Source organism: Crinia signifera, chromosome 5 (assembly GCF_055691185.1).
Source record: "Crinia signifera chromosome 5, ASM5569118v1, whole genome shotgun sequence".
Classification (NCBI taxonomy): Eukaryota; Metazoa; Chordata; class Amphibia; order Anura; family Myobatrachidae; genus Crinia; species Crinia signifera.
The window spans coordinates 88206384-88494741 of NC_139221.1; the positions used below are offsets into that span (position 1 = coordinate 88206384).

Sequence of the window (288358 nt, forward strand, 5' to 3'; positions counted from 1 at the left end):
AGTAGCCTAGTGTGTCATACTCTATGGGGGTTATTCGGGTTGATTCGCAGCCTTGCGAGTCCACCAAACCCCGCCCGGCGAACGCACCCACCCCCCCCCCGCCACCCCAGCAAAGTGCGGCTTCGCCCGCACAGCAGCGAATGGATGTTTTGCATAAACATCCATTCGCTTTGCTGGGGTGTCCGCCCACATCATTCGATGGTCACCGACCATTGAATGATGTTTAGCATGCACGCATATATAAGTGACTTTTCAGTTGCGTATATATGCGTGCACGCTGGCGTGATATGGGCGGGCAGCTGACATCCGGTGATGTCAGCTACCCGGCCCACACACCCGCATCACTGCCTCATTACCATGAGAACGCCCAGCGTTCTCATGGAAACACCCATGGAACGCTGGGCGTTCCCACATGGTAATGGGGCAGCCGGCGCTCCCCGCCCATCTCCGCCCCCCCTCGCTGCCATGGGTGCGTGCACCTAGCGACCCGAAAGGTCGCCGTGGTGCACGCACCATGCGCCTGCACATGCGCAGAAACACGCCTGCGCATGCGCAGACGCACAACATCGGTACTGCGTGTGAATGCGTGCAGTACAGATGCAATCTGAATAAGGCCCAATGTGCTTTACACTGGCCACGTGCAGCGGATCCAGGTAATCATTCAGGGACAAAAGAAAGATTATAGATGCAAGGTGCAAAAAGCGCTATAACCTTATTCTGTTTATACTGTATCATGTCAATATTTCACCAGAAAATATACATTATAGTAGTGGTGTAAGTTCGTCATAGTTGCCCGGAGGCAAGATATATATTGGTGCCCCCACACATACACACACCCTTATATAATATGTTTCTGTTCTGAAATATATGTGTTTTATATACACACACACACACATATACTGTATATATATACAGGGGCGGATTGGCCCACCGGGAAACCAGGCCATTTCCCGGTGGGCCGGCCCAAATCTCTTAAAAAACGGTCCGGCAGCACTCGCCCCTGGGCGGGAAGCGGGCGCAGAACTTTGCCCAAATCAAACATGCCCCCTGGAGGGCTGCTGCGCATGCGCGCACAGCACCTCCCAGACTCCCAGCTCCCCCCCCCCCCCCCCCCCCCCCGCTGCCTGATTCAAGATCCCCGCGGGAGTGGCATATACAGGGACACTGGATGCCGGAAGGAAGCCGCCTCAGATGAGCCGTTCCCCTAATCCTCCCCCCCGGCACGCATCACTATCGCCGGCAGGCCCCCCCCCCCCCCCCCCGGCGCTCATCCCCATCGCCGCTACCCCCGGCGCTCCTCACCATCGCCGCTACCCCCCGCTCCCGGGAAGGTTTCGGGAGCCAATCCGCCCCTTGATATATATATATATAATAGATTCTTGCTAAGTAGCAAAGCTGCAAGCAGCAGAGTCACACAGTAAGTGGGCCAGCAACACCAAATTAAATCATATATGGCTCCTTTAATGTAACATCAGCCAGAAGTATCCAACAAAAACATTCCCCTTGCTTGAATGGGGATAGTAAGTACAACAGTCAACAATACCGTTTCGGTGTCCACAACACCTTCATCCTGAACTACTCAACTAGTAAATGACACAGCCTGGCTATATATAGGGCGGCACAATCTAGCTCAACCCTAAACAACAGATCAAACACACCTGTAAGAAGTCATGAAACATTACCTGCAAGCCGCTCACGATTATCACTCTCTTTGCGGAAGTCCATATATGGATCTTCCGTTATTGCGCACAGGGATTGCTTCCCTGGGCGTATAAATCCTGTGACACGCAGTGTGATCTAGCGTGACACGCATCGTGTCATCACGTCCGCCGGGGTCCAGGAAGCAGACGGGAGCATGTACTACAGCTCCATACGTCTGACCCGCGGTGTGAGACGCATGACGCTACCCACCAATGCGGAAGCGGCTGTAATCAGCGTGTATTACCTGTCAGCCGTATTATACACATGGGGCAATTTCTTTAAGAGAGATCTAACCAGATAACGGCCTGCAGAAAATGTGTTAATTAGAAAATAAAGACATAGGTGAAAACATGAAAAAAGTTACATGACAATACTGAAGAAATAATGCAAAAAAAATGAAAAATAGTGAAAAATAGTAAAAATAAGATAAAAATAAAAATATAAAAATGAAAATAATAATAAAAAAGAGACAATAACTCCAAAATTCTCTATAATGCAGATAAGGGTCAAAAAAGGTCAAAATAAGAAAAAATCAGTGAAGACAGAAAAAATGTGGTCAGAAAAAAATTGACTGATCCACTAGAGATGGGGAGATGTTGCAAAAATCAGACTATGGGGGCATAGGTATAAAAAAAAGCCTAAATAAATGGGGACATGGTGAATTCCTCATTCAAACCCAGTGGAGAGAGGGTCTTTAATTTGTATATCCAAAGGTTCTCTTTTTGTAGTAACAGTCTATGCCTGTCGCGGCATCTTCGTAATGGTGGTACGTGGTCCAGTGGGATAAACTTAAAGTCTTTCATCAGGTGTTTTTCCCTGGCAAAATGTCTTGCTACTGGAGGTGTATCTTTGTCCACTTTAAACAGTGCTTTCTTGATTGACGATCTGTGAAGCGCAATTCTTTCTTTAACCATACGAATATGTTTTACAGATGTAAAGTTTTTTACAGGGGCAGAGTATAGATGACGCATTTGCTCTCACAATCAAGACGATGGTTAATTTTATATTGGACTTGCGTTTCAGGATGGATATATGATTCACCCGTATGCAGATGGGCACAGTTTACGCACTTCATGCATCTAAATGCGCCATTCCGAAGTTGGAGCCAGCTGGAGCCCGGATTCTTTATAGGGCTGATGTCCAAGTACGTTACCCTATCTTTAATATTTTTGCTCCTTTTATAGCAAAATTGTGGCGGTTCCTGGCATGATGGGCCTAGAATGGGATCTGTGCTGATGATCTTCCAATTTTTTTGAGTGGCTTCCTGTATAATGGGTGAGAAAGTGGAAAAGGTGCTAGAAAGAGTAACTTTAGGTTGGTTTTCACTCTTCTTTTCCTGCGTCAGCAGATCTTCACGACGGAGCTCCAAACATTTTTGGATAGCGGTTGTCACTTCATATTTCTCATAGCCACATTCAATAAATTTGGTGCCCATGGTGTGCAAAGCCTCACTTAACTCATCTTGCTCCAATGTTATTCGCACAACTCTTAGGAGCTGGGAGAATGGTAGCCCCTTCTTGAGGGGTTGGGGGTGAAAGCTTGAGGATAATAGCAGGGTGTTTTTATCCGTGCTTTTACGAAAAAGTCTGGTGGTAAATCGTCCATTTTGTATACCGATGGTCACATCCAGAAAGTCAATGGATACAGGACTGCTGTTACGGGTGAACCTTATTAGTCCTGGTAAACTATTGAGGTGTTTGACGAAATTCTCCAATGTCTCCTGATCTCCAATCCAAACGAGGAATAAGTCGTCAATATATCGCATAAATAATGCGATATATGGTGAGAATACAGGATTGTTCATAATATGCTCAAGTTCATACCTGTGCATGTACAGGTTGGCATAGGCTGGGGCCATATTGGACCCCATAGCCGTACCTGTACATTGCAAGTAGAAGGCATTATTGAACAAAAAATATTTTTTTTGTAGAATTAACCACATCAGTTGTAGCAGGTACTCAACTGGGGGACCCTTGTAGTTAGAGTTGTTGGTGATCATCTCTCGAGTGGCAGCTATCCCTTCGTCATTCATTATGTTGGTATATAAGCTGCTCACGAGCGTCACTAGTAAGCAACCAGTGGCCGGTACTCCAAACTGTTTTAATTTGACAAGAAAGTCCGTGGTGTCTTTAATGTAGTAAGGCATAGCCTGGACCACTCCTTGCAGGTGATAGTCTACATATTGGGAGAGAGGCTGACCTAAAGAGCCCATTGATGATATAATTGGTCTCCCAGGAGGGGAGACCAGGCTCTTGTGTACTTTTGGTAAAATGTACATTAATGGAATAATAGGGAATTCCTGTTTCAAAAATTACATGGTAGACTCGTCAATCCACTCATTTGTGAATCCCTTATCGATAATAGCATCAATTTCTCTTTTGTACGATGCAGTGGGGTCATAGGCAAGTTTCCTATAACAAAATGCATCTTGCAGCTGTCGCATGACCTCAGTAACATACACGGAGCGATCCATGATCGCTATGCCCCCGCCTTTATCGGCGGGGCGGATGACTATTTCATTGTTCTCGCGTAATGATTTAATGGCTGTAGTCTCATTTTTAGTCAAATTCGACTGGAAGTGTTTCCGCCCACTTAATTTGGGCAAAACTTCATGCTTGACTAGCCTGCAAAATGTTTCGATAGAGGGATTCACTGTGGGTGGATCAAAGACACTTTTAGGTTTAAATCTGGGAATAGGGCTGATTGACAAATCACCCTTTTTAGCATAGAAGTCCATCAGATTTAATTGCCTACGGAATTTATAGAATTCAATTTCAAACCCAAATGGCTTTTGTTGGTAGGTCTGAACAAAGGTAAGGCCCTTAGATAGGACTGCCATTTCGTCAATGGTGGGTGTATATTTCGATAAATTGAATATAACTAATTCCGATTGCCTCGCTGAGACCTGCTTTCTTGTCTTTTTGTGCTTGCGGCCGCCCCTTCTACATGGTCTTCTGGACTTTTCTTCCTGCTGCGGGTGTGTACTCGTTCGTGAAAAAAAGGCCTTCTGGTTTTGCTCGGTTGGTCTGAGTCACTTTGTGACGTGTGGCTGTCAATATCGGTGTAATGCCTATCAAATCTTCGCCTACTACCCTGGGTATTGCGCCAGGAGTGGCCTGTATTTTGTTTGTTGAGCCAAGGATACACACGCAGTTCTTTGTAGTCCTCACAGACTTTTCTATATTTGGATTTCTTAAAGCTCAACAATTCAGATTTGAAAGTATCCACAACTTCAGTGAGTTTGTTAAGCCAATTGCCCGCCTCGTCTGACTTTAGCACACCCAAACCTCCACTCTCACACTCTGCTATCTCACTTTGCAAAGTAGAAATCTCTGTGTTCACTTGTTGGACCACTAGGACCATTAGGTCCAAGCTACATTGATTTAAAATCATGCACCATTGACGGCAAAAATCTGGGCTGCTGCGTCCGATAGTGGGTTGATTCCGGATGCGGAAGCCGAGTGGTATTAGTTTATCTTTATGATATTGAGAAATTCTAAGACCATGAAGCTCCAATTCAATTAATCTTTTTCTCAGTTTTGATAAATCAGCATACACATCAGCGGGGCTATCTACATCAAAACATAATTTGGACGTATCAGAAAAGAGAATTTTAGATATGTCTTTTTCTAAAAAGCGTTTTGTTCCCGTGAGGTCACCCACCTCAGGTTCCATGCTATTTATGTCAAGAGATATCTATGACACAATACAGTGGTAATCAGAATATACATGTATAATAAGTCACGGTGCAATTTCAGTCCCAAACAAATGGAGATACAGAGAAGGTCTTGAAAAAATCGCACTCATTGATGTATAAGAAAATGCAGGGTGCCGGTCAAAAAATAAACAATAGATTCTTGCTAAGTAGCAAAGCTGCAAGCAGCAGAGTCACAGAGTAAGTGGGCCAGCAACACCAAATTAAATCATATATGGCTCCTTTAAAATCAGACTATGGGGGCATAGGTATAAAAAAAGCCTAAATAAATGGGGACATGGAGAATTCCTCATTCAAACCCAGTGGAGAGAGGGTCTTTAATTTGTATATCCAAAGGTTCTCTTTTTGTAGTAACAGTCTATGCCTGTCACCACCTCTTCGTAATGGCGGTACGTGGTCATGACTTCTTACAGGTGTGTTTGATCTGTTGTTTAGGGTTGAGCTAGATTGTGCCACCCTATATATAGCCAGGCTGTGTCATTTACTAGTTGAGCAGTCCAGGATGAAGGTGTTGTGGACACCGAAACGGTATCGTTGACTGTTGTACTTACTATCCCCATTCAAGCAAGGGGAATGTTTTTGTTGGATACTTCTGGCTGATGTCACATTAAAGGAGCCATATATGATTTAATTTGGTGTTGCTGGCCCACTTACTATGTGACTCTGCTGCTTGCAGCTTTGCTTCTTAGCAAGAATCTATTGTTTATTTTTTGACCGGCACCCTGCATTTTCTTATACATCAATGAGTGCGATTTTTCAAGACTTTCTATATATATATATAGAGAGAGAGAGAGAGAGAGAGAGAGAGAGAGAGAGAGAGAGAGAGAGAGAACACCTATATATTTCAGAACTCAACTACAGAAGGGATATGGATGGCTTTCAATTAACTAATTTAAACTAGCAGGGGAGGAGAGGTGCCCCCTTGGGAGCAGGAGCCCGGCGGCAGATGACTCCATTGCCTCCCAGACTTCTGCCCCTGCATTATAGTATTCAAAAGGAGAACACACTGCAATGTAATAAAAGTGGCTGCAAAAGTTCTCAGATTGCTGAGAGCCGGTGACTAATGAACAAAATAAAGATGGATTTAAATAAATGAGTTCCTTCATGTTACATGTGAGGAAATGACACAAACACACACACACACACACACACACGTGTACACATCCCTGTATATCTCACATAACAGCTGCGCCATCACCAAGGGTAACATACCAACTCTCAGGCAGCAATAAAGGCCAATGTTACTTTCCCTTCAATGTCACCAACATAGATAGAAGCGCACAGATCCCTCCACCTGTAACTTTTCCCTTCTGTACCTGCTCCTCATGGGCCTGATTCAGACCTGATTGCACATGTGATTAGTAAGCCGCCACCCCCCACAGTGTAATCCCGCCCTTCACAAACCTGCAAATAGGTAGCGAAGATGTCGCAGACCAGCAAAAAGCTGCAGATCCATTTGCAGCTCACTCACGGTGGAAAGATCTCACCACTGTGTGCAGGCTGTGCGTAGCCCTGGACTTACCCACTGGCCAGTGGCGGATTCAGGGGGGGGAGCACCCGGGCATGTGCCCCGCTTTCATTTCATTTTGTAGCTGAGGTCCAGGGCTTTCCAACGAGCCCAGCCCCGTGTCTCTAGCCCCCCGGGAACTCGAGATATCGCCTGGCAAAGCTGTAACGTTTTTTTCCCCCTTAGGATAATATGGGACCCTTCAATTCGGACCCCCACCCGGTTCCGACGGCTGCCAGTTCTGGCCCTGGCATCACAGAAGCTTGTGGTTGATCTCATTCAATTCCAATCGCTGGGCCTTCAAAATGTTACCAGGCTGGTCCATATCGGTCAATTGGTTCCAGAGATATTGCGCGTAAACCAATTTTTTTATTTTTGAAATGTAATTTCATGGCTGTTCATGTTCTTTGAGGGCAGATTACTCTGGAACCAAACGTTTCAGTTTTACTGGACCAAAATCATTCAAAGCCCACTCAAAAGTTCTTCAATATGATACTTGTCTCATGTAAATGGGTCAGCTGCTTCCGAAGATATAGCCGGTTAAATGAGATAACTGGTTAAAGGGGGGGGGGAGAGGTGGTTTTCTCTCCCCCTCACCATAGGCGTGCGCACAGGGGGTGCCGGGGGTGCACAGGCACCTCCGCACAATATCAGCACTTCCTAATGACCGGCAGTGGCAGTGCCCCCTCCCCCGGCCGCCTAGCAGTACCTGCGCTGGGCTGGGCTCCTTCAGCAGTCAGCAGGACCTCTCCCCCCCCTCCCCTTTAACCGTGATTGGGCCACGCCCCTGCCTTTTCCTGTGCCCCGGTGAACTAGTGCAGCTGCAGTAGTAGTGAAGTAGTGCAGAGGGGACCACCAGGCTGCTATTGTACCCAGCAGATTGAAAAACATCTCGGATATGACCTAAGTGAGAAGGGTCGGAGAATTTCATCGCTGATGTCACAAGCCACAATACCCCTGGATTACAATTAAGTATAACCACATTTAATGTGCACATGTGTGGGGACTTGAACTCTCAACTATACTAAAATCCACTAACTGGCTCAAAGTTGGAGCATATAATATATGCAATTGCAAACCTAATGATTACTAACCAGTTCTAACCTTAATTAAGGAGATTGCATGTTTTATGTGTGTGTGTCTTGTGTGTATTATTAAATGTAATATTGTATTTTATTGTGAATAATTTTTATTAAATATTTCTATATTCAGTGAAGCGCTGTACCTATTCTTCTTCTTAAGTAGTGCAGCTGCAGGCCACCTAGCAGTACCTGCGCTGGGCTGGGCTGGCCTGGGCTCCTTCAGCAGTCAGCAGGACTCGAGGTTTCAATAGCGAGCGTGGCCATGGGGGGTAAGTGATTAGGCCATGCCCCTTCCTTTTCCTGTGCCCGGGTGAACTAGTGCAGCTGCAGTAGCCCTGTAGCCTACTGTTCTGTGTCAGGCTCACAGGATGGCTCCTGGCTGAAACCTGAAGGTAATGTATGCAGAGATTGGGGAGTGTGCCATTTATTGTGATGGAGTGGGCTGTGTGTGAGAATGTAGTGAGGGGAACAGGGGGCCTGATTCAGGATCACTCACTTAGCATCAATCTTTTGCTGCCTAGCAAGCGGAACACCGCCCACGAATAACTGGGAAAACTGTACTGTCCCTGCTGTATTGCTACCTGCCTGGCTGATGCGGTGACCAGTGGTGCCGCTGATGGCTGCCTAGGCGCTGTACAGCTCGGCGGGTATTTGTTCCCTGTGTGATAACTGTGCTGTCTCTGCCTATATTGTTAACCACCCGGGGGTCCAGTGGTGCGGCTGATGGCTGCCAAGGCACTGCGCAGCTCAGCGAATATATGTTCCCTGTGTCTATATCACCCAGGGTACATCTAGTGTATACATATAATACATACATTAGTCACTATGCACTGTGTAATGTGACTATAGGTCACTACGTGCAAATATTCGTCACTGTGCTGTGTAATGTGACTATGGGTCACTACGTGCGAATATTCATCACTGTGCTGTGTAATGTGACTATGGGTCACTACGTGCGAATATTCGCCACTGTGCTGTGTAATGTGAATATGGGTCACTACGTGCGAATATTCATCACTGTGCTGTGTAATGTGACTATAGGTCACTACGTGCGAATATTCATCACTGTGCTGTGTAATGTGACTATAGGTCACTACGTGCGAATATTCATCACTGTGCTGTGTAATGTGACTATAGGTCACTACGTGCGAATATTCATCACTGTGCTGTGTAATGTGACTATAGGTCACTACGTGCGAATATTTGTCACTGTGCTGTGTAATGTAACTATGGGTCACTACGCACTGTGTAATGTAATTATGGGTCACCATGCAGCCATTTTCCCAGTGGTCTTTACCGCTGCTCTGCCGGACCGATGATGAGGTGAGTAGAATTAAATGGGTGAAGGGTGTACAGCGTGTGGGTCCCCCAGCGACACTTATGTGACATCATATGCAATAGCCATTACAATGTGTGGTATAATATGTAATGGGCATTATGGCATGTGTCATAATGTGTACTGGGCATTCTGGCATAATGTACAATGGGCATCACGGTGTGAGGCGTAATGTGTAATGGGCATCACGGTGTGAGGAGTAATGGGCATAGTGGTCTGAGTCAATGTGTAAGGGTCATCATAGTGTGAGGTGTAATGTGTAATGGGCATCACAGTGTGAGGTGCAACATGTAATGGGCATCACAGTGTGAGGCGTAATATGTAATGGGCCTTACAGTTTGTGGCATAATGTGTAATGGGAATTACAGTGTTTGGTATAATGTGTATTGGGCATTACGGTGTGTGGCATAACGTGTGTTGGGCATAATGGCATGTGGTATACTATGTAATCCCTATTATCCCTATTTTACAAAAAATTGTCAAGCCCTGGCATAATGTGCAATGTCAATTACTGTGTATGGCATTATGTGTGATGGGCATTATGGTGTGTGGTATTATGTGAAATGGGCATTATGCTGGGTGGCATTATGTGGAATGGGCATTACTGTGTATTGCATTATGTGTGATAGGCATTATGTTGTGTGGCATTATGTGTAATGGGCATTATGGTGAGTGGCATTATGTGTAATGGGCATTAGGGTGAGTGGCATTATGTGTAATGGGCATTAGGGTGTGTGGCATTATGTGTAATGGCCATTACAGTGTAAATTTTTGACGCGCACTGTCCCTGTTTCTGGTGTGTGTGATGGGAATAATTAATCCTGAAGCCCATATACATAAAAAAGTTACCTATTTAGTTTGCATTGATGCCCAGTAGGCAGTGATGGACACGCCCAGTAGGCTTTGATGGACACGCCCAGTAGGCGTGGTGAACACGCCCCTCCAATGGTGCACCCCCTAAGAAAATGGGCTGCGCACGCCTAATGCCCCTCACCCCAGAAAATGCAGGGACTAGGCTGGTGTAAAAGGGGCCAACCTGGGAATGCATTTTCTGGTGAGAAAGGGGTATTCTGCAGTGCTCTGAATACAGCCAGGCTCTGCCACTGTCAGTGGCTATCACTTCTGCCTGGCAGCGGCTGTCCCCCATTTACCGGGAGCATGTATTCCCCCTTGGCAATGAACATGTAATCCCACATGGCAACGAGCATGGAACCTCTGGCAATGAGCATGGAACCCTTGGCAATGAGCATGTAGATAAGCATCACTTATGTAGCATAATTTTTAATAGGCATTATGGTGTTTGGCATAATACATAATGGACATAATGGCGTGTAACTTAATGTGTAATGGACATTATGGTGTAAATGTTTAATGCACGCCTTTGGTGGACAATGTCCCTGTTTATGAAGCGTATTATGAATTTTGGCTTAATCTGTGTGCCATTATGTGAATTCTGGCTCAATCCGTGTGGCATTCGGTGAATTTTGGCTCAATCCGTGTGTAATTATGTGAATTTTGGCTCATTCCATTTGGCATCATGTGTAAGGGGTAAGTATAATGGGGTCTGGTATATTGTTGCATAATGTGTAGAAGTTGTTTATGGTATTGTAAACTACACTCAAGGACACACCCCTGTTGAGTGGCCACACCCCTTTTCCAGAGCGCGCCTTCGGCGCACGCACAACTACATCCTTCACTTTTGTCGCCATGGTGGGCCTGCGTACTTTAAATACCAGGGCCTATTTTTAATCCCATTCCCACCCTCTCTCTGCCGCTCTCTTAGCATGTACACTGGCACCACTGACACCACCCTCCCCCAACCCAAACCCTCTTTTATCATGGTGCCCCCCCTGTCATTTTATCCTGGATCCGCCCCTGCATGCTGATCCTTGTGTGTTGTTGCTGGCAGAGAAGCTTAAGGCAGCTGCAGAAGATGTGTTGGAAGCTGAAGAGGAAGCTCTCAAAATGGCGACCAGAGTTTCCAATGCCAGGAGAGTACTCTGGCTTAAGGCCTGGGTTAGACAATGAGTCTAAGAAGGCCTTAGAAACATTAGCTTTCAAAGGAAAGTTATTATTTGGATCTGAATTAGAAGAGATTATTAAGCAGGCCACGGGGGGCAAGAGTACCTTCCTGCCTGCTCCCGCAGCCAAGCAGACATCCAGATTTTCTGCTTTTAGGCCGTCCTTTCGGCCCTCCCCTAGAGGTGGTGCGTCCTTTCGAGGACAGTCATTTAGGGGAAAGTTTCAGTCCTCCAGGGGCAAGGCCCCAAAGTCAAAATTTGGTTCTTTTCACAAGAAACCTGTCACCAAAGGAGAGGACAAACCCTCCGCATGACTGTCAGTGGATTTGCCCGGCAGTGGTAAAGGTGGGGGGTCATCTATCACAGTTCAAGGACGCCTGAGCTTCACTAGACCAGGATTCTTGGGTGTTAGACATTATAGCCCAGGGATACAGAATTCCTTTCAAGGGTCTTCCTCCGAGAAGATTAATTCCCACAGCTTTACCAAAGGAAGCTCGGCTCCGTACAGCTCTCTTAAGAGCAGCGCACTCTCTGTTAGAGAAGGGAGTGGTAATCCCGGTCCCCAGGGCAGAGTGGAAGAAAGGCTTTTATTCCACTCTGTTTCTGGTACCCAAACCAGACGGGTCTTTCAGACCAAGCCTGGACCAGGGAGAATTTTTGGCGTCCATGGATGTCCAGGACGCGTATCTTCATGTCCCCATACACCCAGAACATCAGGCCCTGTTGAGGTTTGCCATAGGAGACCTGCACTTACAGTTCCAGGCGTTGCCCTTTGGTCTGGCAACAGCACCAAGGGTTTTCACCAAAATAATGTCTGTAATGGCGGCTGTGCTCCGGCTGAGGGGAATCACAGTGATACCTTATTTGGACGACCTGCTGTTCAAAGCAGAGTCAGCAGACAGGTTGCAGAGTCACTTGGCAGAAGCCATCAATTTTTTGCAGGCTCACGGCTGGCTTTTAAACTTACAAAAGTCTCAGTTGGTGCCGTCACAGAGACTCCAATTCTTGTGGGTCATTCTGGATACTCATCTACATCGGGTATTTTTACTGGAGGCAAAAGCCAGGGATCTGGTTGCCTTAGTCCAGGAGATTCTCAGCTCTCGGAGCACATCAGTGTGGAGGTGCCTCAAGCTGCTGGGGAAGATGGTGGCGTTTTTCGAGACGCTGCAGTTTGCCAGGTTTCACTCTCGGGTGTTCCAGTGGAACATTTTGACGGTTTGGTCAGGAAACACACAGACCATGAAGTCAGAACGGATAGTGCTGTCTTCGGAAACTCGAGCCTCCCTGAAATGGTGGACAGACGTGGATTCACTTCAGTGGGGTCGGTCACTGCAGTCCTGGAGCTGGCTGGTAGTCACTACTGACGCCAGTCTCAGGGGCTGGGGGGCAGTAGTCTTGGACTTGCGTCTGCAGGGCTTGTGGACTCCAGAGGAATCTGCCTTACCGATCAACATCTTGGAGCTGAGAGCTGTGTGGAAAGTGATTTCTTTGGTGGGAGACAGGTAACTGAGACTCCCTTTAAGGATTCAGACCGACAACGCCACAGCTGTGGCGTATCTGAATCCCCAGGGAGGCACACGCAGCAAACTGGCCATGTGGGAGGTGTCCAGAATCCTCTTGGGGGCGGAACAGAATGTTCCAGCTCTATCAGCTATATTCATACCAGGAGTGGAGAATATAGAGGCCGACTTCCTGAGCAGGGAGGAGCTGAAGGAAGGGGAATGGGGCCTGAACCCTCAGATATTTCATCAAATTACCTTGAAGTGGGGAACCCCGGACGTGGACCTGATGGCATCCAGGTTCAACCATCAGGTGCCCAGGTTTTATGCCAGGACAAGGGACCCACTGGCGGAAGCAGTGGATGCCATGACTATCCCCTGGGAGGGGAACCTTCTTTTTGTTTTTCCGCCAGTTCCAATGCTGGCGAGAGTGTTGAAGAGGATACAGGCCCAAGAAATCCCAGTGATTTTAGTGGCCCCGGATTGGCCAAGGAGGTCCTGATACTCGAGGCTTCAGAGATTGTCTGTGCACTCGTGGCGTCTACCTCTGAGGTCAGATCTTCTAAGACAAGGGCCGTTCAATCATCTGGATTCAGCTCGATTAAATTTGACGGCCTGGCTGTTGAAACCGCCGTTTTAAAGAATAAAGGATTCTCAGAGGCAGTGGTTAACACCATGATAAAAGCCAGAAAGTCAGTGTCTTCGGCAAATTATTATAGGGTCTGGAAGACCTATATTCGTTGGTGCGAGAGACGGAAGTCTCATACATCACGCTTTAAATTGACAAAAATGTTGGAATTTTTGCAGGATGGTTTTTCCTCTGGGTTAAGCCTTCAGTCTCTAAAGGTGCAGATCTCGGCCTTGTCCATTTACTTCCAGAAAAGGATTGCATTATTGCCGGAAGTACAGACCTTCCTACAGGGGGTGTCTCGGTTGAAACCTCCTTACAAGCAACCAGTAGCACCATGGGACTTATCGCTGGTTTTGGAATGCCTTCAGAAGGCACCTTTTGAACCATTAAGGTCGGCTGATCTTAAGTTCCTTACATGGAAACTGGTATTTTTGTTGGCAGTGGCATCAGCAAAAAGGGTGTCAGAATTGTGAGCATTGTCATGCAAGTCCCCTTTCATGATATTTCATTGTGATAGGGCAGTCCTTCGGACGGTACCCCAGTTTTTACCAAAAGTAGTCTCTGCCTTCCATTTAAATCAGGAGATAGTTCTACCTGTGTTCCAACCCCCAGAGGGTTCAAGAAGAAGGGACAAATTGAGGAATTTGGATGTTGTGCGTGCCTTGCGCGTTTATGTGGACAGAGTTAAGAGTGTCAGAAAGACTGATACCTTGTTAGTGTTGTATGACATACACAAAATCGGTTGGCCTGCTTCTAAGCAGACCATTGCTAGGTGGTTGCGCTCTGTTATAGCGTTTGCATATACTAAAGTTGGTAGGCCTGTACCGGCCAGAATTAATGCGCATACCACCAGGTCAGTCGCCACCTCTTGGGCGGTTCGACATGGGGCAACAGCTGAGCAGGTTTGCAGGGCTGCCACTTGGTCATCTGTTCATACATTTGCCAAATTCTATAGGTTCCATGAGTTCGCGTCGGAGGACGCATCATTCGGGCGTGCAGTAATGAGAGCTGCAGACCTGAGCGTACCCACCCAAAGGACCGGCTCTGGAATGTCCCAGTGTTGAGCTGTGTCACCAGGACCATTGAAAGAGAAAAAGGGATTTTTGTAAGAACTTACCGTTCGAATCCCTTTCTCTGATATGGTCCTGGTGACACAGCGATCCCTCCCTTACGCTCAGTAAGTATGCCAGGTTCATGATGTTTCATGTTATTTGGTTAAAAGTTATTGTTGAAAAATGTGCATATAATATGTGCAGGCGTTTGTACTGAGTTAATGTATTCCAGTGGCTTTGAAAGATTGAACTGAAGAGTCTGGGATGCAGTAGGGGAGGAGCCTACCCTCTAAAAGCTTTAGGATAGGTGCCTGGCTCCTTCGGACCCTCCTACATCCCAGTGTTGAGCTGTGTCACCAGGACCATATCAGAGAAAGGGATTCGAACGGTAAGTTCTTACAAAAATCCCTTTTTATATATTATAAGTTTTTTTTTATTACCTAAAACTTCCTAAATGTCTTAAACACATACAATAGATTGACAATATACAGTTAGGTCCATATATATTTGGACACTGCTTGGACACACAATGGGCCTTATTCTAGTTCACTCTTTCTGACAAAATCCTTCTTAGATGGACAAAACCATGTGCACTGCAGGGGGGCAGATGTAACTTGTGCAGAGAGAATTAGATTTGGGTGGGGTTTTACTTCAAAGTGAGATCTATATTGCAGTGTAAAAATAAAGCAGCCAGTATTTACCCTGCACAGAAACAAAATAACTCACCCAAATCTAATTCTCTCTGCACATTTTACATCTGCCCCCCTGCAGTGCACATGGTTTTGTCCATCTAAGAAGGATTTTGTCAGAAAGAGTGAACTAGATTAAGGCCCAATTTTCCTTATTCCGGCTTTGTAAGCCAACACAATTTGAAATGAAACAATGGAGATGCAATGGAAGTGCTGACTTTAGGCTTTAAATCAAGTGGTTGAGGAAAAATATTATATGAAATGTTTACAAATTACAACCATCACTATACAAAGTCTTCAGGGGCTCAAATGTAATTGGACAAATTAACATAACCATAAATGTTCATTTTTTTATACTTTTTTGAGAACCTATTGCAGGCAATGACGTATGGAACCCATGGACATCACCAAATACAAAGAGTTTGCTTCTTTGGTATGTGCTATAAGCAGGGCCGAAACTAGGGTTTCCGGCGCCCGGGGCAATACAGTCATTTGGTGCGGATGCGATGCAATTTTAGCCTTTTTTTTTTTTTTTATAGTTAAGTAATCGCATTGCATGTACTACAAAAGTGATGCGATGCGATGCAATGTACCACAAAAAAGTACTCCCTGCAGATACTTTTTCTGCTATACAATATTGTACCCGCTGGGATGCGCATTGCATCGCATCCCCGCAGGTACACGGTGCGATTCTATCCAATGCGATGTTCTTTAAAACTTTAAAAGTTCAAAACGCATGCGATAATCGCAGCGTGTTTGGGCACCTTAAGGGAGATAGCATGGTATGGGAAAACGATTCCCTTTATATTTAAACATAACATACTGTACAGTAACAGATCGCAATAAATATGGTCACATGTCTGGGCTTCTGCTTCATTAAACAATTGCTCTCTATGCAAGCTGGTTTCTGCCTCAGAGTAACTGTAGATCTCTAGCAATGATATAATTAAAGGGTTAAAATGATCAGGACCCAATCCCGTACATTCAGCCATAAGGTAATGGCCTTATAACTGGTCTATAAGACCCAGCAGAAATTCACAGTTCATAAAAACTACTGAACCTGATGATAAGATAAATCCAAAGCCAAAAGTAGGTGCCGTAATCTGGTTCAACGATTCGGCACTCACACAATGATGCAACTTGGCTGGGTGTCTGCAGAGCTGCCACAGTATCATGCACTGTATATAGTGTACATAGTATAAATAGATAGCTATATAACTATAGGCTTTAAATCAAGTGGTTGATATCTGCCGGCTTAGAGCTCAAGCAATCTACCATTATTGAATGTGGTCCACAAACCTTTGAAATATCTAGAACTAGGGCCAGCAGCAAAAGTATTTGGTGCTGGCACATTTATGTTTTTCACTGCACGTGGGTGTAAGCCATTGGCTCAACCCCCCAGCCCACAAGCCATAATGAGAGAGATAAAGTAGAGAAACTGTCCAAAGCAGCTAATAACACCTTCATTGTTCTAATAAGATGATAGTTAGAAGTTGATTTATTTGCTGCCTTGGGAAACTTCTCCACTTTATCTCTCTCCAAGACGTGATACATCTCTTCATACTATGGTACCCTTCCGAACCCTAGTTGGGTCTGTACATTTGAAAAAAAAAAAGACATCTGGGAAGGAGCAGGATCTATGTCTTTGTCATCTCCACCAAGGCCAATTATGTTGTGGGAAGCCAGTAGTTACTGGCCATGATGAAGATATTGAACTCTTGTCAGCTATGTGGGTGTCCTGTGCCTAGCCAGGTGTGACTTTATCATATCTTAATAACCTGGATCTAGCAATGTCAAGACCATGCACTCTACTGTCGGTTCTCTCCTGCACTATCTCTCACTGAAAGATAAGCCATTATACCACGGGGCTTTACTCTGGGTCTAAAACAGAGATTTAGGAAAAATAAATACTGACACTCGGAACAGACTTTGCAGACTGCTTTGTAAGCGCCTGTAAAAGCTTCTTGCTGATTATTTGTCTCTACACTACAGAACTACTGAATCACCAGATTTGCTTAGAATACTATTAACTCTGTGTGACAGAATGAGGGGGTTCCTTATTGCTGTACCTACTGTAATTTTGCACAAGGATAATTTATTTGGGAGACATTCTCCTGGACTGCTGAAAACATGTTTCACTTTTGAGGGCATGTTAAAGGCATCACTTCTCCATGTGTAGCTTACTGCTTCTATGGTATTTGCCTGCTAGAGTAGCAAATAACCAGAGCCCCACATGTATGTGGAGAGCTTGACCAATTGGCTGGGTTCCTTAACACCAAGCCTGGAACAGAGGAAGGGTTAGGAGGGCAGCAGTGAGTCTATCTCCCTGCAACATGGTGAGACATTGATCTGTGCTTCCTTGTGGGACTCTGGACTGGATGCTGTTATCATAGGATGGGATACCAGCAGTCAGAATACCAATGCCAACATCCTGGCATGCAGCCACAAGACTTCAATGAGGCTGCAGCATAGCCCTTGCTCCCTCCGTCCCCATCATTTCTCCCTTCCCCACCGGCATCGGCAAGGATGTGTGCACAATATTGGTGTTGGCAGGGATTAGATAGTGTGTATGGGGATTTAGGGTCTGTCTGCAGGGGGGAGATTAGGCTTAGGCTGCGGGGAGGGAGTGGTTGGGTTAGGCACATAGAAGGGGGTTAGGGTCGGGCTGCGGTGTAGGAGGGTTAGGTTTACACTGCAGTAAGGCACTAGGGGGGGGAAGGGGGTTAGGGTTAGGCTGGGGTGGTTAAGGTTAGTTTGCGGGGAGAGAGGGTTAGTTATAGCAGCCAGATTAGGCTGACACTAGAGCAGCTGAGTAGGGATGGCCATAGACCATCGATGATTCAAAATAATGGATGGTTCATGGCCGATGTTGAATACTTTTGCCATCGATGGGGGGAACCAGATGGTTTCCCTCCATCGATGGAACAGCAAAACGATGTTTTGCTTTTATTTTTTCTCCAAAGTGCCGGGACACGGAACATAGCCCTGCCCCCGACAACCGCGAAGCCCCACCCCCTTGTTTTGATTGGCCCACAGGCCAATCAATCAAACACAATGGATGAACATCGATATTTAAAGTATCGATGGTCATCCATTGCATAGTTTAGCACTATCGATGGCCAGTTGCCGAATTGCCATCAATGCCAACCATCAATGGCAATGGCAACGATGGCCATCCCGACAGCTGAGTGGCTGCCCAGGGGAGGAGCTCTCTCTACTATCACTTCCTATATGAAGTTTCTGCCACTACTAGGTAGTCCCTGCAGGTGGGAGTGTGCACACAGCCCCTCTCCTCTCTTGGACCACCCCTGACAAGCAGGCTGCATACCAATTTCACAGATTTGCCTGCTAAGCAATTGGATCTGATCCACTGCCCAGTCTGAATTGTGTGAAGTTACATTTTCAGTGAGAGGATGATGTAAGGGGTCAGTGTCGTGTGACATAATCTAATCTTATTGTAATGTGGAGGGCACTATAATGTTACATTAACGATTAATGATTTGGTTACTTTTATGTTGCATAAAGAGGTTGGAGATATGAAGGGAGGTGTCAGTTGTTATTTGGTCAATAGGTTGACAGTGAATAGTTTAACACATATTGTTGACATGCATATGATCATCATGATCAAAAAGTCAAATTGGCCAAATGGTTGACATGACAATGATCGACACAACATATGGTCGACATGAGTTTTTTTGTATTTGTTATCTTTCTTTTAACTTTTTTGTACCTTACCATTCAATAATGTTGTGCCTGGAGTGGCCTGAACCAGCCACCTTTGCCTAATACCCCTTTCATTAAATACACGGGTCCCTTTTCTTTGTGAAAGGGTCTCTGACCCTGCAAATGACCAGGGCCGGAGAACTGGAGTTTAAGATCTGGATCGACCCTTTCACATAGGCAAAAACCCTGTGTAATAGAGAAATCCCTGGGTCTAAATTTTAAACCCAGAGATTTGCTCTCCTGTGTGAAGGGATCTGACCGAATAACCCACTGCAAAGGCTGGGTAATTGCCGGGTTATTTGTCCGCCGCTGTCTGAAAGCAGTATCAGAGGCCTATTTTTTGCACCACCACACGCAGTAGCACTGCTCATGTTTTCAGACAGTCCACAATTGATGTACCATTGCGTCCACCATTGAATCTTGCACCAGCCGTATGGCATACCTCCCAACAGTCCCGATTTTAGCGGGACAGTCCCGATTATCAGGGCCTGTCCCGCTGTCTCACCCGCGGGCGGCAGTGTCCCGCGGTGTGGGGGGGGCTGTTGGAAGTCTATTCCCGCAGCCAGGGGGCTGGGGGCATGGCTAGAGGCTCACAGAGCCTCTGGGTCATGACCCCATAGCGGCAAAATGGGGGCGTGACCTCGCGGGAGAGCCGCGAGTATAGGCCACGCCCCAAATTAGGCCACCACCCCCCCCCCCGAAAATTTTGCCGCGCCGTAGGCGCGCAGCGGCAGCGTCCCGCCTGCTGAACTGGCAAAGTTGGGAGGTATGGTATGGTGTGGTGTCTCTGTGGAAGCACTTTGCATCTGACACCATAGGATGCTTGCAGTGATGGGCAAGCAACACTCCTATTATGCACAAATATCCATCTCATAGTGGAGAAGTTATGGGAGTCCCATAACCTCTCTAGGAGATGGAGATTTTTGCATTTCCTTCAGGCCACCTGCCAGATACTACCCACAAATGCCCATCGCTTTTCCTGGCCTGTTCAGATACTAGATCTCCCGCATATAATAACGCATTTATCGGAGCAGCACATACCCCACAGTTGTTTCTGGTATATTTTGCGCATCTGCATTAGCAAATAATCCCTCAACTGCACAACATTACTATTGGTGGTGTGGTTTACGCCCATCTCTGAGTAACAACTAACATAGAGGTAAATTTACTAAGATGAGAGTTCTATTGAAAATGGGGTGTTGCCCATAGCAACCAATCAGATTCTACTTTATTTAGCACCTTCTAAAACAGGCATGTTGAAACTCTGGCCCTCCAGCTGCTGTGGAACTACAAGTCCCATCATGCCTTGCCACTGTTTTGCTATTAGGGAATGCTAAAACTATGGCAAAGCATGCTGGGATGTGTAGTTTCACAACAGCTGGAGGGCCATAGTTTGATTATGCCTGTTCTAAAAGATATTAGATAGAATCTGATTGGTTGATACGAGAGACATCCATTCTTCAGTAGAACTCCCATTTTAGTAAATTTACCCTATAGGGAGTTATACAGATCTGATCATTGCTGTACAGATTTGTAGAGACTTGCAATCAGATAGAGGCTCACAGAGCCTCTGGGTCATGACCCCATAGCGGCAAAATGGGGGCGTGACCTCGCGGGAGAGCCGCGCAAGTCTGCGGATGACTTGCAAAAATATCGTTCATCAGTGGCCACCTGCAGATCCATTTACAGTCAGACTGATGGAGGCCGGGGCTGATGTCGCACACCCTTCCCGAAAAAAAATTCCTGGGCACTTTTCTTTTCTAATTAAATTAATTAATTAATTGTATAAGGTTTATTTAGTCAGCAATATTTGAGGGATATCAATATCAATATCACCATCACTGCAGGGAACACACATGGAGCGATCAGTGCTCCACTTCTAGCGTTCTAGTCAGATCGCTTAGACATTGCCCTGAAACGCAACATGTAGAAGCCTATGGGCAAAGTTTAGTGGAGAGGTATAATCTGTTTGCAGCCACAAACTATCACTTTGCCCTCCACTCTTTAATATGATGTGATCTCATTAATGCCCGCCTCCCAGCAAGAGATGCTTGCTAAATTCAGTTCAAAATATTAATTTAAAAAAAAATCACATTTGCATTAAAAAATATACATTGTAATAAATAGAGCCGACAGGCACAATACATTTAATTTCCTAGTTTTCAAAAAAAAAAAAAAAAAAAATATATATATATATATATATATATATATATATATATATATACACATATATATATAATTAAGATTTGTAACTCTGGTCCTTTTTTTATTACCTAATAAATATATGAGTGTCGACCTCCTGATTACACAGCATATAAATAACTGGTGACACTGTATGCAGCTGGCATACAGTATGTGCTATGCATGCAGAGGTGCACTGACAGCCACAGGCACACAGGGGCGCATGTGCGGCAGCTGGCAGACGTAAGGCCAGGCACAGGCAGCAGCGTTTGCAGATTGCAGGAGGGTGAGGAGGAGGGAGCCGGTGCGGTGGGGCTGCTGGATGGGAAGTGACAGGAGATGGATACTGAGTATGTGATGTGTGGTGGGCATAGGTAGGTGATTGAGGGGCGCACATTAATTGACAGCATCGCTGTGCGGGCATCTAAGTACATAGAGGAGAAGCAATAAGGGGAACACAGCGGTTTGCTGGCGGAGTAAGCTGCGGACTGGGGAGGACCGGAGAGTCGCTGGTGCATGCCCTGTAATGAGGAGAAGTGATGAGAAGCTGCGCTGGGACTGTGGCCGGATGCTGTAGCGTGGCTGCTGCGGCACAGCCCGGGTAGCCTGTGGGCTGGAGGGGGCTCCTGTCCCCGCTGCTGCCGCCGCATCACATGGAGACTGGAAGCACTGAGCCCAGGCTGCAGAGCCATCCTCATGCCGAGAAGAAGCGGCTGCACCGGGCACCTTCTCCTGCCAGACCCTTCCTCAAGGACTCCCACCTCAGGGCGCCCCCTGCTAAGCCCTCGGTACTGCCACCCAAGTCCCCCAGCAGCAGGGTCAGGCACCAGTCCGCCGGGCTCCTGGTCGCCCAGAACCGCTTATCGCGGCGCAACATCCCTGCCAAAGAGAAGCCGAGCCCGGCGAAAGCTGCCAGCGCCAAGGCTTCGCTGTCCAACAAGAGGGCGTCCAGGCCGGCGCAGGAGCCCGGGGAGCAGGGCTGCAGGGGGGGCACCAGGAGGGAGCCGCTGCCCTCCCCCTCCTCTCCCCTGGTTGCAGGGGCTGCCGGCCGCAGGAGGGGGCAGAGACTGGAGAGCCCTGCGCCCGGGGCATGCAGCACCCTGCTCCGGGTCAGCCACACGGACAGCAGCTCCGACCTGTCCGACTGCCCCTCTGAGCCTCTGTCCGATGACCACCGTCCTCTGGCCGCGCACAGCAGCGACAACGAGTCCGGCTCCAGCGAGCAGGTGGCGGCATCAGTACCGGGGATAGTGCCGGGAGCCGGGCTGGAGAAGCAGCACTCCGCGCCCAGGAACAGTGATCCCCGGGAGGCAGGCGGGACCCCGCACAGCAGCCATGCGGCACCCAGCCGGGCACAGGAGGAGCACCTGCTCAGGGAGCTGGACGAGCTGCGCTCAGAGAACGACTATCTCAAGGTAATGCAGGGCCGGTGCTGACGGCTCATTATACCGCTGCTATGCCCGGGGGTACAGACCGGCTGGGGACATGTATGAAGAGAGAAAGTACCAACCAACCAGTGTCCAGCTGCCTTGCTCCAGCTAGGCTAGAAATATGTCAGGAGCTGATTAGTTGGTACTTTATCATATACAGTATATGTGTACTGTACACTGTCTGTAGGGGTTGGAGTGGGTATGTAAGGGTATGAGCACACTAGCTGTAGAAGTTTGGGTACTTGTGTATTATCAGGGCACCCATCGCATCGCATACCACTAATTAAGGTATGCGATGGGACCCGATTTCCGGGCCCACAGACCCGCACTGTACAATAAAATATTGCATTGCATCGCATACCATTAGAAATGGCATGCGATGCAATATTAAATTGTACAAGCACCCTGATGGGTGATTACTATGTTAATGCGCCCCCATTGTTAACGCCACCCCCACTATCAACGGCCACCCGAAGCGTGGCGAGCGCAGCGGTACACGTCCTCCGACCTTTTCATACCCGCACTATCCACGTCGGCATGGAGTTGATTTTAGATAGTGTGGCGAGCGCAGCGAGGTGACGCGGATTACATGTGAAGTAATCTGTGTCCCCTCGCGGGGCTCCCAGCTCTCGCCACGCTTCGGGCGCAGCGAGCCCAGCGAGGGGACGCAGATTACATGTGAAGTAATCCGTGTCCCCTCGCGGGGCTCGCAGCACTCGCCAAGCTTTGGGCTTGGTGGCTCGCTGCGCTCGCCACACTATCTAAAATCAACTCCACGCCGACGTGGATAGTGGGGGTATGAAAAGGTCGGGGGACGTGTACCGACGCCCCTCGCGGGCTCGCTGCGCTCTCCACGCTTCGGGTGGCCGTTGATAGTGGGGGTGGCGTTAACAATGGGGGTGCATTTAACATAGTAATCACCCATCAGTGTGCCTGTACAATAAAAAATCGGGTCCAATCGAATCGCATCTCATCGCAAGCAATAGGATTGCATGCGATGCGACCAAAACTATGTCGTATGATGGAAATCTTGGGCGCCCTGATAATACACAAGTACCGAAGTTTGCGTACACTAATCTGGATGGTATGAAACTGAGTACACTGTCTGCAGGGGGTATGAGTAAACTAGGGGTAGTAGGAATGTAGTGGTGTGAGTAGGTATGAAGGGGTATTTGATATGTAGGGGGATGAGCACACTACCTCTAGGAATTTGCATACACTAAGGACCTTATTCATGTCCATTCGCAACTGCAGCTCGTCCGCACGGGGACAATGTTTTGCTATTGCGCATGCGCATTTCTGCGTACCCGTCAAAAAACCTGATCGCTTGGGGCACGCTCCCATCCTTGCATGTGGAGGGGGGGTGTGGGGTGGTGGTCTGGGCCATTAGCATATGGGTACGCCCAGCGGTTTTTGGGTGTCCACATGAGGGCATGACTTGGCCGACGGGGGCAGGCAGCTGACATCACTGGATGTCATCTGCCCTCCCATTTTATCCCGAATGTAAACACATATGCAGGGGTGCCTCAGACCCCTCTTACATATGTGTGCCCCTTCCACATCATTCCATGGTCGGCGACCATGGAATGATGTGGGTGTTCCACTACCTGCCACGTATGGATGTCTATGGAAAAAATCCATTCACAGCCATTGCGGAGGAACGTGCCTTGTGAACTGTGGGCCGGCGTGCCACCAAGGCGGGGTTAGGTTGACTCGCAAGGATGAGTATACGCATCTGAGCAGATGAACCAGAATAACCCCCTAACTGTATGGGGATGAGTACACCAGGGGCTGTGGTGACTGAGTACAAGAACAATAGGGATCTAGGTAAATGAGTAGTAGTAGGAGTACACTAGCTGTGTGTGTCTACATTAGAGTAGGGATAGTAGTATGCTGTAAGGACTAGCTGTAGGGGGTATTAGTACACTATGGACCTTATTCTGGTCCATTCGCAGGGCCGCCTGAGTTTGCGGTTTGCGCATGCGGATTTCTGCGCATTTGCACACGTTGAGTGCGTGCGGCCATGACAAACAAACTGTTCTCTGGGTGAAGGCATCCATCCCTGCGAGTGGAGGGCAGGGCGGCCCATGAGCATATGACAGACATGATGGGGGGGCAGCTGACATCACCGCCCACTTCCTCCTGAACGTGCACGCATATATAAGACTGCTCAGAGCAACCTGGCATATGCGTGCACCTTCCACTTCTTTTGATGGTCGGTGACCATTGAAAGATGTGGAAGGTTCCCACTGACATGCCGATGGATGTTTATCTGAAACATCCATTCGCATGCCGTGCGAACGTACGCGCCCTGCAAATGGTGGGCCGGTGTACCACCATTCGCAAGGCGGGATCTGGTTGACTCACAAGGAGTGAATCATCCGAGTGAATCAACCAGAATAACCCCCTATGTGTAGTGTTATGAGAGCACTAGCTATAATGGTGTGCGTAAACTACTGTAGCTGCATGGGTATCATACACTAAATGTGGGGGCATAAGCACAATAGCGATAGGGTGATTGTACACTAGCTATGACGGAATGAATACACAGTGCAGGGATGTGAGTACAATAGCTATAGTAGTAGAGCTACAGTAGGAGCCCCTCTCAACTATCTTCCTTAGGTCGTGGCTCACCATGGCTAGCCATAGCTATCCTATTGTTCTCAGCAGCAATACAATACATAGAACAATACAGCAGGGGATTAGCAGTGTAATCCTATTACTCACTTTATCCTATTAAAGGGCTAGATGAAGAGGGCTCCATCTGTATAGTGCTATGAGTACACTGCTGTGGGGTTATGATTACACCAGATATAGGTTCATGAGTACATTAGCTATACATGTATAAATACACAGCTGCAGGGTCATGAGTACATAGCCTGTTAGTGTTCATGCTAGAATCCCCACCGCCACATTGACCAGAGAGCTTAGGGGTCGCCCAGCACCTCTACTGCAGTCATGCTGCCCACTTTCCCCCTGCACCCTGATCCCAGAGGGGTCACTACACAGCTGCGGGGTTATGAGTTCACTAGCTATACTTGTAAGAGAATGCTTGATGCAGAGTTATGGGTACACAGCTTTAGGGGTATGGGTACACAGCTGCATGAATATGAGTACGCTAGCTATAGGGTCATGAATACACTAGCTATACTTGTATCAATATATAGCTTCAGGGGTATGAGTACCCTAGCGATAGGCGTATGGGAGCACAGCTGCACAGATATGAGTACATTAGCTATACTGATATAAATACACAGCTGCGGGGTTATGAGTACAGAGAGGCAGGGATAGGAGTATACAGCTGCACAGGTATGAGTGCACTGGCGAATCACAGGGCTCAGATGCAAATTGGTGGCTTCTGCACATCTTTCTCTGCTCCTAGAGACAGCTGCTCAGGGACAGGGACAGGGTGATCAGTTCTGTGTTTCCGATGGACATACAGGCTGATCACAGTCGGAGCACCAGCAGTCGGGATTCGATGTCGGTATACTGACCGTCGGTATCCCAATTGTCAGGCAGTCATACCACACCCCTAGCTATAGTGGTTTGAGTACACTAGCTATAGTGGTATGGGTACACTAGCTACAGAGGTATGGGCACACAGCTCTACAGGTATGAGTACTCCAGCTCTACTGGTATAAATACACATCTGCGGGGTATGAGTACACAGCGGCATAGGTATGAGAGCACTAGCTGTAGGGATACAAGTACACTAGCTATACTGGTATGAGCACACAGCCGTGGGGGTATGAATACACTAGCTATACAGGTATGAGTACACTATAAGGGTATCAGTACACTAGATATAGTGGTATGGGTATACTAGCTATAGAGGTACCCAATTTCCGGGGTATGATAGACCTATAGACTGGAAAAAATGATTAGATGGTTTGGGAATTATATGAGGCATGGCTTTATACATTGTGTGACTACGTTTCTGCATAAGAATTGGAATGTTACAGAGATTTTCTGGAATATATATGCTGGCAAATGCTCAATGAATTAAATGATATCACACAAATGCTTTCAAGGGAGGGGTAATGTTGAGTAAAGAAAAGCACACTTGGGGGCCAATTCACACCTCTATGATCCGAATTCGTATATGTCCCCAATGTTCAGAGTTTGCATATGTGCGATTAGGGGGCTGTCGCATAGGGTTGCCCAGTGTTTCCTGGGCATGCCAACAAAAACGGTGTGTGCACCCAGGAAAACGGTGTAAGGCCAGACATACTATATTTGCACAGACTGGAAAAAATCATTAGATGGTTTGGGAATTGCGCATGGAACGATCTGCAATAATTTCTGCTATAATTTTGCAATTCTCGTGCAGATTTGCACAGGGTGGGTTCTGTGTCTGGGCGCCAGCTATCTACTCGCAGTCATCAGGTCTGAATCAGGCCTATATTCTGCAATAAAGCAGTTCCAGAAGAAACCTATATGGGCTGCTTTTGAACCTCAGCTGAAGTTCAACACCTGCTATTTGCATGAACCCTTTGAGTGCCAAGTGAATTTGTCAAAATAGGTGTGAAAATTGCCAAGCAAACATTTTTATTTATCATAATAACATTGAATTGATAATTCAGAAGATTAGAACATTTTCTGTTGCCTTGTTTTCGTCTGAAAGCTCTATAGGATGTTTTATAATTTTTGGTAGAGCATAGAACACTTTAAATAATATGTCCTTATTTATTATTATTTTTGTCTTTTCTACAAATAAATATGTACTGTATAAACAAATGTCTGGATGATATATTGTGGTTCCCCAAACTAGTCAATTTTATCCACTTATACAGTATGTAGTTTGGGTGTGGTATTTTGGGTGTGGTATTGCCCACCGACAGTCGGGATTCCGACAGTCATTAGCCCGACGTTGGAATCCCTATGAGGGAGAATAGCCGATGGCCGTCGGGATCCCGAGTGTCGGGGTTTTAACAGTCTGAATTCCGACGTTGGTGTAATGTCTATCGGAATCCCGACTGATTGTCAGTCATCCGGCACCCATGTAGTTTATTAGTTTTGTTTTGTTTTAGTTTGTCTTATTTTTAACTTGAGTTCCCATTTTTACAAGTCACACCACTACATAAATATGTATGTGATATTTTTGAAGTCTTATTTATACAGTATGCTGTGGCTGACCTAATTTTTATTTTAAGACGGTATGAAGTATGGCAATACCTTATATATATTATCTTTAGTAAGCAAATGTTGACAGTGTGTAAAGATGGCATTGACATGTCCATTTATGGCCAAACTACATTGGTCATCTTTGCTTTCGTCCATAAAATGCTCTGTACCTGCGCGGTACCTGAGGCTGCCACCACCCCCCCCCCCCTTTCATCGCTCCGTGTGAACAGCTCAGCGACATAAGATCGTATGCATGCGCAGTTAGTGCTTGACGCTGGTGCAAATTACAGTCTGATTATGTTGATCAGCACTTTATGATTGCTGTATACGTCCTAATCCTTCACAACTACAATACGCCTACCATCGATGTCGTTATGGGGATGGAGGGGGATTGAGTAGGTGGTGGCTGGCCTGGGTCTTATCCTTGGAGGGTGTGACTCCTAAATTCCTGCTCCTTTGTAATGATAAGGAGCCTGGTGCTACACTGTGACATTATCCTCCACTCCTGTGTCCTGCCACTAACAACAAGCCGTCAGTGCAGACAGAATTTCCCCGGGCAGCCTAGCATCTTCAGGAATGCTGAGCACACCGAGTGATGAAAATGACCCTTTTGTTTGTGTGGTGTCATCACCCAGTGATGCCTCTGTTTTGGACACAAATTATGTTCAGCTCAGGATGTTCCCCATAAGGCCCATACACACTGGGCGACTTTGAAAGCTGCTCGGTTTTGTCATTTGAGCTGCTTTCAACTCAAAAGTGTATACGGGGCAGCGATGAGCGGTGAGCACTGATGCGCGATCCTGCATCATCACTGGCTTCCCCGCTTATCTGCTGGTATTACCTGCTATGGAAAATTGTCCACCCCCAGGAAAGTCGCTCAGAAGGGGGAAAAGCGATTTTCAGCCCACAATTTTCCCCGTCATTGTTCACCATACATGCTAGGCAAAATATTTTTGGGGAGATGTATCAAAACTTCGAGAGTGCTCAAGTGAAGAAGTTCCCCTTAGGAGCCAATCAGCTTCTAACCCAAACAAATAATAACTGTGGCCCACCTCTCCATTTTATTGCTCTTGAAGGTTTGTTGCATTTCCCCCTTGAAGAGAATGTGCACTATGATACATGCTAAAAAGTAAACTAAATTCCCAGTTAAAAAGCACTAAACCCATATGGAATACAGAACTGTCACCTGACCCCTTTTCATTGTCAGATCTGGAATGTAGTACTGACTGAATTATCCTGGACTCAATAGAGAATCGTAAAGGTTGGTTTTATATCATTTCAGTAGCTGAGCTCAGGATAATTCACTCATAAAATCATAGCCAAGGTCAGATACAGACAAATATCTCTTGGACACAATGCTCAGGTTGATGTCTCTGTGTTACAATGTAACATCTTAATATTTACAAACAATAGATATATCCCAAGTTTTCTATAATACCACTTTCACACTGCAAACGTTTTAAAAACCGGTATTTTGAAACGGTATTTAAAACGGGTCTGAGCCTTCACATTGCAGTAGATTACCGTTTAAGTACCATTCACATCAGTCAACCCGTTTAATCCCCTGAACACGTTTCACGGCAGAATGCAGGGGACAGCCTATCACAGGTCTGTAATATGTTGTTTTTACTAAATAACGTTTTAGAGCCATTCTCACTGCATAAAAACTGTCTCTGAAACGTGTATAACTCTGCTTTTTAAACGTTTTGAAATACCGGTTATCTTTAACCAGTAAATGAACTCTGGTGCTTTCCCACTGCAGCCTTAAACGTTTTAAAATGGAAAAAAATGGCAATATACCATTTAACAAGTGCGGTGTGAAAGGGGTATTAGTGACCAAAGATATAGGAGCCATATCTGTTTTTAATTATCTGGGATTTGTGATATAAATTATATTTACAGTACAAAAAAAAAACGTATGGAGGGTGTAATTGTGCTCAGTAATGGTTTAGCGCAACCTCCACTTGTCAAAGGCTGTGTGTAGCTTTCCCTTGTGCACCTGATCTGTAAGACGTCACCCTAGAAATGCAGTAAGCAGTGATAAATATTAGTGTTATTTTGCAGTTGTAACAATGTAGAGAAATGAATAAATATTCCAGCTGTCTGCAAGCAACAGTAACTGCCCTAGATTTACAAAGGAGAATGATCGGTGAACCTGAGGCAGCTCCATCATGGTTTGCAGTCTGCTTCTTTGTACCACGTGGTGTTGAAAGTGTTAATTTTAATCATAATGTTTCCAGTTTCTTCCTTAGCTCCCTAGATGGTGAAACTTTTCTTTCCTGTTGTGCATGTTTTTGCGGTTACTCTATTGCAGGGGGCTGCACTAAATTCCCCATTAGCTGGAGTATACTTGGAGTATAATGGGCAGAGTGTCAGAGATAAATTGACTAATGGTAGGATAAATCCCCCCAGTGTACGTTCCTTCATTGAGCATATCCATTTCTCATCAGGCACGCTGGAGGAACTCTGGGAATATAGGGGGAGGGTCAGCATTGGTTACTGGGTCACCTACTTCATGCTTTTTTTGTTTTTTTATGAATACAAGTTAATCACTTATGGAGAAACCCTTGTCTGCAACACTAGTAGTTCTCTCAGAAGGAAAGTGCAATTTCAGCCTCCGCACACAGTTGTATAGTACAAGTTATGGTTAAGTAGATCTAGAAGCAGCCAAGCGCAAATGTCTGATTGATGGAGATCCTCCTGGGTTTTATGGTGTAACTGCATATCACAATGGTCTCCACTGTAATAGAAAGCTAAAACTGGGTCGCACATTAAACCTCTTGTATATTAAGATGCAAGCCATGCAATGATTTAGATGATTCCAACGGTTTGGAAAGACAAATCATTTAAATTGCCCAGTGTGTACGCTATATCACACTGCCAATGCGCATTCCTGCTAGTCATTGGTCGCTTCTTCTGATCTGTTGGATATGCAGGACGGCCTGTAAATATTGTTAATGAGAGCATTCTCCTGGATGTGGCCACTGACGATATCTTTTGCAAGATTGCACAGTGTGTACAAACTTTTTTCGATTGTCTCGGAGTTTCGGGAAATAATTGATTGCATTGTATCGTTTTTAAGTCTTCTAATATGTACCCACCTTTATTTACAGATAGTTGTGCTTACAATTAAAAACGAAATATTCAGCTGGATAAATATCCAGATAGCTCATTTTGTAGAGATTTCTGTATGTAGTCAGCAGTCGTGGTTTTAACTAAATACGTTTCTCACAAGGATAATGTTATGCTAATGGCTGCATGCTACTGGCTTCCTGCAGACTCTGTAATCTTGTTACATTTCCATCATCTTATGCAGTAGTGAGAGTCATCTTGCTGGTACTACAGACCTTTTTCATGTTTTTGAAATAGCCTGTAAGGTCTTGGTCCTTTAGTTGATAGTGCTTCACCCCACCCTCAATTTTTCCTAAAACACAGTACTCTGACAAAGGTCACACTTGTATCTGCAATTAGGAGATAAGGTGCTGTTAAGACCACCATCCATTGGGGTGAGGTATCGCATGCGGTACCTCACATGTAATACCCCACCATCTCACCTGGCAGCTGCCGGGCAGCTGGTTTGCATATGATACATTGTATGCAGCCCTTTAGTTATTTAATTTATTTATTACCAGTTATTTATATAGCGCATACATATTCCACATCGCTTTACAGAGAATATTTGAACATTCACACCAGTCCCTGCCCCAGTGGAGCTTACAATCTATATTCCCTACCACATATACACACACACACACACACACACACACACACAGACATTCCACTCTCTCTCACTATCGCTGTTTCTATACACACCTCACTTGCTAAGCGATCTGACCTGATTTTGACTGCATGCACACAAGATCTAAGATGGTATTAGGAGATGCACAGGACCATGCATTGCTATTGCTCGGGTATACACACAGAGTTATTTATGCTTAATTTCTAAGAGATCTAGACACATCGCTTAAGGTGCGTACACACGGGTGGGAGATATATTGCTTGCAATATATTACTGAGCAATATATTAATCAGTGTCTCCTTTTCATCAGCGACCAGAGATGGTCACTGATGAAAAGGAACCTCTGCTGGGGGAGCCGAAGAGGTAATTAGCTGGTCGCAGGAGCAAGCTCCTGTGACCAGCGATTACAATGGGGCAGAAAACAGGAGCGCACCCGGCAATTTATCGCCGGGGCACACTTCCATCACTGGCAATATGGTCGTCTGCGACTATATTCCCAGCGATTATAGCCCTATCGCCCCCGTGTGTACACAGCATAAGTCACATCGCTTATGTCTGTGAATTATTATTTCAGGCTTAAAGATTAGTAATAAATTGCAAAGTCTGAAACCCCAGCAATTCTGTCCTTTGCCAAGGGTTATGTAGCCTTTCCACAAATCCAGCTTTGGATTTGTAATATTGTCATGAGGGGGCATAAAGTAATGGGGAAGATTTGCATTTAGTACTTGGAGAAGAAACTGCCCTTGACCATTTTGGTAAAACATTAAACCATTCATCCAAGTCTAATTATAATGAAATAGGCATGCTACCTGTATCATTTTAATATTTGTCACCATATGCTTTTGATCAGAAAAAGAGCAGCTGTCTGTCCTGAAAACCAGAAGCCAAAGTTGCACAGGTGTCTTGTCTTATTAGAGACTTCTTAGGGACAGTCTTGGTGACTGGCCAGAATGTATAGCACTGACAGCCATGCTGGAGTAACAGAATAGTGATACTGTCATTTCAGTTAGTTTGTTTACATAGTGATAAATCCTAAGGTCACAAATTGTAAAAATAGCTAAACAAGAAAGAATGAGATTATGCAGACCAAAAAAAAAGAATATTTGTCATATCTTATTCTTGCCAGCGCAAATCTGCATACAGTGTATCTAGCACATTGCAACTATTAGGCCTTGAATTAAAACTGTCAATATGTAAACTCAAAGGTCTTTTTTCTTCAATTCCCTACACCAGGCATGCCCAAACTATGGCCCTACAGCTGTTGTGAAACTACACATCCCAGCATGCCTTGCCATTGTTTTAGCATTCCCTAATAGCAAAACTGTGGCAAGGCATGATGGGACTTGTAGTTTCACAAAAACAGCTGGAGGGCCATAGTTTGGACATGCCTGTCCCAAACTCTATTCTATGGTATGTCAGCAGTGAAATGCCGATAAATATATACTTGCCTACCTGCTTAGATTGGAAAACTGTGGCAAGTGTGATGAGTAAAGAAGGTTTTGCTGTGCACTACAAACTCCCTTGGATTACAAGTGAAGAACATTTCCTATGAATGGAATAAATAATTAGCAGGATTACAATTTGTCAACTAAATGAATACTGTTAAAGAAACTAACCGCGTCTCCAGTTCTGGCTGCATATGAATGGTATATACAGTATATGCTACTGCCAATACAAATGAATACGAGGGTTGAAGCACAACAGGGAGTTTCAGGCACACTGATATATGGTTGAAGTGCCAGGTAGTAGTAAGGATAAACAACAGATCGGTACACAGTGACATAGTAAATAAAGTAACGAATACATTCTGAAAGGAAAATATATCCAGCCTGCATCGACATGAGCTTATTACATCTACACTGGTAGACATTTAGAATTCTGGCTAGGATCTTGGAATCAATACTTCCAGCAGCCTGAATAAGGAAATGTATGAGAAATACAGTGAAAAAAAAATGCAATTGTTTGCTTCGTTAGATGATCACATTGTTAAAGTACGCGCTTACATGACTGGGAATTTATTTTGCTTGAATAAGATGAACACAATTCTATCCTAGAAGATTGATAGATTCCGTGGTTAGAGAGTTGGGGAAATAAATTCATGCTCAATTGAAATCCTGTGCAATTACCATTCTTTCCAAGGAAATGTAACATCTATTTTATGTACAGAGTCCAAGGCGTATGTGGACACATCTGTATGTAGGCCTTTGGACATATGTGTAAAGATCCAGTTAGCGGAGAGGTTCCATTATAAACTAGAGCGGTGTAGCTGCAGTATTATGTGATTACCCAGTATTATCACAGGTAAAACTATATGGGGACTGGCAAAAATCAGCAAGGTTTTCCTAACCTGTTAACATGCTGCATTGTACAAGGTTCTGATGTAACCTTGTGGCAAATTCCACCTTTGTCATAGATATTCTTTGGGCTAGTTTTCAATTTTGCCATCTAGGCTAACTGTGTGCTGGAAGCTTTAGCTGGCATATTTTTTTTTTTTATAATACTATGTTGAAGAACTGTACAATACAGAGTTTGCATGTTCACATGTCAAATAAGAAAAACTGTACATCAAAAGTAAAACACAATAGACATGGTAAATAAATGTTGGATAAAGTAATGAAATGATTGCTTGACTCTTTTACCAGTACACGAATGTCAGTCTTCAAAATAGCTCACACCTGTTATACCAAACAATTATGGACAAGAACACACATGTTTGGGCATACAATTAGAGGGACAAATCAAAAGGAAGGTGCATTAAGTTGTAACGTGGCAAGATTATACCAAAATGTTAACTTAACAGCTTTTAGTTGATATAAGATCTAATGTAGGGTAGCAACACCGCAAAGAATTTCTTTGCTTTTTCGTCTTTATTGAGCAACATCTCCAGCCAATCCATTTGGAAAAGGTACGCAACCCTGTGTAGAAATAGTGTAAATCTACTGAGACAAGATGGTTTTCCGCGCTGCAGCAGCTAATTTTGATAGGAATATTCTCTGCCCTGCGGACTGCCGAATGAGGGGTAGGGTATATGTCCCATATCGCCCATTCTAGCTGGCATATTTTACTTCAGTCTGAGAACCTTAGTTGAGGATCACACAGCCTCTGCTGGAACTGACCTAGGCAATATCGAAAATGAGTTTTATTTGTTATAAGTAATGTTGCAGGTGTTGAAAAACCAGTAGCGTCTGGTACTAGAATATAAGGCTAAATTAACTGTTTTCTATTACAAGACAAATAAAAAAACAAATACAAAATGTTTATATCTAAACAGTTATTACAACCTTGAGTGGAGATCCTTAAACCTCTAAAACAAATCCTAGTTCTTACATATAACAATTTTCTGGAAGATGTTTTAATAGGAGATACGTTGAGTGTATCCATGACAACGCCATGAGTAATAGTGTGTAACAGGTTCTGGTTTCATGAATTAGTGGAAGTCTGGAGGTTTTATGTTCCAAGTAGAAAATTATAATTGTGCTTTATGCTTGCAGATAATTCATGATATTCTTGCTGTGGCATGACATTGAACCAGTGTCTATGCTAGAATTAATGCTTAGAAGAAAATCTGTCTAATTTTCTATTAGAATACAATGTTTTCAATTTTGTAAAACTTAGCAAAATTCTTTGTAATGTTTGTATAAAAATAAATGACTAGAAAGCATGCTGAAAGCTGGGTTTATCTATCACTAGCTGTTCCTTGTTTTGACATTTAAACACACAGCTTTTGTTTTTATCTTGACATATACTGTACATTCTTTTGTTGCAACAAGCTTGCTAGAATACAAACTTTAAAGAACGTCTTGTGGTTATACCACATGTCTTGGAGGCATTCTTAGCGCCTGTCTGCTGCCAACGTTCCCTAAATTATTGAGTTAGCACATACTTCCCAGAAGCCAAGTTGTGGAACAGTGGGACAGTCCCCTCTATTTGGGTCGTTCTACCTGCTTACCCACTTAATAAAAATTACCCAACTAAAATCCAACCTTTCTGCAGCCTTTTCTCGGGACTATGTAAAAACCGGACCGGACTACACTCCGGACCGCCGGACAGGACATCAAAATCTGCAGTCCGGAGCTTGTAGGGTCCGGTCCGGGGGGTGTCTTGTCCGGGGGGGTCCCTGTGATAGCTATCACCAGGGACATGGGGGAGGGGAGATTACAGCCTCCCCGTGTGGTCCGGACCGCCCGGCTTTTGCTACATGCCCGGACCATACAGGGAGGCTTTATTCTCCCCCTCCTCCACTACCTGGTGACAGGTGTGACAGGCAGCCCCCCCCCCCCCCCGGACAGGACACCCCCCGGAACGGAGGCTACAAGCTCCAAAATGCAGAGTCTGATGTCCAGTCCGGGGTTTTGTCCTGGTCCGGTTTTCACCCATACCCCCTTTTCTCTACACTCACCAGGCCACATGTGCAGGCAGTTATTACCAGAGTGGGAGGAGAGTGCTCCTCCCCCTCTCTCCTTCCTCTTCCTTATCAAATCGTAGGGGGTTCCTGTACTAACCCCATGAGTGCAGGCAGCTTAGGGTTTAGCTTCATTCCCTCTGAGCGCTGTGCAAGCACCTCTTACCCATTACCAGAGCGGGTCATAATTAAGTGATTGTTTCTTTTGTAAAACATATAGTTTGTAAACTATTAAAGTAAAAATGTTAAAGAAAAATAAAAGGCATGCAGAAAGTTTCTTCCAAATCATTCTAAAAACATAGCCTTAAGGCCCTTATACACTAGTCCGACTTGTTGTAAGGACAATTTGGACCAATTTTCCCTTAAGCTCCCCCAGAAGTTCCCCGGGAGGCTCAGTTATGATTTGGCACTTGATGTTAAACTCCTGGGGAGCTATAGCAGTGGTGGGGCGCAGGAGAGCCGGCCATAATTGAGTGGCGGGGTGGGCAGCAGTGGGAGCCTGGCAGGGGCCGGGAAGTGGCAACAAAATTTTAAAAAATATTTTCAAAAGACTGGGCGGTCGTTGATTGGCTTCCCAGCACCCACAGCTGCCTGGACCATGGCACTCGCCGCTGTCAGCCCCTTCCCGCCCCTGCCCACCCCTGAACACCGCTGGCACACACCTACGGATCGGGCCCAATACATCCTAATTTTTTTTTCTTCTTTTTCCCTCATCTATTTAATGTCAGGCGATGCATAACCCTTGTGTCACTATATAAATACATGATAACAAAATAATAATAATTGAAAACATGCTTAATGTTAAGTATTTGATTTGGAGAACTTTGATCTGTTCAGCACCTACTATTTAGGTGGTGAAGTGTGTTATTATAAGGAGTCTTTCTAAGGAAGATTCTCCCAATTATTGTGAGCATGTAAAATAAAGCAATGAGGAATTCTTTGTGGAACAGTGTTTGTTCGTTAATGGAGAAAAGACAGGTTTATAGTAACAAGACTGTTTTCAAAAGTCTCTTGAGAGTAGATGCGGGAAGCATTAGAGAAACTAATTTAGCAGCCGTAGGAATACTCGTCAGTAAAATACAGCTAGACTGACATAAGAAATTACCGGATACACTTCTCTTTATCCTACTCTATGGAGCAGCCACAGACCTCTGGTAGTTAGACTGAGAAGATAAAACATTACAGACTCAGCATACAGGGCGGATCCAGACACATTATGGGGCCTACATATGTAGCCATTTTGTGTGATCTGACATAATTTGACTAGATCGCTTTGAAAATTACCCTACATGTCTCCATATGTAGGGGCTATAGTGATAGAGATGCGCGGCACTGCATGTATGATAAATCTAGTGAGATCGCCAGTGTTGTCACCGGAGAACACTGGCCCTGACAGATCACACAGCACTGACACATGGCAGTGCAACAGTGTGCTGAGCGATCTAGCATCACTCAAATCACTCTGCAACATCACCACGTGTGTAGGCCCCTTTAGGTGGTAGCAGTGGGGGAAGGGGCTGTTTAATAATTCAGATGGACTCCGTTCCATTGTATTCCTGACTCCTCTCACTAATTCTCTACTCTAAGGGGGAAATTTAGTAAGATGTGTATTCTACTTCACATGTGATGTTGCTATCATATCCTGTCTACTATCTTCTAGAGGGTGCTAAATTAATAAGAAATAGCTTCTGATTGGTTGCCCATAGCAACATCACATGTGAAGTAGAATACACATCTTAGTAAATTTCCCCCTATGTCTCTACTCCTCACTGCTCTTACAGTACAACTAAAACAGGGTTGCCGAATTTTAGAATCTCCTCTCCGGGAGAAGCCTGGAGAGGAGACTTTCAGCAGCAGTTCAGGGGTGGGGCTTGATCATGACATCATTAAGCCCCGCCCCCAGGATGTAAAATAGCGGAACTCATGGATCTCTGTGACGCGATTGTGATGTTGTAGCTCTGCCCCCTCCTCTGAGACCCGAGGATTGCGACATTCAAATGCCGAGGACGTGGGAAGACGGCCGCAATCGGGGGGCGCAGTGGGGGTCCCCCTGAATCCGGGAGGGTGGACCACCTTTCCGGGCGGCACGGGAGGGGGACCAGATTTTCGGGAGACTCCCGGCCATTCCAGGAGGGTAGGCAACCCTGAACTAAAATTAAAATGAAAACGACAAACAACTTGAACATAACTTACCTATTTAAAATACTCACTTTACAACTCTTTTAGCAGAGTATTTGAACTGCGGACCCCATCGAAAAATTCACTGGAGAGCTACCCATATATAAAATGTGCTTGCACCATAGTAATACTAGCCTTCAGTAGTATAGTAGGATTTAGTATGTGTGACTGGTCAGGATGTTGGCAATCTGAAGACACTGAACACATTCCTGACATGGGCTGAATAAATATTACCCTCTCCCCATACACCCTTAACTCTAACCCTACCTTCTTAGTACCTAACCCTCCCCACAGGCTAACCCTAACCTTCCCCTCCAAACTTAACCCTAAGTTCCCCCTGGTGCCTCAACATACATTACCTGCACCAGCCTAATACTACAAAACCCCAGCAATACACACATTGCAACAGCAATTTCAGTGTCCACATCACCACTGATGTTGGCCTCCGGTCAGGTTTCTGGTTACTTGACTGCCAGCACCCTGATTGCCGGAACGTTTAGCACATCCCATTTAGTCCGTATGTATTAAGGCACAATATCCCAAGGGAGGAATATGAGCACCAACCTTCTAATGCTGTATTCAGGCACTTAACTTTTGAGCTATCCATAACAGTGTAATGTACATAAGCACTATGTTAATAATAGTTTTCAATTAAATCTTACTGTATTTAAAATACACAGTACTCAATGCAAAAAATTTGATCCTTAAACCTTATGTACTATAGATTGAGCACTTACAGATGGAGCCAGCTATTGCCTAACATGCCCTATTTTCCCGTGTTGGCATGCCATTCACTGAGACAGTGACATGCTTGCATGTCCCATTGGCGCGAATGGGGTGTACGAGCGTCTCAAACGCACACGCATCCCATTTTTGGCAAACAGTGTGCCGTGACGGGAAGAAATGTCGCGCTGGTGGTCTGAACTAAATTGGCTCTATCTGTAACACAAGTTATTTTTTTGTTAGGTCTGGCGACTATAGCTGTGTCTTCCAGATTTGGATTTCTACTGATGGTGGGTTTCCACTGATCTCCCATTGGTTCCTAATACCAAGCTCCCATCAGTGACTGTCCCTTATAGTGACACTTCCTGCGTCCCCAGCACCCTGACCGCATCAGATTCTATTGAAACATTAATATGTCGACATTTCAGATGTTGACAGTGTGAACACCTCAACATTTTGTAGGTGTGGACATGTTCTAATATTTAACTTGCAGTTATTTTCATGTAATTATATTACAGTTTTTAAAATACATTAATAGCAAAAAAATAATAAAATAGAATATGGACCCATTAACCAACAATAATCGAGATAACATTGCTGAAGATTCTGATAAAGCAGAACTTTTAAATGCATTTTTTTTTCATTCGTCTATACTAGAGAGGAGAATTCAGTGGAATCTACAGGCATCACATATAGGAAGAACTTACTAGAACCCGATTTTTAAGAGGCTTTGTAAAATAAAAACAAATAAATCACCTGATGGGAATCATCCTAGGGTTTTAATGGAACTAAGGAAGGAATTAGCATATCCCCAACATTACATTTTTGAAAACTCATTTTCATCTGGTATAGTGCCAAAAGACTGGAGAATAACGAAGACAGTTCCAATATTCAAAAGAGGAAAAAGGTACGACCTATGAACTTAACATCAATTTTTGGAATTTTTTTGAGAGGATATGAAGAGATGGTATCCAGGAATACCTAAAAATATATGGTATAATCAGTGCTAACCAGCATGGGTTTGTTAAGAATTGTTCAAGAACCTAAACAAGAACGAAGACATTGGGAATGCCACAACAAAAATGGATTTGGGACTAGGGGTCAAAATTTGTAGCTGGATAAGAAACTGGCTGCAGGATAGATTATAGAGGGTGGTTGTAAACAGTGTAAGTTCAGGTTGGGCACAGTACCAAGTGGTGTACCACAGGATTCGGTATTAGGGCCTTTTCTATTTAACATCTTCATTAATGATAAAGAGGAGGGAATACTCAGCAAATTAGCTATCTTCGTGGAAGAAACAAAAGGGCGTAGGGTAAATAAAACGGAAATGAGGCACTGTAAGGTTATGAATCTTGGGAGAAATCATTATTGTGCCAGGTATTCGATAAATGGGTAGTTGGGTAAATCAAAACTGGAAAAGGACCTAGAAGTGTAAATTGACAACAACTTGGGGTGCAGTACTCAGTGCCATGGAGCAGCCATTAAGGCCAACAGGATACTAGCCTGTATAAAAAAGGGGCATGGAAACTATGGATGTCAATGTAATTATGCCACTGTACAAGGCATTGGTTAGACCTCTTCTAGAAGTTGGAGTCCAATTCTGGGCCCCGCACTATAAAAAAAACCATTATAGAACTGGAAAAAGTCCAGAGAAGAGTAACCAAGCTAATAAAACTGATGGAGTCTTTAAGCTATGAGAAAAGACTAGGCCATTTAGGTTTACACTGGAAAAGAGACGTTTAATTTAAGGACAGGGCATGCTTTACATGTACAAATACACCAAGGGCCAATATAATGAACTGTCAGGCACCCTATTTACTTTGAGGTTGGAGACTAGAGGCCATATTCTCTAAGCTTCAAAAGTGATAAAATGGAGAGTGATAAACAGGCAGCCAATCAGCTCCTAACTGCCATGTCACAGACTGTGTTTGAAAAATATCAAGCAGGAGCTGATTGGCTTGCTGTTTATCACTCTCTATTTTATAACTTTTGAAGTTTAGAGAATCTGGCCCTAGGACACATGGGCATGCGCTCAGACTTGAGGAATACAGATTTCGTACCCTCAGAGGACAGGCTTTTTTTATGGGGAGGGCAGATAAAGCATGGAACTCTCTTCTACAAATGGTGGTATCAGCAGACACAATAAATAAATGTAAAATAAGACTGAACAAGTATTTATCGGAAAAAAAACATCTAGGGGTACATCCAATAAACAAAGGTAACAAAGCTTAACCAGAGTAGATGATATCACTGCGGATAATATCAGAACCATACTTTCTAACGGGTACTACAATAAAAACAAATGAACATAAAAAAGGTTTGAACTTGATTGAAGTATGTCTTTTTGTTTTCAATATGAACTATTGTTACTATGTATGTAAAGTGATAATCAATGTATGTTTTTTACATTTGTTTGATGCTATCACATTATGTTCTACTAGCTTCTGATAGCACATGTGTGGGCAGGGAGGAATTTAACAAATGATGTTCCTTGTGTTTATTGTACATTAGAGCATGGTGTTGAATGCTATTAAGCTGTGCTTCAGGCATTGGAATGGATAATGCTTTCTTATGTAATAGAACTAATTTTAATTGTTCTGCATGTGTTGTGGAAGATTAATTTCCACACTGTCACAGTTGTTTAGCTCCTTATCTGTGTGGTCTTCAGACATCCATCCGTATTCCATGAGCCAGCAGTTTCTATCCATTTTAAATGTCACATTGAACTATTGTGTCCATTATCTCAGTGTGCTAACAAACACGTCAGCATTCATTACTGTCTTTGGCCAACTTTTCTCACTTGAAAATGCATACATACAAGTTACATAACGGTATCTTGCATTAAGTCCACCAGTCTTGCTTCAAGGAAACATCAAAGCTGCTGGGAAAACTGGGCAATCTCTTACCCTGGATTGTGATGACTAATTGCATTAAAGTACTGGCATGGGTCAGCCACAAAAGGAGCACCAGAAGGGACGTGTCCTTAAATAGTGGGTGTTCAAAGATCGGAGTGACCTTTCTATCAATACTTTCTACAAATGTGGTTGTGAAATCCTGGTGATCTATTGTCTAACCATCATAATCATGGTGGCATTCTCAGCATTGGGATTCCATTCCAATCTGCTGTGATTCTGACCGCATCCCCTACTATTATCTGTTGTCCAGCTGGATCTCTATAATCCACCTGTGGATTGATTTCAGATTTTGGAATGAATTGAATCATCCACTGATTTGAAATATTGACAAGGAGAAGGAAAGAAGTCCGTAACTGGTGCACAGATGTACTTAAATTATTAAAATGTAACATTTATTGTTTCATCAAAATACAATTCTAACTTGTTAAAAAGCCTTTAATTTTATTACTAATACTTGAATTATAATAAATTCCTCATAAGAAGTGAACTAAGTAAAACAGTATGGGGGAAATTTAGTAAAATGGGACTTCTGTTTCACATGGGATGTTGCTATGGGAAACCAATCAAATACTATCTACTATCATAGAATAAGTAATAAATAAATAAGATGTAGATTCTGATTGGTTGCCCAAAGCAACATCACATGTGAACGCACATCTTAGTACATATAAAGAATTGTGTTTATATGCAATGCTGATGTTTCAACAACAGTGCAATTATTGGTAGATTGCACTTGTGCCACTTTCACGCTGCACACCTGCCAATCTACCTTAGCAATATGTCTTGCATTGAGTGATTAATAGATTAGTTTGGGGAGGTAATGGAGTGGTGGGAAAAAACATACTGTAGGTGTCATGGCCATATCTGGGATGTTTCTCTAAGTTCAGTAGAGATCATGTACTTATAGAAATATGGCACCCGTGTTGCCATTGCCGCAGACAGTCGAGGAGTCTATGTTATTTATTATTACATTGATGCTGCGTATGTGTAGGAAGTTGTGGAGGACATTGCCATGGCTCCGGCAGGTGACTTTATTTTTTTCTGGTGGCAGCTTCACTTGGAGTGAGTAGAAAGTCCGTAGCTTCAAGAATCGCAATTAGGCTTTAGTAACAAAATCTGAATTATGACTTAGGGGGGTATTCAATTAGTATTTAGCTGCAATTGTATTCAATGACGGATGTTTTTGTTATTGTTTATTTTTGTGGCCATACCTTTTTCATCCTTTTTTTTTTGGCAAAAAAGGCATGATGGTAAAAAATTACTAAATAAGGGCAAAAACTCAAACAATTTCGCCCAGAAATGGATGGCGAAAACACAAGTATTTGCCGATCCATGTGTTTCTCGCACATGAGAAATGTTTCACCTAGACAAAACAATCACACTTTAATTGAATAGGATGAATCAAAATTTTCACTAAAAATATGTCAAAGTGCAGATTTTTTGCGTAGACGCAAAATCTGCACCCATTAAATATCCCCTTAGTGCTTCATTACATACTGATGCTTGTGCTACTTCAATGATATTAGGTGGATCTAAGTCTAAGTCTAACATCTCTGTTTTCCATAACTGTACCAATATTATATCAAAGTGATCAGCTCGTAGGATAAATCATTTCCTGGGGTAATTAGAAGACTCAATATATCTGCAATATTAATATAGTCGCCCAAGAGTTATACACAGAATACAGCTGCTGTTCTAGTTCATGGTCATAAATTTGTAACAATTATGTGGATGAGTTGGCAAAGCACAAGAGTTGCACATAGTATCATCCTATATGTTACATTCTAATTACTGTTGCTAGTTGAAATACAGTATGTCAGGGCTGAGGGTTATTTCTTAATGTTGCTATTAAGAATATTAGAATATTGTTATCTGCTCAGAACAATACATGAGGAAAATAAATAAACACTAGGGTAAACTAAATATTGTATTTCTAAAAGGATCTTAACTTAAATAGCCCCATTAAGTGCTATTATGTAGTCAGGGCAGCCGAGAGGTATGCCAGGCTGTGTGTCAAATTTTGGGGGCATGTCCTAATCGTGGGAGGTGTGGTCACACCCCACGATTAAGCCATGCCCCCAAAATGTTTACAATGGGTGAAAAAACACTCTAAAGTCAAGGGGGGGTGTTATTCCCCACCCCTCACCTCAGTAGCAGCACGCACCTACAGCATGTGCTGTGCTGACAGCAGGCTCAGCATGAGCTCTCACGCTGTCAGTGGGATGCTCATGCTGAGCCTGCTGTCAGCACAGCACATGCTGTAGGTGTGTGCTGCTGCTGACTGGGTTGGGACGGAAGGGGAAGGTATGGGGGGGTCCGAATAGGGCCCCTCCAGCAAGCCCGGGCCCAGGTAATTAGTACCTGCTCCCCCCCCCTCTCTCGACGGTCCTGTATGTAGTATACAATTAATTCAGTATATATACGTCAGTTGTATTTTGGGTGCCCAAACTTATTCTATGCCCACCAGGGCTATTCAGTTGTTGGCCCCTGTTGGGTGTGCATGCCCCGTATCTGCGCCCATTATCAGAATCTGATCTATTGCTATGGGAAAGATCACAGGCCAGATGCACTAAGCTTCAAAAGTGATCAAATGGAGAGTGATAACTAACCAATCAGCTCCTATGTTTGAAAAATGTGAGGCAGGAGCTGGTTGTTTATCACTCTCCTTGAAGCTTAGTACATCTGGCCCCAAATCTTTTAATTTGTAGAACTTTTAGCAGATTTTCCCCTTATATTTAAGAGAGGGACAGCATATTTGTACTTTCTAAGCTAAAATTATTAAATAAAATGTTTACATCCTTTGCAGTAAGACATGCAATTTGCTATATTGTTAAATCATGTGGACCCTTCATTAAAAGAAAAATAGAAGGCTATCTCCAGATTGGTTCTTATATACACACATGGGGGTTTCTATGCCCCGAATAGCAATTATTGCAGATGCCCATTAAGTCTTAATAAATGCTGTGTCACTACCCAGTCCTACCAGATGGTCTGACAAAAGACACATCAGGTCATTGTTTTTTAATTACATAGCTTCCAACTGTGCCTCTGTTGTATGAATGGTTCTTCTGCACCTAGACCCCATCCTGACTTCCTTCCAAATTTGACTTTTTGTTTTTATTACATAAATCTAGAGTATATCTTTGTGTATAAACGTCGTCATACTCCCAACCATGTATGTGTCCTAATCTAATAGCATGTATCTCACTATGGGCCTAATTCAGACTTGAATGCAGGTTAAATTTGTTCTCAAAATGGGCAAAAACCATGTGCACTGCAGGTGGGTCAAATGTAACATGTATGGGGGAGCGCTCTAAATCGTAAATATGGTAAATCGTGTTTTTACCGCATTTTTGCATGCTCAAACATCCGCCCACCGGGATAGCACTGCGGAGTAAAAGCTGGCAATACTCTGTAGTAGCCTATGGGCTTTTCTCCACAGCACTGTGTGAGGGATTCCTCACAGATCTGTCCCAGCATGCCCTGCGACTGGCATTGTCTCTCTAGAGATGGCACAGCATTGCAAAGGACAGCTGTTAACACAAGGGCTGTCCTTTGCTTTATTAATCGCATGTGTTAGTGCATATGTGATTAGTATCGATGAGGTAGCCGGCAGAGCGGGGTGGTAAGGGGGATGTTAGAACATTCCGCCCATAAAGAGAGTTAGATTTGGGTGAGTTTTATTGAAACTGGCGCTCTCTCTGCTCTGCACCCTTCTGCTGCTGTCCTCTGGCAGCTAGAAAATCCCATCACTTCCCTGTGACAGCGGATTCTTAAAGGGTGTGTAGCTGCTCATGGCAGAAGGGGTGGTGCTACCCTTGACAGAGGGGGCAGAGCTACACGGGTCCAGGCCAGGGCTGCTGTACTGTATGTCAGAATGAGATCTACTGAAAGAAGAGTGGTGAGTATTACATGTGGCATTACGTAAATGGCTCTAGTGGGGGCATTACGTATATAGCATTATGGGGGGGTCATTATGTAAATTACACTACATGAGGCATTACTTATATGGCAATATGCGGGACATTATGTAAATGGCACTACTGGAGGAATTACATATATGGCACTATAGGTGGGCATTACTTAAATGCACTAAGGGGCATTATGTATATGGAACTATGGGGGCATTATGTATATGGCACTATGGGTGGGCATTATTTAAATGGCTCTAAGGGACATTACGTATATGGAACTATGAGGGCATTACATAAATGGCACTACTTGGGGCATTACGTATATATGGCACTACTTGGGGCATTACGTATATATGGCACTATGGGGCATTATGTATATGGTACTATGGGTGGGAATTACACATATGGCACTACATGTGGGCTTTATTGCACTATAGAGGGCATTATGAATATGGCACTACGGGGGGCATTACGCATATGACACTATAAATATGCATTACGTAAATGGCACTATGGGGGCATTACATATATGTCACTACTGGGGTAATTTTGTATATGGCACTACAGGGGGGGGGGGGGGGGGGGCATTACGTCCCTTGCAGCAAGGCCACACACCATTTTGGAAAATGCGCCTGCGGGTCACAAAAAATTTTGTTCTTACAATATCTATAGGGGTGGGGATGTATTTTGATCCAAAACTTTATTAGCAGTTGTTAGGATTTTAATTATCATAACAAGTGGAATAATGCTCAAGATAATGCTGGAATCACACCCTGGCTGGTGCTAGACACCCCCATGCTGTGCTTTTTTCTGGTGGAACACACCCTAATTTAATGTGCTTGCATGCTTGTGAACCTAGGGCTCTTTGGGACCCAGGGATCCGCTACCCTCTGCCATTGTGATGCAAAGTATGTTCTGTTTATTCTCTTATGCAGTGGCACAGCTAGAGTGATACAGGGGGTCCCATAGCAACCCATAGTAACTAATCAGTTGCTAACTTTCATTTCATAAACTGTGCTAATATGATAACTAGAAGCTGATTGGTTCCTATTGGTGACTTCTCTATCTATCCATCTTAAAGGTTGGATACATCTCCCCCTTAATCCATCCTATCAGACTCAACATAGGGGTTAGAGGAGAATGTCCTGGACTATGATTGGAGGAGCTCAGCATATCATACACTGACAATTGATTCATGGGATGGGAGTGATCACAACAGAGCCACAGGGCCTGATTTGGATTTGTAAGCAAACCCGATGTGTTACTTACAAATCTGATGTGCATTTGCAGAATGGGTCTTACAATGTCAATCGCAGCCCCCTCTTAGGATGATTGACATGCTGCAGCATTTGGGGGGAGAAGTGGGGACAGCAACCAACACTTCCTTTTGTGTTTTCTTCTATTCACAATGCATACTGTATTCTGTTTTATTGTCTAATGTTGAAATAGAAGCATTAACATATACATATGTTTCATTTTGCATAAAGGAGGAAAAATGATATATTGTTGGAAACTTATAGGGGTTAATTTACTAAGATGGGAGTTCTATTGAAGATGGGATGTTGCCCCTAGCAACCAGTCAGATTCTATATATTATTTTTTTAAAGGTGATAAATATAATCTGATTGGTTGGTGCAACATCCCTTCTTCAATAGAATTCCCATCTTAGTAAATGTACCCAATAGAGTATGAATAAATAAGGAGACGTATGGATTTAACTTGTAGGGTGATATCTTGCCTAGGGGCCCATGGGGTGTTCCAGCTTGTGAAGGGTGTATATAAGTTATGCATGCAGTTCATGTACGGTATAACTTTGGTTGTTATATGCTAGTTATCACCTAATATAACACATTTGAGAGCAATTGCCAAGGGAGCTTGTTAGCTTTCTTCTAAATATAATGGAAACTGATCACCTGTCTCTCACTCTCTCTGCTGGAGACACATCTAGGATGTACCAGGAGACTGTGCTGATTAATCTGATATGCAACATTTGTATATCTGTGTGCATTTATTCCAGGCCAGGTTCCATTATTCCTCATATACAGACTCTGACATATACAGATCTACAAGTGTCGCATATTAAATTAACCAGCACAATCTGCTGGTGTGTCAACCACATCATGTTGTAGGCATATTTAAAAAAAAAAAAAAAAAGACACCTGATACTAATGAAGTTGCACGGAACATGTTGGCTCACTTGCGCCAGGCATGTCACTCTACTTGTCATATTGAGTCTGTATGTATGAGTACACATCTGTACACTGTAGTGTACACAGCATGGGGTAGATAATAGCTAAAAATTAGATGAATGTTATCATTGTTTTTTCTGTTAACACAAGAGGTCTGAGAAGACAGGAGTAATCACATAGAAAATGCCCCTACAGCGCTCTTATGTACGGGCCATAGTAATACGTGGCCCTGCGCGTCAATAACGTCCGGCGATAAATCAAGTTAGATTGCCAGTCAGGGCCCATGTTCTCACCAGAGAACACAGGCCCTGATTGACAGATTGCTCAGCACACATCGCTGGGACATTGCTGTGCTGTGCTGCATGCCGAGCGATCCTGAGCAATCTAGCATCGCATCCCTCAGATCGCTCACAAAAATCTCCCCGCCTATCTCCCTTAAGAGTGAATGGAATCTTGTGTGACAAGGTATAATTTTCCCAGGGCAAAGATCCCAAAACAATTTGTGATTGCAGCAAGGATCCTGAGTAGGAGCTGGCCGTGCGCACATGCCCAGCTCCCATTCACTTCAATAGGCTCTGACGCATTTGCATTGCGATCTGGCTATAGCATGCTGCTAAAAGGAAGTCTGTAATGGGGCACATCTGTACTGTCCTTTACAATTATTTTTTTCCCTTTATATTTAATTCAGGCATTAACTTTTGATATTCTCTACTAAGATGTTCAGTATATTAATTAGCTCTTCCGCAAATTTATATGACATGGCAGGTGACCCAGGTTTAGTCTAATTAAATGACTGTAGCCGGTTGTGAACGGGTACATTAACTTTCCTAATCTTACATTATAATCCTATGCTTCAATAGTATGATACCTCATGGATTGGTTGCATAACCAGGACAGATATAGTTACACTGTATACAGTTTATTGTGGCAGAGCCAGTATCCTCCCACATGAAAGTAATGTGGAGGATCTAGACCAGCTTTTGGAAGCATTAGCAGAATCCCAGGTGTATAATCAGCAGCACCAGGTATTTCCTGCTATAAGGCTTCCCAGGGCAGAGTCACCTTGCTCTTGATGGTGGAATAGCTATCCAAGTGATAGACCAGGGGTGTTTTATCATAGGGACCATTGGAGCCTTTCAAGAGTCTGCCTGTATGCTACTGCCTGTAATACAGACTGCATATGGATTTAACTTGTTTTGCTGAGACCTGCTGTTCAAAATAAACACCAAAAGTCTTCATCTGAGTCCCCGTGTTTATGATCCTTGTCATGCGTGATCGCGAATATAGCTGTTTTTGTCTCAAATGCAACTTGAATGATTTATTTTGCCCCCCTCCCCCCCCCCCCTTCCTTACAGAGTGTTTCAACTTGATTTCTAATAGTTTTCCAGTACTGAAAAGTACCTATTTGTTCATGGCTGCTATTATTTCCATGTATAATAGTAGGTGCTTTCACTATAAGGCAGGGGAGACCGTGCCTCTCTTGTCATACTCCTGAATAGTCTAGAATTTTGACTATAAAAATGCTAAGATCAATGCTAAGAAGATATTATGAATACTTTCTTTCTATTATTCTAATCCTTCTTATAGTCAAATCTCTAAAGTATGGTGGGTGAAGCACTGTAAATCTGATACTAGCTAGTGCCTCCCAGCCATTGACCTCACGTCACTGGTATAAGGTAATGTAATAAAGATTATGATGAGCCTAGTACCTATCATATTGCATCATGCAGAAATAGCTGTTTCCTCTTAGACTGAATGATTCATCGTTGATGTACAGGGTTTATTATTGGTTTGTTTCTTGATTTGTTTAGATAATGGGTTACTGTGTCTAGGGCTATGCTAATACTGATGTGATTGGCTGGATTGGAGAAGTATATCTTTTCCAACTTTGCTTTGGCATACAGTACTGTACTTCCTTCTTACCCTAAATTGAGTGCAAACCTAATAATAGTGTCATGTCCCAAGGGCAGCAGGCTGGTAATGGAAGGAGTGAATCTGACGGACGGGAAATTCTATCTTTTAGTAGAACTACAAGAAATGTTTTACTCTCATTTACTTTCCATCTACATAACTGTAAAGGATATTATAAAGCAATTGTCTTGTCTCTTATTAGATGTGTCGCCTTCCAGTAGAATGTAGATAACTCTAGTAGTGATTGTTTTTTTGGATGTTGTGTTAAATCTTTTATTTGCAATAACATCACTTACTGCTTGATCGTGCCTGGGGACCTTACTGCGCTAGCTACTGCTTTTTCTGCTCCTATTCACACTTGGGGCCTTAATCAGCATCGGCCGCTAATTAGAGCATTCACAATCCGGTCGATTATTGAGCAACTATGCATGAGCAGCGTTTGTAATACACATGTGCGTACACATATTGTGAATCTGTTTGCTTTGTAGTCTCAGTTTGATTGACAAGTAGCTGGCATTTAGAGGCGGGAACATAGCTTTTCCGGGTGTGTGCGAAACACAGGCATGCCCTGGCGTTTTTTGGGTGGGTCTCTGATGTCAGCGATGATCACTTCCAGCCTGATTTTTGGACAGATTAGTGGATGCCTCTATTGAGTCCTATAGATCCACGCTGCCCGTCACTCCCTTCTTTGCCCATAAGTTTCCTCTATTGAGTCCTATAGATCCACGCTGCCCGTCACTCCCTTCTCTGCCGATAAGATTCCTCTATTGAGTCTTACAACTTTACAGATCTACGCTGTCAGTAACACACATTTCCCTGGGGGCTGCCTTTGCGAGTGAAAAAAGGGGGGCCTCAACAAAAATATTCAATGTTTGCTGTGGTCCACTCTAGATAAATTCAGGAGATATTTAATATTTCAGGTACCTCCTAAAAATGGCAACAGATAATCATTGTAAAAGGCCCCTTTGTTGTATTATCTCTCCAGTTTCACTTTCTCTTTAATGGGCAAAATTGAATTACAATAATCTGTTTTATGCCATTGCAGGGTATTGTATTTTATCTTACATTTTCCAGGCTCTTCAGGTCTGATAAGAGAATCAATTGCTTAGCTTGTTATTGAATCAGCTGGTATACATTGTGATTCCTTTATGTGTACTTTGCAACAGGATGAACTTGATGAGTTACGTGCTGAAATGGAGGAGATGCGTGACAGCTATCTGGAGGAAGATGTTTACCAGTTGCAGGAGCTCCGTCGGGAGCTTGACCGAGCCAATAAGAACTGCCGTATTTTGCAGTACCGCCTCAGGAAAGCAGAGCAAAAAAGCTTAAAAGTTGCACAGACTGGCCAAGTGGATGGAGAGCTTATCAGGAGTCTAGAACTAGACTTAAAGGTAAAGTGACGTATATTGTAAACCATTGTCAACATTTATTGTGAACACCTACATCTGGGTAATTCGGTCTTACTGCCTTACACATTTTATAGATATAAAACATGCAGCATTAAATAATCATTTGGAGAAAGTTTGGGGGCAGAAAAGTAGTACTGGAATGAATTGGTGCCGATATGTAACAGGAGGCAGGTCTGACACTAGCTAAACCTTAAATCTAATTTCTTTACTATTCCCAATGTAGAGATATTAGTAAGGGCCAGATTCTCTAAGCTTCAAAAGTGATAAAATGGTGAGTGATAAATAGCCACAGGCTGTGTTTGAAAAATGTCAGACAGGAGCTGATTGGCTGGCTGTTTATCACTCTCCATTTTATCACTTTTGAAGCTTAGAGAATCTGGCCCAAAATGACTTATTTGGAGAATAATCATGTTATATGATTATTCCTACATCCTCATCATAATAAGAATAATAATACTGGGACAACCCTTTGTTAAATTGCCAACATGGGCTTCTATGAAGCCGCGCAGAGCCAATCAGGCACAGAGCTTCCCCTGATTGGCTGAGGGAGGACCTGGTGAATGACATCACCTGGGAATCCCTCATTCTTGAGGAGGAGCTGCAAACGCACAAAAACTTTAATTTGCACAAAGTTGGTATTTGAAAAACCAACATATATACATATAAATCCCCCTATAATAGGGGCAACAAATATGGTTGGTGGTGCGCCATATAGTCAGAATACAGTACTGCAAACACTAGACTGCATAAAATCTAAATGAAGATATGTGCACGCTCACAAAACTATGTCAGTACACAAATTTACAATAATTAAAACAATGGATGGGAAAAATATCTTATGAATAGGAAAATCTTGATCATCAATGACTTCAAACAATCATATGACTTGATGGATCAAAAATATGTCTCCTAAATTTACTCCTGGAAACATTGTAAGGTTTCCTTTAAATTTGTGTTTATAAGCTGGTGAGTTTGCACATGTTTCCATCAACCATAAATAAGGTTTATTGCTGAGTGGTAGTGTTAGACAAGGTATGTACGGTATATAAAATGCAATATAACACGTAGCTGCATAAAATGCAATACAACATGTAATGCCCTGAAGTCATCATACATCTCATAGAAGGTATAGTTCACGTTTAGACACCCAGCATCAATATCGTTCTTCTTACTATACTTGAAATAGTAATAAGGATAATGTATGTATGGTGTGTTTGATACAGAGAAATTATATGTATCAGGTTCTGTACAGCTGCTTCTCAAGTGCTATTGAAAGCAGTGAACATCTGAGTGATGCTGCTCATACACTTGTGAGATATTGCATGCAATCATTCGATTTCGACCACATCTGGCCGATAAATCGAATGATTGTATGCATTTTTAAGGGACGTTTCGATGCGATGCGCGGGCACGCCATAGAATGTCGCATCTATAGATCTTATGTGCTGCACATAATATCTATCAAACTGCAGGAGCAATCGCATGTGGTTTTTAACCACATACGATCGCTCAAATGCAGTCCGCGGGTGGGGGCAGAGGGCAGCATTTTCGCATAGCACTAGAAGTAGCGCTAGCAGGGGTCAGCGGTGGCAGCAGAAGTGTTTAAAACACTGGGCAGCCCCCTGATTGGCTAAGAGCTCAGCCAGTCTGAGAGCTGCCCAGTGTTTTAAACACTTATGCCACCACCGCTGACCCCCACTGCCCGTTAGCGCTACTTCTAGCACTACGCTACAATGCCACCCTCAGACCGCCCTCTTCCAGCACCCGATGTGCCATTTCAAGGTGGCATGCGGCATCAGGTTCTGTAAGGGGGCACTTTTTGCACCACAAGATGCGATCGGGTTCGATGGACATCGCACTTCGATGTCGCATCGAAGTCGATCACATAAGTGAATGGGCAACAGGGGAAGACAGATTCTCATGGAAAATAGAGAAAGAGATTGTATTTGCTTTTGCAGTAATGTACCACACTTGTCACACCTTTTAGTAAAATCCAGTGCCACGAGACACAGTGCTGACTCCACATTGAGTCCAGTGTTAGAAAACATGCAGGTAGATAGGTGGTATATACTGTGAGTCCTATTAAGTGGTATAGCAGGTATCTCTAGTGTCAGTGATTCTAGCAGCTTCCCATTTAACACAGTATTTACCACAATATTAACATACATAGACAGAATGGTATTGCATCACTAGATACAAATAAATACAGATTGCAGGAGTTTCGTTGTGGTCCAAATAATGCACTGACTGGAACTGCTTCACAATAGGTGGACGTGTGTTTCACCTTTGTGTGGTTTAGTTCACCATGCCCATGCATAGTGTGTCCCATTATCCTTTATCCATATTCATACCAAAAAAGATGGCTGTTACAGGAAGTGATCAGTATCTATTATAGGAATTAATCAGTATCATTTCCTTCAGTCAGATTGATATTTAAATAGTAGCTAAGCCAATAGTGAACCTGACTCCTCCAAATAGGGTCTACCCCTATCTCTGACAAAATTTTGTGCTAACCTATAGAGATATTCTTTCTTATAAACAAGTATTATATGAGTAAATTCGCTTTATTGAAGTGAAGTGGGTTGGCTACTATATAAATGAGTGGCTGTTGACGTGACTCATATTGATTTGTGTCATTGTAGCCATTCATGCTGGCATGACCCCGCACTGCCCACTTATGCCACACACCCCCACTCTCCACTCCCCCATTGCTCTGACTTGGCTGCCCCCTACCAGAGGCCCATTTGTCTGACCTTGCCTAAGCTGTGAAACTGTCACTTGCTGCAGATCCCTAATCCATGAATGTGTAACTGGGTACTTTTCTATTCAATTACTTTTTATTTAGTCACATTAGGAAAGTTTTTTGTATTTGCCACAATATTATGTAAGGAGTTTGAAATCATTCACCAAGATAGTGGTCTGGTTGGTGTATGACCCATGAGTCTGTGACTCAGCAATGCTAACCACTGTGCCACTATTCTGTCATATTTTTAGAAACATTTATTAAACTTATTAAAAAGTGTCAGGCTCAAGTTTTGGTGGGTGCCATAGCAGAAGTGAGGGTAGCAAATTCTAAATGGTATTACAATGGTATTACAATGGGGATGTATGTCAATTAATTTCACCACTTCATATTGATGCAAATATGTCCACATAACATGCATTTAATACTATTGGAGGATGTCACCCAGGCAATTTTCCTCTAGCAGCGCGCTGCCAGTTGCTGCTGACTTAGTGATTTAGCTCAGCGCACACAGTGCTATTGGAAAATGCAAGTCTATTAAACTCTGTGGTATCTATCAAACACCTGGCACCCAGAGCAATTTGTGGTTCTCAAAGTCATAGTGATTGTCAGCAGTAAACAGTTGCTGCGGAAATATCGTTCATTAATTGATTATGACGATACAGGTACATTCATATTTTCCACAAAGCCATATTTGAAATATGTGTGACATTAACCTAAAATGGAAAAGGCTGCATCTAGCCGTAATACTACCAGTCACCCATGTTTTCCTAATGAAGTGATGGTGGCGGCGGTAAATATTTTATGTTTGTTTTCAGTACATTCTTACTGAATGCGATAGGTTCATGAGTGTGGTACGATATGTCAAAATAAATTATGTTAATGGCATAATGTTGGCATAGTCGACATTTAGCATGTTGGCATGTACAGAATTTTATAGATACTGTAACATGTTAAAATATACAATGTGGACACTGACATTACAGCATGTCAACATTTTCACAAGGTTGCCATTGATAAAACCAGCTTTAATTGCAGCCTTACCCTAAACTTACTTGCAGCCTAGCCAAAACCACAGCTGACATTAAATTCCACCTTATCCCTAATTTCAGTCAAACCATAACCCCAAATGAAGACTCACTGTAACCAAGACCTATCCCTAATCTTAATGGCAGCCTAAACATACTGTAAGCACATCCGAACCCTAACTTCACCCTATCCCTAAACTTAATTGCAGCCTAAATGTAATCACAGCCTAATCCTTATTGCAGTCTACCCATAATTGCAGTTTATGCCTAGCCCTAACTGTAACCTAACTGTAACAACAGCATAACCCTCATTGCAGTCTACCCATAATTTCAGCCTAACCATAATTACAGCCTAACTGCAACCACAGTGTAACCCTAATTACAGCCTAACCTTAATTGTAGGTGAACCATACCCACAGCCTAACTGTAATTTCTCGAAGTCCCTAATTGCAGTTAATTCTAATTAGTCTAACCTTAATTACAGCCTAAACATAAACAGGGACTAACCCTATTTTGCAGCCTATCCCTAATTATAGCCTAACCCTAATTGCAGTCTACCCATAACCACATCCTAACTTTAATTGCAGCCTGTCCCTATTTGCAGCCTAACCCAAACTATTACCACAGCCTCACACTAATTACACCCTACTTACAGTCTAACCCAGTGGTAGCCAACCCTAGCCCTCGAGAGCTACCAACAGTTCACATTTTCCAGACAACCTAGCTGCTGCACAGCTGCACTCATTAATCACTGACACATTTTAAAATATACACAGATGGAGCTAATTAGCTCACTTGTGATTCTGTGAGGAGACCTGCAAAACATGCACTGTTGGTAGCTCTCGAGGACTAGGGTTGGCTACCCCAGGTCTAACCACATTTGCTAAAACCTTAATTTAACCATATTACGCACTCACTCAAACTTCACCCTAACCATAATTGCTGTCTAACCCTCATTCCAGCCCAACCGTAACTGCAGCCTATTTCTAATTGCACCCTATCCCTAAATGCAGTTTTTAGTGCTGTACTGTGTTACATTGGTCTGCCAGTCTTTATGGACATTAAGTGATTTTAGTTTGTAGATAACCTACATTCTGGTTGAACATGGTCATATCTAGCATGTAAGTACAGCAACATCAATTGTAATTGTATGCCTGCTAAAAATAAATCTTCCTTAAGGTTACTGTACGCTACTTTTTTGTTAACACCTGCTGAATGTGCTTGAGGCCTTGTATTCACTGCTTAATGTCTGTGTGTATATGCATTAACAGGTAGCCAAAGATGTATCTGTGAGATTGCACCATGAGCTGGAAAGTGTGGAAGAGAAGCGAATCAAAGCAGAAGATGAGAATGAAATGTTGCGTCAGCAAATCATTGAAATGGAAGTGTCTAAGCAGGCATTGCACAACGAGCTGGACAGGACAAAGGAGGTAACAAATACACTGCTGCAAAGAGAGACTGTATTGGGTGGCATGAGGAGAGGGCTGGAGGGGACTTCGAGAGGTACATAGCTAAACTAACCGTGTGTACACGGTAGGATATGCCATGCTATGCGAGTCCCGATGTGATCAGATCGCATCGGGACTCGCATCGCACGGCATGCATGTAATGGCACAATTTTGTCTATATAGTGCAGATCTGCACTATATAGTCAAGGCAGCCAAGACTATCTGCCTTGCAATATGTGAACGTGCATCGGGATCGCAAGCAGATCTGCATGCGATGCTGACACGATGTTGACTATATCAACATCGGGAGGGATATTGTACCGTGTGTACACACTATTAGAGATTGTATTCATGTAGTAAGCAGGGGGTGGAGAGGGGCGTAGGGTGCCGGGCTGGGCCATTAGCATATGTGAATGCCTGGGTGTACACATGCTAATGTGTCTGTGACACACGTGCGGAGGGAGGACAGGTGACATAACCGGATGTCAGCTGCCTGCCCAATTCCTTGCAATACTACACGAATATGTAAGGGTGGTCTGGACCACTCTTATATATGCGGGCATCTTCACCATCATTCGATGGTCGGTGACCATCGAAAGATGGGGTTGTTTCCCACTGGCATTCGAATGGATGTGCATGTAAAACATCCATTCACAAACTTTGCAAACGAATCCTGCTTGCAAATGAGTGGTGCCGGCTAACCATTTGCAAGGTGGGGTTAGGGTGACTCGCAAGGATGCGAATTCGCATCCGGGCCAGTCAACCAGAATAAGGGCCATGCTGCGATATTGCAAGTGATATTAAGCAGTTGTCCCAATATTGTAGCATAAGGCCAACATAAAGGTCATCTAACAACTGTATGTTTTGGCTGCAGTTGTGAAGGTTGTAGAGACACTAATTATTTCCTCAGGGTCGATGTGGCTGCAGATAGAACAAGTGTCTCCAGTTATATCATTAGATTAATCCTACTCAAAGACCCTACCATTGAGTGTGTTGATCTTCTGTGACATACCATTCATGCCATGCCATGACGCGATGCAGCGAATGGAGGCCAGTGAGAGGCCACAGACTGAGAGCTACTGTAGGTACTCTGCAGCGCTACCTAAAGCCCCAAACACACGGTGCAATTAATGTTCTATTCAATCCCGATTTGATTGGGAGCCAATCGCATGGTGCTATGTACACATTTTATTGACACTATATAATGTACAGATCTGTATTATATAGTCTTGTCTGCACAGTCTATTTTTCTGTTCGATTTCAATGCTGCGTGGCTGCGCATCGGGATGAAAACCAATGGATTTCGATTCGATTTTGCTTATCTAGTCAGTTAGACAAAATCTAACTGGTTTAAGAGGGAACCGCAAACCGGTTCTAAATTATTTTATTTATTAACCCTATGAGTGCCAATGTTGCTGTTAGAAAGCCTCAAAATATGCGCTTAAAATGCCAGCGTCACTCTCAGCGACTGATCTTTTAGTATGAATAAATAGTAAGTAAATTCATTTAAGTTTCGTTAAATATTGCACCCAAAAAAAGAAGTTGCTGTGAGCGGCGCTGGCAGCGTTGGCACTCAAAGGGTTAACAGTTAACTGCAAGAAATAAATTATTAAAAAACATAAAAACAGTATATAAGTACAGCAACACAAGTAGGGATGCCAATCCCAGGGCATTTTTTCAATCCCGGAAATCGGGATTGAAAAATGCTCAATCCCGGGATTGGCATCTCTAAAAGAAAATTGCCCCCTGTGCCCCTGGGTAACGAAAGACAGACTTGGAGGTTAGAGGGCTCTGCTGCAAGCTTACAATCTTTCTCTGTTCCTCAAATGTGACTTTCAAATCATTTCTATTTGTTAAATGTATTTATTTGATTGGCTTTTTTAAGACGCATTCTGCACAAAGTAGCTTTGAAGTTCCAGTAAACTGTAGAAGGGTGCGTGGGATTAGTCCATACTGTCTGTACAAGTTCTCCATTTGGGAGCTTCTTGTGTCCACTAGCAGCACAGGGACCTGTATATAATGTTGCCAGATTGCAGCCACACAAAGCAGGCAACTAGGGGCCATCAATAGCTGTATATAGCAGCTGCCACTGCAGTAAGCAGCACCCCTGTGAAAGTGATGTGAACAGACCATGAAATGTCTCATAAAAAGCACAATGGGTGGAAATTATTCCGGCCTGTTAAGGACATAGGACCTAATGGAAACATTAACTGACTCAGTGTTATCTCTTCCCACATCCTTCTGGACTGTTACATAAGGGACCTTTGTTATTAACCTTAATTTCTCCGAGGACATAGTGCAGTACATTTATGTGAGACATGTTTGTTGGTAAATAGCCCAGATTAACCCTGTAACTGCTTCTGTAGAAACACTTGTTTTGATGATGACTGTTTGATAACATATGCTATTTCTATTTATTGATTAGCTTGTTTAATGCTACAATATATTTTATGTATATGTCGTTTTATGATCCATTGTCTTACATTTGTGTCCTCTACATTGTTTTCTAAAATGCCCCCTAACCAGAATGATTCAGACATTGGGTAATAAATCCAGTGCCATCATGTCTGGTGCTATAGAGGGTGACAAAACTTGTCTACAAATCATGAGACATCATTAACACTCAGTGGGCAGCCGTGAATACATGACAATATACCTCATTGTCACCAAGGGGTTATTGTATGATCCAATACTATATACTAGGTTTAACAAACAAAAATAAACCTTGATCATTTCAATGACCTCATTCGTTATCTGGATGTCAGAATGAACATTCCAATATAACAACAGCAAAAATATAATGCACAAAGTACTGGACTTGTAGTAATTACACCATGGGTAGTCTACACTTTCATTTTCGTGAGATCAGTTTTCTCCTCACCTGACCTATCAGGCCACTGGCAGCCGGTTGTCACATCACCATGGAGATATTCTTACACACTTGGTGTAAAATGAAAGCTATATATAAAAGTAATCCTCGTTCTATTCCCCGTTACATACTGTACATCTCCAAGGTGTAGCAGTGGTGATCGGAGCTATTTTGTTTAATCGATACAGGTTAATAAAATAGCAACTGTGAAGGGCTAAGTGCCATTATGTATATACCAAAAATCACCGTATAGCACAGTAGCGTCAAATCTGGTTATCATTAGGAGGCCGAGGAGACGTCTGCTATAACCCAGCCTCTTTCCAAACAACAACGAAAATCAAAAGATAGAATTATCTTCCCCAGCTACGCAGCTGCTAGAACTTGTTTGGTGTCTTCTTTGTCTTGGACTCATGCTGTTGATATTGCCAAGAAAACCTCCAGACAGTTGCCCTGTTGGGCTTCAGATACCATTGGTGGCAGCCCTGATGAATACCACAAAGCACAGGGAGGATTAAATGCAGGGTAGCAGCTGCACAGGGATTTGTTATGAATAGTTTAAATGGATTTGTTAAAAGAGTGAATGGAGCAGAGCTGCCTGGAAGAGAAAAGCCAAAAAGGGGGGTGGGGGTGGGATGGGGGTTGCCTGTGCTACAGCCGCACTTCACAGCTGACAGGCCCTCATTATTACTAATGAAAATAGACAGCTTCTGTCATTTGATATGCAACGAGATTTCCACGTCTAACACTTTAATCCAGTCCACAACTAGTTGCAAACCTTGAAACAAATTTGTATTTGCAGAAGGACGTTTCTGCTCGCAATACACCTGGGAGAACACAACCGCTGCCAGTTCCGCCATTTTTATGTTATACCTGTGTTGCAGGAACATCCTTTGTGGTTCTGGTTCCAAATGCCACCTTTTATGACTTCAGTAGTCCTGTATTACATACAAATGAGAGAATTGACAGCATGTCTCCAGAGCATACGGAAATGTCAAGTGCTCCTAGTGGTTTATGATGTGACACAAGCCATTGGAAACATACAAACTTTGTATTTGCAGATTTTATCTTATTTGACATTTCAAAAGCAGTCTGGATATAGGCTGCTGCATTTATTATGTATCTTCTAATGTGTCTAGCTCCGGCTGCAAACTCATAGATGATGACTTTCTGTCCAGGTCCACACAAGAGGGGTATCCAAAAATGGGAGGGGAGAAAGTGCTCTCTTTCCTGGGGCACACTAATCTATTGCATTGATAAGTGACTAAATTAAGAAATAACTTTTATTAGGTAGACTTTAAAATAAATGATCTGTTGAATTCATAGTAGACAAAAATAATTAATATGCATTAAATATGTATTGCATACAGTGTGTGTATACTCATTTAGACCTGATCGCATGACCATGATTGTACAGCTTCCAGCGCACACGTAGTCACTACCCCGCTAGCGTGAACCTCCGCCTTGCTAATTAAGGTGTTTGCTGTGCAAATATGTTCAAAACCATTCATAATCCGCTGCCATCCAATGATGGGCATCGAAGGCTCAATGTAGACTTACTCAGCGGCTGCAATGAAAATAGGCATATATGGCCTGCGGCTGACGTCATACACCCTCCCATAAAACGATTGGACATTCCCAGTGTTTTTTCTGGCACGCTTAATGTTTTTCACGTGGACTTGCATTGGGAACTGTAAAGTGTGCTGAGCGCAGGGGCAGTGGAGAGAGGCAACTGTCCCGAAACATGGTGAGCAAAGTCAGCCATGCCAGGATATTTGGTAAAATAATAGAGGTCCATGTGCTCAGGTGTCGACATTGACATAAAAATACCCTAAAAATTCATGTCAACATTTTCATGTGTGACCTTAACCATGTCGACCTTTTGCCTGTGTCCACCTTGTGCACGTTGATCTTTTGGTGTTGACCTCTTGACATTCCACCATATGATCCATACCTCCCACAAATCCAGGGCATGTTTATTTTTACACTGAAATTTAGATTTCAGTCAAAATACACCTCACCCAACTCTAACTCTCTGCGCGTTATATCCCACTAACCCATCAGTGCCTATCATTTTTCAAACACAGCCTATAAATTGTAAGGTACATGCTGATTGGCTAGCATTTAATCTCTCACAATTTTCTCTGTCAGCCATTTGATAAATATTCGCACTCCCCAGTCTCTTATATGTCCGATTTTACTACTACACATGTAACTAAGAGGTGAACTTCAGCCATGACGGTATCCGGACTATTTGTAGACAACAAGTAGATAGACAGCCATTAGGTTGACACCATTAGTTCGACAACTCAATAGGTCGACATGCTTTTAGGTCGACATGTCATTAGGTCGACATGTCATTAGGTCGACACTGTCATTAGGTCGACATGTTTTTTTTCACTGTTTTTTGATCCGACATGTGCCGACAGGCGGTATTTCATGCCCTACTATCCACTAGGGCGTGGTGGGAGAATAAAATAGTGTGCCGAGCGCAGCGAGGCACCGTGCCCGAAGCATTGCGAGCGAAGCGAGCGATGCGAGGGGCTGCGGTTCACTACAAACTGTGTCCATGTCGACTGTGTCGACATTTCGCCCAAAAAACAGTGAAAACAACCATGTCGACCTTTTGACTGTCGACCTAATGACAGTGTCGACCTAATGACAGTGTCGACCTAATGACATGTCGACCTAATGGTATGTCAACCTAATGACATGTCGACCTAAAAGCATGTCGACCTATTGAGTTGTCGAACTAATGGTGTCGACCTAATGGCTGTCTATCTACTTGTTGTCTACAAATGGTCCCACATCCGCCATGACCACTATCCCTGCAGTCCTGACTGTAAGCTGTTGTACATCATTTGACCTGGTGCTCAGGTTTCAATTTCCCCCACACTCCCTTACCACCGGTGCTCATTTTAATCTGCCTTACATTACACCAGCATATTGTAGAAGAGCTCATACCAGGCTGCAGTATCACAATACAGCATATTATAACCACTTACAGTTGGCAGTAAAATGCTAGCAAACCAGACAGCAGCTGTAACTAGAACTACACGCAGCCAAGATTTGTAGCTGTACAGCTTTTACCAATACGGAATATTGAAAATATAAGATGAACCCACTGGGAGAAAAAAAAAATAGAAAAGAGTAATATTTGCCATTCCTTTCTATTTTCTGGGTTTATTTTTGTATTGTATGTTTGCGTTTTTTTTGTCCATTAGGTGTTACAAAAGTATCGCTTGTAGACTGCCCTTGTTTGGTGCTACGCTGTATAAAGTGGATAAGATATTTATGCCACAGCGCGACAGGCTGTTGCTTGTATCAGTTTGTGTTTTTCACATGCGGTATAAAACTAGAAGGTCTTGTCATTTCACATTATCAGCATGTAATGTAATGTGCCAGGGAATGGGCTGAGTAGGACGTACAGTAGAATTCCACTGATGGTTTCTTGGCAAGAGCAGATTGTGGCGTCTATGCTGGTTGCAGAATAAAACTCAGAAATAATGTGAGAGCATTCAGCCGTCCTCTCTACACAGTCAGCAATAAGTCTGTATTAATACGTATTAGTACATCAACTTTGGTAAACAGAATATTTGAACTATAATTGTATATTTTTCTGTAAAGGAAAAGTTATTTACCAACTTTCTATGACAAATAAACCTTTTTAGCAGATGTTCTCTGCATACGAGCAGTCAGATTGTACCCAGATAAATACATACTGCAATGATGTGTCCGATGCCTGTTCCTATAAGTGACCGGATTTTTGAATAACTATGAGGCATATTTACTACAGTGTGGGCTTTTAGAAGTGGAGATGTTGCCCATAGCAACCAAACAGATTCTAGCTATTATCTTCTAGAAGGTGCTAGATAAATTGTACGTAGGATCGTATTCATTGCTGTGGTCAATCTAAAATCTCACACTTTAGTAAATACACCTGAGTATGATTCCCTGTTTTATTATACCCAAGGCTAGATTGGCAATGGGGCGGATGGAGCTGCAGCTCCAGGCCTCCTCATAAAAACAGGCCCATCACAGGATGGTCACATGGCTGGCCATAATGTGTAAAGCTGGCCATACATCTACAGATCGATTGGGCTGGTTGGAATAAAAACCTGGTAATGGATGAGTGACAGTTTTTTACAGTTTTCCAGCATTACAAAGAAAATGGTCAACTGTCATTTACTTTCATCCATTACCAGGTTTTTGTTCCAACTAGCCCAATCTGACAATCGATCTGTAGATGTATGGCCAGCTTTAGTCATAAATGGCCAGCTTTAGTCATAAAATTGCATTTCTATTTCACACATTTATGCTGTGGTTGTACTTTCATACATTTAGGGAGGCATTGGGGCTTATAATGTATGGGTTCTAACATAAGGGCGGAAGATTTGGGCAGCTCTTTCCCAGCATAGCTCTGCCGCTGCCCGTGCCCTTTACAGCACACAGAGCATAGTAATAAATCAGCTTGTCCAGGAGTCAGATCACTGATGAAATTTGTCTGGCCAGGTCAGTTGGGGCTAGCTGGAGAGAATCCTCTTGTGTATGTGAGCAGATTACGACACAAGTATCTATAGATGCTCTGTCTAATCCTGGGGATCAGGACTGAGTGCTGTGGACTTCCTCGAATTGCTCTATGTTTTCTGCTGAGATTGATGATGGAACTCTGCTGTGGAGACAGGCCTAATGCTGAGAGCAGACAAAAGCTCTGACTGCCAGAAAACATATATAACAAAACATGTGAATACATTTATAAAATCAGGTGCCTACATTGCTATATAAAACACACATGGGTGCTGATTCAGAGTTATGCCGGACAGTTCTCCGCTTCATGCTTGCTGCGATTCACTGATGTATTTCAATGGGGTTTTCACTGGGATTCGTGGAGAGTGTATACAATGCTAGGATGGAGAACTGCTGTGCTGCCTGTGTCCCCGGGAGCCCCCACCCCCACACACGCACATTCCGGCACAGGCCGGAGGCTTCCATCTCTCTGCCTGGCGCCGTCCCCTGGCAGGTAAAAATTGCCTTCAGGGGCAGCGAGCCCCTGCTGCGTTGAATAGGGTGATATGGAGGGCTGGCAGCGAATGCTCCAGCCCTCCGGAACGCGGCGAATGTGCAGCGAATCCTAAACAGGCACATGCCGAAAAAAGCAATACTGCCCTTTTTATTAATCATAATGACCTGAAATGTTTACCGCGTACATAGGAAACATAATCTTTTTTCCACAATTTTTTTAATTTTGATTTATAGAACAAATTTGAGTGATGCTCAATTACAGTGCAGGTTTTAAGGATATCCATGCTTTATTAGTAGTTCAGTAATTTATTTAACCCTACCTTTAATAACTACATTATAATCACTATCATGAATATTATAGTCTGCACAACATGAGGATACACTGAAAGATATGTGCAACTCAAAATATACATGAGAGTATCCTATAGATTGTACGCTCCTGTAGGGCCCTCCTACCATGTGACTGTCTATAACAACCCACTTTTTTATATGCCTATTTAAATTTTATAGTTGTAAAGCTCAACGGAACCTGCTACACTGTATAAGAAACTGGTTGTTTATCATTCTCCACTTTATCACTTTTTGAAGCTTGATCTATCTGGCCCTCAATCTGTATAATATTGCAGTTTCTGTAGCCAGCAGAAAATTAAGTAACACAGGAAATAGATGATCCAAGCAGCGTTATTAAAGAAGAGTCAGGGTATACAGGCAGTGGTCAGTCCAGGTGTCATGCACTTAGCAGAGTCTAGGTTATACTTGCTTACCTTTCAAGAAGCTGCGGGAGGCCCATGATTTTTTGGTAGACCCCCACACATACCTCCCAACTTTGCGCGTTCAGCAGTCGGGATGTTGCTGCTGCGCGCCCGAAATTTTCTGGGGCGTGGCCTAATTCGGGGCGTGGTCTATACTCGCGGCTCTCCCGCGAGGCCACGCCCCCATTTTGCCGCTATGGGGGCATGACCCAGAGGCTCTGTGAGCCTCTAGCCATGCCCCCAGCCCCCTGGCTGCGGGAATAGACGCTGTGCGCACAGCGTTTATTCCCCGCTGCTTAGCAGCTGACAGGGGGGGACTCCCAACAGCCCCCCCACACCGCGGGACACTGCCGCCCGCGGGTGGGACAGCGGGACAGGCCCTGATAATCGGGACTGTCCCGCTAAAATCGGGACTGTTGGGAGGTATGCCCACAGCCCTGAAAGGGTAGGTGACTCTCCCACATCCTACCCAGTTCCTAGTAAAGCCTGCAGAAAGGAGCAAAAATGGCTACATGGGCAGGGCTTAAATATGCGATTGTGTAATATAGTCCCATCCCCTATCTGATGTCTCACGAATTGTGGGCATTTACCATCTTGGGGGCATGATGACATCATAGCCTAGTGACATCATAGTCCCACCCACCTTTAAAAGGGGCTTTACAAGATTAGGTCAGGCAGCATTATGGTACACTAAAATCAATCAGTCCAGGTGGCAAACAAGTAGCAGTATAGGGGTGCAAAGGCAGCAGTCAAAATCTAAAGCTAATAATAACATTACTGGAACAGATAATAAATTACCATAGACCACCCAAGTATCCTAATAGCTTTTGTTCCACGTATCTAATAACTATGTTTATTTAATTAAACTGGAGCAAAGAAAATCGTAGGTTAATGTTGGAGGGAAAATAGAATGGTCCCTAATGATTTCTGTTGTCTGTTACCATCTTGCAGTGACAGTAACTATGTGGATATCGTTATGTGCACAGGGACACCTAATACGCTTGTGATTTCTTACCCCTGTCCTTACATTAATAATACTGCCTTATTCATCTTCTTAGCTGTAGACAGTATCCAGATAGCTGACAGACAATGTCTAGGTTGACATGGTCAAAAGGTCAACACAAGCAATAGGTAAGTGGGGCATTGGTCGACACATGAAAAGTTTTTCACAATTTTTTGCTTGATTTTTTTTTGGACTTTTTCACACTTCTTATACCAAGTTTGCTGTGTGTGTGTGGATCTGATTCATCAGTGCATAGAGTTGAGCTAGGACATGTCCAACTTTACACATATGTTTTGTTGCTTTGTTATACCTGTAATAATGTCCATATAGACCAATTAATCAGCTTGGACCAAGTTGTCAGATCACAATCAGGAATACTGGGGCCTGACAGGACACACAGATCAATATCTCTGATCTACATTCATCTTCCAACTGCATTTAACAACCTTTCGGATATTGATTCAATCAATATGCATTAGTTTGTCAGACAAGGTAATTTTTGGGATATATCAAGTCAGTTACCTGATATACTACATACAGTATAATGGGCGATATCCTGTTAGCAGTGGTGCTTCGTTACTGCCAACAGGGTCGGCCATAGCTATCTTATTAGCTATGCGCAAAGCATAATCCACGATAGGCAGCCACTGCCTATCTGCAGTGGCACTTGGTATCAGGGATTTATCCCCAATCCCATGTGTTTTGGTTGATCGCGGGTACATTATCGGCCAATAAAAAGGGCTACTCCCCAGCTCAGCACACTCTGCTTAGTGCCTTGTGCTGAGCTGGGGAGAGAGACAACTGAGCAGCAGCTTGTTATCTCTCTCCCTGTATATTTTTTATCATGGGGTTGTGGCCACGCCCCACTAGAGGCCACACCCCACCCGGTAGCCATGCCCCCTCGTTAATTTACAGGGGCTCAGCCGAGCGATATGCGCCCCTGTTTGGGACCAGCAATATTTTGTATTTTTACGTAGTTTGGAATATTTGCATACCATAATGAGATATCTTGAGGATGGGGGTCCTTCTAAACACTGAATGTATTTATGTTTCATGTACACATTATACACATACAGTGGCATGCTGGTAATTTTATACAATATTTGTAGTCTTATTTTGAATGCAATGTCTTATTTAGAACTCAATGTTGTCTCTATCTTAGTCATGCTAAAACAAAATGTGGATTTTGGAAATGGGAAACTCAATCTGTATAATATTGCCATTTTTGTGGCCAGCGGAAAATGAAGTAACACCCACTAAAGGCTAAAATCTGAGGCTGTAGGCATGTTTTGACTAACAGACGGTCTTTATTAGACAATGTCTGAATGATTTAAAATAGATACAGTATATGACAGATTTTGGAAAATAATGGTGATCATTTTCCTTCATAAGAAGAGATGGCTTTTACTGGCTCAGGCCTCTGTAATAATCATTTCCCTTCTCCTGCTTGTAGCGGTCTCGCAGCGGCGCACACTACTGTGTTATGAGTAAAGTGGGATTCATGCAGAGCTGGAAGGTGTAATTAGCATTGTGTTATTCATTATTCAGTGCAATCTTCCCATTTTCTCTTCCAGCTAAGTGTAAGGTACAATCTTACTCACAGCATGTTAAATTGTCTTTTGGTACTTGATGATAATCAGTAAAAACAAATGACAAAAGGTCATCTCTAATGAACCAATAATCAATAGATATTTAGGGTTAGACAGTAAGTATATGGATATCATTGTGCGCACAGGAACACCAAATAAGCTTACACTGGCACGGTGATTTCTTACCTTCTTATATTAATATTACTGCCTTTTTCATCTTCTTAGCTGCCGACAGCTGCAGATAGCTGACAATGTCTATCTCGACAGTCAATAGGTCGATGTCATATGGCTCGAAATGGACAAAAGGTTGACACAAGCAATGTCAGCTGCACCCGCGTCATCAGCCCATTAGTCGCACATGAAACGCTGGGTGTTCCCATATGCTAATGAGCCACCCCCACGCCCCTCTCCACCCCCTCCTCCATTCTGTTCGCTATGGCCACACGCACCCGGCATATGTGCATCGTACATCGGACGCCTTGCGATCAAAGGGGTCCAAGTGAATGGACCAGAATAAAGACCATAGGAGAGCCCAATAGGGGTAATTACCATCAATGATCCTGCTTTAATTAGGACCAAGCAGACTCTGTTATACGGTAGACGGTCCCGGCCAAATACTGATTCTTATCCAGACAGCACAATGTGTTACTGACTGCATCTCCAATTTGGAGGGAGCCCTCCGGGGTTCTGTGTGACGTCAGCTGCCTGCCCCTGGAAGGCAGGTGGCGGCCCCCATTCGGAAGTGGATACCTAGTTTTTTCCTGAACACTATGCAAGTCTCCAAGGGCGCCCACAGTGAAGAACTGCACATGCGCATGTTCTCTTATGCGCAGACCTTCATTATTGTATTCCCCGTAGGATTGTAGGAGGGACTTTGTTAAATAGAATCACCCCCCTAGTTTCTGCCTATAATTATGTGACCAGACCATACTGTACAGGCAGCTTACAGCACATAGCTGAGTGGGGTCACTGCTCTGACATTTGGAGGCGATGAAGCAAGTGGCGCTGCGCAAACATGCCTGATCAGAGAAATGTTGAGACACCTTGTATTGGAAGGAGAAATACATAAAATTCTGGAGAACTTGGCCATTTAGAACAGAAAAAAAATGTATTCCCTTCACCAGAAAGTGCATAGTGTAGGGCAGCTCTGTATTTGTCCACAGAAGATACTAAACTTAAGCCATGGTAACCTTAAAGCCTTCTGAAATTATTCTGGCCGTACAATAATTGTTGAACTCTTCCTTGTTGTTCAGTGTACGGACATGAATGATAATTCGCAGAATAAAAACAGCTGGGAACCTGTCAGGATCGTTTGATTTGTATATCAAACACCTCCGATCCTAAGCTGCAGTCATGCCCATCCCTTGTGAATTACATGAGTCACAGCTATCATGGGACCATTGCTCTGCCCAATCCTTGGGTTGGGAAGATACTTATATTGGGTAGAAAATGCCCTAAATGGAAATATTGAAAGACTTGATGGCTAGGGACTTTTGCAAACGTGTGACAATATCTGAGAGGAAATTCATTTTTTTGGATTCATGGCACAAGGATCACAGAGGTCCTGATTCTGCATGGCATGCAATGTTGACTTATTTTTAGCTGCACATCTAAGCCGCAATACACATGCATACATAGGGCAGTATTCAATGAGGCTGATTCGCCATGTTTTTATGGCGATTTTGTGCTGTAAGGCGAATTTTTGACTAAAACGGTGAATCACCCTATTCAATGACCAGATGGCGAATACATTTCAAGGTTTTTTTCGCCATGCTTCACCGAGTAGCAATCGCTATCTTTTTATGGTGAAGTGGAAGGTGAACTTTTAAAATAAAGTGTTTTGTTTTTTACATTTGGTGTAAAAAAATCAGGAAATTTATTCTGGGGAGGGGCATGCTATTTTTATTCATGTGCTGTAAGCACATGAATATATATTTAATAAAAAAAATATATATATATATTTTTTTTTTACACGAGCAGCCAGCAGGGGGCCGGAGCCGAGCCGCTCATTAGATATTCATATATTTATTCACTGCACCCGATCGTGCATATGTAATGATCGGGTGCAGTGAATATCTGCTTCCCTGCTGGCTCTCCCGGGGGGGGCAGCCTGTGCTGCCCGGCACCCGGGGAGCCCACCTCCCCCCCCCCACAAACTTCTGGGGCAGGCAGGGAGACTTCCATCTCCCTGCCTGCCGCCGTCCTCAGGCTCCCTGCGGCATCCGCCGCAGGAGTTAAAATTTGCCGGTCAGGGGCAGCGAGCCCCTGACTCGTTGAATACTGGAGCCGGCGAGGCTCCGGAACGCGGCGGGCAGTGGCGAATGTGCAGCGAATCCTAAACAGGATTCGCTGCACGTCGTCATTTTTCTCATTGAATACTGCCCATATTCTCTGCAGACAGAGGGGCCAATTCATACCTGTACATTACGGGCTGAATTCGGCCCCGGCCCTGATGTTTGGGGGAGCGATCATCTTTGATGAGTTTCAGGGGCCGGTCGCAGGGGAACACTTGTCAATGCCTGCATGGGGTGGGCAGCTGACATCAATTGATGTCAGAACACGCCCCGGATTCAGAGGCTAGCGTGCTGGGGGATGGGTTGGCGTTCGGACAGGTTTGCGTTTACCTGTTCGCTAGGCTGCGATTACACTCAGCCTAGCAAACAGGTCTGAATCAGAGCCAGAGTCTCGATTTGAGATGCATTGTTCTAAACGATTTGCTTTCATCTCTGAATCTGGCTTCTGGTTGTTCTGTCTAGCACTATAGATGGATACCTCACTGCCGCCATCAATGTTTTTCACCACCTACAGTATCTGTGATTTACTTGAGCTAGTGTGAAAATATTTTAATGATTTATATTCACAGATTGCTAATTGCCGCCATGTCAACATGAAACACAAGTTGCTGTATTAATATATGGTTTATATATGTATTATATATATTGTAGTAATATATGGCAGCATTGTATTGGTGGCTTAAAAAAGAATTCGATTAATATGAAGTTAATTGTTGCTTTTATTGAAAAATGTAAAGGAATTTTTGATGAAACATGAAACTATTCAGCAGCATTTAGGATGTGCTTCCTGTGCATGAGAGGCGGTGTGATTTCCATTATTTATCTCACAGTGACAATAATGAAGCACAGAGGAGTTTGTGCTTTTCTCCTAGGATTTCAGTAATAAACCAGTCTGAAAATCAGGTCAGGTGATTTGCTAGTTGTAACTCTAACTTAGAATTTTTTTTTTATGCCAGACAATGACATTCCACTAATAATGGCATTTTGGATACCCACTTTACTACAGAAACAATAGCACCGTTTAATTCTCTTGCACTTGAGAAGGCTGCAAGAAAGTCCAAAAATCATTAAAAAAATAATAATGAAAAGCAGTGAATAATCGGAATGAGAGTTTTGAGTATTCTCCTGTTATGCTGTGCATACGGGTGCCGGATGGCTGACAGACAGTCGGGATTCTGACAGGGGTGACACAGGAGGGGTAGACAGGGCAAGGAACAGAAGGTTAGGAGGACAGTTTGCTGGGTTTGGTGAAGAAGTGGGTCTTAAGAGCCCGTTTGAAGTTCTGTATAGCAGTGGAGAGTCTGAGGGGGGAGAGGGAGAGAATTCCAGAGTAAGGGAGCAGCACGTGAAAAATCTTGGAGGTAGGAGTGGGAGGAGGTAATAAGAAGTCAGCAGAAGAGCCGACAGGCGACCTAATGATTGTCAACCTAATGACCATGACGACCTAACCCATGTCGACCTTCAGTCATGTCGACCTTAATGCATGTCGACCTAGTGGTGTCAACCTAATGCTTGTAGACCTAGTGACCTTATCCCGTTTTTACTGAGGGTGTATCGACAGATCACTGGGTACATTTGTATGACATATGTATTACTGCTAGTACAGATCGTGTGTGAAGACAAGCAGAGTTTTATGATACATTACAAGTGACACTAAAGACTTTTAAAAAGGATCAGACTTATACAATAACCCAGCAGCATATTTATATAAATAACCTGATATAATATGGTACAATATGACACAATAAAAGTGTCAGAGACAACTTTTTAATCTTGATTTCTTACACCTTTTTCATTTCCTTTTTCTTTAACATGTCTATCAAAATTCTAATTTTAATACTTCGCTTATAATAATCATAATCTAAGATATTGAATGTGATAAATATAAGTATCAGAATATACCTACTGATATATGACCGTTGGTACTTGATGGTCAGGGTTACCCTCAGGTTTGTTGTCTAGCCAAGAATTACAAATGGGAGCGCACAATAAATATGTACCACTTCTGACAATGGCAATTACTGCCACCTACCAGTCTATTCAAATGATCATCAGTTACCATTGGTCTTGCTGTAGCCATTAAGAGACTATGTACAGTATACTGTATGGTCAATATAGGTACTAGTTACATTGTGACACCCACTGGGATATCAGTATTTAATCTATGAAACTATACAAGGGTGTAACTAATCTAATCTGCTAATTCTGTTGCGAGTTGTTCCTACTTACAGTCACCAATGGCATTCGTACAGGGGATCTGCACCTGGGCAAATATGCGCTTGCACAGACCCCCCCCAACAGCTGAACGGTCCAATCCAAGCTGAGTCACCCCCATAATGTGCATGGGCCAAATTCCAATCCTAACTCCATGATTCGGCTACGACTAATTAGCCATGAGGTAAACCGGAAACCCTGCTGCTAGTTTGATTCCCCACATAAAGTATTCTATATGATTTGTACATTTTAGGCATACGTTTTTGTTTTCCTTTTTGGATGTAAGCTGTAGTGTACAGCATCCTTATTGTTAGGAACATATGTTCTCTCTATGACGCACAGAAGGGCAGAATATATTAATTACCGGTATGTGTGAATAAAGCATCTTAAGTTAAAAGCAAAATCCTGACATGATCTGCTTTGTTTATGAGACTGTTCCTCTTTGTTGACCTATGATGCATGAATCCTTTTGTGTACAACAGTCTGCACAGCGCAGGCTTCTTTTAGGAAGCCATCAAAAGAAAGTCTATAGACCATTAAAGCAGAGGCAGGCTGTCTGACAACAGGCAAATAACTCTGAAGTGGATACTGAGTCGTGCTGTATTCCTTAAATGGAAACAACTCTTTCTTTTAAAAAAAAAAAAAGAAAAAGAAAAAATGTTATGTAGACAGAACTCCGTAGTGACTTGGCTTTCAACCTGGCTACAGACTGAGCATACACAGTTTATACCGGGCACTTCAAGGCTTACTGTTGGCGCAAATCTCATTTCTTGGAGTTATGTCTACAGCGTAATTCTAAATAATCTGCCACACAGCACTTCAGTTGCATTAGAGCATTATGTCCCAGAAGATGCTGCTGCCTTAAATGGATGTGATGCGGTTGGGATTACTTTTTAAACAACACAAATTTTACATTCTAGCATTACATAGAGTATTATATTTTAACAGATATTTGTTGGCATATGAAAGACTAAAGGCGCTGAGGTATTGCAGGCATGCGATACCCCGGAAAATGACCCGGCAACTGGAACGCATTCGATACATCATATGCAGCCATTGTGCATGTGACGTATTGCATGTGATCCCATTCTCTGCTGGCAAATACTTATTGCAGCTGAGACCGCCTTTAAGTAAAAGACATACGATTTGACACTTTTCACATGATTCATTGGCCTGATGCATCGATATCGTGTAGAAAAGGGCCAAATCGCACTGTGTATGGGGGCCTTTACATTAGCTTTTATATTTAAGTTCAGCAAATTGTGAGAATAACAGTAGATCAACACGTTATTGTACCTGAAAGAAACAGAATAGAACTGCGCCATAAAGGGGGAAAATAGTACATGCAATTTATTTATGTACTGATAAAAAACACATATAAAACATAAAATAATATAACACAATTTTAAGAAAAATTAATATACTTAATATTACATGAAAAATATATATGAGGGAAAAAAAAAATAAAATAAAAAATAAAAAATAAAAAGTTATTATTGCACAACCGGTCGTGTCGGGTTAGTGAGTTAAAACCAATATAGATTTGCTTCCCTTTTTTTGGCTTATTGCGATCATATTAGTATATTAGTTGTAGTTAGATTGTTGGTTACGTAACAGTCTTTGTTGTGAGTTAGTGAATGTAACTGTCCAGGTTTTATGTCTGGCCAGACAATATTATTTTGGGGTACCTTACAGCTGCCACCTGTAATTCCTCCGGGCTCCCAGTGGATGGTGCCGAATCACCTTGTAGTCCAACTTTGTCTGGAGTCCCCTTTGGGCTGGTGGTCTGGATGTACAGCAGCGTGGTATCCCCTGTGGTGCAAAATAAGTTAATCAGTGATCCAACGCGTTTCCCCGCCTCCGATAACGGTCTCAGCGGCTTTTTCAAGGAAAGAGAAAAAGGAAGAGTCGCAAGTGGATGTCCGCTTACTAGGTCTTATATTTATACCTTAGGATGATCTAAGCGGCATGTCTGTATGCCGTCTTGCCGTTTCCGGCTATGCGGCGGCTTTTTCGCTGTTTGTTACTTAGTTTCCGGTCCGTGCGTTCCGCTGGGCCGGAAACGCGTCATTTTGCGTTCCATTTCGCCGCCATTTTGGTGTCCGTCTTTTATATTCCCTCTGTTATGTTGCTATCAGCGTCAAATGAATGTAGTTTGTAGCGGCCATTTTTACTGAGGGAATATACTGATTTCATATATATCTCTCCATTTTTAAGTATGAGCAGAGTCTGCAGCAGCCATTATTGTTAAGGGAAGTCGCGGGAAGGATCATTTATTTCTTTATTTCTTTTAGAAAAACATCATCATATGTTCCCAATATCGTTATCAGATCAATTTCAAACATCTACTATCTTGAATATAGCTATTATACCATGCGCTGCAGATATTTCGCATTTTATCTCAACCACCTTGTATGGCAGTGTAGATATGTCGACAGACACTCTATGAACAATTTATCACACTTTAGGCATCCAATAAAGACAGTGTAAAAATATCATTTAGATATTTATTTATAAAAAAGCTTTGTAAAGATGAGGCAGTCACTATAAAACCTGCTGACAAGGGCGGTGGGATCGTGATGCTGAACACTGCTGACTATATTATAGAAAGCCTAAGACAGCTGAATGATAAGATCTTTTACAGTGTTCTGAGTCACGATCCCACCGCCCTATATCAGAAAAAGTTACACCTGATGTTGGATGAAGCAATGGCAGGAGGAGCGATATCCAAAGAAACTGCACAATTTTTGTTTATTAAGTTTCCCATCACACCCACTTTTTATTATTTGCCCAAAATACACAAGTCACTAAACACACCACCTGGTCGTCCCATTATTTCTGGTGTAGGGTCACTCACTAATAATTTGTCTTCTTTTGTTGATTTTTATTTACAAAAGCATGTAGTGGATCTGAAATCGTATATTAAAGATACTAAACATTTTCTAAATACAATCAATAACATCGAGTGGAAAGAAACATACCATCTGGTAACCTGCGATGTGGAGGCATTGTACTCCAATATCCCACATAAATTGGGGGTAGACGCAGTAGATAAGTACCTCTCAAAAGATGAGGAGATATCGGATCCACTACGTGCTTTTTTATTACACTCTATTCAGTTTATTTTAGAGCACAATTATTTTCTATTTGATTCACGTTATTATTTACAAACACGGGGGACCGCTATGGGGACCAGGTTCGCCCCAAGCTTCGCCAACCTGTACATGGGGGTGGTCGAGGACCGACATGTGTGGGGAAGCGAGTTTGGGGCGAACCTGGTCCTATACGGACGATATATAGATGATTTATTTATTATTTGGGATGGGGATTTAGTATCACTTCAAAATTTCACTGATCAACTAAATGCTAACGAGTTTGGTCTCAAATTTACTAGTAACCACAGCACTAGTCATATCAGTTTTTTGGATGTCGCCCTCCAGGTGAAAAACAATATGCTGACAACTGAGACCTATGTCAAGTCAGTTGACCAAAATAGATATTTGAATTATCAAAGTTCACATGCAGATAATTGGAAAAAAAATATCCCGAAGGGACAATTGGTCCGTATAAAAAGAAACTGTTCCACCAATGATGCTTACTCTAAACAAGCAAATATGCTATTAGAATCGTTTCGAGAACAGGGGTACCCAGAGACTATCCTCAAACAAGCAAAACAAGAAGTAGATAAAATCGACAGAATCAATCTATTAGGAGAAAATAAAAATAAAAATAAAAAGAATACAAAACAGAACGTAATGGGAGAAATCAGTGAAGGGATGACAGGGCTATTTGTAACTCAATACAATGGATGTGCGAAAGAAATTAGAAATATAATTAAAAATAATACTGCTATGCTTCTACAAGATCCCCTCTTAAAAAATGAGATCCAACATAATGGTAAAATGATTTTTCGTAAAGCAGATAATTTAAAATCAAAATTAATACATAGCCACTTTTCAAATACAGACAAAGGGGGTGGGAGAGAGAATACCAATAATGAACTAAATTGGTTACCCCCAAAACCAAAGGGATACCATCGATGTGGGAAAGAAAAATGTATGACATGCCTAATGGCACCTAGAAAAACAACTAGTTATAAATCTAATATTAATGGCGAAGTGTTCCAAATAGAAAACTTCATAAACTGTGGCTCTACCTATGTTATTTACTTGCTCTCCTGCGGTTGCGGGAAGCAATACATAGGTAGAACAACAAGAACATTACACGTAAGAGGAATGGAACACAGAAGAAACATACTCAATGGAGTAAAAACACACTCAGTATCAAGTCATATACACAGGTGTCAGGGAGGAAGGGTGGACGATGTGACAATAATTGGGATCGAAAGTATTAAAAGTACCAATAGAGGTGGCGACAGATTCGGTAAACTATGTCGCCGCGAAGCATACTGGATCTACAGAATGGATTCATTAATGCCAAATGGTCTAAATGACGCAATAGAACTAAACAACATCTAGTCATAATTTATTTGATGTTGCATACGTCCACCTCTCCTTCCCTGTCATTCTGTGGTTATGTAATAATAAACTAGATAGAACTATAATAGAAATTATAACTTATTGCCTTCTGCATTGGTCTTGGTATCCTCTTTATCCCCCCTCTTTTTGTCCATTCTCTATGCCCTATTGTCACACTGGGTTTATTGTCCATAACCAAAAGAAAAGGGAACTATGTGTTGTGGGTCGTCGGGGCGCCTAATTCGGGCCCTCTGCGCCTGTGGGACCGGAGGTCCATCTGGACCACGGGTGCAGAGACCCGGATGGCGCCTGGATGAAAACACGAGCACTACCCAGAATCCAATTAGATAACTTCTGGTCCAAAAGAGAAAATGGTTTTAGAGCTATGTTCTAGCGGTGTTGAAATAATGTAGTGGGCTATATATATATATGTACCACTACCTCTGGTTACTAGGTCCACTATAAAGAGAAAAAATATATATATAAAAAGAAAAATTTAGGGTTATATAGAATAACGAATAATAAAAGTTTATAGATGTTTGTTATTTCCTGTGGAAAAGTATGATATATGCTCAGATATGTATATCTATATGTATGAGTTATTCATGACGACCACTCTCTGTGTGGTTTTCTTCTGGTCCTTTATCACATTGAGAAATGGTCGATATGAATTGGCAATCAAAATAGTAAAAGAATAAGTAATTGTATGTATGAAATTATGAAAATATGTCTCTTTCTATATACTCTCTGGTTATGATAGACTAGAGGTACATATACCTATTGCTTCCTCCCCCCCTTTCTCCCCCCCCCCCCTCCCCCTTTTCTTTCTAAGCGGTATATAAATACATATATATCTTTTTGTTCCTGCTTAGATACTCAGATCTAATAAATTGATAGATCTAAACTGATAATTATAAGAATACCTGTTCCACGTCTGATAAGATATAGATATGAATTTAGATACATAATATGAAGAAGAAATTATATATGAAAAAGAGATTTTTCTCTCTGTGTATACGTGTATATGTACATTTTATTGTAATTGGTTTGGTTTTCTTTTTTCTGTCATAAATGATAGTCTGGTGATTAATTGATGTTTAGATATAATGTTGCCCTTGGGATATGGACACCTCCGTATGTAGGAATAGGAAGATGAGTAATGGATGGAAAATAAATAAATATCTAAATGATATTTTTACACTGTCTTTATTGGATGCCTAAAGTGTGATAAATTGTTCATAGAGTGTCTGTCGACATATCTACACTGCCATACAAGGTGGTTGAGATAAAATGCGAAATATCTGCAGCGCATGGTATAATAGCTATATTCAAGATAGTAGATGTTTGAAATTGATCTGATAACGATATTGGGAACATATGATGATGTTTTTCTAAAAGAAATAAAGAAATAAATGATCCTTCCCGCGACTTCCCTTAACAATAATGGCTGCTGCAGACTCTGCTCATACTTAAAAATGGAGAGATATATATGAAATCAGTATATTCCCTCAGTAAAAATGGCCGCTACAAACTACATTCATTTGACGCTGATAGCAACATAACAGAGGGAATATAAAAGACGGACACCAAAATGGCGGCGAAATGGAACGCAAAATGACGCGTTTCCGGCCCAGCGGAACGCACGGACCGGAAACTAAGTAACAAACAGCGAAAAAGCCGCCGCATAGCCGGAAACGGCAAGACGGCATACAGACATGCCGCTTAGATCATCCTAAGGTATAAATATAAGACCTAGTAAGCGGACATCCACTTGCGACTCTTCCTTTTTCTCTTTCCTTGAAAAAGCCGCTGAGACCGTTATCGGAGGCGGGGAAACGCGTTGGATCACTGATTAACTTATTTTGCACCACAGGGGATACCACGCTGCTGTACATCCAGACCACCAGCCCAAAGGGGACTCCAGACAAAGTTGGACTACAAGGTGATTCGGCACCATCCACTGGGAGCCCGGAGGAATTACAGGTGGCAGCTGTAAGGTACCCCAAAATAATATTGTCTGGCCAGACATAAAACCTGGACAGTTACATTCACTAACTCACAACAAAGACTGTTACGTAACCAACAATCTAACTACAACTAATATACTAATATGATCGCAATAAGCCAAAAAAAGGGAAGCAAATCTATATTGGTTTTAACTCACTAACCCGACACGACCGGTTGTGCAATAATAACTTTTTATTTTTTATTTTTTATTTTATTTTTTTTTTCCCTCATATATATTTTTCATGTAATATTAAGTATATTAATTTTTCTTAAAATTGTGTTATATTATTTTATGTTTTATATGTGTTTTTTATCAGTACATAAATAAATTGCATGTACTATTTTCCCCCTTTATGGCGCAGTTCTATTCTGTTTCTTTCTGGTAATTAATTTGGGGAACCGAGCTATCCCCCACAGAACAGCAGCATTTAGAGGGGCCTAATAGTCTGTGCTAAATATTTGTTTAGAGGATTAAAGAAAAGGTCAGACCATCCGCAGCGCAGTACCTAACCAAAACTGCTCTATTTTTCTATCTATCAGCTCAATTAGGTTCAGCTGCAGCGAGTGGTCTGAGCTATATAACTGAACCAACTTTTTACAAAAGAAATGGCCTCACTTAGGTGCATTTCCGAAAGAATAGAAAGGAGGAGTCTATATCTTAAGGGCAAATTGGACTGTACACCATCTAGTCTAAAAGATGATGACAGACCAATGGATATGCATAGGATTTTTAACGAAATGGAAGATCTCTGCCTAGCAGAAACTAGACATTGGTGGGATCAGGTCACCCTCCAGAAATATCTGGACAATGACATGATACCAAGAGGACTGAGGGTAAACAAGTCTCCCACTTTTGGTGATGACCAAACATTCACAGAAGAATGGAATAATATTTTAAAAAATTGTTCTAAAAATCTGATCAAATTATTAATTAAATACAGAGAGGAACAGGTAAAAATAATACAAGAAAAAATTGAACAAACACATATTTCCTTAAAAAAATTTGAAAATAATCAGGAATTTAAGGAACGAGATAATAAGGTAAATGAAAAAATAGAAAGATTTGAGCAGGAATTAATCGCACGTAAGGATAATAAAATGGATAGAGACAGTAGAGATTATGAGAGAAACGAAGTATATACATACAATAAAAAATTTCAGGAGAAAAGGAGATCTAATTCCTATAAAACAAGAGAAGGATCACAATCAGCTAAAAAAGTAAGATTTCAACAAAATACCAATAATAAACATCACTATCAGACTAACTATAGAGAATTTAATAAAGGACCAAGAAGAGATAGAAACAATTCTTTTTCTCATAGAGATGACTATACAAATAGATACTCAAGTTTGAGTGACTATGAGTCCCCAAGAAGGCCCTATTATAAACAGAGAAGGAACAGATTTAATAGCGGTCCATCCGAAACTGAGGATGAATACGAAATACCCCTCAGAGAAAAAGTTTTTTTAGGCCAGGGAAAAACCAACCTGAGAAATGTAAAAACCCCACTAAAAAGAAATCGAGAAAAAGACGAAGGGGATGTAGAGGAGGCAGAAGAGTCCAGGTCAAAAAAGACTCTGAGCATAAGATAGCCCCTAACGGAAAAGGAATATATAACCTTTCTTCCAGAGTACTGACGGAAAATGAGATCAGACTTTTGGAGAAAGGATTAAACTTTGCCCCTGTGAACAAACCTAATGTTTTTAAACTCTTTGTGGACCTAAATAGATACACAAGAACTTTGAGCCGCAAGAGATTCTTTGCTAGTAAAGCATTGAAAGATACTAATAATACCGATTGTTCCCCCATTCTTTTGGATCAAGAAGATAATGAGGCCCTAGAAATGTTAGTAAGCTTACAAAACGAATCTATAATAACTAACGGTAAACCTGAGAGTGAAATCAAAATTTATGACACAAAAAGATTTAAAAACAAGTCAGAATTCTATCCTCTCCAGCACAAAGGCCCATATGTGGACTGTTTTTATAACACAACACTAAGGCAGTTTAAAGAAATGTGTGACAAAGCTGATAAAAAACCAATTAGGGATAACCTAAGCAAAGGGGAACGAGAGGCTATAAAAAAGCTTTGTAAAGATGAGGCAGTCACTATAAAACCTGCTGACAAGGGCGGTGGGATCGTGATGCTGAACACTGCTGACTATATTATAGAAAGCCTAAGACAGCTGAATGATAAGATCTTTTACAGTGTTCTGAGTCACGATCCCACCGCCCTATATCAGAAAAAGTTACACCTGATGTTGGATGAAGCAATGGCAGGAGGAGCGATATCCAAAGAAACTGCACAATTTTTGTTTATTAAGTTTCCCATCACACCCACTTTTTATTATTTGCCCAAAATACACAAGTCACTAAACACACCACCTGGTCGTCCCATTATTTCTGGTGTAGGGTCACTCACTAATAATTTGTCTTCTTTTGTTGATTTTTATTTACAAAAGCATGTAGTGGATCTGAAATCGTATATTAAAGATACTAAACATTTTCTAAATACAATCAATAACATCGAGTGGAAAGAAACATACCATCTGGTAACCTGCGATGTGGAGGCATTGTACTCCAATATCCCACATAAATTGGGGGTAGACGCAGTAGATAAGTACCTCTCAAAAGATGAGGAGATATCGGATCCACTACGTGCTTTTTTATTACACTCTATTCAGTTTATTTTAGAGCACAATTATTTTCTATTTGATTCACGTTATTATTTACAAACACGGGGGACCGCTATGGGGACCAGGTTCGCCCCAAGCTTCGCCAACCTGTACATGGGGGTGGTCGAGGACCGACATGTGTGGGGAAGCGAGTTTGGGGCGAACCTGGTCCTATACGGACGATATATAGATGATTTATTTATTATTTGGGATGGGGATTTAGTATCACTTCAAAATTTCACTGATCAACTAAATGCTAACGAGTTTGGTCTCAAATTTACTAGTAACCACAGCACTAGTCATATCAGTTTTTTGGATGTCGCCCTCCAGGTGAAAAACAATATGCTGACAACTGAGACCTATGTCAAGTCAGTTGACCAAAATAGATATTTGAATTATCAAAGTTCACATGCAGATAATTGGAAAAAAAATATCCCGAAGGGACAATTGGTCCGTATAAAAAGAAACTGTTCCACCAATGATGCTTACTCTAAACAAGCAAATATGCTATTAGAATCGTTTCGAGAACAGGGGTACCCAGAGACTATCCTCAAACAAGCAAAACAAGAAGTAGATAAAATCGACAGAATCAATCTATTAGGAGAAAATAAAAATAAAAATAAAAAGAATACAAAACAGAACGTAATGGGAGAAATCAGTGAAGGGATGACAGGGCTATTTGTAACTCAATACAATGGATGTGCGAAAGAAATTAGAAATATAATTAAAAATAATACTGCTATGCTTCTACAAGATCCCCTCTTAAAAAATGAGATCCAACATAATGGTAAAATGATTTTTCGTAAAGCAGATAATTTAAAATCAAAATTAATACATAGCCACTTTTCAAATACAGACAAAGGGGGTGGGAGAGAGAATACCAATAATGAACTAAATTGGTTACCCCCAAAACCAAAGGGATACCATCGATGTGGGAAAGAAAAATGTATGACATGCCTAATGGCACCTAGAAAAACAACTAGTTATAAATCTAATATTAATGGCGAAGTGTTCCAAATAGAAAACTTCATAAACTGTGGCTCTACCTATGTTATTTACTTGCTCTCCTGCGGTTGCGGGAAGCAATACATAGGTAGAACAACAAGAACATTACACGTAAGAGGAATGGAACACAGAAGAAACATACTCAATGGAGTAAAAACACACTCAGTATCAAGTCATATACACAGGTGTCAGGGAGGAAGGGTGGACGATGTGACAATAATTGGGATCGAAAGTATTAAAAGTACCAATAGAGGTGGCGACAGATTCGGTAAACTATGTCGCCGCGAAGCATACTGGATCTACAGAATGGATTCATTAATGCCAAATGGTCTAAATGACGCAATAGAACTAAACAACATCTAGTCATAATTTATTTGATGTTGCATACGTCCACCTCTCCTTCCCTGTCATTCTGTGGTTATGTAATAATAAACTAGATAGAACTATAATAGAAATTATAACTTATTGCCTTCTGCATTGGTCTTGGTATCCTCTTTATCCCCCCTCTTTTTGTCCATTCTCTATGCCCTATTGTCACACTGGGTTTATTGTCCATAACCAAAAGAAAAGGGAACTATGTGTTGTGGGTCGTCGGGGCGCCTAATTCGGGCCCTCTGCGCCTGTGGGACCGGAGGTCCATCTGGACCACGGGTGCAGAGACCCGGATGGCGCCTGGATGAAAACACGAGCACTACCCAGAATCCAATTAGATAACTTCTGGTCCAAAAAAGAAAATGGTTTTAGAGCTATGTTCTAGCGGTGTTGAAATAATGTAGTGGGCTATATATATATATGTACCACTACCTCTGGTTACTAGGTCCACTATAAAGAGAAAAAATATATATATAAAAAGAAAAATTTAGGGTTATATAGAATAACGAATAATAAAAGTTTATAGATGTTTGTTATTTCCTGTGGAAAAGTATGATATATGCTCAGATATGTATATCTATATGTATGAGTTATTCATGACGACCACTCTCTGTGTGGTTTTCTTCTGGTCCTTTATCACATTGAGAAATGGTCGATATGAATTGGCAATCAAAATAGTAAAAGAATAAGTAATTGTATGTATGAAATTATGAAAATATGTCTCTTTCTATATACTCTCTGGTTATGATAGACTAGAGGTACATATACCTATTGCTTCCTCCCCCCCTTTCTCCCCCCCCCCCCCCCCCCTTTTCTTTCTAAGCGGTATATAAATACATATATATCTTTTTGTTCCTGCTTAGATACTCAGATCTAATAAATCGATAGATCTAAACTGATAATTATAAGAATACCTGTTCCACGTCTGATAAGATATAGATATGAATTTAGATACATAATATGAAGAAGAAATTATATATGAAAAAGAGATTTTTCTCTCTGTGTATACGTGTATATGTACATTTTATTGTAATTGGTTTGGTTTTCTTTTTTCTGTCATAAATGATAGTCTGGTGATTAATTGATGTTTAGATATAATGTTGCCCTTGGGATATGGACACCTCCGTATGTAGGAATAGGAAGATGAGTAATGGATGGAAAATAAATAAATATCTAAATGATATTTTTACACTGTCTTTATTGGATGCCTAAAGTGTGATAAATTGTTCATAGAGTGTCTGTCGACATATCTACACTGCCATACAAGGTGGTTGAGATAAAATGCGAAATATCTGCAGCGCATGGTATAATAGCTATATTCAAGATAGTAGATGTTTGAAATTGATCTGATAACGATATTGGGAACATATGATGATGTTTTTCTAAAAGAAATAAAGAAATAAATGATCCTTCCCGCGACTTCCCTTAACAATAATGGCTGCTGCAGACTCTGCTCATACTTAAAAATGGAGAGATATATATGAAATCAGTATATTCCCTCAGTAAAAATGGCCGCTACAAACTACATTCATTTGACGCTGATAGCAACATAACAGAGGGAATATAAAAGACGGACACCAAAATGGCGGCGAAATGGAACGCAAAATGACGCGTTTCCGGCCCAGCGGAACGCACGGACCGGAAACTAAGTAACAAACAGCGAAAAAGCCGCCGCATAGCCGGAAACGGCAAGACGGCATACAGACATGCCGCTTAGATCATCCTAAGGTATAAATATAAGACCTAGTAAGCGGACATCCACTTGCGACTCTTCCTTTTTCTCTTTCCTTGAAAAAGCCGCTGAGACCGTTATCGGAGGCGGGGAAACGCGTTGGATCACTGATTAACTTATTTTGCACCACAGGGGATACCACGCTGCTGTACATCCAGACCACCAGCCCAAAGGGGACTCCAGACAAAGTTGGACTACAAGGTGATTCGGCACCATCCACTGGGAGCCCGGAGGAATTACAGGTGGCAGCTGTAAGGTACCCCAAAATAATATTGTCTGGCCAGACATAAAACCTGGACAGTTACATTCACTAACTCACAACAAAGACTGTTACGTAACCAACAATCTAACTACAACTAATATACTAATATGATCGCAATAAGCCAAAAAAAGGGAAGCAAATCTATATTGGTTTTAACTCACTAACCCGACACGACCGGTTGTGCAATAATAACTTTTTATTTTTTATTTTTTATTTTATTTTTTTTTTCCCTCATATATATTTTTCATGTAATATTAAGTATATTAATTTTTCTTAAAATTGTGTTATATTATTTTATGTTTTATATGTGTTTTTTATCAGTACATAAATAAATTGCATGTACTATTTTCCCCCTTTATGGCGCAGTTCTATTCTGTTTCTTTCTGGTAATTAATTTGGGGAACCGAGCTATCCCCCACAGAACAGCAGCATTTAGAGGGGCCTAATAGTCTGTGCTAAATATTTGTTTAGAGGATTAAAGAAAAGGTCAGACCATCCGCAGCGCAGTACCTAACCAAAACTGCGTTATTGTACCTGTGCACCCCTAGGAGTCAGAATGAGCAAAGCAGCTGTTCCGAGCATTTTGATGCTGTTCCGATGACACATTACTCACATTGGGACGGATTCAGGGGTGGACACAATTCAGATATTTACGCAATTGTCTGAAGTCTTTTTTCTACTGCGCTTGTGTCTGAGGTAAACGCAACATATGCTGCAATGGTCTTGTGACAACGGTTATACTGTGCATTAGGAAGCAGAGTGGTAGCAACTGCTTGCGGGAGTGGCAAATAAAATGTAAGCGAGTCACAATCGATGGTGCAGCCGATGTTCTTCCAGTGCTGCACCTTTACATGCAAGCAGCAGATTTGAAGATGGCAATGGGCAGGGCATCTCTCTACAAAACAGTGACTGATATATTTTCTTCACAGATTTGCAGCAGGGAAACGATTAACATCCACCTCTGAATCAGGCCCATTGCCCAAAGTGAATTGAATCTATATTGTTGGATGGTAAAATGTCAGATTTGCAGATAAAAAAAAAACAACAATATAAATAGTGGTGTGATGTGTGAATTAGTCATAGTGAGACTTTTACCAAGTGATTAAGGGGGAAATTTACCAAAATGGATTCGTAAAAAATAGGTGTATTCGTAGGCAGAAATACACCTATTTTTTACACATTTGTATTTTCGGGATTTACAATCCCGAAAATACAACAATTCGTATTCCTAATGATGGTACATTCGTATTTGTATTTACAAATACGAATGTCTACACCATCGATAGAATACGACAGAAATCACCATTCAAAAGAATGGTGGTTCCTGATTTACTAAGCAGCCGTATTGATAATACGGCTGCTACTTGGTGTAAAACAGGCACCAAAATACGACAGGAAAATACACCCTGATGTTCCTGTCGTATTTGACTTTAGCCTGCACGAATCAGTCAGATCCGTGCAGGCTTTAGTGAAAAAAAAATAGAAAAATTAAATAAATTAAAAAAAAAACAGCGTGGGGTCCCCCCCACAGCTGTAACCAGCACCAGGCTGAAGGAGCCTGGGCCGGTAATTAAAAATCAGGGAACCCGACAAATAGGGGTTCCCCGATTTTTAACAACCAGCCCCAGGCTCCAGGTCCGGGGCTGGTTCCAAAAATACGGGTGACAAAATGACTAGGGGTCCCCCGTATTTTAACCCCTTACCGCCGCAGCCTGTTTTTGCCTTCCTGACAGAGCCCTTTTTTTCAAATCTGACATGTATCACTTAAGTGGGGATAACTTTTTTTTGCTTTTACTTATCCCAGTGATTTTGAGATTGTTTTCTCGTGACACATTGTACTTCAAGTTAGTGGTAAATTTTGGTCGATACAGTCTGTGTTTTTTTGTGAAAAACACCAAAATGTCGTAAAAAAATAGAAAATTTTGCAATTTGCAAAATGTTAAATTTTCTGCTTGTGAGACAAATAATCATACCACTCAAAATATTTAATAACTATTATAGACCATATGTATACTTTGTGTTTCCATCATTATTTCAACCTCCTTTTAATTTTTTTGGACACTAGGAGGCTTAAAATATGAATAGCAAATTCTCAAATTTTCAAGAAAATTTCAAACACTGATTTTTTTAGGGACCAGTTCAGTTCTGATGTGACTTTGAGGGACTTGTATGTGAGACACCCCCATAAATGATGCCATTTCAAAAACTGCACCCCTCACAGTATTCAAAACAGCATTTTGGAAGTTTGTTAACCCTTTAGGTGTTTCACAGGAATTAAAACAAAGTGTAGGTGAAATTTCAAAATTTCATTTTTTTGCAGATTTTCAATTTTAATACATTTTTCTAAGGAACACAGTAGATTTTACTAGAGAAATGTGACTAAAAATTGATTCCCCCAATTCTTTTGTTTTCATAAATATCCTATATGTGGCCCTAGTGTGCACGTTGACCAAACCACAGGCTTCATAATAGAAGGAGCACCTACTTGATTTTGGAGCCTCCTTTTTTGGAGATTATTTTTTAGGCACCATGTAGGTTTCTAGGCACCATAAGATGCTAAAAGTTAGGAACCCCCCCCACAAGTGACCCCATTTTGCAAACTACACCCCTCAGGGAATTCATCTAGGGGTATAGTGTACATTTCAAACCCCCAGGGGTTTCACCAATTGTGGTACAACTGGGCAGTGAAAATGAAAAATTAAATTTTTTACACAAAAATGCAGTTCTGGCTCAAAATTTTTCATTTTCACAAGGAATGAAGGAGACAAAGCACCCCAAAATCTGTGCCCCAATTTCTCCCGAGTACGGCAATGCCTCACATGTAACCCAAAAATACCATTTGGGTGCATGGCAGGACTCAGAAGGGAAGGAGTGATATTTGGATTTTGCAGCACAGATTCTGGTGGAATGTTGGTGGGTGCTTTGTCGCATTAGCAAGACCCCTGAAGCACCAATACAGTGGAACCCCCCCACAAGTGACCCCATTTTGCAAACTACACCCCTCAGGGAATTCATCTAGGGGTATAGTGTACATTTCAAACCCCCAGGGGTTTCACCAATTGTGGTACAACTGGGCAGTGAAAATGAAAAATTAAATTTTTTACACAAAAATGCAGTTCTGGCTCAAAATTTTTCATTTTCACAAGGAATGAAGGAGACAAAGCACCCCAAAATCTGTGCCCCAATTTCTCCCGAGTACGGCAATGCCTCACATGTGACCAAAAAATACCATTTGGGTGCATGGCAGGACTCAGAAGGGAAGGAGTGATATTTGGATTTTGCAGCACAGATTCTGGTGGAATGTTGGTGGGTGCTATGTCGCATTAGCAAGACCCCCGAAGCACCAATACAGTGGAACCCCCCCACAAGTGACCCCATTTTGCAAACTACACCCCTCAGGGAATTTATCTAGGGGTATAGTGTACATTTCAAACCCCCAGGGGTTTCACCAATTGTGGTACAACTGGGCAGTGAAAATGAAAAATTAAATTTTTTACACAAAAATGCAGTTCTGGCTCAAAATTTTTCATTTTCACAAGGAATGAAGGAGACAAAGCACCCCAAAATCTGTGCCCCAATTTCTCCCGAGTATGGCAATGCCTCACATGTGACCAAAAAATACCATTTGGGTGCATGGCAGGACGGAGTGATTTTTGGATTTTGCAGCTCAGATTCTGGTGGAATGAATGGTGGGTGCTATGTGGCATTAGCAAGACCCCCGAAGCACGGTGAAATGATGAACCTAATAATCCATAGATGTGTGGTATATTTTAAAACATTCCTTTATACATAGGCCGGGTTTGTCGGGGCAAGTTTCACAGTGGAAAATAGTATCCTTTCTTATTCCCTTTTTATAGCAAACTTTGCACCTTTTTTGTGTCCTGCCCTTTTTTGCAGTGGAGGGGATTTCGTTAGGAAAATGCTGCCCTGGTACAATACGGGGGCCAGTACTAGAAGTACTGGGGCCCTCTGCCTGCTGGTTCCCAAATATTAGGCCCTTTATGACTTCCTCTTGAAAGTGCATAAATGTCCCCCTCTGGCTGGTAGAACGGAATAGCACGTAAGCGTTATACAGTGCCATCTGGATGATATACACGGCCAGCTTCTTGTACCAGATTTTTGTTTTCCGCAGGGCACTGTACGGCTTTAGTACCTGATCTGAAAGATCCACTCCGCCCATGTACCTATTGTAATCTAGGATACAATTAGGTTTTGAGGTGTGGGTACTGGTACCTCGTACAGGGACGGAGGTGGTACTGTCTCCATGAATTGTTGTCAGTATAAGGACATCCCTCTTGTCCTTATATTTGACCAACAACATATTTTCGGTGGATTGTGCCCTGCTTTCACCCCTTCTCAGTACTTGGGCAATGTGCGTTTTTGGGAGGCCTCTTTGGTTCTTGCGCACAGTACCGCAAGCTGCTGTATCTCTTGAACCAAGGGCCTTAAACAGGGAGATGCTGGTGTAAAAGTTATCCACATAGAGGTGATAACCTTTATCCAGGAAGGGGTGCACTAAATCCCAGACAATTTTTCCACTAACACCTACGAGGGAGGGGGGGCATTCTGGCGGTTCAATTCTTGAATCCTTCCCTTCATATACCCTAAACCTGTGGGTGTACCCTGAGGTGCTTTCACACAGTTTATACATTTTTATGCCATACCTTGCCCTCTTACTGGGAAGGTACTGGCGGAATTTAACCCTTCCTTTAAAATGTATAAGGGACTCGTCGATACAAATACATTTTTCAGGGATGTACATCTCTGCAAATTTGGCACTGAAATGATCAATGACCGGCCTGACTTTGAATAGCCGGTCAAAGGTGGGATCATCTCTGGGTGGGCACTGTGCATTATCGGTGTAATGTAAAAATTTAAGGATTGTCTCAAAACGAGTCCGAGTCATGGCCATACGGTAAAGTGGGGTGCTGTACAGAACATCTGTACTCCAATATTGCCTAATTTCTGGCTTTTTTACTATGCCCATAGGTAACACCAGACCCCAAAACGTCATCATCTCTACTGCATCTACAGGGGTCCACCTAGCAAATGATGACGTGGGGTTTTGAGCAATAAACTGCTGGGCATATAAATTACTTTGGTCCACCATTAAATTTATAAAATCATCAGAGAAAAATAATTTGAAAAAGTCAATTTCTCTGAGACCTAATAAGAGAGAGGACATAGGTCAGTCGCACAGGATAATAACGTAATGGATGTGTTTCCAAAAGGACCCTCCTAGTAATGAGTATAATTAAACAATTATTTCATATAAGTGGTGAGGGTGTGCTACCTCAGGCATAGAATTTTACAGGAAAAGAAGGACAGAAAGAATGCCTTTTGTTGGTGCACCTAAGAATAATCAGACTCATAATACATAACTTTTATTAAATTCATATAAAAAATATCTGCGAAATAAAACCAGGACATACAACAATCACACAAAATAAAAAGGGGAGGACGTTCCCCTGACTCAGTGTGACCCCCTGATCACCGCAACCCCTATCTGTAAGTGTTTGATACTGTGGGTTACAATAAAGGAGTGGGTATTCTCCTAACTGTGGCGGGACAGCGGTAGTATTAGGTCAAAGATATATGTCTCACTCATTGGGAGATAGTACATGAATAAGGGTGAGGTACGCGCTTATTGAGGACAATCCTCTAATCGTGCTGCTCTCAGCCTAAGTATCCGCTAATGCTCATAGATGTTTAAAGGGCTGGTGAACCTAATATTAAAGGTGTGCAAGCACGCACTCGCCTGTTTCACCCAGGTAAGTATTTAAAGGAGTGGATATTCTCCTACATGTAGCGTATTTAGCGATAAAGTCTGTATCACAGGTACTATCTCATATACTCGGAAGGTAGTGAGTGAGAGAGGGTGAGGCACGCACCTATTAAGGACTATCCTCTGATAGTGCTGCCCTCAGCCCAGGTAGCCGTAACTGCTCACAGATATTGCCGGCTGGTGAACCCAATCTGAGGTGTGCAGGCATGCACTTGCCTCGTTCACTCAGCTCGCTCAGACAGCGCTGAGTCTGGCGCCAGACTAGCGTGTCAGTCGGCGGGCGGACCGCTCTCAAGATCTGCGCAGCAATACAGTTCAAAATTTCAACATTTGTAAGTGGGGAGGGGAAGAGGGGGTTTTAAACACACTGAGTGTGTCAAGACGGTCAGCGTACGCTTCGCAGTGAACGCTTCACTTCACTGCGAAGCCCACCGGGTGGTCCTGAGGAAGCGTTCACTGCGAAGCGTACGCTGACCGTCTTGACACACTCAGTGTGTTTAAAACCCCCTCTTCCCCTCCCCACTTACAAATGTTGAAATTTTGAACTGTATTGCTGCGCAGAACTTGAGAGCGGTCCGCCCGCCGACTGACACGCTAGTCTGGTGCCAGACTCAGCGCTGTCTGAGCGAGCTGAGTGAACGAGGAAAGTGCATGCCTGCACACCTCAGATTGGGTTCACCAGCCGGCAATATCTGTGAGCAGTTACGGCTACCTGGGCTGAGGGCAGCACTATCAGAGGATAGTCCTCAATAGGTGCGTGCCTCACCCTCTCTCACTCACTACCTTCCGAGTATATGAGATAGTACCTGTGATACAGACTTTATCGCTAAATACGCTACATGTAGGAGAATATCCACTCCTTTAAATACTTACCTGGGTGAAACAGGCGAGTGCGTGCTTGCACACCTTTAATATTAGGTTCACCAGCCCTTTAAACATCTATGAGCATTAGCGGATACTTAGGCTGAGAGCAGCACGATTAGAGGATTGTCCTCAATAAGCGCGTACCTCACCCTTATTCATGTACTATCTCCCAATGAGTGAGACATATATCTTTGACCTAATACTACCGCTGTCCCGCCACAGTTAGGAGAATACCCACTCCTTTATTGTAACCCACAGTATCAAACACTTACAGATAGGGGTTGCGGTGATCAGGGGGTCACACTGAGTCAGGGGAACGTGCTCCCCTTTTTATTTTGTGTGATTGTTGTATGTCCTGGTTTTATTTCACAGATATTTTTTATATGAATTTAATAAAAGTTATGTATTATGAGTCTGATTATTCTTAGGTGCACCAACAAAAGGCATTCTTTCTGTCCTTCTTTTCCTCTTTCTCTGAGACCTGTTGAATCAAATTGGATTCCTGGGATGGCCAAAAACTCAGGAACCTGGGGCTCAAAATTGTCTGGTGGTGGGGTCCATACGCGATCAATCATTTGGGGGGGGGTCTCAGCTGCTCTACGGGGGCGTCTTTGAGGGGGTCCCTCATCACTAGAGGAGGAAGATGAGGTTAAGACGAATCCTTCAAATTCCCCGCTTGCATCACTGGCTGTGTCAGAGTCAGAGGCAAGCATGGCATATGCCTCCTCCGCTGAATACATTCTTTTGGATGACTGGGATGACATTTGGGATGCCATTTTTATTTTTGTGTTTCTGTAAGTGTAATGTTTCAACACGTGTATAGTGTAGGGGGGGTACAAACTTTATTTCAACATGGGGGGTATGTAGTGTGTAGTGTGTATGTAGTGCAGAAAAAAAAATACTTTATACAGGAATTTGATCCCAATAAAAAAAAAAAAAATTAGATCAACCCTGTGGCAAAAATGCTGATCTGTGATGTACGTCACTCAGCAACTTTAAGGCAGCTTTTGGTACAACCTTGAAGGGGTTAAAAAAAAAAAAGGTCCTGCGCCAAAAATTAAGCACAGATGTTGGTCAGTAACGTCCGTCACTGAACAGCGCTCAAGGGCAACAGGAATTTGATCCAAAAAAAAAATAGATCAACCCTGTGCCGAAAATGCTGATCAGTGATGTACGTCGCTGATCAGCGCACAGTGGCCACAGGACACCCACAAAATCACAGTGTGTGTAAAAAAAATTAAAAAAAGACCCCACAGCACCCTCAAAAAAAAAAAAAAAAGGTGATCAGTGATGCGACACTGATTACCAGTGAGGGGCAGCAGGTGCACAACCTTTGGTGCAACTGACAGTGCAACTGACAGCAACTGACAGGTATATATATATAAAAAAAAAAAAACCTGCACCCCCAAAAAGTTGCTGATCAGTTAATTTATACTGATCAGCACAAAAGGGGGGGCAGCAGGGGGGGCAGCAGTCAATTGCACAGGCAGCACAACCTTTGGTGCAACTGACAGGTATATATATATAAAAAAAAAAACCTGCACCCCCAAAAAGTTGCTGATCAGCACAGATATACTGATCAGCACAAAAGGGGGGGCAGCAGACACAAAATATAGCACTCTCTATCACTCTCTGTCACTATCTCTCACTATCTCTCACTATCTCTCACTATCTGTCACTCTATGACACTGCAGTAGCAGCACACAGGAAGTCACAAGATCCAGGAAGCATCCAGCTGCTGGCAGCACGCTACCAGCGGTGATCAGGTAAGTATCAGGCAAGGATCAGGTCAGTATATCACGACAGATTGGCATGGTGACCGCTCTGCACGCAATTCCAGACCGGAATGGCGTCTGCAGCGCAGTCACCGTTAGTTTAAATCACGCGCCATGGCTGTGATTGGTCCGTCGGTCCGACAGACCATTCACAGCCTTGGGGGCAGGTGGGGTGAGGTGTGGTCATCACCGGTGACCACCGGTGACCCCCTCACACCCGGCGGTGATTGATCCCTGTGTTACCGAGCGTCTGATTCGCCGGTAACACAGGAAAACGCTGCGATTGGCTGTTCACATTGAACAGCCAATCGCAGCGATCGCCGACGGGGGGGAGGCATCGCCGCCCCCCCTGGGCATGCTGGGACATGTCTGCTGTCAGGGACAGCAGACATGTTTAAACTGTCACCGCATCTATAGACGCGGTGACAGTTTAAAGTCATGACGTATATATACGTCATGTGTCGGGAAGTACATCCCGGCCATGACGTATATATACGTCAAATGTCGGGAAGGGGTTAAGGACCAGCCCCAGGCCAAATCCAGCCAGCAGGGTAATGTCACAGCCGGGGGACACTTATGATATAAGGTCCCGCGGCCAAAACATTAACCCCCTGACCGGTCAGCCTGGCCAGGGGCCCTGGGGGAGTGGGGACCCCCCCAATGAAGGGGTCCCCCCCTCCAGGACTTACCTGACCAGGCTGAAGCCTGGTGCTGTCCCCGGTGACCCTGGGCTGTGGTCACCGGGCTGATCTTGGTGCAAAAAAAAGAATAAACTATTGTTTAATACTGGTGAACTATGAGTCCCAGAAATCCTCCCCCGCAAGATGGGACTTGGAGAACCACAAGTCCCAGCCTTCGGGGCATTAAGGTGCCCGCTGGGTCTTGTAGTTCCACAGTATTAAAAATAGTAAAATAAAACACACTGACAAACACTTAAAATAAAACTTTAATACATCCAAAGCCCTTACATACTAATACTTACCTATCTTCATCCCGTAGGCGGCCAATAGCGGCATTCGGGGGCGGAGCGGCGCGATGTACACAGAGTGAGTACAGTGTGGCTCAGCTGTTCGTCTGGTTCGCGTTCTCGGTTTTTTTTTTGTTGCAAAGACCCCTTCCCTGGACTACGTCGCCCTGGGACAGGTGAGTATAGTTTCATTCCACAGCTTCCTCCATGGATTTTGTCGGACCCGGACACCGACAGCGACGACGACATGGACAGCGACGGTCGACATGGAGCCAGAAGACGACACAGGACCAGAAGACCAGGACATCAGGACCAGGGCTACCTACGGGATGAAGATAGGTAAGTATTAGTATGTAAGGGCTTTGGATGTATTAAAGTTTTATTTTAAGTGTGTGTCAGTGTGTTTTATTTTACTATTTTTAATACTGTGGAACTACAAGACCCAGCGGGCCCTTTAATGCCCCGCAGGCTGGGACTTGTGGTTCTCCAAGTCCCAGCTTGCGGGGGAGGCTTGCTGGGACTCATAGTTCACCAGTATTACACAATAGTTTATTCTTTTTTTTACACCAAGATCAACCCGGTGACCACAGCCCAGGGTCACCGGGGACAGCACCAGGCTTCAGCCTGGTCAGGTAAGTCCTGGAGGGGGGGGGACCATTTCATTGGGGGGGTCCCCACTCCCCCAGGGCCCCTGGCCAGGCTGACCGGTCAGGGGGTTAATGTTTTGGCCGCGGGACCTTATATCATAAGTGTCCCCCGGCTGTGACATTACCCTGCTGGCTGGTTTGGCCTGGGGCTGGTTCTTAAAATACGGGGGACCCCTAGTCATTTTGGGAACCAGCCCCGGACCTGGAGCCTGGGCCTGGTTCTTAAAAATCGGGGACCCCTATTTGTCGGGTTCCCTGATTTTTAATTACCGGCTCCTTCAGCCTGGTGCTGGTTACGGCTGTGGGGGGGACCCCACGCCGTTTTTTTTTTTATTTATTTAATTTTTCTATTTTTTTTTACACCTTGCAGCCTGCACGGATCTGACTGATCCATGCAGACTGCCAGAAACATTCGTATTAGCGGCCGTATATATGGCCAGCTAATACGAATGGTTACACCATCGGAGGGTTACAAAGCAGTCGTATCTGACTGCTTTGTACATTTTGTAGATAATAGGTACAGGTAGTGTACCTTACACTTCTGCAGCGAGGAAACCCCCCATTGTCCACGGCGCAAACTTCCCGTAAACCCCACCCCTAAAAGTGCTTTGTACATTCCCCTCCGGAACACGACTTTGCATACGACTGAAACAGTCGTATGCAGTCGTAGGGGAAATACTAATACGAAAAACTAGGTTTTTCATATTGGTAAATTTCCCCCTAAATGTTTGATGTAGCTCATATGGAGAACCAAACACTGATTACTCTGTACTTGAGGATATATAGCTCGAGGTGTGCTGCATGTGGAATAATGCCCATATAGGGTACAATGGACTACCGCCATCTAAAAATGGCATTATCTATCTGGGCCATGAACCAAAACACTTAGAGGGAAATTTACTAAGAATATGAATACAAAAAATTGTCGTATTTTCATTCGTATTCCGGAGGATAATTTACTAATCAGTCGTATTTGACTAATTCATATTATCCGATGGCGTATTGATTTGTATTTTTTCCGATATGAATTCCTATTTTAAATACAAATTCGTATTTTTAAATACAAATTCGTATTGGTTTTAGCGTGCATGGATCAGACAGAGCCGTGCAGGCTGCAGTGTAAAAATAAATGTAAAAATAATTGTAATTCTTTTTACGATTCATATGCGTTTAAGATTCGTATTCGTATTTTTTACAAATACAAATTGTTATTAAATGACTATAGTACGTTAAAAATAGGCATATTTTATCAATTCCTTTATCGATATCGTATTCCTTCGTATTCGTATTCAAAAATACGAATACGCCATGTATACACCATGAATACAAATACACATCACCATATAGTAAATCCTGAAAATACGAATACGCATAAAAATATCGTATTTTGCTGTACGAATACATTTTTTTTTATACGATTTTACCTTAGTAAATTTCCCCTTACCGTTTCAAAGATAGGGAAATTGCTCACTATTGCAATTCCTATAGACTGCAATGGGGACTGCTTTTGTGAGAGCTACCACAATAAATCTTTCTAGTACCTGCTGTGTATTCTGGGATTAAAGCCCCTTCTGCTTGTGCCGCTTTCATTTCAAATCCGGTTAGTGACGCACAGCGGAGCTGTGGACAGGGCCACACAACTTTCGGCCTCACTATCCAGCGGCTGTAATGGCCAATCCGCCCTACTGATGTGTACATACATGCTGTGTGCGCTACTCCCTTCTCAGCGGCCAGGTAGAGAGGGTGCAGCATGGGCGGCCTTCAAGGGAGCTGGGCAGTAGGGGAGGAGTCAGGGATGCGGTGCTGGGCGATTTCTTCAGCATCCATGATTTACGTGCAGCAGTGCCGTTTTTGTTCTACGCGCTCCCAGCATATCCCGCAGCGCTGACTCCCCCAAGCAACTGCGGGGTCTGCAACATTACAGCTACGCCGCTGGTGGTACCATCATAATAAATGGCTTAAACATTGGGAGGTTTGACCACTCACATGACCACTCACATAGTTTAATAAATAGACCCTATGTTTCCATATTAAAGACTCCTTCAGATATGTTGATAGCAATATTTCCAGCTCTATATATAGTTTGTCTTTTTAAAGCTTTTATGCCTTTTGATGTTGAAGTTGGAACATTTCACCATTTTTGTAATGAACCCAAAATTGTATTGCGTGATGCAATTTATGAAATGGTGAAAAGCACTATCGCTGGCGTACCTGCCTAGTAACTTGTTGAAACGTGTTTTGATGATGATGTTTCCGGAAGCTAAAACTATGCGCTACACTGGTAAATAAGCGGATTACTGCATATCATCTTGTACTGCAAAAAAATACAAATGTTTCTCCATTCTTTTTCATTAATTTTTTTTTAATTTATAATTCAAGTAAAATCTCTTTAATTAATAATCCAAGGAAGTTCTTGCTGACTGCAAATTTAGGGCCTGACTCCAATTTTTATGATATTGCAGAGCCGCAGGGAAGCAGCTGTACAGTCCCATACAACTAAAATATTAATGCAGCAGGATGCGCTTGTAGGAAAAAGATGCCTCCTGCAAGTATCTGCAATCTGGCCGCTCCGTCTGAAGACCAGCATTGGATCACCATTGTGACCATCTGCAAACTTCTTGGAACAAGTCAGCCAAGTCCAAGAAGTCTGCAGACTCTGGATTCTGCAGGCCTGCAAAACAGGGGTAACACACCACGTTTTGTACACTGGTCCTGGTGACTGCCCCCAAGCATGTCAATCGTGCAGCTAAGGGGGGACTCAGTGTGGTGATACACACATACATGCGGATAAATACGTCAGGGTCTGGCAAATGCTGCAGCCACAGATTCACCTACCCCCTATTTTCAATTACACCTAACCATCATGGAGTAACATTAGACCTTTACACCTCCTATAGCAAAGGGGATACGGTCATTAGGTGGACAAGCATTGGGTCAACATGCAGAAAGGTCGACATGGGTCTAGGTCGGCATGTCATTAGGTCGACATGGGGAAGATCAAACGGTCGACATGGGGTTTTTCACTGTTTTTGAGCCGACATGTGCCGACAGGCGGTACTTCATGCTCTACCATCCACTAGGCCTTGGTGTTAGAATACAATAGTGTGCTGAGCATAGCGAGGCACCGTGCCCGGAGAATGGCTAACGCAGCGCTGCTCCGTTTCATTGTCCATGTTATCTGTGTTGACATTCAGGTAAAAAATAAGTGGAAAACCCCATGTGGACCTTTTGACTGTCGACCTTGCCCATGTCGACCTAATGTCATGTCGACCTAGACCCATGTTGACCTTTATGCATGTCGACATAATGGTGTCAACCCAATGCATGTCAATCTAATGCTTGGAGACATGGGCCCTTATTCTGATCTGTGCGGATATTCCCGCATTCTTACGGAGCGGTCCGCACGCCACGGTGTTTTGCCGCATGCGGCCGTCGTCCGTAGAAACGCCCACGTGTCCTCCGCATTCGGACGGACTCACTCTTTAAGAACAGGGCGTGTTTACGGACGACATACAAAGCATGCGTGTGCGGGAGAAACACTCCGATTCGGCACGGTATTACAGAGTATTACAGAGTATGCTCGGGAATACCGCATCCGAACGGGAGCCAAGCGGTGCTACAGCACGTAAGCGGAGTATTTACGCCAAACAACCCACTATGAAGTAACTTCTGCAATACATCACATGACCCACTTATTCAATTACCTATCCTCATAAAAAACTGCTTATTTGGAATTGGAATCAATTAGATTCCAATATATCCTTACAAGCATGCCTAACACATGCATTGCACACATTAACCCTTACAGCAATGTAAGTGCAATGGTTTGTATTACACCCTGTGTAAAAGATTATAACCAATCTACACATATACTATTTAAAGTGCAAATAAAACCAACAACTGTGAACTTGCATAAAGAATTTATTTAACCAGACAATTAACATAAATAAAAAAATATAAAATTATAATTATAATTAATGAATATAAATAAATGTGTTTACTTTACCCAAAATGTGTGGTTTCATGAGTACATGTCGAATACACATGTGTATTGATAGTATTAATATTCTGGCATGTCCATTGTTAGCAGTTTGAAAGGTCTGACAAGTACAGCATATGTGGGGGACTAGTAAGGTTTCCTTGAAGCAGCAATGGTTTCAATTAAAGCACTGACAAGCGGCCTATTAGTCAGTAATGAGTAAAGGAGTAGATTCTATTGGGTTCAGGTGTTAATGGTTGTAGTCATTAGGCGTACGTTCGCCTACCGCATGAACGAGTGGTGTCCGCAAAGCAATAGTACACTTGTGGACACCGCACATTTCTGCCCTTTTTAATCGCGTGCATTCGGAGTGGTTTCCGAATGTACGCCCCCCAACATAAGTGTACTCCCCCGTGTCCGCCCATGTTTCCGCCCCGTTATGCCCACTTTGAAACTACGCCCATGTGTCATTCCGCATGACGCCCATAATACGCCCCTATTTCCCGAATGATAGCGGTGAACAGTTCTGGACGGGATTTGGCCGAACTGGTACCGAGTCAATGCGTGGAACATGCGCGTTGCGTTCTCCACGCATGCGCAGACGCCGTAAAGACGCGATCCGAAAGTATGCGGTAAAGTCTGCGTCAATCAGAATAAGGGCCTATCCATACCCATAGCAAAGTGTCCTGAGATTCATGACACATGGGCCAGAGGACACACACACACACACACACACACAGGGGGATATCTCCTAGTATACAGTGTCTGTCACATGTTGGGCATTTTATGGGTTATTTTCACTGGATCGGTATTAAATGCATTGTAGAGTAGAAAGACATATGCTTTTATTGGTGTAAATTAGAGATGAGCGGGTCCGGATCCCCGAGATCAGAATCTTGGGATCCGGGTCAGGATCCGAGGTGGCTCGGGAGTTCCCGCCTCAATTCCGGACCGAAAACGAGGCAAAACGTCATCATCGCGCTGTCGGATTCTCGCGGGAGCGGGATCTTATAAAAGACGCACGCGCGCCCCGCCATCTTCACTCCAATCTTGGAGAGGGAAGAGGGTGGTTGGGAAGCTCCGTGTGCCCTCTGCTGTGCTCCGTGCTCCATGCTGTGCTGTGCTGTGCTCCGTGACCTGCCCTGTGCCCTCACTGCCCTGTGCTTGGTGCACTGTGTTGTAGACTTGTATTGAGTCAGTGACTGTTTATAGGCCTGAGCCCTGTAGTGTGATTTAACTAACTAGGTGCTGCAGTGCTCACACGCAGGGGCTGCAGTGTCCACTGTCCAGGGGCTGTCCTGTGGCCCATGCCCTGTTGTGTTTTATTTAGCCCTAAGCCCTGTGTTGTGATTTATTTAGCCCTGAGCCCTGTGTTGTGTGATTTAACTAACTCAGTGCTGCAGTGCTCACACGCAGGGGCTGCAGTGCTGCAGAGTAGTACACTGTGTACAGGGGCTGCAGTAATACAAGGGTCTGTGTCCAGTGTGACGGCCTATATCCATTGTCCAGTGTCACGAGTCACGACATATATCCTGTGTCCAGTGTGACGACATATATCCTGTGTCCAGTGTGACGACATATATCCTGTGTCCAGTGTGACGACATATATCCTGTGTCCAGTGTGAGGACATATATCCAATGTCCAGTGTGACAGATATATCCATTGTCCAGTGTGACGACATATATCCTGTGTCCAGTGTGACGACATATCCAGTGTCCAGTGTGACATCTAACCATTGTGTGACGGCATATATCCAGTGTCCAGCGTGACATACGGTATATCCATTGTCCAGTGTGATGACATATATCCTGTGTCCAGTGTGACATATATCCATTGTCCAGTGTGACGACATATATCCTGTGTCCAGTGTGACATGTAACCATTGTGTGACGGCATATATCCTGTGTCCAGCGTGACATATATCCATTGTCCAGTGTGACAACATATATCCAGTGTCCAGTGTGACATATATCCATTGTCCAGTGTGACTACATATATCCAGTGTCCAGTGTGACAGGGGCTGTGTCCAGTGTGACAGGGGCTGTGTCCAGTGTACAGGGCCTGTGTCCAGTGTACAGGGGCTGTGTCCAGTGTACAGGGGCTGTGTCCAGTATACAGGGGTTGTGTCCAGTATACAGGAGCTGTGTCTAGGGGCAGTGTCCAGTGTGACGGCTGTGTCCAGTGTACAGGAGCTGTGTCCCGGGGTGGTGTCCAGAGGCTGTGTCCATTGTCCAGGGGCTGTGTCCAGGGTAACGGGCTGTGTCCATTGTCCAGGGGCTGTGTCCAGGGTAACGGGCTGTGTCCATTGTCCAGGGACTGTGTCCAGGGTGATAGGCTTTGTCCAGTGTCCAGGGGCAGTGTCCAGTGTGAAGGCTGTGTCCAGTGTACAGGAGCTGTGTCCAGGGGTGGTGTCCAGAGGCTGTGTCCAGTGTGACGGCTGTGTCCATTGTCCAGGGGCTGTGTCCAGTGTGACGGCTGTGTCCAGTGGCTGTGTCCATTGTCCAGGGGCTGTGTCCAGGGTGACTGGCTGTGTCCAGTGTCCAGGGGCTGTGTCCAGGGGCAGTGTCCAGTGTCCAAGGGGCTGTGTCCAGTGTGACAGGCTGTGTCCAGTGTAAAGTAAGACAAATAAATAAAAGTAATAAATAAAATAAAAACACATTTTTGGAGGATGATGGAGGAGGAAATAGTGGGAGATCAGCAACCTGATAGAAGTGCTGAAGCTGCTACCACCAGTCATGACAAGGCCGATTCCTCTTTGTATTTGCTCTTTGGATCATTTCTCTTTTTTTGGGATAGTTTATTAAACTGCCACCCTGTCTGCCCCTGCAGTGCCGCTCTGCCAGGTTGGAAGTGTAAGGTCCGCATGTATGTGATGCCCACTGCTGTCGCTTAGCTCAGTCATCCAGCTACCTCGGTATACCCTTTTGGCCCAACTACAGTAAATGAAAACAATTTTGTAAGCTGTGAAGTGATCAAAATTGACTAGAAATGAGTGGAAACTAATGTTTTGAGGTTAATAATACTTTAGGGGCAAAAACAGGCCCAAATTCTGTTATTTTAGCCATTTTTAGCATTTTTTCATAACAATCCAGATCAAAACCCACAAGGGTGGTTTTGCCAAAACCAATCCAGATCCAAAACACGAAGGGAGATCCAGATCCAAAACCAAAACCCGAAAAAATGGCCGCCGCACATCTCTAGTCTAAATGTGAGCATATGGGTGATACTATTTCCCACTTATTGATTTTGTCTGCAAGTATCTTTATGAGGCTGTCTGGGGTAGTTGAATCTTGAGATGGTTGTAAATGCTTCCAGCACGCAACACGGGCAGCCACTAGGCAGCTCTGCCAGTAATAGCATAGCACTCACTACACAAGTGCTCTGCCGATACAGCTATTTGCTATACTCCAAGGGAATCTTTAATTCATGTACTGTATATCCATTTCCATGTTTGGCTTCCTGTTCATAAATCATTCCAGGAGAATTGTCAGACCTGCTCTGTGTATGTGCGCTGAAGTTTAGGTGCATATGTAAGCATTGATTTTCTGGGTAATGCAGCCAGTATCTAGGGCAGCTCCAGTTGTCTAAGGGTATAATGGCTCCGTATCCATTTGTGAGGCATTGATCACTGAACCCAACCCCAGGTAACCTTGAGTGCACATTGCAAGGGCACGATATGGACACCTCTATATTTAGAAATGTGACAGACGAGATGTGAGCCGGTATACTGTGATTGCTGCTCTTTGAGATGCTCATCAATTGTTAACTGATGTGTGAGGTCACTTTAGAAGGGCATGGCGCACACATCTGTACACAAATGCTCATGTTGTCTTGTGTGTACTGGCAGGGTGTACCAAAAGGCCACTTTCATGATCATGTACAGTAAACAATATTGCATGGGTTTTGTATTGGGCATGGTTGTGTTTGAACATGCAAAACCGTTATGGAAGACGTAGACTTATAGTTTTTTAATGAAGTAAAAGGGAATTGATAGAAAACATGTGTCAGTCTAAGTAGCGTTGTTTGCAGGTTCGCAGCAATGACCAGGGTTGAACTACCATGTTGCTCGACCCGGGTTGGTGACGTAATGGCCTGGCAATAACCCGGGTTGAGAGTACGGTCTGAAAGGGGTATGACTGAGACCAGCTACTATTATTGTAATAGGACTACTACTACTCAAGTAAATAGGTAACAATTTATAACCTCATTTCCGCTTGACTTTCTGTCTGCAATACAGTTTACATAGGAACATGACAGTGGAGAATCTGTGCATTCACAGGACCTGTAATGTCCTTCCTGATTACTGGCTGTGCCCCGTTAGCTGCAGCATTACTGACATACTGCAACATTTGGAAGGTGGAGTAGGGATGTAGACTGGGCCCGTACTACAAAACAGTGGGGCGTCCCTCAGTTTTGTAGTTGTCCTGAGCCTTGGTTGTGTGCCAACAGATGCCGACTTAGTGGACCTAGCAGATTAGTTCCAAAGGCCAGCCTAATTAAGCTATAAGGTGCCCATACACTAGTAAGATTTATCTTCAGATCTGGCTGGTTGGAACAAAAACATGGTTATGGATGAGTGGCAGTTTGTCAGTTTTCCAGCATTTCCAAGCAAATGGTCAACTGTCATTAGCTGTCATCCATAACCAGGTTTTTGTTCCAACCAGACAGATTTGCAGATAAATCTGCATGTGTATGGCCACCTTTAGTTTACCAAGCATTGCAGTGGGGATCTGATGCAGCATCTTTGGACGGAGCACTCGCATCACAGGTGCTGGCAGGACGCGTCTTTTTCCTACAGGCACCTCCTGCAGCATATTAGTTGTATGGTACTGCACAGTGCTTCCCAGCAGTTGTGCAATACTGTATGTATCGGAACCAGGCCCAAAGATAGCGGTACATATCAATTAATATATATACAATTAATTCTATAATTAGAGACATTTATGTTGTATTTTATACTGTATACCATATATACTCGAGTATAAGCCTACTTTTTCAGAACATTTTTTATACTGTTAAAGTCCCCCTCGGCTTATACTCGAGTGAGGGTCCCACTTGAGTCGATACGTTTTCCCAGTTTTTTGTGGTAAAATTAGGTGCCTCGGCTTATATTCGGGTCGACTTATACTCGAGTATATACGGTAAATGATATTGTGGTAGCTGTTACCTCTTGGATTTTTAAATATCTAGTTACCAATCTTGCTGACACTTACTATTTTTTCCTTAATCCGTCATACCTGGTTTAGTGTGTGCAAGCCTGTTTTCAGTTGTCTCTGGTGGTGTAAGTCACCTTAATAGTGCCCTTGGTTCCTCTCTCCTTCTGTATCTACTCAGTAGACACTAGAATTTGATTCTCCTATTGAATGACATATCTCAGAATACAAGCACATGCCATTTCCCACCTCTCTAGGGCTGAGCCAGTAAACCATTTACAAATTATTGATCAGAAGCTGCTTTGTTGTATCCTGTTTTGTAGTCTACTATCCACATATCTGTATGCATTGTTTGTAGTAGCTATACTGCAGTGCTGTACTGTGACTTGCAAGAAGTAGTTCCTAAAATTATAGGGGAAAAGTGTAATGTTCAGTAACTGTCTTGGTGGCCCATGCTGATATTTTTGTTTCTAAAATCTAAAGCCATTATGTTGAACGTTAGATTGGTCAAGTAGTCTTTTTTATACATATACAGTATATGTAGACTTGTAGATGGTGCGGCACTCCAACACAACTCAGTGATAGTGGTACAAAGGAGAACTTTAATAACGTTTCAATATACATCAGGTATTTTCAGTTCTCCTTTGTACCGCTAAAACTGAGTTGTGCTTGGAGTGCCGCATGATTTACAAGTTTGTTTAAATTACCTGGTGTCGGCACCCATCCAATATTGTTGTCAGTGGCTTTACCGGGCATCCTCCTGTCGTGTATGTATGTATCAAAACAATGGGACAACATAACAGTAATGTCAGCGCCAGCAACTGTGAGTGCCCGAATGAAGTGTAAAACACTCCAATTCCCCCCATAGCGGGGGGTAGCAGTGTTAGTCATTTATTATATAGGACTAGGTGATTCATCGCGCCCTACGGGCGCTCTTCACACTTTCGTAAGGGGCTGCGCCCCCTTAATCTGTGAACGTTTGTATAGTGTGAAATATGGTTAGAATTGTATGAAAGTTGCCTGTATTGCAACTTGAGTTATAGGTGAAATGTGTTAAATAGAGAGCATATGATGTGGAAGGGGGTGTGTATTGTTTTGTTTAATTAAAAAGCGGTTACAGAGTAAGATGTACATTGATAGTGTGGCGGTACAGTGACATTTGTGGGTGTGGGGGGTGTGTGCGTGTTGTTTAGGTGTGTGTGTGCAATAGTATAGTAGGGTGTTTTTGAGTCAGCGGCTCCCCACTGGCGGAGGTCACGACACAGGAAGACAGGAGGCTGGGTAGTGATAGGGGTGTGTGGGCATAAGGGGGACTAAAGAGGAGGGTGGGAGACACTGTGCAGCTTCTGCCAGTGGGTGAGGGTCCAGTGTGGCAGCACAGGAGTACAGGACGGTGGCCCTGAGTCAGTGTCTCCTACTGGGTGGGAGTTAGGGTGCATGAGAGCAGGAGGCTGGGCTATGAGGCATGATAGGGGTATGTGGGCAACTCAGTGTCAGCGACTCCCCAGTGGTGGAAGTTACGGTTCAGGAGAGCAGGAAGCTGGGTAGTGATGGGGCGTGTGGGCATACGGGGGACTAAAGAGGGGCGCATGGGTGCTGTGAATTGCGGGAGGGGCGCAGGTGGGTTCCGTGAATCAAGGGAGGGAGGGGGGGGCGCAGGTGTCCGCGAATCGCGGGAAGGGGCGGGGGTCCTCAAAGTGCGGGAGGGGGTGTGATTCACGCGAGGGGGGTTGCGAATTGCGGGAGGGGGGGGGCACGGGGGTGCCGTGAATCGTGGGAGGGGGCGTGAATCGCGGGCGGGGGGCGCGGGGGTCTGCGAATTGCGGGAAGGGGGGCAAGGGGCGCGATGAATCACCTAGTTGGTTATATATTCTTGTAGCAGGATGGTAGGATGTTGCTGTCATACAGAATGCATTTACATAAACAGTAATATTGGCAGTAAAAGATCTGACTAAAAACACCTACAGTAACAGAACAGGTGTTTATCATACAACGTCTTGGTTGATGATGTCTAGGTTGACGTGCAGAAAGTTGCCACTGGAAAAAAATTGCCACAAGAAAAAATCAACACAGAAAGGTTGGGGGGGGGGGGGGGGGGTGTCAGCGAATCACGGTCGGGGGGGGGGGGGGGTGCCGCGAATCGCGGGGGGTTGCAGCGAATCATGGGAGGGGGGTTGTGGTGGCACGAATCACGGGAGGGGGGTCGCTGGGGGTGCCGTGAATTGTGGGAGGGGGGAGGGTCACGGGGGGGGCCACGAATCGCGCAGGGGGGTGTTTTTTGCCGCGAATCGCGGGGGGAGGGGGTGGTGCCCAAATCGCGTGGGGGGGGGTAAATGTTGACATAAGTGTGGCACTTCATTGGTGTCACATGAGGATGAATATGAAAACATTCAAAAAATGAAAAATAAATCTTCAAAAACTCATGTCAACCTTTTCCATTGTTGACCATAGCCATGTCAGTGTTTGGTGGGGGGGGGGGGTTGGGGGGCATCCGTGAATAGCGGGAGGGGGGGTCGTGGGTGGGTGCCGCAAATTGCGAAAGGGGGGGTCGCGGGGTTGCAGTGAATCGGGGGCGGGGGCGTTTGCCGCAAATCGCGGGAGGGGGGTGTCGCGGGGGGCCACGATTCGCGGGAGGCGGGGGTTGCTGCGAATCATGAGAGGGGGGTCGCGGGGGGTGTGTGCCGCGAATCACGTGGGAGTGGAGGGACGCGGGGGTGCCGCGAATTGTGGGTGGTTCGGGGGTGTGCCGCGAATCGTGCGGGGGGGTTAGTGTTTTGCTGCGAATCGCGGGAGGGGGGGTCGCAGGGTGGGCGGTGCCGCGAATTGCGGGAGGGGGCGCGGCTGTGTGTTTTGCAGCGAATCGCGGGAGGGGGGATGTGGGAGGAGGGGCGCGGGGGGGGGGGGCGCTAACCTGGTGGCTGTGGAGTAGCTGGGCAGCATGAGGAGGCAGAGGGTGTCTGACTCTGACTGTCTGGCACTGTGGGCTCACTGGGCTGGTTCTCAGTCATGTGAGTCAGAGGCTCCACCCAGCGTTACAGACACACTCACACACTTTGAGTGACACATGTAGCCAAATATATAAGAGATAACCAGCTACTGGGTCTTACTTGATTACATAATCTACCTTCCTTACAGCTCTGAAACTAATGCTTCAAGCAGGAGGGGGAGGTGGGGGCATAGTTTATAAAAGGTAACAAAGAAGAAAACAAGACAGAAAGGGGAGTGTGACAGAGATGTGAGAGAGACTTTGGGGCAGGATGTTCTAAAATCCGCTGTCTGTTTTCGCCGGATACCATATTCTAACTAATCGCATATGCTCTAACATATGCAATTAGTAACACAATGCCAGCTGTTGCGATAAGTAATGCGGCACCATCCCTGGACTTCCGGGTCTGAGACTTGGGAGTCCCTCTGCGCTTACGCAGAGTGATGGCCCGGCCGCAGGGCATGCTGGGAGGGATCTGTGATGCATCCCTCACATCGCTGCAGAGAGAAGCATGCAAAAATGCGGTATAAACTGGGGTTCTACCGCATTTTTGCTTTAGCCCTCTGCATCTCCCCCTTGGAACAGAAATAGACAGATAGGGGAAAGGAGCAATGGAGATAAGAAAGAGAAGGACAAAGTTTACAGATAGAAATGTTGTAGATAGGGTGATATAAATCAGTGAGGGGGAGATGGAGTATGAGGACAGATGAAAGAGATGGTGGGGATGGAGGGTGAACAGAGATGAGCAATGGAGACATATACCCCGTTCTCACTGCAGCCAAATTCCCGGGTCTAGCATGTAGACCCGGGAATTTTCCTTTTTAACACAGGATTTTTGGCAGTGTGAACGGGTTGCATATCCGGATTTGGTACTTGTTTCCTATCTGGGCGCCCATCGCGGACATCGCGTGTACATCGCATGCCATTATAATGACATGCGATGCGACCGACGCGATTACCGTGATTTTACATAGGGACCAATGTTAAATGTCCCAATTGACCCGCGATGACCACGATTTACCATAGGAAACAATGTTAAATGGATCAATTTCCCCAAATTATCATAGGGAACAATGGGAAATGGGGCAAAAACACCCCTGAACATAAAAATGTCCCCCCAAAAGTAGTTGACGCCACCCCGCCATCAACGTGAACCCGAAGCGTGGCGAGCGCAGCGAGGCCGCGAGGGGCGGCGGTACGCGTCCTCCGACCTTTTCATGCCCTACTATCCACTAGGGCGTGGAGTGAGAATAGAATAGTGTGGCGAGCGCAGCGTGCCACCGAGCCCGAAGCGTGGCGAGCGCAGCGAGCCCCGCGAGGGGACGCGGATACCTTCACAGTTATACGCGTCCCCTCGCGGGCTTCCCAGGTGTCCATGGCGACGCGGACACCTGGGAAGCCCGCGAAGGGACGCGTTTACCTGTGAAGGTATCCGCGTCCCCTCGCGGGGCTCGCTGCGCTCGCCACGCTTCGGGCTCGGTGGCTTGCTGCGCTCGCCACACTATTCTATTCTCACTCCACGCCCTAGTGGATAGTAGGGCATGAAAAGGTCGGAGGACGCGTACCGCCGCCCCTCGCGGCCTCGCTGCGCTCGCCACGCTTCGGGTTCACGTTGATGGCGGGGTGGCGTCAACTACTTTTGGGGGGACATTTCAATGTTCAGGGGTGTTTTTGGCCCATTTACTATTGTTCCTATGCTGATTTGGGTAAATTGATCCATTTAACATTGTTTCCTATGGTAAATCGTGGTCATCGCGGGTAAATTAAGGCATTTAACATTGTTCTCTATGGGAAAATCGCGGGCATCGCGTCTGGCCCATCGCACCCGATTTTTTATCGGCCGCGATGGCCCCGATTTTACCCCCGATGCCCGCGATTAAAATCGTGGGCGCCCAGATAGGAAACAAGTACCCCGGATTTCATACACGGGTAAAACCCTTCTTTTTACCCGTGTCTGAGATCTGGATATGCAGATACGGGTTGACCCGTTCACACTGCCGAAAAACCCATGTTTAAAGGCAAATTCCCGGGTAAAACTTCTTCACCCGGGAATTTGCCTTGCAGTGAGAACGGGGGTCCAGCGCGTCAGTCCCCGGGTAAATTGCTGGGTAAAAGCCGTGTCTTTCTCACTCGCAGTGAGAACACGGCAATAGAGGAAGGGGAGAGAAAGATGGGTCAGATGGTAGGAGTGAGCCTGGAGGGGACAAAGATGAGAGAGTTATTTTTATTTTTTTATTGGGGTGTGGGGGGGTGGGGGTGACAGATCAGAGAGGGGGGCAGAGATGAAACAGTGATACATGGGGGGGGGGGGGGGGAGATGTGTAAAAGGTCGAGCTGCTCAACTCCCAAGTTATCTTGAGCAGATATACAGCCAGCTATTACCTCGATGAATATAGCACATTGTAGCAGTCCAACTTTCCGGTGCCCAGCGGCTTAATATACTGCTTTATGAAACCTGCTAAAGCAGCAGATGTAGCAGTGCCAAACCAATTGGAATGTATACCAAATTCCGCAGACAATAAAATGAGGATAGCAACTTAGCTATTAAGCACCCAACCAAAGGGATATTTACTGATATTACATGTGCCATCCTGATGAATTAGCCAAGCAGGTCCATCTGCAGCTGCAGCGGCATATAAGCAATGACAAAGACAAAGTGCGGATTTATGTAATACAGTGATCCCTACTCAACTGGTTGGTCTTTGATTGCAACCCACAAAAATACTACAGTTAGTCAAAGCTGCCACTCTCTTAGCTAGCGCCACTAGCTCGCAGACTCACAATGCCCAGAGGAAAGCCAGAGAGACCTCAGTCCAGCCAACATCAAGTTATAAAGACTTCCCTATTTACAGTAGACCTCCTCCTCCATCTATAACCATAGACTACCTGGCCTATCTTGCAAACAACACCCTACACATCAAACTGCCCCATATGCAAAGCTGACATTCAGGTTTAAATACAGCCTTCTGTTATCCTTAACTTGCCTGATGTTATAAATGGCAGATGTCTCACACATGCATTCTCAACGGAAAGCTTTCACATTGTCAGAAACTGACAGTATGATAATTGTTCATACTGCATATTCTGCGTATTACCTTCTCTTTCTCTTTCTTTTTCATAGGGATTAGTATGGATTAATTGGTGAGCAAACCAATGAATCCATACTGAATCAATTTTGCTTTGGGTATAAAATAACTTAGTTTTACTTATTACCCACTTTTGCAATACATAATATAAGACTTAAGATCAGCAATAGAACCTCAAAGACAGATGTCCATTTCAGGCATTGGGGAGCAATAAGTAGTAAAATGTCGAAAAGGAACAAACATCAGAATTTCTACTTGTGTGCAAAACCTCTTCACCCATAAGCCATTTGTATTCCCTGTAACAACCATCATTCTTTACATAGCCAGAAGAAAATAACCATATGTAACAATAAAATCGACATAGAAATTAAAATGAACAAGCATCTACAGATAATGGGCCAGATGCACAAAGCTTCAAAAGTGATAAAACGGAGAGTGATAAATAGCCAGCCAATCAGCTCCTATCTGTCATGTCACAGTCTGTGTTTGAAAAATGTCAGGCAGGAGCTGATTGGCTGGTTGTTTATCACTCTCCATTTTATCACTTTTGAAGCTTAGTGCATCTGGCCGAATGGGAGAGAAGAAAACATTAAATACCAGTACATTGTTTCACACATTCCATAGTTCCCTCATATAGTAAGAATAAGGGGGATATTCAATCTCCTGCTGCCATTCCTGATGGGGGAAATAGCGGCGGGGCCCAATTCAATGCTGTCTTCCCCGACAGCATTGAACAGGGATCTCGGCAGAATGTGCCCGACTTCACAAGCAGTCCAGCACGTTCTGCCAAGAACTGCCGAGAATTGACGAGCTCCCGGCCGCAGCTCGCCAATTCCCAGCCACTTCTCGCGCCCACGCCCCCTTCTCACTGCTCGGCAGGCGGGACATTGAATCCCACCTGCAAAATCCCTGGCGAGCCGGCCGAGAACGGGACAGGGTCACGGCTGTCAGACCAGCCCGACGGTCATGACCCAACATTGAATACTCCCCTAAATGTATTGTATCCATTGAAAATAGATATGAAATGTATAATATCAGTGCACAAGAGATAAATTAATAAAAAACAACCAAAACTGAATCAATAATTTCTTGAAGGTTGACATTTCCGTGAAGAGTCTTAAGTATGGTATGTAATCAGTGGATAGACAATGTCTAGGTCAGCAGTCACTAGGTTGACCACTGTTGGTCGACAGTGACTAGGTCGGCACCTAAAAAGGGTCAATGTACCTTAGGTCAACACACGCTTATGGTCGACAGTCAAAAGGACCTCATACTGTACGTTTGTGATGATCTATTTCCCAAAAAAGGCAGTTTTTCATACTTTACTATCCAAGTGGGTATAGCGTGGGAATATAATAGTGTGATGAGCGCAGCGAGGCACTGTGCCTGAAGCATTGCCAGGGAAGTGGTATATATATAGTCCAGGGATCCGCACTCACATCCAGGAATATTGCTAAAAAATCGGGGTGCTCCCCTAAGGAAGGGTGATGTTCCAAAAATAGCAAATAGTCCGGTTTTTAGTCCAGAGAGGGCACTCACAACCACAGTAGGTCCAATGTTTATTTATTCACAGATAGTAGACATGCCTGTCTACTATCTGTGAATAAATAAGCATTGTACCTACTGTGGTGGTGAGTACCCTCTCTGGCCTAAAAACCGGACTATTTGCTATATATATATATATATATATATATATATATATATATATATATATATATATATATACGGTGTCCGTGTTGACGTACCATTACATAGATACCAAAAAATCATGAAACACTCAGGTCGACCTTTTGACTGTCAACCTTGCCTATGTCGACCACAAGCTTGTGTGGACATTTAGGTAGTGTCGATCTAAGGTATGTGAACCCTTTTTCATTGTCAACCAGTGTATCTTCTATACCGTAACCCATAATTATACCCAGTGGCGGTTTTTACCTATGGGCTTCAGGGCTGCAGCCCCCCAGGTAAAATCCGCCACTGTTCCCTGCCTAAGTGAATTCAGATGCAGTCTGTGAGACTGCTCTGGCTTTTACTGTGACTGGCAGTGACTTCCTTTTGGAAGTCCGACCTGACAGTCATCCAAGGCAGTCCCATTGAGAAGTGTTCCCTCCCTCCGGGATGCTACTACATGAGCTTCTGATTGACAGCCCATAAAATCCGGGTTCCATGCATGCGCAGTACGAGGATGATACTGCGCATGCGCCGGATCCAGAATATGCCTCTGGGGGCTGCTGCAAATGCAGGCTGGGAACTGGCGCATGTGCAGTACCGAAGAAGCTACTGTGCATGCGTCGGTCCCTGGGACCGATTGCTGGGACAGGGACACTGGGACTATGATTGGCAGCGGCAGGGATGAGCACAAATCCGGACAAGAAGCTTATTCTGATTTAGACAATGCTTGTTATGTCAGAGGCACAACATACAGTACTATACTGTTTCTAGGTACAGCCAGCAGGGTCACCTACAGTCATATGTCAATAAAATTATTTTAGAATGTTGGTTGTACATAGTACATAATAGGCTGTATTAGAACTTTCTATTTTATGGAATTTCACTATACAGAATAACATACAGTATACATATTTATAACACACCCTTTATTTGCTGTCTAAAAAATTAACTAGTTTGCCCAAGGCTGTCATAGTCTAGGATTGACGCCTCACACTTTTTTAGATGATTAGAGTACTGAGCCTTGTCAGTCTTTATAACCAACCATTGAGTCCATCCACTTTGACATTCTCCAGGGGAAAAAATAAAGGATTATGATACAATGGCCCTATCAGGGATGATGTTTAGAGTTTAGCTGCATATTGCAGATAGGCTAGGTCATAAAGCGTCACATAATATAAGCAAGGATCTAAAATGAACATATATAAAACCATGAAAGTGACCGAGCTGAGATTTCATTATGAATTGCAGCCCCCTAAATATCTTTTATTCTTCCAGACATAGCCGATTGTTGAACATTAGATCAGCTTTTGAATCGGCAGAATAAGTAATTTGTAAGTGGGCTTTATTGCCAGTGACCTATTGTTATTCGTTTTGTACTGACACAGCAGTTTATTTTGCGACTGTTACTTAAAGCTCTTCTGTACCGTCTCCTCAGTTGTTATGATCCCTTGGCTCTGTCACTGTGGAGCTCTTCCGCAAGGACACCTGGTGGGACTAGTAGTGATGACTACCACTGATGGTTGCCTATTGAAGGTGATGGATGTACTTGTGTGCACATTGCTTATAATGCCATCTTAAGTTGTATTTGTCAATGACCATACAGTTGTTACTTTATACTTCTTCAAATTTTCCTTTGTTATTTTTTTAACATATTAGTGGCTTTTTTTTAAAATTTCATTTAGAGGATAATTGTTGTTTGTATATGTTTAGGTGACAATTACTTGTAAACATATATTTGAAGCCAGAGCTGCTAAAAACGTCAACTCAAAGCAGAGCTAATAATTGTAACAGAGAAAAATGGTCTTATTTGTTAATAGATCTTGTTACAGAAATGAAAACATTATTCAATTTACAAGTCTGATTTGAATAAGTGAAATGAGGGCAATAATCTGTAATAATCTGTGAGAATGGATGTTTTGCTAGCATAATCACAGACTCAGACATGGCTGCCAAAACAAGTGTCTGTAAAATCTGCCAAGGCGGCAGATGGCATTGCAAAATATTTTGGCAATTGTTGCATTCTCATCGCTAAGGAAATGACATAGAACTTCTAGCAACATGCCATCAGTCGTGCATGGCTTCTATAGGGTTACCAGAAGGTCTTTTCTCTTGTGCAAACTTTCTGATATGTTACAGACATATGCTTCATACATATATGATCTGTCAGAGTTTTTTTACTAATATACCAACCCGATACTGTATATACCTGAAATTATCCCACTTCAAGAACAAATTATAGTTACAGCTATTTGTGTATGTTACACTGTACATTTTTGATGAGCTAGGCCGTCCTTTCCTTCTGTTTCATGTCATTGTATGTCATGTGTTTGCATTATGATCCTCTCATCGTACAGCACTGTGTAATATGTCGGCGTTTTAAATAAGATGACTCTAAAGTAACTTATAACTTGTATTGATCACAATACGATAAGCCTTCTTGCCAGAAGAATACAGAGTGTTCACTGGGGACTGCTCAAGTGCTGTGCAGCTAAGCGTAGTGGCCAGGACACACTCTGGCATGCTTAAGTCATACTTGTCCAATGCTGCTCTTCCAGTGAGTTCTCCCGGAGGAGCATGCCACAAACTATTGTCCTGGCCACTTCCCTAATGACGGAGCGGCAACTTCATTATTGAGTTTCTGTGACTTATCGGGGTATGGGACTAGGACAGTGTCTAGGTTGACAGTCTTTAGGTTGACTACTGTAGGTCAACATGGTCAACAGGGTCAAATGGTCGACATGAGTTTTCACATTTTTGTGTCTATGTTGACATGGACAGCGTGTAAGTGTACCGCATCCCCTCACATTGCTCACTGCACTCGCCATGCTTCAGGCACACTGGGATTTTAAAGTATTACAAATTCAGTTTTAACTGTCGACCTAATGACCACATACCCATTATCATAGCCCAGTCCCCCACGGTAGATCTCTACTACACCTGCCCTCCAGGATCTCCAAAATGCCTCAAGTATGTCTTCATTTATTATTAGCCCCTGACCTGACTTTATCAGCAAGAAAACAAACGGAGATTTAGCTTTTGCCTTTATCATTCTTTTGAGATTTGTTTTACATGTTTAAATAATACTTTGGGGGTATATTCAATGCCGATTAGGCAAGCTATGATGGCGAGCAGTGCCTATTGGTCGCTGTCATAGCCCGCCCACCCTCAGTATTCAACCCAGCCCCCTTCACTCGCCGTTTTCACCTTGCTGTTTCTAAAAAGCAAGGTGGAAACGGTGCGTGCGGCTGTCAGAACGGCGAGGCTCACGGCTATATGTGGCGGACTCGCTGCATTTGCAGTGAACGTCGTCATTCAGGGGAATCAGACTAATAATCGACCAACCCATGATTGCGTCTTCAATCAGCAGGCAAGGGAACCATTTTTGCTTTATTTGAGGATTTATGTCAGGGGTGTCCAAACTTTTTGCGACGAGGGCCAGATTTGGTGAAGTGTAAATGTGTGGGGGTCGACCATTCAGCCTGACATTCTTTGAATTATTAATCACATCAGAATGGTCCCAGTCTGCCCCTTCACTGTATTTCCCCCAACCTGCCCCCATTCACTGTATGTCCCCCAGCCTGCCCCTCCTTCACTGTATGTCCCCATTCACTCTGCACCCATTCACTCTGTCTCTTAGCCTGCCCCCCTTCTCTTAATGTCCATCAGTGCCTCCATTAATTGTATGTCCCCAAGCCTGACCCTCTTTCACTGTATGACTCCCATTCACTGTATGACCCCCACTCTGCCCCCATTCAATGTATGTCCCCCAGCCTGCCCCTGCTCCCCCTTCTCTGAACGGCCATCACTGCCTCCATTCACTGTATCACCCCCAGCCTGACCCTCCTTCACTATATGTCCCTCACTCTGCCACCACCCTTTTCTGTATGTTCCCCAGCCCCTTCTGGGAAAGGCAAAGCAGGCACTGCAAGGGCAGGAGGTGCTTGGGCTCCCACTGCTGCCCTCCTCCACTGTGCATGTTACGGGAGCAAGCTTCCCCCTTGTTGCCCCCCTCCCCAAACACTGCTGTCACTGTGATATATGATTGCAGCAGCAGGGGTAGGATGCCAAACACATCTGACTGTGGCAGCCGGCACCTCCTCACTGCAGCAGACAGCAAGGTAAAGGCATGCTCGCCGGGGCCCCACCTTGGGAGCCGTCCGGCACCCCCCACCTTTAGTGTCCTGTGCTGTGCTTCCCACTGATGCTCTGCCCGCTTCTAGCTGGAGGCAGCGGACCGCTTGAAATGACAGCACGGGCCGCAATTGGCCCCCGGGCCTTACTTTGGACATGCCTGATTTATGTCTTTATCCAGTGCCAGTGATATACTTGTGTTACTTTGGAAGATTTAGCAAATGTTCTAAAAAAAAGTGAACATGTGGTGCCCAAAGCAACCATCAGATTCTAGCTATAATTTACCTAGTGCAGAGGTTCCCAAACTTTTTTGAATTACGGCACCCTAGAGTATCAGAATATTTTTCAGGGCATCCCTAGGCCAAAGTTTGTTACCAAGAATAAAAAATAAAAAAATTAAATGAAATAAGTTGTGCTTAAATGTCATCCTTACGTCCAGTTATGTGGTGAGGAACATGATTCACTTCTGTTTCCCCACATATTTTATAATTGGAAGCAACAAGCACTGATTTTGCCTGTTTCATTGGCCATAAATAATTTGAATTGGTTCTGGACCACCAACCTGAGGCAGCCCTGCAAGTGCTCCGCGGCACCCCAGGGAGCCTAGGCGCACAGTTTGGGAACCACTGACCTAGTGTGTTGTACAAAAATGATATGTAAGTTAGAAGCTCATAGATTGCACTTTGTTTCCATTCAGTTATATTGGTTTATAAGAAACATAGAATTTGACGGCAGATAAGAACCACTTGGCCCATCTAGTCTGCCCCTTTTTTTAAACATGTTACCTCTTAAAGTTATAATTTACTTTTAAAACGTTCTATTTCTGGACATGTTTGGCATAAAGGAGGAGACTGGGGAAAGAATCCTTTCTGCTTATTGTTCTCTTTGGCTAGACGGCTATCATTAGGTAGATGCCTGCAGCAAAGTTGAAGCTCGTGCAGGAATTATGCTGTTTTGCTGTATTTTCCCTCATTTAGCTTTCACTTGGATAGAGCTGAGAGATGATTGCCCTTGATAGGGTGACTCATGCTAAAAAGCTATAATGCAAGCTATTTTGTGCGCCCTATTAGATATAATTTTTTTTATGTTGAGACATGTTTGTATATTACATGATGTGAGTCTGCTGGTTTGTTTTCCATTTGGCTAGGTGGGATAAAATGGTTGGAGTGCATATGGACAAACGTGAGCACTATGGGTTTATGTCCTAGGGCAGGATGCATTAAAGCAAAAATGCTGTGTAAACCCTGTAATCGGGGGGATTTACCGCATTTAGGTAATAACTAAAACCTGCACGCCAGGTTACCACAACGGGGGGTATCACCAGCAAAAGCTGCCGATACCCCATAGAAGCCTATGGGCTTCTTATGGCGACCCCTGCTGCCCCACACGGACCCCCACCGCTCTCCCATCATCTTCCTGACCAGTGACCACCTCCTCCCTTGCCCCATACTTCTGGGTGCAGGGAGGAGCAGGCGGAGCCACGCAGCAGCAGCCAGGGACAGCAAGAGGGAGGAGAGCTGCTGGGAACCCACTCACCCCACGCTGGCTGCTTCGCAAAGGGCAGCTCTTATTGCAAGAGCTGCCCCCTGCGATAATAATCACATATGTTAGAGTAACGATGCGGTAGCCGGCGGAGAGGGGTGGTAAGGGGCAGCAGATGTTAGTGTATCCCGCCCCTAGTCTATCCAGTGTGGGGGAAATCAAGGAGGGAAAAAGCAGGAGCAACTGATGGAAGGGGCATATTGGGGATAACCCAAAAAATGTAATTCACTGTTTATAGTAGCATTTCACTTAGGAGTGGGCAGGATACAGGATGGGTTGGCATTTTATACCTTCACTCAGGTGCAGATGTGCACCAGTACCAAACACCCAAGAACTCATGTAATGTGTAGAATTCACTCAGAATAATCAAAGCAGGTTAAGCTGTGTACACATTAGACAGTGTTTAAATGATATGCACGATTATGACCAATCATGACTGTATTTTGGTGTATATCATCTACAGGGTACGCACTATGGTCCTAATTCCGCATGGATGACTAATCAGAGAATTCAAAATCCGCTTGATTATCGAATGACTGCGTACCGTTCGTGTTGCGCATGTGCGCCCACACGCATGTATGTGTGAATATGTGCATGTGCAAGCCCCACGAGCGAACGGCTTCATCGAGTTTCACACTCGCTGGGCAATTTTCTCAATGGTGGGTGGGAAAAGGGTGGGCATGGGATGAAGCAAGGGAATGCTGGGCTTACCCCTGCAGACGCAGGCCTGTTGATGCCTGGTTGGGGCAGGGGGCTGACGTCATGTGACATCAGCGCCTGCGCCTTTTTGCACATCTCTGTCCAGGATTAAAATATAGATTTACTTATATCCACGAACGGAGAAAACAATCATTAGATGTGAGTGACCAATGCCTAGGTGAATCACCCCCAGTGGGAGTAATGCTTATTAAGTTATAAGTGAGAACCTAGACCAGCTTGAGTGCTTAACCTGAAACTTTACCACCCCCCCCCCCCCCCCCCTTGGGATTTCAAAGTCGCAGTTTTTAAATTCTCCGCTTCCCACAAACATTTGCAGCACGCCCCTTAGGGTGTCTCATGTGTCACGGGCACCATCCCACTCTGGTGATTGCACTGAAATGGCATTGCAATGTAATTGTTCTGAGGGAGTGTTCATCAGGGAATGTCATTCTATTTGGGTGACCTTTTCACAATGTTTGGAATTGGAAGGAAACAGGATCAGTTTTTTATGAACTTAGATAATTGCAGCTCACAGGGGTCTCTTGAGTTTTCTAATGAAGCAAAGGGAAGCACTAATATCATTCCTCAGCAGGAGGAAAGGTAATAATAGTTACTAATATAACAACATAAATACTTCAAACAGATCTATTATTATTATTATTATTATTATTATTATTATCATCACAGACCTTAGTCCTATGTTTTTCTTCCCAAAAAGGCAATATATATTTCTCAAGTCTGTGTTGTTATATATCATGCTGTAACTTCTACCCTTTCCCCTTGGCACACTGGCTTGGCACATTGTGGTGTTGGCACTGCTTCTGAAGACTGCTAATGCTTTATCATGACTAAGAGCAACCTGATCACAAATGCTTCACTTGCAGTAATAAAGACTCCTAGCATTTAACGTTAGCACAGTAAGTAATCATAAATAAGAACCAGGTGTGAGTGGTTGCTAGCCGTTACGGAACACCTTCACTGTGAAGTAGGGGGGGGTTCACGTTGGCTCGCTAAGAAGCATAAATCTGCTGCTTGGCAAGTAAATGCCGCCCACCAGGCTTGCGAACGACCTCTCCCCTTCTCCAAATGTACTGCTGTATTGGTATGTGAATGGATGTGTACGCTTACACATCCATTCACATGTGAGTGTACGGGGGATCAATCACTTGATGGTTGTCAGACTAGACTGACTTATCTGCGAGGGCCTGGATGCAGACATCCTGTGACGGCAGCCGCCTGTCCCAAGCAGGTCACATGTGAACGCCCAGTGTTTTTCTGGGCGCACCCACTGTTTTCTGGGAACGCTCAGGAAACCTGTCCACACTGCTGTGTGCAAATGCCTCAGCGAGTGTAATACACACCAAAGGCATTTGCACTGCGGGCCTGCACATGCGTATTTTCGGCAATTCGCCTGCGCAGAACCGCAACATCGATTAAGTGTCTTGAAGACTTGCATACTGTATGTATCTCCAACATGGATGTGCTGTGGGAGCTGGGGCCCGCACCAGCCCCAAGCAACGACTCCCACTGTGTGGGATGCATGGTAGACCTAGTGCCGCAGAAGAGGAGGAAAGCAGAAGGTAGAGCAGAGGAAAATTGAGGCTAACCAGCATATGGGTCACTTTGCTAACATAAATCTCAGGCACTTGTAAGTCATTTCTCTGCAACAGACACAGTCTGGTGTAGTACAATAGAAGAAAGTGGAGTTTATTTACATTTTAAAAGATCTCTTAATAATTTATGCTTACAAGAAAGCAATAAATATGAGGCTGAAAAATCGTCTAAGATGACTTCATCTGACCAGTTCTCTTTGTTGTTCTGCTAAGTGGAATTATAACAAGTCTACTACAAGTCCCAAGCTAGGTCGAAACAGTAGGTCAAAGGTGATAGACAACGACTTGGGAGACCACTTTATGCATTTCATTTCTCAGAACTTCATAACACATACATTTATATGAGTATCCTGCAGTGAGGTAAATGACAAGAGCTGGTTGTATCTATCTCCAATAGCCTGCACTTTTGCAGCCAATAGTCATTTAATTAGCATTATCCTCCCAGCATTGTAAATGTGTGAATGCATACCACTTCTGTATGTGTGTGCACCACCACTTCTCTCAGAAACAATGCTAGCCACAACATGATTGTCGTGGTGTGGGGGTAAGGACTCTGATGTAGTCACCTATGTACAGTCTATGGCAGTGGTTCCCAAACTGTGTGCCTAGGCACCCTGGGGTGCCTCAGGACACTTGCAGGGGTGCCTTGGGTTGGTGCACCAGGATCAATTCATATTATTTATGGTCAATGTACCAGGCAAAACCAGTGCTGGTGGCTGCCAATCATAATATATGTGGACAAACAGAAGCAAATCCTGTCCCTCACCAGATAACTGTGACATATAAACATAATGCACTTAATTCAATATTTTTTTACTGAATTTCCCGATAAGATGCATTTGGCCTAGGGGTGCCTTAAAAATATTTTGATGCTCTAGGGCACGGTGATTCAAAAAAGTTTGGGAACCCCTGGTCTACGGGTTAGCTGATTTCCTCCTGAAGCGCACAGGCTCTGACCTCCCCACACCTTTGCTTCCCCCCACTCAGTGTCAAGGAGGGCCTGACTTACAGATACAGGGGGAGATTCTGTAAAGCAGAAATGCGGTAAAAACCCCGTTTTCGGGGTTTTTACCGCATTTCTATATGCTATATGCCCCCCTCCGCAGTGCCAGCGCTGCGGAGGGAATCGCCAGCAAAAGCTGGCGATTCCCTGCAGAAGCCTATGGGCTTCTTACCGCAGCGCTGTTTGAGGGATCCGTCACGGATCCCTCCCAGCGTGCCCTGCAGCCGGCGCCGGGGTCTGCGCATGCGCAGATGGACTCCCGGGTCACAGACACGGAAGTCCAGCACCGGCACTGCATCGCAAGGGACAGCTCTTATCGCAAGAGCTGTCCCTTGCGCTAATAACGGCATATGTTACAGCATATGCCGTTATTAGTAATGCGGTAGCCGGCGATAATGGGCGCGGATGTTACAACATCCCACCCACACCCACTGAGTAGGAATAATTGTATAATTTGAAACTTAATTCGCTATATGAGCCTAAGGACAACTGAGGAAGGTAATATTTTCATTTCACAACTTCTGCGCCTTTTGAAGAGGTTTTATTTTTTTATTTGTGAATGTTTTACTTTATTTCAAGTGTTAGTGACATTTTATAAGGATTCCTTCCTTCTGGCAGCTTTATATGTACACTGGTCATCCCTCTTACCATTTATTTTGAAACCGTCGGGAATCTGCTGAGAATGCCGGCTTTTCAACACCACAGAATTTCAGCTCAGTATTGATTTTGTTTTTCTTTTAGTTAGAAGAATAGAAAAGTTAGATTTACTAGGCAGAGGGTTTAAAACCCAAAGCCAACAACAAAGTCATCTAAATATCACTATTATCTGTTTAACAGCTTCAAAAATAGAAATATTGTATTTTATTAAATACAACCCTCGGCAGTTCCCATGCCCTGACAAATCAATACAGCCCTATTTGTTCCCATAAAGAACGCTCCTCAGTGACTTCCCTGTTGCCATGATTCAGGGATGCCACATTGCCTGAGGACGATGTGAACCACCTCATTTTGTACATAATAAATAGGTAAAGGAGGGTTGTGTCAGGGGGTTTAATGAAATACTTTAATATTAGGTGTGTGTGTCTTTTATTTACATTTTTTTATAGGGGCCATCTTTTATTTGGGGTGTCATCACTTCCGTAGAGATTCCAGCCTTGGGCATACCAGTCAATGGCCAGTTGCTGTGTGTCCCCCTGCTATAGCGTCAGCCCCCCAGGCTGGCCCATCTGCAGTGTAACTTGATATTGTCAAGGTGCAAATTGCTCTTTTTTTTGCTCCATTTTAGATTTGCTCCTAACTCTGAATGATGCCCTTAATGTCAATAAGCAGACGGTAATAAAGCGGTCTAAAATGTGCTATTATGTTATATAAAGGTGCCGTTTATGTGTGTGTGAATGTGTGTGTGTAAGGTAGTTGTATTTATTGTGTTAATAAAACCTGTCCAGTCCAGTACTGTAATAAAGATATAGTGATATTTTTGCGACCGCTGGGAAAAGTATCAGCCTTCATATGAGCTGTGTTTTGCCCAGCATGACCACGCAGCGAGACAGGACAGTGCAGGCCCATTGGCGATAATTATACGGTGTTACCTTTTAGTATCTCACTGTTTGACTACTCCGAAATTACGGGCAGGCTCTGTAACATAGGGCATGATTCAGACCTGTTTCACTAGGCTGCGTGTAATCACAACGTAGCGAACAGGTGAACGCAGCCCGGCCGAACCCCCGCCCCACGAATCCCCCCGGTAACCTGCAAGGGGATGTGTACGGTAACACGGCTGCACGGAGGAGAAATCATGTGATGGTCACGCACCGTTGAATGATTTCTCCAGCCTTCGGTCTGAAAAGCAAGTCAATACCTTTCAGATGGCCGCTGTACTCTGAATTCAGGGTGGAGCTGACATCATGTGACATCAGCCACCTGCCCTAAGCAGGCATCACACGGACTGTCGGGGGGTTCTGACAGTTGGGATCCTGCATTGAATACCCTCCCATAGATCCCTTCACAAATGTGTTCCCTTCCACTTTCATTGAATTTACTTATCTAACTGGTTTTATTATCAGTATCTCTGCCTGCAGACAATCTGGGGATGCTATAAATAACACCCCATTCCCACCTTACTTACTGTAGGCTTACATGGACATTTTTGCATCCTACCCATGTTTCTTAATATAAAAAAAAGTGATTAAAGCATCTAAACAGGTGGTACAATTCTATATAAACGGTGTAAGAAAAGTAGTGTTTTGTAAAGTATTCTGAGTTATATAATACACATATTTTAGATGTACTTTTAGAAATGTCTACAGCAATGCGGAGAACGCCTGCAAAATGCCAAAAATAAAGATGTGTGATTGTGGGCTGTGTACATTGTACGGTTTCATTTGCTGCTCACATTTTACATATTCACTTCTCAGTCACCCACAATACACACAAGGAGGTTTTGTCTATTTGATTGTTTGTAAAAACATAATGACAATCTTAGTGTACTCTGATGTCTCCCTGGTAACTCCAGCAACATATTCATGGCCTGATTCATAGCTGCACGCCAATCATGCCCGGCTGCGATTTCTCTTGTGTGCGTCTGTGCGGCAGATTGAGAAAACCCTGCAATGCCCACTTTAGCATATCTGAGCAATGCTTAGTTGTGCTGGCAGATCATCATCAACATACCATTGGTCGCAGTATCTGCTCCTCAACCAGCCCATGCCTGGTGCAGAGCCTCCCTTATTACTTTCTAAAAATATGGCCACTGTTACTGTGGTGCTATAAACGAGATCTGAAACATGCTGAAACTCATGCTCATGACACCGCCTCTTTTTGCAAACACTTTAGGTCACCTCACAGTCTCCGTCCTGAGACGGAGAAACCATCTCTGAACCAAGCCCTCAGTCACTGCTATGTCTGTCTAAAGGCAATGTACTATTAAGGCCCTTTTTCAGCTTCAATGCAATTTTTGCGACTGCAGTGTGCGTTCGGCAGGGCCGGCGCCACCACTAGGCAGCTTTAGACATTTGCCTAGGGTGCCGGCCACTGGAGGGCGGTGGTGAGCTGCAGCCTGCCAGAGGAGCAGCAGCAGGAAAGCTCCAGTCCCGCCGGCGCCGAGGAGAGCAGCGCAGGAGGAAAAAAGCTGCATCTGCCGGTGCCAACTTGCCAAGTACTTATCCAGGTGAGTACGCCCCCGCCCCCCCCCCCCCCTGACTCCCCACCCGTGTTACTCGCTGGTTTAAACTTGGTATTCCCCGTACCCCCCCACCGTCAGCGGCAATTCTCGGGCAGGTGGCGGCCCCCTCTCACCCGCGGCTAGTCACAGCAATCTTCGGCCGGTGGCAGCCCCCCCCCCCAGCTAGTCACGGCAATCTGTGGCTGGTGGTGGCGTCCACACACACACACACACCCCCTGCGGCTAGTCTCGCTAATCCGCTGCCCCCCTCCGTTCTGAGCACAGCGGCAATCTGCTTCACTCCCCCCTTCCCTCCTTGCGAGTTTGTAGTTCCGCAGCCGCTGGTACTAGGTAAAACAAAAAAAAGTTCATACTGTTTGTGCTATCATTGATATCATTTTCCATTCCATGTCATACCTATGTGAGGAAAAGGTTATATAACAGGCCAGGCTTTGTGATTAAGTATCAGTAACATCTGTATGAATTTTCCCTCTGATGCTAACTGTATGTGACAAACCATCTCCCACATGGTGCTGTAAAGTGTATAATGTGCTTGGAAGGCCTGTCTGAGCTGTCACTGAACAGGTTAATGAAGCTTAAAAATAGTGGCTCTAAACATGATTTCAAATGTATGTATCTCTCAATTATGTATGTGAGAAGCGCCGGGGGGGGGGGGGCGGTATCCTGTAGGTTTGCCTAAGGCACCTAGATGCCTTGCACCGGCCCTGCGTTCGGGACCTCTGAAACTATGACCGCAGCTTAAGGTGTGATGGGACATCCAATTTGTTGGGCATTGCAGGATGGGGTTGTCCAGACCATTTGTGGGGGTATAGTGGCTGCGCAATGTCACACACAGCCGCTGCGACCCAAAAGATGGTGGCCCCATTACTGGCTTTGCAACTACGCTGCACAGCCAGGGGCCTACCCTTAAGCACTTCTCTATAGAGTGAATAGCAATGCACCTGCAAAATCTTGCAGGCGCGTCCCAAGGAGGTTCCCGGAGTGCAGGGTAGCCTTGTCCTGTGCTGAGCGGCCCCCATAGACTTTGGCCCTTATTCTGGTTGACTCGCAAAGGCAAATTCCTTCTCAAATGGTCAAAACCAGATGTAACTTGTGCAGAGGGAATTAGGTTGAGTTGAGTTATTTTGTTTCTGTGCAGGGTAAATACTGGCTGCTTTATTTTTACACTGCAATAAAGATTTCACTTTGAAGTAAAACCCCACCCAAATCTAATTTTCTCTGCACATGTTTCATCTGCCCTCCCCCCCACCCTGCAGTGCATATGGTTTTGTCCATTTGAGAAGGAATTCGCCTTTGCGCGTGACCCAGAATAAGGGCCATTTTACATTCTTTGTAATTTTGCACATTTTCACAAGATTACAACTGATACTGAATTAAGTTCTTAAGTTCAGCATGGGTCACTTATTAGAGAATTTCCAAATCAATCTATTTATTGTGTGTATGTGTACCATTCGCATTGTACAGGCACCAGGCTACATAACAACTAAACTGGTGTTTCTGTGGTGCGATACCTGATGTTTTCTAGGTGTGCCATTCTGACATTCCCAGGCATTTTTAGGGGGAAGGGGGGTCTCTGACGTCTTCGCGCGTGCGGGGGGGGGGTGTGTCTCTGATGTCTGCGCTGACCACTTACAGACTGTTTTTTTTAAATGCATTCAAGTATACAAAAAACAAACAAACAAAACAGAAATAGAAAGAGACATGATAAAACAAACAGATGCTCAAGTGCATTCATTATCGGATCATGTTATACCATATGCTAACAAAGAAGGTGTTCGTACGTGTTGACTATTATCATGACCAAATATAGAGTACACAGTATCGGACAATAGATGAGCATAATAAAGACAAATAAAAGTTCACATCAGATGTATAGGTACATTAATGCATAGGTGTACATAGGAATGGTGGTCTGCACTGGGCCGCAGAGAAATGTTGACCCACAGGGACTTATGATTCACTAGAAACATATTTCTAGTGAGTTTAGCCACCTGGAGCAGACACTCTGAAACTTATGGCCGGCTTTCCTGGCTAGATATGTAAATTTCTCATAGGAAATATTTTCGTTAACCAGCTTAAGCCAACATTGTGTGGTAGGAGAATTTTTAGCAAGACACGTTCTGGCAATACACACCTTGGCTAAGGTGCATAGATTTATCACATAGCTCCTGATAGGAAAATCTAAAGAATCCACTTCTAGGGCAGCCAATAAGTATACTGCAGGCGAAAGGACATCTCTCGGTATGCCTGTGTTTAGGATAGCATCAATAACTCCCAACCAGAATGCCGCTTTATGGGGGCATGGCCAGCCTCTAGCCTATCTTAGTTACAGATTAGTGGCAGCCTCTCAGACTTACTCACATTTGCTCAGACGGCAACATTTCTTTGATGTATCGGGTTTTGCGTATGAAGAGTGATCTGCAATTTATTCACAAATTTGTACAGGGTGTTTTTTCTTTCTGTCTTGGCTTTCTACTCGCAGTCAACTGCAACTTTTTAGATTAGCTGGATGAGGGCAATGCTGAAAAATAGTGAGTGAACATTAGAACAGATGTGTCAGTGTGGAAAGAACTGATGTTAAGCACTACTTGTGTGTGTCTCACCTTGAGTATTTAGAGCAGTGATTTTCAACCATTTTACCTTGCGGCACACCATGAGATCCCCACAGGGCAAAACACTTTGGCCCCTACAGGAAAAAAATAAAACTATTTGCCCCCATATAAAAAAACAATCACACTGGTCTTCACAGGTAATAAAATAAAATACATTGGCCCTTTACATGAAAAGAAGAGACCAGTAAATAACAGTTGAACTGGTGGTGGCTGTAAGTTGGTCTGGGCATCTCTACATCTGGTGGCACACTTGGGAACAGCTCAAGGCACACTAGTGTGCCACGGCACAGTGATTGAAAAACACTGATTTAGAGGAAAGGCTTAATACCACAGTTAGCTTCAAAACAATTTGTTGCTGAAACCCTATTTTTCATTTACACAGATGTGTGGGTGTATTAGTAGTATAGGTGGGAGTAAGGTAAGTGTTAATAAATAGATAATTTTTCAAAGAATGTTTATTAATTTAAACTCTGCAAGATCTTTATTGGGTGTGGTAAGGGTGGTAAGTGGGTAGCAGCACGAGAGAAACTCTCGCAAAGAGAGATGGGTTACCAGAGATGAGATGCAGAGCTAAGGTGGACTTAAGGGGACAAGAGGGAGAATATTTTGAGATGAGATTTTGGACGGGACTTACTAACCTTGAGGTGTACAGCCCGCCACACATCACATCGATACTAATTGTGTATGTGATGATTAGTATCAAAAAGAGCAGCTCTCCCAGTAAAAGCTGTCTTTTGCAATGTGGTCTGGACTTCCCAGGATTGAATCCAGGGAGTTTGTCTGGCAAGGGATTTGCTAAGTGGTTTGGAAGATGTGAAGCAATGAGAGGGGAGAATCAGTCTTGGTGATGCATAAAATCAGGGATATATGGAATTTCAGATCAATGGAGATAGCAGTAGTGAAGGAGCTGATGAATGAGTTATTGACCATGAGAATGATTTGCAGTTGTGAATGGTGTGCAGACGCAAGGGGTGATCAACAATGTATAAAGCAACAGAGCTATCCATGTGCATGAGTATGTAGAAGTGACCTTCGACTTTGCTCTTCATAAATCATGAATCACTTTCATTAGGGCAGCCTCCATCTAATGTTGGGGGAGAGCGCCTTTTTACAGAGAGATTAGTAGAATGAGAGGGGAGACAGTGAGATAGGCAGGTGAACAGAAGTTACTTTATACCCCTTTCACACCAGCCACCCGGCAATTACTCTGCATTTTTGAATGCCGGGTTATTTTGCTGAGTGCAGCCTGACCCCAATTCACACCACCCGCAAATTATCGGGTTAAAGCTTTTCAACCCGGGAATTTGCTGAAAAACCCGGGTTTTTCTGTGGTGTGAAATGGTCAACACGGGTCTTAAATCCTGGCACTCCAACCCTGGTCAAGAGCAGGGTCGGAGTGCTGAGATTTAGGACCCGTGTTGACCCCCTGAAACTACAGAAAAACCAGTGTTTTTCAGCAAATTCCCGGGTTGAAAAACTTTAACCCAGTAATTTGCTTCTGTATTGTACACTTTTATTGTATTTTATTGTATTTTATTGTATTTTACTTGTATTGTACACAATTGTACACTTCAACTGTAAAATTTTCACTTTCATAAAGTTCCTTACTATTGTAGGATTACTAAATAATATTGACTCCGGATTAATAATAATCCCAATTCTTTGCCAGGTACCAAGTCTGTGTCGTTTTGTTTATGGCAAAATAGAGGTATTCTGAAGGTGGATCAACTATGGGGCTTCTCAGGCATATTGAGTTTCCTCGAAGTACAAACTAATTGGGATTTACCAAATAAAGAAATTTGGAGCTTACTTTTAAGCACTTTCTTTTGAGCTTGCACACACCTGCATCACCTATTCGGGTAACCACGACCTTTGAGAATTAATGCCTCTCCCAGACCTGCCCTCGTCATTCCCTCTCATCAATCTATAAACTATTAATTGATTGGGCCTTTCCTTCTAAGCCTACATTTATTAGAGACTGGTAGTCGGACCTGATGATTGAGAGGAAATTTTTAGCAGTACATTTTCTTCTTCTCTCAATGTCCTAACACTGGAAACCCATTATAAGATTATCACTCAGTGGTATCATTGCCCTAGTAGGTTAGCAAAAATGTACCCAGGAGTACCAAACACTTGTTGGAGATGTTTGGCAGAAATTGGTACACCCCTGCGTATTTGGTGGAAATGTCATCTTCACCAATCGTTTTGGCACAAGGTGGTGGAGACAGCTAAAATTAATCTTAACGAGGATTTTCCATTTTGTCTGAGTTTTTAGCTGTTGAATTTATTACGTAGACCTCGCTTGCAATTTAAGAAGAATCTGTTGGGACATAGTCTTAGTGCTTCTAAGGCAGTCACCCTGGGGCAGCAAGACAGTATGGGACCATCAGGGAGAGAAGCCGGACTGGGATCAGGAAGCATATGGGGGAAGGAGATGGGGGGGGGGGACAGAGACATAGACAAAGTCCTGGGACATGACAAGGGTATAATCAGGGATAACTCCCAGGGTGCATCAGGAATGTCATGTAATAAAATGTTATGTTGTAACAGTCACGTTACCCCATTACCGTTCTTAGGTACAGATGATCCTAGTATATGGGAAGGAGGGAAGGTCAGAGGAAGAATTCCCAGAACTATAAATAGGGCAGGCAGTGTGCATGGTGGGGAGGGCTGTAGAGAGTCTACTGAAGGGGAGAGGGGAAAGAGGAAGCTAGTAAAGAATTCAAATGGGTCCTGGGGTAAAACTAATCACAATATTAGAGCCATATCTAAAAATAAACATAAATTAAAATGCTTACTGGCTAATGCAAGAAGCTTAGTGAGTAAAATCGGGGAGCTAGAAACGGTGATCAGTAGGGACGACTACGACATCATTGGTATTACTGAAACATGGTGTAATGAGTCGCATGACTGGGCATTAAACATGGAGGGATATACACTCTACAGGAAAGACAGGGAAAATAGAAGGGGTGTGTGCCTATATGTAAATAATAACTTAACATCATGTGAGAAAAATATGAGCACAGACCTGGAAGAAGACAACTCGGAGACAGTGTGGGCAGAGATAACCGACAATAATAAAAAAAAATTATAATAGGGGTATGCTATAGACCACCAAATATAAACAAAAGGGAAGAGTCTCTTCTTTTAAACCAAATCAAACAAGCATCAAATCAGGGTCAGGTATTAATTATGGGGGATTTTAATTTTAGCCGACATTGATTGGGAAAACGAAACAGGATAAATCAGCAAGAAGCAATGGGTTCTTAAGCTTACTTAAAGACCAGTTTATTACACAAATGGTAGAAACTCCAACTCGTGATGAGGCACTCTTGGACTTAGTATTAACAAATAACACAGACTTAGTTTCAAACACAAAAGTAATTGAACAATTAGGGAACAGTGATCACAATATAGTTTCACTGGAAATCAACTTCAGTAAATTACATCAAAAAGGATCTGCAAAAATACTAAACTTCAGAAAAGCGAACTATGAATTATTCAGGGAAGCCCTAACAGGAATTGGGTGGGACACGTTTATGGAGGGAGTAAATGCAGAGGAAATGTGGGATACTCTAAAAAAGGTGCTTGATTCACTAACTATTGAATACATTCCTAAAGTAACTAAAGGTAAATTCAACAAAAAAAGCCACCATGGTTGGACAAAGAAGTAAGGTCAGCTATCAACAATAAAACCAGAGCCTTTAAATTCTATAAAAATAACTTGAATGAGGAGGCGTTCGAAAAATACAAAGAATTAAACAAAACTTGTAAAGGGGTAATCAAAGCAGCTAAAATATTATATGAGGAGTGCATAGCCACTGAAAGCAAAACCAACCCAAAGAAGTTTTTTAAATACATAAATAGGATGGGTGACATTCTATGCTTGCACATAAATGCGCATGTTTTTTTAGCGCACCACATCGCCGCAAATCGCACTTTTACAAATCGCACTTTTCAGTCATAATTCGCATATTTAATGTGATGCGTTTTGGAGGCTGAAAAGTGCGAATAGGTGCGATTTGCGGCGAAGTGGTGCGCTTTTAAGTAACAAAATAGTGCGAATTCTTCCGCCGGTCATGTGCGATTTTTGGACCAACCGGAGTGCGATATACAAAACTGTCTCCGCATGAGTAAGAACCCCCCAACCTATTGGCCCACCTGTGTCCCCTCCATTATGCATCACACCCCCTATATAAAGGGTCATTGGCGCCATTTCACTCTTTGATAGGAAGTAAGGAGCATGGAGAGGAGCAGTGGCAGTGTGCGTTCAGGAACAGGTGTTGGTGGCAGAGTGAGGAGTGGCAGAGGGAGCAGTGGCAGAGTGAGCAGTGGCAGAGGGAGCAGTGGCAGAGGGAGCAGTGGCAGAGGGACCAGTGGCAGAGGGACCAGTGGCAGCAGCCAGACAAGTGTGAGAGGCAGCAGTGTGGCAGGCAGCATGGCCACAGCAAGGGCAGCCTCACACCAGGCCCTGGGCGTCCAGCCCCAGCAGGAGGAGGTGGAGGATCCGCTGGCATCCCCATCCTACAGCCAAGACCTTGATCATACCCCACACCAGCTGCAGGAGGGCCACATGTCAGAGGTGGAGGCAGATGGTGGTGAGGAGGAGGAAGACACTGCCATGGAGGAGGAGGGCTACATGGCTGGTGTTGAAAATGAGGAGGAGGAGGTTGAAGCTGGCCGCACCAAAAGTGGCAGAAAGGTGCGTTTTTCCTATGAAGAAAATGCAGCACTTGTCCGGGCTATCCTGCCAGTGTTTGAGCGTTTGCTTGGCAAATCTCACCACAAGACCACTGCACAGCGCAAAAGGGCTATGTGGAAGGACATCACCCAGGCGGTGAACGCTGTGAGTCAGCACAAGCGCCTGGTCCGCAATGTGAAAAAGAGATTCAACGACATCAAAAGGCAGTTGAAGAATAAAATGGCCATGGAGTTGGAGGAGGCCACCAAGACTGGAGGAGGAAGCCCCACCACTGTGTGCTACAATTCGTATGAGGTGAAGCTGAAGCGCATCATCCCCCCTGAGGTCCTGCCTGGCATGCACGTGGCGGATACCGATAGGCCACAAACGCCATCTAGAGCTGGTAAGTGTGACCACATGCAATCCTAAACATACATGCTAATGTATTATAACTATAATGTTCACTTGTATTGTTATGCTAAGTAAAGTGCTGCTGTGGAACTACATAGCCCAGCAAGGTCATGCACAAGAAATTGCCTGCTACTCCTTTAAAATTGCTGATAATGCTGGGCCTTGTTGTTCCACAACTGCTCACATTGATTAACACTGTAACATTCTTTCTAGCAGCCTAATATGTATGTGGACAAAAACCCAGAGGTGTACTGGTGGTTTAGCTGCCATGCCTACATAGCAAAGATTATACAATAGTTGTCATGTGTACAATAGTGTAATTTTATTAATGTCACAGAAAAATCTGTGGGTTCCAAAACAAAATGGTGCCAAAGAAATAAAGCAGTCCTTGTCCAAAGGGTATTGTCCATTATTGTCATCTCAATGCCTGTTTGCACAAAATGCTTCCCCATTGCAAGGTCCATAATGCCTGGCCATCTTTCCTTCTACAGATTGTCAATCCCGAAGTGCTCACGCATCCAAGACCAGAAGGCCCGTTGCTGCAGAATCTGCGGAAGCAGGTAAATGAACAAAAAACACACCATTACACATACAGTACACACACCCATGTCACCTCAACAATATCTCATACCACATTCAACTCCTGTTGCTACATTGCAACGGAAATGAATGTCATCTGAGCTACGCATGTGACATATTATTAATGTGAATGTTACATGCTGTATCGGGGTACATGTGTAAGTACATAACACCCCTAGGTATTTGCGTCCAGCATCTCAAGCCCTATGTAAAACAGTATAGAGGACAGTGTGGCCTATATATGCATGAGTACTTACCTCTTCTCTGTATCCACAGGTGCTATACAACTAGGGTCAAACCAAACAGATTCTTCAATGATGGTGCTAGACGAAATGGACATCATTCTTGAACCAGTCGACACCTTTGCGGCAGAGGAAGAAATACAGACCTCGTCACAGAGTGATCTTCCCCCAAGTGGGGTGTCTCCCAACCCACCCCCACCCACCAACACACCCCATACAGCCGCTTTGGCTTCCCAAGTAGCTAACTCCTTGGTTAATTTCAAGGAAAAACAGATAGAATTCATGGCCTCCCAAAGCCTCCAAATAGGTAATATCCAGGGGTACATGCGTGACACCTTCCTTCAGTTACGGAAAATGGCACGTAGTGTACGGGTAGGTGTAGGCACTCATGTGCGCATTGCTAACAGCATTGACACCCGTCTTGCTGAGCTAACTGCTGCTGTAAGGGAGCAGAATAGGCATATTGGCAGCCTGGCGCAAAGTATTGCTGCACTCACCCAATCATGCACAGCGCAGACTAATGCCTTACTAGCTATGCAGGCCCAAATCCAGCAGCTGGAAGCCAATGTGGGAGGTGGCACAGCATCCACCCTCAGCAGTGTATCCAGCACCCCAATAAGTGGCTCCCCCACTTCCCCACCCCGTCGGAGTGTTAGGACCCGTGGTGGGCTTGGTACAGGGTCTAGAAGTGGTGTAGGGGTGCCTGATGCTGGGAGAAGGTAGCTCCTACATATGTTTCATTATTTTTCCCATTCCCAATCATCTTGTAACATGCCCCCAGAGTTGTTATTTTTCACCTGCAAAAATGCAGATTGCGTCTGAGAAAGTATACAGAAGTAAAAATGTCTAGCCGCATACCATTGTGTTTGTGTATTATTTTTTAAGCAATTATTGTGTGCAGTCTAAAATATTGCAATGGTATATGACAATGGGATTGCACTAAAGTAGTGTGGGGTATCTCCTTGGCTGGCAAAGGTTGTGCATCTACATATTCCAGCAGGCTCTGACACTCATGGTTTGGACTGTAATGCTTAGAGTGTGTCAGGGCATGCTGGCACGTGTAGTTCCACACCACCATTGAGACATGTTTGACTGCATACATCATTCATACATGTCTGAAAAGTACTTACAAGCTAGATATCAGCAAGGGATAGGTCAGCACCACCATCTGCATCCGTTGGGCTCTGTGTATTAGGCTAAATGTGGGTGGAAGCAGATGGTATTGGTCACACATTAGTTAATGAGTACACTTACAGCACAGGTACATTTTGCAGTACAGGGCACATGTGCTTACCAGAAAAGTATCGGCTGATGATGTGTGTGCGCACCAGATTCCCCCTCTGCGTACCCCTCACTACCGGAGGTGTGGTAGGTTGGGCTTCCTCAACGACTGCTGCATGCTCCTCCTCCACATAGGCAGGTTGAGACAGGGCTATGTTGTGCAGCATGCAGCAAGCCTGGATAATCATGACTACTTTGCCAGGGTGGTAAAGCAGTGTACCCGACGACCTGTCCAAACACCGGAAGCGACTCTTCAAGACGCCAAATGTGCGCTCCACCACATTGCGGGTTGCAATGTGGGCTTCATTATACCGGTGCTGTGCAGGGCCCTCTGGGGTGCGCAAAGGTGTCATGAGCCAGGAAACACAACCATATCCTGAGTCACCTAAAACACAGAAAGGAAGTGATTGCCTTATATGGTAATGTATGTGTTGATTTCAAACAGGACACAATGGTAGAAGAGCAATATGCTTGTGAAAGAGGAAACACACACATTGCAGCAGGTACAATTAGGGACAGACAGGGTATTATGTTAAAAGGTACTTACCTAGTAGCCAGCCCTCTGGCATTTGGTGGTTGGTAAATCTGTTCCAGAGGGCTGAGTGTCTCAGAATATAGGCGTCATGGCAGTTTCCCGGAAAGCCTGCAACAACACTCAGGATTTTCAAATTTGCATTGGATACAACCTGCACGTTCAGGGAGTGCCGCCCACGCCTATTGACGTAGACGTGTCCCCGCACGTGCGGTGCCCTAATCCCAATGTGTGTGCAGTCTATAGCTCCCAGCACGCGAGGGAATGCTGAGAGTCTATAGAAAGCCAACTTGTGGTCCTGCCACTCCTGCTCAGAACTGGGGAATCTGATGTATGTCCGCCACAACTTCTTTAAAGCAAGTAACACTTGAGTGAAATGCTTAGAGAAAGTGGCCTGTGATACCCCCAAGGCCCATGAGGTCACAGACTGAGTGGAGCCTGTGGCCAAATAGTAGAGGGCACACATTAATTTGTGCAGCCCAGACACTGCATAGTTGCCTTCCCCAAAAGGGTCCAAATCCTCTCTCACCTGCTCATATAAGTCCAACAGGTTAATGCGGTTCAGCCTAAACATCCCCACAACCTGCTGATCCGAGAGGGAGTCCAGGTAGAGCCGAGCACGATACATACGTGGGGTACGCAGTAGTCGGGGGGCTACCTGGATCTGGCGCGCAGCTTCCTCCCTCCTGCGCAGCTCCTCCAAATGGGCCACATCACAAATCATCAACTCCAAACCACTCTGCAAAATCTCCATGTTTCAAACCCTCACAGGTGTCCTAAATGCTGTTGGGGTTTATGTAGGGGTGTTTGTGAGTGAAAATGAGGGCACCTGTGTTGAAATTAACCATGTGTGCACTTGACCAAAATGAGTTCTGTGCAAATTCGCCAAACAGAACCTGGTCTGAAATAAGTGCGATAATTAGACACCTAAAAAGTGCGATTTGCGAAAACGCATTGCATTAAATAAGCGATTTGTATACTTTCCTATACGAAAACATCTGGATGCGATATAAATGCGAAATAATCTCACACTTTTGTTCCGCATACCTTAACGCACATATTATGCGATTTCAGCCCCTTAGCGCATCCCATTAAATTGGCGATTTCAGGGAAAAATGCGATATCGCCATTTTGTGGTCTAATTAACGCCAAAAAAACCAGATCTCATCCCATAGAATGTCACCCTAAATGTTTAATTAAGGAAAACATAGGCCCACTAACTGATACTAGTGGAAAAAGTGTTACTGAGGACAAGGGATAAGCAAAACTGTTAAATGAGTTCTTCTCATCAGTATTTACTAAGGGAGAGCAGACTGTGGAACAAACATTTACCACAAACGGGACAAATAAGCCAGATCTCATTGTGGATTTTACGCCGAAGGAAATAATACTGAGGCTAAGCAAACTCAAAACAAATAAATCACCAGGGCCAGATGGGATTCATCCGAGGGTATTAATGGAATTAAGGGATGAACTAGCTATCCCCCTACATTATATCTTTAGCAAGTCACTATCGTCAGGTATAGTACCAAAAGAAATTTATACATAGCTCTGTTCAGGCGCTGATTGGTTCAAAATCTTGCAATCCTCCCATCAATTGTATTATGATGGTACCATGTAAAGAAAAAATTCTCAATATAGTGAAGTACAGTATGACAACACTTTAATACATACAATCACTGATTGTATGTATTAAAGTGTTGTCATACTGTACTTCACTATATTGAGAATTTTTTCTTTACATGGTACCATCATAATACAATTGATGGGAGGATTGCAAGATTTTGAACCAATCAGCGCCTGAACAAAGCTATGTATAAATTTCTTTTGTGCACTATTGTCTTGTAAAGGGTTAAGGGAATACCCTATATACATAGCAAGGAAGGCTGCTGTACGCACTGGTGGAGGAACACATTCTTTGTATAGTACCAAAAGATTGGAGTATAGCAGAGGTAGTGCCAATATTCAAAAAAGGAAAAAAGGAGGATCCCGCTAATTACAGACCCGTTAGTTTAACATCAATTGTGGGTAAACTATTTGAAGGATTTTTAAGGGATGGTATCCAGGAATATTTAGACCATCACCGTCTACTCAGTACTAACCAACATGGGTTTGTGAAAAATCGTTCTTGCCAAACTAATCTACTAGGGTTCTATGAAGAGGTTAGCAAAAACCTCTATAATGGAAATGCTGTAGATGTGATTTTCCTAGATTTCGCTAAAGCATTTGATACTGTCCCACACAAGAGATTGATTAATAAAATGGAGAACCTAGGATTGGGTGAAAATATCTGCAGATGGGTAGGGAATTGGCTATGTAATAGAGAACAAAGAGTGGTTGTGAATGGTGCCGTATCAGATACGATACCGGTACTAAGTGGAGTGCCCCAGGGTTCGGTTTTGGGGCCAATTTTGTTTAACATTTTTATTAACGATATTGGGATAGGGTTACTCAGCAATATATCCATCTTTGCGGACGATACAAAACTTATCAAAGTCATCAAATCATCAGAAGACATCACCATGCTTCAAAATGATCTTGCAATTCTAGATGAGTGGGCAAAAAAATGGAAGATGAGGTTCAATGTAGATAAATGTAAGGTTATGCACCTTGGGAGACACAACCAGTGTGCAAGTTACAACCTTAGCGGAGAGGAACTGGGTAATTCCATACTTGAAAAGGATCTAGGAGTCCAAATAGACAGCAAACTGGGATGTAGTGCCCATTGTAATGTAGCTACAAAAAAGTCCAACAAAATTCTGGCATGTATTAAGAGGGGAATGGAAACTAGGGACTCAAGGGTAATTATGCCACTGTATAAAGCATTGGTGAGACCTCACCTCGAGTACGGAGTGCAGTTCTGGGCCCCACACTATAAAAAGGATATCATAGAATTAGAAAAAGTCCAAAGACGAGCAACAAAGCTTATTAGGGAATGGAGAATTTAAGTTTAAGCAATTTGGGACTATTTACATTGGAAAAGAGACGTTTAAGGGGGGACATGCTCAACATGTACAAGTATATCAAGGGCCAATATAAGGAACTGTCACACACCCTCTTTTCTACTAGAAAGGAATCTAGGACACGAGGGCATGAGAACAGATTAAAAGAAAAAAGATTTAATTCAGCTAGTAGAAAGAATTTCTTTACGGTCAGAACAGTCAAACTCTGGAACTCTCTTCCCAGAGAGGTGGTAACGGCTGGCTCATTAAATGCGTTCAAGGCAAAGTTGGACAAACATTTACTGGAGAAAAACATCCATGGGTACAAATAAGAAATATAATCTGTCTGTAAAATATCAGAACCTACCAAATCAGCAATGGATATCTATACCAGGTTGAACTAGATGGACGCAAGTCTTTTTTCAGCCTTACCTACTATGTAACTATGGGGGTTATTCTAGTTCACTCTTTCTGACAATATCCTTCTTAGATGGACAAAACCATGTGCACTGCAGGTGGGGCAGATGTAACATGTGCAGAGAGAATTAGATTTGGGTGGGGTTTTACTTCAAAGTGAGATCTATATTGCAGTGTTAACATAATGCAGCCATTATTTTCCCTGCACAGAAACAAAATAACTCACCCAAATCTAATTCTCTCTGCACATTTTACATCTGCCCCCCTGCAGTGCATATGGTTTTGTCCGTCTAAGAAGGATTTTGTCAGAAAGAGTGAAGTAGAATAAGGCCCTATGTAACCCTAGTCCACTGGAAATCCAATGTTCTTCCCAGTGAGAGAATGGTGTGCCTGTCTGTACCAATATATGGTCATGGATGACCTTATTTTAACCTTAGAGCAAAAAAGATAAGATTTAACAGCTATATGGTATCCGTGGTTGGTTTACAAAGAGTCTGACTGCTATAAATCTCTTCATAAAAAGGTGGTTGCAATATAGTAATTTTTTTATTTAGTTCCTGTGCTGTTTACTTCTTTTGGCTATATGTGCTGTGGGAGGTCTCCCACCTTGTTTTTTTTCTTTCTCCTTTTTATATACCTCTTTCTTCTCTCTTTTGATTTCTACTCCATTCTGTACTCTCTGGGTGATATTTATTAGGATGAGATATTCAAAAAATGAGAGATTTGGTAAGAAATCTACAGTTTTTTTAAAGCGGCAATCATTTACACTTCAAAATCTAACTGGTTAAGCAGTGTAAATGATCGCTGCTTTAAAAAAACCTGGAGATTTCTTACCAAATCTCTCACTTTCTGAATATCTCATCCTATTATATCTCACCCTCTATGTCTGTTTTTTTTTTCTGACAGAAGTACATTTGTCTTTCAACTAAAGCCAGTTGACAGGGTAATACATTTTTTTCTTGTGTCATGCTGTTTTTACTTTGGAAATAACTAGATTTATTAAACTATGTCTTAACTTGTTCTATTTAGTATCTTACATGAGATTCCAGTATTGTAAGCTTTATAACACTTTGTTGTGAGAGTTCCTTACTCTGGGCAGTATTCAATGAGAAAAATTTGCCGTGTTTTATGGCGAATTTGTGCTTTTTTCGTGTTGAACAGAGAATTTTGGTCTCAAAAAGGGCAACGAGCCCCTGCGACATTGAATAGTGTCTAAAGACCCGTGACGGAGAATCTCCAAACATAGAGAATCTCCGTAAAAACACGGCGAGTGCATGGCGAGAGAAAAAAAATCTCTCGCCATGCATGGAGAAAATTCTCATTGAATACTGCCCTCTGAGTTTCAAAATGTACTTTTGAATATCTTTTTTCAAAATGTTCAATAAAAACAGTTTACACAAAAAAATTATATAGACTAAGAGTTTAGTAGTTGGTATACTAATAACGAAGCACATTTTTGTTTCATTTTCCTGAGTAACCAGGAGTTTTATATTCTTTTCAGAGCTCATTAAAACGAAGAGGAAGCCGAGAGATGCACAAAGAGAAAAGGGCTTCAATTCAGGTATTTGGATTCTGACCTTCCATGTTTCTCATAAGTTATCAATGATTCTAATGACATTTTCAGTGTACCCAGATAGATAAGTCCTAAGCTATTTGCTTCCCAAAAGTCTTGTTCACAAATTATCAAGACAAAGCAATTTATTTATGAAGCATTCGGTTGTAAAATTGGGTTCTGCTAGTGAAAGCATAGTTCTTTTAAATATCGTGGATAAACATAAAAAGCCAAGAAAATGTTAATGGGAAAGGAGGTTTAGGTCAGTTCTTTGTAGGAACAGACTGATTACAGGATCCTTATCTGTTAGCTGTTGGTATGGGTAGGGGTTTGGGTTATTTGGGGATCCAGAGAACCAGAGAACTGCTACTATTTTGATGATTGACTTTTATCAGACACAGTGAAGTGGCATCAAGCTATTTTCAAAGATCTGTACATATTGTATTTGTTCAGCATGGATAAACATGTGATTGTGTGTATTTCGAGCACACGCTTGACAAGGAGATGATTAGGTGTCCTGTAGATTGACCTTTGGGCTAGCCCATGTCCTCTCTACATGCATTAAACTGTACACTACCTTATAGATAGGATTGAATTTCCTGAATCCCAGATTCATTTTTCTTCTTCTTGGTGGAGAACCAGAGAATTCCGTATCCTGTATTTTGGTTCGGTTTCAATGTCTAAGAAAAAAATTTCAGACTTATATCTAACCTTTTCTTGTGCTCTCCTGGTTGGAGGGTACAAACCAACAAAAAAACTGAGAAAAGAGAGGAAGGAAGGAAGAAAGAAAGAAAGAAAAAATAAAGAAAGTAAGAAAGAAAGAAGGAAGGTCCTTTTTTCTTTCTTACTTTCTTTCTTTATTTTTCCTTTCTTTCTTTCTTCCTCTTTTATCAGTTTTTTTGTCGTTTGAAAGTCTTACTATTCTTTCTACTTTTCTGTTTCTCTCTCTCTCTCTCTCTCTCTCTCTCTCTCTCTCTCTCTGTTTCTTTAAATTCCTTGCTGGAATGTTCTTTCGGGCACCATCGCAAGGTTCTTTTTTCTTTTCTCTTATTTAAAAATCTTGGATCACTTTAGTGTAAGCTAACTTAATGCTGATTTGTAATTGTATCATATTTGTCATTTTTAGTGATGATAACAGAAGTGACTTAGGTTCCATTTTGCCTGGTTATGGTTAGATCCAATGGCAAGCTTGAATGCTCCCAAATTGCTAGTAGGTGGGCAGCCATGAGAGAAGGATGAAAATCCAAAAGTGTGGAACCCCTTTTTAAAAGCCATAAAAATGCATGTAAAAAAGTTGATGACATGTCTTTGCATTAATGAATTGTTCCAATTACTTTCACATTAGCAACCAATAATCATGTTACTAGCTGAAGTACAGCAATTACCAATAGTGTATGGAATGTATGCGGAAATTCATTTTGGAATAAAAAAAATGTAGTATTTCCTAATAACAATAAATTGTCCTTCTTGTATATTCCCTGGTGTACAGGAGGACAGCGCTGATTTAAAGTGCCAGCTTCAGTTTGCAAAGGAGGAAGCAGCACTAATGCGGAAGAAGATGGCTAAATTGGGAAAAGAGAAAGATGATGCAGAACAGGAACTGGAGAAATACAAATCCGTTTATGGGGATGTGGAAAGTCCTTTCCCAACAGGGGAAACCGGCGGCCCACCCAGCACTAGAGAGGCCGAGTTAAAACTACGTCTTAAGTTGGTTGAAGAGGAAGCTAATATACTGGGAAGAAAAATAGTAGAGCTGGAGGTAGAAAACAGGGGCATCAAAGCAGAAATGGAAGACCTCAGGTGTCAGTATGAAAAAGAATTTCTTAGCAGGGAGTATGTTTCAAGCATTCCTACCTCACCATATGGTGATTCCATGGAATCTGCCACAGAGCTACGGCGCCACCTCCAATTTGTGGAAGAGGAAGCAGAGCTGCTGCGGAGATCCATTTCTGAGATAGAGGATCACAATAAGCAACTTACAACAGAGCTGAATAGATTTAAGTTTGGACCAGTACAGGACCTTGTCTGGATTGACGACAGCCCTTCTAAATGCAATGGCTCAACACAGGAGGAACTCAAGTCAGCTAGAATCCAGATAAGTGAGCTTAGTGCCAAGATAATGAAGCTTCAATATGAAAATAGGGTTCTACTGTCAAATGTACAACGATATGATCTTGAATCACACTTGGGAATGAGAACAGCAAGCCCACGTGACAGTGACGCAGAAAGTGATGCAGGGAGGAAAGAAAGTGATAGTGAAGACGGACGCCCTGCGCAGCCAAAGAGAGAAGGACCTATTGGTGGGGAAAGTGACTCAGAAGATGCCTATGAGAAAACCTCAGGCTTTGAAAGTATAAAACCATCAGAAACTAATGACATGTACTCTATAGAATCATTTCGAAAGACGGAGGATGCACATTATCTTATTAATATTAAAAGGGAGGCTGAATGTCTAGAGAAAACGGTAGACCACCTTATTACTGACACAGACAGCTTAATCTATGAAGCCAAGGTGCAGATGATGGGCGGTCCTGTAGAGCAGATGCTTGACAGTTGTGCAGAAAGAGAAGATGCCACGGGAGCTGAAGTTTTAAACAACATCAATAGCAAAATGAAAGTATTCCGGAAAGATTTGCATTGCTTTCTAGAAAGAATTGACCAAACAAGTGACGACCTAAAAGAGCATGTAGAAGACCTGTCCCCAATGCCACATCTCACCGAATCTTCCAGTTTTTTGTCAAGCTTGACATCTACATCTCGGGATTCTGGTATTGGAAATCTTGGAAAGGAACTAGTAACTGATTTTCAGGTAAATAGATGTTGCCTTATTTTTTGTATATATATATTTTTTTTTTTCGTTTTTGCCATTAACAAACAGGCACTGTTTTTTTCCCCAGTTAAATCATTACGTTGCTAAATCACAGCATTTTAAAACATAAAAAATGCTGAAGTATATAGAAAACCTTGTATTCTTTTAATTAACATAAGCCCTGATATAGTGACCTCCTACCAAGAAAAGTGTTAGCCGATACCTCGGTACCTTTATTTGTTATAGTTTCAGCTCCAATTACCAGCATTGTGGTCAGCCAGTAACATCTCCAGCTGTCACTATTAGTGCATTACGTAGTTGCACAGCAGATGTGGCTTAGCTACAGTATTTGGAGTTACAATGGGGAAGAAACTTAGTATGCTGATGCTTTCATGGCCTGCACGCTTGCTGTTGGTGTGACACATGCATCTCTCATTGCATGCGCGGCTCATAACCAGTGTTTGCATTCTTTTCCCCACCCCTGTTTTTTCTCTTTTGCTTTTCAGATATTTCAGCCCATCATTTTGCTCATTCTTTTTTTGTTTTTGTTTTCATCACTCTCTTATGCCACCATATTTAAGTTAATTTTCCTGTTCACGCTTTTCTTTGTCTTGTAGTTTTTTAAGTCTTCTACCTTACCCATTTTTTTTGTGTGTGTTTGTGTTTGGATTTTTTTTCCGTTATCCTCCCATCCGTTGTCTTTTTTTATTTGTGTTTATATAATACCCATGCACCTAGCAGTCCAAGCTGAGAGATCAAAAGGAATGGCAGCTCCACCATGAGCATGAAGAAGATGCCCACCACCTGCTTGTAAATCATGAGTCACATCGCAGATCAGATGGGGACAGTAAACACTACAACCCAGGAGACCAGGGTGCTTTCAGTCTAGAGGTCAGCAATGTTGCATAACCCATTAAAACTAGCAATGCGCAGACTATTTGTTTTTAGGCTTGGCAGCTTGAATACATTGCAAGGGGTAGTTAAACAGAGGACCAGCTCATTGTGTAACACAGGTGTGTTCATCTATTTTCCATTAGAAAGCGTCAACACATTTTTCAGCTGCTTATTAGGATTCCATTAAACCTAATTTTACATTATGGCACATAGGCCCTTATTCTGATCTGTGCGGCCGGAGCCGCATACGTTGCTCCGGCCGCACAAACCAATCCCCGCCTACAATACGGATCGCCACGGCCGTCCGTACGCGGACGGCTGGCGATCCGCATGAAAATGGTGGGGCGTACGCCTCCACCATGGTGGGAGCTGCCCCCTGCATTCGATGGTCGGCGACCATCGAAGGCAGGGCCGCACGCTCCACCAGCTCCCGCAAGCTTAGACCACACGGACAATCGTCCGTGTGAAAGCTTGTATGGGGGCGGAGAGCTGACATCCGGCGATGTCAGCTTTCCGCCCCCATCACTGGCGTCATAGCCTCATTACCATGCATACGCCCCGCGTTTGCATGGGAACGCCCATGAAACGCTGGGCGTATGCATAGGGTAATGAGGCTATTAAGCCCCTCACGCCCCTATACGCCCCCTTTGCGGCGTATACATTTTTTGTGTGGCGATTTCCCCTGCACATGCGCAGAGTGACCTCTGCGCATGTGCAGAGTGAAAACATCGGCGGTACGGCCGCACGCGGGCCGTACCGCCGAGATCAGAATAAGGGCCATAGTATGGGGCTGATTCTAAGTTGAATGCAGAGCCAAAGAGCAAATACTAAGTATTTGTGGGCTACTTGCAAATGCAGCCAGTATTTACCCTGCATGCAAATAAAAAATATACATTTATTTGCAATACAACATGTGGCTTTTTTTAGGTCCCGATGGACCTCTGGCACATAGCACAAAGTACTGATGTTCTGTACAGAGCCTGTGCCGGTGGATGCAAGGCCGCAACATACTGTCTGTGATTGACAGTCTTATTTCATTTGTGGGTGGAGAGGGGGCGGGGATGACCTCATTTTCTTAAAAGGAAGGAGTGTCATCATCATTACAGGGAAGGGACAAGACAAGGATCGCCATCAAAGGACGGAGAATTCCTGGTCTCTTGGTTGCTCCTGCCATAGCTGACTTGAGCAAACCCAAGACGTACGCATCCAGCCCATGGTATCGGAGAAGATACGATACTGGGTCCTAGCTCGGGTCAGTAATGCATGCAGGTTGGGTGATGCGGCATTACCATATTAGAACTATTGCTTCTGATTACATGTAAGCATCAGCGATAGCATCTGTATAACTGAACCAGGCCCATGGTTTGTTCCAGTATTAAATTTACTGTACTTGCGTTTTGATTTGCTCCCAACTCAGAATCTACGACTAGCACTTCTCCTTTGTATAGTCTGTAAGCAACACTCACATGGGTCGGCTTGGCCATAACAATATGGCATTTGGCTATAAGATAATGAAAGCTTACTCCATCTAATTAGCTGCAAAAATACGAACCGCAATCGCAGGTAAAGTTATTGCATCGTTTCCCCGAATAAAAACCGCTTATCACGGGTGTGCACACTCCCATATTTCAACTTAACATGTTAGAATATCGTGAAAACAGGTGACTTGCAATGTGTTAAAAATAAATAAATGAAAAAGGCCCAATAGGCCTGGACGGCAAAATCTTATATGTTTAGAAAGAAAGTTAATTTTGGATATTGGATATTTCTTTTATAATTTACATTATTATCAGTGGATGCATAAATGACTATCAAATCCAAGGTTTTAATACCATAACACTCATTTCATGAGATGGGCTGCAGCAAAGTAAAGATTAGGTATACCAGGGCACTGGCTTCTGTTGGTACAGTACATAGAGAATATTCCTGTTTTACTCATGGCCGATTTGTAGTCCACACAAGCTGAACAATCTGACGCTTGAGAGACTTTAGTGCTTTTAATAATAAAAGTATTGAGAACACACAGTAAGATTTCCTGCCATGGGCTGGAGTAGCCCTGGACAATTTGCAGGCCTCATTAAAAATAAGTCAAGGTATTTGATGTGGAAATGAAATCTTTTTCATTGTATTACTGTAAGCAGTTAATACATTTTCCATTCTTCCTACAATTTATCTGGTAAAAAGAGCTCAGAGTTTTCCTTAAAGTTTCACAGTTCGCTTTTCCTATTGAAAAACTATGTATTGTAGTTAATTGAACATCCATTGGCATTGTTCAACCTGATTGGCCGTTAATAGCATTCAACCCAATCTGAATGGGCAGCTTCTGATTGTATGAATTTTCCTTTTATTTGAATAATAACTGTTAGAATATGAACATCATGTCATTTAGAAAGGTCAGTCCGTTCGGATACCAGTTCCAAACTGATTTATGAATTAGCACAGTTTGTAGCAATCTTATGCTGAAAAACTAAATGTTACCTTCACTTCTTCTTTAGCTTATATCCAGGTTTATCTCCTTAAAAAATATGACATGTTTGTAATACATTTTTCTCTATCAGGTACATTTCAGTGGATTAAACCACTTTTCATAATTTATATTGTGATTAATAAAACTTTAATTTAAGATTAAAGACCAGTATCATGTTATAATAGTGTTAACCTACATACTAATAAACTGGGCAGTGTTCAATGAGGATAATTCGCCCTGTTTCACGGCGAATTTGTGCTATTTTCGCGTTGGAAGGTGATTTTTTTTGGGTCAGAAAGCGAATCACCCTATTCAATGTGCACTTCTCGCCGTCTTTCTAAGTGATTTTCGCCGTGTGTCACTGTGTAGCAAATCGCCATCTTTTCATGGTGAAGTGGAAAGTGAACTTTTAAAATAAAGTTGTTGTTGTTTTACATTTGGTGTAAAAAAAATCAGGAATTTTATTCTGTGAAGGGGCATGCTATTTTTATTCATGTGCTTATATAGCACATGAATATATATTTAATTTAATGAATATATATTTAATTTTTTTTTTTTTTACACAAAGCAGCCAGCAGGGGGCCGGGAGCAGAGAGCCACTCATTAAATATTCATTTATTCACTGTTCCCGATCATTACATATGCACGATCGGGAGTAGTGCATATTTGGTCCCCTGCTGGCTCTCCCAGGGGGCAGCTTGTGCTGCCTGGCTCCCGGGGAGCCCACCTCCCCCTCACATACGTTCTGGGGCACGCAGGGAGACTTCCATCTCCCTGCCTGCCACCGTCCTTAGGCTCCCTGCGGCGTCCGCCGCAGGGGTTCACACTCGCCGTCAGGGGCAGCGAGCCCCTGCGAAGTTGAATAGGGGGGACAGCAAGGCAAAACAGGATTGATGTATGTGGAAGGGCATTCCATAGGGTGGGTGCTGCCCTACAAAAATCCTGCAAGTGCAAATGGGAGCAAGTAATGACTGCATGGATTAGAGTTTTTGCAGTGTCTTGTGTAAGGTATGGACAAATTTTGGATATGTTTTTTTAGATGCATGTAACATGATTTAGAGACAGATTAAATGTGAGGAATAAAGGACAGTTCAAAGTTGAGGATGACCTCGAGGTAATTTATCTCTCTCCACTCTCTCAAAGACTTAGGTGGCATACACAAGGAACAATTTTGGGCTGTTTTCTAGGCGATCTTAATGCGCGGCCCCGCGTGTCACCATTGCTGGCTCAGATATTTAGCACATGCAGTCACAATCTAGATCGATCGCTTGTAAGTAAATCAAGAACACTGAGTTAGCACAGATCGCTCAGCGCACATCGCTGGTGCACAGCATGTGTGTACAGTGATGTGTGCTGAGTGATCTGTGCTAACCTAGATTGCGTAGCACAGCACAAATTCGTCCCGTGTTTATGGGGCTTTAGGCCTAGATTTATCAAAGCTTAGCTCCTGTCCCTTTTTAAACACAGGGCCTAATTCAGACTTGTTCGCTAGGCTGTGTAGGTAAACGCCGGCCGAAAGAACGCCCCTCCCTCCGCCACGCGAATCCCTGACCATACTACATCTGCCCCTAAAACTCTGATATCATCATAAATTTACTATAACAAAAACCTGTGTTAGAGAAAGCATCAGAAGTCCGACCTTGTGGAATCTTATGTTTCCATGTCCGTGCGTCATCACATACAGTAAGTGCCTTGTAGAGAGCATTGTAAGACATGGAAACTACTAGCTGGTTATTATAAGATGTATAGGAATTCATTGTTTTATTTATGTTGTAATAATACAATGTTCGGCACTATAAATGTATTATTTATATAAAAGGCAATAAATAACTAATTATAAATCTAATAATAGTAAATGACCGTGATGTGAAAGTGGACTGAGGATTCTTCTGTGATATCTGTCACCAGACTTGATAACAATGACTGGATTCTACACTTGTGACACATTGGGATGTTTGCGCTGCATTTGTGAAGACTTTTTGTGGATTTAGCTGTACGTAAAGATAAAATATGTGTTATTCTTTTCTACTAAGCAGCTCAGCAGTAATGTGTCACCAGAAAAGAATTCAACTTTACGTGAACTACAGGCTATTCTTGAACAAGAAAGGAGACTTCACCAAGAAGAGCATGACAAAGTGACAGACAGACTCATTCAGGTATTGTACTGCTGTGTTCCCCTGTCATACGCATTGTACTCACAAGAGTAATATAAGACTCATAATCGAAGTCTAGAAAATGACCTTCTGTTTATCTTGGCGTGTAGCAGCTGCGTATTTACAGTACAAGAGCTTGTACATTACATATGTTGGAAATAATAATACTTATAATATTAGTGATTATTAAAGATAAGCTTGTTAAATTGCAGCACGTGGTGACTGCTACTTTCTGGTCAGTTCCCAGACTGCATTCACAAATTGCTGCCTCCACTGTGTTTAAGTACACACTGTACTCCGTCTCCATAGCTTGTATTGGATGACATTTTTTATATTCTGATTTTGAGTACATAAATGGGATATATTTTCCAATATACGTGGGGCACTGTTGGCACAAATTTCCTATATTATCCTAATGTTCATTTACCACATTACCACACCTGGTGTAGCAGAGCTCCTCACAGTGACAATGACTGCAGGAGGAAGCATTAATTAAGACACCATGGAACCACCGCCAAGATATTTATTTGCAAACCATCCTCTTCAGTTACTCATAAAATATGATCAGTTTTATCCAAGACCCTCATGGAAAAAAAGAAAACAAACATGCCCCTAACTGCTTACATTACCCTAAACCAGTGGTTTCCATACCATACTGGGGCACAGGCAGTGTTGGACTGAGGCATGAAGGGAAATGCAATGGTAGGAGCCAATGTTTAGGGGTGTGGTCAGTATCTAGAGGGGTGTGGCCAGCCACCACATCAGTTAGCCTAACTACTAGAGAGTGCATGGTTTGGCCCTTGATATTGATACCAGGTTAATAACAGCAATGCAGTGTAGCAAATACACCATACTTCTGTGTAGCATATGATAACTTGTTTAATGGGCCTGATTCAGGTTGACTGATTAAGAAGCATACATTCGCTGCTTAATGAACCATCTAATCCATTCGCAAGGGGACGTATGGGGGCGAAATCTTTCTGGCCATACATCAGAAAGATCGATCTTAAGATCGATTGCGCTCATGATTGTGTACAATTTCCCTTGAAATCCCCGGCAGTCCTTGGTGGTTTTTGGACACACAATCTACACACAATCGATCATACAATCAATCATACAATCCATCTACTGCATGATTGTGTACACAAGATGTGCACACAATCTGCATACAATCCATCTTACAATCAGTCATACAATCCATCTGCTGATTGATTGTATGATTATGTACATAAGATGTGCACACAATCTGCATACAATCCATCTTACAATCAGTCATACAATCCATCTGCTGATTGATTGTATGATTATGTACATAAGATGTGCACACAATCTGCATACAATCCATCTTACAATCAGTTGAGATTGTATGATTGGGTACAATATCTTTCTGATGTATGGCCACCTTAAGTGTCGCAGACCATCAAATGATTTTTACACTGTTTGCAAATACAAGTCAGTCTTGACCTATATTTGCAGTGTATGGCTCCGAGAACGGGGTGCGTTCACATGGGGACGCCCAGCATTTTCCTGGACGCACCCACATTGAATGTGTGTGTGCGTGTACATGTGGTAGGGAATATATATTGTAAGCTCCACTGGGGCAGGGACTGATGTGAATGTTCATATATTCTCTGTAAAGCGCTGCGGAATATGTGTGCGCTATATAAATAACTGGTAATAAATAAATATATGCTTGTATGGTATTATTGGGCAGCTATTTATATAGTACAGGTGCTATAATGGTACAGGGTGGGACTTTTAAGACCTGAAACGTTAATGCAGCAGCCAATATGTACTTACATATTTAATCCTATAGGATAATTCTACAGAAAAGTTAAACTTTTCTGTTGAATATCCTAAGCAGTAGGTTACTTACCTGTGGTGCAGTGCCTATTGTATCATTGCCATGGCTTCACTTGTGTACACACGTCCTAAAACAGTGTGTTACTGGTGGACAACACACTGCTTATCTGTGTAAAAGATAGGCAAAATCAGCCCAGAATCAGCCGCTCAGATGCCAGATCCGTGGGTCGGCGGACAAGTCAGTAATGTGTGTACCCATCATAAGACTTGCACTTATGGCTTAATAGGAAGACCAAATACTGAAAGGCTTTCAGCAGTAACGCAGATTAGCAGTAATTACATAGTTACGTTACATGCAGTATTGTATCTGGAGATAATGAAGATAAAGTAATTCCTATGCAAATGGCCACTGATCAACACTTCGTGATGGTTGGTGCTGAGCTCCGATATTGTTCTATAATAAATCTGTGCTTGTCATCAAATATTTATCAGCTGCTGCAGGCTCTTACTTCACCCTTTCTTCTGTCTTTTTTATCTTCTGTCATTTCATTTTTAATTAATGTGAAAATCAAAACATGTTAGAAAGCTCGTATGTACAGCGACTCTAATTATTTAGGTATCTTTTAAGATCTATTGTAGATATGTAACCGACTTCCCCGGCAGCTCCCCGGGGGAGCTTGATAAGATTGGCACTTGATGTGCCATTTTTTACATGTGATAAATCATCTCGATTTATCACATGTAAACCCGGGGAGCAGGGAGGGGCTGCAGAACAGGGCTGCTGGTGGGGGGCGCTGCTAAGGCAGCGTTCAGGGGACGCTGCGGGGGACAGTGACAGAGCCGGGCAGGGGGAGGCGGGGGGAGGCGGGAGCTGTCAGTGCTGGAAAAAAAAGCCCATACATTGAATGGGCAGCCTGTGATTGGCTGAGCGCTCTCTCAGCCAATTGCTGACTGGCTGAGAGCGCTCAGCCAATCACAGGCTGGCCATTCATTGTATGGGCTTTTTTTTCCAGCGCTGACAGCTTTTCCTGCCCGGCTCTGTTACTGCCAACTCTGTGTCCCCCGCAGCGCCCCCCTGTCTTACTAGCAGCGCCCCCCCCCCCCCCGCGCATTGACGAGGTAGTGCAGGCGGGGACCGCAGGCGTCGCAGAGCAGAGACCGTCGGCGCGGCGGGAGAATAGAAAGAAATCTTATTCAAAAGACTGGGCGGCCGCTGATTGGCTGAGAGCTCAGCCAATCAGCGGCCGCCCGGTCTTTTGAATAGGATTTCTTCCTATTCTCCCGCCGCGCCGACGGTCTCTGCGCTGCGACGCCTGCGGTCCCCGCCTGCACTACCTCCGCCGGGAGCCGTCAATGCGGGGGGGGGGGGGGGCACTGCTAGTAAGACAGGGGGGCTGTATATAAAGATATATCGGATCTGAACATCGTGGGTGCTAAAAAGCACCCATGATGGCTCAGATTCCGATATATCTTATGTTCTGTAGGTCATACGCCGTGATCCGATCCGATGCGCGCGGGACCGCGCATCAGATCAGATGTCAAACACATGCGATTTTGGGCCGATTTCACCCAATTTATCGGCCCTAAGGGCCGAAATCGGATGAAATCGGCCGAAAATCGCATAGTGTATGGGGGCCTTTAAAACATGAATTTAGTACATTTACCAATAAACATCTGAGTGACCAATATGTTGGACTACTTTGTTAAATTATTGTAGTCTTAGATTGGTGGTGCGCCCAACACATTCAGTATTTGTAACTGAGTAGAAGGGGGTTTGTTTGCAAGGGGCAAACAGAAAGACAAATGTGCCTTTTTGGGCGCACTCTTTATTCTGTATATGTAAATTTATATGTTTTGGTTAATTCTTTAAAACATAACTTTTAATGGACTTTTTATTATAAAATATAAATATTATAAAATACTCATCAATAATTAGTCAGTTATCTAGTACATTATCTTCTGACTGTCAATCAAAAATACACACAACACAAAAACAGGACAAAGACAAACATATAAAGACATGCTTGACTCTTATTTGGTCTTGATGTATGACAATTAAATTCACACTTTATATTTTGATGTGTGACAATTTAATATTGAATTTATACACACTTTTTGTTTAAAAGCTTATCTATACTAATTCAATTGCCTCAGCAAGATATCAACAAATGGCTCAGCCACATTAGCCCATCAAATCTCTCATGCTCATTAAATATGATCCAATATCAGCCATTGACTCTCATGCTCTGTAAGGTGAAGGTAGTGTCCTATTCAGATGAATGATATTGGACAGAATAGTCCCACGTGAAGAGTACTCCTACGACCGGTGGCTCCTGTGTATCTGCTGTTCAATCACCTGCCTGTGTTACCTAAAGAGTTATTCACCAGGAGTCTCCTCTCTGGTTAGTAGACTGGCCCCTTGTTAGTACTGCTGGATTGCGGCCCATATTAGGGTATACAGGTAACCTTTCGGACTTGGTGTTGAATGAGAGTACCTGGTTGGTCGTTACGTGGTAGTAAAGGTACAGTTCACTTCTGCTTTCCAATACAGCTTAGTGGGTCACCCTGATGCTTTGCAGTATTGCAGGGAGACACCACGGGCTGGATGGATGAGAGAGTGTTTTGAAGAGAGTGGATCCCAGTGACAGATTGTCAATTAACCATATAGTGTGGGACTCTCTCATCATTGATTTGATGCTTGCAGATCTCTGAAAGCAGAAGCCCCGCTAAATGGTTAACTGACATCCTGTCACTGGGATCCACTCTCTTCAAAACACTCTCGCATCCATCCAGCCCGTGGTGTCTCCCTGCAATAATGCAAAGTTAATATGTCTCTCCCATAAAGAGCTCACAATATTTTGTGATGTGCAAGGTACAATAGATTACAACAGGTACAGTAGCATAATTGTAGCTGTGTACGGGACACATTGTACCAGATACAGGCACTTTACTGGTGCTGGCTCTGGCTTCATCCATTAGATAATTACTTCAAATAATACAAACTACGATCTTTTTAATGGTACATAGCTGAATTCTCCACAAAATCACTTCAAAATCCACTTAAAAAAGGAGCATCAGTAGTACATGTGATCTATTAAGATCACTCAGTTTCTTCCACGCAGGATCAATATCATGAATAACATATGAGAACTGTAGCTGAGGTCACACACATATAGGATATCAATATCTGTGTTAAAAGACTTCTCTGGCAATTTGGAACCACGTATCCTGCTATTTCAGATATATATCTTAATGCCTATAGGTTCAAATGTTTGACAACAATTGAATAAAAACATAATAAACCACAAATATTAAGCATACAATAAAAAACTAATTTCAGTAATAATAATATAACTCATTGTTCCCAAATGTAATCTGGGGGCGATATCCTATTACCCATGATAGCTGATTGCAGGTTACAGTCTCGCACAGGGCTAATCTAATGGCCCGATAAGGCGGCAGGAGCTGCCGTGTATCAGGGGATTTGCTTCACCTGGCTCAGGCAGGTGAAGCAAAATCCCTGAAAGCAGCACCGTTTTCAGCAAAAACAAGTCTGTGGCTTTGCGAAAACGGTGTGTTTGGCCGAAGCGGGTCTTTTTATCAGGCTAAACATTTTTCACTCCCAATATTTTAGCAGGGGTTATAGGATGCCCCCTAATTCGGATTAGTAAGCAAACCTGATTGTTACGTATAAATATGAAACCTATATGATGTTTGTGGCTCTGCTTGTGCGCAAAACGGGTCTTCCAATAATGCTTGTGTTCTTCAAAACGTGGGCGTGTCAGGCCACTTCCTGGACCTGGCTGTCCAGATCCTAAAGCCAGTCTGAACAAGCTTATGCAGATTGACCAAGCACTTCTATCATCTTGAATGGAGTATGGGCTCAATTCCATTTGTATGGAATTGCACATATGAAGGGAAGCAGCTGCGCAGTTCCGTACAAATAAAATGAAAATGCAGCATTTATTTATGTAGGATATAGATGTCTCCTGCATTTATCTGTGATCACCAAGTGCTGCATCTGAGGACACATCCCTTTGATCACCATCATGTCCATCAGTTCTTTTTATCTGTAAAGAATTGTACTGATGCTTCCTTTTGGATGTGCAATGCTATACGAAATGGATCGGGTACATAGTAAACAGATGTCCAAAAAACAAATGGACTAACAATATTGAACCTCTTTCAATAAAGATTCCTGCTTAAAACAAAAGTAACAGTGTGTCTCGGACTACAGTCCCCTTAGGTATCCTTGTACAGAGGAATAGTATTGAAGGCGCTTGACTCCGTGATGTGGTTTTAGATTTCAATGATGATGAACCGTGTTGTGGGATAGAAGATATATAGAACAATGTGTCAATACTCTATTTGAAAGACACTGAATTTTTCACAAAAGAAGGATAATGGTGCGTACCATACTCACACTTGGAGTAGTTTATAGACTCCTATAAAGGTTTATTTTATGATGAGGTCTGCGATTGGAGTATTTCCATCAAATTGTCCCTCGTTGCAGGCTTTATGGAAATAAATAAATAAGAAGAACCATAAGTTTTATACTTGATTGGAAAAAGCCAATGACTAGGGGGATAGCGGGAACCAATTAGGCATACCAAACTCACTAGTAAGCATGCACTGATGTGTATGTAAAGGTATCTTTTTATAATAAGGATCACCAGGAGTGTAGTCTTCTATGTTCTATTATCATGCGTACTCTGTCTTCCAATGCGTTTCGACAGCCTCTGCTGTCTTTTTCAAGGCCTTGAAAAAGACAGCAGAGGCTGTCGAAACGCGTTGGAAGACAAAGTGACTGAGCCCTACAACTCTTGTGAGATGCCCTTATTCCCATAAGGGCATCCTTAAAGTATTTTGTTTTTATTTGTTTTTAATTTGTTTTTTAAGTATTTAAAGCATTTTTAGCACTAGGTCGTCTACCTCCACCTTTGTTTTCATTCACTGCTCGTGATTTGAGCCAGTCTATGTGAGCATTCAGAGGATAACGCTTAGAAAAGATACCTTGATAGGAGTACCATCATCTTACGCACCGTAAGTACGGTACGCATGATAATAGAACATAAAAGACCACACTCCTGGTGATCCTTATTATAAAAAGATACCTTTACATACACATCAGTGCATGCTTACTAGTGAGTTCGGTACGCCTAATTGTTCCCGCTATCCCCCTAGTCATTGGCTTTTTCCAATCAAGTATAAAACTTATGGTTCTTCTTATTTATTTATTTCCATAAAGCCTGCAACGAGGGACAATTTGATGGAAATACTCCAATCGCAGACCTCATCATAAAATAAACCTTTATAGGAGTCTATAAACTACTCCAAGTGTGAGTATGGTACGCACCATTATCCTTCTTGTGTGAAAAATTCAGTGTCTTTCAAATAGAGTATTGACACATTGCTCTATATATTTTCTATCCCACAACACGGTTCATCATCATTGAAATCAAAAACCACATCACGGAGTCAAGCACCTTCAATATTATTCCTCTCTACAAGGATACCTAAGGGGACTGTAGTCCGAGACACACTGTTACTTTTGTTATAAGCAGGAATCTTTATTGAAAGAGGTTCTCTACAAGGGAGATACTGCAGTGAATCTCCATCAATATTGTGGCAGCAGGGACTTTGGGATTGCGCCTTGGGAGTTTTCTATCTTTTATTGGTTTTGTATATCCCTTAGGTATCCTACTTCCATTTACCAGGTTGATGCCAGGAGAAAACACTGGTAAATGTACTAGGTTAATGCAAGGACAGTGGCTCCCAAACTGTGTGCCATGGCACCCTGGGATGTCGTGGATCACTTGTAGGGGTGCCCCGGGTTGGTGGTCCAGGACCAATTCATATAATTTATGGTCAATGTAACAGGCAAAACTAGTGATTGTGGCTTCAAATCATAAAATAAGTGGACAAACAGAAGGGAACCCTGTACCTCACCACATAACTGGACCTAAGGATGACATATAAACACAATTCATTTACTATTTTTTTTCTAAAGTACTCAATAAGAAACTTTTGGCCTAGGGGTGCCATGAAAAAACTTCTGACACTCTAGGGTAATGTGATTCGAAAAAAGTTTGGGAACCACTGGTCTAGGAGAACACCATAGTATACAGTATGTGCCAGGTTTACACAGCAGTGGATGTAGCTTGATGGTGTTAGCATTTAATACTTAAAGTAATGATACATAGTTCATACACAGTATAATACTTGAATGAAGCGTTGTATATGTAGAACTGTCTGTTATAAATACTAAGGAGCAGTTTAACTATGAGTAGTATTCTTGTTATTGCTTGTTACTAATCTTAAATGGTGCTTCAGCCAATCAGCTGTTAACTAGCATGTGTTTGAAAATGACATGTATGCGCTGATTGGTTGGAGTATAATTTATCATTCTTGTGATAACAAGAATATAATTTGTTGTAAAATCTGCCGGTATAATACACTTTTCACTTTGAACATCAAGTTACCAGGTAAAGCTGTTCTACGTGGTAATTTGTTCAGTGTGAAAGAATCAACAAGGGTCTTAAATACCTGGTCATCGACCATGGTCTTTACCAGGGTTGATGACCCAGGATTTTAACCCAGGTTGACCCTTGTACACTGAAGTAATACCTGTGTAATTCAGCAAATTTCCAGGTTTACATTTTTATCCTGGTAATTTGCTGCTCAGTCTGAAAGGGGATCAGACTGTACCCAGCAAAATGACCCAGGACTTAAAAATGCTGGGTAATTGTCAGGTCGCATTTCTGAAAGTGGCATTGCTGCGTTTATAATGTAAAATAAAATGAAATCTAGTTGTTAATACATTATATGTTTATTTGTGTAGTTTTGACTACACTGACAGAGATTTGTTTTGTATCAGCTGGAACAGGAACATTTGAAAAACATCCGGAGGAAGGACTTAGAGGTTCAGAGCCTCACACTGCAAAATAAGTTGGAGGAGAAGACCTGGAGTCAGGAGAAGTGTCTGCTACAGCAGGAGCTAAGGAACTTCAAACAGAATGTCTTTGTGCTCTATGTCAAGTTAAAGTGGCTACTAGCACACTGGCGACAATGTAAAAGGGTGGAGGAGGAAGACGTGGGCGATGAGCTGCTGCAGGTAGTCTTTCTCTTGAATATGTGTATATTTATGTAGAGTCAGTAGATTACTTTTTGTTTCTAAAGAACTAAATACAAAACAAATTTAAATGTCACTGTTCCCAGTTTAAATAATAATTATTAATAATGGCTACAGATAGGGGATTTCTTAGGAATATAGGGTATTATTAAGATAGGGGATCCATTATCAGCAGCTGCTCCTTTCTGCAGTTATTATGAGGAGCGCTCAACTATATCAAGTAGGGGATTTATTTGTAAATGTGCTTTAGCCACTTAGAACATGGTGCTCTAAATATAAAGGTTCTTAGCCAAAGTCCTGAATGATAGATAATGCCCATACCTGCCTGCATAGGCCTATATATGGATCCCAGGTTTTTGATTTAAATTCCTGTAATGAACGGATAGGTTCACAACGGTGAATGATGGTGATGGACTGTGCATGAGCATATTCGCCTATGTGCAGGCCATCTGTGCAAACGAACGCGGCGACTTGTATAGTGGCCGGCCCATTGCACGGAGTAGTGGGGGCATGGTGTGGCAGACACAGGTCACACCCATGGCAACGCCCAGGGTTTCATGGGTTCCCATGGAAATTCGCCCATGATGTGGGTTCCCAGGGGTGGGCAGCTGACGTCACCAGATGCATTTAATTCATTATGTGACATTTTGAAAGATAAACATTAACTCTTTGTAGATTGATCAACTCAATGCCCTTCCGGAGATTGGCTCTTACCCTGACTTCAGAGAAAGTGATCTTGACTCAGATGGAGGGGAGGAGGAGGAAGATGATGATGATGGAGTTTTTGCCTTAACAGATTATCCCCAACATTCCACCTCAGAGCACAGCAGAGACCTCAGTCCCCAGCTGCAGACAGCAGAGTTACTCCAGCACCAGAAGCAGGTACTCTATTGTTAAATGTATTCAGTGTATGAGAATGAGAGACGGCACTTCTGCATGAACTAACGTAAATAAAGTATTTGCCTTGCTAAATGCATCATTACAAATAAAATGTAGCAATTTGTATCTGCCCAGAGTGTATATCAGCTATTATTATCCTTTATTTATATGGCACCACAAGGGTTCAGCAGTGCTAACAAAAAATGAATGGGCAAAAACAAGACAATTACAACTTACAGTACAATACAACAAAGGAGACAAAGAAAACGTATGCAGCCCTACTGTCAAGCAAAGATCACCAAATTTAAGACCAATCTCAGAAACAAAGAAACAGTGGAGAAGGTGCTCAGGTCAAACATCCGTCAGTGAGATTTCAAAGTCCATTTCGTTGTGTTAATGCACTTCCAGTAGTACAGATGAAATGGCCCGGATCTCTCTATCGCCATTCCTTTCCTTGCAATAGAGTGGGATCTTTTTCATCCTCTGTTAATATAGAGGCAATTCATTCATTGATAATACTACACTATATATATTTTTTCTCCTTTTGTTTTATGTGAATACCCTTAAGTAAGAATTTTCCCATTTCATCTGTACTACTAGAAGTGTATTAACTTTGTACTTTTTGTGTATTGGACTTTTAAATCTCAGGGGTTGAAGTTGGAGTCCAGTAGATTTTCAGTTTTGAAGATAGCTGGGTCTAATGAAGAAGTGGGTCTTGAGAGCCCATTTAAAGTTTTGTAGGGAGGATTCACCTGGGTCGAGTTGAGGACATTTTTTAAGCGATCTAACTAGATTGCTTAGAAAATGACCCTACATCAGTCCGTGTGTAGGGGCCATAGCGATGCGCTGCTCCTCTCAATGCTATAGGCAGACAATTAATATCCAGCATGCTCGATAAATCTAGTAATTGGCAGTGTCAATAGTTACATAGTAGTTAAGGCTGAATAAAGACTTGTGTCCATCTTGTTCAACCTTGGTAGCGAGTATGATCGATTAGTGTCAGGGCCAGTGTTCTCACCGGACAACACTGTTCCTGACAGATCGCTCAGCAAACATCGCTGTGCACTGCTGTGTGCTGAGTAATCTTGCTGAGCATCCTGAGCGATCTAGGTAAGGGGAAGAAATAATTAACGTTATTTGTCCCAAGAGGATCGCTCATTCAGGTGCAGTTGGAGTTGCTTGGTACCAGGTTGGTTTTGCCATGTAAATGATTGCCAATTAAAAAGAAGGCAGAACTCCCACAAAATCTCTGTTTATGATTCTCACACCCTATTATATTGCATCTGCATCTAAAAGTCAGTGTACAGATAGCGAATCTTATATTTGCCTGCACATGTTGAATTTAAGAGGGCATCTACATTTTCCAAGTTATAAATGGAAGTGAAGATATGAGAAATGGATAAATGACTGTGACTTATCAGGAGATACATAAAGTGAGCATTGGGAAATAACAGAGCTTTACGATCAGAGACGTCTTTTCTAGATAAAATATTTATAGGACCATTATTTAAAGGTCACAAATACAAGACAAATACACTCTTGCATGGGGTTTTTAAAAATAAAAAGTTTAGGTGACGTGAAAAGATATGTTGTAGTAATTTAGGCCATTAAGCTCCCAAATGTCATCACCAAGTCTACATTTTCCTAGGAGAGAGAAGCTCTGGTCTGATATCACTTTCCTATTTTATATGCCTATGATAGATTCTAACACATTGCACACTGAGCTTTGGAGGTTGTGTACCCACCAAGTCTTGTGCCTCACTCCCTTAGATGGGGTCATTGTGTCTGTCCTGAAGGTCTTTCATTTAGAATGGGCTATATGTTTTGCATTGCTCTATAATAACGTGGGAATTTCATGTCATGAGAACAATACCATTAGGGGATACGGTCACTAGGTCTACAAGCATTGTGACGACCAGCATTAGGTCGACAATATTAAGTCGACATGGGTTAGGTTGACAGGGTCATTAGGTCAACACAAGCATTAGGTCGGTATGGGGAAGGTCGACAGTCAAAAGGTCGACATGGAGTTTTTCCTATTTTTTGAACCGACATGTGTCGACAGGCGGTATTTCATACCCAACCATCCACTAGGGCCTTGATGGCTAACCTAGACACTCCAGATGTTTTTAAACTACACATCCCAGCATGCTCTGCGTCAGATTTAGCATGGCCAAAATAGCAAAACTGAAGCAGAGCATGCTGGGATGTGTAATTTAAAAACATCTGAAGTATCAAGGTTAGCCATCAAGGCACTAGGGCGTCATGGGAGAAGAAAATAGTGTGCTGAGTGTAGCGAGGCACCGTGCCTGAAGCATGGCGATCGCAGCAAGCCATGCGAGGGGATGCGGTGCTACATTGTCCATGTCGACTCTGTCGAAACTCGGGACATTTTTTTTTTTTTTTTAAAACCCCATGTCGACCTTTTGACTGTCCACAATTCCATGTTGACCTAATGCTTGTGTCAACCTTTTGACCCTGTCAACCCAACCCATGTCGGCCTTTATGCATGTCAACCTTAATGCATGTCGACCTAATGTTATCGACCTAATGCTTGTTGACCCAATGCTTGTAGACATAGTGACCGTATCCCCAAATGGTATTGCTCTCATGACATGAAACTCTCACCTTCCCCATGTCGACCTAATGGTTGTGTCGAACTAATGACCTTGTTGACTTAACCCATGTCGACCTTCTTGTATGTCGATCTTCATGCATGTTGACCTAATGGTGTCGACCTAATGTTTGTCGACCATCATGCTGTCTACCTAATGATCCATACCCACCATTAGGACACAGTACATGTGCAGTATGGAACCGGGAATTTGTCTGTTTTATCCAGAACCACAATTGCTTTAACATAAAAATTCCCCTGTCATTTATAATGATATTCACCAGCAGCTTCTAGTCATTACATATGGAAGGATAATGGGAAAGTGTGTGTTTCTGTTGGCTTGCTTACACAGTGTGTATTCCAGATGTGTCACTATAATCAAACAATCTCAACAATAGCTTTAAGGAAATCATATTCGATCAGAAACATTTCAGTGCAATAAGTCAATAAGTTCAGATGATTCAAAAGGAAATGGCTGAGTGATTCACTCAAACAGCGCTCCCTTCCTGTGTGGGTACTGTAATCAGTGCTTACAACTCGTTTATTCAGATTATGCTAGTAACCACTTCAATGTCAAAGGAATATTAAATGCTATGGGTAGAGATGCATGAAAATGGGTAAAAAGAATTAGTTTAGTTGAACTTCAAAAACAATTTGCAAAATTGGTTCCCAATATTTTTTTTTCCTTTTAAGTCCATAAATGACAAGACAAATAAAATGTATCCGACAGGACCAATAGTGATACATTTGAAAGATAATTGTAGAAAACAAATAGAAAGCAGATCTTTAAAATATTTGTTTTTGGCAGTAAAATTGCAAGATAATTGGGTTCTAACATTAAGCTATGCACACCATTACCATAAAAAAGATTGGACCAACCTTTGAAACACCAGAAATATCAGAAATAACATTAAAAGATAGAAAACATAATTTATTTGATGGACAATTATGTAAAGACATTTATAGGCATTGTTGTTTTTAGAAGTGACCACGGGTAACATAATTGTTGAAGCAATCGCACACTATTCTACCAGAATGTCCAGGCGGCTCCTGAATTTGGGTGATTCCAGAATCCCACCAATTTCCAAAGGACAGTGGGTGGGGCTTTAATGGTATGATGCACTCTAATACACTTAATATCGTCTGGATGGCGTGCCCTCCACAGTAAAATAAGGGCAATTGCAAAATAGTGTTGAGGGGGTGACTCCGCAATTATGTAATTCATGGCACTGCAAGGTTAACAAATGTGTAATGACAAGGGTCTATGTATTTTTATAATTATTCGTTTTTGATCCATTATGTTTCTCAATAAGAATATATGTTAACATTTGAAACAAAGTGTTATCATTTATTAATAGATAAACTTTGCGTGATTACAAGAGGCAGAAAGCACCACCAACCACTGCAATTTCAGGGTGATGAGACCTGTCACACCCATTTAAAAAAAAAAAAACAGGTTATGTTAGTTTCTAACTGAAATTCCTACCCCAAAAATACCGATAAAAATAACAGTGAATTTAGAACCATTTAAGGTAGAAATCCTGTGCGGAACAAAAAGTGTTTGTCTATTCGTGATTACAAGAGGACCATAAACTATGACTGAATGCTCCTCCACCCTGTACACCCAATCGTTGTCTTTTCGCAAGTTGATTGGCATCCGGGGGGTGTTTCTAGGCAGTGTAGGGAGTGCCGCCTAAAAACTCAGGTGGACAGGCCGTGAGGAGGAAGGGCTGCTGATGTCAGCAGCAGCCTCCATCTCCCAATGGCAGTCTAGATGTACTTAGTGCCGTGAACAGGGGGTAAACTATTCAATGGTGCATGATTGCGAATGGTTTTCACCCTGTGTGCACCGCAGCCATGCTCAGGCGTGGGGAGAAACTGGCGTGGCAGCGTTTACCTGATCACTGGGCTCCACAGATTCCCAGACCATCGATAGGTCTGAATCAAGCCCACATAACCACCTACTTTGCATAATTGAAATGCAGTTGTAATCATTCTCAAACTCTTTAACAGTTCTGTATATGGGGCTCAAGGAGGAGTAAACGACGGCACTGAGGCAGAGCTGAGGGCATAATTTGGACTTAGACAAAAACATTTGCAAAAATAACATGTGTCCCTCCATAACCTGTCCCATAAATATCCGTCCCTCAGATGTTGCATTTTCTTATACTTACTTGCCGTGTTGCAAACTGGTCTTGATTCCATTGTGCATTCACAACTTGTGAATTGATTGTATAATTCCTGAAACACCTTAAATACAGTACACCGCCAATAATTGCTCAAAGCAGATGCAGTTATAGCGTATTATCTGATTAAATCATTCATTGTGCAAAGTGACATGTTTGACACTCCAGTTTATTAAACATGTTAATTCCTTGGATTGGATGAAAAAGAGACTTACAGGCAACTGAAATCAATCCAGCCACTCGCTGATAAGCTATGAATGGTGCGCTTTTACAGGATATGCTCTCGCTCTCTCCCTCCCAACTAATATACAGATAAACCCTTCCATCTGTCATAAAAGCCAGACACACCTGCTGTGGAACCTCTTCCATATGTCATCATATACAGAGACACTCACCCACATTTTTCATAATATACAGCAGGGGTGGGGAACTTTTTTTGTGCCAAGGGCCGTTTGTATGGGGAAAAAATCCTTCGGGGGTCATATGTAAAAATTTCTCTTACAAATTGTCCTGCTGTAGCCATCCCTCGCTGCGGCGGCTGCCGCTTAATAGGGCTGACAGTCTCTGGCTGCTGTTGATTAAGAGGAATCTCGCAAGAACTACCGACCTCTAGCAAAAATTCCTGTGTACTTGACTCCCGGCAAAGCCACTGGGCCCCCGAGCCTGAGGTTCCCCACCCCTGATATACAGAGAAACTTCACCCATATGTTGTAGTATACAGAGATACACAAGTGTGTACCAGGCTCAACGCGTTTCTCTGGGAGCAGCCTCCCAGCCTCTTCAGGAGCAGAATTTGCATCCATGTGAACGTGTCTGAATTGGGTCCTAAATTGCTCCACGGGAGATAACAGGGTTTTCTCTTTGATAATCACTGAGCTATGTATTGGGAAATGATGTGTATGTCATTTTGCACATTATGGTCAAGATGTACAGGTATCAAGCTTCAAAAAGTGATAAAATAGAGAGTGATAAACAGCCAGCCAATCAGCGCTTACCTGTCATTTTTTTTAAACCAGCCTGTTACATGGCAGTTAGGAGCTGATTGGCTGGCTGCTTATCACTCTCCATTTTATCACGTTTTGAAGCTTGATACATCTGGTCCTGTATTAGATTCAACACTTCTCTCAGCTCCATGCATTTCCCCCAAAGCTAGCTCCTACAAATGGCTCCTCTCTCATATTCTCGCTTTCAGCGGGACAGTCCTGATTTGAGGGTTGGCTTACTCAGCACTGGGATGGAAAACAGCATATCCTTGCTGGAGCTGATGTCACAGGCTTTGCCACTCCTAGCATTTTCCTAGGCATGTCTGCATTTTCCCTGTCAGTCCCAGCATTTTTCCTGAGACGCCTGTATTTTTGTTAGCACTCCCAACAAATGTCTGGTTCCTATGCCCTTATGCCTACTTCCTGTCAATCCAGGGGCATAACTCCCAGAGGCAATGGAGGCTCCAAGCCCTGGAGGGGCACCTGCATGTAAAGCAGCAACTGTGGGTTTACAGCGAGATCCAAGTGTGACCACTGCTCTCGCATTGGAGCTCTGCGGCGCACCTGTAGTTAATTGTCTATACCAGGAGCCCTGCTAACATCTGCATTAGGGGACAGGATGGCTCCTGCCTGGTACCACTCACTCTGCACTGCAGCATGAATGCTTCTGGACTCTGAGAGGATAAGCACAGGTGAATGTTGACACACCCCAATTTTTGAGATGGGGGCACCAAACTCCAACTTGTGACTGAGATGAATTTACATCCCTGTGTCAATCACTGTGCGAACGGCCAGTGATCAGAAAAAGTTGCAGGAGTTCATTGCTGGCGGGCGTAGCGTACGTGCATTATGGTCTATATGCATGTGCAGTTCATCGGTAATTTGCAGCTGTGCGGAGATGTCTGAATCAGACCCTGTACCTGTATTAGTCTTTTCTTTGATTTTTATTTTAAATCACCGTGATCACAGACTAAAACACCTAAGCCAAACCTAAAAACAGGTAAACCAAAACCCTGCTTTTTTCAGACTAATCTAAAGGTTTGATAAATGGTGAGTCCTGTATATGATGTCACTAAAATAAAAATTTAGGGAAACTGTCCATTTATTTTCATTTTAGTCATGTAATTAACATTGTGCAGCCATGTTGTCATTCCACCAATTGTTCTGATCTGGACAGCATCTCATATCCTACACCAAGGCTCTTATTCAGATCTGATCGCAGTACAAATTTGTTCTCAAAATGGGCAAAACCATGTGCACTGCAGGTGGGGCAGATGTAACATGTATTGAGAGAGTTAGATTTGTGTGAGTTATTTTGTTTCTGTGCAGGGTAAATACTGGCTGCATTATTTTTACACTGCAGTTTAGATTTCAGTTTCAACACACCCCACCCAAATATAATTCTCTCTGCACATGTTACATCTGCCCCACCTACAGTGCACATGGTTTGGCCCATTTTGAGAACAAATTTGTACTTCAAATTTGTACTCAGATCTGAATAAGAGCCCAAATCCGTGTCCGAGTACCACGTAAACAAAGGGTCATGTGACCTGTAGCAGTAAGTGTATGCTCAGTATATGTGGTACATTACCCTGTATATATTTTGTTATATATTTGTATATATTGTTGTATATAATATTTTTTTATATAAAATACCACACTATTTGTTCAGTGACTGATAATTATGATTGATAATTATGCTAATACTGTTTTATGCTTTTTTTCAGGCAAGTGAAAATCGCCGTCTCCTTTCTGCATTTAAGGGCTTACTGGATGACTTCCGATCGGAGTTACGGGATGAATCTACAGACAGGCATGAGTTCCAGCAGCGCTTTGCAAATGATAAAGCTGCTTGGGAAGTGGAAGAAACAGAACTAAGATGTCGCCTGGAACAGGTATTATAGCCATCAGTGCTTAGGGGAGAAAGGGTACTACAGTATGAGATGGCATTGTCACCTTAAACTTATTTGAAATCACTTTTCAGTTCATCCTTTATTAGATTACGTGCATTGCATGCTCACTGCTGTCTGTGTTCATTACTGCCCTTTTATATGACTTTTGCACCAAAATTCTGGATCTAACCCAGGATTTTGAACATGTTAAGGTGGGAACACGCTATATGATCTCATTAATGATATGCATGATAACAACATAGTTTCCAATATCATCAAAGCTTGCAGCTTACCGAGTCCGAGAGGGCCTGTCCTGCCGCCCACCAAACCACTGACCCCCCCGCCCCACCGTATCCCCTTGCAACCATGCGAGGGGATGTGTCACGAAGACAAATCCCCTCCCATGCAGTCCCTGATGGTGGGGGAGTAGCAGCAGTGAGCTCCCAATAGGTAGGTTTTCTGCAAATTTACAAATTCCCAGTGGAAACAAGAGTGGGCGATCCAGAGTACAAACTGAGTAGCACACATGCAGAGACAACTTACGCGTTTCACAGCTATCTGCTGCTTTCTCAAAGGTGATTTGATCTGAACACAGGTAGGGTTTAAATACCCTCCAAACTAGCATTATGTCACTCACCTGATGCAGGTAACTAGTATGTGACATAATGCTTGTTTGTTTGCGGCAAAGAAAATCTTCTTGGATGAATGCCACCTCCTTAAAGGCCCGGTACATTGACCTCATGAGTGAATCAACGTTCTAATCAAATGTATTCATCCTTTTGAGGAAACAACAGAAATTTCAGTACTGGTGAACTCAGTGGGTGACTATCCATTTTCAATATCATATATTGTTTACCATTTGAATGTAAGTGCATGTCACAGTCTTAATTGTTTTTATAATATAACTTTTATTATATTGTTTTTTATATTAAATATGTTAATGTATGGTCACATGCCTGATGTGTAGCGCAGTCTTATTTCTTCCTGTATTTTGTCACTTTCTATTGGGTCTGACCACCCAATATCTCTAGACTGCTACTTGGCCCAGCACACTCATACCAAGCGCCTTTCCTCTCAATATCTTTATATCAAACCCCATTAGCTTCCACAATACAGGGGACCCCTATGTCCTTTTCACCCCCAGATTTTTGGAACCAGGACTTGTCCAATAGAAAATAATGTTGGTAGATTTCCGTGTTGTAGTGGTGCCTATGGAAAGTCCTGCTGACTTTGACCAATGGTATATTGATTCATACATCACGTATATTTTCAACAGTATTGTTGTTCGTATTTGAGCAAACTCTGCTATGTTTTGTGTTTTGTAAATTACTGGGATGCCTATGACAGCCGAGAATTCACTCTCAAATCAACACTAATGTTGGAAAATTTTACCCCTGTGTATCTGACTGGTCGCATCTCTTGTGGCCAGATCAGAAAAAGGCATTGCAACTTATGCAACATGCCAAGCAAACAGTTAAATAAAAGGGATCATTAAAAAGTGATAATTATGCTTTGCAATAATAAAAAATAAAATGTCTTCAGTTCATTCTATCTATATTGTACTACTTAGTATGTGGCAGCTCTGTAAATACCAGCTAATGACAACTAAAATCAATCCTACCACTAGATAGTCTGACAAATATTTCTTAATTAAATATGAAGTAGAACATCCACATAATAAACTTTTATGAATGAGGACATGTTAGCGCTCAAGATATAAAAGATCCACAAAGCAAGGCTGTGTCTGTCTGCACAAATGTGCCTACAGGGAAGAGATTACTGAGACAGGGCAAGATTAAATAGAGATTACAAACCAGATTAACCTCATTTCTCTACTTCAAACCAAAGTGCACTATACTAGGAAATAAATCCTTTCCTACAGCCTGTACACTCTTACATCTAATCTGAAGCCTATGATTATGGGGATTCTGAGGTGAGAGCCACTGGTATACCCGGCTGTAATGTCTTAATTTCCACTTTTATAACAAGTGTTACAGATATAAAAGAATTAGCCCAATAATCTGCATTATAAAGGGAAAGATTTAATAAAAAACCTATTTTGACATATGACTATGAGCATAATCCTTTTGTCATAATCAATTCAGTTCTCGTAACATGTGAACAGCCTAGTGCCTTAGAGATGACATCATCTCCAAGCGCCGGGACGGCCGATCACCCCACCGGGATCGCTGATCGTCCCGCTGGGGGCAAGCCCAGCACGAAGGCAAGCTCCAGCCCCCGTCTGCGAGGTGAATGAATGTTGCACACAGGCATCCATTCACCTCCTCCCTGCCTCTGCTGCTGTCTGCAGACTACAGTAGACAACTGCGTAGGCTGTGTGCGCCCCCGCCCTACCTCGGGCGCTGTGGTCCGGAGGTTGGGCTTCCCCCATTGCTGTAAACGGGAGACGGGTCGGATGACCCGGCATACCAGTTTACACTGCCCTCTACACAGGTCCTGCCCGTGTTCTAAACTGGTGAGGACCTGGGTAGAAGTCCTCTGTAAAGGGACACGGGTTACCCCTTTTACACCGCCGCTGACCTGGGTCCACAAGGTAAAACCCGGATTTTTGCGACGGTGTAAAATGGGTATTAGTCATGTCTGGGTACTTACCGGCAGTTACCGGCCACCATTTGAACACCTATTTCTCTGTATCAGATGCTAATTTTACCAGCTTATAGATCTAAAATAACATGGGGAACACACATTTTGTTGACGCAGATGTTTGGAGCCTTTTGAGTTATTTTGAGGTTGTAGATTCTGAAAATTACTTTAGTTTTTATCAATCAGGTCTGCTTATAAAGATATAACATATCTGTACAAATGTATACATTTATACATATTGTATTATGACTAATGAATGCCAATCAAATGAAGGTACGAAGGTCTATCCTGATAAGCCTAGAAGTCAAACAACAAAAGTTTCTCCATTGAGATATGTTGCTGAAACCGTGTTTCTGTGATTTCATGTGATGATGACTTTCGCTGTGGGTGCTTCAACATTCGTCCTCCATTATATGCGCATCCATTGTCCATATTATCATTCATCCGTGGTCCTTATTTCTTTGTAAAACTGGACACCCTGTTCATTGCTGATATCATCAAGACAATGTAGAAATGGATCCAAATGACCATGGTGGCAATGCACTTTGATGCTCATGTTACAACCAAGTGTACCGAAATACATTTTCTCCATGAGTTCAGTGTAGTTAGGGGTCTTGTAGATTCCAAGTACACAAACACTAACAGAACATCAGCAAGCATATATAATTATAAGAATGGGTAATGACATCAGCAATATCTCAAAAGCTAGATCTCCTAGAACTAAATGGATGGTATTTTTGGAATCGGCCACACACAGGTACCCCGAATTAGATCTAAAATTTCAGGCACCACATAACCTTATAACTTTCAACATTGCAGTTGACTTTATGAGTATCAACATTGTCATTGTGGACCTTTTGACTACATCAAAATATATATATAATTCAAATGAGTTCCCTACCACAGAGACACAATTTATGGCACCCTTATGTCAGCGGCCAGGTAGTCTACCACTATGTTTGTGTACTGTAGAAAACAAATGCAGAACAACCAGACAAAACACCCAAGCTCTACAAAGATAGGTCATTGCTGCCGACCTTTGAAGCGGGACAGATTAGGAGACTTTATGGGGAATTGTCTAACCCCCGATGGTTCATGCAGCTTCTCCTCTCCAACCTTCTCCCATAGAGGAGAGACAAGCAGAATGCAGGAGATCTGCCCACTTTTCCATTAGTGCTGAGGACTGGCCAAAAAAGCCTCTGATGCTTCTGGCACTTGCGGAAGAGTAGGCAATTATGAGATAGGTCGTAGTTGTAATTAAACTATTGGCTCCTGTTAGACAGAAATGGTAAATACCTTGCTATAGTATTTCATTATGCCAATGTCCAGAAAGTCCTGATTGGTGTCTCTATAGCAGGTGTTTCTTATAATTCAGTCTTTTTAGTAGTAGCGTGGTTATTCCATCTAGCATTCGCGTCATTTTGTCAGCTTTAAACATTTATGTGGAAAATAGATTAACTGGATGACTGTAATATCTGGAACAAGATCATTTCATACAGACCTACAGATGCTGGCTGATTATGAGGTGTTAGGATTATAAATCAATTTGTATTCTACCTAAAACTGGGTGTTCCCTGAGGCAGACATTGCGTCTGCTTATAGTGTGAGATCATGTTTCCTGCATTTACCATATGCGGTATTCAGTGCGTTCAGTGCAAGACGAGACATGTGTCATGAAGATTAGTTTCATATTTCTAGATCTGCTTAAAGTGTTCCTAATTGGAAACAATTTAGATATTAAAGAATAAATCCTTCTGCCGTCCCACCAATAGGAATCAGCATTCTGTAGCTATATAGTAAGTACAAAGTATTAGTAGACTTCTGGTGATACCGTTTTTTTATATTGTTCTCCCGTAATGTCACTCTGCCAACACAACAAATTGTGTAATTACTAAACAGTGACAGTACATTCATGCAGAGTCGTGTGATTGATAACCCTACGAGTTTCCATGTAGCAGTGAAACATACACTTATATGCTACACTACCATCTTGAAAGACCGGCAATAGCTGTAACCTGTTGGATGACACTGCTCTTCTGTGACCTCTGTAAGCCTCAGATGTGAAAAACAACAAGGGTGTGGAGCGCTAATGAGCTGAATGGATCAATAGAGTATTACAATTAATTTATTATTGTTATAGTAAAATATAAGAAATAAAAATTAAACAATTATATCTCAACAGTTGTAGAAATAATATAAGTAAACAGTCAATTAAAGTTCATGTGGGACAGTTGGAAATTGTATGCTTATGCACTTTAGCGATCCCTCTGGTCACTTTGCTTATGTGATGTCATATGACTCCTGAGACAGTCCGTGCTTAAGGGTAATGGGAATCCATAGACCTGGCAGGATAATTCTGTCTAATAAGCCTCAGATGTGGCTCATAATTTACTACAGATGTGCAGGTTCAGATTTACTCGTTTTTTTTGCCAAATAATTGCAAGTTCAGATTTTTCCTATTGGCTTTCGGCTGTCACGTGTTTTGGATAGCCAGTAAGATCCCGTTCTGAGAACCGAGCAAATCCAGGTAAAACCAAACCCACACTTCTCCTGGAACAGAGACATGGTGCAGGAATACTGGGGAGCAATCACGCCGCTAGGCAGTCATCAGCTCTTGATTAATCCGGTGTTCGGATCTAACGTTGTGTCATGAGGTCACTGCGCATTATAATATCACGTTACGTCTGCCCCACCTGCAGTGCACATGGTTTTGTCCATTAGAGAGAGAATTTGTTTTTGCAAGTGAACCAGAATCACGCCCATATTCCGCAGCGCTTTACAGAGAATATTTGAACATTCACATCAGTCCCTGCCTCAGTGGAGCTTACAATCTATACTCCCTACCACATGTACAGGCACGCACATACATTCTAGGGTTAATTTTGTTGGGAGCCAATTAGCCTACCAGTATATTTTTGGAATGTGGGAGGAAACCGGAGTACCCGGAGTAAACCCACACAAGCATGGGGAGAATATACAAACTCTGCACAGTTAGGGCCATGGTGGGAATGGAACCCATGACCTCAGTGCTGTGAGACAGTAATGCTGACCATTACACCGTTTGTACTGCCTCATATATGTATTGGCAGCCTACAGTATGTGCCTAGTTTACCACCAGTCACCATTATCAGCATGAATTTGCACCTGCCTTGTAACAGATGGAAAAGGTACACCTCCTACCTGGCACATTTGTACAGAATTACTGATCTGTGTGAGAGAAACATGCATGAACATGCACTTACTGGCGGGATGCGTTTGGCAGGTCGACAGTCCATATGTGACATAGACACTAATATATGACATAGACACCAAAAAAAGCATGTTTACCCTTTCCATGTCGACCTATTGCTTCTGTCGACTTTTTGACCTAAGTTATGTTGATCCTTTTCATGTGTGATCTATGGCCTGTCAACCAATAGTGGACGATCTATTGGCTATGGACCTTATTACTGTCAACTCTATGACCATACCCCTTACTGACATTGGCCTATGTCACAATGTCTTTCTCTGCCCCATTCTGTATCACCAGTTATGAAAAGTAATCACCACAGACCATAATATAGAGCCGCAGTCCCATTCACATCAGAGATCACTATGTTGCCCCATCTCTGAGGGATACATCTTCCTGCAGGGCTGCATCATACTGTCAGTGTAACACCTCAGGATGAGCTTACCCTGGTTTATGAGCAGAGTACTTGAGCTTATTGGGCAGAGTTAGCTTCACAGATCCTTCAGACATATCTAAAGTCATCTCCAACTCGTTTCTTGCAAGGATATTTTTTGCTGTAAACATTAGTTCTTTCATGTCCGTGTGTCTGCCGCACTGTCGTCCTAGTTATCTCAGAGGTATAATAGCACTTGCATTCAGATACCTTAGAGATTCATTTATGACCCATTAATATGTGGAGATGAAGCAATTGTAGAATATATATAACACATATATATAATACATTGGAGCACTCCCATACCCCACATATCCATCTTCTTATGCAGGCCCATTATATCACAGGTGAGTGTTTGATCACAGACTGTATTTGTACATACAGTATCTGTAAAGGTAAAAAGTCACGTCAGCATATACAGCGCTGCTTACTGTCGCAGATTCACTATCCCCTGCAGCTACATAATCACCGTGTGTTTGCCATGTGATACTGTACTGTGCAGCTGCGACAGCACATAACCAGTATCTACGGATGAGACCCTCTAGGATTATTGATCTCCATGGAAGTACAATCAGCACAAACTGATTAAGCTTTTAAGTGATTTCTGCTCCAAAAGCAGCACAAAGTAGGGCTGGTGCTGAGCTGGAAGTAAAGAAAGTATTGTACTACCTAATTCTGTTTGGCAAGGTGCTTAAGGAGTCATCTAAGAAAAAATTCAATTTTTTTGTTTTTTGTTTTGCTACAATGTTTGTACTAAAATCATTAAAAAACGATTACAGGCGGTTCCGGCAGCGGGATGTGAAGCTGCGTGTGAGAGAAGCTCCGCTGCCAGACCGGCCCTCATACCCGATTCAAGGCTGATCCACCCTCCATTTACAGCAGCGCTACCCACCCTCACTACCCGGAGACCCCCAGACCCGCATGGACAGGTTTCTGGAGGGGATGCCCGGATCCAGAGCCCGCACAAGCAGAGTGAAACCCACGCCGCCCGCCACATCCAAGATGGCGCTGAGCGCCGAAAAGACGCGCACCGCAGCCCCACAGCTATCTCCTCTGCCACAGAGACAGAAGGCAGGGTGGTAGAATGTTTTAAGGATATGGCAGATTTGAAGCCTATAGTTAGACAGCAATCCAAGGACCTCCTATACCTCTACAACAAAGTACAGGACTTAGAGAACAGGTCCAGGAGACAAAACCTAAGGATTGTGGTGCTGCCGGAGTCGATTAAGGGCCCTGACTTGGCACAATTTATTAAAATAAAGCTCCCTGAGATTTTAGGCATACAAGACCGCTGCAATGATATGGTCATAGAGCGCGCCCATAGACTGGGACCCCTGAGATCACAGGGCGACACCAAACCGAGAACGGTCATATTTAAGACACTTAACTATTTGCACAAGGAGTTAATTTGGTCCACTTCACGCAGAACCAGAGACCTCACCTGGGAGGGACACTCCATTCTTATATTCCAAGATTATACTGCGGAACTGTCCAAACAAAGAAGAGAGTTTTCCCCAGTTTGTGCAGTCTAATTAAGATGGAATGGAAATTTGCACTCCTTTACCCTGCGAGATTGAGAATCTTTGATGGGACTACACACAAGGATTTCCTGAGCGCACGTGACGCCGAGCAATACCTCATGGAGGAACATAGCGCCGGGCAGCAGACGGATCGAATGTCTGATTGTGATTGACTCCCAAATTCTGGTTGAGGGTTGATTACCCCCACTTATGTTTTCTCCCCATGCCTACCAGACTCACTGTGGACGGTCCTCTCCCCCATAAACACACTCTACCAGCCTATTCCACAGGCGCTATACCTTAAGATCTGTATAACCAAGACTCAGGCTGAAGATAGAGAGTCGCTTCAGGAACCCCTCCCCCCCTTCCCCAGTGGCAACGTGAACCTGGGGCTCTGCACCTAAGTGGTACACTAATGATGCGCTGTTTCCCATTGTTCGCTATTTACTTGGGCCGGTAGGCACAGGAGCCTACGGCGGTTATATTTGATAAGATGTGTTTTTCTCTCCATATGAGAGACGGAAGTTTGCCATTAAGGCTGATTAGATGTATGTTTGTTTTATATGTTAAATTTTCTTGTGATATTCCCCCCCCACACCCCCGCACCCTCCAGAGAATGAGGTTGATAACACCAGGAAGTTAGAATATGTTTGTGCCGATGCTGGGTCATGTGCAGCCCGGGAACACCCCCCTCGGTCAAAAACATGGCACTTAACATAGCCAGCTGGAACGTAGGCGGGATTAACTCGCCTGTTAAGAGAAAGAGGATCCTTGTATATCTTAACAAATTGAAGATGGACTTAGTGTTCATACAAGAATCTCACCTTATGCCTCAAGAGGTGGTTAAGCTTAATATGTTAAGATGGAGGCTCTTAGCCTCAGCGTCATACTTGTCAAAAGCAAGAGGTGTATTGATATTAGCCAGGAATCACCTGGATATAGAGGTGGTTAAGGAAATTGTTGACCCACAGGGTCGTTATATATTGTGCCACATAAAATATGACCAACAGGAACTGATCTGCATTAATGTTTATGCCCCCAACCAATACTCCCCCCCCCCCCCTTTTTCAGAAAATGAATTACTATTTTGGCCCCCTTCTCCCACTTACCTATAGTCCTTTGTGGTGACATGAACCTTGTATCCTCTAACCAACTAGACAGACAAATCCACACTACCACCCCCCGTAAGCTGCCTAAGCTAGGCATTCCTGAACTATGTGAGCAGTTACATATGCTAGACACATGGAGAACTCTCCACCCAACAGAAATCAACTTCTCTTGCCTTTCAGCAGCCACCGGGAGAATGTCCCGAATAGATTATGTCCTCGTTTCTCACTATCTCTTCCCCAAGGTAGAACAAGCTGAGATGGCCCCAGTGGTGATTTCTGACCATGCCTTAGTCTATATAAAATTACACCTATCTAAGAAACAGCCCTCCTCGATGTCTTGGAGATGCCCACCAGCACTAGCATCATCAGCCCACCTTAGAGAACAAGTTAAAAACGCATGGGATAATTACGCCAAAAACAATGTCGAAACGGCTGAGACAGACCCCCTATTGTTCTGGCAGGCGTCCAAGGCCACCATCAGGGGAGAACTGATCTCCCATATGGCCTATTTAAAAAAGAAAACAAGGCAGGAGCAACTGACTGCTCAAATCTTCCTTTCCGACGCGTTACGGAGCTTTAGGAGCTCTCCCTCACCCCCCACGAAAGCCAAGTACCTAGCTGCCAAAGCCTCTTACGAAGGCACAATAGAAAAAGCACAAATGCTGTATTCCTTCAACAAAAGGTCACGCTTCCACAGATATGGAAACAAGCCCAGCAAATTACTCTCCCTTCTCCGGGGTCAGAGACCCCCGGCCACTATTCGTCCCCTCCGCAAACCAGACAGCTCTCTGTCTACCTCTAATGCCCAAACTGCCCAAGTACTTTGCGAATTTTACACAACCCTATATTCAGAACCCACCTCAGACCACACTAAATCTGCTAAATTCTGGGAGAACCTTACATTGCCTCAGATAACAGATAGTGACGCAGAAAGCCTGGTCAAAGAGATTACCCAAGAGGAGGTCTCTAGAGCCCTATCTAACATCAAATTAGGGAAGGCACCGGGCCCAGATGGCCTGACGCCCAAATATTATAGGTTATTAGCACCAAAACTGACCCCGACCCTTACCAAAGTGTTTAACAGGATTTTATCCTCCAACACAGTCCCAGATTATTTCAATACCGCCACACTGCGTGTAATCCCAAAACCAGGGAGAGATTTGTCCTTACCAAGCTCGTACAGGCCAATATCGCTCCTTAACATTGATTATAAGTTACTTATGAAAATTTTAGCTGAACGCCTGAAACAAATACTCCCCAAAATAATACACAGGGATCAGACCGGTTTTGTAATGGGGCGCAACTCGGTCACAAATATAAAAAGAGTATTGACTGCAATTCATGCTTCCCAGGGCGCCGTGTCGGGGCCCCCCAGGGCGATACTGTCGCTGGACGCGGAGAAGGCCTTCGACATGGTGCACTGGGAGCATCTCCATAACACACTGAGACGGTTTTCAATCCCAGAGAAATTCATAGACTGTATATCTTCCCTCTACAGAGGAGCTTCATCTAGGATCTTATGTAATGGCCTTCTGTCAAACCCCTTCCCTATCTTGCGGGGAACAAGGCAGGGATGTCCCCTGTCCCCTCTCTTATTTGCCCTCGCATTAGAACCCCTCGCAGTCACACTCAGAGAATCCCCAGAATACCAGGGCATCCAAATTCGCAACATAGACTTACGCGTGTCTCTATTCGCGGATGATATGCTCTTATTCACATCACATCCACAACACGCCATCCCGGTGATATTCCAGACTTTACAAGATTTTGGGAGCTTTTCAGGATACAAAGTAAATGTAGACAAATCATAACTTCTACCCATCCAGGGACCTCCCCCAAACTTCCCGACGGACACCGCCCTCCACGCCATAAAAATACAGCACACACAAATTAAATATCTGGGCATCCAAATACCATGTAAATTACCTGACCTATATAAACGCAACTTCCCCCCAGTTATCTCAAAGATTATAGATACCCTCTCCAATTGGAAAACCCTCCCTCTATCCCTTCTAGGGAGAGTAGAGGTGGTAAAATCAGTAATCTTTCCTAGACTAATGTACCCAATGCAGATGCTCCCTATTAAAATTACTCAGGCAGATTGTAAAATATTGACCCAAGCATGCACTAAGTTCATTTGGGGAAACAAGAAACCAAGAATCTCCCTGGCCAAACTACAACAGCCCCGGGCCGATGGAGGACTAGGCCTCCCAGACATACGCAACTACACCAACTCCCTACTAGCCCGCTTTGCGGTGGGATGGCTGAGAGAGATAGATGCTTACTCCCTTTTAGATCTAGATAGTGCCCTTCTACATCCTTACTCTCCTGCCGCACTTATACATCTAAAGAAAAAACAGATCCCACCTCACATATACCAAAACCCCTTGTTTCGGGATATTCATGAAGCCTGGCAAACGGTCTGCTATAAGTCAGGCATAGACCCCTCCATCTCAGAATGGATGCCTATATGTGGAAACCCCCTGTTCCCAATGGGAATCAATAATCCTATCTTTAACCGTTTACAAAACAAGGGACTGAAGTTAATATCGCAGGTATTTGACCCTGGGGGAAAAATCCTCCCCTTCCCGGTATTAAGAGACCAATATGGTTTGCCCTCCAATGCTCTTTTTTCAATAATCCAACTACAGCATTTTGTTGCCTCTTTATCCCCCCGCAATATAGTAGAAGCCCCCCAATCTCTCCTCCACTCCTGGGCAGACAAGATTTATAATGTGTCTTTTAAACCAAAAATGATGTACAAGGTACTTCAAAACAGCACTTTATTAACCCTACATGACAAAATAAAAGATGCATGGCTGCGGGATCTCCCATTGACACAAACTGCAGATATTTTTGGACACTATGAGTCTTCGATGCGAATCCTCCAGTCATCCACTCTGCAGGAGGTTCATTTTCGGGTAGTTCATAGAGCTTATATGTCGCAGAAACAGAGAAGCCATTTTGTCCCTGACGAAACAGGCAAATGTTTAAAATGTGGTTTTCACTCGGCTACTTTTGCCCACAATTTCTGGACCTGCGGACATATAAAAAAGTTATGGTTTAAAATATTATATTTTATAGAAAAAAGGTTTTCATTGAAACTAAACCTACTACCTGTCCCGATCCTATTCCTCAATTTTGAGAAATGGGATATCCCCCCCTCCCAGAGTCATCTAATCCCATTCCTCACAATCCTCTTCACTGCGGCAAAAAAGGCCATTTTAAAGTCATGGACATCCCGCCATACCCCTACATTAGCAGAGGTGGAAGAACTGCTTAATAGCTATATGGCATACGACAGGTATAACTCCATACACTCCAGCCAAATGATCTCTGGCACATTTCTGCGAAAATGGGAGCCTTACATCCATACAAAACCCCAGGTTGACCAAGACAATCTGTTGAGTGCATTGGATATCCATTACTGCAGTGGTAGAGATGTGAACTAGGGTTGAAGACAACCATCTACCCCTCTAACCTCGCCCCTTCCCCTCTCCCATTTTAGCAGTGCATGTGTTGTGAATTTGCTACTATGACCTTTTGCTACACAACCTGTAACCATGATAATCTAGATGCACAGAACTCTCATGGAAAATGTATCAAATGATGTTTCACTCATTCTCTAAACAGTGAGTGCGTCCATTAAAATGGTGAGGCTCTCCACAAAATCCAGCAGACTCGCTGCATTTGCGGCGAACCTCGCCACTTAAGGGAATCAAGGATGGCTTGCTTTTGGCGAGGAAAAGCCATCCTTGTCGAACAAACCCCCTTGCCGGCTGCATTGAATACCCCTTATAGATGAATAGTTTTGCAATGACTTTTCATGCATTTTCTCCCTGAATATGCATCTTATACACGTCACTATATGGGTAAAATGCACAGCAGCCTCAGTAAATGATGATATAACTACACTTTGTATGTGACTGCAGATGGCTCTTCATGTGAAATACTAAATTATAGTGTTTTCCAGGAAAACACTGTAATGTAGCAGTTCATGTGCAGATATAGCCAAGGTCACACACAGAATATATGCATGCCACATATCACTTTATTCTGCAATGTCTGTTTGTACATCTTAATGGAATAGTGATGTGAATAAGACACTTTTTTTTTGGGGGGGGGGGGGGGGGGAGAGCTGTGGCTCTCATGCTCTCTGTGTGCCTTGACTCATTACATACAGAAGCTAGATGAGGAAGGACTCATCTCTACTAAGCCTTGGGGAGAGATAAAGTAGAGAGAGAGAATTACTAACCAATCAGCTATTAAGTGTAATTTTTTCAAACACAGCCTGTAACATGGAAGATATACATTGATTGGTTTTTCCTTTGGCAACTTTATCACTCTCTAAATGGGCAATATGCATGATAAGGATAGTTAACGACATAACTGTGCGTACAATTAAGTGTGAACACATAATATCATTGCACACTCTCACGGATCATTAACAATAAGCCCAATTGTCTGAACTTGCCGTCCAATCTGAAAATATTGCCAGTGACTGCCATTTTGGTGGGGTCCCGGTGACGAAACTTCATTAATGATATCGTTCAGTGTTTACCTGCAGGATGTTCATTTTCATGACACTGCTGATATCATTAACGAGATTGCTGATGCTGCATATTGGGGGGTACAAAAACGGTAATTAACCAGTATTATACCGTTTAAAACATGCAATGTGAAAGGGGTAAAACTTGCTCTGACCTGGTTAAAGAAACTTTTCAAAAACCGGGTCAAAGCACGTTTTGCAGTGTGAAAGCAGTATAACTCTCTGCACGTTACATCTGCCCCACCTGCAGTGCACATGGTTTTGTCCATTAAAGAAGGAATTTGCTTTTGCAAACCAAGCAGAATCAGGCTCATGTAACATTGTGTTCAGACCATTAGGCATAATACATCTCCCCTTCTGTTTTCTGTGCATCTATTCTGTACTGAGCTAATAGCACATTAGCACGTACAATCTTCTGCTTATCCTCAAATGCCACCATCTTGCCCCAAGCCTAAATGTTGTGCCATAAATCTTGTTTCACTTGTTGTGAGATGCACGGCTTGTCCAAGGCTTGTTTTTCTCTATTTAGCAGGGGGTTTGAATCACAGGAAGGACCTCTAATGTGCAATGACAGTATGATTCACATAGAAATCAGCGACCACTGCCTATATCCATTCGCTTTCCATTCAACATGTGGTGACCTATATGGCATTTGTCCACATTCCACTAAATTTAATGCCAAATGAGGGACTTCTTTATTGCTGAAATGCTGCTTATTTCACCCTGGATCACCCAGCAAGAGATTGTACATTGGTGCTACCTTTATTTAAAAGTCTCAGGTGTTTATTTTTGTAAATTCTAATTATTGGGCATATAGTTTGCCTTTTAATTGATTGCTACTATAAAATATCTTCCAAACTGGCTGGGTCTGGCCAATGCCTGCAGTACACAGGCTATTGCTCCCATAAGTCTGATGTACAGTACCTGTCTACATGGTGTATAGGAATTAGGTTGTTGTGAGTTTACATTTTTGCAATCCAACTTTTTTCTTTTCTCTTTGCACAGTATGAAGTGAGGCGGCCAAGAGTGCCTGGAGACATGAGTCCCATTGAGATGCAGTCACCCTTTGATCATGAGCGAGAGGAGTACAAGAAACGGCTTGCTGAGAGCCACACGTTGGTGATGGATCTGCGTAGGCAGGAGCAGCAGAATGACAAGAACTGGACCCGGGAGAGAGCAGAGCTGTTGGATCGGCTTGACAGGGAAAGATGTGAATGGGAAAAGCAAAGAAAGGTTTTTCTGAGGAAAATAGAGCAGGTAACTTTTACATAATCATATACTTAATGGTCTATTAAACCGTGTAAACTTTATTTTAGGAACTGCAACGCATCTTTATTTGGAGCTGAAGGAACTCTCTGCAGTTCGTGTGCAGTCTTTGGCATATTACCCGCACAGCCATGTTGTCTGTTGAGTTCCCCAGCAGGACATGTGGATATAATGAGTAAAACACTGTTTATAAGAAATCATCACTACAGTGAATTACATTACAAACCACGATTAATCTGGAAAATACATTTAGTGATTGGGGACCTGTATCCATCTTACCGGGAATACTGAAATGGAAGAGTTGTCATCTCCCACTCATCTTCATTATTTGCACCCCTGCAAGTGTCTGGAGGCACCCCAGGGAGCCTAGGCACACAGTTTGGGAACCACTGCTATATGGTCAAATCAAATGAGTTTTGCATACCGTTCGATTCGATACCGATTAGACCCCAATTGAATCGGGGTCGAATCACAAGCAATATCACACCATGTGTACCCACTATAATGGTCTGTACACACAGTACAATTTACCCTTTGATTAGTCAAAATCGAATCGTTATCGCATAGACATCGAATGGAGCTCAAACATGTTTTTAAGCTTTTGATCCCAATACGATGCCGATGCGCGCTCCCGTTCAGCTGAAATCGAAAAGCCAAGTAGACTGTGCAGAAATGACTATATAGTGCAGACTGTGTGTGTATGTGTGTGCGTGTACATGTGGTAGGGAATATAGATTGTAAGCTTCTCTGGGGCAGGGACTGATGTGAATATTCTCTGATAAGCGCTGCAGAATATGTGTGCGCTATATAAGAAACTGTTAATAAATAAATAATTTGCTGCATTGTCTATTTGGCTTTTCGATTTCAGCTGAAAGGGAGCGCACATCGAATCAGGATCGAAAGCTTAAAAAACATGTTCAGTCTCCATTCGATGTCTATGCGTTACCAATTCGATTTTGACTATGTAGTCAAAATCAAAGGGTAAATTGCACCATGTGTACACACCATTGGTCGAATAGCAAAGGTATCTCATAGTGTGTACACACCACATAAATGGAGAGCTGTACAAACTGAAAACTACTACAGGTAATCACACAGGCAAGTAAAAACCAGGCCCATAAGTATAATGCTGTGTACACACGGGGGTGATAGGGGCTGAAATTGCTGGAAATATGGTCGCAGGTGACCACATTGCCAGTGATGGGAGTGTGCCCCGGCGATAAATCGCCGGGTGCGCGCTCCCGTTTTCAGCCCCTTTCTAATCGCAAGCTCCTGCGACCAGCTGATTACCTCTGCGGCACCGCCGGCAGAGGTTCCCTTTCATCAGCGACCATCTCTGATGAAAAGGAGAAACTGAGCAATATATTGCTAGCAATATATGGCTGAGCAATATATCTCCCCCGTGTGTACGGGGCTTAAGAAGAGGTCAGGACAGGCATTAGACAGATACCTAAGAAGCAGTCACATGAGATTCTTGACAGCATAACTTGTATTCAAGCACTCGGTGTGGAGAGACCGATTGCTATGATGTAAGCTTACACCGAATTGCTTCTGACACTAATTCTCAGACAAATTGAGGATTTACACTTTGTGTGCTTCCCATTTTCGTTATTTATTTTAAACAGCACCAGCCAGGTAATTTCAAAGGGCCCATTAATTTTATTGATAGTTCTACATATACGCATACTAGAAACACCATTTAAATGAGTCTTCAAACAGCTTTACCGCCAATGCAGCTTCGATTTTATTTAAATTCATGGAAAATAGTTGCAAACTGTCTTTTGACTAAAACACGTGGATCAGCGAGTAATCCACGGGTATTCCGACCATGCCGATTTTGACTTCAGTCGAATAATCCGCTCTTGGATTGAATAGGTCAAATGTAAATTTGACCGAAAATTTATGAAAGTGCCAATTTTCAAACTGTCAGAAAACTCCACATGGGATGAATACCCCCACTGTCAGCTGCTGTGTATGAGATCTGTCTGTGTATTTTTGCCTGTAGCTTGCATTTCTGAAGTAGGTATGAAAAATACAAGTGCCTATGTAGAGTGAAATAGATCTTTTACTGTCAATATTTAGAGAAACGGTACCGGGAAAGAGCAGTATCTGTTGCTGCTACTAAATAGCTCCTTGTCTCAAAGAGGCACTATGAAATGATTACCTGTAGGGTAACAATTGCTTCATTTGCATCATTTCCTGCACCACTATGTTTACTATCTGTAATTGCAATTCCAGTATTACCCAGAATAATGAACATCATGTGCAGTCATGTGAGCATATGTATCTTTCCATTGCAGCTCCAAAGAGAACCAGCACCCAGAAGAGCAGAAATCTTCCTTGGAGACCAAGGTGATGGTTGCAGCCTACAGTACTCAGCCAATACTCCTCTACATGCGTCACAGCCACATGGAGCCAGGTCTTTCTCTGACTCGGATGATATGCAGTTTGAGGACCAGTTACTGCCTAAGCTGAAGGGGACTGACCGCTGTTCTGCCTCTGAGAACCTCTTTCTTGATGCACTGTCTCTGGATTCCACCAACGAAGCTGAGTTACCCCAGCCTCGCAAACTGGAGCGTGATAAGTTCTCCACTGAGGTAATGCGCCTTTTCTCTTGTTGCCGTATCTTTGACCACAACGTGTAGCATTCTGTGGCTCATGATACAGGAAAAGGATGGCACATAACATACAGTATGTCGCTGCTGTCATACATCTCAGTCACGTTTATTATGTGTGAAATAACCTCTGACCTCTGATGCCTTCGTGTGTGTGCTCATTTCTTTTGACATTCCATTCAGATTTGTACTTTATACTCTTTTATTTTGTTATTACTGAAAGCTATTTCTGTTTTTCCAAATAAACTGGATAGTAACATCACATTGCAGATTTCTTAAAGGGTTTTTGTCTCAGATTTCATAGAAAGTATGTAGAAATATGCTATTAATCTAAAATCATTATCCTTACACACCTGTGACCTGGGATACAGTTACTCACAAACATTTACACACTGTTCTATCACAAGTGAAGTTTACAAAACACTAATCGATTGCCAGGGCCACATCTCTGGGGCCCATTGAAGCCCCAAGCCTTGTGCTAAGCATTTGCTTTGCTGGGTTTGTGACAAACGTTTTGAAAGTCAAAAAGTCCTGTCACTAAAGAGGGTATATTTATTTATTTTATTTATTAACAGTTTCTTATATAGCACAAACATTTTCCGCAGCGCTTTACAGAGAATAGTTGAACATTCACATCAGTCCTTGCCCCCAGTGAAGCTTACAATCTATATTCCTTACCACATGTACACACACACACACACACAGAGATTCTAGGTGTAATAGCCAAATAACCTACCAGTATATTTTTGGATGGTGAGAGGAAACCGGAGTACCCGGAGGAAACCTACGCAAGTATGGGGAGAATATACAAACTCCACACAGTGAGGATTATGGTGGGAATCAAACCCATGACCTCAGTGCTGTAAAGCAGTAATGCTATCCACTACACCATCCGCATATTATCACCATTTCTTCGCATCCTCAATTAATTTGTCCAATAATTAAAGAAAGAAGTTTGGAAAACATGTAGTGCACATAAGCGTACTATAGCTAATGGCAAATTGAGCCCTTGTACTTACAAACGCCATTTGTCTTTCCATGTATAACCAGCCACCTCTTGCTGACAACGTGTTTTCCCACATTGTTATGTAAAATAGAGAAAGGTGCAAAGAGCACTGCAAATATTTATTTTGGGCAGAATCTTAATTAAGTTATACACCAAGATTTCTGACACTGTTCCACAATGGACTCTGCTGTCTTCATGCAGTAAATGAAATAAATGTCTGTTCTAACATTGTCAATGCTAAATAATGCTGTAACTATCTTGCTTATTATTGCAGGAAGATATACAAAAAGGAGGTTTGCAGAGGTAAGTATTTCCACCACAACATCCCTAAATAAACAAATGTGTTTCCATTTTGTTTACATGACAATAAATGACCTGCACCCTCCCATTTTGTGGAATTAGCAGTGGAGTCTGTTTTAGCTGTGTGTGCTTTTCCAGTTGTCATGCATGTTTGCCCGTTCTGTAGCACGTGCCTGTTTCAGGAGTGAGACACGTTTCTAAATGACTACATGCCCTTTGTTTTATAGGGTCATGTCTGTTTCCTCCATGTCTGAATTTCATCGATTAATGGAGAGCTCTCCTTTCCTTCCTGACAAGAGCTTAGATCTTTCTGGTGACAAGGATGAATTAACTCCCCCATTGTCTCCCGATGATCTGAAGTACATTGAAGAATTTAACAAGAATTGGGATTACAGTAATGGGGGCCAGGGTGATAATATCACGAGGATAAGTGGGGAAAGAGCGGGAAATGAGAAAGTTGAATCTGAACCAGGCTCTGAAACATTCCAGTCTTCTTCATGGTTTCTTACCACTAGTGTAACTATGACAACAAACACACTGACAAACCCAGAACATTGTCAAAAGCAGTCCCCCCAAAGCCACAATGTAGCAGAAAGAATAGGGGTTATGGTCTTCAAAAGTCCTCCCATGGTCCATAAGTTTGATAAGCCTTCCACTAATAGCAATGAAGAAAATAACGTAGACTCAGATTTACTTTTTTCTGCGACCAAAGCCAAAGGGAATATTTCCGAAGCAAAAAATGGTGCCACAGAGGTGTTTAGGAAATATCCATGTGATCTTAATAAACACCACAAAGACTTAATAGAAAGCAGTCTACATCCAATGGACCGACCTGTTTGCACTACCGTCAGCTTTGCTTCTTCTCTGCACAATATAGCATTGTCAAGAAACATGAGTGATGACATGAAAGAAGTTGCTTACTCTGTTAGGAATGCTATCCGAACAAATTCTACAGAATATCAGTCCAGAGATATTGCTTGTCAAACTAATGGGTTAAAGAGTAAAGGAACACAGACTACTCAAACCATTAGTATTGGCTTGCAAACAGAGGCTTTACGAAGCATCACCAGCAGTCCACACAAGTGTCTGACTCCAAGGGGAGGTTCTACACCTATATCATCACCTTCGCGTCTGAGGAACCGGCAGGTAGCTCCAGCTATTGAAAAGGTGCAAGCAAAGTTTGAGCGCAGTTGTTGTTCTCCTAAATACGGTTCTCCAAAACCACAGAAGAAAGTTCTTCCCAAAGCAGATCAGTCAAATAATCGATCGACATCAGGTACTTCTCAGAAAGGATTTAATGAGTCTGCATGGGCTCGATCAACAACGACTAGAGAGAGCCCTGTTCACACTACAATCAACGATGGTCTTTCAAGTCTGTTTAATATTATAGATCATAGCCCAGTAAATTGTGACCATTTACAAAAAGTGTCAAGGCCAAGTAGTCGATCACGGTCAGCAGAAAACCGGTCAGAATTTGGGACAATGCCTGAATTCTACATGGATGATAGGGGAAGATCACCAAGTCCTGTTCGCATAACTATAGAGCTACAAAGAGATCTGTACACTGAGATCAGTACCAGCAGACAAGACCTCTCTACTCCACCAAGTTACTCACTGACAGAAAATACTGCCAGGATCCTCAGTAAGAAAATATTAGAAGATCAAAGACAAACACCAAACAGTCCAACTATAGGTTATAGAGACCACACTGCTACGGAACTGTTAAAAATTGAACAAGGATCTATTGAGGTAAGAGCTTCCATTTACATTTTATCTTTTGTATTAGGATAAGGTTAAATAATCCATTTTTCAGGGAGGAGAATTAAGACCCTTGTAACTGTACAAAGCAATGTAACCCATGCAAATCAATTAATTAGATGTTTTTATTTGTAAACCTTTCTACCGTATTCATTTGACGCTATCTGATTGGTTGTCATTTCTGCACAGTTGTGTTTTTACAATTTTAGAATAAATATTTGTATTTTGTTTTTGAAATCTGTTGACTTTCTGTGCAAGTGTCTCGATTTATAGAGGTTTGCACTGGCCATTCACAATGAAAGTAAACCACATGTTGGTTTCAGGTAGACTCAAATTGCATAGTAGAAACCTTCCCTAATTGTTTTTAAGTGCAGTATATTATTGTGTATTCAGAACATAAAGTGTGGGCTGCTAAACATATTTATTTCCATGCTTGATTTATTGGCAGGGTTTAAAACCGTAGTCAGGCATGCAATCCTTGTTTAATGTGACCATCAACTTGTTTAGACTGTAACTCCCTCTACAAGCTCCACAGTCCAGAAATACCCCCTCCACCCCACTCTCCAGACAATCCATTCTCCAGATGTTATGAAAGTTTGGAATCTGCATGGGAACAGATAGAATATGTAATGTAGCTGGTTGGACAAACCTTGTCACCCAGTGAGCTTCAACAGACACCTTTAGACGAGTCTCTTTAAGATTCAGAATTCTCCACAATGTTAAACTTATAGAAAGAGAGAGGTTATATGTAGTCACCACGGGGATTGGTGGCAGGCTCAGTGTTCTCTTCATTGTGGTGAGAATTTAAGAAAAACTTTTATTTGGATTGGAAATTGATTTTAAACCTTAAGATTGCATTGAGACACTTTTCTAATTGTTACCAGTAACTATAGTAATACTGTAGAAATAGCACTGACTTGGACAATGATGCCTTCCGCAAATGGAAAAGTTCTGACTAGTTTTCAGGCAGCATAGGAACAAGCTAAAGTATCATAGCTGCTACACTAATTGCTTATTGCAAATAGTGGATTTCTGCAGACTTTGTCATGTCTCTGTTGGCTGAGCTTGTAACAGTATAGTCCATCTCCGGAAGTTACATCGCTTACACTTCTTTTAGTGGAGAACAGTTTACATCTAGGTGTTCATTACACAAGAAAGCAGCACACATTGCTGAAATGGAAAAAATACAGTACTGTAATGTGCAGGAATATATTTTCTCTTGTATAATGAATGTCATGATCATTGTTGTTGTTTAGTGCAATGATAATATTGTATGTATGGCTGACTTACTGTAAATCAAAGCAAAAGCTGACAGCCGTACAAAACCTCTGGTAACCAGAATATTGTAACATGACAGTATTAATTAATGAGAATTCATTTGATACATGATGCTGATTATTAAATCAGTTCTCATTCATTAATTATGTCAGGTTACAATCATTCTATTTACCTGTGGTTTTGTACTGCTAATAGCTTTGGTTTTGATATACAGTAAAGGTCCATGCACACTGGGTGACTATGCCCAGCGTGTATGGACAGCAATGATCACTAAACACTGAGCGGATTTCCCCCTGCCCGGCGCCGTTAGCAGGGAGAGGATGGCTTTGCATAGCGCAGTGCTATACAAAGCCATCCTCAAAGCCTCCGGTATTACCAGCAGATGAACGGCTTTCCCGGCGATGATGCAGGAGCGTGCATCACCGCTCATCGCTCATCTCCGGGGCATACACACTGGGCGGCTTTCCCCCTGCCTGGCGCCGTTAGCGGGGAGAGGATGGCTTTGTATAGCGCAGTGCTATGCAAAGCCATCCTCAAAGCCTCTGGTAGTACCAGCAGATGAACGGCTTTTCCGGCGATGATGCGGGAGCGTGCATCACCGCTCATCGCTCATCTCCGGGGCATACACACTGGGCGGCTTTCCCCCTGCCCGGTGTCGTTAGCGGGGAGAGAATGGCTTTGCTTTGCATAGCGCAGTGCTATGCAAAGCCATCCTCAAAGCCTCAGGTATTACCAGCAGATGAACGGCTTTCCCGGCAATGATGCGGGAGCGTGCATCACCGCTCATCGCTCATCTCCGGGGCATACACACTGAGCGGATTTCCCCCTGCCCGGCGTCGTTAGCGAGGAGAGGATGGCTTTGCATAGCGCAGTGCTATGCAAAGCCATCCTCAAAGCCTCTTGTAGTACCAGCAGATGAACGGCTTTCCCGGCAATGATGCGGAGTGTGCATCACCGCTCATCTCCGGGGCATACACACTGGGCGGCTTTGAACTTAAAGCCGCTCAAACTTGCTGTTTTGAGCAGCTTTCAGCTCAAAGTCACCCAGTGTGTATGGGCCTTAAGCCAGCCATACAGATGTAGCTCATCTATCCCTGATCGCCACAACTCACTTCTGTGTGTTGTGCCAAATCCGTACTCATGGCTCGGAATCGCCATACTGCTCAATGCGTTTCTATGCACTGTGGAAGCAAATTATTTGCATGCGCACGGCAAAGGGATCACGCCACTCGCCACAGGAGTCACATGTGTGGTAGTTGAGTGCGGCTACATCTGAACATACAGAATGCAACAATATATCAACCTTTTAACCCTATGAGCCGTAGACACAATTGTCATAGGCATTCTCGAAAACTTACATCCACATTTAGGTTGTTTGTTTGTATAGCAATATGACCCCAATCACCATACAAGTCATAATAATCTAACAATAATCATTTTCAGTGCATAATAACTACAGCATTCAGCTACTCAATAGGAAATAGAGTCTGAGGTTGCCAGGAGACTGATATGATGGAGCTGTCAGGGGAAGCCCCTTCTTGCCTCTGGCCCATAACCCTTTGCAGATATTGACACAGCAGTGCTCTCCTGATACCTTACACACCATAACATTGAGCAGTGCAAGTAAGAACACAATTGGCCAAATGTAATAAGCGTTGAAAAGTGATAAAATGAAGAGTGATAAACCACCAGCCAATCGGCTCCTACCTGCCATGTCACAAGCTGTGTTTGAAATATGACAGGTAGGAGCTGATTGGCTGGTTGGTTATCACTTTTCATTTTATCACTTTTCCAGCTTAGTACATCTGGCCCAATAAGTGGTCTCAGTGCTGAACAAGGGAGCAACACACATTTAGTCATATTTTTTAATCTCATTTACTTTGTGAAGTCCCGAGCAAAATACTATTTTGTGAATCCACATCTCTACAATAAACTTACGATCCACAAATCTCATCTATCTAAAATATCCTAAGAAAAGATTGTGACACCACACACACACTACAGATCTCAGGCGCTGCTTTTGAAGGAGCATCGGCAGAATCATCGTACACTTTCTGACCGATATTTTACCCTCTGAAAATATTATGCTGCACATGAAACCTGGGGTGAAATGTAATAGGATGAGAGATTCAGAAAATGAGAGATTTGGTAAGAAATCTCCAGTGTTTTTAAAGCAGCAATCATTTACACTGCAATATCAAACTGGTTTTGCAGTGTAAATGATTGGCGCTTGAAAAAAACCAGGAGATTTCTTTCCAAATCTCTCACTTTCTGAATCTCTCATCCTTTTACATTTCACCCCTGGTCTTCAGATACAACCACTTTTCTTCAGATACTGTAGACCAGTGATGTCAAACTCATGGCCCTCCAGCTGTTGTGGAACTACACGTCCCAGCATGCCCTGCCACAGATTTTAGATAATGGATTGCTAAAACTGTGGCAGGGCATGCTGGGACGTGTAGTTCCACAACAGCTGGAGAGCCATGAGTTTGACAACACTGCTATAGAACATAATCAAAAGTGCTAGGCACTAGCATTCGAAAGAATGGCCTGAACATTGTGTAGGTGTGTACATAGTTTCATGTGTACAACATAAATCAAACTTGTCCAGAAGTACCGCACAATATGATTGGCTCCCTGTTGGTAATAGTTAATGTACTAACCCTATATATTTCTATTGCTAGTTACTCTTGCTTGATAACCTGTATTCTAGAAACGTGTATATGTCCGTCTCTTGGAAAGACAACTAATGCTGATTATTGCTTTTATATCTATTTCAATCTATTTGCTTTCTTTCTGTCTATTCTGTCTAGAACCAAACTGTCTTACTAACTGCCCCCTGGGGACTGTAACTATACCTGCTACACAGCTGTAAGTTTCCTTTTACTCCTTGTTACCACTTTTTCTCTTTCTGCAGAACTTTTGATCACTATTTAAAAACAGAGCCAAAAGATAAATGTATATGGATGTGATGTATAGCAATTATATATCCATCTAACTGAGTAGTCCCTGACTGGGTTTGTCCTTCTCTGTGTACATCCAACTTTTACTTTAAAAGTCACTATATTAAATATAGATACAAACTGCCCAACTGATATTTATATCTTACAAGTGCAGAGAAGCTTTACTAGCATAAATGCCGATCAGTCTATAAATGATGTCTTAATAAAGACTTGAGATAATAAAAGTAAAAAATATATTATCCTGTGTTATGCAGGCTGTTAGGGAATTCCTGCCAGTCTGCCTGTATGGATTCAGTACTGAATCCCGGCGGTCGGGATCCCGGCGTTCAGAATCCCGACAGCCGAAATGCCGACAAGGGGGGACGTGGATCGCCCCCCCTTGCGGGCTCGCTGCGCTCGCCACGCAGCGGGCCCGGTGCCTCGCTACGCTCGGCACACTAATTTATTCTCCCTCCAGGGGTGTCGTGGACACCCACGGAGGGAGAATGTGTCGGGATTCCGACGGTCGGGATTCCGGTGTCGGGATTCTGAACGCCGGGATCCCGACCGCCGGGATTTTAACTGCATCCCGCCTGTATTTTTCAAGTGGAAACCATTTACAAGGCAGAACAACCCTTTTGCCTTGTAAATTATTGCCGTTGTATAAAAAAAAAAGGCAGACTGTCAGGCATTCCCAAGCAGCCTGCCTCTCACATGCTATTACATTTTGCCCTTAGTATCAGGCAGTATCAGGCCATTTGTAGGAGTTGTAGCAACATTAGTGCCAGATAAATTCCTTAGCATCCTATGAGCATCTTATTGCTTTCCTGACTCTGATGTGCAGCATTCTGATTGGCTGCTATGGGGGTTTGTGTTTGTTTCTCCATTTTGCTTCCTGCTGCACATTTTCATGCCCCCAGTTTTCTCTTTCCATTCATTTGTTTGGCTTCACAAATTATTATTGTAGCATCTCAGTTACATCCATAATACATACATACATAATAACAGTCATTTCATTATCTATCCTTTCTTTATCTTATGCTGTTTTTACTTTTCAAACATTTTTGGAGTTATAAACAAATAGTTCAATATTATATCTTATATATTAAAGTGCTATAAAATGATTCCAGCGAGGATTTCAGTAGTACAGAGCAATACTGTATGTGCGCAGCTAGTTAGTCGTAGTTCTGATTTCTTTTTATCATGGGTCATTTTTTATATTACATTTTTTTTTATAAATATGTCAACGAAATGATGAGTATGAATAAGATGGTAAGGGGATAAATTTACTGGTATTTGGTCACATTGCCAACACTTACCATGTCGCCATTCATTAGCATTGATGTTCTATATCCTAGTGGGTGGGAGCCAGGGTAGTGGTTTATGTTCCGACACACATCCCTTTTGCCACAGGGAAGTGCAGTGGTGGCTGTGTCCAGAGAGGCACTGCCACTCACTGCGGCCATCAGCCGGCAATACCCCCTTCCCCCTTTCGCTTACACCCCCTGCGGTCGCCGCTGACACTGCATACTGCATACCTGCGGTTTTCCTGCATATCACATTTTGGACCTCCCCACCCATTGGCTGCTTCACAAAGGGCAGCTCTTGTCACAATAGCTGCCCTTTGCAATACTAATCGCATATGTTAGAGCATACAGTATGCGATTAGTATCATTGCGGTACCCGGCAGAGGGGGCAGTAAAGGACCCCTGGAGAGAGGTGACATGCAGGGAGGGGAGAGCTGTGGAAAAGAGGAGCCTCTAGAAGCTTTATTGATAGGAGATGCTGTGATTGGTAAGCAGCTGGATCTGCTGTCCAATCACAACAGCCCCTATCAATGAAGCACTTCAAGAAGTGCCGCATTCACCATTGATTTTAATGGCTTTTTTTTAGCCCACGACCTTGCCCCAGCCCCGCCCCCCCTCGTTTCATACCCTAATACACTTGTTTGGGAGGCACGCTTATCGGTGCCTCCCAAACTATTTTACAAAGAAAATACATCTGACACAGAATATGTGTCAAAGGTATATTCTTTGTAGTATTGTAAACAAAATGACAGGGGAAGCACTGCCTCCCCTGACTGCACGTCCCTGGTGTGCCAGCTCTGTGGGTGCTAAGGCCCTGCCAATATGTGTGCTGCCGCTAGTAATTGTCTATGCATGCTATATAAGGATTGGGGATAACTTCATCACTCCTGATCGTTTTAAAAAGTTAGCTCTTATTTTACAAAAAAAGGTTTGTGGAAAATTTGAGAACAGATGAGAAATGGTCTGGATCGTTTGGTTTTGGCTTTCAAACTAATTCAGCCAACTGTTGTTCAGCCAACTTCAGGCTGTGAATGGATCTCACTTCCATACATTATGTAGTGTATGAATACGCTCCTATTATCGCGCAGTCGCTCCTGCCCATCTCCCTGTAAGCTGCACTATTGTGCAGTGCATGGCCAGCTGTAATTTCCCCACTCATTGACCATTATTGGGTGGATTCCACATCATTACTGAGAATATATTGATATTACTATGCAGTTGATGTAGTTTAGGCTCGTTATAAACCACATAAATGTAAGCGGGATATTCAGAGTGGATCATGCTTGTTATACACGGAATCTTGTCCCACAACTATTATTCACTCTGCCATCAGTTGTTACTATAGGCCTGATTCAGGCCCGCTCTTTGGGCTGCAAATTCGCAGCCTGAGCGATTATTAAATGACTGCATATGCGCATTGTACATATTGCGCATGCACAAGCTGTATGACCGAAGGTAGCAAAAGAAGGCTGATTGACACCCTGCGGGCCTCATGGGGCGTGCAGAAAAATGGGCCCCCAGAAAATGCAGGCGTTCCCTGGCTGTTGGGAGGGAGGTCCACTGACGTCATCAGCTTCCTCCTTCACCCCGCGGTCTTCGCAGAGCTTAGTGAGTCCTGGCTTACACAGCGCTGCGAGTGGGGAGAAAATCATGTGGTGGCGTTTACCTGATCGCTGGCCTCGAAACACACAAAAGCTGGTCTGAATCAGGCCCAATGTCTTAATAACAACCATTGCGGAGTGAGAATAAGCCAGGGGTAGGGTGGGCAGGTTGCAAGTGATTTAGATTTGATCAAATGCCGCACGATTATACTGACATGACCATTATGATCTCTTTAGAACAGAAGAAATTCAAGGATGATATTTTGAATTGTTCCTTGATCATATAAATGAGAATGGCATAAAATCAAGGTCCTGCTTAACGGACTCTGTTGGGTCTTCTGATTTCTAGTGAGAGAGCAGTGGTCAGGTCAGATGCTCTGTAAAGCTAGATCACTTTATTAGCCATAATTACTGGTAATATAAGAACCTTTTCCGGTACTCTTTACCTAGAACGGCGCCCGTCGCGGGCATCGCGGGTACATTTATGCCTGCCCGCGACGCGACCGACGCGATGCCCGCGATTTTCCCATTGAAAACCATGTTAAACCTGAAAAATCGCGTCGGTCGCGTCGCGGCCGGCCATAAACGTACCCGCGATGCCCGCGACGCGATGCTCCCGATTTCCCATAGGAAGCAATGTTAAAAGCCGCGATGGACCCGATTTTAGTGTTAAATGCCTCAATCCACCCGATTTGGCCATAGGAATCAATGTTAAATGGGCTACAGAGCCCATTAACCCTTAAATGTCCCCCCAAATTTTTAACGCCACCCCACGATCAACGCCAACCCGAAGCGTGGCGAGCGCAGCGAGCCCGCGAGGGGCGGCGGTACGCGTCCTACGACCTTTTCATGCCCTACTATCCACGTCGGCGTGGAGTTGAGAATAGAATAGTGTGGCGAGCGCAGCGAGCCACCGAGCCCGAAGCGTGGCGAGCGCAGCGAGCCCCGCGAGGGGACGCGGATACCTTCACAGGTAAGCGCGTCCCCTCGCGGGCTTCACAGGTGTCCGTGGCCACGCGGACACCTGTGAAGCCCGCGAGGGGACGCGCTTACCTGTGAAGGTATCCGCGTCCCCTCGCGGGGCTCGCTGCGCTCGCCACGCTTCGGGCTCGGTGGCTCGCTGCGCTCGCCACACTATTCTATTCTCAACTCCACGCCGACGTGGATAGTAGGGCATGAAAAGGTCGTAGGACGCGTACCGCCGCCCCTCGCGGGCTCGCTGCGCTCGCCACGCTTCGGGTTGGCGTTGATCGTGGGGTGGCGTTAAAAATTTGGGGGGACATTTAAGGGTTAATTGGGGCTATTTGGGCTCTGTAGCCCATTTAACATTGATTCCTATGGGAAAATCGCGGGCATTGAGGCATTTAACGCTAAAATCGCGGTCAATCAGGCTTTTTAACATTGTTCTCTATGGGAAAATCGCGGTAATCGCGGGTACCCGATTTTGATTTACCCGCGATTTACCCGCGATTTACCCGCGATGCCGCGATTACCGCGATTTTACCCGCGATGCCCGCGATTTCAATCGTGGGCGCCGTTCTAGGTAAAGAGTACCCCTTTTCCATTTATATTGCACATGCACATTGATATAAACACATGCAGATTAATGCGTAATCCCTCGCAAATTGAATCAAACCACTCCTATATGTGGGCTGCATGCTGTATGTGAAAATATTTTTAAAACAAAAATAACAGAAGCACTCACCAAATATATTATAAATAATCCTAGCAGGTCCTCCTTCTGTACTGTACAACAGGGAAGGTTAATTAAATGTATTGCAACATTTGGTAAACTGCAACACAGTCTTCTGGTCTGTCCTACTCTGTCACTCAGAATTCACATAAAACATGGCTCCTGGTTTGAGGCTCATCTGCACACTGGGAACACCCCCACCAAGCATGTCAGCTATAAAACACCTAGACAAGCATCTGACACAAGTTGGATAAATTAGCAAACATGGGATCATGAGAGAATGTGATCAAAAAAGAAATGAATCAAATAAACTAAAGGCATCAGTCCACTGCACTCGCCATTACTCTAGCTGGGGTGCATGTAATGTGCAACCACATTGTTTACACAAAAATCACAGAAGCTCAGTCCAAACTGTTTCTCTTTACATACTATACTATACTATAAGCAGGAAACGTTAGTTACAATTGTTGCATCATTAATGTTGTTTGAATTCTTGCTTGTACTATGTGCATGTGGAATCGGTACATCTGTCAGAATGAACTTAGGTCTACAGTCATTAGGTCGACCCCATTAGGTCGACTGGCAGGAAGGTCGACCTGATTTAAGGTCGACATGGGCCAAGGTCGACATGACTTAAGGTCAAATTTGCATAAAGGTCGACATGATGAAGGTCGACTGGTCATAAGGTCGACATGGGGTTTTCACTGTTTTTTTTAGCCGAATGTCGACATGGACACAGTTGGCAATGAGAATCGGACCCTCGCATCGCTCGCATCGCTCGCAATGCATCAGGCACGGTGGCTCGCTTCACTCGCCACAGCTTAAATAACCTCTTCCACGCCCTAGTGGATGGTAGGGCATGAAATACCGCCTGCTGGCACATGTCGGCTCAAAAAACAGTGAAAAACCCCATGTCGACCTTATGACCGGTCGACCTTCCTCATGTCGACCTTTATGCAAATTCGACCTTAAGTCATGTCGACCTTAAGTCAGTCGACCTTCCTGCCAGTCGACCTAGTGGTGTCGACCTAATGATTGTAGACCTAAGTTCATTCTAATAGATGACCGCTTCCTGTGCATGTGACGCAGCACAAAAAGTATATATTCACTGGTACTGGTGATTTTAAATGGAATGGTAACCAGAGGTGGCTGCTGGGCCAAGCGTATAGTGCATAGGGGAACCTTTTAGCACATATAAACATACGTGTTATCATGTATGTGTTATATATGCTGGCTGTTTGTACCGGGGATTGGGTACGCTGAGTATATCTGAAGCCATGTGGCACCCAGGATTAAGAAAAAGGTTTCACACACTCCTAAAGCCCAGGATCCTGTGAAACAAGCCAATGGGACAGTGAGGACAGGCTTAGAAGGAGTGTGTGAAGCTGGGTGCATACTTGATCCCTGGGGGAACCAGCCAGCACATGTATTACATGCATGATAACATCTATGTTATCATGGCGCTGGCAAAGTATCAAGCAGTGAAAACAGTGGAGAGTGGACGGGTGGATAAGTTGCCCTTAGCAAGCTTTGAGGAAACATTAAGTACATTCTTTAAAATCATAGCTGAGGATTGGTTGCTATTGACAACTACCCCACTCTTTTCCCTGCTTGATACATCACTCCCATAAACTGCTGCTGCCTCATGATTATTTTATGAGCATCTCATGTAAAATGGCTGATGATGCTGGCCCGGTATGCAGAATTCAGCATTGTTCCAATGATCTGTCCTGATTACAGTAACATCATTATACATATTCTTTCATTTGTGATCAGATTTGTTTTCAATAACATAATTCAGTCAAACAACTCGCTCAGCTGTACTGGAATCCGGACTTCTTACTTTGTTTGCATACTCCAAAACTAACATCATAATACTGTTTGTGTCTTCATCCTTGTTTTGCTGCATAATTCCAAATATATGTGTATTCATTGTGGTGTAATCTATGTATCTTTTGTATCACTTGTAACTGTCTTGTTCTTGAATTTCGTCATCCATGGAGGTTATCCATTAAATTCATTTTTTTCTTCTGTTTATTGGGGGGGGGGGGGGGGGGGATTTATCAAAGCTTGGAAACAGATTAAGTGGCTAGAAATAAAGTACCAACTAATCAGCTCATAACTGTTATTAATCAAACACATGGCAGGTAGGAGCTGATTGGCTGGATCACCATTTATCATACACAAGTTTTAAATAGCTATCACCCATTGATAAGTGGGCCCCATAGCCTGCAAAATGACAGTTAGGGGCTGACTGGTTGGTACATAATCTCTATTAAAGCTGTGATAAATATTCCCCATTTGTCTGTAAAATTGTTACAATAATACATAATTATTAATGTGTGTCCTAATTGGATAGAACTAGTTATAAATTGTGTATCCATCATTTAACCTATGGGGATAGAAATAGTTATCTTATTTTTACAAAGTTTTACAAAGGTGTAAGTAAATACTGTGGTTGTTCCTTAGTATGTACCATGTAATGATTTCATAACATTTAATCAAAGACAGGTGTAATGCATTTTTTGCCATAAAATAAGTAATACCTTTGAGATGCCCTATCGCCCCAAGACTTCCGCTTAACCCACTTTAAAAGGGGAAGATTTATAATCCAACCCTGCTGTGAGCGGGCAGAGTTGATACTCTACTTACTCAGCTCTGGGAGGGCAAGGTTTGTACTCCGCCTACCCAGCTTTGATAGGGCAGGGTTGATACTCAGCTTACTCATCTGTGATAGGGCAGGGTTGATACTCCGCCTACTCATCTCTGATAGAGCAGGGTTGATACTCCAGCTACTCATCTCTGATAGGGCAGGGTTTATGCTCTGCCTACCCAGCTTTGATAGGGCAGGGTTGATACAAAAATTTTCCAAAGATGTTATTGTGTCCATGTAATGCACTCGGTATAGTCAAGTTTAACGATAGTTGTTTTTTTTTTAATATATAACAATTTCACTTTATTCTAGAAAGAACTTTGCAAATGTAACTTTAATAATGTAGTAAACTATTTCCCATGGTATAGATTTCTGTTATTATTTTGTAATTTCTGTATCTTGATTGCACCAATATGAATGCTAAGTGGAATCATAACGTCCTTTATTCTCTATTTTGTTGCAAAGGAACTGCCTTGTTCCACGTTAGCTCCATCCTTAGAATCCAGCTTCTCCAGACCAGAGAGACCAGCGAATCGACGCTTGCCTTCCAGATGGGCTTCACATTCCCCAACTGTCTCCCAGGCTCCATCTATTGCTAATCTAAATGAGGAGCAGGAAAACAAGGACATATAAGCAAAGGGAAGGGAAGACTGATGCCATCTTGCATGAATTACCCATCACACAGTGTGTGTTATTCCAGATTCATAAAACTCAGTCTCTGCCAATAGAGATCAGCAGTCCTCTACCACCTAAAGAATGATATGTGCAATTGCTGAATGTTTGATCTGTGAAACATGTTTTCTATTGTGTTTCTACTACCAGACATCGAATGTGCCTGTATGAGATGAAGTCTGTGTTCCCATCATCCTTGCTTATTCGCTGACAAATTTAGTGGCACAACCACAACGTAAGAAAATGAATGCTCTTACTCTCAGTACTGACTGTCTTTCCAGTTGCTTTGTATACTTCTCTTTTACATGTATCTTTTTTCTTTTTTTATTACCCATCTGTTTAGTCTTTTTGTATTATTTGTACAATCAGTGCTACAACATGCATAGGATGATCAAACGCTTCATATTATCTGAAGCTGTAGTGAAACCAACAAACCAATCACTTCGCTGAATTGAAATGTATTTTATTAACGAGGAAATACTGTCAAAAAATGTCTTATCACAGTGACTGTATGCAAATAAAGACGTATCGGTAGATGATACGGGCACTTTAGTGCATGTACATAATTTCTACCCTGTACTGGAACGTACCATCCTCCACAGGAATGAATCCGACTTTTACTGTAATATTGTTGTGAATTTATGTACTGTAATTTTATTGTTTAGTTTTTCATGCACTGATGACACAGGAAATTCATTTTTAAATGACTGTTCACCAGCTGTGTATGTACCAATCTCTGTGAAGTTTCATTGAATAGCCAAGGCGTAATGAAATGCAATGGAGAATGCTCAGAGGTATGTACCAGGCTGTGCTGACATGAAAATTAAAATATTTAACGTTTAAAGAGATATTTACGTTTGTTTTTTCAATTTAATCTCCTGAGTCATACATGCAATTACTGTAAGTGGGTGTCTCCCATAAATCTATTATTATAGCTAAATAAATGATGATGTAGTTGACACTTTGGCCTCAGGGGCGAATTTAGGGGTCAGTTCACTTGGAACAGCATTGTCGCATCAAATTACTGCTCCCTTCTCCCTGCTCATGTCAGAGTCCTTCCCAATGCTGCTAGACCACCAAACAAGACCCAACCTCACTCTTCACCACCTCCTGCACCACACTTTACTGTCCTTTGATCCACTCTCCCTCACTACCAGTTGCAAAATATAATAAATCATAAAGATGCCAAAAAAAAAAAGAATTACCAACTTCAACTGGCTGTGCCACCACTCTGCAATTGCTGCCCCTAGGCACATGCCCTAAGTGCCTAGTGGTAAATCCACTACTGTCAGGCCTGTTGTGGGTAATCACATTTCTACGATGTTATCTTGTTGTGTCTTACTTCTGAGGCCAGTATTCAATACCTCAGATTCGCCGTAGTTTACAGCGAATCTGGCATTTCTCTGGGGTAACGGCAAATTTTTTCTCTGAAAAAACGATTCGCCCTATTCACTGGAGACAATTCACTGCAAGCGAACAGCAAATGTCTAACGATTCGCCGTGTGCGATTCGCCACAATTCGCTGTTGTTTTTCAATGGGATTTTTAGTCCAATTCCCCAAGAGTGTATTCAATGCGCAAACTGCTTTCTCCAGTGATTTTCGCCGTGATTCTCCGGTTTGCATTCGACATCTTTTAAAGGTGAACTGGAAAGTGATCTTTTAAAATAAAGGGTTTTTTTGTTGTTGTTTTTTTTGTGTCAAATAATCAGAATTTTTTTTTTTTTTTGTGAAGGGGCATGCTATTTTTATTCATGTTCTTGAAGCACATGAATATATATTTAATTTTAATATTTTTTTTTTTTACACATTCGCCAGGAGTCGGGAGCTGCTCATTACATATTCATATATTCACTTCACACTGCTCCCGCTCATTACATATGCACAAGCGGGAGCAGTGCAGCAGCTCCCTACCCGTGTCCACTGCTAGCTCTCCCGGGGAGGGGGGGGGCAGCTTCTGCTGCCTGTGTCCCCAGGAGCCCTTCTTCTCCCCCCAAACATTCTGGGGCAGGCAGGGAGGCTTCCATCTCCTTGCCTGCCGCCGTCCCCCGGCTCCCTGCGGCGAACTTCGCCGTCAGGGGCAGCGAGCCCCTGCAGCGTTGAATAGGGTGACAGGGAGGGCTGGCAGCGTATGCTCCAGCCTTCCGGAACCCTGCGAATGTGCAGCAAATCCTAATCAGGATTCGCTGCACATCGCGTAATTTATCATTAAATACTGCCCTGAGTGTTGATAGATTTCAGTTCCAAGGCTCAGTTTGTGAATCCAGTTACAAATTATGGGTAAAAGTAAGCTGATCTTAGACCTTTCTCAATCATCCTACTGTGATGATTACTATCCCTGTCATTAACTTAGAAAAATGCAACATCTTTTTTTAAAGTTCACTTTGTATCACTTTAAAAAGTTATGACTGGAATGTGCTTAGATAAACATTGTCCATGGCTCCCCGGCCAGATCACTACAAGCATTGGCTTCTGTGGAGCAGTGCCCTTTCAGCCTCTCTGTCTTTTGCTTGTCCAATGTCTGTTCTGCTGGTTTTGAGCCAGCTGGACTATTCTTTGTGGGTCCACTGCACTGAAGAAGCCATTGTTCAATATCTGGCATTGACGAGAGTTGAATCAGATGTATACACAATGGGTAAATGGCTGTATACGTGCTATAAACCAGCAAATCTGTTTTGCAGGTTTTCCTACAAGCAGATAAAAGGTATCTCTATGGTTTTTGTTATTATTTATTTACAGTTGAGCACTTGTTGGTTTTCTTTATTCCTAACCTTGATGGTTACTATGTGCCACCACATTTCCAGACAGTTAAACTGTCTCTAAGCTACTTTTATGCTTTTAGTGCTCAATGCCTAAATCCTGTGCCAGCAGGGTACATCCCACATTGGGGCAGATGTATTAAGCCTTAACAGGAGATAAATGCAAGGGTGATAAGGAGAGATAAACATCCAGCCAATCAGCTCCTTACTGACTTTTTTCAAACACAGCCTGTAACATGGCAGTTTGCAGGTGATTGGCTGGACGTTAGTCTCTCCTTATCACCTTTGCATTTATCTCTTGTTAAGGCTTAATACATCTGCCCCATTGGGTGAAGAGAGTGTAACACCTCAGGATTTTAAAAACAAAGACTAGTTCAGCGAGCTTGCTGTGCAGTCTTCAGCCATCTTTAACCAAACTATACCGGAGCCTTAGCAAGCGGAGGGGTATCAACGCTTTAATCTGAACTCCTGTTGTCAGGACTTACTCTTATCAGCAACTCAGCAACTGCTCTGCTTTCTGGTGTGACAGACTGGTATAAAGGAACTGTCCTGAGCAGGAGTTCCAAAAGGACCAATTTACTTAAATGTATGTATTATAACCATCAACTATTAAGGCTAATATGGGAGCTCTGTAGTTATACATACATACTGTCCAGGAATGTCCACGAGACTCCCAAATTTCTGTCCACCCTCAAGTTCTCTGAGCTGTAAAATACCACTCAGCTTGTGGCAATGGAGTCTTCTGTTGTAGCCTTCGCATTCACCATTTGGCCACATTTGCTGGTTTTAGTCAATTGGAGCCGCCATTGGCGCTTCCAGTTTTTTACCCCTAGCACACAAACACTAAAGGCGCCCATACACGTTACAATTATTATATACAATATCTCATCACGTCTCGGTTTTCCGATGAGATGAGATCTAGTACAAAATGTGCTGCACATACTTTTTGAACTAGATCTTATCTCATCGCAAAACCGAGACGTGATGAGATGCGATATTGTATACAATAATTGTAACGTGTATGGGCACCTTAAGATCTACTTTTGCCAGCAGCCAATTACTCTATGAGTATTTTTTTTTTGGTACTTGTATACTATCACGGCTCCCATCGCATGCCATCGCATGCCATATGTAATGGCATGCGATGCGATTTTACCGGGTTTTTAATGCATTTGTGAAAAATCGCATGCCATCGCATGTGATCGCATGCGATGCGCTGCGATGTCATTTTTCACAGAAATCATGGACATGTGTTCAAATCATGTAAAATGCACCCCAAATGTCATTTTTCACACTGTATCACCCCCACTATCAACGCCAACCCGAAGCGTGGTGAGCGCAGCGAGCCCGCGAGGGGCAGCGGTACGCGTCCTACGACCTTTTCATACCCCCACTATCCACGTTGGCGTGGAGTTGAGAATAGAAAGTGTGGCGAGTGCAGCGAGCCACCGAGCCCGAAGCGTGGCGAGCGAAGCGAGTCCCGCGAGGGGACGCGGATACCTTCACAGGTATCCGTGTCCCCTCGCGGGCTTCACAGATATCCGCGTCCCCTAGCAGGGCTCGCTGCGCTCGCCACGCTTCGGGCTTGGTGGCTCGCTGCGCTCGCCATACTTTCTATTCTCAACTCCACGCCAACGTGGATAGTGGGGGTATGAAAAGGTCGTAGGACGCGTACCCCCGCCCCTCGCTGCGCTCGCCACTCTTCGGGTTGGCGTTGATAGTGGGGGGTGATACAGTGTGAAAAATGACATTTGGGGTGCATTTTACATGATTTGAACACATGTCCATGATTTCTGTGAAATATGGCATCGCATCGGATCGCATCGCATGCGATCACATGCGATGTGATGCGATTTTTCCCTGTGCGATGCCCATCGTGGGAGCCGTGATAGTATACAAGTACCTTTTTTTAAATTCATAAATAATCAAGTTAATAAACACCTATTAATAATCAAGTAATAAACTCAATCAGCAGAGTTAATATTTACTGTTTGCCTACACTAGTTATTGCTGTACATATTTGTAGTCTGATAGAACTGGTACAATGGAGCAGATTGGTTATAACAGAACTGTACATAACTAATCACATATGCCAATGATAATTAACCAACAACATCCTAGAAACTGAATCTTGAAAAAAAAAGCCTGAATAACTGACTTAGAAGTGGTTTATTTGAGTCAGTGTAACACTTCTACTTGAGATCTCTGCCCTGGTCAAGAATCATCTAATACCAGTAAATGAGACTATAATTGGCTCCGCTGTCTGCAGTCGGAATAGCCGAGGTGATGTCAGAGAGCACGGCTGCTTCTAGAATTGGCAGTGCAGCTGCTCTCATACAGAGGGTCACCAGCCAAGTGACAGAGAGAACGATGATACTATGAGAGCTCATGATTAGATGGGCACATGGGGTCACCCTGATAATCCACAATATAATATCAATTCTATGGACTTTAATAGCTGTGGTGGCATGATCAGCGTTTAGGGAACAACGGTCTCTGCCAGCAATACAAGCACTTGAACTAAATGTTCATTTGTACTGTCCAGTCTCACTTACTGTATATAGCTGCTGTGCTTGTAGGCAGAGTCTGCTGCTGTATCATGGAGGTTTTGTTACAGGGACCACTTCCTGAAGAATACCTTCATTTAAACCCCTTCCCTAAAGGATTCCACTTGACATTTGCTCTGGGCAGTGGGGCCATACATAAGTGCCAATCTGTAGGGACCCGACCCATTCCGACACTCATTCCCAGACATATAGATGCCAGTTGCGGGTGTAAAAGACAATGGACTGACTGTACTTTACTAAAATTGTGTATACAACAATGGGGGTTATTTATAAACCTATGATACAGTTCATGTTTATTTTCATACTTCTTGGTCATAGCCATATTGACAGTATCATTTCCCATTTGCTCAGACAGCTTAGAGCTGCGTCCAGTGATCTGTTCCTCGTAAAAAATTTCTACCTGGACCAGCCTTCTTTTCCTGCATCCCTTAACCCTTTGTACTGTATTCCTCTAATACATGGCTGGGCAATTGCGGCCCTCCAGATGTTGAGGAACTACACATCCCAGCATGCCTTGCATCAGTTTCAGCATGGCCACATAGCAAAACTAATGCAAAGCATCCTGGGATGTGTAGTTCCTCAACATCTGGAGGGCCGCAATTGCCCAGCCCTGCTCTAATACATCCACTCCTTCAGCTCCCCTTTTTGGCTTTCAGGTTCTGTATCTCAGCCAACTGGCATATGCCTACACTTGTAATCACTGGCGTCACTGCGAAATTGCCAACTTCTCAGTGACGGAAGCTGTGTGCGGCATTGTGGTCATCATGTCCAGCACTTGGCTCCTGTCACAGTGTAGGAGCTGGCACTGTAGGCATATGAGTCTCATCTCTTGGAATGCACATTCCCGGAGGGCTGAAAATGGGGTCTGTCCCCGAGGCCAATCCCCCATTTCTGCCGTGCGCTCCCCTATTTGAAATTGACGTCCCTGCTTCTAATTATTCATATATACTATACTCCTTTCACACTGCCATCCATATTGGATATTGGACTTGAGTGTGAAGCAACCAAGGATATTAGGGGTCATTCTGGTTACCAAACTCCCTCGCTCGTTCACACAGGGAGTTTGATGGTGAAGATCTGCGCATGGTCAAGTTTGCACAGCGGGCCCCCTCAGAGACTTGCACAAACCCACGAAAACACTGGGTGCGCCCAGGAAAACTCTGGGCATCCACTTCCCAGCGGGGGTGGTTACCTGCCTTCCGGGGCAGGCAGCTGACATCACCGGATGCCAGCTGCCCACCCTGTCCTCGGAGTCGAGTGCTGCTAATCAATGTCACCAGATAGTGACTTAATTTAGTAACAAAAATCATTCATGCCCCCCCCCCCCCCTCCCTCCCCTGTGAATTTGCACCCTCCTACAAATGGGAGAAGGCAATGGTGGACACTGGGGACAGTATCTGAGGCAGCTCCCTGGTAGTACACATAGCCAGCCAGGCAGTCATTAATACCAGGCTCACATTGGTCAATTCTTTTGATGTCACATATACAGAGACATAAGTAGGGTTCAAGGCACCCATGCCACTCAGAGCACACTACAGGCCTCCACATGCCACTTAGATCACACTACAGGCCTCCACACAGGGCCGTATTATAATGGGGGCACAAGGGGTCAGAGCCCCTGGGACCCCCTCTAGCTAGGGGCCCCCTGTGGTTGGCATGTATTTTTTTTTTTAGCTAAAGGTTTTGTGCATGGGAGTGGGGTAGTGCTGCAGCTTCACCTATCTGCCAATGTGACAATGATTAATGGTGCTGAGCATTGGGAGCCAAGTGTGCAGTGCATTACTGGGAGTTGACTAAGTCCCATGACACTTTGCACCAGAGGGCAGAGGCTGAGATGTTTGTGCTGAGCTCTGATTGGTGGAGCTCATTACATACTTCTCAGGCCCATGGATAACAGCAGCAGCAGCCTAGTCATGGAAGGGTTTTTAATCAGAGGCAGCACTGGGACTGTGAGGTCTCCTACAAAGTAAGGTGCAGAGGGACAAACACAGGCTTTTAATGTGGTATGTATGTATGTATGTGTGTGTGTGTGTGTGTGTGTATATATGTATATATATATTCCCTGAAGTTACCCATTGACCAAGTTTATACTGCCTTTACTCTGTGTTTTGACAGTGTAATATTCCCCCATACAGTTTGCGGCCAGTAATGACAAGTGCAAGGGGGCCCCCCCTGTCTAAAGTGCCCCGGGCCCCCCAAAGGCTTAATCTGGCACTGCCTCCACATGCCACTCAGACCACACTACAGGCCTCCACATGCCACTCAGACCACACTACAGACCTCCACATGCCACTTAGACCACACTACAGGCCTCCACATGAGGTTTAGATACAAATTATTCTGTCTTCAGTTACTTGACAAGTTTTGCTGTAAAGTCAGAGAACTACTGTAAATACATTTAGATCCTAATCAGAGGTGGCTGCTTGGGAATCTGCACTGGCGTATGGTGGCGGAGTTGCAGGTGCGATCATTTGAAAATCCTTATTTTAGCCTTCTCCTTGTGCACTAATGTGCGCCAGAATGTGCAAGCACTGAGATGTCCATTTTCTGCTACCCAGCGTAAGAAACATCATCCCACACCTTCACCCTGTGTTCTGTTCCACAACTTCAGTGCTTAGGGAATAAGGTGAGTAACTCACTCTTTGATACCTTACTGTACGCAGTAAAGGACTTCTATAAAACAAAAGAACAATAAAATGCACAAAACAAAATGTAAAGGATGCACACTAACTATACTGTAACCTGGAGTGTAACTAGATATTCATAGGCCCCATAGCAAAGGTTTGTAAGGGCCCCCTATTTAGCAACTGACAGTGATAAAGGTATGTAAAACATATTACTTATACAGTAAAGATGGGCCCCCTTCAGCTCTGGGCCCCATAGCAGCTGCACCCCTTGCACCAATTGTAGTTACGCCCTTGACTGTAACAGAGCCTTATATATCTTTTCTGTTGAATCAATAAATGGAAACGATATTAATTTTCTTGTAGAAATACACTCAATCACTTTGTCCTTGTAGGTGACATTTTTAGAATAATGCGAATTTTCTAATTCATTTGTTACACAGTTTCTGAGTGCAGTAAGATCTTTGTCAGCTCACTAACACGAATAAGCCTGTTACTATAATGGCATTACTCCAATTCATTTACATAAAACGCTTTCCATTGTTTGTGGATTCTGAAATCTTATTTTCTGTGTCTCATCCGATTAAATGCAGTTTGTCGTAGATTTAATGTATGCAAATCCTGCTAACATCTTCTAAAAGCCTGCATGTAAACCGAACCATTTGTGTCCTGCCTGGAATCATCTTTCTGAATACTGCATCTTAAAGAGATACGGTTTTCACCCTGTAAAGTCCGTTGCACCTTAATTACTACTGTAGTAAAAATGATGATATATACATATACATGGGAGGGGCCATGTGAGAGGGGAGTTTCTAGCTAAGTGCAGAGTGAATACATGAAAGTGCCTTGGAATGAGCTCAATACAAACATTCAATTGATTTTATATAAAATAATAAATATTGTGGAGAGTATATGATTGTTCCTTTGAATTCACAGAACAAATAATTACTTTCCCAGGATGTACCAATTGTCCGGTATGAATGTGATATATTTTCTCTTTGTCATGGAGCTAGCATAAACATTTCTAAGCAAACAAATGACCTTAAAAAGAATCCTATCTATGAACAATGCACTTAGAATATACTCATTTATTAACTTGTATAGAACATCAGCATATTTCATTGTGTTTTAAAATTGCGATCAAATAACAAACAAAATACATTTTTGTTTTAATTTAGGTGCAGGTTTATCAATAAGCACAAATACATGTTGGTTGTAATGTAAAAATATGAATAACAATTTGCACTGCAATATTTGCAAATATCACAATATATAAAAATCTGCATGCAGGGACCAGTTACTTGATCTCTACTTCTGCTGTGCTGCTGCCCTTCAGCACCCATGCTCCTTAGTCAGCCCGGTTCCCCTATTGCTGCATGGCTTCCTGCCTCCTCCCATGCCACTCTCCAAAGCATTAAAGTGAAACTTACCTGTGCATTGCCCCAAGGAATAATGATCTGTGCAGTCATCTGAGGTGCAGTGATATTTATATTCACTGTGATCATTCTGTGGTTTATTTAGATTCACAGGCTGATCACAGAAGCTTGTTCTGGGCTCTGCTCTGCCTGTCAGCATGCAGAAAAGGCATAACTAAGGGAAATGGAGGGAAGCCTGCATAACACTACCTGAAGATGTGGTTATTATAGAAAGGCTCCTTCTGGTATTTTATTTAACAGTTAATGAGGAGTTTTTACTAAAACTCCTCCAAAAGCCCTTTTATACATTGTGGTGATACTAATATAAGGTTACATTATTTTAATATAAAAAAAAGTATGTGGCTTTAACTCAGTGGTCAGGGAACAGGGGTAAATTACCCCAAATGGGGTAAAAATTACATTCCTGGGAGTAATGGACGAACGTGTTGCCGAGACACAGCCAGGCATTCAGATTAATCTATATGGTACTTGTGTAGTTTCACGCTCGCCCACGCTGCGGGCTCGGTGGCTCGCTACGCTCGCCACGCTATTTAAAATCAACTCCATGCCAACATGGATAGTGGAGGTATGAACTATCCATGTTGGCATGGAGTTAAGTTACTTTTTTTAACATAGTTTGTGGCGAGCGTAGAACCCGGAAGTAGCCATGCTGGCGCCGTGAAACTACACAAGTACCATCTATATTACCCGTCTATTACCCTCAGGAATTTCATTGCATGTAAAATCTATACATAGATTCTATATGCATGCCCGGTTGTGTGTGCTACAGTACTGTAGTGTACAAGGACCTGACGCAGTGCAGTGCATCAGGCCCTTGTGTATAACACACTTCCCTACGTGATGCCACGGGCCCCGCCTCCAAGTCCGCCCGCTTCTTCAGTAGAGTCGAACCATCTCTAGTCTAGGGAAAACATTTGCACAGATTGTCACTATATCATCTTGGAATACTGACACTAATAGTTGCCTGGACGTCTCATTATCAATGGCTATACCACACACAGCCTGGCAGCCGATGATGATGATCAGGATTACCATGTATGGCTGTGTGTGGTACAAATTTTGAACCTCACACAGCAATACATGTTAATCATCATCATCAATTGCTGCCAGCCTGTGTGCCATACTAGCAGGATATAACATCAATATATGGGGTACAGTATGTATTATATCTGGGGTACTGTGTGTATTTCCTTCCTTTTAAATCAAAGGGGTAACGACGGCGTGTCTAAATATATTTTGGGGTAAAAGGTAAAATAGTTCCCTGACCCCTGCACTAACTGATTAAGATGCTACGTTAAAGATATGTCTGTACTAAGTCTATTAGTTCAATTAAGGAGGTAATTAAAGCCAGGCAATCAATGGAATAGCAATCTGATTGGAAGGATGAGCTCTCTTTATAAAACAAAAATAAGTTTTCATTGTGTAAGTCTGGTCCTCACCACACAGGTTTGTGAACCTGCCACGCCTGAATGAAATGAGATTTCTGAGAACATCAGGAAAGAGTTGTTGATACTTCATGGCTTGAAAAGGTTACAACTTAGGGGTATATTCAATGCAGGTGGCGAGAAGGTTTGTACCGAAATCCAGCCTTCCTGGCTGCTCGCTGTATTCATTGTTCCAGCAATCCTCGCAAGGATTCCCTTAAACAGTGAGCCCACTGCATTTTGTGGCGAACCCAACCGTTTTGATGGCCGCACTCACCGTTTCCACCTCGCTGAAAAGAACCAGGGAGGTGGATACGACGAGTGAAGGTAACGGCGTTGAATACTCTGACAGCGAGCTATCAGCACTGCTCGCCGTATAGCAAACAGGTAGATGCTATTTATCAAGAGGAAAATTGCTGCTTGTTTAAGATTGGACTAAGGATTAGCCAGAAGACTACACAAAGAATGCTCTGTGGATTATATCCACAAAAGTGACATAAGCGAGTAACACTACTTTCCAACATAAGACCCTCCTAAACTGTACCAGGATGGCTCGCCATCAATGGTTTAACCATGAATTCTGGATTGAACATTCAAATTGTACAGGTGAAAGTTAAAGCAAATATCTATGAAATTTTGTTGAACATAAAGTGGAACCTAACCCTAATACACAAATCAGTCTACAAATAATGGTGAAAGCAAAAGAATAGAAATGCTGATATGGAATGGCTAAATGGAGGTAATTTACTAACAAGGGGGCTATTTCTGGGTCAGACAGATCTCTGTCCAGTTTTTGCAAACAACGTATGAATTTTCTTATTTTTGCAGTTCTGAGCCTTTCTGTAAAATGCGGTGTTTCAAGTATGGGAGAGGCAGGGCTAAAAGTGGTCCTGGAGAGGTGGGGAAACTCCTTTCCATCTGCCATCTAATCACCCCCACTAGGTAGAGCCAGGGCCAGTGGCAGGGTTTTTGGTACCCCCATACAAACTATAATGCTTTTCTGGTAGAATTACTGTGCCAGGGCCAAGGCAGAGCTGAACTAGTTCCACCTCACCATTAGAGGTGGTGGAACTTAGTTCCACCCTGTTCCCCCCACTTTAACCCCTGGGGAGAGGGTAAGGTGGTTCTGATCCCGTGTACCTAGCATGGGGCTAGTGCGTGCGGCATGTCCATACTAATGAGAAGATTGTGGTGCCTGGTGTAAAATGAATAAGTGGTTCGGGTTCTACCTAGTAGAATCAAGAACCCACACATTGGTATAAGGTAGTAACTCAGGCTTCCCCTGCTGTCCACAGCCGCAGCCTCTTTGTGCAAGACTCAGAACCAGCCCCATAAATGTATGTGAAGTAATCTGTAGAGAAATTAGAATCCATAAGAAATAAAATGAACCTTTAAGGCCTCATTTGTGTCAGAGAAACATTGGTGGTGATTTCAAATATACATTCCAAATCCAAGTGTCTGATGTAGCAGTGTCAGTGTCTGATTTCACAGCTGCTAAGGAGTAATCGTTCCAATGTTATATTCCAGAATATTTTCCAAAAGATCCCATAACGTCTGACCAACAGAAGCTTAAGCAAAACCTTCCCAAAGGTTGTGTAGGATGTAAAGTCTCATGTTGTAGGGTTTCAGCTCAGGGCCTTTTAAACGTAACAGGAGGCCACAGCACATCTATAAATGGTCAAGGTCATGGTGAAGCTGAACGTACATTTTTTCAGTTGATGTGATGACAAGTGGTATTGATTACGGACTGTAACTATTGGGATATATTGTTATAGTAAATAAAGATATACTTAGCTCTCTGCCAGTACTGCGTTTGGTGTAGTAAACTGTATCCATTGGTATGCACTTATTACCAGTATATTATGGAAATATAACATGTAGTGAGTCAGTGTTTATTGTGCTTGCTGCTCTGAGTAACACTTTGCTGTAGTGTGCGTCTGGTGACACAAAGATACTACATGTGGCTGCAACAAGGTGATATAATACTGGTGATGATTCCTGACATGATGGTGGAGTGTAGGTCACAGGAAGTAGGGTGTGCGCTGTGTGGGCCTGGATTTACATTTCCTGCTGGCCTAGGCACTCTGCTCAATGATGCACCCAATACCGCTCTGTGAGGTAGATTTAATATTATGCAGATAGAGGTAGTTATTATTGTGGACCCAATTCACACCAGTGTTGAGGTGAAGCAGCTCCTGATAATAGCTGCATGTACAGTATTATTGCTTGTTTTTTGGATGTTGGAGAGTTTTATGTCAAATGAAATGACCGGTGATCTGCACTGTCCTACTATTAGCTGTCTGACTGGCGGTTGTGCACTGACTGCATATGCTCAATGCAAATGTTAGAAAAACTTTATTAGAAAGAAACAAGAAACACAGAACAGAGGGGGAGACTGCAGCATGGCCTTTCTGAACTGGCAACATTGTAAAAGGCAGCAATAGGAAAGGTTAGATTACACTTTGGCTTCCTATTCTGTAGATAAGAGCGTTGATATTGACAGATTTCTCTCTAGAAGCATTGAGGCAGGGACCCCATTCAAAATGAAGCTATGGGGCCCTCAAAGTTCTGGCTTTGCCCAAAATATGATAGTGTGTAAAGGTAATGATTCCATACAAAGGTTAATGTTCAAGTGAATTTACTGACTACACTGAGCTACATGTGATATACCTGAATCAGATGTTTATGTGCAGTCCTTGTACCCACATACACACTATAGTTGGGTTATTTGCACATTTCCTAAAATGCAGGAGCATGTATGTTGTCCCTGTGATTTCTTTCTTGCCTTCTATATCTCTTATCCTTACACCTTTCTTTTATTTTAGTTCTATTTACATGTGACACTCAGTAAACTCAGGTACGTCGTGAATACAGATTGTTACATTTCTGGACCATAGAACCACAGTAGCATTGCTTCTGGTGATGCAGGTCAGGCACATGTGCGGTTCCTCTGGTCAGAAGTGTAACTTCCCCTACTGGTTCTGTGTGATATCAGTGCAGAGCATAATGCGTGTCACTGTCCCAGCAGCCATGAGGTATTTGCAGAGGAGTGGGGAGTGGGGACAGAACTAAATGACTCATCACACTTTATTCCACATAGTGGGACTTGCATCTGCTACAACAATATTTTCTTTGTGAGTTTTAATTAATTCTCCAGCTCAGCGGTTTTAAATACAATACTGCTTAGTTTAAAGATTAAAGTGAATAAATCAATGCTCGTTACCGACATTATTTCCTGTAATAAGTGACGTGTAAACTTACAAAGGGACTGGCTATAAGAGTCTTTGTTTATGACCCACTAGTAAAGTGTTTTGATGAGGATAATAAATAACTTACCTATATCATAAATATGTATAAATGTGCAGATAAAAATACCGCTAGTTAGGCAGCACATTAGCCTCAAGGCCCATACACACTGGCCCCACACAGGGCGATTTTGTGCTGAAAGCTGCTCAAACTTGAGGTTTTGAGCGGCTTTTAGCTCAAAGCCACCCAGTGGGTACAGCGTGGCAATGAGTGGTGATGCGCACTCCTGCATCATTGCTTAGAAAGACGCTCATCTGCTGGTATTACCAGCAGATGAGCGGCTTTGTGGATGGCTTTCCATAGCACTGTGCTATGGAAAGTTGTCCGCCCCGTGCTGACAGCACTGGGCAGGGGGGAAAGCTGCCCAGTGTGTATTTCCCAGCGATGTGCAGTGAGCGGTGGTGCGTGCTCCCGCATCGCCAGGAAAGCTGCTTATCTGCTTGAATTGCCAGCAGATGAGCGGCTTTGTGGACAGCTTTACATAGTGCTGCGCTATGAAAAGCCACCTGCCCCCCCTGCTGACAGCGCCGTGCAGGGGGAAAGCGGCTCAGTGTGTATGCACTGAGCGGCTTTCCCCCCAGTGATGACAGCAGTCATCGCTGTCCATACACGCTGGGAATAATCGCCCAGTGTGTTTGGACCTTAACTTTCCAAAATATAAGGTGGAAAAACAGAATTCTCATTATCAAGGTCAATGTGACCAGTGCTACCACACGGGGCTCATTCCTGTTCCCCGACAGCTCCTGTTTCTTCCAGACAACATAAAGAACGGTAATTGGTTTGACCCAATTATGGTCGACAGTCAATAGGTTGATACAAGCAATAGGTCGACATGGAAAAGGGGGACATGAGTTTTTATGTCTACAGTATGTCGACGTATATATCGCTATGCTCGCCGTGCTTTGGGCACAGTGTCTCTCTACATTGGCACACGACTATATTCTCCCTCTATGTCCACTTGGATAGTTAAGTATGAAAAACTTGTTCTGGGGGAAAAAACGTGAAAAACTCATGTCGACCTTTTGACCATGTCAACCTAAGGTATGATGACCTTTTTTATGAGTCGACGTATCGACTAATAGTGTTTGACCTATTGACTGTCGACCTGCGGACCACATCCCATTTAGAAGAACAGTGACTGATAATTCTTTACAATGAACCCTGAGGTCACTGAAATCGATTTCTCGTCATTCATTTCTTGTGGCTTGGTCTGTATGACATCATTACATATAGGGAGAGAATACAACTAAATACAACTATGTATCCTGCAGTTTTGCCGTTGGGATGCAGGCCACCTCCCCCTAGACCCTTGTTATAATCAGACACTGTTTATACAGTATATGTAGTGGGTCATGGATACAGCTCTTACAGGATGGAATTATTGGATGTTACCAAACATTGTTTATGTCCAGTTCTTCCTGTATTAGACGTATTCATTGCTGCTCATTGTAATTGCATTTTTTATTTTATTATCATGTGCTGGAAAAACATGACATTACTATATATAGCCTGATTGCGTTATCCAGTAGAAATGCAGATTGTGGCCACAGGAATCAAAACCATTTCATTCAAATATTGCACAGGAGACATGGATTTCACGATCACATATCTGTGTACTGTAATGGATTATAGCAGAAACAATAATGAGCTTAAATAAATATTTTATCTATAAAATCATAAAACTGTTTAATTCACCTTCAGATGTTTAGAAATAAACGCTTGCGAGGGGGCGTGGCCAAGCAGGAGACCAGGTCGGACGCACCTAGCCTGGGCTCCAGCAAATCCCTCCGGTAACGCCGCTCTCCGTCCACCCCTGCCTCTCCCTGCCGCATCGACCAGCAGCAGGGAGCCCCCCAAGACCGCCGCTGCAGCCCGCTCACCCCGCTGCGGCGTCCGCCCGCCGGGGCCTACATCGCGGCCGGAGCCGCGGCCTCAATTTCCGGCCGTCGCGGCCGTGCTCGGAACTCCGGCGCCCGCCCAGCCAGTCCTGGCCGGAGACCCGGGTGCTCTGCTCCCCCCCGGGCTCCTGCTGTGCCGCATATCGCTGCCCGCAGAGCAGCAGGTCTCTCTGCGGACCCCACACGATCGCGGCCTAATACTAGGCCGAAGCCGCGGCCTGGAGTGGGACCCGGACCCCGGCCCTGTGGCACAGGCGGCGCGGAGCCCTACACCAGTACCCCATTTGGAGGGGAACCCCGGACAAGGACCTCAGGGAGTGTCTGAAACACCCCAGACGCCCAAAAGCCTCCTCCCCCACCTGGTGAGCCTGAACACAGCACCTGCAGGGAGAGAATCCCTCCCTGCCTGGATCAGAAGCCATCTTGGGATCCCTATACTGCCTGACTAAGGTAACACTGCCATACACAGTGACTTTGCAAGCTTTGCCTGTACCTACACCCCTGCTTCATGCTCTCACTGGGGCTTGGAGAACCTGCCCTTGCTGACATAAAAATCCTGTAGCCTCCAAAATGCTGCTTTAACCTATATCCCTGTAACTCCCCACCACCACAGCTGATACACATCAACCCGCTCCATCCATTTCTCTCCTTGCTCATCTCTGCCCCCGACGCTGCTCCCCGATACCCTAATGCCTCCGAAACGGCCTAAAACCCCGGCGGCAGTGCCGCCAGTAAGCCTGTTCAAGACTGCATCCAAATCTCCCAGTATGGCAGGCCGCCCTGGACAACCCCCTCAGTCGCATCCTAGTACCCCAGTCACTGCCGGGACCCCTTCCACGCCCTTGGTCGACACTTCCCTAGATGAGCCCATCACTGTCCGCAAGATGTTGCAACTACTAGGCGACCTTAAGAAGGACATTACTGCTGACATAACGTCATCTATACGGGAACTGAAACAGGATGTACATGAGCTAGGTGACCGCACAGACCACCTTGAGGCGAAGATGGGAGAGATGGTGACCTCACATAATGACCTGATATCTGCCCACGATGCGACTCAATCTGAACTAGCCATGCTCCGTAATAAGTTGGCAGATATCGAAGACAGGGACAGGCGTAATAACATAAAGATCCGTGGGATCCCTGAAAAGATTCGCCCATCTGAGCTGGAGAACTTTGCTAGGGACCTGTTCCAAAGATTACTCCCGGACCTACCATCCTCCCAACTTCTAATCGATCGCATACATCGTCTGCCCAAACCACGCAATGCCCCGGATGACTCCCCGAGAGACACCATCTTAAGGCTTCACTACTTTCAGACCAAGGAACGCCTTCTAAGAGCCTCACGGGACCCCGATATACTCTCCTCAGTCCTGGACCCTCTGCAGCTATATGGAGACCTCTCCGCAACTACCCTGCAAAAACGCAGATCTTTCTCGGCCCTCACTACAGCCCTACGGCAAGCCTCCATCCCATACAAGTGGGGCTTTCCTTTCAAGCTAATAGTCACCAAGGATGGATCGACGGCTGCGCTACGCTCTCTAGATGAAGGCCTGACAATGCTAGACCTATGGCAAATCCCATATTCTTCAGACCCTCCGAAGTCCGCATCTTCGCTCAGACAAGATTGGTCCAAAACCCCTAAACAATGACCATCTAGAAACGTCAAGGTTACATCTAGACCTAACATCTACCATTGGTCTTACTGTGGTTCACCCACTCTGCCGCCCAGCTGCTGACACTCGCCTTCTGTGTGGAATTGGGACCACGTAACTATGTTTTTCTTTTCACTATTACTCAGTATGGGTGTGTTGACATTCTTTTTTCCATTATTTTTTTTTCCTTTTTTGCAAATGCTATGTTTTCATAATAACTTTCATGCTCAGAGGACAGCTACCCTATTACTCTGCACTACTGAGTGACTTCTGACACCCCTGTCCCCCCTGGGCGGTATGCCATATGCCATACTGCATTTGCTGTTACATGGACATTCATATACTGACGTTCCAATGTGCATATACTTATACTTTTCTATTTTAGTTTTTTTTCCTGACGTGTATCTTTGTTAAAGTTTAAATGTTTTTTATTTTTTCAATGTTCCCGGTGGTGGGGAACAATGCCGCTACCCCCACAATTTTCGCCACACTGTTTTGTGGCCTACATGACTCTCACGCTAGAGTCATTCCTGTTTGTTTTCTTTCGTTTCTTCCCTCCCCCAGGCCTCCCAGTTCCCCCCTCTCCCTCACAGGGTGTTTATTTTATCTTTGCTTAAATGTCAATGATGTTTGGTCACACTTACACCAATTCCCCCCTATTACATAACCATGCCGCAGTTTATGTCTATTAATGCTAAAGGGTTGAACTCCCCCCAAAAAAGGAGGACTGCCCTTCGCTATTTTCATTCCCATAGAATTGATATAGTAGCAATCCAGGAGACCCACTTTGCCTCTTCATCCCCCCCATCTCTCGCCGATCACCATTACCCGACAGGCTTCTTTGCTAATGGCCCTACTAAGAAAGGAGGTGTTGCTATCCTTATAAACAGTCACTGTGACTTTATCTCCTCCTCCCAAACCGCTGACCCTCTAGGAAGATATATTATACTGACTGGAACACTAGATGGCAAGTCGGTCACCATAGCTTCTGTATATGCCCCAAACACAGGCCAGCTTCGCTTTCTCAGGAAATTCCTCAACACTGTCCAAAAAACAGCTGCAGGCCAGGTAATCATCCTCGGTGACTGCAACTTAGTACTTGACCCCAAAATGGACAGAACCGACCCTGTCAGTCAAGCCCACTCCTCACACTCGCTACACACCTCTAAGGCCTTTGGGCTCCTATTATTGGAATTCGGTATGTATGACGCCTGGCGAGCCTTACACCCCACGACGAGAGATTACACCTTCCACTCCCGGGTCCACCACTCATACTCCAGAATAGATTATATGTTTTTAGACAAATGGTCCTTACAACAAATTCGCAAAGCCAATATCCTCCCTATAACTTGGTCAGATCACGCCCCCCTTGTTGCAACATGGGACCTTACCCATAAAATCCCAGCCACTAGATCCTGGAGATTTAATAATTTCCTATTGTCTTCAGTGGCAGCTACACAAACAATCCAAGCCTCTTTGACTGACTTCCTCAAACATAATGACCCTGATGATACCTCCCCTATCAACTTTTGGTGTGCCCTTAAGGCAGTAATACGTGGGACTGTCATTCAAATAACCTCCAGACTTAAGCGCCAGGAAAGGGAGACTCAGAAATCTTTGGAGAATCAAATTCTTACACTAGAAGGTAGACATAAATTAGATCCCAATAACTCCTCCCTTTTCCGAGATCTAGTGAAGCTCAGATCCGAATTGGAGGTCTACACGCTACGCAAGGTTAACGCAAATATTGCCAGACTGAACCAAAGATTTTATGTAGAAGGAAATAGGGCATCCCGACTTCTAGCTAGGAAACTGAAAGGCAAACAAATAAGGGCTTCAACTAAAACTCTATATAACACTGCCGGCGCCAAACTTAATAACCCACTGGATATTTCCAACGCCTTCGCAGAGTACTATGCCCGTCTCTACAATCTAGCTGAAGATGACAGCGTCCCCCAGCCCTCCCCAGAGTCCATATCGGACTTCCTCTCTAATATATCCCTCCCTACTCTCTCAGCCCAATCCCTCGACTCTCTAAACGCCCCCTGGACAGAGGAAGAAGTTCGTACCGCTATCAAATCACTAAAAAAAGACAAAGCTCCCGGCCCAGACGGCTTCTCAAATAATTACTACACTGCTTTTCAACCTACCCTTACCCCAGTGCTCTTACGTGTATTCGAGTCTGGGACTTCAATAGGTGCGTTCCCCTCAGAAATGCTTGAGGCCCGTATTATCACCATATTAAAACCAAATAAAGATCCTTCATATCCCCAAAATTACCGGCCCATAGCTCTCCTGAACACCGATATTAAACTATACGCCAAACTAATTGTGAATAGATTGAATCCTCTGCTCCCTAGTTTAATTCACACAGATCAAGTTGGTTTTGTCCCAGGCCGTCAAGGACCAGATAACACACGGAGAGCTCTGGCTGTCTTAGAACACTATATCCGCTCTGGTTCCTCCCTGGTAACACTCTCCCTAGACGCCGAGAAAGCCTTTGATAGGATCCATTGGGGCTACTTGAAGGCAGTCTTACTTAAGTATGGTTTTTCAGGCCGTTTCCTCCACGCTATTTTATCTCTCTACTCATCCCCTAGTGCACGAGTCTCTAGTAATGGCTTCCTATCCTCCCCATTCCGAATTAGCAACGGCACCAGACAAGGCTGTCCCCTTTCCCCCTTAGTATTTGTTTTAGCGACAGAACCCCTTGCTGAACATATCCGTACCTCCCCTCTTCTTACTGGCCCAATTATTAACGGTTCACACCATAGAATTTGTTTGTTCGCGGACGATGTCCTACTGTTCCTGACAGACCCAGTGTCATCCCTCCCAGAGCTGCACAACATTCTCCGGAACTACTCATCGGCCTCGCTCTATAAATTAAACACTACTAAAACTGAAGTCCTACCACTGAACATTCCACCTAATACACTATCCCTTTTGCAGTCCAAATATAAATATAGCTGGCAAACACACTCCCTCTGCTATTTGGGTATACACCTCTCAGCTACTGAGGAGTCACTTTTAGAAGTTAACTATGGCCCCCTCCTGAAACAAATAACAGCCATCACTAAGGACTGGCTGTCGCATGAGTTCTCCTGGATGGGTAGACTGGCTACGGTTAAAATGACGATTCTCCCCAAGATCCTCTACCTATTTAGGTCTATCCCCAGACTCCTACCATCCCATTGGCTTAACAAATTCCAGGCAGTGCTCAATAATTACGTATGGAATAATGCAAAACCTAAAATCGCAAAAAAGTACCTTATGATGCCTAAGGAGCTTGGAGGCCTATCCTACCCCAACCTAGAACTGTACCAGCTAGCATGCTTAATAAACCAAATCAGCGACTGGTCAGTACCCTCTGACCTTAAACCATGGGTGGCTCTGGAATCGAGCATGCTAAACTCTCTTTCCTTGATAGACCTAATGTGGTGCTTGCCCAAAGTAAGATTGGTCCCTATGCAGGCTTCAAGAGCTTCTGTGGACACCCTCAAAGCTTGGGACAAACTCTCTAAACTCTTACTGTTACCATTACCATCACCCAATATGACATTACTAGGACTCTCCTCCTTAATTCCTGATTTAAACTTATCCGCATGGAATAACAAGGGCGTCAAACAAATCAGTGACCTATTTTCAGACGGTGTCCTTAAGTCTTTCTCACAACTGCAAACCTCCTTTTCTCTCCCAGCCGCTGATTTTTATAAGTATTTGCAAATTAGGCATTGGTTGCAGTCATACCCCCTTCTGTCCGACCCCTCCCATAAAGTTCCCCCTCATCTCCTCTCCCGCCTCGCTTCCCCTTACCGGAAGGGAGGCATTTCCTTTTGGTACTCAACATTAGTAGCCTCCACCCATCCTGATAAAACTCCGTTACATTTAAAATGGGAACGTGATCTTAACTTCTCTCTAGAAGCTAAAGAGTGGTCCCATCTGTTTTCATCTGTCTTTAAAATGTCTAAATGTATTTCCCATGTGGAAATGTACATAAAACTGTTTTACCGCACATATCTAACCCCTGCCAAGTTACATAAATTCTGGCCAGCACAGTCTGGGACATGCTGGCGAGGCTGCGGATCAGTGGGGGATGTGATTCACATTTTTTGGTCTTGCCCAGTACTTCGGGCCCTGTGGACCTGGGTAGAGGACCTCATACTGAAGGTGACTGGCCTTCAGGTCTCTCTGTCCCCACAAGCCGCACTCCTCCATATTTTCCCAGAATCAATTCCCATCAATAACAGATACCTAATCACTCACATTCTTATTGCCACCAAAACCTCTATTGCACAGTTTTGGAAACAACCGATCCCCCCCCCAGTGGACCTCATTAAATCTAAGCTTTCCCACAACTACACCATGGAAACCATTTTTTGCCAGTATTCCCCTTCCCATGCCTCACTGCTTAGGAAATGGTCAGGTTGGCAGGAGTTCCTATCTAGAGGCCCTTGACATCTGTGTAGCTGGGCGATATCTCTATGCCTTTCCGATGGGAGTTGGCCTCCTTATTTTTCATTTTTCATTCTATTGTACATTCAGGTAAATCCCTCCTATTAGTGTTGACTATACGCTTGGTCTGTTATGTTTTGTACATTGTTTTTTGTACCCTGTGCCCCACCCCCTTCCCCCTCTTTTTTTCTGTATCCCCTTCCTTTATTCTGAAAACCCAATAAAAATTATTCTTTAAAAAAAAAAAAGAAATAAACGCTTGCTGCTTCTTGTTTTTGTGTTTATTACAGCTACATCTGTGTGTATGTGGCTTGAGCAGAGTAATGATACATAGAAAATATATACATATACAGGCATATATTACTTGATTTACTTTACGAATCAATGTTGTTTTTCATGTGCACTGTCTAACAAACAGATTCATATATTACACAAGAACTTAGTAGAACACTGCCATCTGGTGGAAATCTTCTACACTGAAACTAACAGGTGGTTTATTTGGAAAAGGTTGTTCACCCCCACAAGAGAACTACTGCAGTACACTTCAAAAAGTAAATTATTAGTTTTCATTTATATAACTCAAAAATGTTGCTCGGCACCATACAATATAATGGGGCAGGGTACATAAATGTGGATGGATGCTATGAATATTAGGAAACCAAATGGGTGGTGTGAAAGAATAAGTTTCCTATAGAACTGTTAGTTATCAATTTTATCTGATAATACAGATATGTGCATGTACATTATGGCTTCAGTTGCACCAAACAGTCTCTCTCCATACAACAGTTCCCAGACGACGCAACAGATTGAGCCGCCAGCAGCCACTAGAAAGTGCCCAGTGTAGCTATTCAGAAGTAGCTCCATTCAGGTACGTCCGGCTGCCAGTGTCAGCATTTTAGCTGGTACAGCCCCCACCTCCCCCGGGGTTTGCCAGATGAAGTCTGTGAAATGTCGCGCGTTTCAGCACTCAAAATGGGACTTTTTGTAACACGTCCATTAGTTTGGTCAGGCCTTTGGCCTTAATGAGCAAATAAAAAAAAGTAGATTTGTATTTCTGTGTGCATCAGCAGTGGCATTTTCTCACACCAAGTTCCATTGTGCTTCATCTGATTTCTGTGCGGTTATAGTCACAGTCCAGCAGCTGTAGTATACTTTGCCTGATGTTATTAACTGTACCTGCTGATATGACATGTAAGGTACATTATGCCTTTGTACCTAAATAAATGAAAATAATTAGATAGAGACAGAGAATGGAGACAGATCCTTTATACTAAATTGGATTATGGCTGCTGGAGGTCTTCCCGAAGTGATGGATTTTGAATTTTAGTCAGGTGGAGATTAAGAGTTTGTATCTACACATTTATTATTTATTTATTAAGTTTCTTATATAGCGCAGCATATTCCGTTGCGCTTTACAAAGGAGAAAGTGATACAACAAACAGGGTATTTACACAGTCAAAATGTAGGAGGGCCCTGCTCGCAAGCTTACAATCTATAGGGAAATAGGCATTGATACATAAGGATAGATACTGTATTCTTTATTGCATCTATTCCACCAGAACGCAAGGTTCTATGACTGGTTCTGGAATTTGATAAGCTTGCCTGAAGAGATGAGTCTTCAGGGAACACTTATAGGTTTGGAGACTGAAAGAGAGTCTTATTGTGCTTGGGAGGGCATTCCACAGAGTGGGTGCAGCCCGAAGAAAGTCCTGCAGTCGGGAATGGGAGCGAGTAATGAGTGTGGATGAGAGACGCAGATCTTGGGAGGAGCGTAGAGGTCGTGTTGGATGATATTTTGAGATAAGAGAAGATATGTATGTTGGTGTAGTTTGGTTTATGGCTTTGTGTGTAAGTAAAAGAATTTTGTATTGAATACGGTAGAATACAGATAACCAATGAAGTGACTGACAGAGTAGCTTTGCAGACGATGAACGTCTGGCTAGGAAGATTAGCCTTGCAGCTGCATTCATAATGGACTGTAGTGGTGAGAGTCTGTATTGGGGAAGGCCAATAAGGAGACTATTGCAATAATCAATGCGTGAGATGATGAGAGCATGGATTACAGTTTTTGCAGCGTCTTGTGTAAGGTAAGGGTGAATTTTAAATATGTTTTTTAGGTGCATGTGGCATGATTTTGAGGCAGATTGAATGTGGGGTACAAAGGAAAGTTCTGAGTCCAGGATAACACCTAGGCAGCGAGCTTGAGAGGTAGGAGTGATTGTCCTACGCATGGTAAAGCCAGGTGAACAGTGCCGTTGTTGGACCTGGCAAGTACTGTAACGGCTGCTAAAAGTGATTTAGGCTGCGGCCACACATCCTGTTCAGTGTGAAATGCTTGGCAGGAAGGACCACTGAAGGTCAACACATAAAATAGGTTGACATGGCTAAGGTTGACAGGGCTGGAAGGTCGACACAATCATTGGATTAACAATGGTTAGGTCGACATGAATTTTTTATGACCCAGCCTCTATGCTAAGCGATGGGCTTAAACACACTCACTCAGCACATATCGCGGTACATCCGCGATGCACACTGCAATGTGTTGGGTGCCGGACGGGGTCCCGACAGTCGGGATCCTGACTGTCAAAACACCAACAGCCGGGTTCCCGACAGCCACCTGCTATTTTCCCTTGTGGGGTCCACGAAACCCATAGAGCAGTGGTTCCCAAACTGTGCGCCGTGGCTCCCTGGGGTGCCTTGGGACACTGGCAGGGGTGCCCTGAGTTGGTGGTCCAGGACCAACTCAAATTATTATTGGTTAATTATTTATGAGCAAAACCAGTGCTGGTGGCTGCCAATCATAAAATGTGTACAAACAGAAGCAAATCCTGCCCTTTACCACATAACTGACCCTAGGAATCGTATATAAACCCAATCTAATTACATTTTTTTTGGCCTAGGGGTGCCGTGAAAAAATTCTGATACTCTAGGGTGCCGTGATTCAAAAAAGATTGGGAACCCCTGCCATAGAGGGAGAATAGAATAGGTGGCGAGCGTAGCGAGCCACCGAGCCCGCAAGGGGCTTAGTTGCGCTTACCATGCTGCCTGGGTCCGGCCAGTCGGGATCCGGACGTCTGGCTAATGACTGTCGGGATCCCGACTGTCGGACCCCTATACCACACCCGATGTGTTCTGAGCAATCTGTATTGCGGGGCTTTCCCTATTGTTATAGGCAAAGTCTAGCGACCCAGCAGGAAAGTCAGTGCACGTACTGTCTTTCCCTGCCGGTGATGGCGACATGGGGGACTGCGCACTGCCGTCGCCCAGGGCCATACACACGGATAGATCATTGCTCCATTTCTAAGCAATCTAAATGGAGTGAAAAACGCCCATGTGTATGCCTCTTATATTATACTGTATTTTATATTATATATTATTATTATACTGTATATTCCAAACAAAGGGGGAAATTGACTAAGATGGGAATTAGACTTCACATGTGATGTTGCTATGGACAACCAATTAGAATCTCCTTCTTAATTATTTATCACCCTCCAGAAGATAGTAGACAGGATCTGATTGGTTGCCCATAGCAACATCACATGTGAAGTCTAATTACCATCTTAGTAAATTTCCCCCATAGTCTATAAATATGTAAAAGATTTCTCTGGCCTCCACAAGTCATAACTGGTAACTACTTCTATATTGTAAAGAACTGGAGTAATGATAGTGTCCAACTGATTCAGGCAATTCCATGCAATACTTTTCCTTCCAGTATTTTAAACTGATCAGCCCAGGTCAGCTTAAAATCTGGCAGCTATATTGGAAAAAAGAGGTTGGTGCCTACAAATCACAGGCCATTAAATTTGGACCACTACAAATCTTCATCACCTTCGTCAGGCTCAGTGAATTCAGACTCATTCACAAAAAATGTTGCAAATACTATTGTATGTATACAAAAAAAAAATCTAACTTGAGCTGTAGTGTCCACTGCATATAGGAAACAGCATTGCACAGGATTTGTTCCTAAACATGGAAAACAGACAAAAATTCATACTAGACAAATTGGGGTACTTATGTAATATCTGGGCTCCCGTTTTTCTTATGAGACCGCGTCCGCTCGCCACGCTTCGGGCACGGTGGCTCGCTGCGCTCGCCACACTATATAAAATCAACTCCATGCGTAGTTGGATAGTAGGGGTATGAAAAAATGGGGTGAATTTAACATGGGAGCCCAGATAATACATAAGTACCCAAATTGGTAAACTCAATTTATGCAGATGACTGCTTTTGTCCATTTTCCATCATTTGGGATCAATTTGTTAACAGAAATTTCCAGATTTTCATTCCAACCAGCCAGATTGGAAAGATAATCTTCTAGTGTGTATGAACCTTTAGTGCCAGCAGCTGTCTCTCCTGCATGAACGATGGAAGCTATTCAATTGTTGGTCTGGTCAGATGCGACCAGCTGCTGGCACCCACATTTCAGATTGCACCTCCTGAGGGTAGCAAGCTGAAATGTGCAAAAGGTTACTCATTTGAGTGCTCAGGCATTAACCCCCGTTCCACTTAGATTAGTTGGGTTTATGGTCACATGTATGTTTATATGTGCTCAACGTTCCCCATGCAGAACATGGTTAGCTCTCAGGGACTGCAGCCACCGCCAGGGTCTGCAATCTCAAGATAGGTCATTCATATGGCACGAGCTGGTAATTGCAGTTGGTTCCTTGCTGACCTGAAGGATAATATCACACAAACTATCCAGTACTCCTGACATAAATTGTTCCACAAAGGTCAACAGACAATAATGTAGGGTACACACCAGGATGACCCGCTCACGATGCACATCGTGAGCGGGTCGTCAGTGTCTCGTCCGACCCGCTCACGGTGACGCGGGGGGGCACGACCCGCTCACGATGTGCACCGTGAGCGGGTCCGATCAGATGGCGACCCGCACCCGGTTGTATGGTCGTCATTGAGATCCTACATGCAGCAGGTAGGATCTCAATAACGACCGACCGACCCACGGGACTGCGCATCGGATCGGTATCGGTCTACACCAGGACAGAAAAGGGCCCAATCACCACACAATCTACATCCAATTGGTCGGAATTGGATCTAGATTGAGGGGATCGGGCCCTAGTCGTCCTGGTGTGTACCCAGCATAAGATATGTGTGCTCCCAGGATCACTCAGATGCATGCAGTAATCCTCAATGTACAGCCTCTAGATATCACCGTTAGCGCCTGATTCAGATCTGTCCGCTAGGCGGTATATGTTTGCAGCCTAGTGAATATGTAAATGCCGCCGAATAAATGCCCGCCCCCTCCTTTCTCCCGCATACCCTCACTAGCATGCGGCTGCACGGACAAAAAAAAAATCACTTGACAGTTGCTCACCCCCTACCCACCCTGTCCGGAGCGAACGGCGAGTGTGAAACTCGCTGAAGCCGTTCGCACATGTACATATTCACGCACGCACAGACCCCAAACATCGGGGAAGTGGCCGAATTCAGTCCAATTGGCCCCTTAATCAGTAAAAGTACGTGTATATAGGGATTGTCTGGATACACCATGTACAGGTACTTTAGATAGCACCTCTTTTACTATGCCGTGTAGTGCTGTCTATAGACACTATGGTCAAATATATACATATATATAACATATATGTACGCATACTCCTCTTGATGAGATAGCATCTATCTGTGTAAGGCTGTCTCGCATGTTGTTATAAGTCAGCAGGTACCAAGGTAAAGGTAGAGATCAGCTGATTCCATCTTACATGTAACTCAGACAGTTGCCTGTGATGTACTGAGGAGTGTGAGTAAGTGTAGTGGTCATCTGCTGTATCTGCCTGACCATGTTAGACTCTGCATAACATGGCAACCAGGACCAACCCTGCAACGAGCGTACCCTGAATGAAGGATAAGTAAGTATGTAATAGTAACTATAAGGTTCTGGATTTTACAGGAAATTGACTAGATATCTATCCATGTGTGGGCACCTTTAGTGTGTCAGGCACTCTGCAGCACAGTGCTTCAAACCCAATGCTGATAAACAGACGATTCTCAGGCAGTTTGCAGTGGATTTGTGGTGGGATAGAAGCTTCAAAATTGATGCTCATCAGTTTTTAATTGAACAAAATGACTTATTTTGAATTGAACTGTAAATGTACTTCTTGTATGGCCAAATTTGGCAGAACTCCTCTCCAAGATTGGGCTGAGTGACTTTACTACCCATTGTAAAATCAGCTTTAGGAGAAGGAGGTAAAAGTAACCCCCCTGTGAGAAGCCCAATAAGTGACCCTGCATATACAGTAGTTTGAATGAAAATATGAATTGAATAAGGTAGCACGTTGTGCTTGTACAGTCTTTATTATCTGAAAAGCTTATTGTGAGCACAATATTACATATTACAATCATACAAATTTGTAATCTCTGCACTAATAGAAAATAAAAAGGTATTTTTTACATGTCAGGTAGTTTGCCCAGTCATTTAAAACATACACAACATAAAACAGAATAACAGGGGATTTAAATATATTTAACAAATTACTTCAATCTGTGCAATGATAAATATTGTGAAGGTAGAGAGAACTATTCAAGTAAATTGTCTTTCAGAAAACAGATGGGTTTAAAACCAGTAATATCCTTCCTGCCACTTTACATGCCGGACAAAATCACCACGTAACTAACACGCAGTAAAGTGGCAGTTTAGGACTTCCCGTAAGACTTTCTCATTAAAAGATATAAAAAAGAATTTCTATATCTTATTAAATATATATATATATATTTTTAACAAGAACCATTAAATTGCTGTTCCCTATAGTCAACCCTCTAAACCCAGCCATATAGGCGTAGGCAGTTGCATTGCAATAAGCCCGTATTCATGTTGCAGGTAGTTCAAGATCTAAAGCAATATCATTTCTTTATTGCAGTATTTCCATAAAAAGTCACTTTTCTGTTATAACCAATGGCGGCTCTTACATCTGCGGAGAAGAGGGGCTCCCACGATGTTGCCCCCAGCCTCAATGAACTGCTTCGGGAGCAGACCATAGAAGTGTATTGATGGTCCCGGGTCCGGTGCATGTGCAGTATTGTTCGCGGTACTGCGTATACGCAGAGCCCGTTTTTATGGGCTGCCCCACAGCAGCCCAGAGGCATCCCGGAGGGAGGGTACACCTCCCAATGGGACTGCCTTGGGTGACTGGCAGGTCGGACTTCCAATAGGAAGTCACTGCTAGTCACAGTGAAGCCAGTGCATTCTCACAGACTGCATCTGGCTTCACACAGTGGTGGACTTTACCTGGGGGGCCTGCAGCCCATAGGTAAAAATCACCACTGGTTATATAACTATATCCTAGATCGCCTAATGTGTATGGATTTTAGTCTAAAGTATTTGTACAGCAGACATCAAGTGCTTATTATTATTAATTATTATTATTTGTACAATAAGTAGAGTCTGCCTTTCTGATTATACTTAAGGAGCCCATACACGGTCCGTTGTGGACCGGCTCCGTTCTGTACTATGCGATGCGCGCTCCCGCGCATCACATAGTACGGTACAAAAAGTATGTGCTGCACATACTTTTTGTACTAGGTAATCATCGTATCGGATCGCAGTGCATGCACAATGCATGCACAAGGGATGCGATCCGATACGATGTGTGCTGTTTAATCACAGAACGGATCCGATGAACGGACCATGTATGGGGGGCTTTACTGCCAGACAGCCAAGCCATCTTCCTACCACTCGCTCATAAAAGTCACAACTGTAAATACATTTCATTTAGACCACTGATAAACAATTACATCACAACAAAAATAAAGGTACTTGTGAGTTATCCGGGCTGCCGATTTTTTCATCGCGCCCGAAATCGGGGGCATCGCGTCGGTCGTGGCCGTTATAAGGAGCCGCGACGCGATGCCCACGATTTCCCATAGACAGTAATGTTAAAAGACGCGATGGACCCGATTTCCGACACGATTTCCCATAGACAGTAATGTTAAAAGACGCGATGGACCCGATTTCCCATAGACGGCAATGTTAAAATAAAATTACAATGTGACATTGGCCAATATGTTTTTAAAAAAAATGTTTCATGGCCCCCCACCACCGTTAACGCCACCCCGCTATTGACGCCAACCCGAAGCGTGGCGAGCGCAGCGAGCCCGCGAGGGGCGGCGGTACGCGTCCTCCGACCTTTTCATGCCCTACTATCCACCAGGGCGTGGAGTGAGAATAGAATAGTGTGGCGAGCGCAGCGAGCCACCGAGCCCGAAGCGTGGCGAGCGCAGCGAGCCCCGCGAGGGGACGCGGACACCTTCACAGGTATCCGCGTGCCCTTGCGGGCTTCACAGGTGTCCGCGTCCCCTCGCCACGCTTCGGGCTCGGTGGCTCGCTGCGCTCGCCACACTATTCTATTCTCACTCCACGCCCTAGTGGATAGTAGGGCATGAAAAGGTCGGAGGACGCGTACCGCCGCCCCTCGCGGGCTCGCTGCGCTCGCCACGCTTCGGGTTGGCGTCAATAGCGGGGTGGCGTTAACGGTGGGGGGGGGCCATGAAACATTTTTTTTAAAAACATATTGCCCAATTTCACATTGTAATTTTATTTTAACATTGCTGTCTATGGGAAATTGGGTCCATCGCGTCTTTTAACATTACTGTCTATGGGAAATCGTGGGCATCGCGTCGCGGCCCCTTATAACGGCCACGACCGACGCGATGCCCCCGATATCGTGTCTTTTAACATTACTGTCTATGGGAAATCGGGGGCATCGCGTCGCGGCCCCTTATAACGGCCACGACCGACGCGATGCCCCCGATTTGGATCTAAATCGTGGGCATCGCGTCGGTCGGGTGTCCTTAAGTTAACCAAACTTAAGGACAAAATCGGCAGCCCGGATAACTCACAAGTACCAAAATAAAATACATAAAGCTACACTGGCATAAAACAACAACACTTAGAGGAGAGCTACTAAAAAAAAAAAAAATTAGTAACATATTCCCCAGATATTTCTAATTATTATAAAAAAAAGGAGAGTGCTGTATGTTCTTGAAAAAGAAAAAAAATATTTTTAAACTGCTGTTAAGTTAAATCTATAGCAACAAATAAGACATTTACTTTTATCCGTGTAGTTTACGTTACTGAAATGAAAGCAATTTTCTTAATGGTTGCTATGTGAGACAAGACAAGGGTGCTATAAGTAACATATGACCAAAAACCAAATAATCCATAGAATTGAACAGATCTCACCCTATGAGCTATATTGTCCCAATGTCCCTCTCCTCCCTGGCAGCCCACTTTGGCAGAGGAACCACATACACACACAAAAAAACTTCCCACGTGCCAAAAGTACCAATTTTCTTATTACAGTCATGGTTTTGGCATCTGAGATGGGTGTGGACTGCCAGAAAAGGGGGTGGTCTTCCAGAATGGGTGTGATTTTGGTGGGATCTGATGTGGTTGGACAGATCTGGGTCAAGGCATATTGTGACCCAATTAGCTAATTGGGAATGATGGCAGTTATGCACGCCGTGGGGACACACTGTAATTGTACAACATAAAAAGCTTTTTCACCATTTTATCACATATTACATTCACATTCATTTACTCATTACCATTTGTATCAAATTTTCTTATATTACATTTGTAGGACTTTACCACTTAAAATTCTACATTAATCAATCAATATCCATTGCTGTCAGTTTTGTTATTTAGAAAATGAATTGTATCAAAAAAAAAAAATCACAGCTTAAAAACTAATGATTTAAAAAAGAAATAAAATGCTCAAGTTACTAAATTTAAAAAATGAGTACAGGGACATAATGGACAATTCTCTATCTAGACGGAACATAACGTGGATTACTTTCCACATCAATGGATTTTCAAATATATATATATATGTACACTAAAATTTGGGTAAAAAGCATGAAAAACAGTAATTGTTCGATTGTCCTTTGTAAGCCGATACTGAAAAGTCTTCAGGCTGCAGCTTCACATCGCTGGCTGAACAAGACTTCCACTATACTCGGGTCTCCAAGAGTAGATATGTCTCCCAAATCCTTCTCATTGCGAGCAATCTGCCTGAGAACCCTCCGCATTATTTTACCTGTAAATATGAAAACAGAGTAAGGTTTCTACAGCCAGATGCAATGATTTGTATACCGCATTTTATGGGGTACTGCGATTTACTTTATTATTAATGTGAACACTAAAATGGAATTAATTAGTGGGGTACTGCAATTTATTTTATTGTTAATGAGGGCACTTAGAATTATCATACTATTGATGGAAGAATAATGCATGGGGCAACACTTTATATACATTAACATGTGGTACTGCAAGTGTCAAGTATTCACTGGTGCACATTTAAATATTTGGCTGGATTTATATCTGTACGGTACTGCACAGCTGCAGGGAAGCAGATGTGCAATACTATTTAACTAGAATACTAATACTGCAGGAGGGGGGTGCTGGATGACTCGCCGAAATCCTGGCTCTTCAACGCAGTCCACGACCCCCATAGAGGTAGAATAGAACCTGTGGTGAGCGAAGTGAGCCACTGAACCCACAGTGTGGCGAGTGCAGCAAGCTACCACCCCTGTTGGCATTCTGGTGGCCGGGATTCTGATTCTGTATACTGACCATTGGGATCCTGGCCATCAACAAATCATACCGAACCTGTAGGAGGCATCTGTAGGACAAAGATGCCTCCTGACAGAATCTGGGATTGAAATGCTGGGTTTAAAGAAGCAGCAATGGATCACCATAGCAACCATTAATCATGATGGTGTACAGCCCTCAGCCATCGGAGTAAGCCTCAGATTAAACAAAATGACTGGTGAAATTGCTCAGCCAAGGCTTGGGGGTTCTCTGTTCAAGCTCGTTGGACCCGTTCTGCAAGAATTAGAATTGGGACCCAAAATCAAGGGGCACGGGAAACATCCAGTGCAACTGTGCATTGAACGGATATTTACTACGTACAAGAATGGATCACTGTCACCTGCTCTCTCAAGGGGGCCAGGCCAAGGATTGATTGAGTACATGGACGGGAAAGTTTTAAATGTATTAATTTTTACTATGCAGTAAATTCCATACTTGACAAAGTCACACACCAAAGTACATGAAGACCTATGATTTAGTGAAACCACAGGATAATGTGGCCAAAAGACATGTACAACAATTGGCTCTTCTTAACCCCTTCCCGAAATTTGACGTACATTTACGTCATGGTCGGGATGTACTTCCTAAATGTACGTCATGACTTTAAACTGTCACCGCGTCTATAGACGCGGTGACAGAGGGACGATGTCTGCTGTCCCTGACAGCAGACATCTTCCCTCATTGCCCAGGGGGGGCAGCGATGCCCCCCCCCCCCATCGGCGATCACTGCGATTGGCTGTTCAAATGTAAACAGCCAATTGCAGCGTTTTCTGTGTTATGTGTATAATTTTGACTCTGCTGCCCCCTAGTGTCCAAAAAAAATAAAAGGAGGTTGAAATAATGATTGAAACATAAAGTATACATATGGTCTATGTTAGTTATTAACTATTTTGAGTGGTATGATTATTTGTCTCACAAGCAGAAAATTTAACATTTTGCAAATTGCAAAATGTTCAATTTTTTTACGACATTTTGGTATTTTTCACAAAAAAAAACAGACTGTATCGACCAAAATTTACCACTAACTTAAAGTACAATGTGTCACGAGAAAACAATCTCAAAATCACTGGGATAAGTAAAAGCAATAAAAAGTTATCCCCACATAAAGTGATACATGTCAGATTTGAAAAAAGGGCTCTGTCAGGAAGGATAAAACAGGCTGCGGCGGTAAGGGGTTAAAAATATGTATTTGAAATGTGAGACGCTAACACCTGTTCTATACAACTCTTAGGAGTTTGTGTTTCTTTCTGCATCTAACCTGTGACTATCTGATAGTTCTTACAACACTGACGGTCACTTGCTATGGAGAACATAGAACCAAGTTGCTCTGACCAGCAATTACCTAGAAAACAGATGGCTACCTAATATGAGACGTAATGTAACACTAAAGGACCAGGATTTACCTGATCGTGTCTTTGGCAGTCCGGGAGCATTCTGTATGAAATCTGGCGTTGCTATTGGCCCAATTTTTTCACGAACTGCAAATACAGGTATTAAGGTTTAGCGCACAAGACATTTAATTACCATAGAAACATCCCACTACAATACACCTATATGAAATACAATACTTTAGCAATGACAACTATACGTGCAATTGTATTTAGAGGAATGTTTTTCAAAAAAATGTTATATTTACATTTTTATTGCCATATTCTTTAATAAATAGGATGGGGAATGGGATACCAAAAGGGGGTAAAGGAACAGGGAGATATACACATTTGAAAATACAACAGACATTACAAAACAAGATATAGCAAGCACAGTGATGCAAGACACAAAGTTGATACAGAAAAGCGATGGATGTCCCGATAGTAGCGGCCAGACATTAACATAGCTGGCGCCGTGAAACTACACAAGTACCAAGCAAATCAGCAAATCAAAGGGTTACAGGCTGAGGAAGAACATACAGCTCCTGCGGTTTCGTATTCATAGCGGGAATAAACGGTTTGTTCAAATGGATTAATAGTGAGGACATGGGGATCGCCAGTTCTGACCGATCAAAAGTTTTGTGGCTATGAGTCTGTGGCCCATTATATATGTAGCATGCTTAGACAAGCCTCTGATATTGACCAGTGCAAATACTAGAGGGGTTAGGGGGCAGTCCTGGCGTATACCATTTGTTATTAAAAAGGGAGATCACCGCAGACCATTGACAAACGCCTTCGCCCAGGGATCGGAATACAGAAATTGAAGTGAGCGTTGCCACTAAACCCGAATTTGCAAAACACATCATATAAGATATCGCCAGTTAAGGTTTTTGACCCCTTTTGATGAAAGATGTTTTCAGGTCAATTAGAATCATACTGAACTGTAAAGGTAACGGACTATTTGTCGTAACATGGTTATTATTATAAAACATAACAAGAGGTTTCCTCTCAATGCCAGAGGGATACTGTCACTAGATAGACAAGCATTAGGTCGATTCCACAAGGTCAACATGCCTCAAGGTCAGTCCAATGATCCCATTCCATGCCAGATTGGCTCCCACTATCATGGAAGCGGGTGTGGTATATCTCACAGGCAATGTCTAGTCAGACAGTCAATAGGTTGACACCAAGAGTTAGACATGCATTAGTTAGACATTGGTAAAATATTGACATGGAAAATCAATAGGTGTACGTGGACACCGGGTAAGTGTACTGCTGTGCTCACCATGCTTTGGGCACAGTGCGATCAGCACACTATTCTATTTTCCCTCTATGCCCACTGGGATGGTACAATATTCTGTTGTCGGGATACCTTGTTGGTACTGTTTGTCTAACTTTTGTCAGTGTCTAACTTTTTGGTGCTGACCTGTTGACTGCCTGACTAGACATTGTTTGTCAGCCGTCTGGTACCCCTGGGAGGCATCAGTTACACAATAATATGATGTTTTTTCAGCCGTTTGGAACCCCATGGAAGTATCGGGTGTGGTACAGGGGTCCGACAGTTGGGATCCCGACAGTCATTAGCCCGACGTCGGGATCCCGACTGGCCGGACCCAGACAGCATGGTGAGCGCAACTAAGCCCCTTGCTACGCGAGCCACCTATTCTATTCTCCCTCTATGGGGGTCGTGGACCCCCACGAGGGAAAATAGCAGGTGGCCGTCGGGAACCTGGCTGTCAGTGTTTTGACAGTCGGGATCCCGACGTCGGGTAAATGCCTTTCGGGACTCCGTCCGGCACACGGAAGCATCAGCCACACAATAATATGGTGAATGCACAATATTTGCAGATTACCTTGTTTTTTAAGTTCTTCTGCGATCAGCTCTGTAAATTTTTTCCCATCTTTCAAAATGACAAAGCAGTAAAGACATTCTCCTTTCACGGTGTGAGGGCGGCTGACTACTGCGGCTTCCACCACCGCCGGGTGCTCTGCCAGGGCGGACTCAACCTCAGCGGTGCTTAGCAGGTGACCTACAGTACAAGAAACATTTCACACTCAAAATCCAACTGCCAAAGCATATTACAGAGGGTATGACAGGTTTAGAGAGCATGCAAATGCATTATCTGTATACAGTATACAAAATAAGTTGAGTGTTTATATTGTGGCAGACACAGCATATCTCCACAGGAGAGAAATATGGAGGATCCAGACCAGGTGTTGGTGCAGCAGCAAAAGCAAGGTTGGGTGATCAGCAGCATCTGTGATCTCCTGATATAAGGTTTCTAGGGCAAAGGGTAAAGGCTCTTGATGGTGGATTTGCTGCCCAAGCGATAGACCAGTGTGTGGGCTACAGTAGGGACCACTGGAACGTTTGCAAGATTCTGTTGCTGGATTACCTGTAAGCTGCTGCCTGCAACTGCACTTGCCTTTGGAATTTATCTGGTACTGTACGCTGTGTCTTGCTTTATAAAATAAATATGTCCTTAATACTAAATGCTTATGTGTCCGCCTTGTTGCTGCAGTCACCAAGTCCCGATCATGCTTACCAACACCGAGTGTTTTTTAATTGCGTCTTTTCCCTGAAGATGGTTATTATTCATGTTGCTATGTAAGATCCACAAGGCGAATGATTAAAATGATATGCCTTGATTCTGTATGTGACTGTGGCTGTATCTGCATATGAAATGCTATGTTAGAGGTTTCCTGGAAGACGCTGTAACTTAGCATTTCGTGTGCAGATACAGCCAGAGTCACACACAGAATATTCACATGCTGCATATCCGTTTAATCAGTCTGATTGTGCGTCTTAAGGTGCAGGCGCACTGGGTGTTTTTGCCCAGTGTGTGTATGCCGAGTGATCATGTGAAAATCGCTGGCCGGAAAATCACTCATTGCATATACACTGAGCGATTTTAAACTGACCCAATGATTTTCACGGGTGGTGAAACACTTTCCACAGTAGGGGACTGTGTAAAGTGGTTCACTTGGCAGGTAAAACAGGCCAATGAAGAGTGGAGGCCAGCGATGATGTGGGAGCGATCTTCGCCCAGCCATACATACTTGAATATTTTGAGCTCACAATGGCCTAATATGCATGGGTCTTAACTTACATAGCAAAGCAAAGAAGACACTTTTTTGGGGGGGACCCCGCACTCTGTGCTTGCTGAGTCACAAAGGAGCTGGCGACTCTTTGTGCCATGACTTACAACCTACAGTGGCTAGACCAGGAAGGATGCATCTGTATGATGTTTTCTAACTCCCCCTGTCAGGAGTTATCCATGATAGGCAGGAGCTGCTGTACTGCAAAAATGGAGTGTGAATTGGTAGGGAATGTGACAGCAGCTAAAATGGCTGTAACCGTAACTTTTTGACTTGCGCAGTAGATTCTATTAGATCCTATTCTTAAAAAAGCTGCAATAGAATATCAGAGTAACATTGGACAAACTATTAAACAAATAGTTCATAGTGAACAAATCTATTTTTGTGATTTAGTAAACACTTTACAGAAAATACAGTTAGGTACACATATAGTAAATATATACACATACCTGAAACATTCAGCATGTCATCAATCCGACCAGTAATCCAGATATATCCATCTTTGTCCCGCTTGCATCCTATTAGCCAGACAAAGTAAGAAGACAGAAAGTGTAACTGCTCCCATTGTCACAGAACACTGACAGAGCCAGCAGTCCAAAAAGCACTCTACGTTATTAGTATAGTTTGTGGTTGACTCACCTGACGTTCTTAAATCAATAGTAACTTCATTAGTGGGCAGCAAACTATGAGCCTTCCCAGGTGGCAGGGTTGCATGTGATCCATCACATGCGGTTCTTTATTTGTGCTGGATCGCATGTGACCTCTATTACTTAGCCGTGTTTGCTAATAAATTCAGTGCCCTTTTATATTTTGGACAAAAACACCATTGGACATTCCAGATTTTAAAACCTGACACTTAAACCCCCTGGTCTGAGAATTGAATGTCCTAACATTCGGCAGTATTCAATGAAGAAAATTCTCTGTGCATGGCGAGAGATTTTTTCTCTCGCCATGCACTCTCCGTGTTCCGGAGCCTCCTGCTCCCACTATTCAATGTATTTAAGACTCACCGCCACTCGCGGCGAGTCTTAACCCCAGCAGCGGACGAGCGTCCGCGGCAGGGAGCTGACAGGGAGCCGTGGGACGGTGGCATCCAGGGAGATTAAAGTCTCCCTGGATGCCCCAGAACATATGTGGAGGGTAGGGGGCCCCCCCGGGACCCAGGCAGCACAGGCTGCCCCCCCCTATAGCCAGCGGGGGACCCTGTATTCACTGCACCCGATCGTGCATATTAACGATCGGGTGCAGTGAATATATGAATATCTAATGAGCGGCTCGAGCGCTCCGGCCCCCTGCTGGCTGCACTGTGTAAAAAATTTAAAAAAAATATTATTTTTTTTATTAAATATATATTCATGTGCTATAAGCACATGAATAAAAATAACATGCCCCTTCACAGAAAAAAAAAAAAACAGATTTTTTGACACCAAAATTTAAAAAAAACACCTTTTAGATTAAAAGTTCACATTCCAGCTCTCCATCAAAAGATGGAGAATTTCTACACGGAGAGAGACCGCGAAAATCACTTAGAAAGACGGCGAATATTTCACATTGAATAGGGTGGTTCACTTTTGGAGAGCAAAATGCTCCGTCCAAGGCGAAAAAAGCAAAAATTCTCCATAAAACACGGAAAATTTTTCTCATTGAATACTGCCCATTGACTGAAGTGGGCAATTCAGTTCTCGGTGATTTCCAGTTACTGTGCTACTATTACTTTGAATGTAATCAGCCCAATAGAAAGGAAGTGTTTGTGCGAATATGAAACCACAGCCTTATCTCCAGTATCTGCAGTTCTCATAAACTCCTGAGATCTATGCAGTTTTATTTGCTCTCTTAAACAAAAGCAAATTGTATGCTTGGTTTAGTTATTCTTTAAAGTACAAGATATAAATGATCAGAGAATCAGAGAGAGCTTTGAGTCACTGACTATTGCTCATGCAGACGGTATTATTGTTGACCATTTAGAACTCATGGAAATCTTCCACATCCATGAGGCAAGGTCCTGTAGTATCAGTATTGTATGTATCTAGCATCAGCTACCTGTCTACCAGCTATAATGGCTTTATGAGCTCATTATACTAAACTGACTGGGTGGAATATCATATTATTATGCCACAAAGAGAGAACCCTAATTGATATGACCTGACCTGCATTGAAAGCCTCTGACCTATATTACAGATACATAATGATGTCACTTAGGTCGGTACCAGGTTTCTCACAGGAGAAATTACTTTGTAAACAACATTTTCTGTCAGTAGACTCTCACCATCTCCAGCCACATAATATCCAGGGAACTTCTTAAAATATGTGTTCTCAAAGCGCTCGTGATTGCCATATACAGTACGCATTATAGAGGGCCATGGCTGCTTGAAGACCTAAGATGTGAAAATATGGAAAATGGCAAAAATGTAGTTTAGAGATCATGGCAAGAAATAGTCACCGATAACTATGACTCTGGTCTTTCATTCATTTTATCTACTATTTATCATAATGTAGTCAGCACGGACAGGTTGCGTGGCCACCAGGCAGGAAGGGGGTGTGGTCACAGCCCCATGAAATAATTAGTGTGGAGCGAGACATGGGCCCCAGTGTGTAAGTGTGTGCAGACTGGATGGGCCAAGTGTAAATTTCTATTTTTAGAAATTTAGTTTTATCTGTACTTCATATAATGTATAGGTAAGAAATGAAGCGCTAGATGACATTTCAAAATCTACTTTGACATTTAATAATAATAATAATAATAATAATTAGCTTTATGGTGGTCTTACAGATTCTTTATTTAACAGGGAGCGCGCAAAACCCGAGATTTTAGGTATGTTGAAACGCTCCCAGTTGAGTCATGAGGCCTGGGTTATTCAACCCAGGTAGCAACCACGGTTGAACACGGGTTCAACCTGGGTCACTGTCAAAATGACAGTTAAAAGCTGATTGGTTGATGCTTTATCTCTGTACAGTTTATCGGTCTGACAGCTTTAATAAATCTCCCCCCATAGATTCTTGCACTCTTGAAGTGGTGATGGTGTAAGAGGTAGGGGGAGCCAAAAGCAGAGGGTGCGCACCCATTAAATACAAAAATGTACATATTTGTATTATGTATGTATGAAACAGATGTATGTGAGATACAGTAATTGTCAGCATGGTGCAAAATAGAAACTCACCAAGTAGCCCTCAGCTTCCCCCTCCAGTTCTTCTCCGTGCTCATTCAGTACAGCCGGGACCACACCAAAAAATGGAAAAGTCTGTAAAATTCATCGTTTAACTCTTTGTTAGCATATGGGAACAGAACATGATATTAGCATGCAGGACTGTAACTATATGTACTGATGGTATAATATGTGTGTGTAAGGGATGGTTCTATATTATACAGTGAGGTAGGCAAACGCCTCAAATTGCTGCTGCAGCTGTGCCTTTATAAATATCAGGTGCTGGGTTTATCCCTATATAATACTACAGGCATTACCACCATGTGTATCAGTTATACATTCACAGTAAGCAGGGAACACTAGGAAACCAGCGTTACTGTTACCCCCTATTATATTATATAGCAAAGGATAAGCAGCATCATGTGTGCATGTCATCTCTTATGGTCAGCAGAAATTCTGTGAGCCACGATTTCAAAATGATGGTACTCCCTGCAGTGAGGGTACCAACAGTACATTTTAATTTTTACAGCTAAAAAGTGAACTATCTAGTCAGATTCTCATTGTGGGAGCTATAAGTTTGCATGGTCTACTGCAATGATGACTGACTTACAGCAGATCCTGGTTTCAGCGGTGTAGCAGCTGGCAACGGAGTTATAACATGGCCTCCCTGAAAACAGAAAAATACAATGGATATAGTTTATTCCTGTTGTTTAACATTTCTAGATTTTTTTTAATATCAAAACAACTGTATATTATGCTTATTATTTGTTGTAGGATATGGATTTTGCATTTATGGATTTCCTATTGATAACACTCTTTGATTGTTGGAAACCGCGGTTAGACGATAAGTGATCTGGCACATGCACTGCGCTGAGGATGGCTCCACTATAGACCTGGCCTCTGTGCGGCTCTTAATTGACTCCTCTCATTTTTAACTATTGACATTTTTGTTCCAATCCAAATATGGATTTAGATTCAGAAGAATAATCTAAACAAATACAATTAAATTTACAACTTTTCATTTCAAGGAAGCGAATAAAAATACATAAATGTTATTGGAGAGGTGGGACAAATGTGTGCCATCCAATGCAGCACACTGCTATCTAATATCTATCTTACTGCTGCTAAAACTCAGGTTACTGAAGTGATAATTCTGGTTGCAGTCTAGTGGAAAAATGTTAATCCGGGTCCAGTGACCTGGGAATCCAACCTGGATAGTTTACAGGGTTGGTCTTGGAAACAGGTTAACCGTGTCCTCCGAACCCGGCTCCCGTTTACAACAGGGAAAGATCCACCTGATGCTACTTCCTGCAGCGCTGACACGGATCTGATGGTAAGGTCAGTGGAGTCAGGGGCTGCCAGATGTATTAAGCATGAAAAGTGATAAAATGGAGAGTGAAAAAATCTACTAACTGCCATGTCACAGGCTGCGATTTTAAAAATGAGTTAGGATCTGATTGGTTGGTGGTTTATCACTCTCCATTTTATCACTTTTTTAAAGCTTAGTACATCCTGCTCATATTCTTTACTTTGGTTTATGCTGCTTTCTTATGTGTAAATTTACTAAGATCTGCAGGTTCGGCCAATAATCAACTCAGAGGGTTACGAATGAGATCGGGGGCCAGATTCTCTGAGCTTCAAAAGTGATAAAATGGAGAGTGATAAACAGCCAGCCAATCAGCTCCTACCTGCCATGTCACAGACTGTGTTTGAAAAATGTCAGACAGGTGCTGATTGGCTGGCTGTTTATCACTCTCCATTTTATCATTTTTGAAGCTTAGAGAATCTGGCCATGGGTCTGTTTTTTGTCCGAAAATGCTGCTTATATACTAAGCTTCCATTTTCTCAGGATTCATACTTTCTGATGGTGAAGTCATTCGTATTTGGTTCCCGAGTTTGCCAGCAGCCAAACACGGCAGACCTTGAAGCATTGCACAAATCAGTCAGATCCGTGCGAAGCTTCTATGTGTAAAAGTAAAGAAGTGATTTGCTCAAATCACAAAGATTAATTAGGAGAAACCACAAGTCAATGAGGTCAAGTACAGTATGTGGTCTGACCTCATTGACTTTGTGGTCTGATCTAATTAGCCTTTGTGATTAGAGCAAAACTCAAAGTTCCAACGCTTTGACTGACAGCTCAGCCATTCAGGCGAGTGCTACTACGTGGCACTCCCAGATTCTAAGATCACCCGTCGATCCAGCAGTCGGAGAAGGGAATCCTTGTAAAAACATGGGTTCCCTTCTGTTTGGATAGTTAGGATTTTTGCTTTTTTTTTTCAACCCCTGGATGCCTATATGGACGGAAACGACTGATCTACAATGGATTTGGTTGAGTATTTCTTGTTTTTTTACAGATACCCCTAGGATTCTACAGGACAAGTGAACTGTAGGGCCACATGTCAATATAGGTATGTGTGTAAGTGTTTGAGTGATTAATAAACTTATATTTCAAGGTGTGGGAGTCTGTGATTTGAACATTTGTTTGTGGAACTATAAGTACCAGCAAGGGGGGGGGGGGGTAACAACACTGTCCAGGGTTGACTAGTTGTGGCATTATTGCCATGGTTGCAGGGACCCCTGTATTTTTTAAACCAGGACTGGTCCAAAAGCCCAGTGCTGATAATTAAAATACACGGAACTCCATGTGATTTTTTTTCCCTGTATTTTTAGAACCAGCTCTAGCTCAAAGAGTTGCGTATGGATCTGCATATATAATGCGATCAGCGATCCATTCACAAGTCAATACCAGATTTGCCCGGGGCAGGTTTTCACTCTGTCTGGGCTGTGGCTCTCTGACCACAGTCCACTGCAACCACACAGTAGCGATCAGGTCTGAATAATGCCACCCTATGTAATCAGTGTCTCCTAAATATGTAAAAGCAGAACATTTTCATCATTTTGTCAAGGAAATTGAAATACAAGCTTAATATTATAATTTACTAGTTACCAGACTGTAAAAATGATGGAACATCATAACAGTAATGTCTGCGACAGCGGCTGTGCATGGCCAAACGGAGCAACAATTAAATTGCTCCATCGGACGCCATCTGGTGGTCGTCGGTGCACAAAACACCTGAAATTTCACAGCATGGGGCTGGTGCAAGTGCAAATACCGACAACGTGAAATCAATGGGCAGCCAGAGTTTCCACTTGTAGATGCACAAACCACCTGTCAGTACCCATCAGTCTCCGGATTTTTTTGTGGGTGCAGGGAATAGGACTACTGGGTTATATTGATGGTAGCTGAAATGATAGTATAGATGCTACTTGCTGTAGAAGACTCTGAGCAAGAGGCAGGCTAGAAACCAGGCTTGGAAAGGGTGATCATGTGGAAGGACGTACTGGAACCAGTGGACGTTGGAGACTAGACTGGAACTGGTGGACACTGGATGCCATGCTGAGACCGGCTATGCTGGATGCTGGGCTGGAACCAGCTAATATGGGGTCAGTAGTGCTGCAGAGCAGATCACAGCTGGAAGCTATATTAATTAACCAGACTGGAACTGGTATTTCTGGTAACCATAGTGCTGCAGAGCAGGTCAGAACTGAAAACTGTATTAACCAGACTGGAACTGGTATTGCTGGTGTCAATAGTGCTGCAGAGCAGATCACAGCTGGAAGCTATATTAATTAACCAGACTGGAACTGGTATTGCTGGTAACCATAGTGCTGCAGAGCAGGTCAGAGCTGGAAGCTGTGGTAGCCAGACTGGGACTGGAATTGCTGCCATCAGCAGTGGTGTGTGAATGCAGCAATTTGAAGACTAGGGGTAAACGTAATAAAGCTTTTAAAAATGAAAAGAGGTGATGCCCATTGCAACCAATCAGATTCTGTCATTTTCTAGGATGCAATATAGAAACGATAGATGGGCAACATAAACTCTTTTCATTTTTAAAAGCTTTATTAAATTTACCCCTAGTCATAAAATTGATTGAAAACACAGGAGCCAGCCACCTAGCACAGGGGTGACTTGATGCACCAGAAGGGCACTAGCAGCTGCATCGCAGCCACCATGAGAGTGGCCACATCTTTATCATGAAGTATTAACAATGATAGATGCGTAAGCAGGAAATACTTACTGTTTCTGTCTGCCAGAAAGTGTCCACGATAGGACATCTCTGGTTGCCAATAGCATTATAGTACCACAGCCAGGCTTCTGAGTTTATAGGCTCTCCTACAGTTCCCAAAATTTTCAAAGAGTTTAAATCGAACCTGAACAAGATAAGACACATTTTTGACAATAAGGTACAGGACAATCAATGGGTTCATCGTGGGTCAATAGGGTATAAAAGATCTACTCTGTCTAGTCATTATATTGACCTTATATGATTGAAATGCCACATTATTTGTCAAAAGTATACACCTTGTGTCCTTTGTGGGAAGCCAACCCTAAGGAATGTACATGGTTACCATCAGCGTACCCATTAGGCCAAGACATCCACTGGGGCAGGTGATGTCACCTGCAGAGATATAGGGGGAAATTTACTAATATGAAAAACCTAGTTTTTCGTATTAGTATTTTCCCAACGACTGCATACGACTGTTTCAGTCGTATGCAAAGTCATGTTCCGGAGGGTGATTTACAAAGCAGTCATATACGACTGCTTTGTAACCCTCCGATGTCGTAGTCATTCGTATTAGCTGGCCATATATACGGCCGCTAATACGAATTAGTAGAGGCAGTCTGCATGGATCAGTCAGATCCGTGCAGGCTGCAAGGTGTAAAAAAAATAGAAAAATAAATACATTTAAAAAAAAAACAGTGTGAAGAATGGCGACATGGATCCGGAACCAGGACAAGGCACCGGATCAAGACTCTGGGACCTACCTACGGGATCAAGATAGGTAAGTATCAGTATGTGTGTAATGTATGTATTAAACTTTTATTTTTCATGTGTCAGTGTGTATTTATTGAACAAATTTTTTTACTGTGGAACTACAAGACCCAGCGGGCCCTTTAATGCCCCGCAGGCTGGGACTTGTGGTTCTCCAAGTCCCAGCTTGCGGGGGAGGCTTGCTGGGACTCATAGTTCCACAGTTTAAAACAATAGTTTATTCATCTATTTTTTTACACCAGTATCAGCCCGGTGGCCACCGCACAGGGCCACAGGGGACAGAACCAGGCTTCAGCCTGGTCAGGTAAGTCCTGGAGGGGGGGGACCCCTTTATTGGGGGGTCCCCACTCCCCCAGGGCCCCTGGCCAGGCTGACTGGTCAGAGGAATAATGCTTTGGCCGGGGGGACTTGTATAAAAAGTCTCCCCCTGGCTGTGGCATTACCCTGCTGGCTGGTTTGGCCTGGGGCTGGTTCTTAAAATACGGGGTACCCCTAGTCATTTTGTCCCCCGTATTTTGGGAACCAGCCACGGACCTGGAGCCGGTTGTAAAAAATCGGGGAACCCCTATTTGTCGGGTTCCCTGATTTTTAATTACCGGCCCCGGCTCTCTCAGCCTGGTGCTGGTTACAGCTGTGGGGGGGACCCCACGCTGTTTTTTTTTTAAAATGTATTTATTTTTCTATTTTTTTTACACTAAAGCCTGCACGGATCTGACTGATCCGTGCAGGCTAAAGCCAAATACGACAGGAACATCAGGGTGTATTTTCGTACCTGTTTTACATCAATTAGCAGCCGTATTATCAATACGGCTGCTTAGTAAATAAGGAACCACCATTCTTTTGAATGGTGATTCCTGTCGTATCCTATCGATGGTGTAGACATTCGTATTTGTAAATACAAATACGAATGTCCCATCTTTAAGAATACGAATTGCTGTATTTTTGGGATAGTAAATCCCGAAAATACAAATGTGTAAAAAATAGGTGTATTTCTGCCTACGAATACACCTATTTTTTACGAATTCATATTAGTAAATTTCCCCTATAGTGACACTCAGTAAATTTCACCATTTTTTTTGGGCCTGATTGTCATTGGCTGTGGGTGTCTGGGACACTCAGACAGCATAGTGAAAGTAAATAGTTTATTGTGTTGACATGTCTAGTTACAATCCAAGTGTATTTATAAAACGATCCTGGAGCCCAGTAACCCCATACGCTTTACTAAACCTCAATGCACCCCGCTGCAACATAATATGTCTCAGTGCGACTACTGTATCGTTTTATGCACCATACGGAGGATAGATGAGCATGGCTACGTCTGTAGCTACAAATATTCCCAGCTTACCCAGATGTGCCCTGTGTAACCGTTATATAGCATACACAGGCATTGCACCAAATGACATTTTACCTGTGCCTTGTGGTTTGCAGAAAGCACAACAACTCTTACTTTATGATGAGCCGACCTTAATTACAACTCACTTTTGGATGACGTCATTTCCATATTTCATCAGCAATCGGATGGCAGTGGGTGCAGTGTAAAACTGGGTCACCTTGTACTTCTCAATGATCTCCCAAAATCTCCCCACATGTGGATAGGTGGGAATGCCTTCAAACTTAAAAATACAGAAAACGCTTTAAATAGTAATTTAAAAATATATAACTTTCAGCAATAACCTTTTTCTGTTTTTTTTTTATACTGTTCAACCAACCACCAGTCTGTTTCCACACTGGTTATTATAGATCCTCACACTACTCCACTCCCCATGCACAATGCTGTGTGGTAAAAACACCAAAACCCTTAGCAACCATAATGCTTGTAATCTAGAACTGCGGCAGGCGGAGAGGGCAAGGAAGCGGTGGTGAAGCACTCTTATTTTATTACACAGTGCATTATGCAAGGGAAGTATTTTGTTACATTAAAAGTATAAAAGGTGAGACCTGCTTTCTGCCAAGTCCACATGTATGGTGAGGAATGGGCAAGAAAGTGTGCCATTGTGGGAATCTAAACAACTCACTCATCTATAGGTTGCCAACATTCCCCTCCAAAAGCGCTTCTATCAGTTTAAAATCCAAAATGAACTTTGCGTGTATTAGGGTGTGGTAGTGGTATGGGTGTGGTATAGGGTTCCAAAAGTCGGGATCCCGACAGTCATTATTTCGACGTCGGGATCCCGACTGCCCGGACTCAGACAGCATGGTGAGCGGAACACATGGACCCCCACGAGGGAAAATAGCGGGTGGCAGTCGGGCACCCGTCTGTCTGCGTTTTGACAGTCAGGATCCCGACGTCGGGTAAATGACTGTCGGGATCCAGACTGTCAGGAGCGTGTCCGGCACCCAGTGGTATTGGGGGCTGATGTTTCACCCTCATCCTTTTTATTGCAATCATATTGTAAGTTTAATGTAAGTGTGTGATGGCTTATGCTGATTCCTGGGCACCCAGGGGATCCATCCAGAAAATACATTACATACATTATAATAGCTTTGAGGGGAATCTCCCATCTGCACAACATGGTTAGTACGCTGACAAAAAATAACCCTAGTTTGTATTAGTGTGAGGCTGTTCATGTCATAAGGAATACAGAATGTAATCTCCACTGGGGCAGGAACTGATGGGAATGGCTAAAAAAACCTACAGCACGTTACAGAGAATATGTTTGCGCTATATAAATGAATGTTAATAAATAAACAATAGAAGGAGGTAAAGAGGGTATGCGGTTGATTTTAATTAGGTGGACACTCAATAGGGTCAACCACTTTTGTTGACACCTTACAAAGGTCAACATAGCTTAGATCGGCACAAGCAATAGGTCGGCATAGACAAGATCGACATGAGTTTCCTGGGGGGTTTTTCCAGGACAGGTGTTTTCATACTTAACTATCCAAGTGGACAGAGGGAGAATATAATATTGTGCCTGAAGCATGACGAGCGAAGCAAGCCATGCGAGGTGACGCGGTACACCGATACGTGTCCATGTCGACGTAACTCGACATAGACACCAAAAAAACCCCAGTAAAAACGCATTTCGACCTATCCATGTCAACATATTGCTTGTGTAGACTGTTTGTCCTTGTCGACCTTTTCCAGGTGTTGACTTATGGCCAGTCGACCAATAGTGGTAGACCTATTGAGTGTAAACCTTAACTGAGTCGACCCTATGACCCAAACCCGTAAAGAGAGGGGATGAGAGGAACAGGTCTTTGGCAATGTTCAGAAGTTGGGAGATATTACGAAACAAGTGATTACTGTAGATACATGTTGGTGGTTTTTTATATTAGCATTGACTGGTACAGAACATTTTCATAGCCATATACTGTAACATAACATTTTTGGATCGTTCTAAAGAAAGTGTTACCATCGGACAGGTGTTTTGGATGAACATTTGCGGTCTGGGAGAAATGTTATATGAAAATCCTGAACAAGGTCATATGTGAGAGGCAAACATACCACATATACAACCCTCGAATGACAATAGTTTAGGCAACTTACCATCACACTTGTAGCACCATTGGCTAATGGGCCATAGGTTATGTAAGAATGACCAGTGATCCAACCAATGTCTGCTGTGCACCAATAAACATCATCCTCGTGGTAGTCAAAGACATACTTGAATGTTAGCGCAGTGTACAATAGGTATCCTCCAACTGTGTGCAAAACGCCCTGAAGATAACAGAGGTGCAAGAGAACACAACCATAAGTACTTACATAAGTATGGCTAGTGATCTATACTGGAGGACTACCGAGCCAAGGTGGAAATAGCTATTACTACTTTTTATTATTATTATTATTATTATTATTATTACTATTAATATATTGTACCTACAGTGTTATTCATAAAATAATCTGTTTCATTTTAATTATTTTTAGTGAGTAAACATTTTTTTTTAATTCAGGCATTTTATTTATTTTTAATAAATTCAACACAAAAAGAAAAGAGAAAACAAAAAATGTATATATATAATGTATGTAAGTATGTATGTATGTATGTATGTAAGTATGTATGTATGTATGTATATATATATATATATATATACATACATACATACAAACACACACGAAAAAGACAAGATACCCAGCGCAAAAGTCCTCAATGCAATATGTCCACAATGTCATTCAATGTGTGCAATCTTCTTCCAGAAGGATCGTACCAAGATCCGAGTAGTACACTTGCAAAAAAACCAGAGAAGAGACGCAACCATGAGCATATAATTAAAGACACTTTTACTGCACAATAAGGCTCACGTACATTGAAAGTTTAAATGAATATGCTTGCCAGCCTAGTAGAAACTCAGTCACAGTAGACCTCCTCGAAATGTACAGAGTACCGCCACTCAGCCGCAGACCCAAGGATCTTTGAACCAAGACGCAGGAACCTCGCCACACACGACCAGGATCACCGGGACCACAGGTGGAAGACAGGACGTCACTCCGTCAGCAAGAATAAGCCACGCCTAACGCGTTTCGACTACGGGCTTCGTCGCCCCCTGATCACCGAAAAGGGGACGGGCACTGATGTCATTTGACATCAGCTGCCCACCCCGAGCAGGCATGCACATGTGCATATAAGCACATACGCAGACACCCTTCCATCAGACACGGGGCCGAATTCAGACCCTGCTGAACGGGTCTGAATTAGCCCCTTAGAGACAACAACAAGAGTTTCTGTACTCAGGTGCACCAGCACTGATAAAACGAAAATAACTGCTGTAAAAAACAGGCATTTCCTGTATTCAGGTGCACCAGCACTGGAACAACAGGCGTTCCTATACTCAGGGTCACAAACACTGAGGTGACAGGCATTCCTGTACTCAGATACACTAGAACTGAAACATCAGGTATTCCTGTGTTCGGGTGCACCACCACTGGAACAACAGGCGTTCCTATACTCAGGGTCACAAACACTGAGGTGACAGGCATTCCTGTACTCAGATACACTAGAACTGAAACATCAGGTATTCCTGTGTTCGGGTGCACCACCACTGGAACAACAGGCGTTCCTATACTCAGGGTCACAAACACAAAGGTGACAGGCATTCCTGTACTCAGATACACTAGAACTGAAACATCAGGTATTTCCTGTATTCAGGTGCACCAGCACTGGAACAACAGGCGCTCCTATTCTCAGGGTCACAAACACAAAGGTGACAGGCATTCCTGTACTCAGATACACTAGAACTGAAACGTCAGGTATTTCCTGTATTCAGGTGCACCAGCACTGGAACAACAGGCGTTCCTATACTCAGGTTCACAAACACTGAGGTGACAGGCATTCCTGTACTCAGATACACTAGAACTGAAACATCAGGTATTTCCTGTATTAGGGTGCACCAGCACTGGAGCAACAGGCGTTCCTATACTCAGGGTCACAAACACTGAGGTGACAGGCATTCCTGTACTCAGATACACTAGAACTGAAACATCAGGTATTCCTGTGTTCGGGTGCACCACCACTGGAACAACAGGCGTTCCTATACTCAGGGTCACAAACACTGAGGTGACAGGCATTCCTGTACTCAGATACTGTACACTAGAACTGAAACATCAGGTATTTCCTGTATTCGAGTGCACCAGCACTGGAACAACAGGCATTCCTATACTCAGGTTCACAAACACGGAGGTGACAGGCATTCCTGTACTCGGGTAAACTAGAACTGAAACGTCAGGTATTTCCTGTATTGGGGTGCACCAGCACTGGAACAACAGGCGTTCCTATACTCAGGGTCAAAAACACTGAGGTGACAGACATTCCTGCACTGAGGTACACTAGAACTGAAACATCAGGAATTTCCTGTCTATTTAAATGATACTGTATGTTGCAACTATAAACATGTAAAAAAAAAAAAGTCTTAAATGTTATCAGAATCAAACACTGTAAAAATAGCCTTTGTAGATACGGTGTGTGTGAAATACGGTGTGTGTCGCCCCCTGATCACCGAAAAGGGGACGGGCACTGATGTCATTTGACATCAGCTGCCCACCCCGAGCAGGCATGCACATGTGCATATAAGCACATACGCAGACACCCTTCCATCAGACACGGGGCCGAATTCAGACCCTGCTGAACGGGTCTGAATTAGCCCCTTAGAGACAACAACAAGAGTTTCTGTACTCAGGTGCACCAGCACTGATAAAACGAAAATAACTGCTGTAAAAAACAGGCATTTCCTGTATTCAGGTGCACCAGCACTGGAACAACAGGCGTTCCTATACTCAGGTTCACAAACACTGAGGTGACAGGCATTCCTGTACTCAGATACACTGTACACTAGAACTGAAACATCAGGTATTTCCTGTATTCGAGTGCACCAGCACTGGAACAACAGGCATTCCTATACTCAGGTTCACAAACACGGAGGTGACAGGCATTCCTGTACTCGGGTAAACTAGAACTGAAACGTCAGGTATTTCCTGTATTGGGGTGCACCAGCACTGGAACAACAGGCGTTCCTATACTCAGGGTCAAAAACACTGAGGTGACAGACATTCCTGCACTGAGGTACACTAGAACTGAAACATCAGGAATTTCCTGTCTATTTAAATGATACTGTATGTTGCAACTATAAACATGTAAAAAAAAAAAAGTCTTAAATGTTATCAGAATCAAACACTGTAAAAATAGCCTTTGTAGATACGGTGTGTGTGAAAACAGAAGTGTCGCACTGACCTAGATAAACTATTTAGACAGGGAGTGGCACTGCTTGTACATGTCACAAAACAAAGAATGTGTTTATAAGTCTCACATGCGATGTGGAAGAAGTGACGTGACATTTTCTTGAAAATATTCTTGTAGGAGTTTCCCCGACATTGATACTTTGACCAGTTAATGTTAAATTAGATCATTTGCCTTAACAAAAAGTTAGCTTACAAACAAAAAGTTAGCTTAAAAAAGTTAGCTTCAAACCCTGTGTACCCCGTACACAGGGTTTGAATCTAAAAGGAAATCGAAGGCATTTGATTTGATACTAATACATGGCATCGAAATCGAATAGAAAAATAGACTGTGGAGGCAAGACTATATAGTAGAGATCTGTACTGTATAGTCCATTGATCGAATCAGGATCGAATACCAAAGCAATCACACCGTGTGTACACCTCTTTAGTATTATACGTCTGGCATCAAGTTATAGGAGTCTAAAGGCCCCCATACACTATACGATTTGGGCACGATTTCACCCGATTCGGATGAATCGGGCCATGAAATCGGCCCAAATCGCATGGTTTGACAGCCCCCCCGATCCGATGCGCGGTCCCGTGCGCATCGGATCGGAGTCGGGCAGTCGGACCGGCTGCACATAAGATTTCCTAAATCTTATGTGCAGCCTCCGGGCGGGGGACGCCAGAGCCAGGCAGGGGGAGAGCGGGCAGCGTCAGCGGTGACAGACGCTGGGGAGGGCGATGCTGGAGAGCCGGGCTGGGGACACAGGCAGCAGCGGGCGGGGGTGGACGCCGGTGAACGGAGCTGGCCGGGCGCAGCATGACCGGGGACGGGGAGAACGCTGCAAGAAAAAAAAAAAACCATTACAAATGAATTGGAAGCCAGTGATTGGCTGAGAGAGCTCTCTCAGCCAATCAGCAATTGGCTGAGAGAGCTCTCAGCCAATCACTGGCTTCCAATTCATTTGTAATGTTTTTGTTTTTTTCTTGCAGCGTTCTCCCCGTCCCCGGTCATGCTGCGCCCGGCCAGCTCCGTTCACCGGCGTCCACCCCCGCCCGCTGCTGCCTGTGTCCCCAGCCCGGCTCTCCAGCGCCCCCCCACCGCCCGCTGCCTATTTGACAGCTACAATGCCCGGCTCCCCCCCTGTTGCTCCCCAGTGTCCCTCACCCCGCTCTCCCCCTGCAGCTCCCCGGGAGTTTTATATGATAAATCGCATGGCGATTTATCATATGCACAACTTGGCACATCAAGTGCCTTATCATGATGGAAACCTCCCGGGGAGCTGCCGGGGAAATCGGGTTTCGACTTGTCCCTAGGACAAGTCGGGCTAATGTATGGGGGGCCTAACAATAACTGAACAGAGAAAATCCTGAGGAAATGTGGAGGAGTAGTGGCAGTACAAGATTGCTTAACAAAGAGGCTAAACTCGATTTTGATGAATGCTTTGACCCAAGTTTAATCTTATTTTGACAAATATGCATAATGTCTTTGCATATTAAGGGACTCAGGGGTAGATTTATTAAGCTCGGTGAAGTGATAAAGTGTCTGGTTTTTATCGCCGGCCAATCAGCTCCTACCTGTCATTTTTCAAACCAAGCCTGTAACTTCACAGTTAGAAGCTGATTGGCCGGTGATAAAAAACAGAGCTCAATAAATCTGCCCCTAACACACACAGATTCATATGCCATCACAATCTGTACATGCTCAGTGGCGAACACACACATCTCCGTATCGCCGGGCGTTCCGGATGACTCTCGAAGGCTTCTCGTCATACATGAAATGGGTGTTTCTGGGTGTCAAATAGGCTACAACAAGGCAGATGCATGAAAGTGAACTCTCTCATTGTCATAGCTGCGACTGCAGTTGGAAAATAGTGGGTGTGATACAGATGCAGGAAGACGTGTGTATAGTCACATTCCAATCCTGCTACCTTAACATCCACATTCCAAATGCAGCAGCACAGGCAGCTGTGTGCAACTCAAACCCAGTGCCTATAAATGTAGCAAGTGTTGGAAGGGAAGACATTTATATCATTAAATTGAATGGTGACCAAAGTCTGGTGTATGCCATGTATTACTTCTGCACTGGTCTGCAGGATTTATAATGTATGCTGCAATCAGGTCTTTGTTTATGAAGCTAAACATTTTGTAATACATATATCAGATGCTGGTATTGTTATGATGAGATCACCCTACTGTTGTTACCTTTGGCTTCCCAGTGGAGCCACTTGTGTAGAGGATGAATAGAGGATCCTCTGAATCCAGCCACTCCGGCTCACACTCCTCGCTTGCCTCTGCCATCAGCTCATCCAGCCACCTGTCACTATCTGGGTTCCACGCAGTCTGCGGACAGAGCAAAAAAACTTTAATCAATAACCAATGCTGTCAATGACTCGCTGCACAATGATGCTGAAAACGTGATTTCATCATAACCTTCCATATAACTGATATGTTAAGAGACCATTTTTCCTCAGCAACATTGACAAAATGATTTCTTTATTTCCCATTATTTATATAGTTCACACATATTCTGCAGCACTACAATCTACATTAAATTACCGGTGTGTCTTTTCTTTTTTATTTATTGTGGGAGTAAACTTGAGGAAATACAAGCAAACAGGGGAGAATATACAAACTCCACACAGTTAGGGCCATGTTGGCCAAACCCAAGACCTCAGTGCTGTAAGGCAATAATGCAATCTATGCGGCCCAAGTGTTACACAAAATACATTATTACTCTGATTTCATAAATCATACTAATCTGTTTCTGAAAGTATCAGCCTATAATTACATGTTAGTCATAAACCAGAAGTTATGTGCCAAGTTACCTGGAGTTTTGTTATGTTTTGATTGTTCAGCTTTCCACCCAGGTGTTTAACCACAATGCAGTTCCTCACAACTCGGGCCCTTTTTTAAAGTAAGAAAAATATTCAATGTGTATATATACCCAACCCAATAACTATTATTATTTATAAAATATAATATAATAGTGTTTTGCAGCGCCGTACAAAGGGCAAACGATATAACAGTAAAGGAAGACAATAATATATAATAATCTAGCTGAGCTAGTGTACCTCCTGTCTACCAAATTACCACATTTACAATGGATTTCACCTGATCAGTTTTTACAATACAGTAATGGGCACTGTAATATTGTACATGCATTAGGCCACCTAGGTGCAAATGTCCCTTTATCTTTATCTTTATAATGGATTCATATACAATACCCAGGATTACATACTAGAACATACAGTTACTAGTTACGGGTATTGGGTCATTGGGTCCAACCATATTAGGTTGACATGCATTGGATCGATCACTGAAGGTTGACCCATGAAACAGGTGGCATGGCTAAGGTCGACAGGGTTGGAATGTTGACGCAAGCATTGGGTTGACAGTCAAAAGGTCACCATGATTTTTTTAAACTTGAGCCGATTCCCTTTATTTTTCCTTAAGTTGTATATTCTGTGCACAGTGTGTATATATTCCACAAGGTAGGTGGCAAAATAAGTAAAAAGCTACACAATAGTAGCAGGCAGTAACTCACCAACCATAAAGGAAAGCACTGGGGAATCTCAACACGTTTCGTCCATTGGACTTCATAAGGGGGGAAAGGATATTTGAATGCAATTGTGACGCCTAAGGTCGCACTGTTCTCCCCGTATTTGCTCAACCAACTTTATTAACATCTCTTTTGCCAGGGTGAGCTGATGCCAGTACACTTATAGGGCAAGTGAGTAATAAGGGCTGACAATAGTTGTAGACTACAGTACTATACCATGGCACTGATTACTTTGTATATATATATTTGTAAATCGATCGATAGATAGATAGATAGATCGATCGATAGATAGATATCTTTACACAAACTAAGAAATGGATAAAATGATCATACTTCTCATTGCATTTATGGACTGCCTCATCTGCAATATGTTTCAGGTTGATGAGTTTGTCTCCTCTGAACACACCATCTGAAAAGATACATACATAGTTATCTCACTAACAAAATGCAGAGAAGGAATATCGCACATACTGTAGATCTCAGATATTCTGATTTTGCTGGGACAGTCTCATTAGTAGCCCGTGCTAAAAGAATTGGCCCAATAGCAGGCATTTCAGAGTTTACGGAGCTGGGGTTTGGAGAGGATCTAGGTGACTTTTGGGTGGATTTGGGCAGAGATCTAATTTAGTCCCGCGACTAACTGCTGAGAGGTATTATGTTATGTATTCTAAGTACATGCAGAAAATATGGAAGTATATGCTCACCGGCAGTAATAAGGACAGCACACTGGGAGTCCAGGATTCGTTCACACAGCGATTCTGAGGAAAAGCCAGCAAACTAAAATAACAAGAAGAATTTTAGGCATTGTTTGACATTACTATAGGATCAGATCCGGCGCATGACGGAGATGATTATTATACATGAAAAGTGGTGTCAAATCATTACCAGGTGAGGTACTCTGACTAAGATTTAGGGATAATTCCAAGCGGAATCATTATTCATGGGAGGCTGCTTCTAGAGCTCTGCTCATGCTGACCAGAACAGTCTGCCCTGCCATGTGACTGTTCTGTGCCAGCACAAGCCGCCGTCACTGCTCTATAAATACAATGGGTGGGGCAGTGATCCAGAGGAATGCCATGTGAAGGGCATTATATAACAGCATACACTTACCACTATAGAATGAACTGCACCAATGCGGGCACATGCCAACATAGAATACACCAGCTCTGGGATCATTGGCAAATAGATGGCTACTCTGTCTCCTTTCTTCACACCTAAAAGTAAATAATATTATTAAATGGGATTGATTGATCTCCAAAAACAATGGATTAAACTGGATTAAACAACTGAAGAGAACCATACTGATATGAAGTTATATTGATTTTGCTGTATTTATTTTATTATCTAATCAATGAACCCTTCTAGAAGCCTGAATAGTCAGCTGGATACATAATATATTGCATCAGAACTGCATAAACTACCAGCTGCACTAAAGCCCCTTACACATGGTGAGATTTTGGCTAATGGACAATTGTGCCTAAGCAATTTTGACTAGATGCACAGGAGATTTTGACTAAGCGATGATAGTCTAAGATCTAATCAAAATTGCCTTGCCTGCACAGGAAATCTATGCTAAGCAATCTATGCTAGAAAATATTGACTATAGGTCCATACACACTGGGGACTATGCCCAGCGTGTATGGACAGCGATGATGTGCGGGGAAAGCAGCTCAGTGCATACACACTAAGCGGCTTTCCCAATGCCCGGCGCCGACGGAGGATGGCGATGGTATAAGCAGCAGATGAACGGCTTTCCCGGCGATGTTGCGGGAGCGCGCAGCAGCGCTCACCGCTCATCGCCCGGGCATACACACTGGGCGGCTTTGAGCTGAATGCCGCTCAAACCTGCTGTTTTCAGCGACTTTCAGCTCAAAGTCGCCCAGGGTGTACGGGCCTTAAGCAGAAGAAAAACTAGGAGATTTTGACTAACCTTCAAGGAGATTTTGACTATCTAGTCAAAATCTCCTGCCAAAATCTCACAGTGTGTACACCCCTTTAGAAGTTAGCCATTTACACAACTGCAACTCCGCCTTCGCCTCTCCTCACTGCATATAGAAACACTTTATACACCTGGATGTGAAACTAACTTTATTTAACTCTATTTCCGCGAGTAATGAACTCTGCTCAGAAACTATTATTGTAGGCAATTATGTTTATTACAAAGATAAAAATAAAGGAGCCTACTCAATTTCAGGGACTCTTATAACCTCATGCTCCTCATTTGTCATTCTTGTGACATCTAACGTGTTCTCTGTGTACTTCCAAATAGAATACCTTACCGTTCCACAGAAGCCAAAATAGCTACGTGCTTGCACACACTCACTAGGTGGCTGGAGAGCCTGTGATGGCATCAACTAATAGAAAGACCCAGACTGCCCTTTTTGGTCAATCTGAATACTATTTACTCTCATTGACATCTATAGCCCACTATTCTGTGGATGACTCTATAGCAGGGGTCCTCAAACTATTTTGCTCTGGGACCCCATTAAACTATAACAATAATTACGGGACCCCAGTAAGTTACTGCAGAAGGTCATCCCGTCACATGTGTAGTCAGCAGACAGCACATGTATGGCAGCATTGTGAAGGCACAACATGATGGGAGGAGTCTAAAATAACAGACAACTCAACAGATCTTTCAGACTCCTTGAATCACTGACTGAGATTAGAAAAGTCATCAGCCTGATGGTCAGCAACATGGAGTCACGACCCCATGCTGAGAAGGGTGGGACCCACAGTTTGAGAACCGCTGCACTATAGCATCCATAATCAGGGGCCCTTAACAAGCTCTAGTAATTTCATTCTAATTCCATATTGCAGTAATACTACCAGTATTTACAGTCTTATTGTAAAAATAGTCTTGCTGCATCTGTTACCGAGGAGAATAATCACAATGTACAATTAGCAGAAAATGATGACTAGAGCTATAAAAAGAGCAAACCATTGACAGAGGAATTCACATCCTCCACATCCGTGATTGCTATGGGCAGTGCATACTGTATATAACATCATTTATGTGTGCCTCTTAAAAAATATGACTGCTCAATTCACATTTATTGTATTTTTTTCTTTTTGACAGAAAGAAAAAGAACATTGGGGGTGATTCAAGTTGGTTTGCTACCATGTAACATGTGCAGCGAGAGTTAGATTTCAAACTGATATCTATATTGCAATGTAAAAATAAAGCAGCCAGTATTTACCCTGCACATAAACAAAATAACTCACCAAAATCTAACTCTCTCTGTATGTTATATTTATCACGCCTGCAGTGCACGTGGTTTTGTCCATTAGCAAACTAAGGGTCTGATTCGATTCTGGTTCACTTGCAAAAGCAAAGTCTCTCTCTCTAATGACAAAACCATGTGCACTGCAGGTGGGGCAATTGTAACACGTGCAGAGAGTTAGATTTGGGTGTTATTTTGTTTCTGTGCAGGGTAAATACTGGTTTGAAGTACAAACGCCACCGAAATCTAACTCTCTCTGCACATGTTACATCTGCCCCACCTGCACTGCACATGGTTTTGTCCATTCGAGAGAGGATTTGTTTTTGCAAGAATCAGGCCCTTGGTTTTCTCATGGACTAACAAACCTGAATCAACCCCATTCTGTAGAAAGTAACACACAACATCATAAGTAAACATAAAACTTGCCTAAACTTTTTAAGACATTTGATATCTTGCAGACTTTTTTCAATAAGTCGTTATAGGAGATCACTGAAGAATCAGTCGGTGCATTGCCTTCCCTGAGAGTACACAAGAATAAAAAGGGAATAAGTAACACATATATGGCCCTGATTGTCATGCAATATATTTTATACACACGACACACTTTAATACAAAAATATTAATTTTCTACTTACACACAGTGTATTAGAATTTTGATCTAAAAAAAATGTACATGCTAGTGACATTCAACATTGTAAAATAGGTCCCATGGGCAGTGTGATGTCATTGTGCGATTATTCCGTTTCCTATATGCTATTGTGTTAGCCAATCAGGCAATCCTGGCTTCTGCATACTACTTTCCTGGGAAGAGCCCTCCTTATGTTCTTGTACAATGTCATGCTGACATTTAGGGGGAAATTTACTAAAGGAAATTTGTAAAAAATAGGTGTATTTCTATCCAGAAATACACTTACTTTTGACATTTACTATCCCGAAAATACGGCAATTCGTATTCGTATTGATAGCACATCAATACGACTACGAATTGCCGTATTTTCGGGATAGTAAATGTCAAAAGTAAGTGTATTTCTGGATAGAAACACACCTATTTTTTTACAAATTTCCTTTAGTAAATTTCCCCCACAATCAGAACTAAACCTGAAACAATTATTCAGGTATGTTGTACAGACAGGTGACTTGGCCACATACCTCTTCATTATCTAAAAATACATTTTGGAAATGCATTTAGTTTAGTCAGCAAACGCTGTTACATTTCTGTAAAACATTGTTAACGTTTACCTGTTTACATTTAAAATCTGTTTTAAGTGTTCTACTCAGATTAACAACCCTCCTGCCAATCTTCCTATGTAATAATCCTCACACAGTACAAGGGTCTTGGGGGAATTGCCTTGGAGCATAATTGAGGAAACCTGATGCTCACGTGACCAGATTGCAGCAAATGTGCGAAAAGATGCTATTGCTTTGGCCACATGGAAATGTGTTGAGCCACCCACAGATGGCATCACAAATCCAAGCAGTTGTCTATAAACACAGCAGCGCTCACAGATCGTCTGAGAATTGACTCCCCAATTATCCCTAAGGATGTGCAGAATGGCCATGATGGGCCATGCTTTGTGCTTTAAGGCAGACGTTCTCAAACTTGGTCCTCAGGACCCCACTCCGCTCGCGTTGTCCAGGTCACTCAGTAGGTGCACAGGCGCATTCATTACTCGTTGACACATTTTAAAAGATCCAGAGGTGGAGCTAATTATTTCACTTGTGGTTGTGTGAGGAGACCTGGAAAACATGCACTGTGCATTACGGGGTTACAGATGTAGGGAGACACGCCTACTTTATATTTTTGAGTATCAGGATGATAGGTCAACTGTCAAAAGATCATCCGTCAATAGATCAACACAATTTGGTCGGCATGGGCAAAAGGTCAGCAGGTTCAATTGGTCAACATGAGTTTCATACATTACCATCCATGTGGACTATGACTGGGAATTAGTAGCCTGCCCCAAGCATGGAGAGCAAAGTGGTAAGCTATTTGGGGGATCGTGCTCAAATCTACAATTTAGCACCCAAAAACATTAAAAAAAAAACTTATGTCGACCTTTTCATGTGTATAACAATTCCATGTCGACCTTCTCATTATGTTGACCTTGAGCATTTTGAGGCGTCCACAGTTGGATGATCAAACGCTCAACACCATAAATATCTGCAATGCGCATGTCTCTGATTCAGACCCACAGCTTGAAGAAATGGATAACATGGAACTATGGGGGTGCCAGAGGGGTGCCGACAGTCATTACACAGACGTCTGAATCCCGACGGTTAAAACGCTGACACTCGGGGTCCAGGCGTCCACTAGCTATTCTCCCTTGTGGGGGTCCACTGTGCCCGCAAGGGGCTTTGTTGCGCACCCCCAGCTGTCTGAGCCTGGGCAGTCAGGATCCCTAAGTCGGGCTAATGACTGTTGGGCTCCTATACCCCACCCAGCTATGTATGGAATACAAATGTACTATTACTAGAGCCATCTAAGCACAGCAACAAGATGTGAGTTTAGTACAGTATCCAAATATTCTATGTATTATAACTGAGCAAACACGTTCAAATGAATTGTATTATAATTGTTGCATCTATTTTAGTACAGTCTGTATTATCCTCTTAAACCTCATTAGTAAGAATGTCTGGTACTTGTTTCCTAGCACGGCGCCCATCGTATGCCATCGCATGCCATCGCATACCACTAATTAAGGTATGCTATGGGACCCGATTTTCGGGTCCTAAGACCCGAACTGTACAATTTTAATATCGCGTCGCATCGTATGCCATTACAATGGCATGCAATGCGACTTTTAATTGTACAGGCACCCTGATGGGTGATTGCTATGTTAAATGCACCCCCATTGTTAAAGCCACTCCCACTATCAACACGAACCCGAAGCGTGGTGAGCGCAGCGCGCCCGCGAGGGGCGTCGGTACGCGTCCTCCAACCTTTTCATACCCCCACTATCCACGTCAGCGTGGAGTTGATTTTATATAGTGTGGCAAATGCAGCGAGCCCCGCGAGGGGACGCGGAATACATGTGAAGTAATCCGCGTGCTCTCGCCACGCTTCGGGCTCGCCACACTATATAAAATCAACTCCACACTGATGTGGATAGTGGGGGTATGAAAAGGTCAGAGGACGCGTACCGCCGCCTCTCGCAGGCTCACTGCGCTCTCCACGCTTTGGGTTGGCGTTCATAGTGGGGGTGGCATTAACAATGGTGGTGCATTTAACATAGTAATCACCCATCAGGGTGCCTGTACAATTAAAAAAATCGGTTCTGATTGCATCGCATCCCATGCGATCGGGTCGCATCCCATGTGATCGGGTCGCATGCGATGCGATCAAAACTATGGCATAAGATAAAAAAACGTGGGCGCCGTGCTAGGAAACAAGTACCGAATGTCTTATCAGGAAAGTGTACTATACTGAGCAACTGACTCACTGATCCTGTCCTGGTGACGTATTAACTATACACTGGATGATCCTATACAACAGTAACGCAAGGTTACCTATAGCTATCATGTTTATTAGCAGCAATAAAAGGGATGACTTCACATGTCTATAAAAAGAGTATTATAAAACAATAACCTCCCTGAATAAAATAGGTGCATAAAAATTTAAAATATCCAGGGCAATTTGAAAGGATGATATGATATAGATACCAGGCATGCCAACCACTTAGGCAGTATAAATAAATCCTCTTATACTATATTAGTGTTCATTCTAGCACCCGCCATCTTTGAAAACCCATGCAGTTCCTCTTCCCTGTCTGGGGTGTTGCTGTCTGCTCTAGTGCTTCTAGCAGAGTGGGGTCTGTATATCAGCACTGATATGCAAAGCAGACTTTTGCTAGAAACAGCACAGCAGACAGCGACACCCCAGGCAGGGAACAGGAACTGCATGGGTTTTCAAAGATGGCGGGTGCTAGAATGAACACCACTATATGTATTAATTCCATGTTTTTAGATCCGCACTGTACATAGCAGCAATGTTAGGATGTGGGCTAGATTAAAGTCTATAAGATAAGATATAGAATATCTTGGCTTCCGAATGACACATTTTTATCTTGAAACGCTCAAAGTACATAAGCAAGCATTACATCATTTATTAGACTGCATCCACTAAATATAACATATGACCACTGGCTTTTTCATATAGCATATTACAGACGATAGAATGAGAGATTGTTCCGTCGTTCATTACATTACTTAGTGTGCACCGGCAATCTGCTATCGTCCGGGACAAATGGAAATCTCCCCGACCATCAACACAGTTGTCACTCGTTTTGATGTGTAACCGGCTAAAGGTTCATACACACTGGGCGACTATGCCCAGCGTGTATGGACAGCGATGATCGCCATCATCGCTGAGGGGAAAGCCGCTCAGTGCATAAACACTGAGCGGCTTTCCCCCGGCCCGGCGCCGACGGACGGGGTAGGACGACATTGCATAGCGGAGCGCTATCTGAAAGCCGCTCATCTGCTGGTATTACCAACAGATGAACGGCTTTCCCGGAGATGTTGCGGGAGCGCGCAGCAGCGCTCACCGCCGGGCCATACACACTGGGCAGCTTTGAGCTGAAAGCCGCTCAAACCTCCTGTTTTGAGCGACTTTCAGCTCAAAGTCGCCCAGTGTGTATGGGCCTTAAGGGTCATTTCCTAGGACAAATCTTTAAAACCTGCGATTTTCCCTCTAAGTTAGTAACAGTTGTCCCTGATTCACTGAGACAAAACTATTCCCAGGCATGTTAGCAGTTAAAGGGACACATATCCTTATTACGGCCTGTGTAAACAGGTCCTACCCTGGGCCCTGCCCTAGTGACGTGGAACCAGATATTGTAGCAGAAATGTATTACCAACATAAATCAGTCCAAAGCACCAAATGTACACAGACACAGCTGCCTTATATAGAGGAGCTAATAATAACAACATACACAAATACAGTTAATGTATATAGTCCTTACACTTTGATATTACATGTATTTCTGTGTATCAGTACAAATGATTGTCTTGTGTATAGGGCATAACAAAATGAATAGTTTGCATTGTTATGGTTTGTGTTTTTTCCCACTAAATAACCATTCAAAATGTTCCCATCCACTGGTCACCTTCAATGCCTTATTCACAAGAGCTCGGTGCGGACACATCAGCAAGATGCCATGGTGTATATTCAGTTACAGTCAAAACTGTCATCTTGTCGGAAAGATGGCGGTTTCCAACTGATTTAGGGGGTTCTGATCTATTCAATCTTGGTTGCTTTTCTCCCAACAGGTTGGAATGCTCCGACCTATCGGAAACCAGGTGGATTGGCGGAATAGTCGCGGATCCACCTGCTTTTGACAGAAATGCGGCCAAATCTGACATGCGGATTTGGCAGCTGCATTGAATGGAAGTGTCAGATCCATTCCGACAAAAGAATGTCGGAATTGATCCGACATTAATTGAATATACCCCTATACCTGCGAAGATACAGTATTTGTATCCGGGTGTGTTATGCATTCCGACAGTCGGGATCCTGGCAGTCATTAGCCCGACATCGGGATCCCGACTGGCCGGACTCAGACAACATGGCCAGCGCAACAAAGCCCCTTGGGGGCTCGCTGCGCTCGCCATGCTGCAGGTAAGGTGACTCGCTACGTCATGGACCCCCATGAGGGAGAATAGCCGACGGCCGTCGGGAACCCGGCTGTCAGTGTTTTAACAGTCGGTATCCCGACGTCACGTTAATGACTGTCGGGACCCCGTCCGGCACCCTTTGTATCCATATATGTAGGAGAGAAGGTAAGGTAAAGGGCAGAGGTAAGCTTTGCTTAGACCACTCCAACTTGGGCCAGGCAGGAGGTCATTTCAATTGGGACAGGGGTGGGCAGTTGCAGTTGCTGCAATGTATAAACAACAGCAACAGCAGCAGAAAGGGACGCCCACCACCACCACCACATCTCATCTCCTATAGGGCTACAAATAAAAAGCTGTCAATGTAGCAGTATTGCTCTTTCTCACAGGTGTGAGAACATCACCCCTAATTGCACTGACCCCTTTGTTGGAAACAATTCTTTGTGGGTTTTTTTTTTTTTCAAATATGGCTAAATCTATAATTCAAATGTATCTATCATCTATTCCGTGTTTCAGCAAAACATTTTATATATAAAGTTATATTGTTTTATAGTAACACCCCTATGTTATATGTAGTGGAAAGTCTTGCCAAGCTGCAGCCATTAACATGCATACCAGGTCAGCCTAGTGATATTTATAGACTGACCTGTTCAGATGGCATTTACACAGTAATTACTAAACTAAATATAGGCCCTTTCGGTTTATACCGTCAATGTCCTATATGTTAACGACAAAGAGCAATTAATTTGTTTGATAATTATGTAAGATCGTTAAACTGAATGTCATAGTTCTAGTCAATAGAGAGAAAACATGGGAAAAGCAAATGATTCACGCCATGCATGGTATACGGTCCTTAAGTCGACACAATTTAGGTCAACATACATTGGGTCAACCACTGAAGGTTGACATGCCTTAGGTTGACAGACAAAAGGTCATCATACCCACGGTCGATAGGGTCTAAAGGTCAACACAAGCATTAGGTCAACATTGGGAAGGTCAACAGTCAAAAGGTGGACATGGGTTTTTCATGGGTTTTTTCAGCCGTCATGTGCCGACAGGCGGTATTTCATGCCCTACCGTCCACTAGGGTGTGGAGGGAGAATAGAATAGTGTTCCGAGTGTAGCGAGGCACCGTGCCGGAAGCATGGAGAGCGCAGCGGTGCACCGGCATGGTGTCCATGTCGACATTCAGGACAAAAGACACGCAAAAAAACAATGTCGACCTTTTAACCATCGACCTTCCAAATGCCTGTGTCGACTTTTTTACCCTGTCGACCTTAGGCATGTCGACCTATTATAAGGTACAGGAGTGATGACAAAATCCTGCGCAGATTGTTCCAAATGTCTAAATCCTCTTCTTTTTAAGAGATCTTTTTTATCCTATAAGAATCCTCAAGATTGTTCCAGGTTTTATCAAGCAAAATAAAAATGTAATAAAATATGATCAATGCTCTGCGACAATATATGGTGTAAAAATATGGACCGTTTGTCTGTGTCTACCTAAGACCTGTTGACATTCAGTGGTCAGTGGTCAACACAATGTATGTCGACCTTAATTTGGTCGATCCAATGACCCCTACCCGCACCCATATGCAAATTCTATTTCCTATGAGAAATCAGAGTAGATTTTTGTATTGGCATATTGTTAGTTCTCCTTTATCAATACAATTAGTACAATGTTCATCCCAACATTACTCCCAGTCTCAACAATTTAAGACAGAAGCATTGCCATGAATGATTCCCCTGTCATTCTGGGGTTGGTCTGAGTTGGCAGGAAACCAATATACATGATGCAGTGCCAGGTGGTGCAAATACATAAAATTTTTGTATGCAAGGTAAATATCAGCTACTTTTGCATGTATCCGACAAATGCTTGAGAGCTTTATTTTTTTTAATTCATTTTAGATTTCAGCTAAAACACACTCCTCCCAAATCAAAACATATCTGCACATTTTAAACCTGCCCCATCAACAAAGCTTTAACAAAATGTAATGTACTGTAGGTGGGTGCCGGACAGGGTCCCGACAATCGGGATCCCGACAGTCATTTACCAGACGTCGGGATCCCGACTGTAAAAACACAGACAGATGGGTTCCCGACGGCCACCCGCTATTCTCCCTTGTGGGGGTCCACAACCCCCATAGAGGGAGAATAGAATAGGTTGCGAGCGTAGCGAGCCACCGGGCCCGCAGCGTGGCGTGCGCAGTGAGCCCGCAAGGGGCTTTGTTGCACTCACCATGCTGTCTGGGTCTGGCCAGTCAGGATCCCGACGTCGGGCTAATGACTGTCGGAACCCTATTAGGTATATTGTTTTACTCCCAGCTCAGAATGAGCCCTGGACTAAAGGCTAATAGACTGCAACCTGTAGGCATCAGTGTGATACCAGTGAGTGTGCCTGATGTTTTAAAATGTCAAATGTAGAAAAGGCAAAACCAACCAGTTTTGCCTTTTAAATGATTGACATTTGCAGATGTTTCATTGAAGTTTGGTGAAGTTGTCCCCGATTCACTGAGACAAAACTATTCCCAGGCATGTTAGCAGTTAAAGGGACACATATCCTTATTACGGTCTGTGTAAACAGGTCCTACCCTGGGCCCTGCCCTAGTGACGTGGAACCAGATATTGTAGCAGAAATGTATTACCAACATAAATCAGTCCAAAGCACCAAATGTACCCAGACACAGCTGCCTTATATAGAGGAGCTAATAATAACAACATACACAAATACAGTTAATGTATATAGTCCTTACACTTTGATATTACATGTATTTCTGTGTATCAGTACAAATGATTGTCTTGTGTATAGGGCATAATAAAATGAATAGTTTGCATTGTTATGGTTTGTGTTTTTTCCCACTAAATAACCATTCAAAATGTTCCCATCCACTGGTCACTTCAATGCCTTATTCACAAGAGCTCGGTGCGGACACATCAGCAAGATGCCATGGTGTATATTCAGTTACAGTCAAAACTGTCATCTTGTCGGAAAGATGGCAGGTTCCAACTGATTTAGGGGGTTCTGATCTATTCAATCCTGGCTGCTTTTCTCCCAACAGGTTGGAATGCTCCGACCTATCGGAAACCAGGTGGATTGGCGGAATAGTCGCGGATCCACCTGCTTTTGACGGAAATGCAGCCAAATCTGACATGCGGATTTGGCAGCTGCATTGAATGGAAGTGTCAGATCCATTCCGACAAAAGAATGTCGGAATTGATACGACATTAATTGAATATACCCCTATACCTGCGAAGATACAGTATTTGTATCCGGGTGTGTTATGCATTCCGACAGTCGGGATCCTGGCAGTCATTAGCCCGACATCGGGATCCCGACTGGCCGGACTAAGACAGCATGGCCAGCGCAACAAAGCCCCTTGGGGGCTCGCTGCGCTCGCCATGCTGCGGGTAAGGTGACTCGCTACGTCATGGACCCCCACGAGGGAGAATAGCCGACGGCCGTCGGGAACCTGGCTTTCAGTGTTTTAACAGTCCGGATCCCGACATCACGTTAATGACTGTCGGGACCCCGTCCGGCACCCTTTGTATCCATATATGTAGGAGAGAAGGTAAGGTAAAGGGCAGAGGTAAGCTTTGCTCAGACCACTCCAACTTGGGCCAGGCAGGAGGTCATTTCAATTGGGACAGGGGTGGGCAGTTGCAGTTGCTGCAATGTATAAACAACAGCAACAGCAGCAGAAAGGGACGCCCACCAGCACCTGATCTCATCTCCTATAGGGCTACAAATAAAAAGCTGTCAATCTAGCAGTATTGCTCTGTCTCACAGGTGTGAGAACATCACCCCTAATTGCACTGACCCCTTTGTTGGAAACAATTCTTTGTGGGGGGGGGGGGGGGGGTTTCTTCAAATATGGCTGAATCTATAATTCAAATGTATCTATCATCTATTACGTGTTTCAGCAAAACATTTTATATATAAAGTTATATTGTTTTATAGTAACACCCCTATGTTTTATGTAATGGTAAGTCTTGCCAAGCTGCAGCCATTAACATGCATACCAGATCAGCCTAGTGATATTTATAGACTGACCTGTTCAGACGGCATTTACACAGTAATTACTAAACTAAATATAGGCCCTTTCGTTTTATACCGTCAATGTCCTATATGTTAACGACAAAGAGCAATTAATTTGTTTGATCATTATGTAAGATCGTTAAACTGAATGTCACACATAGTTCTAGTCAATAGAGAGAAAACATGGGAAAAGCAAATGATTCACGCCATGCATGGTATACGGTCCTTAAGTCGACACAATTTAGGTCAACATACATTGGGTCGACCACTGAAGGTCGACATGCCTTAAGTTGACACAGACAAAAGGTCATCATACCCACGGTCGATAGGGTCTAAAGGTCGACACAAGCATTAGGTCGACATTGGGAAGGTCAACAGTCAAAAGGTGGACTTGGGTTTTTCATGTTTTTTTTCAGCCGTCATGTGCCGACAGGCAGTATTTCATGCCCTACCGTCCACTAGGGTGTGGAGGGAGAATAGAATAGTGTTCCGAGTGTAGCGAGGCACCGTGCCGGAAGCATGGAGAGCGCAGAGGTGCACCGGCATGGTGTCCATGATGACATTCAGGACAAAAGACCCGCAAAAAAACAATGTTGACCTTTTAACCATCGACCTTCCAAATGCCTGTGTCGACTTTTTTACCCTGTCGACCTTAGGCATGTCGACCTATTATAAGGTACAGGAGTGATGACAAAATCCTGCGCAGATTGTTCCAAATGTCTAAATCCTCTTCTTTTTAAGAGATCTTTTTTATCCTATAAGAATCCTCAAGATTGTTCCAGGTTTTATCAAGCAAAATAAAAATGTATTAAAATATGATCAATGCTCTGCGACAATATATGGTGTAAAAATATGGACCGTTTGTCTGTGTCTACCTAAGGCCTGTTGACATTCAGTGGTCAACACAATGTATGTCGACTTTAATTTGATCGATCCAATGACCCCTACCCGCACCCATATGCAAATTCTATTTCCTATGAGAAATCAGAGTAGATTTTTGTATTGGCATATTGTTAGTTCTCCTTTATCAATACAATTAGTACAATGTTCATCCCAACATTACTCCCAGTCTCAACAATTTAAGACAGAAGCATTGCCATGAATGATTCCCCTGTCATTCTGGGGTTGATCTGAGTTGGCAGGAAACCAATAAACATGATGCAGTGCCAGGTGGTGCAAATACATTCAATTTTTGTATGCAAGGTAAATATCAGCTACTTTTGCATGTAACCGACAAATGCTTGAGAGCTTTATTTTTTTTAATTAATTTTAGATTTCAGCTAAAACACACTCCTCCCAAATCAAAACATATCTGCACATTTTAAACCTGCCCCATCAACAAAGCTTTAACAAAATGTAATGTACTGTAGGTGGGTGCCGGACAGGGTCCCGACAATCGGGATCCCGACTGTAAAAACACAGACAGATGGGTTCCCGACGGCCACCGGCTATTCTTCCTTGTGGGGGTCCACAACCCCCATAGAGGGAGAATAGAATAGGTTGCAAGCGTAGCGAGCCACCGGGCCCGCAGCGTGGCGTGCGCAGTGAGCCCGCAAGGGGCTTTGTTGCACTCACCATGCTGTCTGGGTCTGGCCAGTCAGGATCCCGACGTCGGGCTAATGACTGTCGGGATACCAACTGTCGGAACCCTATTAGGTATATTGTTTTACTCCCAGCTCAGAATGAGCCCTGGACTAAAGGCTAATAGACTGCACCCTGTAGGCATCAGTGTGATACCAGTGAGTGTGCCTGATGTTTTAAAATGTCAAATGTAGAAAAGGCAAAACCAACCAGTTTTGCCTTTTAAATGATTTACATTTGCAGATGTTTCATTGAAGTTTGGTTACCTTCCTTTTACATCAGCTCCCAAGCATGTCTCACATTGGTAATTACCCTGATTACACACTATTTTCCTATGTGTGTGCACCAAATGTGCCAGAATTTGCTATTTGAGCCTTAATTTCCTAAGGCTCCTCATCTATAAACATGTTTTTTGTGAAATAATTAAATTCCAAGGACCTACTTTTTATACATATATGGTGATTATAATTCTATAATACCTAATGCTGGGTACACACTACGCAATATGTGCTCAGCCCAACACTGCGGCAGGAGGAACCCAGTGAGGAGTTGTCAATGGCAAGTGTGACGTGGCTTGCAATATCCTCCGTTGTACAGCATGTACAGAAGACAGAAGATACCACGGACAGAGCACAAAAGATCACATAGTCAGTGACCAAGTTTGAGATTTCAAAAGTATCTGAATACAAAGTAATTCAGGGTTAAGGTCCATACACGCGGGGCGTTGCCAGCCTCCATGCTGAGCGACCTGCTAAGCAGAGATCGCTCAGCACAAATTTCGGCACACAAGCAATGCACCCGCAATGTGTTCTGAGAAGGGTTTTGGTTTATAGCCGTCTATCTCTGCGCGTTATAGTGCCGGCATGACCGCATCGCCATCTACCGGGGCCATACACATGGAGAGATCCGTATTTCATTTTTAAGCGATCTGGTCAGATCGCTTACAATTGGGATTAAAATCATGCCGTGTATGTATTTGTGATTTGTTTGTAACCTGGGCTACAGTTTTATTTTATTTTTTTAAATACATGGCTAATAAATTTAAAACATCCTCGCAATTAATGATGTTTTTAAAAAATCTTTAAACTCAAACGGATATGCAATTACCTGTGAAAACTGTTTCACCGGTCACCGGGGGAGAGCTATTCAATTATGCCCAATAAGCCAAGGCTTGCGCCTCTGGGAGGCAAAACAAATCCACAAAAACATCCCCATTTTCATGTGAAAACAGGGCTGTTTCTCACTAAAACACACAAGTTTGACTGCCCCTGTGTGTTTTCAGTATTTCAGGGGTGGCCAAATTGGATTGCTGAAACATAAGCAACCAATGAGCTCCTGCCTGACATTTTTCAAACACAGTCTGTGACATGGAAGGTAGGAGCTGATTGGCTGGCTGTTTATCAATCTCCATTTCAAGCTTAGTGCATCTGGCCCTTTGTGTCCAATTCCAGTGTTAGGGAGCAAATGGTGGATTGTGATTTGCTCTCATCCATCCATACATTTTCAATCCAACCATCCAGATCTGGCAGAAAATTGTACAGTCCATGCCCATCTTAATTTATCATTTTGAAAAGGGACCTGGCTGACCAAACTGGCAGCATTACCACTTTACATACCACTCAAGTACAAATGTATCTGGAGTTCAGCCACTATTTCAACATGTTCAAGTTTCAGTATATCTATCGGAACATTTGTTGCTCAGGAATAGAGGCACATTGCCCTTGTAGAAGAAGTCACATTTGATGACAGACAACAGCTAGTGTTGTCAGCTTATCCAGATATCTTTCTTCTGTGGTCACTTTTAAATGCAGCTCCCTATTTGATACAATAAGAATACAAGTTACAGGCCTCAATGCTCTCGCAGCACTAAGAGCCATAGAGTGACTGGGATGCGGTCTCGTCACTAGGTCTACAAGCATTAGGTTGCTAATCATTGGGTCGACCATTATGGGTCAACAGTCACACATGAAATATGTCCATATGCATTAGTTCAACATGGTCATTAGGTCGACACAAACATTAGGTCGACATGAAAAAGGTCAATATGGGGGGGTTTCAAAAAAAGGGTGGTTTTTCATACAATTGGGCATAGAGTGAAAATAGTGTGCCTGAAACACAGCGAGCAAAGCGGTACACTTATATGGTGTCCGTGTCAACAACAAAAAATGACAACCTCATGTCGACCTTTTTCATTTGTCTACCTTCTCCATGTCGACATAATGACCATGTCAACCTACATTGGTCGATCTAAGGGCCTTATTCTAGTTCACTCTTTCTGACAAAATCCTTCTTAGATGGACAAAACCATGTGCACTGCAGGTGGGGCAGATGTTACTTGTGAAGAGAGAATTAGGTTTGGGTGGGGTTTTACTTCAAAGTCAGATCTATATTACAGTGTAAAAATAAAGCAGCCAGTATTTTCCCTGCACAGAAACAAAATAACTCACCCAAATCTAATTCTCTCTGCACATTTTACATCTGCCCCCCTGCAGTGCACATGGTTTTGTCCATCTACGAAGGCTTTTGTCAGAAAGAGTGAACTAGAATAAGGCCCTAAGTTCTTTCGACCCTATCACCCTTACCCAAGTGACTTTGCGAATATCTTCATATATGTTAGTACATTGATCTACTATGAGGCTATTACATCACTAGACACAGATCCTTCTCATGTGGACCCACACTGGTTTATCGCACTCAGCAATCACATTTACATAACGCATAATGATGACTGTTATCATTTCACATTGTGTGCTGTGACATATTACCAGAAATATGCGGTCTTGTCCCCAATGTTTTTCTCCAAGACGTTTCTGTCCAGAACATTGTAACAAATATTGGTTTTTGCCCCTTTCATGAATTCCACAAAGATTTTGCCTTTGGTAATGTCAAAATTATAATCCAGCACTTTCCCAGATGGAAGAGATTTCCAGTAGAATTCCGAGGCAACCGCTGTCCAAAACTCTGCAAGCAGGAAAAGGTTTGAGGAAGACAAATATCTTTACGTGCAAAGGAGATGACAATTAACACAGAGGGGGGGTAACACAGTACTAGAAACACTATTGTTTATGTATGATCACATTTTCATTCATTGTATTCCTGAAAATTGTGAAAGGGATTGTTATCATATTATCTCATTGTATTTGAGAACATTGTGAATGGGACTGTTATCATAGTAGGTCATTGTATTCGAGACCATTGTGAATGGGAATGTATCAAGATATCTCGCCAATTTTTAAAATGTAAAAGGTGCGCACACAAACTATTTTATACACTCCACAAGCGATCACGTTAATGATTTCTGCAGAACTCCCGGGCCGCATTTATCAAACAATATTTGTGGCTAAATCCCTGAAAACACCCATATTAAGTATCACCCTAATGTACCAAAGGGGGGCCGCAGCAGAAATCTCTGAACCCTTCTGCAATCTCCCCTGCACCGCCACCTTCCACATAGTTTTCTATGTATCAACATCGGGCAGCAGCGCTTCGCATCCCTGGGCTACCGCCATTCTGAGATGTTGATAGGCCAATGTAGCCTATGCCAGCGCAGCAGGGTCAGCAGGGGGTCAGCACTAACCACGCATGTGCAGACACCCCCCCCCCCCCCCCCCCCCCGGTGCCCGGCTCAGCACATCACAGATCGCTTGCGGGATGATACATCCCAGCGCTAGCATCGCATTTTACAATGCGATCCTCGGCAGCAACATTCCACCCAGATCGCATTGTAAATGCTATACATGATAAATGGGCCCCATAGTGCATTCACACTGAACAATAAAAAATTCAGTGGCGTCACCTGGCTCCCACTCAAAACATGCTGTCATGGACGACATAGTCAAAATTTGATCGGATGTATATACGACCTGAGAGATATATCGCTATCATGTATATCATAAGTGTGAAGGCACCTTTAGACCGGATCTTTATATGTATTCATAATCTGGGAATGCTGCAACAGCACAACAACTGACTGAATAAATCCATACACATAAACAAAACTTTCTGTAGGCATAAATGACTGTCTCTGCTGGCCAGGTACACAGGAATACCTTGCGGGCTGTGGATGGATTTCTGGTACAGTTCCTTGTATCTGCTGAAGTCTGGTATGTGTGCATGTTCTTGCAAGGACTGTGCAGGGGGATAGGTGACAATCTCCTCTTCTTCCAGGGCTACTTTATCCGTCGCCCTCACCTGGCTCGGCATCTTGGCTGCAAGAAACCACAAACCCCTTGATGTTAAATGTAGGAAAGCAGCAGGAGGCAGTAGTGCCGTGCGCCAGGCAGGAGACAGCCCCTTTCCGCAGACGTGTGTGTGAATGGGATGTTGTGAAGCGGAATGAGCCGCTACTGTAGGTTTACTAGAGATTAGTCCCGGGCGGTGACCGCTGTTCAGTCACTGCCGCCTCCTCCTCTCACTGTATCCAGCGGCCTCTCACACAGGGACCCGATTTGTGAATCTCGCCCGGGTCTGTATTCTCATATCTCGCCATCCAATCAGCGGCTACCCTGCTCACACTCCTCCTTTCTGATTGGCTGCGACGATCTCGGCTCATGTGTAGCCATTGGATGATGGGAAGATGGTGTGCGACGCTGGCGGTGGAGTCAGCGGGCGGAGGATGTGAGTGACAGATGGGAGGGCTGGGCTGCTGCCGGTCAGTGGCACAGTGCTGCTGCTTCTGATGGCAGACTTGGTGCTGCTGGTACGTGTACTGTACTGATACCTGTGCCAGCAGCACGGCTATCACATGAAACCGCTGTGATATCTAAAATTACACAAGATTATTACCTCACCAGGAACCCTGTCCATGCGCTTGTAGGATAACACTTCTGGAGAACCTGGGATTCCCGAGAAAGGGTACATTGATCATTAGTTTTATAGCAGCTATTTATTAAGCATTGATTGGCAGCAGTGAAACTAGAAATTTTGCTCCCCCCTGCCAAAAAAAGTCTCTGGCGCCCCCTCCTGCTCACACACATTTTGGTAATACAAACAGTACTGTTTCTTGGCAATTTGGCTACCTGTGCGGACAGAAAAAAATGAGTCCATTCCAAAAAAACAGTGTGTGGCCTTGTTGCCATGCATGTGGCCTTGCCCCACACTGTAATGCTCATTATACATTATGCCAACTACACATTGTCATACACCGTAATGCCCATTACACATTATTCCACACACCATAATGACTATTCATATTACGCCACACACCGTAATGCCCATCACACTTTATGTCACACACTGTAATGCTCCACCAGTGCCCCCATCATTTACAATGAATGACACCCCCGCCCCCCCCCCCCCCCCCCCCCCCATTTCCTCTAACAGTTAATGCCCCCAGTGGACTCACCACTCTGGGCCGAACTCCACTGCTGCTGGCCACTGGGCGTCTGTGAGATGCTGACTGGCAGGGTGCTGTCTGCACCCAAGTGTCACCCTTCAGAGAGGAGACTCCATGCCTGTACCTCCTGCACTTACAGAGTTTCAGCTACAAGGCCTCCGGCGGCTTCCGGCCATTTGAAATGTCACGCGGATTCTTGAGCCAATCATCTCAGTCACATGGCCCCTGCACTATACAATACCACTACACTAAATGCTATACTACATCCCCCTACATGCTGCACTATACCGCTACACTACACTACACACCCCCCTTACTACTACACACTACATTTCCAACAATAAAATGTAAACTTTTAAAATGGTCTCCCTCCATGGGCTTCCCCCCTTTCTCATCCCTTAACATGCTCCAGCTGGGGGACAGCCATTAAAACCCATTGGAGTAGCTGCTGGCCTTACTGACCTTTTATTAAAACACTGTGTCAGTCCTGTGGAGTAGCACGGTCTCTGACAGGGATGTGTGCAGGCAACAGTGGCAGAAGGAAGAGCAGGAGCCGGAGGCAGGCCCGGGCAACTGCAGGAGCGCTGCCGCGTTGGTGTTCCCTCAGTGTCTGGGAGGGAGGCAGGAACAAGGACGAGTAGCCAGGCGGGACTACACGCTAATATTCAACAGTATGGAGGCCAGGAGTCGGGCTGGGGTGCCGCAGTCCAGCGCTAAGAGCCAGCCCCTAAGCTGCTAGCAAGCAGCATGTCAGTGTGTGACAGAAGTGGATGGCCTGGGGGCGGAGCAGGGGCACGGTCCAGGGGGCGGAGCAGCGACACGGCACAGACCGCAGCAATAGGCTGCGGGGTGTATGTGTGTGTGGTTAGGGTTATAGGCTGCGGTATGTGTGTATGGTTAGGGTTATAGGCTGCGGTATGTGTGTATGATTAGGGTTATAGGCTGCGGGGTATGTGTGTATGATTAGGGTTATAGGCTGCGGTATGTGTGTATGATTAGGGTTATAGGCTGCGGGGTGTATGTGTGTATGATTAGGGTTATAGGCTGCGGGGTATGTGTGTATGATTATAGTTATAGGCTCCGGGGTGTGTGTATGATTAGGGTTATAGGCTGCGGTATGTGTGTATGATTAGGGTTATAGGCTGCGGTATGTGTGTATGATTAGGGTTATAGGCTGCGGTATGTGTGTATGATTAGGGTTATAGGCTGTGGGGTATGTGTGTATGATTAGGGTTATAGGCTGCAGGGTGTATGTGTGTATGGTTAGGGTTATAGGCTGCGGGGTATGTGTGTATGATTATAGTTATAGGCTCCGGGGTGTGTGTATGATTAGGGTTATAGGCTGCGGTATGTGTGTATGATTAGGGTTATAGGCTGCGGTATGTGTGTATGATTAGGGTTATAGGCTGCGGTATGTGTGTATGATTAGGGTTATAGGCTGCGGTATGTGTGTATGATTAGGGTTATAGGCTGCGGTATGTGTGTATGATTAGGGTTATAGGCTGCGGTATGTGTGTATGATTAGGGTTATAGGCTGCGGTATGTGTGTATGATTAGGGTTATAGGCTGCGGGGTATGTGTGTATGGTTAGGGTTATAGGCTGCGGTATGTGTGTATGATTAGGGTTATAGGCTGCGGGGTATGTGTGTATGGTTAGGGTTATAGGCTGCGGTATGTGTGTATGATTAGGGTTATAAGCTGCGGGGTGTATGTGTGTATGATTAGGGTTATAGGCTGCGGTATGTGTGTATGATTAGGGTTATAGGCTGCGGGGTGTATGTGTGTATGGTTAGGGTTATAGGCTGCGGTGTGGGTGTATGATTAGGGTTATAGGCTGCGGTATGTGTGTATGATTAAGGTTATAGGCTGCGGTATGTGTGTATGATTAGGGTTATAGGCTGCAGGGTATGTGTGTATGATTAGGGTTATAGGCTGCGGTATGTGTGTATGATTAAGGTTATAGGCTGCGGTATGTGTGTATGATTAGGGTTATAGGCTGCAGGGTATGTGTGTATGATTAGGGTTATAGGCTGCGGGGTGTATGTGTGTATGGTTAGGGTTATAGGCTGCGGGGTATGTGTGTATGATTATAGTTATAGGCTGCAGTGTGTGTGTATGATTAGGGTTATAGGCTGCGGTATGTGTGTATGATTAGGGTTATAGGCTGCGGTATGTGTGTATGATTAGGGTTATAGGCTGCAGGGTATGTGTGTATGATTAGGGTTATGGGCTGCGGGGTATGTGTGTATGATTAGGGATATATGCTGCGGGGTGTATGTGTGTGTATGGTTAGGGTTATAGGCTGCGGGGTGTATGTGTGTATGATTAGGGTTATAGGCTGCGGGGTATGTGTGTATGATTATAGTTTTTGGCTGCGGGGTATGTGTGTATGATTAGGGTTATAGGCTGCGGGGTGTGTGTGTATGATTAGGGTTATAGGCTGCGGGGTGTATGTGTGTATGGTTAGGGTTATAGGCTGCGGGTGTATGGTTAGGGTTATAGGCTGCGGGGTATGTGTATAGAAAATTGAAAAAAAGGAAGAAAATAGCAGCGCTAAATAATTTAGGAAAAATTGGATGATCTTTGCATCCAAAATGGGGTGGTGTCAAATGGGTAACAGCACTTCTGACGCGTTTCACTGCACCTGGCAGCTATTTCAAAGGTAAGTGTGTATGGGGTATGTGTGTATGATTAGGGTTATAGGCTGCGGGGTATGTGTGTATGATTAGGGTTATAGGCTGCGGGGGTGTGTGTATGGTTAGGGATATAGGCTACAGGTGTATGTGTGTGTATGGTTAGGGTTATAGGCTGTGGGATGTGTGTTGTTTGAATCCAGGTGGGTGGTGAATGGTTGGGCTGTGGAGGGATGTATAGTTAGGGTTGTGGAGGGATGTATAGTTAGGGGGGTGTATAATTTTGGTTAGGCTATGGGGTGGTGTATAGTTAGTGTTAGGCTGAGGGGGTGGTGGTGTAGTTAGTTAGGCTGTGTGAGTGTGGGGCGTAAAGTTAGGGTTAGACTAGGGGGATGTATAGTTAGTTAGGCAGCCCCGAGTGCAAGCGGTCCCACTGTAAGAGTCTCCAGAAGTCCGGGCAACCTGCAGCGGCAGGCAACTACTTTCCCCCGAAAATCGGGCGCCACTGACCACCAATGCTAAAGAGGTACCTGAAGAATCACCGTTAAGGACTGTGCGCACACACCCCCATATATTGTCATCTAACGGGACGCCGTTTTTTGACACACTGAGACTTGTCAGACATTATTGACATAAGCAGAGTCGGGCCAGGAGCAACCCAGCTCACTCTAGCCACTGTTACCGTGCATGCACATCATTATAGAGTACTTTGGTTTTGTTTTTTGTTTTGGTTTGTTTTCATTCAGCCTTTCTTATTCTGTGTTGTGCGGAGAACACACAGAGTTTCACAAACAGGAAAGTGAATTCCGTATAAGTACCAAGTTCTTAACTTTTATTTGATTTATTTATTTATTTTATTTTTGTTTTTGTTTTTTTGGTTTGGTTTTTTGATTTGTTTGATTTATTTGATTGATTGATTGATTGATTAATTGAATCATTATATTGATCATTAGCAGTGTTCACAAACACTGATTATTTATTTATTACTATCAGTAAAGCTTATTTTTATTTAAATAACACCCACGATTTATTCTTCATTTATTCCTATATTTCAACCATAAAAAGGGCAGAGCGCAGCACTGAACCAAACGTATTCTATATTCAAACCCAGCGGACTAGTCATCTGTAAGTGCGGCAGCTAGCCCTAAGATTCAGTGCGCAGGTACAACCCCCCGTAAAATATTACATGCACAACGGAGAACCCGGAGGGAGGCAGAGAGACAGCAGGCTGCTGCCTTCACTCCATCCCAGCCCGCCCCCACCCATCCTGTAAACAGTAGCCAATAGGCTCTGTGTACAGCTTCAATGAATCAGTGGGGATTGTCTGTCACGGCCGCGGGGCACCATTGCCGCCAGGACCATTTTAACACCATTATGGGCCCCCAGGCAAAGCAGCGCAGTGGGCCTCTACTTAGAGCAGGAGCACACACAAATCTAAAAACAGAAAGCACAGAATGAGGGGGAGAGAGAGGGGGTCAGGCACAGAGAGAGGGGAGATCAGGTACACAGAGAAAGGGGGTGAGGCAGAGAAGAGAAGGGTGAGAGGTGGGGTCAGGCTCAGAGAGAGAAGGGGGGTGAAAACAGGGGGGTCAGGCACAGAGAGAGAGAGAGAGAGATTAGAGAGAGGGGGCAGGCAGAGCGAGGGGTCAAGGAGAGGGAGGTGTGACAGGGGTTTAAGCTGAGAGAGAGGCATGATTTACACATGATGCACACAAAAGGAATATAGGTTCATAGCTGGCATCTGCTTACTTGTAAAGTGAGGGATGAGCCAGGAGGATAGGATGCTGATGGACCAGGAGCAGGACTGGAGGGAGGCTCAGGAGGACCCATCACCCAAGGACACTGTTGGTGGTTGAGCTGGTGGCAGGACTAGCAGGCACTGGTAGCATGGCCGCCCGAGTCCAAGGTCCCGATACACATAGTCGCGCTGTGAGGCACGGCCACCCATGCTGCTTGCAGTAAGAGCGCGGAGGCTCAGAGAGATCCCGCCCCCCACCATTGGTTACAGCTGCCACCACATGACCACATGCCCGATCCCTCCCATACTCCCAGTAATGATGTGCGGGGTGGGGGGTGGGCGTCGGTGGCTTGCACACACTGGTGTCACTTGAGTCCTCTGTGCCTCTGTGCCCTGCTGTATTCAGGACTTCATGAGCTGCTAAGCGCCCACACAGACCCCGCTCCTCCAAGCGGCACCGGGGTCTGCCTTATTGTAGCTACGCCACTGGTGTGAAGTGTGAACATACTATACTTTCTGATCTTAAACACACCCGATTCCTCTCACCCTCAGTCCGCTGCAGCTTACTGCAAGACTCAGCGGCAGTAGAAAATCAGGTGATTAGTTTATAAGGCGCAACACACTACATATGTTTTGAACCAATGATATATTACAACCATGCGGAATGGCAGGGGTTAACCTAGGGCTTGTATGTGTGGTCCTGCCAATAAGCTCCTTTAGGTTGTCCCAATTGTCCTTGCACTGGACATCTGATGCAAGTTAACATATATGTGTGTGATATATGTAGCGTGAGAGCCAGAGGCAGAACTCTGGGAGGCAATGGAGTCATCTGCCGCCGGGCTCCTTCTCTCAAGGGGGCCCCTCTCCATCACTGCCAGTTTAAATCCATTAATTGAAAGTCATCAAAATCACTTCTGGAGTTCTGAAATATGCATGTATGTGTTCTCTCTCTCTCTCTCTCTCTCTCTCTCTCTCTCTGTATATATATACAGTATATAATATATATTTCATAACAGACTATATATATATATATATATATATATATAATATATACACTTAACATCGGCACTCACCTTTCCTAGTTTTGGGGTGCCCTATGGCTTGTGACCACATTGTTTAAACAGACATTGGACATTGGAGCACATCCAATGTCTATATATATATATATATATATATATATATATATATATATATATATATATATATATATATATATATATATCAGGGTTGCCGACCCTCCCGGAATTTCCGGGAGTCTCCCGAAAATCGGGTACCCCCTCCCGGCCCCCGGAAGGGTGGGCAACCCTCCCGGATTCAGGGGGGACCCCCGCTGACCCCCGGATCGCGGCATTAAAATGCCGCAATCCTCGGGTCTCAGAGGAGGGGGCGGAGCTAAAACGGCACAATCGCGTCATTTTAGCCCCGCCCCCTCCATGGAGATCCCTGAATTAGCTGCTTTTACCAGTATGGGGGCGGGGCTTAGTGATGTCACTCATAAGCCCCGCCCCCTGAGCGGCTGCTGAAACTCTCCTCTCCGGGCTTCTCCCGGAGAGGAGAATGTTAAAGTCGGCAACCATGATATATATATATATATATATATTGAATATCGTTGTGTGTGTGGGGGGCAACAATATTTATCTTGCCTCCGGGCAACTGGGAAAAACTTACGCCACTGGTGAGAGCTATAAAATCATGAGCCCTAACATATATGTATAGTTAATGAATTATTTCTCCATAGATATCTATCATTAACAGGCACAAATTACCTGAAACATATGAGCAACTGCTACATTGATACATGTTAATGCATATGTTATTTTTTAAACATTAGCAAACCCAGGTATCAATACAGCTTTAATATTGTAGAACAAATAGAACCTACTGTAGATACAAATCTGTTACTTTGTTCTCTTTATGAGTCTTCTGTGAATTAGAGGAATCTACCTCTTGAAATACTTATTCCTAAATTTAAGGAGAGAAATAACTTATCTTACTCCTAATTGAAAGCAGGAATTGATAGCGCATCATGTAAATATAACTTTATTGTGTGTTTTTTCATGTGTTTGTATGTAATGTCTTGTCATCAACCTTTACATATTTTTTATATGATACATTTAAAAGTTACTTTTTAAATTACTAATCTTTTCAAACTTTCAAGAGTGCCCCAGCAAATGAGTCTTCTTTTCTCCCATAGCCTCTATTTGTTTTTGGACTCAGGGGAGCACCACCAACCAGTTATTTTACCCCCCTATCAGGGCGCAAATACAAACTCAAGTTGGTTTAAGGCTACTATAGAACATTCTAGAAGTAATGATTGGTACTTGTGTAGTTTCACAGCGGCAGTTACGTAGTCAGCGTAGTGTCCCTGTCAGAATCAGGGTAGTGTTCCCGCGGCCAGCGTAGTTAGCGTAGTTAGTGTAGTCAGCGTCCCTGTCAGAATCAGCGTAGTGTTCCCGCAGCCCCTGTCAGAATCAGCGTAGTGTTCCCACGGCCAGCGTAGTTAGTGTAGTCAGCGTCCCTGTCAGAATCAGCGTAGTGTTCCCGCGGCCCGTCAGAATCAGCGTAGTGTTCCCGCAGCCAGCATAGTTATCGTAGTCAGCGTCCCTGTCAGTATCAGCGTCGTGTTCCCGCAGCCAGCGTAGTCAGTACATTCGCGGCTAGCCGGAGCTTACGTAGTTAACGTAGTCAGTCAGTGTTACGCAGTTAGCATGTAGTCAGCACAGTTAGTATGTTCGCGGCTAGCTGGAGATTACGCTGAATGACTGTTTTTAGAGTTTCTTGGACTTGTTATATGCTATTATTGAACATTGTTCATTGCTTTTCTTCTTTCTTCTTTATTGTTCAATATAATCCAGTTGCCAGTTAACACATGTTCTCATTACTGTTTCAGATGGATGATATGCCAGGTGTGAATGTTTTCTTTAAACACCCCCACTATACATGTCAGCTGAAAGCGCGGCGAGCGCTGCGAGCCCCACGAGGGGGCGCATTATGAGTCCTCCCAACCTGTTCATACCCCCAGTAAAGAAAGGGGCAGACTGAGCCCATTGACATCACCAAAGGGGGCAGGCCTGGGATGCGACGTCACCAAAGTGGGCAGGTGTCACCAAAGGAGGCGGGCGCCCACCTCGTCAACAAAGTGGGCAGGCCAGGCCCTGGCAAATAAATTCCGGGGAAGTGCCAGGCTTCAACATGGGCTCTGGGCTTCCCCGTGCGCATCGGCAGCAGACTGTTCTAGCAGGGCGCTGATAGAGGGGCAGGGCGCATTTTTGCCCTTTTAAAAGAGCTCATTTCGATTCGAGAACCGCTGGATGGATTTTGAGGTGGTTTTCACAATTTTATAGAGCATTTGGGGGATATTTACTAAGATGTGTATACTACTTCAAATGTGATGTTGCTATGGGCATCCATACAAATCATGTCTACTATCTTCTAGAGGGTCCTAAATAAATAAGAAGTAAATTCTGATTGGTTGCCTATAGCAACATCACATGTGAAGTAGAATACACATCTTTGTAAATTCCCCCCTCTGTCGGGGAAAGTTTAGGTGAATGGAAGGTGTTTAGTGATGATTTTAGTAATAGATGAATGTAAAGCATAAGTAATATAAAATATGTAATCCAGGAAAAGCAGCATGCAGTGATTGCAAACGGAGGGACAGAGGCGGTGATATAGCAGCATCTGCTAAGCACCGGTCTTTTGCTGCTTAGTGAGTGGCCTAATGCCGCCCGCTGGGCAAATGCCCGCCGCCCTGAGAAGGTCCCTACCGGCATGAGGCCATATGGTAAGAAAGTCGACGACCATTTTTGCGCCGACATGTGCTGACAGGTGGTATTTCTTGCACTGCCATCCACTAGAGAGTGGATGGAGAATAGTGGCAGAGAGCTATGTGAGGGGACGCGGCACACTTATATGATGTCCACTATGTTAACATTCAGGACAAAAAAAAACCTTCGACTGTCAACCTTCTATTTGTCGATCTAATGCTTGTGTCGACCTTCTGACCCTGCCAACCTATTTCATGTGTCAACCTAAGCCAATGTCGACCTTCAGTGGTCGACCCAATGCATGTCAACCTAATATGGGTCCATCCAATGACCCAAACCCGACCTGACATTGTCACCCCACACCCCACATGTATATCTCTGGCCTCTTCTTCCCCATGTGTTTCTCTGCCCCCCCCCCCCCCCCCTCTTAATATGCTCCTCTGACCCCCTTTCCCCATGTGTTCCTTTGACCGCCTCTCCCTATCTGTAAATCTGTCTCAGCCCCCATCCCTACTGTGCCTTTTGCCCCCTCGCCAAGTATGGTTGCATGGAGTGCATTCATTTGTGTTAAAAGGTAACTGAGCAGTGATGATTTCAGTGAAGCAAATGAAATAAAAAAATATATAATGACAGGATTTCTTCCTTAAGTTGACCATAAGATGCAGGTATCCATAACACATGCAATAGGCGGCACTCCAGCGAACTTTGTAAGTCATTTATCGGGGTTTACTATAGCTGGCATTTCAATGTTGATACAATTAGCTTAGATGGCCATGAGGTGTTGGTTCACATGCACTTTACCACAACAAACATTTGTAGTGTTCGGCTACCATTATAAGTGGTGATTTGCCGCTGAATATGGCCCATACAGTCATCAGATATGTAAATGGCAGCGATCACATTGCTTTGGGCAGTCTACGACAAATGCATGGTGATATTAATGGCTTTGATAAGAATGCTCCTTTGTGAGCTAGTTATAAACTTACATTTTGTTTTCCCAGTGAACTTTCTACATCTTTCTACATCTTTTTCACTAATATTTTGCAACAGCTTATCTGATGATTGAAATCTTTGGAAACTTATGCAGAGTTTAAAAAAGTTCAAAATCTATTTACCTGTCTGTCTGGATATCAGTCTGTTAATAGAAAGACTTAGGAGGAGATATATCAAATCAGCAGTAGAGGTAAAGTGGAGACGTTGCCCATAGCAACCAATTGTCTGCTTTTTTTATAGATGAGATAAATTATAGGTAAAAGCTAGATAGTTGTTAACGGAAACTTCTCCTAACCGTTCGCCCCCTCCTCCCGCAGCCTAATCCTATCCTTCCCTGTCAGTGCCTAAGTGTAACCTCCCACCCGCACCCTAACCCTACCCTTGTAGCCTATCCCTAACCCTCCTTCTACCCTTTCAAGTGCCTAACCCTCATACACCATAGCCTAACCCTTCATCTCACCCTCATCCTAACCCTAAATCACCCCCCCCCCTCCCATGACCTAACCCTAACTTACAATTGGGATGCTGGCATCACCATTTCCAAACACTTGCAGCCTATCTATTAGGTCTGAATCGGGCCCTTTCTGAACTCATAATGTGCGTCATCCTGATCAATCATCTTTGCATAAACGTACTATAAATTCAAACTCAACTGATGGTGGTGAAACTTGAACCTCAGTGGAAACCAAGGTGATTCTTGTATGTAAAAGCTTTTCCTGATCATAGTGAGTTAGTGCTATGATTATGTTTTGTCTTCTCTCAGAAATTTCTCCTGTGTAAATCGCACTTATTTGAAGTTCTTATTCATATATTGAGCCGATTCAGACCTGCTCATTGAGCAGAGAATTCAGCCCCTCTGTACATGGTGGGGGCCTGATTGAGACTGGAGGCGTTCCGGGGTGGACAACTGGTGTTTTATGGGAGTTCCCACAAAAACATTGGATGCAGCCATAGAAACACTGGGCAGGCCCCAGGGAATGCCTGCTTAGGGCGGACGGCTGACATCAGCACCCTCCTCCAATACGTAGAAGACCGTCCAGCCGAAAAGAAAGTCCTGATCTACTTTTTGGTTGTGAACAGAACAGAAATCTTTCAATGGTAATTAACCATCAAATAATTTTTCATCTGCGTAGGGGCTTGCAAGCGGATGTGTAAGCGTACATCTCCGCTCATAGGGCAGTGAGGGGATTCTGTCAGCAGGGGGAGCCGGAGCGGCGTTACCCTTCTCAGGAGGCTCCGAATATACGCAGTCTAGTGAGCATGTCTAAATGACCTCCATTGTGTATTAGTAAAGAACAATAGTAGCATATAGCAATAGCGTCACTGGGGTTGTTTACACCCGGTGCACCAAACAGAGACCTAGTGAGCATTATATATACTTGTGCACTGGTGTGCCTGCCTACATCCTCTTTTTCCTTCCACTCTTTTTAACCTAGTTATGAATAGTATTTGCAAGAAATCACAATGGATCTATTAGAGAAACAAAGAAAGTATATAATTTTATGTGTGCATAAATCTGTTGCTCTTTAGTTTTGGTCATTGTGAACCTACGCAAACAGAAAAAAACAATGTGAGAGTGTCCCTGGATCTGCAGCTCTTTGTAGATCCTGGATTAGCACTTTTTGGGTGTATTCAATTGTATCAGTCATTGTGAACCTGTCAACAAATTATCAACGATCTAGTGCCTGTCGACTCTTTGAACCATGATGACATTTAGTGGCTAGATAATAAGCCGAAAACAATGGCTATCGTCAGATAGCCAGAGCAGGGGGGTGTTGATTTCAGTGTTGTTTCGGTCCTGCACAGGGTTGTTGACAGTCTGGCTGGGACCTGGTAAAATGAGGGGCATGTCCAACTGGAGGGGTGGGATCAAGGGTGAAGGTGTGGCCATACCCCTGTTCTAAAAAAAACTAAGGTGGTATCGGTGGGGATGTGGGTGGGATCGCACAAAGGATGTGGGGAGAGAGGACAGCTGCCTCAACCTTTTGGGGTCAACCAAGACACTGTTGACCTAATGACTGTCAACCCTATGATCCATATCCCACTAATTCCTAGGAATCTATTAGGAATGACAAACTCAGGATCGGGATTGGTGGGAACCTGGGATTTAGGGCTTTTTTGGCCAGGATTTAAATGGCTCAGGTGCTGCCCAGCAATCAGGTTGAGCAGGTGCACAGCATGATGTTAGAGGTCAAGCTGCACAGTCATACACTGGCCCACCCCCTCTGCCGCATCCATCTGCCCCCTGCCAGCTTAAGGACTGCTTCAGCCGTTTCCAGCGCAAAACGGCATCATGGATCCAATCCAGAGAATCCCAGGATTGACAGTTTTTTAATCCCGGGATTGAAAAAATGTCCCTTAGTTCATTTTGGGCGGGATGCTATATAGCAGAAATGCGGTAAAAACCCCGTTTTCGGGGTTTCTACCGCATTTCTATATGCTATATGGCGCCTCCGCAGTGTCAGCGCTGCGGAGGGAATCGCCAGCTAAAGCTGGCGAATCCCTGCAGAAGCCTATGGGCTTCTTACCGCAGCGCTGTTTGAGGGATCCGTCACGGATCCCTCCCAGCGTGCCCTGCGGCCGGCGCCGGGGTCTGCGCATGCGCAGATGGACTCCCGGGTCACAGACCCGGAAGTCCAGCGCCGGCACCGCATCGCAAGGGACAGCTCTTACCGCAAGAGCTGTCCCTTGCATGAATAACGGCATATGTTATAGCATATGCCGTTATTAAAAATGCGGTAGCCAGCGATAATGGGCGCGGATGTTACAACATCCCGCCCTAAATATGTAAACAAATGTTACAAATATTTTTTTAAATGTGAGGCCTCTCCCTCCCATTGATGACCAGTCCTAGTCAGTTAGTTTATTTATTGTTTACGTTTAACATTTGTTTGCCTAATTCACAGATCTTATTGGTTTGTATAGGCTTCTCTAATGCAGCACAATTCTTGTGTTGTTTTTTAAATATAGGTTTCACAGCATTATTCTGCATTATACATAAAATAAAAGCAAGTTCTCATTAGAAGGTCAAACTGACATTGATACCCCTTTCACACTAGCAAGCGCTTGCAAGCCGGGTACAAGATCTCGGTTGCGAGTCAGCTTGCAAGTGCTTTCACACTAGCCGCATAAAACCGGACGGGTGATGTAATCGAGAGGCAGGGCTGGGGCGGCGCTGGGAGATGTCAGCATCTCCCAGCAGTGCCTTTACAATGCAGAGAACGGGACCAGGTTTGCATCGACCCGGGTTACCCGTTCACACTGCCCCTGGACATGCAAGCATCTTTCACACTGACCGATTTCCCGGGTTGTTGTGTGTTCATGTGCAATAACCCAGACAAAATGTCCTCCTCTCGCATCCAAAAAAACGGTCTGCTATAAGGGAGCAGACATTTTTTGAGGGAGATTTTTCATAATAGCAAGAGCTGAGCCAGGAGAATCGCCTGGACCGGTCACCGCAGATAAGTACATCTGTGTGTCCTGGTTAGAGGAGGCGGCGGCAAGCGGCAACTGGGGTAAGGCAGGCAGCAGCGGAACAATAGCCCCGCATACCCACGGCGCCCACACTTTACTCAGCTCCTCTCGGCCGCTGCGGGGTCTGCAGGGCTATTGTTACGCCACTGAATGCTGGCATCCCCAAGGAGGCAATCCCGACAGGGGTCAGGTAAGTTTTCTTACCCTCACCATGCCCCCCAACCCTAACTAGTCCTAACCCTCCCCTGCAACCTAACGCTAACCCTCCCCACTTGTTCCTAACCTCCACACCTCGCCAAATAAACTCAGTCAGTATCAGCTGCAATCAGTCCTCTGTTAAAAGAGCAAACTGCAGACATTACAAAGCAGATTGCCCAGCTAAACCAGCGGATGCTCCTCACTGAACATAGAGTAGGAGACAATTTTGCAGCTGGAGCTGAATTAAAACTTGAATCACAGAGACATAAAAAGGAACTTTATCAGGTCCATAATAAATTACAGGACCTTGAAAACAGGTGGAGACACAATAACTTACAAATTATTGGTCTCCCAGAAACAGTGAAGGGCCAGGAGCTATATGATTTTATAAGAATTACACTCCCTACTCTTGTGCAAGTACATAGATGTGAAGACCTGGTCATAGAAAGGGCACACAGGCTAGGTCCTCAACGTCCACAAGAGGGAGCCAGACCCAGAGCTGTGATATTCAAATCCTTAAAACTACCTTCAAAAGGAATAGACTTAATGAAAGAAAGTGCATTTATACCAGTTTATTTATAAAAATTTATTTGTAAAATCTAATTTATAATAAATGAAATAATACACATAAACAATACTTATGAGCATAGTCCTTATGTACCAATCTCTGTGATATATCCGAATTATACTCACAGGTGGCGTATTCACCTCTCAATTGAAGCAATTGTGTCCATTTAGTATATAATGGATTAATTTGTATCCAAGTGAAGTGAGTATTGTACTTTAGATGATAGTCTCAATCCAATGTGTGTTTTTTTGTTTTTTTAATAAACGGTGCAATCCAAAACTTTAAATTATATCAAACAGCTGCATGTAGCATTATTGTACCTGTAGTTCCACAACACTCAGTGGCGTAACAATAGCCTTGCAGACCCCGCAGTGGCGGGTAGGCGCTTAGAAAGTGTGGGCGCCGGGGGGGGGGGGTCTGCAGGGCTATTATTACCCACTGCCGCCTGCCAGGACCTGCCGTTATCCGGCTCTCCTGGCTCTGAGTCCTGCTGCTAATGAAAAAGTAACACAAACAAAATGGCTGCCCCCATACAGGACAGTTTTTAAGGATGCTAGGCCTCCTCTAGCATCCTTAAAAACAGTCTGCTGTATGGGGGCAGTCATTTTGTGTGTGTCACTTTTCATTAGCAACAGGAACCCGGAGAGCTGGGATGGGACCGCAGGCAAGACCAGTGCATAACTCCCAACTGTCACGATTACAGCGGGACAGTCCCGATTTTCGGGTCCTGTCCCGCTGTCCCACCCGCGGCAGGCATTGTCCCGCTGCGGGGGGTGGCAGTTGGGAAACCCCCAATCTAATAAAATAGACGCTGTGCGCATGCGCACAGCGTCTATTCTCGTATGAAAATGAGGTTGCGGCTAATTAGCATAAGCCGTACCCTCATTTGCATATGCCCCGCCCCCTTTTCAGTGTCCCCATTTCCCCAACACAGAAGTTGGGAGGTATGCCAGCGGTAGATGCGGGGGGTAAGGTGTGGGGGGTTAAATCTACTTGGGGGGGTCCTGCCAACATTTTTTTTTGGGAGGGGGGGCGCTGCCAACATTTTTTTCAGGGGAGAGAAAAATTTATAGTTACGCCACTAACAACACTGGTCTCCTTCTGCTTGGCCCCCCGGGTGTAGAATGGTAATCGTAGCAGTTCTTATTGAAGCTCAATGGGTCTGGCCGCACAGAAGAGGAGGTGGACTGCCTTAGGCTGCACCGTCCATTGTACGTCTCCCTCCGCAAGCCGCCTGCAATCGGCGGATCTCGGCGACACACACCAGTTACCCGGCGGGCACTGAATGGAGGCACGCGCAGTCCGACAGGAAGCCGATAAGAGGATGATGGTGGCACAGATGGATTTACCTCCATAAGCCACTTGGCAAATTTAGCACAAAGGGAAGCATATATTATTTCATATTCAAACAAGCTTAATTAACGGGTAAGTGAATGACCTGGAGAATATGTATCTAAAAAAGATCTATATCTAAAAAAAATACAATTCAAACGTATAATTGACATTAATACCAAAAACAGAACAAAATATTTCAAGACTACCTAAGAAAGGTAGTCACCGGATGTCAGCTGCCCTCCCAGAGGGGACTTATACATACAGGAGGGACTTTTTTCCTATCACGGAACCCTGGAGGAGAGGTAATGTAGGACCCACACATTTTTTTGATCCTCTGTACATAACGGCCAATACACAGAGTTTCCGGGCCAACCTACAATGCCGGGTTGCTGTGACCCTCCGTGTCATTTTATTCTGTTCAATAATTTTTAAACATTTTTATATGTGTTCAATAAAACACTTTTTATCAACTGTGAAAGCATAAAGATACCTTTATAGGAGCAGCATTACAAGAACTACAGTGAGTACTGGTATGCCTTCCCTTATTTAAAGAAACCATTATATATCTATAATAACCTAGCTTGATGTAAGTTAGAATAGGGGTGTTGATGTAAGTTAGGCATGATCATTGTATGATTCTTCTAAAAAGAGATACCTAGATGTGTTTTTCCTCACTTGCTTCTTAAGTAAGTGAGGTATGCGTAATCACACATATGCATATGTGCTTATTAATGTTGGGATACATTTTATCACAACTAAACCGTTCATTTTTTTCTTTTCATGCACCGACGTCTGCAGGAGATTTGAAAAAACACAGAAGATAGCCCAAAAGACATAGGAATACGGATCTCCAAATGAAGGTCTGCTTTTATAAGCTGCAACTTCACAGGGGATACGTACGGATGATCAGCCGCCAGGAAGACAGTGGTCAGAATACCGTCATTGGCAGCCTGAAGTAGGGAAACCCGACAATGGTCAAGTAATTATACTTAAAATTTAAATGGAAGGACACTGATTGCAAGTGCCATTTTAAAATGTTACCTCAAATCACCGGGAAGCCACGGCTTTGTAAATAAAGGAATCAAAGATATATTTTATTATTGATGTTTATTATTATTTTTCCTTGCCAGAGTTCCCTACTTCCAATCTGATGGTGACCAGAGTCACATTATCACCCTTTATTTTATGGTGTACCAATTAAAACTTATATTTTAATACACACAACTATTCAATACATGAAAGC

At 43.5% G+C, this 288358-nt stretch overlaps 3 protein-coding genes and 1 long non-coding RNA gene across 8 annotated transcripts; 2 read left to right on the top strand and 2 right to left on the bottom strand.

The window, feature by feature from the left end:
- Positions 1-21362: 21362 nt before the first annotated feature.
- Positions 21363-198086, top strand: MTCL1 (microtubule crosslinking factor 1). Of its 5 annotated transcripts, XM_083187625.1 has the most exons (16): positions 21363-22552; positions 50829-51053; positions 56114-56272; positions 138843-138902; positions 140383-141702; positions 142441-142593; positions 147097-147219; positions 155897-156133; positions 156827-157033; positions 164541-164708; positions 179155-179406; positions 181716-182012; positions 183311-183339; positions 183564-185085; positions 189186-189243; positions 197034-197173. In XM_083187625.1, exons 1-15 carry the CDS (start codon positions 21791-21793, stop codon positions 189222-189224), a joined length of 5553 nt encoding a protein of 1850 aa, XP_083043751.1. In that variant the 5' UTR covers positions 21363-21790; the 3' UTR covers positions 189225-189243; positions 197034-197173. The 5 variants fall into 5 exon arrangements, with proteins under 5 accessions (XP_083043751.1, XP_083043748.1, XP_083043749.1 ...); XM_083187622.1 differs by lacking the exon at positions 189186-189243 and having other exon boundaries at positions 197034-198086; XM_083187623.1 differs by lacking the exon at positions 189186-189243 and having other exon boundaries at positions 147100-147219; positions 197034-198086.
- On the top strand, positions 130162-133210 carry LOC146080384 (uncharacterized). Its single transcript, XM_083187621.1, has 3 exons — positions 130162-131340; positions 131840-131908; positions 132204-133210. Exons 1-3 carry the CDS (start codon positions 130500-130502, stop codon positions 132890-132892), a joined length of 1599 nt encoding a protein of 532 aa, XP_083043747.1. The 5' UTR covers positions 130162-130499; the 3' UTR covers positions 132893-133210.
- Positions 131585-133830, bottom strand: LOC146080385 (uncharacterized). The gene is made up of 3 exons (XR_014474866.1): positions 133300-133830; positions 132185-132288; positions 131585-131896 (listed from the first exon to the last, which is right to left on the bottom strand). It is a non-coding gene; the product is annotated as an uncharacterized LOC146080385 (long non-coding RNA).
- Positions 198087-228129: 30043 nt separating the features above from the next.
- On the bottom strand, positions 228130-271556 carry LOC146080390 (acetyl-coenzyme A synthetase, cytoplasmic-like). Its single transcript, XM_083187629.1, has 18 exons — positions 271124-271556; positions 269840-270035; positions 256277-256368; positions 253737-253840; positions 253331-253403; positions 252960-253035; positions 251893-251971; positions 251270-251407; positions 245900-246070; positions 243889-244022; positions 241654-241786; positions 238185-238241; positions 237590-237670; positions 236698-236806; positions 234881-234949; positions 233186-233362; positions 231369-231443; positions 228130-229411 (listed from the first exon to the last, which is right to left on the bottom strand). Exons 1-18 carry the CDS (start codon positions 271275-271277, stop codon positions 229284-229286), a joined length of 2046 nt encoding a protein of 681 aa, XP_083043755.1. The 5' UTR covers positions 271278-271556; the 3' UTR covers positions 228130-229283.
- Between the last annotated feature and the right edge of the window lie 16802 nt (positions 271557-288358).

Bases quoted from the DNA above. Each gene is read 5' to 3' on its own strand.
- LOC146080390 (XM_083187629.1), bottom strand. From the start codon at position 271,277: ATGCCGAGCCAGGTGAGGGCGACGGATAAAGTAGCCCTGGAAGAAGAG. The intron at 251,972-252,959 runs GTATGATCATTT...ACTTTAAAAAAG, and splicing joins GTCCATAAATGCAATGAGAA to GGCCCGAGTTGTGAGGAACT. The intron at 229,412-231,368 runs GTAAATCCTGGT...TCATATTTACAG, and splicing joins ACTGCCAAAGACACGATCAG to GTAAAATAATGCGGAGGGTT.
- LOC146080384 (XM_083187621.1), top strand. From the start codon at position 130,500: ATGGAGAGGAGCAGTGGCAGTGTGCGTTCAGGAACAGGTGTTGGTGGC. The intron at 131,341-131,839 runs GTAAGTGTGACC...TTCCTTCTACAG, and splicing joins ACAAACGCCATCTAGAGCTG to ATTGTCAATCCCGAAGTGCT. The intron at 131,909-132,203 runs GTAAATGAACAA...CTGTATCCACAG, and splicing joins TGCAGAATCTGCGGAAGCAG to GTGCTATACAACTAGGGTCA.
- MTCL1 (XM_083187622.1), top strand. From the start codon at position 21,791: ATGGAGACTGGAAGCACTGAGCCCAGGCTGCAGAGCCATCCTCATGCC. The intron at 56,273-138,842 runs GTAACAAATACA...TATTCTTTTCAG, and splicing joins AGCTGGACAGGACAAAGGAG to AGCTCATTAAAACGAAGAGG. The intron at 147,220-155,896 runs GTATTGTACTGC...GTTTTGTATCAG, and splicing joins TGACAGACAGACTCATTCAG to CTGGAACAGGAACATTTGAA.